The sequence below is a fragment of the Podarcis filfolensis genome (genome assembly GCF_964270895.1).
Source record: "Podarcis filfolensis genome assembly, chromosome: 1".
In the NCBI taxonomy this organism is placed as follows: Eukaryota; Metazoa; Chordata; class Lepidosauria; order Squamata; family Lacertidae; genus Podarcis; species Podarcis filfolensis.
The window spans coordinates 106,611,099-106,837,131 of NC_139604.1; the positions used below are offsets into that span (position 1 = coordinate 106,611,099).

Sequence of the window (226,033 nt, forward strand, 5' to 3'; positions counted from 1 at the left end):
TGAGAATTCAAACCACATCAAGCTCGTGGGCACGCAGAACCCTCAAGAACCTGGCCTGAAACCCAACGCTTCTGATAAGTGAAAGCTAATTTAAGATGTTTAAAAAGTGTCCAAGTGGATCTGGAGCAGGTGCCAAGAGCCTTGGAGATAAGGAACTCTGATATATAAGTCCCCCCCCCCCCCCACACACACACACTGGGCTGGCCCCTCCTGGTTTTCTTTTCTCTCATTCCTTCTCTGCACTAAGAAATAAATTGTCTGCATCTGTCAAGTCTGATCCTCTCAGCGTTTTAATAAGAGGCAGCAGAGGACCGAGACGGGGATTGAAATGGATCTCCGAGTCATGATGAGGCGCAGATATTCCTCACTGCACCCTGCCCAGGTTGCCCTGTCATAAATCATTGTTTGTCAAATCCAATAAATCTTTGAACACACACACATGTCCAAATGACACCGCCTCCTGGGATCTCCAAAGAGCTTTGGGCTTCCAAAGAGATGAAGGAGAGAGGAAGAAATGTTGTGCATGGCAAAACCAAGAAAAGGCTTTTCACTCATTTCCCCATCATTCCTACACCTTTCAAATCCACCACATGCTGAGGTGAGTGCCCTGAGGTTGTGGGTGGGGGCCCAGAATGGCGGTCTGCATGCGCTCATGTGAATGCAGGCAAAAGAGGGAGCAGAGTGTAGGGGGCAGAGATTTCACTGCCTGAAATCTCTTTAGATTTAAAGCACCCTTATGAGAGCGCCACCCCCAGTTAACCAAGGAATCTATGTGCAGGTGGAGTGCCTATAATTCATACAGGCCAATGCACTGTGGGGAAGGGAAGGCTGCTAGGTCAAAAACTCAAGACTACAGGATGGTGTGCCGCAAGACTCTGCAGAGTTTTCTACACAGCCTTGAAGCATCTTACATTCGGGGCAGTCTGTTAAAAATAAGAAAAGCAAAAACCCTTGCCATTTAGAACGCCACTGTCCTCCTTTATTTGCTCTGTATTTGAGAGCTAGCATGTGGGAAATGGCATTTTGTCAGCTTTCAAAATGGCCTTGTATATTTATCACCTCACTCATGGGTACTGAGGGAATACGGTTTTAAAGCCACTCAGATGAATGCAGTAACATCTTCACTTTAGACTCTCTCTCTCTCCCCCCCCCCACCCTCTGAAAAAGAGACGTGTGTAGATGCACATGCTGTGTTAGGGTGCATATTAAAAAATACATGTCTGTGGGATTATATCTGAGTGAAACTGAGTGCATAAATAGCTATATATGAGGAAAGGATTGTGAGTTTTCTGTTGATTTGTGTTGATGAAGTTTCATGCCTTTAAAAAAAAATGCTTTTATGAGCGTAGAATGTGTTATGGCATTATGAATGCCATTGTGAGAGGTTGTGTGTGTGTGTGTGCCTACGTCACTGACAGCCTTTATGTTCTCATAATATTCACAGTCACTTCACTGGTTAGAAGATGAAGCAATGCAGCCCCTTTATTTCTCCAGAGTGCTGGCGGGTTTTTTTCCTTGATGCAGTATTAATGAATACTGGTGAAGTAATTATCAGAACCCTCCAGGGGCCTGACTGTGAAAACAAAGTTTCGCATACCAGTTTTGGAAGGCTCCTGTGCTCTTTGCAGACTTTTCCAGGAAAGGAGCTGGTTACGACTGCAAAGAAAGCATTGGAAATGGCAGAGATGTCTGATTTTTCAGCCTGTGAAAACAGACACTCCAGGCTGCGGAAGGCACAAGGATAGGGAGAACACACCAGAGACCCAAATCCAGAATGTTAGCAGAAAGGGCCCTTTCTCCTCAAAGCTTTTTACTCCCTCAGCTGTCTTCGGGATGGCCTGTATCATAAGTTCCCAAACTATCACCTGGGGAGCACTGGTCATCCATTAGCTCCAAAGAGGGTAAGGATTTGCTGATTTGATTATTTAAATGGGAATACAAGAAGGGGAGGTGTGAGGAGGTCAAAGAAACAAGCAAATGAGTTTTAAGTTATGAAAAATGGAATTGTTTTTAATTTTTCTTATTTTTTCTGTGTGTTTATTTTTATATCTTTTTTTCTTTTATTATGTGTTTTTGTATATTTGTTTTTGTAAAACTTTAATAAATATTTCTCAAAAATAAAAAGGTCATCCATTAGCTCCATTCAGATGATTCACAGAAAAGTTCCAAAATAGTCCTAAACTTGATTCCCCCTCCCCACTCCACCCCATCCCAACAATGGAGATAGATGGCCATTTTTAATGTGGGCAGATTTATTGATCAGGCTAACATGCATGCGACACACAACACGCACATAACCTTATGCACGTGCAACACCCACCCCCAATCTTGAGCGCAATATGGTGCCTCTGAGCCCTTGTGTCTTTGTGTGGCCTTAGGATTCACCTTTGAAGGGGCACAATTAACTTCCAGGCTACTTCTGTTTTGGCTGCCAAGAGATTCACCTTGGATAGCTCCATTGGTTAGAGCGTGGTGCTGATAATGCCAAGGTTACAGGTTCAATCCCCGTATGAGACAGCTGCATATTCCTGCATTGCAGGGCATTGATGATCCTCAGAGTCCCTTCCAACTCTAAAACTCTATGAGTCTAACCCTTGAAATAGGAACGTGCTTGTTCTTGCAGCTAGGGACATTAATTCCTGAATTGCTGTTCCTGTCCAAATGTTGGGTCCCAGTTCCCATCAGCCCTAGGAAGCATCTCACTGGACAAGAGACAATGGAAGCCATTGCCCAATAACTTCCAGAGGTCCACGGGGTCCATTGCCCAACCTTTAAAAATTGTTTTCTCCATAAAGGCATATTTCTGGTCTGACTTGTCCACACATTCAGGCAGCAAAATGCCTTGGGTTAGCTTTGCACTTGGAGCAGGACTGTGGGGCACAATGAGTAGCAGAATGAGTGGGGGGGCTGTATTTTTAAGTGAAATGCACATTGCCATCTAAAAAGATGGGCCCTGTCAGATCATAAGAGTCTTGAATCTACAATTGCCTAAGTGCCCGATTGCTTGAACATCCCAAATATCAAGTCGCTGAAGATGTCCATTATGCTCACAGCAGCTGCGTCAGACTACAAAGAGCGGAAAGCAGGAGAAAGATCTAACCCCGAATCAATCACTGAGGAGCTGCTTCTTCATCTTGAAAGGATTCCATTGCCCAAAGCTCGGAGGCAATTTTACAGTACTGTACACTTTGGAAGGCTTGCCAGGCTTGCTGTCCTGTTTTGCCACCAGCTGTCCATTGGGTGGCGCTGTGGCTCCAACTGGGCAGCTCTACGAGTCGGCAGGCCAGTTTTAGTACCAGATGCAGGAAAATTTCCCTTGGTGCACAAAATAAAAATAAAAATAGTCAATCAGTAGTAGTAGCGGAAATGTAATAAATATATATTGAAGGGGAATTTTGAACCCTAATATTTCTGTACTTGGAAAGCATACAGTATTTATTCCATAATCAGTCCTGACTTTCAAATACTGGAACAATCGCCTGTGAAAACTAGTTATGCATCAGATATTGTAAGAGGACTTAGTGCTTGTGAGGTTTGCAATCCAGGTGAGCTCTGATTTGGGTGATGCTTTGGAGGGGTGACTCCAGTATTAAGCACTGTCACACTACAATAGCACCAAGAATAAGGTAACCAGATTTTTTTCAGTGAATCCGGGGACACTTTTCAACTTCAATGGATTTTGTATGGGGACTGATTTGTAAATCCGGGGACTGTCCCTGGGAAATGGGGACCTCTGGTGTGCTTGCTGCTCCTTCTTATCCTCAAGTAATGATGAATTTGTGATCAAAATGTGAATCTACATGAAAACATGTAAACAAAAATGACAAAGAAGATGGCTAGATTAGACTTTGGTTCCAACCTTTCAAACACGTTTGCCTTAATTTAAAGTCATGTGTGTACCGGAATGCATTTTTAAAAATACAACTCCCGTCATTCTTCCAGGACAGTTTACACACAGACCTCCAGCATATTTAGCCTTAGTATAGAACTTCCATGTCAATAAACATTTGCTGGAACTGGTTAAATGTCCCAAGACCTAAAAACAGGATGGAGCTTTGATGGAGACTACTGGTCCACATTTTATTAGATTACCCAATTTCTCAGCCAAATACAATTCTAAGTGGTGGTTTTAAACGCCATGCATAGCCAAGGACCTCAAGGTCTAAATGATTTCTGCTTCCCACATGCCCTGATAAGATCCTCAGAATAGGCTGTCCAGTTTCAAGGGTACAAAGGGTAGCGATGGGGAAGATGGCCTACGCTTGACTCCAGCTCCTGACAGGGGAATTGAACCTGGTTTCCCAGGTCCTAGTCCAACACTCTAACCACTGCACCAACTAGCTGTTATGGATCCTGGTAGGGTGCAGCATCAGGGCCTCCAACATCACACCTGCACCAGGGCCCATAAACCCTCTAGGTGGCCAGGCAAAGCTGACCACCAGGTGGGGAGGCACCAAAGTCACTTCTCACTAAGGGTGCTACTTCTCCTACAGCTGAGGTGAAATGGCTACAGTGTCTGTGCCCCTAGTTCTCCTACGGCTGAGGTGAAATGGCCACACTGTCTGTGCCCCTGGTTCTCCTACGGCTGAGGTGAAATGGCCACACTGTCTGTGCCCCTGGTTCTCCTACGGCTGAGGTGAAATGGCCACACTGTCTGTGCCCCTAGTTCTCCTACGGCTGAGGTGAAATGGCCACACTGTCTGTGCCCCTGGTTCTCCTACGGCTGAGGTGAAATGGCCACACTGTCTGTGCCCCTAGTTCTCCTACGGCTGAGGTGAAATGGCCACACTGTCTGTGCTCCACACAAGGCACCATTTTTGACTGATAAAACAAAGAAGTGCTACATCTGCATTAATCTAACTAAAATTAACTGGAATTTAATTTTAGCACACATTTTAATTACCATGAAATACTTATATTGAACAAACGCGGCATCATTTTTGTCATACATTTCCAGAAGGGAAAAAATGAGTTCAGAGTGGGATGACTTCTTGTGGTTTGACATGCAATGTTGATGTTTATAATGCTGATGTTTTTAAAGCCATCTTGCTTTTTTCTTTCTTCCAAGGAAGTCAGAGTGGAATTTTTAAAAGAAACAAAATCTGACAGCACTGCTGGGGGCTAATCTTGTGATCTGTTTGTGGGAAGGGGGGAGGCCGAATGGCTGGCCTGGAAAAACTCCTGTTCTTGCACATCTTCAGCAGTAACACACAAAGAAAGTCGAGCAGCTTTGTGGCAGAATCTGATAACGCGTTGCTCCTTTGTGGGGAATACTCATGCCAGAATATATGCACACTAAGTAGTAGTATGATATTACCTTGGAACGGAATATCAACATGCATTTTGTAGATGCAAGAGCGTGAGGGAGCAGGCAAGAATGTGGAGAGCTACTGCCAAAATCTAATATTTAGCATCCATTTGGAAGGTTGCATTCTGATACATGGACCATCACGTGGGTTTGTTTTTTTCCAGGTAGGGGCACTACTAACTAGGAATGAGGAATTTCAGCTCTCTGGGTTTCTCTTTTTTTCTATCTCAAATTCATTTCTCCACATTTGTGCAGCAATTTGCAATTTTAAAAAAATCCTCACGGAAATTCATCAAATTTTAATGTGCTTTTTTTCCCAATAAACACATTTTGGTGTTACATATACATTTTGCAAGCAATTTCCCCTAATATAAAGCATTTTAAAGTACATATATGATTTTTTCTATATACTGTTGGGGAACCTAAGTCGTAAAATTCAGAGAAGTACAGATTTTGAAAGAAGTTGTGTTTCATTGAAATTGGCGCATGGACACCATGAAACATGGTGCTTCCATGTTCACATTTAAGCTTTTGAGAGAAGAAATGTTCTGGCGAACTGCCAACCTTTCATGATAACTTGGCTCCTATTTCCCCACTTCTTGTGCTTCTTGTGCAGCAAAATCCAGTGTGACTCACCACCAGGGGTGTAGCATCGGGGGTGCCAGAGGGGCCATGACCCTGGGTACAGATTATTGAGGGGGCACGAAGCAGGCACCCCCATGCAGGCACCTCTGGCCTTCTACTCCTCTCCACAGGCATTGGTTCTGGACTGACCAGCCTCTTCCTGGCACTATGAAGTGTGGAGTCAGGCCAGCCATTTCCTTAACCAGCAATCTGTCTTCATTGGGGCCAGCCCAAGCACGAGGCAGACCGAGACAGCTGCCTCAGGTGGTGTAATACTCCACAGTATTCCGCCACGATACTCCACCACTGCCTCCACACAATCTTGTGGGTCTCTCATGGGATCTCACCAGAACCAGCTGCAGTCACTTCTTGCTTCTCCAGTGAAGACCCTCACTTAGGGGCTAGGGAAGGTCATGCGAGGCCTCTCATGAGGCTGTCATGAGATCTCGATGGAACTTGGAAGCCACAGCCACAAGGCTTCGGTGGAGGTGGCAAGGTGGAACATGCGCAAGGCAGCACCTTCCCATTTCACCTCGGGCAGCAAAATGGGATGAGCCATTCATGGTCCTGGTAGTGCAGACCTGGTTCCTGTTCCCTGACTTCCTGGTTTAAGCCTGCTGGTGTCTTCAAGTAGGTTGTTCAAAGCCACCCAGTGATTTCGTGGCTAAAGGAGGATTTGAACCCTTGCCATGCCAGTTCAAGTGTCTTTCCACTCCACAGCAGGCCGTATCCCATTTCTACAATGACTCGTTTAGATTTATTTACTTACCCGGCATATTTTTTTCAGAATAGAAGCCTTGTTTACAAAGCCACTGAAATCAGATTCTGCTTTGCATTCTTCCACTGGAAGAATACCACAAGTAATACAACTAGTATAAATTCTAAAAGCATTCTGTATCTTCACCAAGGGACCTGTGACTTGGAATTTTATGCACTCTACCTACAAATGGTTCTGATTACAAACCAGGATGCAACAGTCTGTGCCAAAAGAAAAAGAAAAAAAGAATGAGATGGTGTACAATTCACCTTAGTTATCCATAGCACTGTTGTTGTGTTAACCTAGGGATGGGGGGCTAGCTGCAGTCTGTGTCAGCAGATCTGGCCGCTGGAATTCTTGGGAGACAGAGCAGTTTTCCTTTGCAAAGGCAAAAGCAACATTGTCACTGACTTGTTTTGAAGGCAGTCGCTGTCATCAGTTGAACATGACCCCTCGTTGCTGTGCCATGAAAATATTTATGTGTTGCATGGCTAGCGGTGGTTGTGCACGCTCAACACATTAATAGGCACCCATGTTTGAAATTATTTTCCCAAGTTATTTGGTGCCACTGCTCTGTTTTCCCCCTCTCCGAAAAGCAAAGTCACTGTCTTTGGAGATCACTATCTGCCTTCGATGGCCTTCAGCACAGAACAAAAGCTTTGAGTGCCTCAGTGACTGTACTCAGGGCTTCTCTCCACTCCCTTTACCCCACCCTCACCCTGTCTCTAGGCAAGCCATCAAAACAGTCAAGGCCGTGGTTTGCTGATCTTTTGACACCTAGAAGTTGCAGCCAAACTCTTAAGGAATCAAGGAGAGAAACACAGAATTGGAAGCTGGAATTAGATATCGTTTTCTAAGTAAGACAAAGGCTTGCTAAGAGCTTAGAAGTCCTCAATTTTTATTTTTACAAAATAGTTTTGGCTTCTTAAAATTATTTCATGCATTGCATGCATTTGCATGTGATTGCAGTCCCTGACACAATGGAAATCAAGAGAGAACCTTTACTTAAAGAATTAAAATGTGAAACTGCTGATCTTCTAACAAACAAAAAAAGCCTGTAACTTGTACCAGAGGACCGGAAAGGGGTCAACACCAAATTTTTTAATGGGATCTAGGGAGAATCTGGGAATATACATGCTAGCTAGCTTTCCCTTTTGGGAAAACTGGTGGCAAGCATTGTTAAAGACGGAATTGCCAAATATATAGAAGAACAAGTCTTGCTGAAGCAGTACCCCCCTGGTTTCTGCTATGGTGAGTCCTGTCTCACTAACCTTAAGCTTTCCCTAGAGTGGCAACAAGTATTTTGATCGAGGTGATTCCAGTTGGCGCCGTGTGCTTTGGGTCCAACCAGTAAAGTTGCACGTTGGAAGATTCAGGACAGACAACAGGAAGGACTTCTTCACACAGCACAGAGTTAAACTATGGAGTTCACTTCCTCAAGATGTTGTGATGGCCACCAACTTGGATAGGTCTTTAAAAAAGGATGTGACTAATTCTTGGGTGATAAGGCTATCAATGACTACTAGCCAAGATGTTCTACCTCCACGGTTGGAGAAGTATGCCTCTGAAAACCAGTTGCTGGAGAGCACAGGGGGAGAGAGGGCTCTTGTGTTCAAGTCCTGTTTGTGGGCTTCCCATAGGCATCTGGTGTGAGAATGTGATGCTGGATTAGATGGGCCTTCAGTCTGATTCAGTCTGTTTCTTAATATGTCCTTAGAATACAGTAATAGAGGGTATCTGTCATGGCATCACACAAGTTTATCAGAATGAGATAAGTTTTTATGTTACACATTTGGGTGGAGAACACTCCCAAATAGAAAAGTGTTGTGCTGAAAGGTTGGGGAACAATGTCAGTATTTGAGATTCCATAAATGAAGGAGATGAACATATATCCCAATCACTAAGGTGTGTGGGGGGGAGAATGCTATCCCATGGGTTTTCTGTTGCCTCTTGCTATTTATTTGAGACAATGTACTGTTCATTATGGTCATTCCTTCAAAGAGTTCAAGAAGAAGAAATGTTTGTACTTCATCTAAAATCTAGAGGGGACACAGACTCCCTCAGTATTCCATCCTTAAATTGTTTTTGGTAGGTCCATCACATATATCCAGGATGTGGATAAACTGCTAAACTGAACTTAGGTTAGAAAAACATTATTCTGTAGTACTTGACTCCAAGCCCTTCGCAGCCCTGCAGGGAAATCAAAGACGACAAACAAAAAGATTAGGAGCAGGGGTGATTAATTTTATTATTAATTAGGCTGTTGGTTTATTTATGTACCAATTGGCGTGCATGATTTCATAAAAGGACGTAAGAAGAAAAGCCTTTTTGCCCTGAGGCATAAACAGATATGGAGAAGTCTAGATGTGCCCTGTGTGGCAGGGGAAGTATTTTCTGCCTCCCCAGATCCAGCAGAGGAATGGGGGAGGGGCAGTAGGGGTGAGGGTGTCACTTGGGGGACAAATGGGTAGGAGATTCGAATTGCTGGAATAGGCCAACAGCAGAGATGGGGCCAGATTACATGCTATGCAGGAGACTAGAGTAACTTCCAGATGACCTGAGCATTTGTCCAGATTTGTTTGTTTGTAGGTTCCACTGCCAAGAAGGCTTGTCTTCCATGCCCACCTGCCTATGTTTATTTGGAAGGGCAGCACCTACTGCTTGACATGGTCCTTTACGTATCCAAGCCCCAAATCATTTCATGTTTTAAAGGCAAACACCAGTACATTGAATTGAGCCCAAGAACAATTTGTACAGAACAACATTGCAGGCATGCATTCCATGCTGCAAGCTGCACTGAGGACTCGTTTTTTGCACCAACTGCAGTTCCTGAGCCATCTTCAAAGGTAGCCCCACGTAGAGTGTGAAACGTTTTTCTCATCTGTGAATCTCTCTGCTCCCTTATGATATCAAGAACAAAGAGACTGAATCTGTAGAGAGAATGAATAAGGTGCTTTATAGCATCCAGGGTCAGAAAGAAATGGAATGCTAAGTATTACACCATGTATAGCACACGAGTCAAAAGTATGCTACCATGCTCCTACATAAATTCCCAGTTATTTAAAATATAGAACCTTCATCAAAAGATATTATAGCACAGTAATTGCAAAGAAATTGATAGGTCAAGATGCATGCATGCTGCAGGCTCTCCGACAGGAGGGAAGGTAATTTCATAATATAAGCCCAGTTGACTTGAGCAAGACAAGGTAAGCTCCAGTCTACTGAGGAAAGCAAACTTATCAGAAGCTAACAAAAGCAAATAAAGCCAGCTAGCCTGGTCCAAGTTTCTCAGGCCAGATTTGGTTTGATTGGTGCATGTGAACAAAACTCACTACTTTTCTGAGGTAAATGGGTGTGTATTGGTTCAGCATCATTTCATTCTGCCCAATATTAACATTCCACTACCCTTCTGTGACCTCAGCCAGCAATTTCCTGAAGCATCAGATCAGCATATCCAGTTTCAAGCAGAGCACTGTCCAAATAACTGTTGGTATGACAAAAGGCATACCAAAAGAAAGCGAGGGAAAACTGAAGCTAAGTCCGTAAAAGAAACAAAGAGGCGATTGTTAAATGGCCACAGGAACACCTTTGCTAAAGGAGTCTGTGCGCTTTCCCATTACTTTTGCCTTTTAAAAAGCCAGGATTGAGCGATTTATCCTAATCACCCTATGGAATTGCTGCGAGTCAATTCAAGTGTGCTCTTCCTTCGTATGACTCAAGCCTTTTCTGAGCCTCTCACACCTCAGAATGTGGCAAGGATCACTTTGCCTGATCCAGCAAAGCATTTTTTCTTGCCCATCTCATATCCTTTCACTCATGACTTTTCACATCTTCAGGAAACTTAACTGCGTTCCATTACGCCCATGACTTGCCCAAGGCCACCCAACGAGTGGCCTTGGGAAAGTTATTATCCCTTAAATCCCATTACTGCAATGGAATTTGAACTCGGTCTCCCGAGTTCAAGGCTACCCTCCCATCTTTAGGCCCCATGTTTCAAACCAGCACTAGATTCAGTAGTCCCAGGATACCTGAGGGGGCGGGGGAAGAGCAGACAGAGATTGGCCAACCGTAGACAGCAAGCTGTTTCCTTGATGCAAGCCAAACCCAGCTGGTATTTTCTTACTCCTCTGACTTGCATGTGTGTTTTACATGACTATAGAAGGAGCAATCAGTCAGCTCCCAAGAATCTTAGCAACAGCAGCAGCAGGAGCAATGTCCCCTGGAAAGGCTTGCAGCAGCTGAAACAGTGATGACTCAGCAGCCTCTCCCTCTCTGGCCGCTTGTTGATCCCTGGCAAGAACTCCAGCCCAAGTCCTCCTGACTCCCTTGTTTGGGTCAGTGATTTCTTGCTGGCACCAGCAGATAAATTCCTGGATCCTGCTGCCCTTGGCACTAGAGAGTAGCCAAAAGGAACTGACAGCTGCAGCCAAACTGTGCACAGAGCGCGTGCTTTTCCATTCTTGTTTGCTTAAAAACAGAGCAAAAGAATTAAAAGCAAAACAAATCCAATGTGAAGTTAGTCAATGATTACAGAGCAATAACAGAGCTCAGCGTTAGCAGGTGCGGGGTGGAGATGGACTGTCTCTTCTGGCCTTTGGGAAGGAAAACAGCTCACTGGGTTTCAGGGTGGGCTGGGGACACGGAATTACATCACCAGAGGCTTTGTTTATTTGGCTTAAAATAAAGTCTGGAACTTCAGCCTTTGGATACGTGCATGAATCTTTCACCTGGTTTAAATTACAACTGGTGCAACAAGTTGAGCTGGTCTCGAGTCAGTGTCCCCCTTGAGCTTATTACTTTGACCACATTGCACCCACTAGTTCACTTGTCATTTTTGATGCGGTCCGGTGGAAATGGTGTATATATAGATATAATTTTACATGCAGTCACTTTCACAACTGTTACAGAGGTCTGAGATCTGCAGATGATTAAAAAATATTATAGGCCACAGACTTGTCAAAATGGCTTCCCTATGCATGATTCTATGATATATAAAATAAATATATCGAAGCATCAAATGCCACCAAAATTATCTAGAAAAGCCCTTCTTTAAAACAGCAGTATTTTACAATAAAAACAACAAAATAACAGCATAATATCTTTAAGAATAAACTACTTGGAATAAATGGAATTTTTAAAAATCTATTTAAAGGCTTGTATTGATGGAGCCATCTGCACTTCAGTTGAGAGGAAGTGCTGTAATCATGGAGCCACCACTAATGAGACCCTGTCTCTACTTTTGTATTTCATGACAAACTTATCCCACCCCTTCCAATTTATGAATAGAGTGTAACCAGCTGAAGATAACATTTCACATACCTTCCAATTCGCAAAAGGTCATGCCACAATGCATTTGTTAGTTTTTTCAGTGCTACAAGTTGCACTGGCCTTGCTAGTTGGCTCAATTGGTTAGAGCGTGGTGCTGACAACGCCCAGGTCGCAAGTTAGATCCCTGTATGGGTGCATATTCCTGTATTGCAGTGAGTTGAATGAGATAATCCATGGGGTCCCTTCCGACTCTATGATTCTATCCTTTGGAATGAATGAGATTCTATTGCAAGGATCATGTTCCTTCGGGGGTAGTACTCCAACAGGGGTAATCTGTTAAGGGTTGCATGCTGGCAGTGGGTAGTGTAGAAGCCAGATCAAAAGTGAGCATAACTACCGTATTTTTCCATGTATAAGTAGGGTTTTTCCTTAAAAAATAATGTCAAAAATTAGGGGGCATCTTATATTCTGGGCCACCTCCCCCTATTTTCTTAAATCTGAGTCCCCAAAAATAGGAGGCATCTTATACATGGGGGCATCTTATAGACAGAAAAATACGGTGTTCCCTTTCTCTCTTTTGCCACCTCTTTTCTGTCAGCAGGCAGGCAGGGACACAAACAGGCATGCTCGCACAAACACATCAAGTCAAACAGAAACACACATTCAGACAGCATTCTCATTCTTCTGTTCACCAACAGTGGAGCAGGGGAATCTCTGCCCTTCACTGTACAGTAATGGGAGGGGAGAGGGAACTAGGCAGGAAGTTCTCTTGTCGCCTTTAAACGGGATCTCTGCTCTCTCTGGGGTGCCACCATTGCAAGAAGGTCTTAGAAAACAGGAAGAATTCCTGTTTCCTGAGCTGTAAGACCTTCTTGCAATGGTGGCCACTGTCTGGGCTTTAATGAGATTTACTCCCAGGTAAGTGTGCTAAGAATCACAGCCTAAAGACATTTAGAACTGGAGCGTGCCTTATGCTGTTATGTTTCACTGCTGTTTCTTTGAAGAATTCGTCTGCAACAACGGTCGTTCCAATGGTGCTAGATGCTGTATGGTTTTTAAGTGTAAGTTTATTGCTTCTTTTATTTCTTATGTGTTGCATTTTATGGTATTCCAATTTGAATTCAAACTGTAATGCAATAAAATGCAATTTGTAACGCAAACAAAATGCAAACTTCAATTAAAAGTCAATCTGAATATTTAACGCGATGCGTGCGCTGTCTCCTGGCTTCCACCACAAATCCACAGACATGCCTGAATGGAGCTTATGGACCACTGGTGGTCCTCAGGCCACAGTTTGGGAACCTCTGGTCTAATATCTATACAGTTATGCTGCTGTCATTGAAAAGGGTCAATGTGGGGGACAGCTAGCATCTACTACACCTATTACTCCAAAGGAGGACTGCTGTCAAAACAGGAGGAATCCAAAAGGGGAAGAGAAGGGTTTTCTATGATTTCTATGCTTGTGGTTCAGCAGGAGAGGGGGAATCTGCTCATGGAGCTTTTTCGTGGCCTCCTTTCCTGCCCCTCCTAAAAGAAATCCCTCTGAAACAAAAACATGTATGTGCAGAATCTGCCTCCTCAGCCGCAATGGTGGCCGCACCTCAAAAGCTGGAGCCTCCTTCCTCTGAGCGGGAAATGACTGAAACATAAATAGCTTGGAAAGAGCCAGGAAGCGAAAGGCCTTTCTCCTTCACGCCCCCCCCCAGCCCCCGCTCCTTGGCAATAGCCGTGTATAGTTACAGTTTAATCTTGGAAATGTCAGACAGCTGTTCCCGGTTGCTAGGAGACCAGCGCACATTATGCAGATGTCGAGGACCTCAAATGTCTGCCGGAAATTGCAGCCTGCGCAGTGTGAGGAGAGATGCACATTTCCCTGTCTGGGGAGCCCAGCAGGAGTCTCTCCCCCCCCCCATACATGCACACACACACATGCAAATACCACCCCAACCTTGAAGAGTTTTGGAGGGTGGGGGCGGCTACCCAGACAGTCAACTCAATACATTCTGGAAAATAAAACTGCACACAAAGGAATCTGGAGTAAAAGGTGTATCTCAGCTTAGTGTAGCAAGACAAGCAAATTGGGCCGAGGGGGTGTTGTTGTTTTACAGCACAGCTCTGTAGTAGAGCCAGCTGCTAAAAAAAGGTTGGAGGCCATTTTTGCAAGTGAAGATTAAACAGGCTGCATTTCCCATATCTATGATATGAAAGGAGCTCGTAGGATCATTCAATTTAAGAACAGCTCGTTTCTACTTTCTATCTAGCATTATCAAACTTTGTTTTACTTAATGGGCCCAAGCAAGAGGACATTTAAAAAACGAATGAAGTGGCTGGGCCAATCCGAATCCTGGTGGAAAACCCAATTTCTGCCATGCATTAGCGGTACTGGCAAGTGGCAGTACTCAATGGCATTCTTGAAATGAAAAAAGCACACCCTGTAGGCTAGGTTTGAATGGGGCTTTGCTACCCAATAATATGCTATAGGCAGCATCCCCGCCGTGTTTGTAGCAGAGAGGCTTCCAAGTGCCTACTGCTGTATGTCTCTGAGAATGCATTACTTGTAAGGCTCTAAAAAAGTACCCTTTGAGGAAAGGGTTCAACAGAGACAAATAAAGAGCAAACAGAGGAATCCTATGCACTAGTTAGGCTGGTGGGTGAGGATAGAGGCTACATGTCATCTAGGCCTGCCCCTCTCCTCATCACAGGTCACAAAGTCCTGCAGGAATAGCAGAGCAGCTGGGGAAAGAGAGGGGGGCTGCCCAGCTGCTCCCCACTGACCAAATGAGCAGCACAGGGGAGGTGCTTAACCCTTCCCTCTCCACTGCAAACCTGATGACAATTGCCCACATGCTTCTACTAAGTTTTAGGAGGAAACAGTTAAATCTCTCTGCCCTGCCCCTCACAATCACCCTGCAGTCATAAGATAATTGGCAAGAAGAATCTAAGATATGTGGAAGTGGTGAGGTGGCTGCAGAGTCCCACTGCTCAGCTGAAGTGTGATTGTGTGTGAGAGAGAGAAGGCTGTCATCACTCACTTTTGGCTTTGTAAAATGGCACACACACACACACACACACACACACACACACACACACACACCATCATCCCTGGAAATGCCCACTTGTCAGGAAACATGCGAGTGATGATACCCACATGCCACCCACATACGGAAGAAGCCAATGTAGTCCTGACAGAAACACCCCCCTGCAGCACAATATGCAAAACCACAGCACAGCACCCCAATCCATCAGCCAGCACAGCCAGTCCCAAGGCACCTCTCCAGACTGGGGTTCAAATCCCCTTATGCTGCTCAGAAGCACTGCTTTGAAATACAACCTACATAGGGAAGGAAGAAGAGCCCACATAACACAGCACACACACACATATCTCTGAGCAGGAGGCCTGCAGAGAACACAGGCCTTGGTGGCGGGGAATGGATTCAAGACTCACCCAGGGAGGGAAGGACACTTTTGCCAACCAAGGACAGGCCAGGACATGTGACAAGGGCAGCCAGAGACTCGCACGGCAGCATCCGGTGGCTAACTGCATAGGACAGGGGTCAGCAAACTTTTCCAGCAGGGGGCCGGTCCACTGTCCCTCAGACCTTGTGGGGGGCTGGACTATATTTTTTTGGGGGGGAATGAATGAATTCCTATGCCCCACATATAATCCAAAGATGCATTTTAAATAAAAGCACACTTTCTACTCATGTAAAAACACCCGGCAGGCCCCACAAATAACCCAGAGATGCATCTTAAATAAAAGGACACATTCTACTCATGTAAAAACATGCTGATTCCCGGACCGTCTGCGGGCTGGATTTAGAAGGCGATTGGGCTGGATCCAGCCCCTGAGCCTTAGTTTGCCTGCCCATGGCATAGGACATGGGCCTGGGGAGCAGGAGATGGGAGTTTGAGTCCCACCAGGAGGGAAGGAAGGAAGGCAATTTCAGGGACAAAAGTGAGAGAGCTCCTGCCTCATTTCTTAACCACTCAGCCACAGATGTGCCATGATAAGGAATTTCTTTCTCCCTTGCTCCCCGAGAAACCAGTCACAGATGCCAGGAGCACAAAGGCTGCAGGGAGGGCCCCAGCGAGGTGGGTCAGCTCCCAGTTTACATGCTGCAAGTCCCAGATGAGAATCCATCGTGGGGGCCCACATACAGGCATGGATCTGTCTGGTAAGAGCAACACATAAAGTTTACCTAGCAGTCTTGGAGGCTCAGAAGATCACGATAGAGTACCGTGTGCTGTGATTCTAGTCTTATTCACACCCCAGTACCCAGGAAGCTTTGGGGCTAATTATAGGCTAATTAGGGAGGAGAGTTTTCTGGCCCATCCCTGTCTGGTGGGCATAGCCTAACAGGACCAAAACAAAACGATGACTAAAGCAGACACCAGGGCAGCAGTATGTGTTTATAGAGGAACAGGTATGCCTCATGTAATTGGTAGGATTTGTCATACATTGTTGCTATTTTTTCCAGTCCTGTTTCCACATTTTTAACGGAACTGGGGTTAGTTTTTGAAATATGGCAACCCTAAAAGAAATGCCTTGGACCCAAACTAAGGCCTTAATAACCGTCACTTTGAATCGTGCTGCAGAACGAACAGGGATCCAATGCAGATTGCATTACAATAAACTACATAATCTACACAGGAAGAGGTTTTACAGGGAGTTCTGGAAATGCAGGAGACTGAACCTCTGCATGCAAAGTAGAGGCTGTGCCATTGAACTATGGCTCTTCCCTCCAAATAGTAACATTCTGTCCCGGTGAGACACAGAAAGATTATATACAGACACTGCACCAATTTCACAGAGTCTTTTTTTAAAGACTGACTCTGCTGGCATGGGATCCCAAATCCAACCTCTTAGGATCCCAGACGCCACAGAATGAACAGCTAAAAACAACACACACGCCCCCCCCCGCCCCCCAATCTGCTGAGCACTTTGTCAATATCATGCCAGGTTAACAGTAACTGAAGGAGTGGAATAGAGGCTGCTGAGGAGAATAAATTGGGCCAGGTAAACAGCACTGCGGTAGCGGCGGGGGCAGCAGCAGCGAGGGGTTGCCATGGCGACGGAGCGAGTGAGCAGATTGATCGATATGCCTGCATCGCCTCATCTGGCTTCAAGCCACGTGCTGCTACGGAGGGAGCTGGAGGAGGGGGATTTATAGAGGGCGGAGGGGAGCCACAAGCAGCAGGGACGTGGCCTGAGATCCGATATGCCGCAGCGGCGGCAGCAGATCGATCGATACCGTGTTGGAGAGCAAGTAATTGCCTCCCCTCCCAACGTGCCCTGGCAAAGCTGAGAAAGAAACGTGTCCCTCACTCTCTGCCCAGAGATACCCTGCTCCAGTCTTATCAGCGAGGTTTGGTGTTCTGGTGGATTTGTTTACTTGAAAATCTCTCTCTCTTTTTCTGTTTCTCCCCCATCAGCCCCCAGCCCTTGGCAGACGCCGAGTGGCTACCCTTGACTTTCCTGGTATCACTGTTGCTATTGTTGCCAGGCTTCTCTTTATGCAGGGCTGTCACTGCTCAATACAGTGGTACCTCGGGTTACATATGCTTCAGGTTACATACGCTTCAGGTTACAGACTCTGCTAATGCAGAAATATTACCTCGGGTTAAGAACTTTGCTTCAGGATGAGAACAGAAATTGTGCTCCGGCGGCGCGGCAGCAGCAGGAGGCCCATTAGCTAAAGTGGTGCCTCAGGTTAAGAACAGTTTCGGGTTAAGTACGGACCTCTGGAACGAATTAAGTACTTAAACCGAGGTACCACTATACTGACAAAACATCCCCACCCCCCTGGGGAAGAAAAAACAAAGCAAGCTTACTTACAAGATGGGGGGAAAGCACTCTACCAGTTATGACCATCGCAAACAGCCCTTCAATAAATTTCACCCTGAGGTGCAGAGAGATGCCACCATGAAGCCAAAGCAGTGCAGAACACACATACACACACAATTTATTATTTTGTGTGTGTTTCATCATAAAGCATAGGGTGAATGGCTTCTGATGGATCGATGCTGAGGGTCTGATTTTGCCTTAACAGGCTCCTGCCAGGCCACCAGTGATGAGTGACTGGATGCTGAAATGAAAGAGAGAGGAGGGAGGGAGGGAGGAGAAGAGGAGCAGGTTGAGAGATTAGGTCACAAGCAGAGGAAGGCAAGGCGCTCCAGGGATGGAGCCAGGCACTGCAGGGGAGCATTTTGTAAATGGCAGCTGCCCGATATTGTTAAGGTTCTGCCTTCGTGCCAACAAGCTACTGCCTTTCCTCTCCTCCCTGATATATATCACAAACTGGGCTCATTTTGCATTTGAGCCAGCAGCTCAAATTCTAGCCGTATTGAAGCAAACAAGAACGTACAGTACATAGTAAATCGGGAAGGGAGGATTTTATGGAGTTTCCTTCGAGGCTGTGCCTAGTTACTGGTCGCTAAAATCAATGAGACTGGGAGGGAACTATGTTTAGGACAGATACATCTTTTCTCCCCTCTTCATTTCTGCACCTGTAGGGTGGTTGTAAAATCTGCACTAGCTATTAATGTCCATTCATTTGTAAAATGGTTCCCTCATCGCACTTCTGTGCAGCATTCGTACATGTACCGGCATGAGGCCAAGGGCTGATTGATGCACACAAGTCCGTCTTATCACTGGGTGACTGCAACATGCAGTTATTACTCGGGTGTGTGAATGAGCCAGATTTGGCACCGCAGATAGAAATTCTGTATCTTTTCAGGGGAGTAAGTTCCTTTTCTCACTGGCCAGTCATTGTATAGACGTGGAGAAAATTCAAGATGGGGCCGTGCATGTGTGAACCAGCTCCCCTGCTGTGATATGAATGAAAATGCCATCAGGCCTTCTAGGGTGAGAACCATCTCTCTCCACCCTCAAATGGCAGCGTCAACAGGAGCATGGTTCTGTGTTCCAGTTAGTGCTGAGTACGGGGCAGCCATCTGCAGAGATTGCAAGCACATTTTGAGACCAAAGTCACAATCACTGGGTCAGGAGGTGCTGAACCAGAAGTGTACGGCACAGCATTGCAATAGAATAAAATTCAAAAGAGGCATAATACAGTGGTACCTTGGGTTATGAACTTAATTCGTTCCGGAGGTCCGTTCTTAACCTAAAACTGTTCTTAACCTGAGATGCGCTTTTGTTAATGCAGCCTCCCGCTGCCGCCAGTGCGCGATTTCCGTTCTCATCCTGAGGCAAAGTTCTCAACCTGAGGTACTACTTCTGGGTTAGCGGAGTTTGTAACCCGAAGTGTTTGTAACGTGAAGCGTTTGTAATCCGAGGTACCACTGTACTGCACAAATGTTTGCAGGATGTTCCTCTATTTGGAGCACGCCATGCCTGTCCTATGAAATTTACGCTAGCAGGAAGCAGTACAGGGATGACAGGCGTCTGCGGGTTGTGCCTCTCAGGCTGCATAGACACTATACCTTTAAAGCACATTCAAAGCACATTTTAGCCTCAAAGAATTCTGGGTGTTGTAGTTTGTTAAAGGTTGCTGAGAGGTGTAACTCTGTATGGGGTTAACCACAGTGCCCAGAATTCTGTGTGTGTGTGTGCGCGCGCGTGTGTGCGTGTGCTTGGAATGTGCTTTAAAAATATAGTGTGTAAACAGATTTAGGTGTGCTGAGTTAGCATGTCTTAATACCGCAAACGGCTCTTGTCTGGAAGCAAAGCTTTCCTGGAGGAATAATTAGGTCACTCCCACAACCAGAGTGAAATTTGGAACTTGAAAACTGGCTTGAGAGCTATAAAACACGTAAAAGTTTATACTTTTAGTTAAACAATTTAAATTGGTTCAGTATAAGGCATCAGTTTATTTTGTACATCTGATTTGTCGTAGCCAATATCACAACATTGGAAGGTATGAGACAGAATCTCTGCTAAGTTAGGAACAGTGTGAGTAGTCATCTTTTTCCAACAAATAAATTTTCACTGTTTGTACAGTGTACATAGGATTTTGGGCAACCACTTGACCTAGGAGTGCCCTCATCCTGCAGGACAGTACCACAGCTGGAGGAGAATAATTTGAATTGTAGGCTGTGATGCAGCAAAGAGGCATTACTGTATGATTAATGGATGCTATTAATTCAGGAGAGACACAGTTTTTACTGAGCAGTAAAAACTCAGGACAAATATCAGACAGCAGTCACTGTCTAGTGAACAAGCGAACTTTGATACAGGTGAATTTTTATACTGTACTCAATTGACTTTCCCAGAATGAAGGAAGGTTACTTGGGACACAGCTGGACACTTCCAAAGTAAGCGAGCTAACAACTTTTACAGAATAAACGATAATAGCGCTTGCAGGCTGTTTGGCAATTAATAACACTCCAGCTTGCAAACCCATGCATTTAAAAGGAAGGAGCTGTCAGAGCAGTCACAAAGCAACATCAACCACCGTGTGCATGTGTAGAATTGGAGATCTCCAGGACTGGAATGGATCTGAATACATCTTGTCAAAGCCTGTGGACTGAGCCAGCATCCGTACCATAAGCACCGCTGCAGAGGGAGAGCAGAAACAGCAGGGAGTATTCTGGGCAATGTCTTTCCAAAGAACCCTTCAGGCATGTGGCTTTTCCTTTCCTATCTGAGCAGTTCATCAGGGGAGGGGAAAGGAGCACTGTGCATTGGGCAGCTGTTGTGCTATGGGACAGCTGCAGATTTCTATGCTCAGGTGAAGAATTCAAAGCAATAGGGGAAGATAGGAATACTGGATGACCAGCCCTGGATGTTAAAAAATGGTTTCCAAATGGGAACGTTGCAAAGAGGTTCCTGGCTGATAGATGCAGCTCCTTTGGATCTCTGGAGCAAGCAGAGATTTTTCTCCCTGCTCCTTCAGCCTAAAGGGCTATAAATAAACAGATACTACAAAACGCAATTTAAGTAGGGCTGCCATACATCCAGATTTTCCTGAACATTACTGGCCCTAAGGAAGTCAGACTATCCTCCACCAGGGCCAGGGCCTTTTCAGTGATGGCTCCGACCTGGTGGAATGCTCTGTCCCATGAGACTTGGGCCCTTCAGCATTTAACCTCCTTCCGCCAGGCCTGTAAGACAGAGCTATTCCTCCTGGCCTTTAATTTGAATTCAGCCTGATCTTTTATTTCCCTTCTCTTCCCTCCCCCTCCCCTTTTATGAAGATTACCCGCTCCGAGACCCCACAGCTAATTCTCCCTTGGCCTCCACACTGGCCCAAGTAGGACTAATTCAGCCAGCTAGCCCTGGTGACTATCTAATGTTTATTGGATGGGTTTCCCCCAAATTGATTTTTGAACTTTGAATTTTATTGTTATTCATGCTTTTATACTGTATTCTATGCTGCTTCTATGTTGTATTACAATTAAGTGTTTTAAATTTGTTGTTAGCCGCCCTGAGCCCGGTTTTTGGAACAGGGAAGGGCGGGGTATAAATAAAAATTTATTATTATTTATTATTACTGGGATTTCATAGGCAGAATTGATGCCCAGGGGGAATTTCCAAAAGGCGGCGCTGGATCTTAGGCAACTCAATTGAAAAATTGCATGGGGAGGCGGGCAGGTTGGCATTTTGTAAAAAATAGCTCAACAACTTTCGGGGTATCCTGGTTTTTACTTTAAGAAATATGGCAACCTTAATTTAAGCCTCCAATGCTCTCCCCTCCCCCTCAAAAATAAACCTCCCAAATATGGTGCCCTTCATACTGATAGAGACTGATGGGAGTTTTTGATGGGAAAAACAAGCCGTCTGAAGGCAATCCTGCATAGGGATTTTTTTTTTTTAAAAAAAGTTTACTGTTTTATTATGTTTTTATATATGTTGGAAGCCGCCCAGAGTGTCTGGGGCAATCCAGTAAGATGTGCGGGGTATAAATAGTAAATTATAAGTATGGTATGGGATGTTCCTATTTTCATCAGAGAACTGTTTGAGGGTATGCTTCATAAATCTAAAAGCACACTTAAAAAATCCTAGGCACGGTCGTTTGTTAAGGATGCTGGAAACTGTGGCTCTCTGAGGAGTGAACTACAGTTTCCAATATTTTGGGGCAGAGGTAACGTGCTGTAAATGTGCAGTGTGTATGCAGCCTGAGAGAGTGAAGCTGAAAGCACATCGGGGTTGGGAGAAGGTTTGTATAAAATGCTATATTGATTTCTGCCCCCCCTTAATAAAGCTTAATAAATAACAAAGCTTAATAAAGAGTGTTCAGAAAGGCCATCACTTTCTGATTCTGCCGTCCGTATAATTCACTCCATATTTATAAGGCAACAGGCACCGTGTGGTTGCTGCTCTGTTCCTTGCTCGATGTTTCTTTCAGCCATCTTGAAACATCTTTGCCTACTTACCACCAGCACAGAGCTGCAAACACCCTAAGCCTACTTCAAAAAGCAGCAAGGGACAGAAATCATCCAGGCTTAATGGTGCAGTGCCCCAACAAAAGGCCGTCCTTTGGGACAACAACAAGCACCTGGTATGCATCTTCTTCGCGACGCAGCAGAAGCAGCCTCAGGGGTGAAATAACCAGCTGCTGATGTCACTATTAGAAACACAGACAGCACTGATTTCAATACAACAGATGCACTCCCCACCTGGCACCTGGCTAGATATTATACAACCCACATCGCACTCACTTCTGCAGCCTCAGCTACTACAGTAACCTCCAAGAAACATTGTTTGTATCTTGAGAGGGAGGTTTGCATCCTTCTCTTATTACAGCGATATAAATTGGGGGTTCCCAAACTGGTTTGTGGACCACTGGTGGTCAGCAAGGTCCATTAAGGTAGCCAGTGGGCTGTCTGCAAAAATACAAAATCATACAACATCTGGCACAGCGCAGTGCAATTGCTACAAAGGCAGAGAATTCATTTAAGTGGCTGCTGAGACCCTTGCCAATTTTCAAGTGGTTTGTGGTGGGAGAGGGAGTTTGGGAGCCACTGATCTAAATTGTTCTGCCAATGGGGCTCTGCATCCCTTGATTGCCTTTTCTTAGAGCTCCCTACAAGAATGCAAGGGCAGCCCTGTTGAATCAAAGCAAAGGACAATCTAGATTGTAAGGCCCTTGGGAAACAGACTCCATTCTTTGTAAAGCCCAGTATATATGGGTGGAGGTATATAATGAATAGCAATGTTCTGTGGCTTGTTGTTTGTTCCGATTCAGCAGTGAACAGCGGGTTTTGTGGCGGGACAAAAAATCCAGCCTCTTGGACCCATGACATGTTGTCATGGGACAAACAAATGTGTAGATGAGGCCACAGTTGTACAGAGTTGATGAGGCTTCTTCCCCCCCTTGTGCTGCTAAGTGCTATGGAGAATATAGAGCTTTTTTCTGGCAGTTCAGCCACACATCTAGGCTTTCTGCAGCAATTGTGACTAGCTCCATAGGGAAATGTTCCGAGGGGACTGCACCATTTCCTGGGTCTCTGATTTCTTTTGGGCCTTATTTATGGATACAGCTGAAGAAAAGCTAAATAAATCAGAAAAGTAGCCACATAGCATTTACACATGGAGAGAATCACTATTGCTTGTAAATGTCTCTCCTTAGCAGTTAAGGGGCTTCCACTCAAATCCTTAGAAGGATTGCAGAGTCTGTGCTAAGGGCTGCATCTTGCAATGATTGATAAGCCAGCTCTCTTCTCTCCTGTGCAGGAAAACCTGTAGGCCCTGGATGCTTGTGAAGCTTTCGCATTTTCCCATGGGAGAGGCATAGAATCACAGAATTATAGAGTTGGAAGGGACCCTGGTGATCATCTAGCTGAACCCCCTGCAATTCAGGAATATGCAGCTGTCCCATGCGGGAATCGAACCGGCAACCTTGGCACCATCAGCACCACACTCTAAGCAACTGAGCTATCCATGCAAGTTCCCCTTTAACAAAAAAAGCAGTAGGGTAAGCATTCTTGCAACATTCATTCTTCACCATTTCTCCAAGCAAGTGAAACAATCAGAAAAAGGATTGCCAGGTTATTGACGGCTAGCCATGTTGACTATGCTGTGCTTCCATTGTCGGAGGCATGGATATTCAGAAGTGTCCATTGCTGGAAGCATCCTGGGGGAGAGTGCTCTTGTGCTTGTGTCCTGCTTGCCAGTTTCCCACAGGAATCTGTTTGGCTTCCGTGAGAACAGGATCCTGGAACAAATGGGCCATCGGGCTGATGCAGCAGGCTTGTCTCATGTTCTTACGGTCAATGATGGAGAAAGGAGTATTGACAGGGAAGTCAAGGAGCGCAAGGGCAGTGCCAGATAGAACCTTCCCCTCAGCTCCTACAGCACTAAGCAGAAAGTAGAACAGGGAAGGGACCTCTAGGAAAGACTACAAAAAGGTGTAGCACCACACTTGTTGATGTGGGCTGTGCCATCTTACCCAATTCTGCAACACTCTGTTTGAACTAACAGCAATTACCAAGGGGAATGGCACAGTCCTCCTGTGCTTTGCAGCTGTTAGGCTACCTCTTGTGTTTTTGTGATTTAATCTTTAATATAACCAAGCGCACGCCTTCAAACCTCGATGTGAAATGTCTCGACAGCCCCTGACTGCCTCTGCTTGGTCCCATGCTGTGCTTCTCAGATTGTTGATCCATAATGTTAAAAAATGTAGGTCTACAAGAACTGGGCCCTGTTCCCGCTTCGGACTTTAAGGATGGACAAACAGGGGATGAAGGTCTCTAGGAGAGAAGTAATCAATGAAAAAAAGAAAGCAGAGCACAGTTGCCAGGTTGAACTGGGGCCGGGAAAGGCAAGCAAGAGAAGGCCAGGATCAGTGCAGAAGAGTCACGTCTAATAACACTGCAGCATGGATGGGTTTAAAGCCGTTCTGCCGTTTCCATAGAAACAGCATGTGTAAGAGCTGACTTTGAGAGGCTTCAGAAGGTGAAAAGCAAGGAGAGGCATACTCGCCTCATGGGGGCTTTGAATTACAGATAACTATGCCGTCCCCAGTTTAGACATTATCCCTGAACTGAAGCCAAGAGAGACCCCTGCCAGGACATCCTACATTTCCCTCAACATGGAAGACGGTCCCAGGGAGAAATGGTTCTCCTCTTTCGCCTCACATTGCGTGTCTTGGGTTTCCCATCTCGTTAAATGGAGAAAGCACTGAAGAACACAGCCTTCTGTGGATGAGGGGAGGAAGCGGAGTCTGTTGAAAACCGCTTTCAGACTGTGACAGTAGAAAGCATTTCTCACCCTTTTACCTTTTTCCCTTGCCTTCAGTATTTGTGCTTTCCGTATCCCTTCTTCCCAGGCTCTGCCTCGTTTTGTTTTCCGGTAAATCATTTCCCCCACCTGCAGTCAGAAGTTCAATCAATCTTCTGCAGTACAATTTTATTATTTTGCAGACCTTGATGCTTGATCCAAAACCATGCTCCCTAATTGGAGAATGGCTGCATGCACACCACACATTTAAAGCGCATTGCTTCCTCCAAAGAATCGTGGGAGCTATCGTTTAGGCCTTAGAGAATAATAATTCCTAGCACCCTTAACTAATCACAGGGCCTAGGATTCTTCAGGATGCTCTAAATCAGGGGTCAGCAGCCTTTTTCAGCCATGGGCCAGTCCACCGTCCCTCAGACCATGTGGTGGACCAGACTATATTTTGGAGGAGAAGAAAAAAACCGAATTCCTATGCCCCACAAATAACCCAGAGATGCATTTTAAATAGAAGGACACATTCTACTCTTGTAAAAACCGGCTGATTCCTGGACCATCCATGGGCCGGATTGAGAAGGCGAATGGGCCACATCTGGCCCCCGGGCCTTAGGTTGCCTACCCCTGCTCTAAATGTACACAGCCTCAGCGTGGTGAAGCACTTAATGTGCCAGACAAGCCCTGGGGAGACCTCGGTTCAAATCTGCATTCAGTCATCAAGCTTACCAGCTGAACTTAGGCTTGTTGTGATCTCTCAGCCTCACCTCCCTCACATGGTTGCTGTAAAATGTGTTGCCTTGAACCCTAACAGAAGGAAAACAGGATGTAAATAAGTTATCTCAGGTGTAATAATAAATAATCTCAGGTGTCATGGACTCATTAGCAGGGCTTTATTTTTTCCCCAGCCAGAACTTGACGGAACGCAGATCCGGCAGCTCTTTTTATAGAAAAATAGCACTGCCTAGCTATGGTTTTTGAAGGTACTTCACGCATTTGGCAATGGTGAATCTAACCTTCATCTAGAGAGTATGCGCTCAGCTGAAATGGTGCCAGAGACACACAACCATTCATAGCTACTTCATGAGTGTACCTATACGGTTTCATATATTTGTTGCATTCACAGTTGCATGTTTCAGTGGACACCTGAACATCTAATATGTATATCTTATATACATATGATGTTTGAAGCAGCTCTCAGTGGTGAAGAAAGAGCACTCTGCCCATACTCAGAGGCAATTTTCTCCAGCCATGTCACAAATGCAGAGAAAGGATTTTAAAAAAGTTCAACATAATGCATGGAAGCAAAGGTTCAGCAGCCTAATAGCATCTTTTGAAACTGGTTCCTGAAGTGATGGTTTGTAATTTAGAGATATTCTCTTATCTGGAACACTGCTCAACCTTTTCTCAGAAATTAGTAATTCGTGAACATGCCCCAGGTCAGTGGGACTGTTGGAGCGGAGGTAGGACTGAGATTGCTGACTGATTCCGCAGATTAAAGTTGTGTTTTATGCCTGTCCTCAATCTGCGATTTATATTTACAGACCCAAATCATTCCAATCCCAGGGCCTCTGATGAGCCCTGGTTCAGATTAAGCAGTGAAGCATCTTCTTCTGTTTTCCTAACTATAAACAGGGCTTGATGGAAGATAAGCCATTTTCTCCTGGTGTGAGTATAAAAAGAAGTTTCGTAAAACTGAATTATCTGTGTAAAATGAGGCTAGGTCTTTCTGAAAAAGCTACTAGTGGAGGACTGAAATTTGCCTCTGTGGTCTCTTCCGGACACATCAAAAAAAGAAGATTGTTCTCAAATCAAACTCTTCCCCCAGCCTAAAAACCTCTCCTTTAGGCGTGTGCTGATACAACTTACAGCAATAGCCTCCTTGGAAGCAAAAATAAAAAGACCCATCCCTGTATTGTCCTGGATCTTTACCTTTTTAACTGAAGGGAAGAGGAGGTCAACTTTACTTTTGAAGGATTTAAGAAAAAAACATTAAAATAAAAGGGCTGGCCACGCAAGTATCTCTCTCTTGGTCTCTTGACTCCCTTACTTTTGGACTCTCCTGGCTCTTAGCCAGCATGTGGCTCAACCTTCACATAGGGTGGAGCCCACAAGCAGAGTCTGAGATGTAACTCAGACTTCTTTTCACTGTAGCTACAAGATAAAGCCTGCCTTCAGATTACTGCTGTGAACTGGGTGTGAGTAAAACTTAATTCTTACTTTTAAAGAAGACCATGTGGTGTTGTTATTATTTTAAGAGGGAAATAAAGGGGAAACTTACCAGGAACAATCCAGACTGGATTGCTTCATAAAAGGATTCTAGCGAATCATCGACTTGCTTCCAGTAAGTTGCAAAGGGAATGTGCTCTGCTGTTTACTCACTCGTGTGAGTGAGGAAGGATAATATCAAAACAATATATCCTCTCCTACCTTCCTTGACGTTCCCACATCAGCTGCCCCTAGCACTTACCACTTTCTTAGTCCACATTTATATTGCACCAAGAGACCTTTGGAATGGTACTTTTCCATTTGCATGAAAATACATGCACATTAAAGAGTAAGAAGGAATGTAAGAGAAAGCTTGAGAAGGAAACATACAAGCCATGCAATTTTTATCTTCAGGAACGTGGAAATGCATTAGACATCTGAGCTCAGCAAATCAAGGAAGCCCCATCCATATTTCATCTTTATATTCTGAACTGAAACTGCAGCAGACAAAAAAAAGAGAGAGTCTGGAAAGATCGACAGTTAATTGGAAATGTTACATCTGCTTATATGCAGAAGGCATAAATATTTATACCCTGAAGGCTGGTTTTGGGGTTTGCTCCTAAGTAGTAAAGAGAGAATTATATCTTGAAGAAAGAGTCCTCTTTCCTTTCCCCCTTTCTCTCCCCATCCCTTTAGTAAATGTGAGTAGTTTTTTTTATTCCCTTAAATGGGAGCACTCTGCTCTGTCTTTTCCTTTTATTTATTCATTCCCGCTGACTTCAGTACGGAATTGCATAGACGGTATAGGTACCACAAAGACCAAATGTGTTGGCTTCTCATTATGGAGTGAGAATGAGGGGAACAAGCCTGAAAGGAGCAAGTCTGCAAGGATTTGTGGGGTTGGGAACGGCTCAAAAATGCCTGCTGTTGTGCAAACTTTTTAAAAAGTCCATTTCCAGTCAGAATACAGGATGATCAGTGAAGATGTCAATGGACAATCTCAATGTTAAATGCAGCTTAGGGAAAACACTGGTAAACAAACAAGCAAAAATCCCCTGACATCTATGGCTGCTCCAAAAGGGCCTGTTTATTGAGCATTCATCCTGATTTGTTTGAAGAGAGATTAGACTATGGTGGCTACTTAATGTGCATTCATCCTGATTCGTTCGTGGAGAGATTTTCGACTACGATGCATCAAAGCAAGTGTCAGCCCACATTTTGCAGTGCATTTCCCCTTCACTTTCCATATGGAAAAAATAAATCTGATCTTATTGGGAAGAGGGGTTTGTTTCAAATCAGCTCTCCTTCTGCAACCTGAACTTGCTGGCTTGTAATTAAATTCCATCTTAAAAATAGGAACAATTGGTGGTGTTTGGCTTTGCAAAGATGCAAAGGAAATGAGTTCAGTTGGTTGGAGCATGATGCTGATAATGCCCAGGTTGCAGGTTCAGGGACAGCTTCATATTCCTCCATTGAAGGGGGTTGGACTTAAATGATCCTCAGAGTCCTTTCCAACTCTGATTCTATAGGAAATTTCTTCAACCTTTTGGGATATTTGATCACAGGTAGATATTTTTCAGAACATATTAATGTGTGGTGAAATAGGCGAGAGTGTTCTTGGGTGTATTCTGTCTAGTTGCTTGATGTGTGGAGACCACCCTGTCGGCTAGGATTTCCATATCTTCAAACAGCCAGGAGAGAAATGCATATCTTCTGGGAGAACTTCCCATAATCTATTAAAAACATACAGAGAAGAACAGCATGGCACCTGCCCCCTCATTAAAAACAGTCAGTTCCCCAAATCCTGTTGGAACAAGAAGGTGTTCCTTCACCTGCCGGCAGAAGGACAACAAGGAAGGAGTCACTCCAACTTCTCTAGGGATGGGGTTCCAAAGTCTGAGAGCAGCCCTCAAGAAGGCCTTCTCCTGCGTCCCCACCAATTTTGACAGATTGTGATTGCTGTTCTTCATGAAATGTTTTCTCTCTTTGCTAATGCCGTTGTTCTCTACCTTTGTACTTTTATACATCAAAGAATAATAAATATATAATTTAAGGAAGAAGAAGGAAAAAGGAGATGGGTTTCACTCCCTTTACCAGTATGTCCCTGTTTGTGGCTCCCACGGCCATGCGCTTTGTATGTGAACAGGGCAGGGACACCCTGCTTCATCTCGTTTGGCTCCTGGCCCACTGCAAAGCCAGTGACAGTATAAGCCCACAAGTGAGCAAGGGGGAGACTGACGGTCCCAGCAAAAGCCCTGCCAAGAGGCCCAGGTTGTGGCAGGTCCCCAGAGGCCACTGTGGACAGCTTGGCCACACACACACACACACACAAATCCCGATCTGGATCTGACTGACACACCTCTGAGGAGGTAGGATTGACTTTTCGGAGGGGTAAGCAGCGGGAAATTACTTTCCAAGCATTCATAGTAATTTATGAAGGAAATTTCATTATGCTGTATAAGCAGTGCTGTGTGTTGGCTCTTCCCCACCCCCTCCTTCTGTTTTCTCCCCCTTTTCCCAATGCCCCAGGAATTGTGAACAAGATTTTATTTTTATTTTTGTCATAACAGATTTTCCTATGGGATTATTTCTTTGGCTCTCACTTTTCTTTCCGTTTCCACAGCAACTGCAGCTGGCTCATATGTGTAGTTGCCATGGCAACTCTGTAGTGTTGGAGATTTAGGAGGGTATGGTGTGTGTGTGTGTGTGTGTGTGTGTGTGTGTGTGTGTGTGTTTTAAAGGATGCAATGAAGTAAAAATTAGATTAGTATTCCATATGCTTCATGTGGAGCAAAACCTGTCTTGACTGTTGAAAACAACCAGATCCTTTCCCCCATTTCTCTCCTGCTTTTATCTCCCCAGCTAAAACCAGACAATGGCTTCCTACAAAGAGATGAGCACAGGCAGAGGAACTGGATGTTGGCATTTTACCAAGCCTGCCAACTGTAAAGCACTTTTCAAAGCGCGTTGTGGGAAGGAGCCGACCTTTTTGAAATGACAGGCACATGTTAGTCTGCAAGGTACGGGCTTCCTTAAGTTCATGTCTCCCTCTCCAGTGAATAGGTAGAGGTGATTAAGCTCTTTGGATATTTTAATGACAGCTGAAGTGGAGCACAGTCTGCTTTCTGCACCCCTCACCCCTTCTTTGCAGTTTTCCTGTGGTGGACAGATCTCTATAGGTCCGGATATCTTATCTTAAGCACAAGAGCAAGTATTTCTTAGTACGTATGGATTTGTGCCATGTGTGCATTCAAGGTTGTGGACTCTCCTTCCTTGGAGGTTTTTAAGCAAGGTTGGATAGGCATCTGTCATGGATGCTTTAGCTGAGATTCCTGCATTGCAGGGGGCTGGACTAGACGACCGTTTGGGTCCCTTCCAACTCTACACTTCTATGATTCTAAGATCTTAGTACACGTACCTTCAAAAAGTGTTACCCAAAGAACTGCTCAAACATCACTTCCCAAGGGGAACTAGATGGCACAGCCAATGCAGCACCACTGAACTCACCTCCTAGCAGCTGATGGGTGGTGACCTCAGCCCTGCCTTCTGCAGGGATCAATTTAGCAATCACGTTCCCCATGGGACATTGGCTGTGCAGCCAATCCAGCGACATCTCTACCTGCACCACACCTGACATTACAAATGAGTATAGTTTTTGGGAGGAACTGCCACGCAGACCAAATAGGATCTGTGGTGACCCAGATTTGGCCCAGACTGGAGGTTTCCCACCCCTGATTTAAGGTAATGATTTGCCACTGGACTGGACTAGACACTCCCAGTCTGTGATGGGCTGAATCTGGTATATCTCCCCAGCCTCCACCACATATGACTACTGCCCCCCAGTGCCTGCAAATTCATCCACCAGTGGCTGCTTGGGGCGTGGCTCTTTATCCCCATCTCCTGCTCTTCATCCCACCTGTAACTGGGACAGGATTTGCCCATCGGAGAAGATGGGCAAAGCACTCCCTGCCCCCATGCCATGCTCCACTGCAAGGGCTTTATGTTGTGTCCTGTGAGTGCTTCACCTAGAATTATCATAGAGCTGCAGCATTGGAAGGGACCCTGAGGGTCATTCAAGTCCAACCCCCTGCAATGCAGCAATCTCAACATACGGTCTCCCATCCACTTTGAAACCATACCAGACCCTGCTTAGCTTTGCAAACGTGCTCACAGTTTTACTGCTACACCACCGGGGTGGCATCAAACAAAGTCACCCCAGATGGGATGCAAACCCACAATCCCTGGCTTAGGAGGCCGGTGCCTTATCCATTTTGTATAAATCTGGTGGGATAAGCAAATGGCGTTCAACTGGAAAGAGCAGTGCTGAGGACCAGCTGCCCATCTTATCTTATATGGGCCTCCTACTAGCCCATTCTGACAGAGACCTTCACTAGCAAAGGGGGGGGCTAAACTAAACCATGCCAAGAGGAGTATGTAAAGCATCTCTGTTGGCAGCAGCTGGCAGGGAAATGTGGGGCAACAGAGAAATCAAGTGATTGGCATAGAGAACCTACTAAACTCAGCTTATTTTGGATTGGCGTGGCTCTGAATGATCCCTTCCAGAGAAGGACCTGCATGGTGCACTGGGGGAAAGCTGCATGAAAAGCTTTCCTTCTTCCTCATCTACTTTGCAAACTCTTTGTGCATTAATTCCCAGGTAGCGCACATCGATTCGCTGTCTGCAGTGCGCCTCCATTCTCTCTTCCTTGCATGTCAGATGCCAGCAAATTATTACTTCCGTCAGTAATGTGCCTCTTAACTCAGGCGTCCTCCACTTCCCTGTATAGATTCCCATTGATCAATATCCTCTCATGAGCTCTCCTCCCAATTTTTCTCATAGCATTGGTTAGGGAACTTTTTTCAGGCCAAGGGCAGCTGTCTATTTAAATTGGATTTTTTATTGGATTTTGAAAATTTTAACAAATTAAACTTCAACACAAATTTCCCTTAACGTTTCGACTTCCCACCCTTACCTCCATGATGTTTCTAGTCCAGGCAGAGGCAAACTCGGCCCTCCAGCTGTTTTGGGACTACAACCCCCATCATCCCTGACCACTGGTCCTGTTAGCTAAGGATGAAGGGAGTTGTAGTCCCAAAACAACTGGAGGACTGAGTTTGCCTATGCCTGTTCTAGTCCCACCCTTTTTCTGCTGCATGATATGGCATATTTTTTATCTAATACATATTTCCTCTACTATCATCTCCCTTCCGCTTCCCATATTTCGAATTCTGACCATGACTTCACTTGACTATACCACTTTCTGAAGTAATCCATAAAGGGTCCCCACTCTTCAGGGCCGGCTCTCCAAGGGCATTTTCCACCAGTGGGCAGGGCTAGAGGCAAAGAGGGTGGAGCAACAAATGTAAATCCCTCTCTCCTCCATCCACATAGGGAAGAGGCATTATCAAGAGTTTGACACATTCCAGACAGTCAAAAACACCTGAGATAAGAAGCAGGGTAGTACAAGCTATGGCCTGGACAGCCACATTTGACCCTGCAAGCCCTGAGGTTACCCACCCCTGGGTTGCCAGCTTTCTACTGCTCTGGCTCCTGTGCTTTTAACAGTAACGAGACATCCAATAATTTAGCAGGCAAAGCTTTCCCTGTCGTGTTATCTCTCCACCAGAAAACGAATCCGCTTAATTTGCTTAAAGCAGAGAAACAGCACCAGCAAAGTGAAGTTGGCAGCCCCGACAATATGAATCCTCCGAAAGAAGCTTGCCTGCATGGTACTCATGCTCTCTCAGACATGGCCACTTTTGATCCCTGCTGAGTTTGAGTCTGTGAAGAGGAGACAACAAGCCTACAGGTCTACAGCCGCAAAGGTAGGCACCAAGGTAAGTGTGTTACGAAAAAGGAGCAATGCTGAGTGCTCCAGATGGCTGGAAAGCCAAACAGGATGTTGATGTTATGGGACTGTACCGTGGGAACAAGGGACAGTCTATTATGTGCACTGAGCACCGGATGTTAGCTCAGAGTGTCACATGACCCTGTACTGGAAGTACATGGGTGGGGTTATTCTCTCTCTGGCTGCTGATGTGAGAGGGTGCAGACACGTTTCTCTGCACTACTGGAATGACAGAAATAAAGGCATTTAAATACATTTCTGTCTGTCTCTCTCCCCTCCCTAGGGATGGGGGAGGAATGGTGTGTTCTTCTCACACTTGAGGAGGATCGCCGGGATCTCGCCTTGTCTTGCCGGGAGTCGCTGACGGGGGAGATCAACATGGAATCCAAGCCGGGCACCTGGAGAGTGGCCAATTCCTCTGACTAAGGCTTGATTCCGACAAAGTGGAGGACTGCAGCCATTTCAGGCATCCATCTTGCAGCGAGCAACACGGGCCTTATCCTGGTCGCGTCCTCCTGCTATGTGAGAGGGATGAACACTGTGGTTCTGGGCACCGCAATTAAAGAGATAACAGCTGTAGCACGTTGCCCAGGAAGGCAGTTTACCTGGAGTTTTATCCCACTGATCATCATTGCATCTGTAGTTCCCATTTTCACTGAATCTATAGCATCCAATTTATGTGGGGTTTTTTTTAATAATAATAAAAAATAGACTCGTAATGTTTTTAAAATCCCCATTTCTTTTCTCCATCCCTGTTTATGGATTGTGGAGGGCAAGAGCAAATGGAAAGGAACGAGACAGTTGTTTTCTGCCAGTGTTTGACACCTTTATTAGCTAGGTTATAGCATGCTTCTCATAGACAGAAGATTTACACGATGGAATGCAGCCATTGTGCCTTCCCCGTCCATGCAGCAACCGACAAGTATATTTCTGTCTCCGCCGCGTCTGCTGCAGTGTCACTGGCTCCCCCCTCTTCTTCTCCTATGAACTGCCTGTATTTAAAAGTGCATTTGTGCGATACATCTCTACAATAAACTGCACTTTTTACAGTCTGACCTTTCCTACCAGATTGGGCGCAATAGATGAACCAAATGGAGAGAATTATTTGGATGCAGGCAGGCTGGTTTATGGAGGGGTGGGTGGTGGGGGTTTCAGCAGTGAGCTCTGGTTTTTATAGGTTTGCTCCTAGACCCGATCACCATTTATTAAAGCAGAGAACTTGGAGAACTAGACAGAGTATTCTTTGGGGAGGGAAACCAACCACCAACAGCTGCTTTTCTTCTTCTCATACTTTATCCTCTTCAAAACTTTATATCCACTGTCAATCCACCTCTCTTTGGCCCATTTCCTGGTTTATTCCCGTTTCCTTCTTTGAAAATATTGTAAGGTTGCATACAAGCTAACCCGTATGTATGCGCAAAAGTATAGTTTTTCCTCAATCCAGAATCATTCATGTTTGTCTTCCACATGCTGCTTTCAATCTAGATTGATTCTAAATCCTGCCACCCACGAGAGTGGCTGTGGCTACTTGAAAATCCTCCTCTTGATTAGGATAGCTGCACCTTTTTCTCCCTGCACATGCCTTAGGTGAATAAAAAAGGAAGTGGCGATTGCGATCTTGGTATATGCCCAAGCATAACATCATTTGACAGGTGTGGAGTCAACTCCCCTTTCCAGGAACACCTATATCTGCTTTCATATGGATACACTGCTGGATAGTGTGGAATCAAACTGTAAGGACCTTTTAAGTTTGGAATGAAACTAGTTTCTCAATCAGAACTTTCCAAGGGCAGAAAATACGCCATAGATCTAGATTTTGTGTGTGGACCATGTTGGAAAAAACAAGTACTCTGTTTTCATTGATTCCAGAATAAAACGTTGCATGTCTGCAGCCTAAGCCAATGTTTGTTAAACAACCAGATGAGCTCTCCTCCTTCTGTCAAAAAATCCTTTATATCTTGACATCTATGCTGTTGGCTCAGTCAGCCCTATCATCTTATAAAGTGATGGATTATATCTCTCACTGTTCTAATATAGCAGTAAATGAGAGATTCACACTCACACACTCACACCATGCAACATCTCCTAATGTTCTCTGGGAAAATCTCATAGTTATGCCTGAACAGGAGTGCTTAAGTTCTATAGCTAGTAAACTACTGCTTTGGGGAAATCTGACAGACCCAATACCCATCAATGCTCCAAAGAATATGAGAAACAAGGATAAGTAAAAACAAGAGGAAGGTAGGCAGAAGCTACCCAAGAAAAAGCAATGGGAGCAATTCAGCTATTCAGTACACCAAGTGATCAAAATAAGGAAAGGAATAATAACCTTAAAAACTCAACAAAATAAGAATTATTTGAGCAGAGGATGCCAGGTACAATGAAGCTGCACTCTCTCGAGTCAGGAGGGGTCTCCATCCCTGATTTACTGCTTCATTTGCACCCACCCTGCTAGCTCAAAATATACTTCTTGAGAGGATATTCTTATGGCACAGAGACATCAGCAAAGCCAAGGTATAAGTGGTGCACATGGCAAAAGCCCTGTGTCACAAAACACTTCATCCTCACATCAGCTTTGTGAGATAAGCTGAGAAAGGATGAGTAGCTCAAAGTCATACAATGACCTTCATGGCTGAGCAGAAATTTGAAGTCAGGTCTGCTTGTTCCAAATCAAGCATTCTCTCCCCTAAGCCAGACTGGCTGATGGTGTGTGTGTGCATTTATTGTCTCTCCAAAATTGCTGTGTGCTCCATTAAGGAAAATACATGAGTATGCATACATCTTCCCCAATGAAACAGCTTTGGAGAGGTGTGATCTGTGCCAAAAGAGAACGGCATGGGGAAGAAAGCTAAAGCCCCCTGTCCTTCCAGCTGTGTGCTCCATATTCAAGTTTCCTCTACAACGGCTTTTTAAGTCATTTAAGCCTCAGGTTCTCCAGCTGTGGCCCATAGACCGTGTGTGGCCTGCAAGTTCCATTTAGGTGATCTGCAGAAAGGTTGAGGTTCAGTCATGTTTATCTGCACTCAGCCCTGCTAAGCCTAACAAAAAGGCAGGCATATCCGTTACACTAGAGAGGCAAGTCCATTGTTATTAAAATATGAGTTGGGGGTTGTTGTTTTTAAGTTTATTAAGTCATCCACCAAGACCGCCACCAATTTTCAAGTGATCTACAAAAAAGTTTGAGAAGCACTAAGAAACCAAAGACCCAATCAACGTTCCCCAGCATCTCTACTAGTTTGGCCCAATATGGTTTTTCTCTTTTGCAGTAAGCCATAAAGTGCTGTAGTGTGAACGGAGTACATTTGGGGACAATTGTCCTCATTCCCCTAACCTGTTTCAGTGGATGCGTCTGGGGTGGTTCACCTATGCACTTACATCACTTGATTTCTCACCACACATTTACACAACACGTGAGGACACACAGCTGAATGTGTGAATGGCCTCGAGTGAAATGGGTTCAAGGCAATATGTATGTGATGGTGCGTTCACATATGCAAACCAGCACTTGATGCTAACAGCCACCAAGCAATGAGCTTGATTGTGTGAACCAGTCATAACTCACGGCTCTGACACAAATTATTTCTCTGCCTCAGGACGAAACTAATGTTCTGTGCTATGGGCTGGATTGTTAATCAAGTCTCATCCTCCGAAGGTGACAGAACAGACTTCTTCACCCTCCTTCTGTCTCTCCTTGATTTCACATTGAGAAGCTGCAAGCGGAAGACGGGACAGTGTGACAATCTACTTGATCCAAATCCTGCTCTGCATTATTCATGCATTTCTTTCCCATTGCTCACATTTTTGTTAGCCTTCATTCAGCCAAAAGCATGTTGAATGTTTCCCTGTTTTAGATGTTCTAATCTCTTCTGGGTTCCCTCCCCCCCCCACTTGCAGAAATGAGGTATGTGCATTTGTGAAGGATCCTTCTATAACAGCTAATTCTCCCCTCCTTTACACCCCTTCCTAAACAATATATGTGCATAATCTCTTTACATAAGAAAGAATCAGAAAGGAAGAGCAATAAGGTAGGAGAGAGCCATGACTACTTTTGCTACCCTGCACAATTTAAGCCAAATCCCAAACAGACAGAGTCAGTACACCGTATAACATTTGTCCTTCATGGGACAGCTCTTGGAAGATGAATGCCCACAGATACACACACTAAAATATTTCACTGGCATGGATCCCCTTCAGTACTATTGCTCAGGCACATGGTTTAATTTTATTTATTTATTTTTTAAAAAATTAAACATTTTTTAAAAAAAAAAAAACCACATGATACTGTCTGCCAAGAGGGCTTTGCCTTCTTCGTTCCCTCCACAACCTACAACTGCCTGCCCCCACCCCCGGCCAAAAAAAGCAATGTATAGGTTCCCCCTTATTTTTTTGGTTTGCTTTGTAATCTCTACTCTTGGCAGTTATTTTGGAGGAATCAGAAAGCGTTGTCAGTCTGCATCTTCTTCCTCGCTCTTGCTCTTCCTTTCTCTTATTAAATTGTAAAGCCCCATGGGCACTCAGACGTGCTTGGCTTCTATCTTCATCACTCAAGCAGTGATACTGCACTGCAGGGATGGGGAGGCAGCGGCAAGAATCCCTGGAGGGACTCAACTGCTCATCAGAAGGACTGGTATCCAGGCAACCAGCCTCCCCTGCCTGAGACAAGCAGAAACAGCTGGGAGCTTTGAAAACTAGGAGAAGCTACTGTAAAATGAGCAAGAAGGGAGGAGGGTGGAGAGAGAGAGAGGTTGGCTGCCTTCTTGTAGGCATAACATTTGCCCAGCTACAGATGGCCGCCATGGCCAAACTTCAAACGGCCACTTTTTAGCTCTGAACTCAAGGCTGCTCCAATTAAATTGGTCTTGCCTATATACCCGGCAAGTGGTGGTGACTGGAGCTGATGGGACTTGTAGTCTAAAAACACCTGGAGGGCACCAGGTTGTGGAAGGCTGATTTCAATGTCAGGAAAGGGGTCTGGCCATGAACCAGGAATAACGCTCCCAAGCATAGGAGCAAAATTGATAGGCATTGCCATTCAAATGGTGTGCATCTTGTGATTCACTATGTGGGGCAGGGCTTACCTGCCCCCTTCCCCAATATTTTATTCAAGATGCCACCCTGCTTCCAAGTACACTTACCTGTAGGATAAATGCATGAGGTTTAAATTCCACATGTAAGAGAAATAATGAGCAACTCAAACATTCGTAGCTAGGGGAGAATGAACTCCTTTTCCTCTCGCTAGCAACCAGGAGTCCTCCTCAAATCATGTCAGAGAAGGGCAGTCCTGATCAGAGGTTGGTGTTTCCAGACAGACCTGAGTTTGCAGGCAACAGCAGAAGTGAATTTCTGTGAATGAATCCTTATTTGGAGCACACTTCTAATGGAAAGGCATTCATGCTGAGGCTTTCTGAGTAAAAAAAAAACCTTCTGCTTATCATAGGAAGTACATACTTGGATAGAAAAGATTCCTAGTCCCCAAAAGATTCCTAGACCCACTCCCCAAGAAGTTAATAATAGACAAAGAAGTGCGTAAGCACAAACAAGGACAAGAAAATGTGCAGAGGGGGCCAAGAAGAGACTTAAGGGCCTCGGATATAAGAACACCAGATTGATGGACTGGATGTAATGGACAGAAAGGACTGACATGACCGGAAACCAGGAAGAAGGGACGTTGGATAAAAATTAGAGACATCAAGGGAAATTCTTTTGTTAATTTTGGAATTAGTGCAACATTAATGAAATATCAGGGAACATGCTGGAAAGGAACCACATTGGCTTTAGCAGAAATGATTTAAGGAAATATGAATGAATATGATGTAAACTTTGAAATTTTAAGATTTTTAAGAAAAGATAAGGTTAAAAAGATTAAGGTAAATTGAATAACAGATTATATTAAAAGATGGTAAGGTTATGGTGAATTAATAGATAAGATAGATTGTGAAGATTAATCATTTAAACTAAAATTGAGAAACGGGAAGAATTTGCTGGAATATCGAATCAAACTAGAATACAAAAAGGGAGGTGTGAGGAGGTTCAGGAAATAAGCAAATGAAAAGTTGTAATTTGAGATTTGTATTTTTCTTTTTTTTCTTTTTTTGGTTTTTTTCTTTTTGTTTTATTTTTTGCTGTATTTTTTTGTTTTTCTTGTTTTTCCTTTTGTATTGATGAAATTTTGAATAAATATCATTTAAAAAAAAAAGAAAGAAAAGATTCCTAGTCCAGCTAACTCAAGTAGTTGGAGAAACAAAGGCAGCCATGCTTGCTGTTTTGTCCTCAGGAGAGAGATCGCGATCCCAGATGACCTCGCCTTGAGGTCTGAAGGGAGAAGTGGGAGTTGCAACCTCAGAATTCCATTCCACATCAAAGAAAAGAGGATCACCCAGTTCAAAAGGACAGTGACAGTTTAGAAAGCTGAAAGTCTCCTGCTTTGTCTGTTTTCACCCCATGCAAAGCCTCTTATCTCAGCAAGCTGAGTTGTACCCCACTTCCAACACTCCCAGCATCTGTTTATTTCTGTCTTTAAAAAATCAGTTCCTCCCCTTGGAGAGGAGGGAATCAAAACACACAATTCATTTGGCCATCAAAAATCACTCCCATGTATATAAACCATTAACTTCCTGGCCAAGCCAGGAAGCAAATTGTATGTACGACACACACATGTACCCATTGCATCTTCAGCGGCAGCTAAGCCACTTGTAAGAGTGATCTCATGTTGGGGGGGGGAGGGAGGGGAGAAGCAGGTTCTTGAATTGAGTTGTCTGTCATACGCCTCCCCATGTTGTGTTATCCCGCATGATCTTTGCCACAAACACACAAGCTGTAACACGATTCAATTATATTTTTTCCAATATTTCTTTACAAAGAACTGAAACCTAAACAAAAGAATAGCAAGTGTTTTCTATTACAGTTGATTTTAATTATAAGAGTTTTAGCAGATTAGTCTATGAACTGAATGTGCTTATGGGGGGAAGGGGACAATATTTCTGAAGCGAGATACTACCAAGGTATTTCCTTTTTCTTTTTGGATGATGCATATATGTGTTCCATAGCTGGCATAATCTTATAAGAGGCAGCCCTCCCCTGTGTGAGAGAGAAGGAAGAATGCCTCCTAGGAAGGTGCAGATTTTATGAGTGCTTGTATTAAACAAATAATAACCACAACATTTGAACTATTGCTATCAAGTGTTCTGAACACTCCCTGTGCATTATTAAGCAGTAACCCTCGTAAAAACCCTGCAACACGCATCAGTATTGTTATTTGCTTCTAGACAACCTGTTTATTGAACATTCATCCTGATTTGTTTGCACAAAGTTTCAGGGGACTTAGATGAAATCAGCTATTTACCAAGCATTCATCCTGTTTGCAGTTAATGGAGGGGCTGGGGAAACAACAGAGGAAGAATGAAATGTGGTTCTTGATGCACCTCCCCACACGACCATCAACTGTTTTGAAAACACCTGATGGAACTGCACTTAAGATTGCATCTCTATCTTTCACATAAGCACAGCAAGAGCGGGAGAGAGGATTTATTAAAATCTATATGCCGCCCATCTGACTGGGTTGCCCCAGCCACAGTAGGCAGTTCCCAACAAAAATAGTAAAAACACAATACAATAGGGTTGCCATACGCCTAGAATACTGCAGCCGCAGTAAAAATCTATTAGAACAAAAAAACCCATGGTGGTTCTCCCCGTTAGAAGCAATATTTTGAAAAAATGGAATATGAGGGCTAATTGGCCGACATACAGAGAGCTGATAACTGAAGGTAAAATTAAAAGACTTTGAGGAGATAAAAGAATTGGTAACAGATTGGTTACAGTATCATCAATTAAATGATATTTTTATGATAGATAAAAAGGAAGGTTTTAGTTATGAATCATCAAAATTTCAAAAAGATGTTTTAGAAAATTATTGTCGAAAATGTATAATTTGCTCATGGAGTGGCATACAAAAGATGAACAAGTTAAATCTGTAATGATACAATAGGCAAAAGACTTGGGACATAATATACAAATGGCAAAGTGGGAGAAGCTATGGAAAACAGAATTGAAATTCATGGCATGTTGTTCACTGAAATTACCGTATTTTTCGCCCTATAGGACGCACTTTTTCCCCTCCAAAAATGAAGGGGAAATCTGTGTGCGTCCTATGGGGCGAATACAGGCTTTCGCTGAAGCTTGGAGAGCGAGAGGGGTCGGTGCACACCGACCCCTCTCGCTCTCCAGGCTTCAGGAAGCTATCAGCAAGCCTGGGGAGCCCGCGGGAGTTCCCGCAGGGCTCCCTAGGCTGCTCATAGCAGCCTGCTGCCTGGGGCGTGCTGAAGCCACGGCTGCGGGGGGGGGGGGGAATAATTTTTTTTCTTTATTCCCCCCCCCAAAAAAAAAACTAGGTGCGTCCTATGGGCCGGTGCGTCCTATAGGGCGAAAAATACGGTATATGAAAATGATGTATAGGTGGTATTTGATACCCGTTAAGTTAGCAAAAATGTACAGAACAAGTTCAAATATTTGCTGGAAATGTAAAGAAAAAGAAGGTACCTTTTATCATATGCGGCGGACGTTTAAAGTAACTAAAGATTTCTGGGAGATGATATATAATGAAATGAAAAAAAGTTTAAAATAACTTTTGTTTAAAAACCAGAAGTTTTACTAGGAATTATAGGTACCGAGATACCAAATTGTTTATGTATGCGACAACAGCTGCATGGATGCTACTAGCCCAGAGATGGAAGGAAGAAACTATCTGACCAGAAAACAATGGCAAACCAAGTTGATAGACTATGCTGAAATGGCAAAATTAACTGGGAAGCTCAGAAATCAAGAAGACAAGAACTTTAATAAGGAATGGGAAAAGTTTACATTTTATTTACGAGACCACTGTAAACAGGTTAAAACATTAGCAGGATTTTACCCACGCTTGTAAAGTATGGATAATTTAGAAAGATTAAAAATTTGGATAAGTATTGGTATGCAGTTAGGAAAAAATACCATTAGGATCCATGGAAGGGATGGGGGGGAAGTCAGGAGATTCAGAGCAATCTTGACATGTGGAGTCAGAACTGCTTTTTGTTGTATGTATACCTTTAACCCTAACCCTAACCCTAACCTTTAAAAATCAAATAAAAAAATTGTGCAAAAAAATAATAATACTGCAGCCACAAGCAGTGTCCGCGCAGAAATCGGCTGTATGTCCAGGAAAATCCAGACGTATGGCAGCCTAGGTCAGCAATATCAATTTCCCTCAGAAATAGCTCAAAAATGTCCAATTTCTTTGCAATTTTGCAAAAAGAGCTCCAAAACTTTTCTGTTCGGGTTTTCGCTTTTTGAAATATGGCAACCCTACAACACAACACCACACACTAAAAACTTCCCTAAGCAGGGTGGCCTTCAGATGTCTTTCAAAAATCACATAGCAAACAAGCCTTACTTCCTCCCTCCCCAAAGGAGAGGAGGCACGACCTAGCCAAGCCTTCTCTAGCCATTTACCGCTCTGTAGTCCTTAAGCCCTTCATTTGCTAACTAGCATAGCTATGCATTGTGAAGTTTCACTGCAAAATCTCCCACCATTTTCAAGTGGGATTCACCAGCAACTGTGTTGGATTGAGAGGTCTTGTGCAACGAACCCACTTCCCCCACAAAGTCAGGCTTCTTGCTGTAAGGGAAAGTGACTAGCTGTAAGGGAAATGCATTAGAAAGCCAGAGGACAGCACTTGTTTTGACGCATATCATCTAACCTCCCCCATAAACAAATCAGAATGAATATTCATTAAACAGCCAACATTATCTAATCTCCCTGAAAACCTATCAAGATGAATGCTCAATGATCAGGTCACCTGGAAGCACCCGTAGCATCTAATAATAATAATAATAATAATAATAATAATAATAATTATTATTATTATTATTATTATTATTATTATTATTATTTATTTGTACCCCGCCCATCTGGCTGGGTTTCCCCAGCCACTCTGGATAGCTTCCAACAAAGATTAAAAATACATTAAAATGTCACACATTAAAAACTTCCCGGAACAGGGCTGCCTTCAGATGTCTTCTAAATGTCAGATAGTTGTTTATCTCTTTGATATCTGATGGGAGGGCGTTCTACAGGGCAGGCGCCACTACCGAGAAGGCCCTCTGCCTGGTTCCCTGTAACCTTACTTCTCACAGTGAGGGAACTGCCAGAAGGCCCTCGGCGCTGGACCTCAGTGTCCGGGCAGAACGATGGGGGTGGAGACGCTCCTTCAGGTATACTGGGCCAAGGCCGTTTAGGCCTTTAAAGGCCAACACCAACACTTTGAATTGTGCTCGGAAACGAGAAAAAGAGTGGCTCTAGCTTCCATCTCCTGCTTGCACTGACTCTGAATACTTCTCCCTCCAAAGGGCAGCCCCACATGGCTCTCCTGGTCTTTTCTGGTAGCCTTCTCCTGACAAGCTCACACAATGCCACTTGCCAGGAGACAAGAAATAGACCCAGAGGGCCTTGGCAGGAGCATTCCAAAGCTAAAAATAGCTATGGGTCAGCTGTGAAGGAGCCTGAGGCCCTTCACTGCCCCCTCCCTTTCTCCCTATACTTTACCTTCCCATGCACAGCTGGTGCTGCAGTCACCAAGAGGACAAACAGCCCCATGACAAATCCTGGGTCTGCCTCTTTCCATCAACAACTCCCCCCTCCTCTTCTCCTCCAGGCATCTCTGCTGCTAGAAGCTAGGTTGCTGCTAAATTATTACAGGGAGTAGGAAAGAAAGAAAGAAAGAAAGAAAGAAAGAAAGAAAGAAAGAAAGAACAACGCTGATCTGGAAGCAAGGATGGGGAAACCATCCATTTCCGTTTCTCGTTCTTAAGTTCAGTTCTCCCCATTTCTACCTCGGTTTGCACTTAAAAGGGGGCAATCCACCTGAAAATTCACCAGTAAATTGCCCCTAATATACAAATTTGTGTGCATTTTTGCCTAATGTAAACATTTTTGCAATCTTCCCTGATATAATGCATTTTATAACATTGCTTTTGCTAATACATTTGCATTCTTATGCACACCTCACACTAGTATAATTGTATTACAAAATTCAGAGAAGCATGCATTTTGAAAGATGGCTGTGCTCACCTTTCAACATGAACTGAATCAAATTTCTCCCCCCGTCCTTAGCTGGAAGCAACCCTTTCATTCAGTCAACACTGACAGAACACCTTGTGGGGATTTGGGATTATAGAGAAAAGATAGTTATTGACTCTTGTCCTGTTCTTATCAAATGCATTTCAATGAATCATTCCCTCTTAGGCCCCTTTAAATAATATTCCAGTATCTTTCCAGCAGCTGCATAATTTAACTTTGTCTGCTTTTCCTTTCAGTCAAGCTGCCGTTCAATTAGCATTTGCTATAGTTATTTTAACAAACATTACCAACTTAAGTCCCATTGATTTTAGAAAGGAACATTTACGTATACACTTTATTCTCCCACTGTAATCAGTGGTGATTAAGACTGCAGCCCTATTCAAAAACAACTACAAAAATGTTGTTTTAAGTAGATTGGACTCCGTAGCCTCTTTGGCTAATTCAGATAGATGCTGGTGATGTCATGTTGATACTGCTTCTTGGAGGCAGATAACGTGGGTGTGTCCTCTTTTAGGTCAGAAATTGTTCTTATTTTGCTTGGGGGGAAATCTTTGATATTTGTAGATGTTCATGACTTAAAATCCTATGATCTGAGGAGCAACAGATGGGTCCCTTGAGCCCTTATGGTTTCAAAAGGACTTATACTTCAAGGTTGGAAGGACATAAAAAATAATTTTATTTACAAGCACACACATTGTTGCAAACTGCCCTAATTTCTGAATAGTGTGAGATTCCAGGGGTCCCAGACGCTTACGCAAGGTTTGTGTTTACTTTTGGAAATGAGGCACAGTGGAGACTGTGGAATCTTTGGGATTTATGGTTTATTTACACACATACGCAGCTTGTTAAGGGTGCTTGTAGCCAAAGGAAGGCGCACGGCAGAGACTTCACTCTTTATGGTCAAAGATAATGCTTACAGTCACTTCTATAGCTCTGGATAGCTGCACACACCAATCTAGAGTCTTGGTAGCTACTCCCAGATGCGAGCTCCATGCAGCAGTTGCAGCAACTGGGCACCACTCCCCCTCCACCATTTTATGTACCTTCCCTTGACAGGCTGTGAACAGGTAGCTGGAGACTACGCCTGTGTGGAAACATCCTCTGGTCTTCCTGCTTCAGTTCTCTCCTAGTTCTGGGAGACAGTGGTACAGGCAAGGCGGGGAGAAGCACTTGGCCCTTCACTTGCCTGGCCGGCCTCTTCCTCCTCCCTTTCTGAGCCATCCTGTGCTCCACTCTCCAGCTTTGAAGCTTCCCCTTGCCTCCTGGCTGGTGCCCACAAAACCACTGCTCTCGTCTCCTGAAGACACCTTTGCCCAGTTCCTGACACAACCTGAACCTACTTTGGAGGAGTTCACAGCATTAACAGCCCAAAAGGATCTTGTTTCTCCCATAGCCACAGCCTTGGATTCAAACAGAAATCAAACAACATGCTCTGCCTCTCCAGCTTGCTGATTTTCTTCTAGATCACATTACTCCTAACTCCAACCTCTCTACTCTAAACTCTTGACTTTATCTGTTGAGGGAGGAAGCCCCCCCCCCCCGTTTGCTGCCTGGCACAGAGCCCTCTTTGATCCTTTGTTCACTCAATGGACCATCACTCAGGCAATCATTCAACACAGGAAGCCAGTCTGGTTTAATTAGCTGTTAACACTCGCTGGATCCAGTGATTAGAGAGGCCTGGCAACCAGTTTAACACCCCAAGCCTTGATTAAAGTCTAATACTTACTGGAGCCAGGAATCATAGGTCTCTGGCACCCACAAACTCCTAACACTATTATTCTCCAAGTTCAGTAAAACAGTCATGATGTATTTTGTACTTGTTTAATGGATGTAATTTTATCGTTGGTATTTTTCCTTAATGGTGGTGGTATGAATTTTTTTATAAACAAATACGGTATGTAAAAATAAATGTTATAAAAATCCTTTCACAAAAGGAAATTTAAAAATCTAGACTCCTGGCAAAGGAATCTTCCTACTCAAACCTTCTAAAGGAAGAAGTAACTGTTTTTATTTGTGTTTCTTCTACCTACCCACAGATTGGTGCTCCCAACAGGAATTCACAGTATGGGGGACACCTGATAGGGCTCTCCATGGTGCCACCCCCACTTTGCAGTGCCCTCCCCCTGGGAAACATTTGCCCTCTTCCATTTACAAATTTAGATGGCCACTGAAGACGTTTTCATTTGCTCAGTCTTTTGTAAACACAGGCTAGATTGTTAATACCTAACAGTTGCAGACTTTTTTGAGGGGCCGTTAATGGTTCTGGCCCCTTCATGGATCACTGCCTTGTCATGGCGAAGGGGATTCAATAAATACGAGAAGCTAGGTGCTTTATGCCAGGGGTCAGCAAACTTTTTCAGCAGGGGGCCGGTCCACTGTCCCTCAGACCTTGTGGGGGGCCAGACTATATTTTGGAGGGGGGAAAAAACAAATTCCTATGATCCACAAATAACCCAGAGATGCATTTTAAATAAAAGGACGCATTCTACTCATGTAAAAACACGCTGATTCCCGGACCGTCTGCAGGCTGGATTTAGAAGGTGATTGGGCCGAATCTGGCCCCCGGGCCTTTGTTTGCCTTGCCATGCAGGGCCACCCAAGATGGACAGGTCATAGCCGAGAGTTTAGAATAAATGTGATCCACTTGGAGAAGGAACTGGCAAACCACTCCAGTATTTTGCCAAGAAAACTCCATGGACATAAAAAAGGAGAAGCTTTAAGAAGAAAGTGAGAGTTTCCAAGGCCATGCTCTGGTTCATGGGGTCACGGAGAGTCGAACACGACTAAGACGACTAAAGAATAACAACGGTCCTGGGCCATTGTTATGTTTTTTTTCTTATTATATGTATTTTGTTTTTTGTATCTTATTGTAAATTATCTTGGGAAAGTGATCTAAAACTGTAACTAAGATGTAAATAAATTGGCTAATCTAGACAGAGCTTCTCTATCGCCGTCATTTTCCAAACCTTTGCACGCCACAAAAGCAAGAGGGGCCAAATAAGCTTCCTAGGGGGAAGCTTCTCTAACATTTAGGGAATAACCATGTGGTGCCTGTTTGTTCAACACACAATTGGTAACCATTTATGGAAAGGCTGTAATTTTCTGAAAAGTGGAATATTGCTACCTGGAATCCTCTTTGGGTCTGATGGCCCCACTGGATAGCTGGGGAAACACCTTTTGCCAGGGGAAATATTCGGGGTCTCCTTGGCAACAGCTTCCTGCTTTGCCGGCTTCAGGATTTGTGTTAGATCTGAAGTCCAAAAAGCGCTGTCTGCAAAAGAAGGGGGGGGTGGAAATAAAACAGGAAAAAGCAACGTGAGATTTTATGCCTCAGAATTCTGACTAAAGCAACATTTAGAAGCTCTCGTAAGCTTCCTACAGAAACCAATGTCAGTTCCCTTCAAGGCTTCTACTACAGGAAGCTCCTTTCCCTGTATCTCCCCCCAACAGCATTCATAACACGTTCCTATTAGCGGTATGAAGAGCTATGAATGGATTAAATGTGCTCGCTGTGCTGTGCCCACATTTGCACTCTCCATCTCTAGGCTACTCGCTTAAGCGAAGCACGATTCAAGTGCTTGCAAAGGAGATCCCTCAAGAACTCCTTGCTGCAGCCAAAAACAGCAATAGTGATGATTCCATAGCAGGAAAACTGGGGCACACCATGTCTTTGTGCTACCGGGGGCAAGAGAGTGCCCATCCAGGGAGGGGGGGGGTGCTGCAGCTGCAGTCGACTGGCAAAATTCCACACCTCGATGTTTTATTTATAAGTGACAAACCCAACATCGATGGAATAAAATGAAAAATCTCTCTCATCTTCAGGAAACTGAAAAATAAACTTTCATTATTTACCAAGCACCATCAGTATGCTTGGGCACACAGCACAGGCAGAGAGAGAGAGAAAAGAAACAAAGTCTGCAGCCTCAGCCACAGGAGGGCATCATTTCCTGACAGCATCTCCCAGCACCAAAGGTGGCGACAGTTTTACTATTTCCTCCAAGAATTATATAGGACACGTGAGATATGGAATGTCACGTATAGCACACCAGTTGAAACAGAAGGCATTTGGTGCACACAGAACTGGCAAATCCTCAGAATAGCTGCCAATCTGGGAGCAAATTCTGGCACAGCTTGAGACTAGAGATATCAGCAAAGCTCACCTGGTTCAGACCCAGAAACAAGATTTTGGGAGTGGGGAAATGTTCATCTCAAAGAGGCGAGCATTAGCAGCAGCTGAATTCTTCTCTAAAGGTAAAGGTAAAGGGAACCCTGACCATTAGGTCCAGTCGCGGACGACTCTGGGGTTGCAGCGCTCATCTCGCTTTACTGGCTGAGGGAGCCGGCGTACAGCTTCCGGGTCATGTGGCAAGGATGACTAAGCTGCTTCTGGCGAACCCGAGCAGTGCATGGAAACGCCGTTTACCTTCCCGCCGGAGCGGTACCTATTTATCTACTTGCACTTTGATGTGCTTTCGAACTGCTAGGTTGGCAGGAGCAGGGACCGAGCAACGGGAGCTCACCCCGTTGTGGGGATTCGAACCGCCAACCTTCTGATCAGCAAGTCCTAGGCTCTGTGGTTTAACCTACAGTGTCACCCATGTCCCCAATTCTTCTCTAGCTCAAGTTAAAATCCAAGCTGGGGAAGATTTCTTGGCTTACCCTCGCTTTGAAGAGTTAATCCTAGGAAAACTGGAACAGGGGTGCAAAAGCTCACCCCTTGCACTAGACCTTATGCCAAGGGTCAATCCTCCCCCCCCCCGCCCCGCCTGCATCTCCAGCTAGGAGCAAAGCCCTACCTGAAACCCTAGTTAGGGTTGTTTTGCTTTTTGACACTGGATGGCTCAGTGGGTTACAGCGTAGTGCTGATAATGCCATGGTTGCAGGTTTGATCCCCATATGGTACAGCTGCCTACTCCAGCATTGTAGGGGGTTTGACCAGCCGATCCTCAGGGTCCCTTTCAACTCTACAATTCTATGATTCTATGACATATATTACATAATTTCCTACTGTACTATGTCGGTGGTGGTGGAATCAGTCTTTTTCATGAGACGATGGAAGAGTGTGTGCCTTTGGGGGTGAAGTCAAACCGTTGGAGAGTTACAGTGGTTGATATGGAGACCAATATGGAAGAGAGATGTTTTGTTGCAGCTGGGGCAGATGAAGGCATCCAGTTATGCTGATACAGGTGTACCATGATGTTTCTTCTTTCTACATTCCTCCCAGCAGGCACTTCTCTTCTAGTCACTCCTGTATATAGCTTTATTATTTTTCTTGCTTTGTTTTAACTCGACTGCAAGCCATGTTTGGGTCACTCCTGACCAGTCGATGGGACAGTAAATTTATTTATCATTTCATTTACAAACTGTATACTATGAAGCATCTCAAAGTGATTTCATGATGCAATAAAAACATACACTAAAACATTAGGCTATTAATAATGATAATAATAGATATGACCCCTCTTATGCTCTTCAAGCAACATCTTCCTCAACAACTTTGCAGCTTTAGATGTTGGCATCCATGGTCTGAACAGACAAATTTAGGGCCAATTCTCATAAAGCAACAATTTGTGTGTGTATGCCTAAGCTGTTTTAAGAATACCCTTTAAAGTGCAATGCTTGAGCATGACGAACATTCATTTGCAAACACAATGTATCATGCAGTTCCTGTGCACTCATCAGAAAGTCAGAGTTCTTTCCATTGTTTGCAGAGAGATAGCCACATTACTCTGTGGCAGCAAGAACAACTAAGAGTCTTGTGGCACCTTAAATGTATTATGGCATAAGCTTTTGTAGACTAGAGTCCACTCTTTTAGATGCATCATGACTACAATTCCCTGTGCTGGATGCACTATTCATTGGCAAACCTGGATTTGGTGCTGTTATGTTATGCATGAATTAAACGTTTCCAGACAGCTTTGTTGGGGGAGTTTTCCAACCAAGAGCCCTTTCACACAACAGCCTATTGCCACCCATTTAAACTCCCTGTGCTCAAACCAAAGCGTTTCAGCTTTTGGCACTTGGAACAATTGAGGTTTGGCTTCAAGCACAAGTCTAAAATAGCAGGGACAAACCGCACGATCTGAAGTTAGCGAACATAAAGTTATGGAGAAGCTAAAGAAACAACTTCTCCTGCCCTTGACCTCTCTTGCTTCTGGGGCCTCTCATCCGCAGACCGCAGGCAATTTAGCATTCCACGCTGGGGAGAGAAATTCACACGACTCAAACAACAGCAGCAAAAGAATCAGAAGCTTCAAAGCCAACAGCCTCATTGTGCATCTCAGAGGTCATGATCTTAACAGAGCGCTTTGAGGAAATAACCTCAGAGCCCAACCAGAGACAAATCTCAGCTCGGAACATTTAACATCCTGTTCTGCAACTTTGCGGAGGCTTCGAATTGTGCACTTCCTGCATCCAGGCCTGTGTTTTACAAGGGCGCTTGTGTCTGCTTGAGCGGTAAGCTGCCTCTCCAGGCTGTTTTAACCCTTCACCATCCTCATCCCTTCCTGCCCTCATCCCACCTGGACCCTTAAGGATGCAGGCAGGGCTGGGAGCAAAGCCATGGGGCCGTGGCTGCCTGTCGTGGGATTGCAAATGTAAATTCCCAGCCTTTGCAAAGGAAGCATCAGCAGCCACTGCTCCATTTTTCTCTCCCCTCCGTTCTCCCCTCCTGGCGGCTCTCCTCCTGCCTGGGAAGCGAGCAGGCGCAGAAGCAAACATACACACAGAGCTTTGTCAACGTTAATTACCAGAAGCCGGGAGCCCAGCAGTCATCCTGTTGACTAATTTGTCAGATGCTGCTGACTCAGCATCAGGGAGGCCAGCTTGCAGGGAGGAGTGCAATCGGGGAGCGGACGCCTTTATTCTTCCGGCCTTCCCTTCATCCCAGAGCCTTGTGGGGTGGCTGTGGGTGACCACCTCCATTCAGAAGATCTGTGTCTAGGACAGCTTTTGATCCAAAGGCTCGCTAGCCAGGGATAGTTGAGGAAGGGAGCGGATTGGTTAGACTGAGCTTATGCTGGCTGTTGTTGTTTTCCTTCTTCAGCTAGGCTTCCTCTGCTGTCATTTGACGCAGCCCCTGCCCAGGTGAGAGTAGGACAAGAGATGGCTGGGAGACAAGCTTTGCTCCTGATCTGAAGGACAAAGTGCCTTCAGGTGGGCCCTCACCTAACAGTACTTTGTGCCCCAACACTAGCAGTGCTGTGTAGCTCCCATTTAAAAATTCTTGCAGTGCCCTGAAGCAATGCCACACCAGGAGCACTGTGGGAAATTAAAATGGCAGCAAGACTTTAAAAGGCGGCTAGGGCAGGGGTCAATAGTTGACCGTTAGCAGCTTGGGTGCTGATGCCAGCCCTGCTGAGGACAAACGCTGTGTAAACACTACTGATTTAAACCACACAGGTATTGTCAGGAGTTGTTTCATCTCAAAGTGCAGTTGTTCACTCACCTGTAGGCCATGTTTGGGTCTCCCTTGACCAAACGACAGGATAGCAAATTTATCCATTATTTCGTTTACAAATTGATTACTATGAAGCACCCCAAAGCGATTTCATGATGCACTAGAAACATAACACTAAAACATTAGGCTATTAATAGGTATCAAGCAATGTCTTCCTCAACAACTTTGCAGCTTTAGATGTTGGCATCCATGGTCTGAGCAGACAAATTTAGGGCCAATTCTCATAAAGCAGCAATTTGTGTGTGTACACCGAGGCTGTTTTAAGAGTACGCTTTAAAATGCGATGTGTGAACATGACAAGCGTTCATTTGACATGTCTTAGGGTAACATGCATGACTGCAAGCTGTAAACCAGTTTACTTAACAAAACAAAAAGGTGTATTAAAACCAAAGTGTAGAACTTCAAGTGTGAAGTTACTGGGCAGTTTGGCATACGTTGAGGGTGAGGGAGATAATTCTTTTTTAAGAAGTAGTGAATATTTAAAATTGGAGGCATAACCCAGATTGTCCCTGCCTGTGGAGAAAAGAGCCCGTATCTTTGTGGATCTGCAAACAAGAGAAAGGAAACAACCTGAGATTGGAAAGCAAATTTCCAGCACAGGCCACAGCGGGAGTGTTGTTGTACTCAGGTCCTGCTTGGCCACAGAGCAGGATGCTGGATGGGTCTGATCCACCAGGACTCGTCTAATGTTCCCACCTTCCTTCTAATGTTCTTACCTCCCAAAACTTCTCAGAAGACATCTTCCTGACAAAAGTTCTGACAAATGTTTGTTGCCTCCTAAAAAAAATGGCCACCTTGCAGAATACTCTCCAAATATATTCTCCACCATTTTTTTGTGGAAGCTGCAATTTCCACCCCACCCCAAAAGCCCTGGAATGATGTGAGGTCTGGAGCATTATAAAAGAGACAAGATGGCAGCCAACATTGCTGCTCTTGCTATTTGCAACAGCAGCAAAGAACAAAAACCAAACAATCCTTTGGAGAAGATAAAGCTGCTGAACTGCTGCCACTGTTGAATTGCAGGCCTCACCCCAAGAAATGGACACCATCTGTCCTGTGGGAAGGCAGAAGAGAGCAAAATGAGGCAGGCAAGCAGCCAAAGACAATATCAGCCTGCCCCCCACCAACATGGACAACTTTACATTTTATATAATGTATTTTAAAAAAATATTTTAAATTGATAAACTGCCTCGGGTGCCCTTGCCAGAAAGGAAGTATAGAAATGTAATAAATAAATGAGGAACTGTTGGGAGAATTTCTTATCAATGCAAGAGAAATCATCCTCCCAGTTTCTCTCTCCACAAATCGGGAGAATTTCAAGAGGTTCCTGCTTGCAATATTGCAGTGATCATGCTAACAAAAGCTCCCTCTGGGTTTGTGTGGCCAGGGAGAGGGTGGAACCAGGCCCATGCTTTTGTCCCGACGAACGTAGAGCCAAAGGTGACAAACTAATTTGCTGGATAATTCCCAATCTCAGGCTTGCCCTTGGTTTCAGCCATGAGTCAGCCGCTCTGCTTGTCAAGGCTGGTGGGTTCCTCATTAAATCCTAATGGAATCTGAACAAGTATCAAAGCAGGAAAAGGGCCATGAATGTGTGACCAGGACTTGGGAAACAGCTCGCTTGCATACAAGGCTAGCGGCAGCAACCGCAGCTGCGAAACTCGTGCCAAGCCTGAATTCCATGTGCAGGGGGAAATTGAGAGACATCACCAACAACTGGGCTCTGTCTGGAGAAAGCAAAGCCCAACACTTTCTTGAAACGTTCCGACCTTTTCCTCATTTAGGGTTGCCAAAGCTTTGCTACTACTTCAAACAAAAGTTTTGGGTCTCTTCTCTGGCCAGACAGTAGTCCGGCCAAGAAAAGCAACTTCAGAGATTGTGGAAAATATGCCTCCATCCAGATGAATATTATGCATGCAGCCTAAATATGTGAAACAGAGATGGTATGTGGTGAAGTGAACACCCATCTGGGAGACCTGGGTTTCAGTCCCTCAAGTAGGCAATTGTTTTTTGGAGGGTTTCCAGCAAGTTGTAGCCCTTCTCTCGCTTTCTATGCTTCAGTATATAGCCTGTAAAAATGTGCGTAGTAACCACCTAGGGAATCACACAGAACCTAAACCTATCCTTTAAATCAGTTCAGAAAGGGTTTTGTCTTTCAGTGAACCAGGACTGAGCCGAAACCTGAAACCTCTTGACTGCCTTACCCCTGAACTGGAATTGGAACCAAATTGGTGAGGGCTCCTCTCAGCTTCTTCAAGGCTTCTTCCAGCTCTGTGGGTCTGTTTTGAGTCTATTAAAAAGATACAATAGAATCAGAGAATTGTAGAGTTGGAAGGGAACTCCTGAATGTCATCTAGTCCAACCCCCTGCACTGCAGGTATCTCAACCAGATCATACATGACAGGTGGACATCCAACCTTTGCTTAAAAACCTCCAACGAAGTAGAGTCTGCCACTTCTCAGTGGAGTCTGTTCCAATGTTGAACCAGCTCTTATGGTCAGAAAGTTCTTCCTGATGTTTAGTCGTAATATCCTTTCGTGTAACTTGAGTCTGTTGGTTCGGATCTTAGCCTCCGGAGCGTACGTTTGCTCAAAAGTCTCTTTAAAAATAAAATTAAAATCAGGGGGTGGTGCATAGGTAAAAACCTCTTGATTTGTCACAGAAGACCTTCACATGAGGCTAAATAAAAAGCTCACTTCCGTGTCATTTTGCTGACTTTGAGCACTTTGTAAAGGAAGCTCTGGCTACTATTTTGCCTCAGCGGCTCCCAGAAGCAAAAGGCTTCCTCACCCCCACTTGACTGGTCAAGAGAACTATCCTGATTCCGCTTTGCAGCTGTGGTTGGACGACTGCCTATGTGTATGCAATAACTTGCTTGCAGAATTGCTGTTGCAGAGATGCTATTGAAGCCGGCTGAATAATTCATGTGTGAATAAATATTCTTTGTTGAGTTGTGTGGTTCTGCTGACTCAGTGTAAGTCAGCATTGCCAGAGTCTCATCCAATTTGCTCATTTAAAGAAACGTCCAGGCCTCCTTCTTCCTGTTTTCAGTTGGGACAGCTGATCCAGGGATTATCGGCATCCTCTGCCCTTGGTCAAACAGTGTGGCCGTGACGTATTGGCTGTGCTTACATGTACAGTTTACCAATGAATCTAGCACATAATAACTCGCTCATCTGAATAAAAATAAAAGCTGTTCTTGACAGAAGAGGCTTTGAATGGATTGTGGCTACTGTAAGAAATCAAGAACTAGCAACTCAGTCTGAAAGTAGGCCAACCCTGGGGTCGTGAATTCTCCTTACTTTCTCCCCCCTTCCTCTGTTTTCTGGTTTCGATCCAGAAGTCACGCTTTGGTTATGCTGGCCTTAAAATACGGCTTTTCACACTTCATTCAACACTTTGCTGCACAGTCGCTTAAAGGAAGCTGTCAGTAGCCATGTGAATGCAGCTCTTGGAAGGAATGCCATCTTTTCCCAAGCACAACACCTGAGAAAAGCAAAACTCAGCGAGTTCTGGCAAGCATGGCACCCTTCTGAGATGCCAAGTAATACTGATGTATGCCATCTTCTGTTGACTGAAAATGAAAAGTTTGGAATAATATATTTCAGCTGAAAGATCCTTGGGGGAAGGACCTTGTCTCTTTTTTTATGCTGCTCTGTAAAGCATAAATACTGCATCATCATCATTATTATTTATGAATAACAACAGCAACTTATCATATATCATTCTACACATGCGGATCCTGAGCCAAAATGGTAGTATCCACAGAGACGAGAAAGGTATTTGCAGGCTTGGAGGAATCCAAGGGGATTTGTGGGGTAGGGCATGTTAAGGTCTGAATCCCTGAAGAGAGCCCAGCAAAGACTGAGCATGCTGTGCAGCCACAAAATGCTGGATGAATGTTGGAACAGGTGAGGGGGGGACTAAAAAACCAGAGGGGATAGGGAACATAGTAGAATATCCTAGGAAAGAGCATGGGCGGTGGCTGGAACCTGAGCAGGGCTTTACTCTGCAAAATTTTGTTGCAGGTCCTACATGCTACTTCTAATGTTAGGGGCATAAAGGGGGCACTTCCCTTTGCTTGCTTTTCTCCACTCAAGGGTCCATACTTTATAAACCTTTTTTAAAAAAGATATAAATTAATTATAATAAATTTCCACTGTCACCAGCCCTGGATTGATTGATTGATTGATTGATTGATTGATTGGTTTTTAGTAGCCTTAACATAGCTTCTCCATACCTCACTAGAGAATAAGGCTGATGTACCAACCGGGGAGGGTGCCTCACCCCAGACCAGTGCCGGATTTACATATAAGCTAAACAAGCTATAGCTCCTATAGGGCCCGGTTCTTGAGGCCCCCCAAAAAATTAAAGAAAAAAAACCTGGATGTACATTTCCAAAATATAAGATAAAAAACAAATAAAATAAAACCTACATACAGCAACAGTTCTAGATTCAGGTAGGTAGCAGTGTTGGTCTGACATAGTTGAAATATATATATAAAAAAATAAATTGTCCAGTAGTACCTTATAGACCAACTAAACTTGTTCTTGGGATACGCTTTCATGTGTGTGTATCTGAAGAAGTGAGCATGCGCACGAAAGCTTATACCAAGAACAAACTTAGTTGGTCTCTAAGGTGCTACTGGACAATTTATTTATTTATTTTCTAATACAGCAACAGTGTTATGTGTTGTGTAGGCTCCTAAGATGTAAGTAATGGGCCCTGCCTGCTAGCCTGCTCCCTAAAATATCACCATATTCATATCACGTATCACATATATTCAACACAAAAATCAATGACAATTTGTTGTTGACAAAGGACAGCTGGACATATAAAGGGCCCCATTACCTTCAGTAGCTTAGGGCCTCATCAAACCTAAATATGGGCCTGCCCCAGACTGTCACCATATCGCAGGAGGGATTGAAGCAGAATTTTAGGTTTGCGAGGTTAAAGCAGATTAAAGGTCTCTGTTGCCCTAGTGCAACTGACATATCCCCTTTTTTAGCATCATTTCAGGGTGTTGAACTAGATGGTCCTCAGTCAGGGTGCCCTTCCAACTCTACAATTCTGTGATTCTGATAAGCACTTTTTTATTTTTTGCAAAGCGAGGGGGAAATGCATTGCGAACGAACGACTGGCAGGAAGATTGATAAAATAACACCCCACCCCACCTCCAAGCAAAGGGCGGCGAATGCAGCAAGCAGGCTCTTATGATGCATAACGGCCTTGCATAAAGAGACAAGAAATCCCAAGGAATGCTCAGCGAAGGCCGCCTATCATCTCCACGTCAGCTTTGGGCGAGCAGATCAGGATGGCTGCACCATCAAGAGACGCTTAAATGCATGTGTGCAGGAGGGACCTGAGGCAACCCGATATCCGGACTCTTTCTTTCTCACTCTTTGGCAGCCATCCGGGCTCCCCTCTGGCTTGGGAGAGTTTTGTGCCAGGGACTAATTTCCCATTTACTGCATTCCCCCCCACCCCCCACCGGATTCCCGCTTAATGCATGTGGGCAGGAGGGCGGATTTCTGCACGGCATCTCTCTTCCTCATCTGCCGCACTCGGCTGCCTATTTCATACGCCGGGAAAAAGGCGCGATGGCTGCTCCTCCTCCTCGCGCCCAGGTTTTCCTTGACAGGCGCTCTCGCCGCTACTCAAAGCCAGAATGGCGGCGGCTGCTTCTTTAGTCTGCTCAGCTGTTGTCCCATAATTCATTTCCCCCAAACACAATACGCTGCTTGTGAGCTACTTTTGTCTGAAAGATTTAATAAATACAGGTTGGGGGGGGGCGTTCCTTTGGGATTGCTTGTTTCAAGCACACACACAAAACACCGCCCCTTTAGGATGACTCGAGCCCCTGGAACTTGCCAAGTGGTTTCAGGCACCTCTAAATACCGTTTTCTCGCCACCCGAGTCAATCCATCTGCCTAGCAGCCGCGGCCTCTGCCTAGCACGGGAGCGCCCGCCCCGCCGCAGTTGCTCTTCTTTGGCCCGACACCTTTGTTTATTAGGGAGGAAACGTGGCTCTTGCCCAATTAATGCATCCTCAAGTCGCCCATAATATGCCTCCCCCCCCCCCCGATAACCGTGAGGGGATATTTGCATTTAAGAAGACGGCAACGAGAAAACCGAGGCTCGTTTCCTACACTTTCGATTCCAAATCAATTCTCGCCCAATCCTGGAGAATTAACATTCTGTTAATGTTGCAATGTTACAATCTCTCTCAGGATGTCACCTTCTTTCGCCTTGTAAAGGAAAGCTCACATTCTGGCCGCATTTTGGATGAAATTATCAAAACCGAGTTAGTTTTAATCCAGGATAATAATAATAATAATAATATCATCATCCAATGTGTTGTTTGGGGGTTGTATGACAGGAAAACAATGAGGGTTTATGTTCCCTTAATTATAGAAAATTCAGTGTGTTAGAAAGATGGGCATGACTTAATTTATTCCAGTCTGGGGAAATTTTCAGCTGTTAAAATGAGCAGCTTACACCCAAAATCAGTTTTCTGCAACAAAATATTCCAGTTGCTGGAACAAGAAGCAAAATTAAGGGATAGCAATGTGCACTCCTTTGATATATATATATTTGGGGGGCGGGGGTCCAAGCAGTGTGCAAACACAGAAAGGATGTGGTTAACGGAATACAGTATATGAATTCAGAACAAAGCTTTGTTATGTTATTGTTGTCTCAAGGCTACTTACAGTAAAATGGAAAAAAAACCTTTTTTCAAAAGCGCAGTAAACAACAAAGCACTAAAACGGGGTCATACACCACTTCTCAAGATAATAAGAAAATGCCTACCACCCTCTAACAATATCAGCATGATTGCCACTATAAGTTAACCAGCAGTAGTAACCTCCAAACAGCAGAGAAAATTAACAATCAAATGCCTGGGGGGAAAGGAAAGCCTTTGCCTGTCACTGTTATTGTAGATATCAGGTGACTCTGTTTTGGGAGAGCATTCCTTAAAGAGGGACCACCATCGGAAAAGGCTGTCTCTTAGGCCTTCAGCAGGATCTTCCTAAATGCCTGATAATGGTCCCCTGTGTTGAAGTGTGGGATTTAGCTGTACTTGGGGAAACTTACAGGAGGAATGTGGGTGAGACATGGGGAGCAAAGTATCCATTGTTGATTTTTTAAGAGACTGGAAATCCATCAGACATGCCGAAAGAACCAACAGTGATCATTAATCCTTTTATCGCAATAATATGTATAAATAGATGCTGGGTGACATACAGAGTGGTGTGTGTACACATATGTGTATGTATGCATTTGGAGTATTCTTTTAAACTCTATTTAAAACAGTAGAAAATAGCAACAGAAAGCTCCTAGGAAGCCATGTCAATTTATTAAAAGCACGGAGGCTGGATTTGTATATTGATTGGTTATTACTGTTGACTGCATTTTTCTCCTGCCCTTTTCTTCAAGCTGTTTCGGACCATTTACATGCCTCTCCGGGCCTTCTACCCTCCAAACCTTGTGCCACAGGAGGAGCTTCCTGACTTGTGGAAGATTTGAACCTGGCTCTTTCCAATCCTGCTCTTAACATTTTTAACCATTACACCACGCTGGGTCTTAATTAATGATTCATACAACAGATGGGATCTCAGGACCCTCAAATTCTATTTTTATTCTTCCTTATTATCAGAAACCAAGCACAGAAGTAGAGGCTGCTCTGCTGGCTCCCCAGACACAAAAATAGGGCTGTTGACAACAGTCTGCGTGGTGTTTAAATAGCCAATGAAGCGGTCCTGGATCACTTGCGTTGCTTTGAAACACCCAGGATTTTCTGCACGAAGGAGGAAACAAAGGGCATCCCCTTGGCAAGCATAAGGTAGCTAGATGGCACCGGATGGTACTTCCACTGCTGTGCTATGCCAGCTCAGGCCTTTCCTTGAGAGGCAGCAGCTGAAAAGCAGCATAGGATATAGTGCAGTCGTAAATCCGATTTAACATAGAATTACCTGCGACCAAGTGCCCACATTAAATCCACCGTAAAGAAAGCATGCATGCTCAGATCATTCTAGCGCCACACCAGTGCTCCAGTTACACTTACATTAATGGAGTAGTGGGGGAAACAAGTGCCCAACCCTTAACAGACTGAGAAATCAATATGGAAGATTGACTCTACATTGGTAAGTTGTAGTAATGGTGCTAGGCAGCTTAGAAGGGCTGGAGGGAGGGAGGGAGAGAATTCTGTTTCTAATACAAGCTCATCCTTCCTTAGTGCTATCTCTGCAGAGTCAAGGCAAGGTTAAAGCCTAACACTAAGAGATTTAAGGGGTTTGCATTTTTATCCTACATTAAACTTTTGGCCTCACTCCTCCCAGCACCCGATTAGAGTTTTACCTTCTAAACTTGTTCACATGGCCCCTTGTGTGCCTTGGGGTGGGCAGGAGGGAGACACAGCTGTTTTTACAGGAAGGTTATTTTTGTTCTGCCTGGCCTTCCCCCTCTCTGTTGCTTTCCAAGCTTTGAGATCTTTTGGTCAGGGGCCATATGAAGGGTAGACTGCTCAAGCCAGAGCTGCCCACAGGAATTCAGGAGATCAAAGCCTTCAACAACACAAGCTGAAAAGAGAAGGGGAGAGAGAGAAAGAAGAATGTATGAAGAGCACATTGTGGGGAAAAGCCCAACTGTATGGCCATAAGTCATATTTTGTTGTTATTTTTTTTAAGCATCTCCTATGGTAGCAGTGGTTTTCAAATTCCTACCTTCAAGGAAGCTTTAATCTGTTGACTTCCTGGCTGTACCTTCCTTCAGGTCAACTGTTAAAGGATTCTGGGACGTGATTCTAGGGCACAAAGAAACTGGCCAGACCTATTGGTCCTCACTGTTGGACAGTGAGCAGAAGGTAGTTCAGTATCTGTCAATAGATATTTGGATGATTTGAAATAGATTGGCAAGGGTCTGTGGCTCCTAATTGTCTAATATAAGCAACAACCAATAAGCTTTCCCCTCCTAAATTAGGTTGCTGAAAAAGGAATGCTTGGGGAGAAATCAGGGCAGGACTTTTGTGTGAAAGGACTTGTGAGCCTGGGCTGAGCCAAGAAACAGCCTGATCCTTCATGTTTAGCATATGTCAGTCTTGCTGAGCCACTGTTTTACACCTGGCCCTGGTTGGTATACCTCATGGTTCTTTGTGGGGGAAAATCCAAGTAGACCCCACAAATCTGAAGCCTATCCAGTCTGTTCTAGGGCCCAGAGGATGCTGCTCCTGCCTATTGGTCCTCACCTTTATGTCCCTGAGTGAGATGAGAGGACCACAACAAAAATTTCCCTGAACCTCACCCATCTGATACCTTCTCCCTGAAGAAACTCAACATCAACATTTCAGTCTACACCTTGAGGAGGCAATATGCAGAGATGGCCTATTTATAACATGTGTCATATCTGCGATTCAACAGCCCCAAACAACAGCTTGCCACCAGAATTATAAAGCCCAGGCTTTTGAAACAAACAAATGCTATCTAGGGCGCACTGATGGGTTCTGTCTGTTTCCTTCTCTTAATCTGAGGGTATAAGAATGGTGCAGACAAAGGTGCATATAGTAAAGCAAAAGTCTTTCCAGCAACAGTCGGTCAGAGCCTTATAAGCAGGGCATGATGGAGAGAGCTCTTCTCTGTTGTTTGTCGCGGAGAAGTGAATGTCAAAGGTTTACTGCCTGTGAATATAGTTATTCTATTTTTAGCCATCATGGCTTATAGTAGCTGATAGACCTATCCTCCTCGACTGTATCTAATCCTGGCTAAGAGATAGAGATGACAGTCATATAAAAAAATTACCTGGGGGTAAGCCCAAGAGATTTTTGTTTACTTTATTTTTATTAGTTTTCAAATTACTATAAAACCACAAAGGCAGGTGAACAGAAGAAAAATCATAATACATACCAGCTAAAGGCAGGGCATACTAAACTTGAACTTATTAAATAATAATATAAATACCCGAGTTTAAATCCTGTGCTGCAATGAACTTTCTTGGAAGATTTAAGCAAGTTGTTGTTGTTGTTTTGCACATTTCAGTCCACCCAACCTCAGTCTTTAATATGGGCGTAATAACATTCATTGTCTTTGTAGCCCTGGACTGAACTGCAAAGGACGACTCTCCCTTTGGGACCATGGTTTGAATTATCCGAGACTGTATACCCCTCATACCTTTGAAGGCATATTCAGAGCCTTCAATTTTCTCCCTCCAAAGAATTCTGGGCACTGTAGTTTGTGAAGGGTTGCTGGAAACTGTAACTTTGTGAGGGGCAAACGACAGTGTCCAGAATGCTCTGAGGGAAAGAATGTGCTTCAGATGTGCTTTGTGGTGTGTACACAGCCTGTTAGAGAGGGCTTCCAGTTCTTCCTTGACATTTAAATCCCCTGACATCATATGACATCGATTGATAGGTGGGTGCACAAACGGTTGGCCACCTCTGGATCCACTTTCCCACTCCTGTTTTAGTGAGGAAGTGAGCCAAATTTATAAGAGCAGCATTTACATAGATATATTCTTTTTAAAAACATTTAATTTAAATTACAGATAGGTAGCCGTGTTGGTCTGCCATAGTCAAAACAAAAAAATATTTTTTTCCTTCCAGTAGCACCTTAAAGACCAACTAAGTTAGTTCTTGGTATGAGCTTTCGTGTGCATGCACACTGTGTATCTGAAGAAGTGTGCATGCACACGAAAGCTCATACCAAGAACTAACTTAGTTGGTCTTTAAGGTGCTACTGGAAGGAAAAAAATATTTTTTTGATTTAATTTAAAGACATTACGAAGAACCAAAGAAGAGCCTGATCGATTGGGCCAATGGCCCATCTAGTCCAGCATCCTGTTCTCACACTGGCCAACCAAATACCTGCAGGAAACAGGCAAGCTGGATCTGAGCACAAGATGAGTCTTCCTTTCCTGAGGTTTCCATCAACTGGTACTCAGAAGCATTAACTGCCTTTCGCCAGGGAGGCCCAGCATAGCTATCGTGGTTTGTAGCCATTGATAGCTTTCTGTATGAACTTGCATAGCCCTCCTTACAGCCATCACTGTCTCCTGTGTGAGTGAGTCCCATAGCTGAACTAAAAGGTTACCTCTTTGAACAGATAGATAACATGCAATATCTCTAATAGGGGTGGTATTTACACCTCGCGCTTCCTCTATTATCTCTCCCTTCCCTTCGCTTTTCAGGCGGCTTTCAGGATCAGGAAAACGGGTGCCGTGCAATATGGCAGTTCTCCTACCGGCTGTGCATCCCGGGACTCCTGGGCTGCACATCCTGCGGCCATCTCCTCTCTCCCCTCACCCCACATGCTTCCCTCTGCTGATGAGCTTGGCACAGATAATGAGTGTTATGCAGCAACAGCTGCAGACAGTTTCCCATCCGTCTATTTCTGGTGCAACGTATTATGTGTGTTTGTGGTGCCGAGCAATATATATATCTCAAACTTCACATGCTTTAATCTAGAGGGGTCAGGAAATACGAGCAATGAAGGCTCTTATTGTGGAAGGCTGGAATGTGCTGGAATGTCGGCATTGTCAGGCAAGGGGCCCTAGGCAGTGGAAGGTAATGCTGACCTCACTGTCTCACACTTGGTTTTGCCTGCCTCCAGAGAATGCAGCAGAACAGCCTGTAACCCTTTTGTGCCCAAGCCCAGGCTGCTCAGGCTTCTCTTTCAGAATGTGTTCCCTCTCTCTCTCTCTCTCTCTCTCTCTCTCTCTCTCTCTCTCTCTCTCTCTCTCCATTTGTTCTAAGCGGGCACAGAATTTTCAAACCACCCCTTCCAGGTTATGAGGAATGACACTTTTGCCCATCATAGAGCCAGATGGTGTTCCACATAGGAAAATTCCCTGGCATGCTAACTTGCTAACCTATAAGAAATATTCCTCTCCTCCCCATCTCCCAATAAATACCTGTCTGTTTCCACTAGAGAGGGTAACAAACAAGGAAGAGAATTTGTCTTAATTTCACAGCAGCGTTAAGAATTGTATGGAGTGGGAGGCATTTATCATACACAACTGTGCCTGCCTGCAAACAGTGGATGTTTCATGTGCACTAAATAAAACATATCCCTGAGATTCTCCATGCAGGTTAACCTAAAGGAAAATTCGTTTTGAAAGGTCTTGTTTAATCAATAGTCTATGTTCTGCTGGTAGCAGAGAACGAGATGTAAAATAGGTTAAGATAAATCCTTCTGTTGCACCAATCTGTGGTTGCAGTAGAAATATACTAGCTTACACTGAACTCTTAATCAGCTTGATGAAGAGTTATGCAGAGCTTCAGCTACTGCATGCCCCTGTGTTGATAGAAGTTAGTTCAATAAATGAGATTACTTCGCCTATTTAAATGAGGGAATCTGTTCCATCTAACAAAAGAATTAAGAACAGGTCCATCCTGTTCCTACATTTTCTGACATACTGTTCTCCAAACAGTGCCAGCCCTACCATTAGGCAAAGTAAATCAGCCACCTCAGGTGGTAGATGCTGGAGGCACTGGTGACAGCCTCCGGCCTGTTCCTCCTAAGGGCCAGGGCATTCCCCTTTCCTTGAGAACAGAGCTGACCTGGACTCGCTAAACTAGCCTACTGCCTTCAGGGGTAGTGGAAGATGATGTTGTGAAGATTATTTGTAACCTGTCATTATTTATTTTTATTTTATATCCTGCCTTTCCTCCAAGGAGCTCAATGTAGAATACTTGGCTCTGTTCCTCACAACAATCCTGTGAGGGAGGTTGGGCTGTGACTGGCCCAAGGACACAACAATTTATTTATTTCTGAAGAGTTAACATCAATTTAAAACAAATACAATCAAGTTACTTTCTATCTCATCAACAGTGTTTAAGAAAGATTCGACTGGCAGCCCACTTGGCTTCTGTATGTGGACTATGGATGGGGTGCCATCTTGTCTGTAGTCACAGGGAGCAAAATATATTGGACTGGCCTTCCCTCTAAGGCCAGAGGCAGCATGCCAGTTCCTGAGGAAGGGCAGAAGAAGAGGGCTACTGCCTGTGTGGGCTTCTCACAGGTATCTGGTTAGCCACTGTGGAAAACAAGGTGCTGGACTAGTTAGGCCTTTGGTCTGATCCAGCAGGGATCTTATGCTCTTATCTTCACACACAAACAATTCCTACTGAGGGCTGAAATATTTCAAGTGTGTGTCCTAGGTAGGCATCGCATCCTTGTAAAGGTAAAGGACCCCTGACAGTTAAGTCCAGTCGCGAACAACTCTGGGATTGCAGTGCTCAGCTTGCTTTACTGGCCAAGGGAGCAGACGTTTGTCCGCAGACAGTTTTTCCAGATCATGTGGCCAGCATGACTAAGCCGCATCTGACAAAACCAGAGCAGCACATGGAAATGCCGTTTACCTTCCTGCCAGAGTGGCACCTATTTATCTACTTGCACTTTGACGTGCTTTCAAACTGCTAAGTTGGCAGGAGCTGGGACCAAGCAACGGGAGCTCACCCCGTCGCGGGGATTCGAACCGCCAACCTCCCAATTGGCAAGCTCTAGGCTCAGTGGTTTAGACCACAGCGCCACCCGCGCATCCTTAGAGGAGATCAGTTAAAGGGGCAGTTGTCTGCTCTTGGGGTAAGCACCCTAGTGAAGCTTAGGCATCTCCTGTTGCCTCTGGGATTCATGTAGTACTGAAGTCAGCTTCTCAGTTTCAGTTACTCATTTTTCTAATCCATAGTTCACATTTCCATATCGTTCTGATTTATTTATTTAAGTCTCATGAAAATCCATCAACATTTCAACTGAAGTTTCTGCCAATCTACACCTGCTTATGTGCAGGTCTTCCCAAAATGCACATTTTTGCAAAGCAACTGTGCATGGTGCAAGCTATTTTCAGTAATATATGCCTCTTTATGGACACTGCCACCCAGCATATGCATTTTTATACATGTTGCTTGACTGGAGAAACACACCACAACATTTGGCTAAGTGTGAACTTCAGAGAATGGTTGCGTTTTTGCGGTTCTCATGTTGATTCGGAAGGTGCAAATTAGGTAGGTTTGCCTTTAAATTTGAACTGAATCCCCTTTCTCCCCCATGCCTACCCTTTACCTCTTTAGCAGCATGGCAGGACAGCACAAAGGGAAGGAGAACAGATCACAATCTTTCAGCTCAAGGAATTATATTCATGCTTGGTGCTTAATTCCATGGCTGCCTTTTGGGTTCATTTCCTGGTCATCCAGAGCCTCACAGCACAATCCTGGCTTCCAGTCAGACTGGATTCCCCCCAACTGGTTTCTGGCTGGCCTGGCTGGATTTTGAATGCCCAGAACCTATTTATTGTTAAATTGTGCACCTTTGGGCCTTTTTTAAAAAAACAACAACAAAAAACCTCCAAGATGATAACCCTAGAACTCTTGCACAATTGAATGAATGAAGTAAACAATTTGGTTGGAAATCATTATATTTTCCTGTATTGCTGATATGTGTGTTATCAGTATGTACCCTCTAACATTGGATGAAGGAAAATTGGTGTACTTGTTATATACTGGTTGTGAAAGAAGTCAGTAAGCCCTCCAAGGAATATTAAAAATTAGAACGCTGCAGCATGATTCCTGACAGGAATGAGACCTTGTCATGACACCTGCGCTCAGAGATCTGAAATCTAGTTGCCGATCTGCTCCTGGGCCAGGTTCAAGATGTTGCTATTAGTTTAAAGGTAAAAGGACCCCTGACAGTTAAGTCCAGTCATGGACGACTCTGGGGTTGTGGCGCTCATCTCACTTTAATGGCCAAGGGAGCCGGCGTTTGTCCGCAGACAGCTTCCGGGTCATGTGGCCAGCAGGACTAAGCCGCTTCTGGCGAACCAGAGCAGTGCACGGAAACGCCGTTTACCTTGCCGCCGGAGCGGTACCTATTTATCTACTTGCACTTTGATGTGCTTTTGAACTGCTAGGTTGGCAGGAGCAAGGACCGAGCAACGGGAGCTCACCCCGTCGCGGGGATTCGAACTGCCAACCTTCTGATTGGCAAGTCCTAGGCTCTGTGGTTTAGAGCACAGCGCCACCTGCATCCCTTTGCCATTAGTATACAAAGCCCTTAATAACTTGGGACCAGTCTACCTACGAGATCACCTTACCTCATATGTGCCCATTCGACCCCTTTGATCAGTGGAATTGGCACTACTACAAGCGCCACATAATACTCATTCTGCATTGGTAAGAACTCAGTCATTTAGTGTGGCAGCATCTTTGGAACTCCCTGCCTATTGATATCGAGCAGATACCTTCCCTGTATTATTTTCAATGCCTTCTAAAAACATTCTTGTTTAGACAAGCCTCCCCTTAGGCTTAGAAATGCTCTGGATTTTAATCTGTTTTAGTACAGGCTTCCCCCCACTTATGCGCAATTGACTGGTATAGACAAAGCACTGGGAAATATATAAATAGATCCAAGCCAGGGTGGGTGAAATATGCACCTTTGCAGGGAGCATAACAGACTTAGGAAAAATTTGCATTCATATGAAGACAAGAATCTTGGGTTGCAGGTGTGGTTGGGGGGATGGGGAAGGTCAGAATGAAAGAAATGGGCCTCAGGCTAATGAATCACACCTGGCCAGGTGAGTCAGCAATAATTAAAGCTAAGCTCTTTGAAGGTTTCCAGCATCTGCAAGCAAAGTAAAGCGGCAAAAGACCCTGGGCTGGTAAACAGGGCAAAAATGCACCTCCTCATGTGCAGATGTTGGCTTTGAAAAATGTTTCTGGAAAAGTCTTCCCCTTCCAGAAGGAAGGTAATCATGACGATGCCAGCTGCCAAACTGCATGGCATTTTCTAGAAGTGAAAATAAATTTGGTGCCAAAAGTTTGGAGCTGAAAGTGAGACAGCCTGTACACTTTTGCAGAGGGTTGGACTAGTACACCCTGCTTATATGAGCATGTCAACACAGTCGCTAGTTAAAAATCACACCACTTCAAAAAGATGTTCAGTATTACTCAAGGTTTCTTTTTTATGAAAAAATAAAAATAAATTATATTTTCATTCTGTCCTTCCTTCAAGGAATCAGGGCAGCATAGATCAACAAGTATAGGATTTCTTCCACTGCCGCAATTTGTCCTCACAACAATCCTGTGAGGTAGGTCAGGTTAAGAGATAGTGGCTCTCCCAAGGTCACTCTGTGACCTTAATTATCGAGTGAAGAATATTATCATTTTTAAAATTTAGTCTCTTTGGTCCTAGCCTGATATTCTGACACCACATTGGCTGTCCTCAGTTAGCTTAAACTGATGGGCTGACTTGGCCGGTCCGGCCCTATAATTAGGCAGGGTGGGACAGCTTCCTTCTGGCAGCAGTTTTTGAGATACTGTACTGATAAAGGGCAGCAAACTGCCAAAAGAATTGGTTGATCATAATGCTGTTTAAAATGTTTTTAGCATCACAGATGGTTTGATTTGGATTTTCAACCACTGGCACCTGCATTTATTGGACCATCTCTGGAGTTTTCGGGTACTAGCACCTCTCTGTATCTGGCACTCCCAGTGCCAGTGGAAAAAAACCCCCAAACAACTCAGATCAATGTATTGGCCACACAGCCAAGAGCAAAAAGAAAGGAAAGGTAGCAAATTGGCAGGCAGTGTGGCTATAGATGGAGGATCAGGGCAGCAAGAGTCTATTTCTCCACCACATTCATTTTTATAACAGCATGTACAACAATGTAGAGTTGCCACTGTTTGACTCTGCCCTTACAGCTAACAATAGATTGATCTGCAACAATTAGTGATTGTATTTATCTCCATGCTGTGAGAGGGTCCACCTGCTCCTTTCTGCATAGCAAGGTAATGTAGAAGAACTCATGAGCCAGCTGGGCAGCTGTTTTGTGGTCAGTTGGCAACCCTACAGCAAAGATTTGTGGGAACATTCGGAGCAGTATGATGAAATGTACAGTAAGAGTAGGATGGCCATCTTTTGGTGGACAAAGCTCTTGAGCCTGCACAGCACACCAGAATTCAACAAAATTCTCCCAGGAATTCAAAAAGGAGGCACCTGGTTAAATCTCTGTCTGTCACCTAACTGGTAAAGGCACAGGAACTCCTGCCAGGCCAATAAAAGATGATGACTTTAAATGGTTTCTTTTGTTCCTGCTGAAACCACAGTGTGGTGTGTTTTTATTTTCTGCTAGGAAGGGGTTAACTGGAATGAATGTCCTTGTTGAGTTCCAAGTCTCCTTGCATTCCAGGGTAAATAGTGTTTTGCAGAGGCTGGTTACCTATGGCAACAGCTGAGGGGAATATTGCAGACGAATTTTCTGAATCACAGGCTTTCACAGCCCATACGTTTATTCCGCAGTGAAAACACTTCCAGCTCCCCACCTCTGATGTAAGAGGTATGTTTTTTTAAAAACACACACACACAACCATTTGTGTTGCAAGCAAGAGGGGGTTTTGGGGGGGCAGGAGGCTCAGGGAGAGAAACCGTTGCAGAATTGGATACCACTGCATCAGTTTATACAGCATCTTCATTCTGACATGGCATTAACATGAGATGCATGAATCTGTAAAAGGGGAGGTGGGGAAATAAGAATAGTGAGTTGTTCCGCAGATGAACAAGTCAGAAGTACAACCATTAGCTAGAAGAAGAGGCTGTTGGATCAGGACTGTGTTTCGCCGTTGAATCAGAGCAAACAGCAATCTGCAGGAAACCCGATTGCTGTTTGCTCCAATTCAGTGATAAAATGTAGGACGCAGAAAAAAAACCACTCAGGCACAGAGCTTTAAAGCATGGACCTGTGCCTAGAAACACAGCATAAAAGGAAGTCTGGATGAGCCCTAAGCAAACCAATTTCGTTTTGGCTTTGTACCAAAAAGATTACAATGTCGGCATCTGTGATGCTTGCGGAATACCCTCCCCATACAAATAGGGGCGGTTGACTGCCTGTGCTTGCTACTATGCTGTGTGTTTTTGTGTTTTTCTGTTGTAAACCGCCTTGTGATCCTCGGATGGGCGATATAGAAATTTAATTAACAATAATAAGGATGCCACCACAGAGCGGCTACCAGGTCCTCTGCCTGCCTATACAGTGTATATAGCCAGTGTGGTGTAGTGGTTAGAGTGTCGGTCTAGGACCTGAGAGACCCAGGTTCAAATCCCGCCCCCCACTCAGTCATGAAGCTCACTGGGTGACCTTGGGCCAATCACTCTATCTCAGTCTAACCTACCTCACAGGGTTGTTGAAGGGTTTAAATGAGGTGCAGAAGGAACCATGTACTTCCCCTTGAACTCCTTGGAGGCAAGGCGAGTTATAAATACAGTAAGCCTTGTAGGATTGTGAAATATACTCGGAGTCGAGAGTGGATTTCATGCTCTTTATTCAGCTCATAGTAGTGAGGAATGAAAGTTTCCCCAAAATATCTGCTTTATATACATTATTTACACAATGGGCCGCACATGATTGGCTAATTCTGGGATTCTCCTGTAGGCCAATCAGGTTGCGGATTCACTTCCACCTGGAGCTGGATTGGGTGGCTCCTGCGGACCAATCATACAGCTGCATTGTTCTAGGACCAATCAGACTGATGCATTCTGGACCCTATTGTTCTAGGACCAATCAGACTGCTGCATTCTGAATCCTATTGTTCTAGGACCAATCAGACTGCTGCCTTTTGGATCCTATTCAACTCAGTACATAACAGATTGTATAGTGATCGCCGTATGGGAGAGCTGTCCATTCCTGCATTGCAGAGGGTTGCACTAGATGATCTCAGGGTCCCTTTCCATCTCTACAGTTCTGTGATTCTTGGTCTCAGTCACATCCTCACATGCATTTAAAGCATTCTTATACTGCTTTAACCATCACGGAGAATCCTGAGAGCTGTAGCTTATATGACTGCTGGGAACTATAGCTCTGTGAGGTCAGCACCTTTCACAAACTGGAGTTCCCAGGATTCTTTGGGGGAAACCATGGCTATTAAAGCACTGGACTAGAGCTGCAAATGTGTGGTGTTGCTGCGACAACCGAATCTCTGAAATCCACACTGCATGAAATGATGCCAAGGGCTGCAAGCCCCCGCCCCCGCAGCAAATTTAAAGGCTATTGCTACCACTGTGATGAGCTGGCTTAATGCATCTCTCTCTCTCTCTCTCTCTGGAGGAGAGAAAATAATACTATAGTGATCAAGATAGTTATTTTGATACAGAATACGTTGTAAGAAGGTCAATTAATTCTCAACGTCAGCTCAAATTCCTGCAGAAAGCGAAACATAATTTATGGCTATCTCTAACAAACAGTAGCTGACCTTGTATTCTACATCTCTTTGCTGGGTGAGCTGTGCTCAGTGTTGTGCAATAACACGGCAAATTTCAAGGCTTGGGGAAAAGTGTTTTCTGAACAGCTAGAGAAGCAGGATATTATTAGAGGAATTTGCTACATTTATCCACCCGGGTCCACAATCCAGGTCATTAGAAAATTGTATTTGCTGTAACAGGAGGGATATCTTACCCACTAGTAAATATTTAACACTGGCTGCAAAGGACTGCTCCAAAAACGTCATTTTTGGAAGCTTTTTAAAAGATGCCATTGTTCATTGTTGCAGAAGGAACAATCTACACTTGCAGGGTGGGGAGGAGTAAAATGTAACACATTTGTTCTTCTCCTGGAGACACACACACACACACACACACACACACCCCAAAGACCTGGATTGTGGCTTTTTTTCTGTTAAACTTTCTTTAGCGAACAATGGATGTTATTTAAAAATTATGCACTTAATCTTTCTTTTTCTTTATTAGCTTCTTCCATCTCCGTATGAGAAAGAGATTGAATGTATTGATCAGAATGTGACACGTTTGTGATTTCCGCCTCCCCCCCTCCACCCTCTGGCAGCAAATGGAGGTTAATGGGTTAGAATATAGTTATACAAATTACCTAATGAAGCAGAGGGAAGCTGTGGAGGAAGAGCCTTGACATTAGATGAGAAGGGAACAGAAAAGAGAGATCCAAAGTTCAGAAGACAAAACTGGGGACATACTCCAGCTTTCTTAGGGCTGTCATCAGATTGGAGCACTCTTGACTGATTAAATCAGATGAATTTTTGGTCCATTGGTCCAATATGCATAAATCCACATGTCAGAAATAATAGCTTTCTAAAGAAAGGGGGGGGGGGGGACACACACTACTTTTGAGTCTCAGCAGACGCCATTTTAGAGGTGTTTCTTCTCTGTCACACATGAGGCAACGCCTCTTTTAAGTAGCGGTGTTTTCAGGGGAGGAATTTGGAGTCGATGCCTAGTGCCCTACTCAGCAGAATGAGCAGGTGGGTCCACAATGCAGCAGGCAGGGCTGAGTCTACCATTGGGGTGAGTAAGGCAATCACCTAGAGAATACCACCCGACATTTTGAGTACAAAAAAACCAGGATGCACATCTTCCTGCCGTGTGAGTCATGGAGCCCAAAAGATGCACTTTTTCAGGGTCATGCAAGATTGTGGCCCTGAAAAAAACACCTTTTGGGGAGGCAAGGTCAAAATCGTGCAAGATCACAGCACCCAAAATGTCCGCTGTGCTCTCACGCAAGAAAACAGGATGTCCCTTTTTCCCCCAGGGACACTTGTGAGATATGCTTGAGAGACAGACCCCTTCCCCTTCCTCCCATTTCTCCTGAGCCCTCCCAGCCATTCCTCTTTGTTGGAGATCAGAGCTATGCCTACCACAGACCTCTCGTATACACCTTAGGCTAGCCTGCTGCACCAGAGCACAGTGCCCCATTGCCAGCATTGAAGTCAGGTTCGACTGCCAGTTAGCTTCTGTAAATGGAACAGAGGGCGGCACCATCTTGTCCATTGCCTCAGGCAGCAAAATGGGTGGCCATATTTTAAAGTAAGCAAAGTGATCGAAAGAGGGAACCCGTTATATCTAGAGTCTGAAAATATTTAACGCCGCTACTACTTTTAAGCCTGTGGCCACATTCAGGCCATACATTTAAGGCACTATGGTAACAGTCATGGCTTTCCCCCTCTCACCCAAGGAATTCTGGGAGCTGCAGCTTGTTAAGGGTGCTGACAGTTGCTAGGAGACCCCTGTTCTCCTCCCAGAATTAGAATTCCCAGAGTTCCTTTGGATGATGGATTGATTGTTAAACAACTCTGGGCAGTCCTGGGATGGTGTTGCAACAATTGAAACATTGGCGGAATTGTTGCTGCCACATAATACCCATTCTCCCCATCCACTGTCACAGTGTCCTTTCTCTTGGCATATCAAGATGAACAGATGACAGCAAAGGCTGCAAGGTTTTTAAGGGGCAATCAGAATAAGAGCCACTATTTGACTATTGATTCAAAACCTTAAAATGTATTTTATATAATTGACTTTTTATTTCTATTCTTTGTGTATCGTATTGCTGTTTTTTTGCTATGGCCGATGGCTGACACAAATAAAAATTCATTCATACCCATTCTGCATTTGCAATAACTTGATCATTTAGGCAGCACCTGCACTTTGGAACTCCCTGCCAATTGAGATTAAGCAGACACTTTCACTGTACTCTTTTCAGCACCTGCTAAAAGCATTCTTGTTTAGGCAAGCCTACCCAGAAACTTAGAAAGCTGAGGTATGTTTTAGTAATTTAATTTTTGTATGTTTTAAAGAATGTGAACTTTTCTCGATTTTCTTGTTTTATCTTTTTGTAAACTGCTTTGGGGGTTGTTGTTGTTTTTACAATCAAGCGGTGTATCAATTTTTTGAAACAAACAAACAAACATTAATCTTAAAAGACAACACATTTAGTATCTATCCAGCCCATTTCTGTAGTATGTAAATGTCCCATTGTAAACACATTTGAGTAGATTTGTCTATACATGGCAATGCCTCTCACGAGTCCTGATATCATGTCATCATGACATCACTGAGGAATTGCAGAAACACTGGGCTGTGCGTTGCAAAAACCATTCATTTTTAGCATGTGCCACTCCTCTTCAGTTAGGCCACTGCTTAGTTTGCCCCAGTCTTTCCTTAGGCGAGATTTTAAAGGCACCAGAAGCAGAATGAACAAGAAGATAAGACTCCATTACAGATTTCCTGGTTGGAGCCTTAGAAAAGAAGAGGGAAGAAGGAGGCATTTTTTTTGTTCGGCTGCGTGCATTAGGTTCTTATTTCCCACCAGTTCCTGAAAACAAGTCTTGCTTTGGGAGGGAGGGAGAGAAAAATCACACACAGACACATAACATTTTTCCATTAGCAGAGCAAGCCGGGAGAAGTAATGGGCTGGGGGAGGGGGGCAGTAATCAGAGAAAGGAAAACGCCTGGGCCCCTGCTCTGCCATAAATTGCATCTGGTGGTCGGGTTATTAAAGTGACTGCATTAAAGTCATAATTCAGCAGGTCAGCAGTGAGCAGACTCTGCAATCTCTCCTCCATCATCCCTCCCAAACGCATTTTCTGAGAGGACTAAACCCCAGTGGCCTGAATCAGCTTTTACTGTAGTGCTTAATGACTTTTCTCCCTCCCCCACCTTAAAGGACTTGGGAAGGGAGGGGAGACAGAAGGAGGAAGCCAGGCTACCGATGACATCATTGGCGCTCACAAAAGGATGCTGCTGCCCAGCCCAGCTGAGAGGAGAAAAAAGGAATCCCCACTTTCCATTTTCCCTTGCAAGGCAAGAACAAGCTCCAATCCACTCAAAGCCTTCTGCTTCATAAGATGCTTAATTGACTTGGATAAAGATGAAAAGGAAGGGCGAGATATATTGTTGAGAGTCTGGTGCACATGTAAAGAAGACATCTTTTGTATTATTTTGATCCAGTTAAGCCAGGGATTCTCAAACCCTTTATGTTTCCCCTTCAGAAATTGCTGTGTTTTCCTGATGTGTAATGTTTCCATGCCCGCCCCATGCGGAAATCCACTGAAAAAGCTGCCAGTTGATCCAGACAGGATCTATTCAGTTTCAACCCTACTGCCTGCTTTTGCTCCACAGCACAGTTCCTGAAGTGTGTTACTTTGTGTTAAAATGAGGGACAGAAATCTGGAGTCACTTCCAGAGCAGACTGGGAATTTTCCAGATGCAGATGTCAAGTAAGGGGACCCAACCACTACATATGAAGTTGCCTTTGCACCGAATCATGTTATTGGCTCCATCTGGCTCAGAATTGTTTACTGACTGATAGTGGCTCTCCAGAGCTTCAGGCAGAACCCTTTCCCAGCCATACCTGGAGTACAGGACACTGAACCTGGGACCTTCTGCCTGCAGTGCAAGTGCTCTATCCTCCCTCTTATGTGTTGATCTCACATTGCAGCCTTCCTATATTGCATATAAAAGGTAAAGGGACCCCTGACCACTAGGTCCAGTCGTGGCCGACTCTGGGGTTGCAGCGCTCATCTCGCTTTATTGGCCGAGGGAGCCAGCGTACAGCTTCCGGGTCATGTGGCCAGCAGGACTAAGCCGCTTCTTGCGAACCAGAGCAGCGCACAGAAACGCCGTTTACCTTCCCTCCGGAGTGGTACCTATTTATCTACTTGCACTTTGACGTGCTTTCGAACTTCTAGGTTGGCAGGAGCAGGGACCGAGCAACGGGAGCTCACCCCGTCGCGGGGATTCGAACCGCCGACCTTCTGATCAGCAAGTCCTAGGCTCTGTGGTTTAACCCACAGCGCCACCCACGTTCATATAGCATGTAGCATATACAGTACTGTACTGGAGGCTTGCGGCATTGTATATAGCAAGGGAAGCACAGGTGGCATAGCCCAAACAAATGGCTATCGTACATGCAAAACAGCCTGTGATGTTGCACCTTTTTCCCCCAGGTACAGCTTTCTGCATTCCTAATTTGCTTCCCACATTCCTGGTTTGTTTCCAGTGGTGTCTCACCTAATTGCACAACCAGCACTGTGGGAACCTGCTGGCTGCAAGCAGCCTGAATTACAACATCATCAGAATGGATCCTGAAACCAATACCGAGGGCTAGAAGCGGTTTAAGTGTTAGTGCCTTGAGATAGGAGTTTACTGTGGAATCGGAAGTACTCATGTATGCAAGGTTTTTTGGTTTTTGCAGTATTGGCATTTCAGCATTGTCATCGAACAGCAGCCCATACTTTTTACATTTAATCCACATTTTCTCTTACAGCAGAAAAGCTGCTGAGTGAAATTAACTTGTTATATATGTGCAGTCATTGCTAATATGGAAACTGGCTGATGCTGTTTTGCAGGGGACAGTTTTTCAAGTCTGTAGTGGCATTCAGAATGTGGTTTCTAGTAGTGGTAGCTATAGGAGTAATAATAATAATTTATAATTTAGATGTCCCCCATCTGACTGAGTGACCCCAGCCACTCTGGGCGGCTGAGTAGCACACTGACACCCCTACTTCCCTTTGCTCCTCAGCTGAGAACAACTTGCCCATTTTGTTTCCATTGATCCCCAGTACCAAAGTGAGGGTCATCTATTTGTCAATTCATGGTGTTAGTTTTGATATCGATAGCCCTAAATGTCCTGGGACCCATTACCTGAAAGAGCTTGTGTTCTTTGCTATCTGCTGTGGAGGCACCTCTGGTCATTCCATCAACACAGGAGGTCAGAGGATCTATGACTTGTCAGAGGGCCTTCCTAATAACGTCACCCTGGTTGTGGAGCACTACCCCACCAATGTTTGTCTGGTGCTGCTGTTGCCCATCTTTCAGCACCAGCTGAAGGCCTTTCTTTTCTGCCAGGCTTTCAGAACAGATATGAGTATGACCTGAACCAGGAGACATTTATTAGTGTTTTGCTCTGTGCTTCCACAGTATTGCAATTTATTGTTTTTACTCTTGTAACCATAGCTCCTATTTTATTGTACTGCAGTCTGTATTGTTAACCCATCCTAACATCATATGCAATGAAGGATGAGATATACATGTCAATCAATCAATATTTCCAGTAACTGCTGCGTGCTAAAGGCATGACCAGATTGGAAGAGGTATTCACTCAAGATCTCTGCACAGTAAATGTGAAACATTACCTGGGAGACGGTAAATGCAGTACAGTATATACAGTGGCCTTAAAAAAATTAAAATGATGATGATGATAAAGGTCTTTAGCACTCTTGTGAGCCTTGCAAAGAAGACCTCAGCAGTAAAAAGCAAAAGCAAAAATAAAGGGACATGAATATCCTCATCCAACCCCAAAAGCTTCCACTTTGCTCATTGTGAAACATGATACAGTCCCTGGCTGGAGAAAGCTGCTAATGTTTGCTCTTTCACACCTCCTGAGGATTTTCCCCCCTAAAGATGTGCAAGCACAGGTACAGAAATACCTCCATGCATGTCCAGAACAGAAAAACAAATGGAGGCTGGGGGGAGGCATGATTGAAAGGAGAAATGAAAAAGCAAAAAATAACCCTGATACATTTCCTCCACTGTTGCTGGATGACAAGCAGGAGAATACCAATGAAGATTACCACTGGGGGAAAATAGAAACGTATAAAATCTAACTTGCTCAAAAAACACATAGGAAAATCAAGTAATAATAATAATAATAATAATAATAATAATAATAATAATAATAATAATGTAACACCCCCATCTGGAAGCACCATCTGACTAGCTGCAGCAAACATAGGTCATAAACTAATGTGGGGATTTTGGTATTTTTTGCATTTCATTTTATTTATAGAACCAAAAATGTGCCAGGTTTCTTTTTACAAAAAGGGAAAAGAAACTGCTTCCTGCCTAGGCAATTTATAATCCAAACAGACAAGAAAAACCGAGGAGGAGAAAGAAAAGAAAGAAAGGGGAAGGGAATAAGGTTTCATACGCAACTCTGTATGTTCACTTGCAATACTGTAGCTACCTGCACAATCCTACTCAAAAGTAAGTTCTGTGGAATGCAAAAGATGTGCCTGACTACTTTATCAAAATAAAATCAAAGAACAAAATCTTTGGAGGGGGAGAGATTTTCAAAGTAGATGCATATATAAAATGAATGTTTTGTGTTTGGTGCCCAGTGCATTGTATCAATGACACTGACTAAATATGAGTAGGGGGAGCTGCAAATATAGGGGGGGGATAATCAGGAGAGATTTTAATAAAATTTTACCACAAAGTCAGTTTCTTCATTGTGCAAGCATAATGCCTGTCTTCATAGCTAGCTTGCCATCCCTCCATTTTCTTTTGTTTTCTACTGGCAAACGAGAGTGTGCTTTGTCTCAGAGATTGTGCTGTGATATGAAGATTCTGTTTACCAGGTCTTGCAAGATTCCTAAAGATTGCCACACATTTCCCTTGCTGTGTGACAACTACTTTCTCTCATGCACTTTGAAGGCAAGCAGAATGTCTCATGGCCTATTGCCTGCTGGGGTTTATTTCTCTCCTGAGAACGGAATGTAGCTTTGACGTCCCAGGAGAATGAAATCCACTGTGACTGAAATCTTCTGAAGAAATAATATCCAAGCAAATTTCCTATATCACTGCTTCCTGCCACTGTGACTCAGCCCTTGTGTGGATAGGCTAATCTAAGGGACAAGCAGGTGTGCAATAGACATGATCCATTCAGTAACTGTCCTTTCCACACACCAGGCGTAATCTGAACTCCAGCCTGTTATGGTTTTAGACAGAATGCAAATGGATTTATTTATTTTTAAATAGGAGATATACTATACTTCTTTTCTGCAGTCCTATGAACGTTTGTAAATTATACTTTCGACAGATAGCAAAAAACAAAACCTGATGGCTACATATCCAGTTCCAGAAATGTGCAGAAAATGTGAAACAAGTAAGAGATGGCCCTATAAGGAAGATATGTCGCATTCCATGTGATGCTCTTGCGGAAACAGGCAAATATTCATTGCTGGGTTAGGACTTGCACATGCTTCTGTGTAGGCATCACAGATCTCATGCAGACCCCATTGAAAGTGCTGGCTGAGACCGTGGAGGTGGGCAGGGGTGTGTGTCCCCCATTTGTGGACCCAAGTCATGTGCCACACTTCGTTGCATGCCACGAGACCTAAATCAAAGCCATCATCTTTTATTTTTTGATAACTTGTGTTCTATGGGACTAGACAAGACAACAGTAAATAGTTTCACATAAATACTTTCACTAAAACCTCTAAAAAACAACTTGAGGGAACAGACTTTCAGGCAGTCTCATTCATTGAGCCCAGTACTGACACCTCGAGTGGGCAGTGACTTTCCAAGATCTCGAGCAGAGAGAGAGAGAGGCCTTTCTCATCACCTGCTACCAGGTAGTAGCTGCCTGATCCATTAACTGGAGAGGCCAGGAACTGAACCTGGGACCTTCTGCATGGAAACGAGGTGCTCTACAACTGAGAGGTGATCCCTGATATTCCCCATGCATGCACCTAACATGTGCACCTAAACATGCAGAGTGTTAGCCCATGTTTGCAAACACGTTTTAAACAGCCTGCCGCAACACAAAGTGCTGTCATAGTTCGGGTTGAATATGCTTCATGTTGAGCGCGTTTGAGTTGCGCTCCGTGGCAATCTGGAAGTAATGGAGTGCGTTACTTCCGGGTTTCGCTGCTCACGCATGCGCAGACGCTCAAAATGACGTCACACGCATGCGCAGAAGCGGCGAAAAGTGACGCGTGCGCAGAAGTGCTGTAGCTAGTTACGTTTGCTTCTGGATGTGAATGGGGCTCCGGAACAGATCCCGTTTGCATCCCGAGGTACCACTGTATTTTATAAATAAAATAGGTGATCAGAGCGCAAGAGCACTCTCTCCTCCTGTAGCTTCAAGCAACTGATATTCAGACGTATTGCTGCCTCCAAAAGTATCCTTTATGCCAGTGGTTTTCAATCAGTGTGCTGTGGCACCCTGGGGTGCCTTGAATGATGGTCAGGAGTGCCGTGGGCAACACTGGTCTCTGTTCCTATTTCCTTCCTTCCCTTCTCTGATGTCCTCTTGTGTCTCTGCCTCCCAAAGGCTTGCACAGCTGTTTGCTGCAGCAGCTCTAGCTACAAGCTCCCCAGATGAATGGTGCCTCTGGAGCTGGCCAGGAGGTGCTTCCCAGGCCCCTGTGGGGCAGTGTGAGAAGGCATCTCTCTTTGGGGCAGGGGGGCAGCTCAGAGACCAGGGGTGGCAGGTGCAGCTGCCCAGAAGACTCCCAGGGAGAGAAGAGAAGAAAGGAGGCTGAAGGAACACTCCACAAGGGAGGGTGTTCAAAAAGGGGTGAGGGGCTGCCAGCTCTGCAGGCAAAGGGTGACATAACTGGGTTCCTGAACCGCACAGGGGTGCTGCAGAAAGAATGTAGTTGGTCAAGGGACCCCTGGACCCCAAAAGGTTGAAAACCTCTGTTTTGCGCAATTTGTCTGGCCTGTGGATAGTAAAGGTAAAAAAGGTAAAGGACCCCTGACAGTTAAGTCCAGTCACGAACGACTCTGGGGTTGCAGACAGTTTTTCATGTGGCCAGTATGACTAAGCCACTTCTGGCAAAACCAGAGCAGCGCACGGAAATGCCGTTTACCTTCCCGCTGGAGTGGTACCTATTTATCTACTTGCACTTTGATGTGCTTTCGAAATGCTAGGTGGGCAGGAGCTAGGACCGAGCAACAGGAGCTCACTCCGTCGTGCAAGCCCTAGGCTCAGTGGTTTAGACCACAGCGCCACCCGCGTATCATTATGTAATTAAGTCACTAGGTGGCACTTAACTTGGTTGTATCTGGGTGTTGTTGCTCTGTTCTTGTTTAAAGGAGAAAATAAAGTTCTTTTCTAGCTTCCTGATTTTTTCCTCTGAACCCTCCATGACACCTGGAAATCATCTCCACTGAATATGTGTTGGGGGGAGAATCCCCTCTGAGTAAATATGCTTAGCTGTGTAATAAATGCATGGAGTTAATTGTAAATTGTGAAGAAGCCCTTTAAGATAATAGCATCCTTTGTTCAGGGACCTTGCATTACTTCATTTTATTTTGCAGCAAAGAACATTGAATCATGCGCCACAAAAACGATTAGAAAATGTATTGATTGCATAATTTAAAAAACTCACTTCGTCTTTCTAGACAGACCAAGCACAGCCAGCTTGAGATTAAGGTGTGGTTCAGAAGGACTGCTCCTGCAGAACCATATTTCTCAGTGAGTCACAGCTTTTGCCGCTCTGCCTCCCGCAGGAACTGCACAGGGAGGACTATTTTCCCCTCACCTTCCTCAACGGTGGATGTGGGCGATCAGCACCACAAATGCTAAATCAAGCCCTGGTTCTGCTGCATAGGCTGTTTTTCAGGCAGCCTGATATTCTAGGCATATCCCCGTGGCAATAAAATGAGCATCACATCCCAGCCGTGACAGCAGAGGGAATCTAGAGCAGCTAAAAATACATCACTGGCTGCCTCTGAAGCTTCGCACGCAGAAGCCTTTTTCTTGTGACCTCTGCTCCCTCCCCCCGCCCCCCTTGCTCAGTTCAGGCACTGGAGGCGGATTGTGAACAGCTTCATCTTGGAGACACAAGTATGTGAAGGCGCAGGATGAATTCCCATGACATAGAGCAAACCAGGCTAGCATGCATTGTGTGTGTGTGTGTGTGTGTGTGTGTGTGTGTTAGCTGTGGAGTACAAACATGCTTGCTCCCAAAAATTCTCTTCGAAATCCTCCTGTGCAAATGCTGATGTAGAATACTCTTCAGCTTGTCTGAGTGCTCACATACCCAACACTTACTGAATATCTGTATGGGTGTCTGTGATTATCGATGTTTGATACCTGATCATTGGTCCCCTGCAAGTATTTGGAAGGGGACATGCAGTTATTATCGGCTCTCGATCCATTCCAGTCCGGCTTCCGCGCTGGTCATGGGACCGAGACGGCTCTGGTCGCCCTAACAGATGATCTCCGCAGGCAGCTGGATCGAGGCGGGTCGGGGCTGCTGATTCTTCTAGACCTGACAGCAGCCTTCGACATGGTCGATCACGAACTCCTAGACCACCGCCTTGCCGTCGTGGGGATCCAGGGCACAGTCCTCCAATGGCTGCGCTCGTTTCTCTCTGGTCGGGGACAGAGGGTGGCGCTTGGGGGGGAATTGTCATCGCGCCACTCCTTGGTGTGTGGAGTGCCTCAGGGTGCAATTCTCTCCCCGATGCTTTTTAACATCTTTATGCGCCCCCTCGCCCAGCTTGTCCGGAGTTTTGGGCTGGGTTGCCATCAGTATGCCGATGACACCCAACTCTATCTGTTGATGGATGGCCATCCTGACTCGGCCCCAGACACACTGACCAGATGTCTGGAAGCTGTGGCTGGATGGTTACGTGGGAGCCGGTTGAAGTTAAATCCTTTGAAGACAGAGGTCCTCTGGCTGGGACAGGGCGATATGGGATTGAGGGGGCAACTCCCATCTCTTGCGGGGGTGCAATTAGTGCCAGCATCGTCCGTTAAGAGTTTGGGTGTAATCTTCGATACCTCCCTCTCTATGGAGGCGCAGATTACAGCTATAACAAAGGCGGCATTTTTTCATCTCCGCCAAGCTAAGCAGTTGGCTCCTTATCTCTCTCGCCCTGACCTAGCCACTGTGATCCACGAGACGGTCACCTCCAGACTGGATTATTGTAACTCGCTCTACGTGGGGCTGCCCTTGAGACTGACCCAGAAACTCCAGCGGGTGCAGAATGCCGCGGCGAGACTCCTTATGGGGTCTTCGCTGCGAGATCATATTCATCCGGTTCTATACCAGCTGCACTGGCTCCCGGTGGAGTACAGGATCAGGTTTAAGGTGCTGGTTTTAACCTTTAAAGCCCTATACGGCCTAGGACCCTCGTACCTACGGGACCGCCTCTCCTGGTATGTCCCACAGAGAAACTTACGGTCTGCAAATAAAAACATCCTGAAGATCCCAGGCCACAGAGAGGTTAGGCTGGCCTCAACTAGAGCCAGGGCTTTCTCGGCCGCGGCTCCAATCTGGTGGAACGCTCTGTCACAAGAGACTAGGGCCCTGCAGGACCTGACATCTTTCTGCAGGGCCTGCAAGACAGAGCTGTTCCACCAGGCCTTTGGTCAGGGCGCAACCTGACCCCCTCCTCTGGCAATCTGCACAGAATTTTGCTTAATGGTTGCCACCAATTTGATTTTAATTTGATTTTAATTAATTTTATAATGAATGTTTTTAGAATGTTGGATTATTTTGATTGTTGTTAGCCGCCCTGAGCCCAGCTTCGGCTGGGGAGGGTGGGATATAAATAAAATTTATTATTATTATTATTATTATTAATGGCACACAGTACCTGACATGCAATGGTATGAATATCACAGCGATTCCCCACCACCATTCGACATGCACAGTTCAGTGGCAGACTTTGGGTTCTCAAATTTCAGTGAGCCTTATGTGATGCTAAAATTTGGCACGCACCCCTGCCTCTCACGCTGCATTCTACACAATTGTTGTGGTGCCGGCACCCAGTATGACTGAACTGGTAATGCTACCCTAAAATGACCTCTGCACACTTTTTACTTTCAGTAGGGCCAGGCCCAAATGAGAGTCCACTAGCTCCTGAGGGAGTCCATTCCACAGTCAAACAGCTCTTACATGTCCCTCCTCTTTCAGTGGGCCCTGCAAGGCTTACTTGACTGCAGTGGCATTGCTCCAAGAAGTGCTGGATTGGGACCTGCCGCCCTTTCTGATTGTCCTCAATGTCCCCTACGGATGCCAGCACACAGGGGCAATGTAAGGAATTAAAAGCATGACCCGAGAGCTGATAGGAGTGTTAGGTCGGGGGGGGGGGAGAGAGAACTAAGAAGGCCCTGGCAGCTGCCCAAGGATGCCAATGCTGACGCCAGCGCTGACCTTCAGGGAAGACTCCCCACATTGCCAAGAAACTTCTGCATCCCACTCGCATTGCAGAGGATTCCTGGGCATGTGCCCACTGAGTTCACATGGAGCAGTGTCGGGCATCGCCAGAGCCCGCTGTGAATTGAGAGTGTGCCTTAGAAACAGCCAGCGTTCCCCAGTCACTGGCTCAGGGTGGAAAGAAATCAGTCACATAACCAGTGACCAAGCTGCCTCTTAGCTGTGCTTCACACAGAGGAAGCCTAAGGCGGATCAAATTGCACTTTTAACTGTGTCTTCAAATTCCATGCTTGGGATTCCTTATATGTTACTTTAAAAAAGAGAGGGAGAGAAAAAGCAGCCTGGGGCACACCAGGAACCACAATGGGGAGGTTTAACCCTTTATTCCCCACACTGAAAACCCCCCAGTCTAAAGCTATTGGGTGCCATATGCAGCTTCAGGGGAATGGTGCAAGGGGAAAGGATTACACCCACTTCCCACTCATGCACCCCACAGTCCGGATATGGATGGGACGACGACGACACTGCAGCTACTTTTAATTATTAATAATAATGAAAGTAAAGTAATAACGGCATTCAGACACATGTAAAGCAACACAACTGGAACCTGCAACACAATGCTGCAGTCTGGAGTGCTTCTGTTCACAGTTCCAGGTATTCTGCACTCTGTCATGTCCTTCTCCACCATACTTTCTGGTCCAGTGTTCTGGTTTATTTGCCCCTTCCCATCAGCAGTTGGGCATTCATGCCTACTGAATATGTTCAGCTATAATTAGACTGTTTTTCTGCCCTCCCCTTAGAGTTTTTTTCTAAAAGCTTTTCTCTCTCTTTTTGTACTGCAAAGCTTGGAGTTTCACCACACCTGCTGTTATATCCCTCAGCTGATATCTCCTATTATGGATACATAAGGACCCATACTTTCCTATTCGTATGTAGGATGGGGCAATCTGACCCTAAAGAAACCAGGATTCCCCAGGAAAATATTTTTCAAACCAGTGGTGTATCTAAATTTATTTTATTTTATACTTGCCATGCAATAGCATTTTTAATCATAGCGTTTGCAAGTTATGCAGTGATATTTACAGCATGTGATAAATAAAGAAGAAGAGTAATTAGTATTTGCTATTGGCATCTGATAGTATATGAGATTTCATATCTGAAGGCTAACAAAATTATAACAATATAAAATCCTGCAATCCTAAATGAATTATGCTAAATGGCTCTTAAAGGATAAGGACTTTTATTATAGCATCACTCTGTGTGTGTTTGTGTGTGAGAGAGAGACACACACACAGAGAGAGAGAGATTAAGGTGCTACCAGACTTCTCATTTTTTATACCACAGACTCCCTCTGGATATTGCAACAAATTTATATATTTCATATTCTGAATTTTCAGTTCAAACATTTCACATTCAAAACAGCAAAATTCAATTTTTCCTTCAAACCTTCTCATTTTAAAAAAATTAAATGATGACATTGGAAAATGCAGCAGTTTATAGATTTCTGTTCCTGTTCTGTTCCTATTGCCCTCACACTCCAGCCTGGTAAATCAAGAAAGTCAGGTGGTCTCTGCTGCTGTTTGGCGGCCATCATTTCTCATTTGGTTTTACTGCACACAGTGAAACACCCCAAATATCTCTGGTATTAACATGCACTCTAGGATGCTGCAGCTGTGATTGGATCTATTTATAACTCTCCTCTTACATTACCATCTCGAAAACATCACATAAAAGAGGAAGGTAATGAAATCTCCCCTTCTCCAGCCATCTCTCTCTAATCTGAAATGGCATTTCCAGGAGCTATTTTCAGTGAACCAAGGAGTCTAGAAACAAAGGCATTTCTTTCTCTCCCACTCAGACAGCATTCAGGCTCATACAGAGCCACAAAGCGATCTCCTCAGTACCACTCACATACATATTTCTTCCACATGGTCCTATATTATCCATGTCATCTTATTCACACAAATTTATCCTTTCTTGCCAAGACTTTATACACAAGTCCAAATCCTCTGACCTAAAATTTCCTTTCAGCTACACAAATATAAATCTTAAAATACTTCCATTTACAGTCCTTGATACAGTATAATCCTCCAGAGGCAAACATTAACTGTCTCATCCACATCTATGTCTCCGCAGAGTTCTTTTAAGGCTGTTTCCTTTCTCTGTTCCTTTGTTAATCACCCAAGACTTAAATTATCCACCCGCCTATGTCCCTCGCTCTTTCTTTTTTTCTTTTTCTTCATCAATGAAAATTGTTCCACATTAATGATCAAATTCATTTCCTACTGAGATTTTCTTGGCTTCTTTTAATCAGTGGGTGTGTTTATAGTCATCTTACCCTGTCTTCGAAAATATCCTCCGCTGTCTAGATTACTGAACACATGTTATGTGCCTCTGAGTAAAGAAAGACTTGATGAATGGGTGTGTATGAAATTGCAAATGTGAAACCTTGTGAATGCTACAGGAGATGAGATTGTCACTGTTCATATCTGGTGAGTCTATTAATGTTTGTACACATGAAGCTCTGATGTCTAGAAAATATTCAATAATATTTATATTATAGTTTTTCGTTTTTTAAAATCCTGCTTTTTTTTGAAGGAGCTCAGAGCGGTGTACATAACTCAGACTCTTTCAATGTACACCATTTGAGCCTCACAACAACTTTGCAAGGTAGGTCAAGTTGAGAGATAGTGTACACACACACACCTATGCATACATATACTCATTCATCAAGTACTTAGGGCTGTGAGGAGTGAAGGCCGCTCCCTGCAAGGCCCTTTCCACCTGGCCTAGGGGGCAGGGCCCACACTCACCAGCCCCACTGAAGAAGCTCCTCATGGGGCTGGGGGAACATCGCCCGGCTATTGTTTTATTGTTTTATTGATTTAATATGCTGTACACCGCTTTGAGGTTTTTATTAAAAATATAAAGCAGTATAGAAATTGAATAAATAAGTAAATAAATAAATAAAATACATATAAAGGTAAAGGGACCCCTGACCATTAGGTCCAGTCGGACTCTGGGGTTGCGGCACTCATCTCGCTTTATTGGCCGAGGGAGCCGGCGTACAGCTTCCGGGTCATGTGGCCAGCATGACTAAGCCCCTTCTGGCGAACCAGAGCAGCGCACGGAAAAACCGTTTACCTTCCCGCCGAAGCGGTACCTATTTATCTACTTGCACTTTGATGTGCTTTTGAACTGCTAGGTTGGCAGGAGCAAGGACTGAACAACGGGAGCTCACCCCGTCGTGGGGATTCGAACCGCCGACCTTCTGATCAGCAAGTCCTAGCCTCTGTGGTTTAACCCACAGCGCCACCCGCGTCCTTTAAAATACATATACCCATTATTAATTTACACAGCGACACTTAATGTGTTTGTGAATCTAGACAGCAGGGGATATTTTTGAAGGCATGGTAAGGTCAACCAGTGAGCACCATGGCTGAGTGGCAATTTGAACCTGGGTCTCCCAAGTCCTAGACCAGCACTATGACCACTGCACCAAACTGGCTGTCACTCCCTCACTACAGAATGCTGGCTAGTGTTAATACACCTGTGCTCTCCTAAGACTGAAACATTCTATGCATTCCAGTCTCAGGGATGCTGTGTGTTCTCTTAAAGGGGCAGGAATCTACAGAAACGTTCTTTATATGCTCACAGGAAACAACAGCATTGATCAAGACTGTATGCGAAAGAAGACGGTTGTTACATCATTCTTTACCACTATTTCCAATGTGGAAGGTGCAGTCTAAGCTTTCCAGTATGAGCCTGCTTCCTTTCTCATCAAAAGTCAGGCAGCCGTGGCCACGATGCAGGAACATGTACAACCTTACTGGGGAACACTCAGTCTTTCACCATCTCCAGTTGCTTTCCCATTCATTCTCTGCAGCCCTGTTCTTAACATAAGTCAGGGGTCAGCAAACTTTTTCAGCCGGGGGCCAGTCCACTGTCCCTCAGACCTTGTGGGGTGCTGGACTATATTTTGGGGGGGAAATGAACGAATTTCTATGCCCCACAAATAACCCAGAGATGTATTTTAAATAAAAGCACACATTATACTCATTTAAAAACACCAGGCACGCCCCACAAATAACCCAGAGATGCATTTTAAATAAAAGGACACATTCTACTCATGTAAAAACACGCTGATTCCCGGACCATCTGCGGGCCGGATTTAGAAAGCAATTGAGCTGGATCTGGCCCCCAGGCGTTAGTTTGCCTACCCATGACATAAGTCAACAAGCTTAACATGAGTCAACAGTGTGATGCAGCAGCAAAAAAAAGCTAACACTATTCTAGGCTGCATCAACAGACGTATAGTGTCCAGATGAAGGGAAGTAATAGTACCATTCTATATTCTGCCTTAGTAAGACCACACTTGGAATACCGTGTCCAATTTAAGAAGGATGTTGACAAGCTGGAACGTGTGCAGAGGAGGGAAACCAAGATGATCAAGGGTCTGGAAACTAAGCCTTATGAGGAGTGCTTGAAGGAGCTGGGTATGTTTAGCCTGGAAAAGAGGAGACTGGGAGAAGATATGATAGCCATCTTCAAATACCTTAAGGCTGTCTCTTGGAGGAGGGAGCGTGCTTGTTTTCTCCTGCTCTGGAGGGTAGGATTTGAACCAATGGCTTCAAGTTGCAAGAAAGGAGATTCTCACTAAACATTTGGAAAAACCTTCTGACAGTAAGAGCTGTTCAGCAGTGGAACAGACTCCCACAAGAGGTGATGGACTCTCCTTCCTTGGAGATTTTTAAACAGAGGTTGGATGGTCACCTGTCATGGATCCTCTAGCTGAGATTCCTTGATTGCCCGGGGTTGGACTAGATGACCCTTAGGGTCCCTTCCAACTCTAAGATTCTATGATTCTATTGTATCCTGTCATACAGAACAGGTAGCATTGAAGTGTAAATAAGTGCATAAGCATTCTTCGTTCTTTCTTTCTTTCTCCCCCATTCTGTCTCTCTCACACACACATGGGGGGGGGAGGTTTGGAGTGGAGGAGCATAAAACAAATAACTTTTCAAAAGGCAGTAGAATAATATCACCAAAATGGCAGGATACTCCAACAGTTATAAAGATAGCATAGCACTTGCCTCTAGTCTAAACAGTCATATGAATTTTCCCCGCCCAGCTATTACAGGTGGAGAACAGGCAGCTGCTAAATACCTTTCTAAAAGTTAAAAACGAAAATCACAAAATGGTGTGAACACAGGAAAGGCAATTTACGCTAATCCCCAGCAAAAGAATGGGTACCATTTAAAGGTGCTTTCAACACTTATGGAAACCCATTCCAAACATGTTCCATTAGTACAATGGAAATATTAGTTGTGTGTACGGGGGGGGGTGTATTTTTTTCAGAGAGATACACAATTGAGTGATATTCCTGCATCAAATATGCTTCCTCATGAGAAATCACAATGACATTTGTACCAACTGTCAGGGCCAGCCCAATACATTTTGTTTCCTGAGTTAGAGCAGAACCCAAGGGCAGTCAAGTTATTTTGGCACTAGAGGCAGAAAATCCTGAAAGCACCTTTTCCACTCCCTGGCGGTAAAAATATAATAATTAATTATAATTGCAAGCAATTAAACATCTATCAATTTGCTGCCTGTTCATGACACCCAAAAATCTGCTGCCTGAGGCAGCTGCCTCCCTCTGCTTAATGGTAGGGTCAGTGCTGCCAACTGTGAATTCATCATGCCCCTCGTAGTAACCTGGCAGGCTTTTAAATATGTCCACTCCAGCACGCTTTTGTGTGATCTGCCACTGAAAATAGTTCAATGAGTTAGTCAGACTTCACCTCATTTCATGGTTTGTTACCAGTTAGGATTCCGCTTCCTGTTTCACACACTTTTGCAGCTCATGAAAGGTGTTTGGGTCTCATTAAATAGTTGCAAATCTTCCAATTATTAGTCTGGACGAATATTTTTCATCTTTCATTGTCGCAGACCACCTTTTCATTACAAAGACCTTCTTTTTAAAAATAAAAATAAATAAAGTACATTTTGCAGAAGAACACCCACTGAATCAGTTCACTAATCCTGTAACATTATCCCTCTTTGATGCTTTCCAATATTCGTATACAATTCCACTGTAATAAGGGTCCAAATGTTACACATGAGCGATCGTTGTGCCATCACAAATCTCAGTAACAATAAAAACACGAAGCAAATGGAGGCTGTATTTTATAGTGGAAAACTTTCACTGAATGGATTCCACACACACACATACAAAATGACAGAAAATCAATGCCTGTGTATGGAAGAGGTAAACTCATTAACCAAATATCCATTATGTTCACTTTTGCACATACTGCTTCAACTGTAAACATTTTAGCCAATTATTTTGAAGCTGGAATAAAGCGTTCCACGTTTTAAATGCTTCCCCCCCCCCCCCGTTCCTTCATTATGGCAGAAAAACTGCATTCTGTATTCAATTCAGTGGGAATGGAGGCAATCAAGAAATAATTATTTCCTTGACAACCGGCTCGGTTATCATTGGTACAGAAATAGTGTGGGCCTTGCAGTTGTCAATCATGGATGAGACAGGAGGCACTCTGGGGAAAGCCTTCATGGAGGGGGGGAGCTGGGGGGAGGGAGGGATGCATTGCTAAATAACGTCCTATATCTGAGTCAGGGAACTGGAGTGAATGAAAACACTAAGTCAATAGTGAATTGGCACAAGGCTTGAAATGTTTCCCCTTCTGTTTGACATGTGTTCTCATTAGCATGTTTCCAGTATGGTATATGGGCGGCTAGAAGGGCATCCCTCTGAACAAAGCCTCCTTTATCCTGAATAAAATCGCTTGAAGGGGAGGAGGGTTTCACTCTCAGTACTATCCCGCCTGCATGGAACAAAATGTGTTATTATCAGATGACTTTTTCATCAGCAAATCCTCCTGCAGTGTCAGAGTGATGTGGCGCTTTGCGATGTCGCAAGAGTTGCCACTTCCTCTTCGAAAAACACTTAACATGCATCCACTGTGAGTCATAGGACTGCGCTGTCAACATGCCTTTTATTTCTTAGAGAGCATCTTAGGCTACATTATGAATTCAGGCAGAAAACATCAGTGCAAAATGGGGTCTGTGGGGTAAATGGACAGTTTCCCTTTTAAAATAAACTAGGAAATGAATGAACTAATGTAAGGATTGAACACACACACACCAGTTCCAAAAAAATTCCATGTATTTTAAAGGGGAAAATAATTGTTGTATGTATGTACGTTGATATTTTGCATGTAGATTTCTGCATTCAGAGAGAAAATGTAACATGAGAGGCACTACAGTTTAGACACTTCTGCTGCAAATATTCCCTCAGAAAGTGAGACAAACCCTTGATTTTTAAAAGCTGTTTGTGATTCTAGGGTGTTCCGTTTCTTTAGTTATTAAAAAAGCTATACAAGAGTGGCTTGATTGGCTTGTAACTGACATGGTGGTTTGTCTTTTTCTTCTTTTGAGTGTGGAAGCAGGCTATGAAAAAAAGGCCTTAAAAAAGCCAACACCTTTACCAATCTGTCAGTGAGTAAAAGCCAGCTAAGTCATACTCAGAGTAGACTCATTGAAATAAATGGACATAAATACTTAAGATTTCATTGACTTAAGTATTACTTAGTGGGATATCTCTTATATGGAACATCAAATTGGAATGTAATAATATAAATAAAAGAAATTCTAGCATTTATCTAGAAACTGAAACTCAAGCAAGTTCCCACAGTAAATCACAACAATTCATTTTTGTTTCCTTCATACCACCAAAGAATATTTATCATGACTAGTTTGTAAATGTCCAAAATAGCAGCTTTGCAATAACAAACATTTCTGACATTTACCATAACATATAGGCTAAAAATGGGTTGTTGTCAGTCTGTAATCTTCCTGTCTTCAGACCAAGGACACATGAACTCATAGGCCTCCCTGATACTGAGCAGACTGGTTCATCTTGCCCAGTCTACTCTCACTGGCATGGCCCTTCTAGGTCTAAAAGAAACCTTTCCCCAAAACTTTTGCTTAAGAACATTTGAACGGGAGATACGAAGCACTGAGATGGTGCTGTAATTCAAATAGCAAAGCAATGAGCTATGGCTCATCCCTAACTGCGGCTGAAGGGGAAATGGTACACTGCTGAAAAATGGACAAGAAACAGTGTCTTTAGGAGGTTGGGTGGGCTTTTAAAGCTATGGAGAATGGACTACAGGTCTTTAATAATATGTACTCCAAAATATGACACATAGCTTTAGGACAGAAGTGCAACCCTCTATAACACTTCTTTTCAGATGTTCCACCCAGCCACCTTCATCCAAGAGAGAATCCACTGCCCCCGCCACATCGGAGGACTTGGGCAATTAGCAATAGAAAAGGTTTGAGCAACCTGAAACATGAAATCTGCTGCCCAACTTGTATGGCATGGACAAAACAGCTGGAAGGATCAATGTCATGAAGATCAATGTCATGAGCTAAGACCCAGGAGCTACTTTATGAGCTAACACCTGATTTCACAAATAAACATTGCAGGGAAGGCGGCTTAATCCGTTTCACAATTAGTTCACCATCCCAACTCAAATGACAAATATATATACCAACACTGCTGGTTGTTGTTGGGAGAGAAAGCACTATAGATCCGAAGCAAATCTCCCTCCCCGCGTGGCTGCTAATAATTAGGGGGTTGCTTTTTGTTTTTGCTTTGTTTAAAGCAGCATATCCTGTTCACAAACTTCCTGCATCATGTCTAGTTTGTCTTTCAGAGGAGGAGAAGGGGGCCTGGTACAGCAGCCGGCAGTAGGACAGAGTGGCTCTGTTCTCTGATTAATCAGCAGTTCTCAGGAAACTGCTGTGCTACTGTGTGGAATCATGGGAAATGGATGACTTCAGATTGAGAGTGGGATATCTGAGCACAAGCAACCGCCATGTTAAAACCTCACTGTATTTGTCAATATGGTGTCAAACCCAAACGTGGCTTGCCTTGCAAAAGCAGCTCTGAACAATTCTGGCTTGCCCTGTCTACGCCATCCATTATTTAGTCACACTTCAGCAAGGTGCCATTTATATAACTGATTCATTCATACCTCTAAACTTTCATTTAATAATAGGCTTATTACCGAGGACCATGGAGTCTTAAAGTCTGCATTGCTATGATTTCACCAAACAGGGCAGACACTACCTAGTTCAGAATCTGGGGCATATACAGGATTGCCATCCGGCCAGAAAAAGGGAATGAAAACCCTGCCTGGTCTGCTCCTCTGCTTTTAACTGATTTGAGACACACAGCAACCCTTGGCTATCTTGCATGTTTAAGGTAAGGGGCAGTCTCATCCTGTTTCACCCCACAGGGTGGGTGCCTTGTGGAACCCCAGACCTGCACCTATTCATCTGGCCCTAGTGGTATCACTGCACCTACCGATAGCCAGCTGCTCTGAAAACTCTTCGTTCTTTTTTGTGGACTTAAACTAGTGACAATAATTTGGAGCCACTGAAATTTTTGCCTCTTATTGAAATAAATTACTTCCCTCCTCACTCAGTCTCCACTCTCTGACACAGCCTAATGTCACTCTGAAATCTTTTCAAAAATAGGTCAGGTTTCTCCAACTGACAAGTACAGACAGGAACATCAACTACAGGAGCAGCAGTTTCGGGATGATTTACATTTTCAACATTAAACACCATGACCTTTCACAAAGGGAAGGAGGGCTTGCCTTTGCTGATATGAAGGCGCTGGGCTGACACTCTCAAACTGAGCCCTCTGTGCTCAAAATCACTGGGAGTTAGACCCATTGCCTTTTGTCACAGTACATTTAGGTATTGTTTTTAGGAGGCTGGAAGCGGGTGGTGATTCTGCTAAATTTGGAGTTGGGCTTGTTGGTTTCAGTGAAGACCTCCCTAATTTTCTCCTCAGAATTCAATTACTGCTGACTATAACAGATAAAAAGTGTGCATTAACAATTTGCGTTTCTGCTATACTGTTTGGAAAAATGAGTGCTGATGCAGGGACTGGGCCCAGAGATCTAGAGGGAGGAGGGATCAACTGAGCAAATCTGTCAATTTTGATTGCTTTCAGTTTCTCATTTTTCCATTCTTCAGTTCTCCGCATTTTCCACATCAGTTTGTAAATTTTTTTTTTTACGTCCTCAAGCATTGTGCATGCATCAAATGTCCACAACTTGATAGTTGCCTGTATTTATATGCAGACTTTTACCCAGTATATGCATTTTTGTACCGAATATTTGCCTAGAGAACTGGGATTTAAACTTCAGAGAAATGCTAATTTAGAAGGATGTCTGTGTTTCAGTTCACATATTGTTCTGGGAAGTGTGAATTCGGTTAACTGAAACAAATTTCTTCCCTATTCTTACTAAGGGCATCTTGCCTAAGACACACACGCATATACACACACACACTGGAACTTTCCATCCAGGCTCTTAGTATTGCTCCTTATAAATGGGCTTTTAAAACTAATTTTAATGTATTTCCATTCATTTGCTATTCTTTGCCATAGGGCTTTATGCATAGGCTTTGGGAACACAGTATCTAAAAAGATAACAAAAATAGTAAAGAATAACCTTGCCAGAAATCAAAATAAATAACCCCTAGCTTCTCCTGAGGCACAGAACACCTACATCACCACTTGAAAATACTCAGTATTGCCCATATGATCCCACAGGAGAAGGGGGCCTGCAAAGGAGCAGCCAAGTTTGCATAAAAGCTAAAGCCCAGTCCAGAAAATGGAATGCAATAAAAGTTCAGCTTTGGCAATCCATGTCCCTGTGGAAAACTCAGAGCCAGCAAAAACAAAAACAAAACTACATTTTGCAAGACTATGAATGGCCCACACAAATAGAATCTCCATAGATGATTCTCATGATGAGTGGTACTTCTCTTTCAGCGCCTTCTGGGAAAGTTCACATCATTACCATGGCTAGATTTGAAAATAAGGTCCATATTTGAAGCACTGTTAAAAGAGTCACTGTTATTTAGAGGGGTAGGGAACTGCATTCCTTAAACAGGTGATTTACTATTGTCAGAAATGACCGTCCCAATATGATCAGTGGAAAGGACCTTTTCAATAGTGGGCTCCTTCAGGCAGAAGGACTGGAATGAATGAATGAATGAATGAATGAATGAATGAATGAATGAATGAAGTATATATTCAACTAAAGTCAGCACTGAGTGCAAATTTCAAGCTGTGTGTGTGTGAAAGAGAAAGTAGTAATGTCAGAAAACCCCCACATTTGACATTTGTTTCTGATTTCTCTGAGACTACAGCTTCCATCCACATGGATTTTCAGGAAACTCTGTGCCCCCACATATGCTTACTAGAGACTAAAACACTTTTTTTTACATTCCTTAGCCAGTAATGAAAGAGTTAATCAAGAGACTCTCGTTTTACTGAGGTTCCTTTCCTCTCTTTCTATTCATTTCAGCCTCTAATCCACCCATTGAATATGTAAACAAATCAGAAATTACAAGGCCATTGACCCAGGTTAACTGATCATGTTAATAAACCTTGGGAAGATTAGCAGCTTTATGGTCATGTTCCTATCACATAAACCAGCAGGTGCCCCTCTCAGTACAAAAATGGAGGCTGCCAAGGCTTTCTTTAGGTTGTTCTGTCCAAAGAGAACTGCTGATTCTTTCAGCCTAGGAAGTTGCACACACCCTATAAAGACACCCATTACTGCGTGGAAGGTTAACTCCTGAGAGGATTCGCCCACCTAAGCTAAAGAAGTTAACCATAATTGGTGTGAGGTAAAAAAATAAAAAATAAAAAAGGGCTTTGCTCCATACCAAAAATATATTGCTTTCAATTTTGGCAACAGCATTAAAAACAGCCTTCAATGACTCAACGAATTTCATAGAGATATAATTAAGCTTCCCAATCCTGTGGTGAAATCAGAGATATCCACATTTCACAACTGAAGAAAATTGAAGGAGAAAGCTTTAGCAAGTTGGCCAAAGAGAAAGCCAGCATTAAAAAGAACACTGAAAAGTAGGGAATCCATTTACAGCGGGCACTACCCTTGCCCTGGATTGTCTGAACATGACAAAAATCTGGGTCAGTAGAATATTTTGTACTTCTGTAGGATTCTGTTTGCTTAATGAATGGAATGCAGAAATAAATCCTCCACTGCAAGGAGCACATGAAGCACATTGGTGTATAGCACCACACTGCTACACTTCTTTAACTGGCCCCCTACACATGTCTAGACTTAACAGTGAATTGTGCATCATCACACAAAAGATGAAGGACACAGAAGATGGAGTCTTTCAAAATGACAGAGCCTTCTTCAATAAAGGGGTTTCAAGTACTAACCTGTAAAACATGTGCAATTTGCTTTTTTATGCAGCCATAAAAACTGGGAAAGAATTGAAAAACCTTGAGTATTGTTCTTTTAAGGTCTATGGATGAAAGAAGGAAATGAAAATAAGGGCATGGGAAGTGACATCCAGTTCCAGCTCTTATCTGGTATCTCAGGAAAGGCTTTCTGATACCTCAGTGCAACAGAGGTGAAGTTCTGGGTGGTTTGTGTCAATGTAACAGCAGCAGCATTCTACTGATCTCACTAAATTGCCTGTCAGCTGGAACCCCATTATAAAATGTTCCTGCCAAATATTAGGAGTGTCAGGTTGTGCCAACATCACTTGCTCCAGGGTAGCCAGAGTGAGTCACTGAACTCTTGAGATTCACACTGCAAGTTCTTCAAAGAAGCAGCTGCGGTTTTTGTATGCACAGCAGACAGCGCCTTATCAGTACTGAATAAATCATGAAAATATTGAAAACAAATGTTTTGACTTATTCCTGGCTAGAAGGTGTTAAGGGATGTCTGTTTATTTTCATACATATTCAATACTTTGACCTCTTCCCTGTGTCTTTGTGACATATTTACCTAGGGGTCTAGGCATATTAAAAACAAATGGAAATGAAAAGGAAGAGCTGCCTGGTCCTGCAGAGTTCTGGAGTGAACAGGAGAATGTTAAAGACCACCAACCAATGACTAAAAATTAGATTGAAACTAGCAGTTTATATTCAGTTTTTCTCCCCCAAATAACAGCCCAACTCTATATGCATTGAATTCTAAAGCTGTATGTTGTTTCTGTTTTACAAACTCATAGAAAATGTACCCTTTTGTGTAGGAAATAACATGCAACCTACTACACATGTAATTGTGCATACATGTAAACATTTTGTAACATATTACATGAAGCCTAAACTCCATCTCAGCAGTGGTTAGTAACTTGGGCCGCAATCCAAAGTGCACTTACTTAAAACTGGGTTCCATTGAGTTCCTTGAGGCGTATATCTTCAAACTTGCAGAGCTTTATTCCAGGGTTCATCATTTGAAACATATCCCTTCTTCCCAATTCCTGGGGATCCTAACAAATGTGGCACAATACAGAATTGACAACTAGCTGTGGGAAGAATGTACGGCACAAGGAACAGCTCTGGTACTGCAAAGGATGCTCTCAGATGATAGTTCTGTATTTGAACAAGTACTACATTCAAGATAACTCATTCAACCCTGGACCAGCTGAATAAAGCTTTGTGCCAAATAACATTGGGGGGGGTACACACTTTCATTTCATACATTATCATTATCATCATCATCACATGACCTGTTCTACCTTACCTTCCCCTACTTCCATGCACACAGCTGCAGAGGCAGTCATTTCTCTGTTCTGTTAATTCAACAATGATGTACCAGTCCACACATGATCATTCTTCTTTTCGTGCTATGCAGACTACTACGCTATTTTCAAGCTGCTCCCCTTTCACTTGATAAAAAACCATCTGCTACAGTGGAGTTAAGAGAGCATGGGATCAACTCTCAGCCTTCACTCAGAAGTGTTAGATCATTGTTACTACAGGCAGCAGAATTGGGATAGGATTCTTTTCTATATCATGCACAACTAGATGGGTAAACTACAACTAGATGAGAGGATTAAATGCCTCAATGCCCACCTCCCACCTAATGTTACTGTTTAAGGCTCTTGATTGTGCATAGACAGCCATAGCCCTACTAGTTCCGTACCTGATGTCAGATGTGGGGCAGGGAGGCATGTTTTGGGGAAACAGCCTCTGGGCCAAACTGTAACCTGTGCCAGGCTAACTTAGGACCACAGTTTCCCCTTCCCTGATCTAAGCTTTGGAACTACGTATTTAATATTTCTGACAGTTAAGAACTAAAAAGGTGCTTCTAAATGTTTTGAGCACAGGGGTAAATTACTGAGGCTGCAATTCTAAGCACGTATTTCTGGGAGTAAACTCCATTGAATATAGTGGGATTTACTTTTGAGAAAACATGCACAGGGCTGCACTTCTTATCAGAAAATTGTTCTCTGCATATTGGTAGTGACAGGGGCTTCGCCTACAACAATTTAGCAGGGAGATGACTTCACTGGTGCTTGTCCCTCAGGTATTATGAAGCCGTCTCATGAGGATGGTTTCACTAACCTTACTTGACAGCAAATAATGCACAGCCTGCATGTATCCACAGCAGGGGCTCGTGGCAAATTCTAGCCCCTTGGTGCTTTGCGCACCCAAATCACGCACAGCTTGAAAAACAAGGGCTTCTCTCCTGGAGGTTTTTTTTGTTTTGTTTTTTGTTTTGGTCTGTAGCCGGGTCAACCCCACCACTGAGTATTCAGGCAACTGATTTGGGATTATCATGAAATGACAGCGAATTGTTAGCTCTTGTTCCTTATTATTATTATTGAGGGAGAGCCGATTACAGCATTTTCTACCTCAGGCGGCACAATAGATTTAAACCTTCCCGAATTTTGGGGTGTGGAATTGCTGTTCCTCCTCAGGCAGCAGAATGCCTTCGGACAACCGTGTGCCTAGCCTTTTCTAAAGCCCTGCAGACTCTGCCTTCATTATGTATATTTTGAAATATTGTGCATTTAATTGTTTTTATTTTACATCTCTGCAGTTTAAGACACTGCGGTTTTAGACTGTTGTAAGCCACGCAGAGAAGCGGGTGGGGGGGGGGAGGGAATGGAAGAGATGCCTCGACGTGGAACAAAGCTAAGCTCTGGCAAAGCGGGCAACTTGGGTCCAGCCACCCCACACACCCGAGAGGAGAGAAAACCCTCCCAGGGTACACCGCGGCGACGGCGGCTCCTTCTCCCGCCCCTTCCCGCTTTGCCTACCCTGAGTCATTCCATCGGAACTAGCGTAGTTGTAGTAACGGGGCGGGGCGGAAGGGAGCGGAGCGCTGCGCGGGTGGGAGGTTACGAGTTGAAGCCGAGGTGAAGCGCTGGCCCTGCCTCTGAGCTCGCCGCCGCTTCCTCCCCCCTCTCCCTTGCAAGGGCACGCGGCTTCTTTTGGAGCTTTTCTTTCCCGCACTTTCCAAGGCGCGCTGGATAAACCAGGAGATGGCAGCCCCTTGGCTAGGGGATGGGAGCAGAGCCCAGGAGTCCGGGGGAGGCCCTCGGCCAGACCCTTCTCGAGGAGGACACCCATGGGGACACCGAGAGCCTGCAGTGCAAGGTTCAAGTCTCCCGTCCCCTCCTCTCCGACGGCCTGTCAGCCCGCCAGTGACGAGGACGGCTTGCAGCGCGAGATCGAAGAGCTGAAACGCAAAGACCTCGCCCTGGATCAGGAAATAGCGCAGCTGACAGCTGAAGGATACAGCCCGGAGGAATTAGAAACCCACATTTCTCTGCTCCATGAATACAATGAGATAAAAGACGCCGGGCAGATGCTGTTGGGCAGGCTGGCGGTGATCCGAGGGGTGACCACCAAGGAGTTGTACCCTGAATTTGAACTGGACGTGAACGACTAAGTGCGACACTTCAGACCTCTAGACTGTCAACGTTCAGGTCCCATGTGGTGAAAACACAAGTCTTGCAAGTGCAGGTTTTCCTGGAAGCACTTGATGCAGCCAAAGCTGGACTATAATGATGCAGTTGCACCAGGGCCTATGTCTGCAAGAAGCCCTCTTGCTGTCTGCCAGCTCACTGCTTTGCGGTATACTCGTACAATAAATGAATAAACTTTAATTCGATATGAGTTTTCTGTTTCATGCATTCCTTTCGTTGGAGTTTGTGGGAAAGGGTAACCTTTTTTGGGGGGGACAGGGCAAGGCCCCCAACCATCTTTATCCAGCCTTGGATGAACTAACAGTTTTTTTCCAGTTTAACACTTTTTCCAAGGTAATGGATGGAGAAGCTGCTGAGCCTATTTTCTCTGCTGACAACTGACGCAGAAAGGCTTTTCCTGGCACCTCTGCCCTGGCTTTTGACACCTGAGACGCGCGTTGTCAGGAGCCACGCTAGTTAGGGTTTTTTGTGTGTGAGTCCATTGTAGCTTTATAAAACTATTTGTAACCTTAGGGTGAAGGGGGCGAGTAATAATAATGGTTCAGGCAGGGATCGAGCTCCTCCTCCCCACCGCCCCACATGGAAGAGCCTTTCAGACCCGAGATTAATAATCCTGATGTGTTTGTTCAGCCTCGGTTAACAAATCCTGTCACGACAACGCCACGCCCCCTCATATCACTGGAACAATGGCGGGACTGTATCATCGCTGCAGCCTGGCTGGCGGGGCCGGAGCAGGGAGAGAAAAGGATGACAGCGGGGAATTCTGCCCGGGCTCCTCGAAGCCGCGCAGGCGCGTTGCGTGTCCCCATTCGGAGCCCTTCTCAATGTTGGGGGGAGGGAGTGTGGGGGGAGAGAGAGAGACACGTGACTGTCTAGTCCGAGGCCCAGTCAAGTGGAGTTAATTCCCTTCTGTGTTCGCAGGCCGCGGCATTCCAGGGCTGATTCTCCCAGGGTTTGGTTCTGCAGAGCAGCCAAAGGCGGAGCTCCCTGCGAAAGCTGCAACCCGAGCGGTGTTTCCAGCCGGAGCTCGCCCTCTCTCCCTCCCTCCCTCCCTCCCACGCCACAGTTAAAGCTGCTTTTCTTTTTTTAGCCTGAAAACAAACCAGCCTCAGCAGCTCTAGGCATGGGGCAGGCAGGCAGGCGGAGGACGAGGAGGGGGAAATGTTGAACAGCTGGGCAGAGTCATCATCGCTCTGGGAAGGAAGGGCGGGAAGAGAGAGCGAAGGGAGAATCTGCAGTTAGAGAAAAGCCATCCAGAGATCACCCAGGAATGTGTTTTGTGTTTCGTTTTGCAGCCCACTTTCTCTCCCAAAATGGAGGACAGCAGCTGGGGGTGAACAGCAGACGTCCACGCCGGGGGGGGGGTGAGGGGCAAAGGGGTTGCTCGGGGTTTCAGAGGCAAAGTTTCCTCCGTAAAGGGTCGCAGACCTCAGCAAGGATGCCGCCTTGCCCACTTGGAGCCAGCTAAATCGGGGGACATGCGCGCTTCGCCTTGGCTTTTCAGACGACCACCAAAAGCTGGAAAGAGCCGAGTTGTGCCAGTGTGTAACCACACAAACATACACAGAACGGGAAACAGGCCGTCCTGGCTGATAATATGGCCCCAGAGAGCCTAGCCAGGGGCTGTTTTTGATTCCCTGCCCCCCGCCCCCAATCCGCATTTTTGTTTATACTCCTCCCCTTGGTTGAAGCATCCGGCTAAAACACCGAGGGGCTTCTGAAAAAAATCGTGGATGTCTCACCTAAAAGCGAAGGAGCAGAGAAAGGGGCTTGGAGGACTAAAGCGAGTTTAACAGGCATTCTAACATTCACCCCCCCACACACACACACACGTGTAGAGGCGAGGAGGGCAATCCATCCCATACTATTCGCCTCGAACCAAGCCACCTTGCTACAAGCACGCACCATCTTTTTGCCTTTAAAAAAAATGCACACCAGGGATATGCTCTTGCCTGGAACTGTTTTCATATTTGACTACAAACAGATGCGCTTCTCCCCATGTGCTCTTAAAGGACTTCCAATCTAGCAGGAGAATTAATGTTTCACTGTAGGATGTCTCGCCTCCCTCCAAAAAGAAAAATGCCACCATCGCCATCCATCCTAGGCTACAATCCTATTTCCACCCAACCGTTAATCCAGAGGTAGTTTTCTTTAAGAGACATGCAAAGAGTAATCACTGGCCTTCGGCTCTTGTAACTGATATGAGGAGATATGTGGCTTTGATAGAAGTTACACGCTGTAAATGGAGAATAATGGCTCGACGCCAAGGGGGAAGCTGCGCTGCTTTCAAGACTAACTTTTGTAAGAGTCAGCATAACAGTGACACTCCAGTCCTCTAATGCAAATCAACAGGATGTGTCACTTTGGCACGGACAGGCCTGCCGGCACACAATACAAGCAACCCTGTTATGAATGGGGAGGTTTTTTTTGGGGGGGGGGGGAGAAAGAGAAACACATCAGCAGGAAGAAAATGGCCAGAAGCAGGAGAGAAGACTTGCTAACCCCCTAGCACACTGCTGCTCTCAGGAAACAACATGCCTCCCTTTAAAAACAAAGAACAGGCTAATTGGAGAAGAAAGCTCAAGGAGACCGACACCGTTGCAGATTGGCTCTCACTGCAAAGAGCATGAAATCCAGAAACCTGAAGCACAAGGACTGGGCTTTATAGGATCTGAGTGACACTTGAGCCACATTTCTATGCAGGGCACTGCTTTGCTGTTTCCGTTTGTTGTAGCCAGAATAACTAGGGCCACACCTCCTGATTCAGCACCACCACCTCAAAATTAGCCCATCCCTCTTTACTGCAGATATCTGGTGTGTTTTCCATGGCTTCTCAGCTAAGGAATTTCTGAACATTTAAAAAAATGTCTCCCCTGATATGCATGTTCTGCCTTGTTCCCGAAAATCCCCCAGCTGCTTTAGGACGTAGCAAGGAATAAGCTACTCTTGGAAAGCTGTATTTTCAAAATGTTTAGTTACCACCCCCAAGCAAAGAAACCCTTAGCATTGCAGAGGAAATGAAGGAATTCCAGTAAGTGACACACGCACACCCTTCTCCACCAAAAAGAAAAGATTATGGCTTGTCAGCTCTAGATGACTTTTGAAAAGCCTCTGCAGTGAGGATCAAAGAAAGCTGGCTCATATGCCCAGACTAGCTGCTTAATGGGTCAGAGTAAAATGAAAGGTCACATGGCTGCAGAAGACCTCCATACAACAAATGCCCTCCAGCTATGGTTAACTTTAATTAACTACAGTATTACAATTCACAGCAAGCTTGTTTTTCACACATGCCCACTGTCTCTTGACAGTCTCCTTGTCAACAGAAATAGGAGGGGGGGGGAGGGGGAAGGAGTCAGACTACCTTGAAAAATATGAATAAAAGGGGAGAAACCCTGCAAATTAAAAAGAAGTCTCTGGGGAATATTTGGGTACAATAAATCCACTATAGGAAGGGGAGGAACTTGCTATATTTCTGAAGACATATTGTTGACTGATGCTATTATTTCTATTATTTAAAATTCTAGGATTAGGATAAACATACAGCACAATCCTATTCCTATTTACTCAGAAATACGAAGCATGTATTCAGTGAAGCTTACTTCCTAATAAATACCTGTATTTATGTTTGCAGCCTTACATATATATTGCTCATTGGTCACTTAAATAATTTCAATCCATATATATTCCCGTATGCTAATCACACATTTTAAAAAACTTTTTATTTTTTAACAGAACAAAATTTAGGATTATTTTGTACATGTTTATTCCAATCTAAAAAGACTTCAGTAGGTTATGAGATTCATAGCATTAATATAATCCTTTGCAGAAAAAGTAAAAAGAAAGTTAATCTTTTTAAAAAAATAATAACAACATAGTAGTATCCAGAGGTGAATCCCAAACAGGCAAAGAAAAACACTACAAAGAGGCTCAGCTCTGGTAATCTAGGTACACAGTAAAGTCCTGAACCTTAGAGCTTCATTTATCACTACTGACAGGAACAGAAACCAAAACTGTAGTACTAGCAGTAACCAAATACAAACTCAAAGGCCAAGAGGGCTGTTTTAAAACGTCTTTTCACATCTGTTTTTCAGTCCACCAAAAGTGCAAATGCTACTGGCTGCTGGCAACCTATGGCACTATGGACTGGGGCCCCCAAAACATTGTTGATGTTTCGGTGTGAGGATTGTTATGTACCTTTTCTCTAGTTTGCTTCACTGAAAATACCTTTTCTCTAGTTTGCTTCACTGAAAAAAAGGCAAAGTTCAGGCGAGGTTTGTTTGCATTTTCCAGCCAGTCAGAGGGGCCTGTGTGTGTTTACTCTGCCTGTTGATCTGGTCACCCAATAGGCATTCTACCAATCCAGATCTCCTGAAAATGCAAATGTTACTTTCACAAACTTAGCAAGAATGAATGCATTTGTCCATTGCCAGGAGGAATGCAGTTTCATTTACTTAAGTCAATAAAAGCTCTCCAATGGGGTGGAGGAAGAGGAAGCAACTTACATCCCCTATTGCTTACCAAACACAGATAAGGATTTATTTGATTAAGAACTATTTTCAAGCTGACAAGTTACATACAACTAAAATACATGCTACATAAATCTGGCATATCACCAATCCTCCATGTAATTAGGTTGGTGTGTATCATCAATGCCAAAATTTAGTGGAGACCTTTCCTGACCCCTCCTCTGCACTACCTAATTAGCTCGTGCCTAAAGGCTTTGTGATTTTTTATGAAGTATGATATATACATGAAAATAATAACATCCACGATCACCACTGCCATCACCCTATGTATGTTTACTCAGCAATAGTTGACTAAATTCACTGAGACTTACTCTTAGATACTGTGCATAGGACTACCATTTTAGTACTGTAATGTTATTAGATACTGTTGTGTTATTCTTTTTAATGAAAAAGGCTTGAAACCAATTCATGCTATAATCCTACACACACTTATCAGGAAGTAAGCCGCACTGCACTCAGTGGGACTAACCTCTGAGTAAACATGCATGAAAATGTAGTATTAGTATTTAATTCCATTGCATTCCTCACACAAAAGATGTCTCTTGTGGAACAGAAAATCCTTGCAGCTGGGAAGGGAAAATGAAAGGCAAGAACGGTGAATAGGAAATGCTTAGTCAGCAACTGTTCTGTCAATATTAAAAGGTGAAATGTAAGCAGGCACAGTGCCAATGGCTAGATATGGTTAGATAGCCTCATTAGGTAAATCTCTAGTTGTGTATGTACAAATGACCCAGAATAAAACGCAGGTTTGAAGCAGAATAGTGAGGCAATCAAAAGGGGCAACATATTTTGGCCTCCCTATTGTCCAACTAGTGGGAAAAGAAAAACTTACTCAGAAACTATTAATATCAATTGAATTTATTACAATTTACTAAGCTCCAAGGCACATTACAGTGTTCTGTTAACTACAGAAATGTATAAAGGACAAACAGAGCAAGTTTTCCATGTACAGCAATTTTGCTCTAGTGTTCAAAAGCTTTCGTGCATCAATAAAGCAAAAACAAAAACAACATGAAGATCGAAAATGTTCAGGTCAATAGAAACAAACTGAAACATTTTTTTTCTTTACAAAGTTGCAAAAAAAATCCCACCCCTATACCACTCCCACCATTTTGCAAACGAACAAAAAGAAATTAAAAAACAAACAATAAAAGATGGAAAGTAAAAGTAAAAGACTAACACTGGGCTTTTAAAACATAAGCTGTCACCATTTTTGTAGCATTTTTTTAGGCATCAACACTGGCCTTGGCAAAAAGAAAAGGTTTTTTTTTTCAATTTTCTTATTTTAGAGAAGTGCATACATTTACAAAAATACACACCAGCAGCAGGTAATCGCTAAGGGCTATTTAACTGTGTACCTAGCCAACACACTGCCAAAGAAATGAGAAACAGGTATTATGTGGTAACCAAACAATATTATATTCTGTTTTAACAAAAACAAAACGAAAAAAGAACAGCTCTATCCTTCAAATGAAGAAGGGTACATACCTTTGTTTCAAAATATAGAAACATACGACGAAAATAAGGTCTATACATAAGACTAAACTTTTTGCAGTATTGTCCCGCGGGTTGTTTCTCAATATTCACAATTCTCCATCTTCAGGCGTCTGAAGGGAGTCGCCTTGGCTGTTGGGATTGTTTTGTTTTTTAAGGGTCTCTCTCCTTTTTCACTTTCACGTCCCCCGCTAAAATGGTCGCGATCTCGCCCTGCATAAATGCCCAAGGCACGTTGGAACCGACTAAGGGGCATTTCTCGCCGCTGGGGCAATAGACTTCGCCCGTGGCCCCCTGCGCCTTGATGCTCTCCCGGGAACACGGGAAGCAGAACTTGTGGCTGGGCACCGAGGGGCACTGCACGAAGTGCGTGTCCTCCAAGCGTTCGTGGCAGATGGTGCAGCACAGGGGTCCGCTGTTGGCCATGGGCGAGTCGGGAATGTTTTGCGGGTGCACTTGGTCCATGCCCGGGTGGGCGCTGGGCGGCGGGGGAGCCACCTGCAGGTTCATGTCCCCGTTGCGCGACGCCAGGCTGCGGCGCTGGCCGGGCACCGAGGCGGGCGACACGGGGCTGCTGCTGTTCCTCCGCGTCGACGTGGTCGAGTGCACCGAGCTGCCGTCTTTGGGCGAGTGCGCGTTGCCCAACGTGTCGGCCACCGACATGAGCGCCGCCATGGGCGACTGGCCGTTCTGCGGGGCCGACTCGGGCGGGGTGGTCCGGTTGGAGTGAGGCCCCAGCGGCGGAGGGGGCGGCGGAGGAGGCACCCCGCCGAAGCCCCCCGCCGACATGGTGAGCTTGAGCGCCTCGCTCTGGCTGGCCATCCACTGCTGCCGCTGCTGCTCCTCGCTCAGCTTCAGGCCGCCTTCCGAAGCCGAGTCCGAAGGCTCCGGAGAGGCCTTCCTCTTGCGCAGGCCGCCGCCGCCTCCGCCTCCCGCTCCGGGCCCGCGGCTGGAGGCCGGCCCGCCCGCCCCGCCGCCGCCGCCGCCGGAGGAAGAAGAGGAGGAGGAGGTGGGGGTCCTGGGCAGGCTGACGAGGGCGGTGGGCAGGATGGGGCAGGAGGCGTCGAGGTAGGGCTGCGGCAACATGTCGGCGCCCACCATCTCCTTGAAGAAGCGCACGGACTCGGGCAGCAGGTCGCCCAGCAGGCGCCAATCTCCGGAGCCGTGCTTCTTCTCGTACTCGAGGTACTTGAAGCCCGACGACAGGCCGCGGCCGAAGTCCTTCATGCAGTCCTGGTACATCTGCTTGGCCACGCCCGAGGCGGAGGAGAAGACGGTGCCCGAGCCGCTGGGGTACTCGATGAAGAGCTTCAGCTCGTAGTCCAGGCCGGGCTTGGAGACGGCGTCGAAGGCGAAGACGCGGCCCAGCAGCGCGTGGTCCTTCTTGAAGCGCACCTCGTAGGGCGTGCAGCCGGCCAGCGTCAGCAGCGTGTCGCGCACCAGCTTGGGCTTGCTGGCCCACTCCTCGGCGCGGTTGCGGAGGCTCTCGCTCAGCTCGGCCAGCGCCTCGGCGTTGCGCTGCTTCTCCTTCAGCTCCCGCTCCTGGTCGCCGCTGCTCGACACCGAGCCGGGGCGCTTCCCGCACGGGTCGCCCGAGGAGGACGTCGAGGACGACGACGAAGAAGACGACGACGAGGACGACGAAGAAGAAGCCGGAGGGCCCCGCGGAGGAGGCAGCGCCACCCCGGACGAGGCCGGCCCGTTGAGCAGCGTCTGCGGCAGCAGGTTGGGCGGCACGTTGAGCTGGGCGCCGCCGCCGCCGCCTCCTGGAGGGAGGCCGCTCACCAAGCCGCCGTGCGCCGCTCGCCGCGACGACGAGGAAGACGACGACGAGGAGTTGGGGCTCTGGCGGTTCAGCTCGGGCGGCCCGTCGTCTGGCGCTTTGGGGAAGCCGTTGGGGCCGCCCAGGCCGTTGGGCATGCGGCCTCCGTGGCTGCCCGGCGGCGGCGGGTACTCGAAGCGGCTGCGCGGCTCGCTCAGTCCGTAGCGCTCCAGGCCCGACGGCGCTTTCGAGGAAGCAGCGTCCACATGGTTCAGCTGCTGCTGCTGCACGGCAGCCGCGGCTGCTGCAGCTGCCGCTGCTGCCGCCGCCGCTTCCTTAGCCGACAGCGCCACGGCTTTGACGCCTACGGGCGGCGGCGGCCCCGGCGATCGCCCGTCCTGGAAACAACCGTGCGCCCGCTTGAGCTGCCGCGCGGTCTCGATGACGAACTCAATGCGGTCGGCGCCCTCGTAGTTGACGCAGCCCCGGCACACGGGCTCGCTGAAGTCCCAGATCATGGCCCACGGCATGCGCGGCAGATCGCACAGGTAGCACGACTGCCGCCGGGACGACGACACCTGCGCTGCCGACATGGCTGCTGGGGGACGAGGAGGACGGCTTCGGGCTCTGTCCGGTGCGCGGGCGCTGCTGCCTCAGCCGCTAACCTGCTCCGGCCACCCTGCGCTGGGGGTGGGACCGGCTCCCGGTTTCCCGCTCTTTGGAGGGGGCGGGGGGCAGCGGGCGAGTGAGAGGCGGGGGGGGACCTTCCCTGCTTCTCCGTTCCTTCCTTCTCGCCTTCCTTTTACCTGGCCTGGCGGGAAGCGCTTCCGAGTCTCCTCGAGCGAGGGGCGTGAGGCGCGGGGAGGGGTTGGCTCCCCTCCCTCCCTCGCTCGCTCCCTCCCGCCTTCCTTCCTCCCTCCAGCAGCTGCTTCTGCCGCTTCTTCGGTGTCTCTAAGCGGCTCCTGCTGCTGCTGCTGCTGCTCCTCCTCTTCTTCTTTCGCGCTGTTGGCGGCGTGGAGGAAAGGGGTGGGCGAGAAGAGACGTCGCCGAGGAGGGAAGCTGAGCGCGGGGCGGGGGCACGGGACCAGCGGAGCTCCGCTACCTGCTGCTGCTGACCCGAGCGCGGCAAGGTGGGTGGAGGAGGGTTTTGGGGAGGGAAGGACGGGTGGACAGAGCGGGGTAGGGACCAAGGGCGCCCCCGGAGCGAGCTCCTTGGCGGTGGCGGGGTGCTGTTTTGGCAGGCGGGCGGGTGCGCGCGCCTCAGGTTGGCGGCGGCGGCGGCATCCTCGCGAGTAGCAGCAGCGGCGGCGCCGCCAGCTCCTCCACTCACATCCTCGAGCGCCGCTCGGAATTCGAATCGAGGGGGAAGCCGGAGTGTCACTCTGGGCTGCCGCCGCCGCCGCCGCGCGTTCCGAGTGCGGCTCTGCCCCTCCTCCTGGCGCGGCGCTCCATTGGCCTCTCGCTCGCTCCGCTTCCGCGCTCCCCCCAGCTCGGATGCCACCTGGGTGGGGCGTTCACGTCACCGCCGCGCGCTCGCCCCCCCCCCCCCAGCCTTTGCAGTTCCCCTTTCGTAGCACTCGCTGGCTGGCTGGCTGGGCAGCTCCCTCCCGCGTCTTCTCCTCTCCCCTCCCGCCCCGCGCTTCCTCTGTGTCTACGGACAGGGAGCCCACTTGTTGCGTGGAAATTGCGCATGCTCGGCACCCTGCCCATTTCCTCCCTCCTCCCCTTGTGTGTGTACAACCGCTGAAGCGAGGCGAGCTGCCCCTTGGAAACCAAGGAAACTCTCTCACACACACGCACACCGAAGGCTATGTTTGGAAAATTAAACACTGGCTCTTCCCCCTCCTCCGCCCCTCTCTTCTTCCCCTCTCCTTCAAGGCAGCTTCCCCCAAAGGGGGAAAGCACATGGAGGAGAATACTATTGCGCCTTCCTGGCTGAGTTTTCCTGCCTGCACGAACGTGTCGGGTTGTGGGTTGTTGTGGGGGTTTTTTGGTGAGGTGTTTTTGCCCTGTTTTGTTTTCCTTCCAGCTCTGGGCGGCGCTAAGTGCTCCTTCTAGGCTCTGGCAACGGCACAATTCGCTGCTGTCAAAATGGAAGGCGAATATGTAGGAGGATTTGGAGACATTTCCTTTGGTACCCTGAGGCTCGTCTGCCTTGTTTATAACTTACATGAGGAGTGAGCTTGCCCGCTCGCTTACTAGGAACAGTGCATCATTTTCAAAAAGTATCAATTTGGAATGTTTCTCCCTCTTTGGATCTTCTTGTAATGACACACACACACATAAATATTTTTGTCAATGCTGCAGCCCCCTGCTATTAAGCCTGGGCTCTCTAATGCAGCTCAGTTTCAAAGAGAGACTTTCTTGAGTGAAGAACTTCCGTGAGATCTATCTGTAAAATCAGGGAGGCAGGGAGCATTGTGTGCCCATTTTCCTGCCTTCCACAGTCTGGGATTGCAAGGAACTGGAAGGCTCTCCACTGGGCCAAAGCAGGTGAGCGTCTCTCTGATGCTGCTTCTCCCTGCCCGCCCGCCCCCCCACCGCAAAGACCTAAGATACTGGGCCGCCCTTTTGCTTTGAAGTTACCGCCCTTGCTGGTTCTGCATGCCCAAGCCCCTTTCCCTCAGCCAAGGCAAAGGGGTGGCTGTGAGCTCGGCTTCCTCTCCCCGCAGCTCGCCGCTTTCCGTGCCTGCAGAGCCTGGAGCTGCTCTCCCCACGCCCCAAAGAACAATCCTCGTAAACTTTCCCTGCCGGGACTCGGGTTGCGAAGAGGCTTGCCTGCCAGGCGTCCCTGGGCAGGCTGCGATCCGCGTTGCGTCACCCACTCGCACTCCTGCCCTTGCAGAGTAATGAGCTGCCCGGGGGTGAGTCAACATTCCTCGGGGAGAAGAAAGGGTGCTATCCGCGGAGAAACCGTAGGATATTATGAGCTGGGTTGGGATGGCTAACCCTTGCCTTGGAATAATATTTACTTAGCTCTTTGCTGAGGAGGGAAGAGAGGTGGGGGAAGAAACACTGAAAGAGCCTTTGTTTTTATTCAGAGTGCTTATGCATGCATAGGGCCACGCCCTTCTGCTTCATCTCAATCCAGAATCATTAGGGCAACCTGCTTCTGGGTTTACAAGTGTCACCAAGGAGGACCAGAACACACATTCATTCCCCAGTTTGCATAGAGCTTTCAGTCACCAACCCCTGTGTGTGTGTGTGTCAAGGATTCACCAATCCTTGTTTGGAATCTTGAGGAAATAGCTTTCTTCTGCTAAAATTAGCACCACTGTCTTTCAAGTATTATATGCTTGCAGTCAAGATTTAAGCTGCAGTCCTATATAAGTCCCTGGGAGAAAGTCCCATTGAACTTAATGGGCATTGCTTCCAAGGTGATGTATAAAGGGGCTGCTTTGTTACAGCACAATTCTTTTCACATTTATTCCTGAATAAACCCCACTGTGTTTAAAGGGACTTACTTACCAATAGTACCAGTAAGTCCCATGGGACTGCAGGGGACTCGCTTCTGAATAAGAGATGCATAGGATCGCACAGTCATCTCAAGTTTCAACCCTCCAATGTTGTTTCTGCTAACTCAAAGGTAGCCCCATTTAACATGGGTGAGTGTCCAGTAATGGAAGCTGTGGGAAAGACACTAGGCACCAGCACTTCTCCATCCAGTTGCCTTCCAAAGTAAAGGCTTTCTTTTGGGAACATCACTGCAGTAGCCCATTTCATTCCCTTCTGGGTACCACCGCCTTCTCGATAAGTTGCATGGCCTTTAATACTGCAGTATGGGAAAGGCAAAAAGTAGGCCCAGCCATGGAAACGTCTGCTAGAGGGGGAAGCAGGCAACAGGAAGACAGGATGAAATTGGCTGGAATAGAAATTGGGTCATTGTAACATGTCACTGACATGGTCATCAAGGCAAAACGCTCGCAGAGGTCTCTCCCAAGAGCCTTTTCTAGCTTTTTACAAGGCTGGAATCTCCTTTGGGCTCTGTATTTAAGGGTCTGGTTTCTAACGCACATCTCAGAATTCTGTCAAATGCAGTGGGAATCCCTTGACACAAGGTCAGAATCCGTGTGTTCTAAAGAAAGTGGATGAAAGCATTGTTTTGGACCACCGACAAAGTGTTTCCAAGGCTGCCTTTTCGCCACCACTGCAGTGGAGTGATATCTTCTGGACTGGAGGAATTCCGCCTGGATTCTCCAAGCGTGACCTTGGACAAGAGTCCAGGGAGCTTCTGGCCGCCTTTCACTGGATGTTCCCTGGATTGTCCAAGAAGAGCTTAACATCCCGGATGCCAGCCAGCCAGCCTCTTGGCCCAGCTGGATGGAAGCAAAACTGGACCTGCGCCAGCTGAGTCCTGTTCTCAAGTCAGATGAAATTGGTTTCTGCCTGAAGGACTTTGGTGTGGCTGCAGGTTTCCTGCTGTGCTTTCCCTTTCCTTTGACCTGTGGGCTCTCTGTCCATTGAGATTTCTGTGAAGAGGCTGAATGGGACCATGAGGGAAAGATGCCTGACTGTGGTTCTGGCCTGAGACTTTCTCTTTCTGCTTGGCAGTTCTTGGAAGGGCCCACTCTTCTGCAGCAGCACTCTCTTGCTTGCCTTTCCGATTTCCATTGCCGGACACCTTCATGGTGAGGCACCCTCCGGATTAAAAGCACTCCGACCCCTCACTTGCCAAATAGAGCCCCTGGGGGAGGGGGTAACCCTCACCTCCCTGGTGGTATCGGCAGGTTCCTTGGCTCCCCAGTGCAGCATGAGCAAAACCCAAGTCGAAATCCAGCATGCCTTTATGAGGCCAACCAAAAAGGCCACAAAACAGCAAGCAAGCTTTCCATTTCTCCACAACTCTTCAACAGGCCAAGCAAAGTGTGAAGCAGAAGGGAGAAAAAGTTGGATTGGTTTTGAAGCCATAAAGTCTGCGTTCATATCAGTTAAGATAGGAGTGGCGGAAGAATATCAGAATATTTTCAGATAAGCACTTTCAAATGGGTGACTTAGAGAGTGGGGCTGTATTTCAGTGACAGGGCACAATTGCCTTCCCATGTACCTGAAGGTTCCTATTTGTTTTTACTCAATGACTCATCAACCTTGATTTCCAACTTTGGGAACATGCTGCTGGCACCTACACTGGAGACCCTCCATCTTCCTTGGAAATACCCCCTCCCTATTTTTTGGGGGGGCGGGAGGGAGTGCTTTGGAAATAATGGTGATGATTGAATGAGAATGCCCTTGAACATGTACAAAGCGCCTGTTCACCCAAGCACTGAATAGTGCAGCGTCATACCCATCATTAATACATATTTGGGTTAAGGGGGGGATGCTTCCAGGTCACAGGCAGTGCGTCTTGTTGGAGGGTTTAAGTCTCTTCACCTCGCTGCTTTAAAACATCATGCCCCTACACCAGGCAGAGCAAACCTTCTGAAGGGCGAGGAGCTGGCACAAAGCAAGCACAGTTGGTGCAACAGGCAAAAAGGAAACCAACACAAAAAGCGAGGACACACCTCTCCAAGCCACCTTTACCGGAGGAGGGTTGTGGAAGCAGGGAGGGGTTCTCGGTTTATCAGCAGCTACCGAAGATAAAAGAGGAGAAAGGAAGGAGCTGGGGTCACGTTGCTCCTGATGAGTCTGCGTTCTGCTGGCTCTGTAGCTGTGTCCGGCCTCTGAGATGTGCACGTTTTAAATGGAAAAAGGAAAGCCCTCCGGTCCCCGGTCCTTATCATGGGCGAAGGCGGGAGGGGCAGCTTTCCCTCTCCCCCCAAAAAATCAAGTAAAAAAATACTTAACAAACTGACCAATTGCGTCGCAGATAACTCGGTTCTGCCGCCCCCGCCCGCCCGCCAACGTAAAGCCTCTCCTGCTTATAACATAAATCATGGCTACGCTCATGTTGCTTATTTAGCACTTGTGTAATCTGGGGATTTAAATAAATGAAATTAATAGTTATTAACAATGGGGCCATGCATCTGCCTGAATAGGTTTATAACACACAAAGAAAATCGAGGTGTGGGGGTGGAATAAAAGGAGAATAGAGTGGGGGGTAGAGGATGAACAGGGGGAGAGAGGAGCGAACGAGCTAAGGCAGCAGGAGCAGTGGACCCACATAGCGGTTCAGTCCTTTGAGTCTCGGGTTTAGGGCTCCGGCTCGCCCGCAGACCCCACGTCGCTTGGCCGGAGAAGATCCAGCTTTGTAGGAATCAGTCATCGCTAGAAAGCAAACTGCCCCCGCCAGTTCCTTCCCCGCGGTGGAGCAAGGGGGACTCCTTACGAGCCTCTCCAAAGCTCCCGTTCATTCCCGCGTTGGTTAGCAGCAACTAACGGGAATATGACGATCACGGATGAAATATGGATCGGGGAGGGGATGGAAGAGTGCGCGGGCGGCGGCGGGAGGTGGTTGTTGTTGTTTTGGCGAGGTTGAGTTGTCTGCTTCAACCCAAACCAGCTGCCACCTTTCCAAAGCAATTAGTGGCTCGAGGAAGTAGAAAGCACAATGCTCCATTAAGGAGTCATAAAACAAATGCACGACAGTATTAAATGCGTCTTAAGGAAAATATTTAATAAAAAAAAGAGGATGGGGGAAACAGGACGGCTGTCTTTGCTCGGTATATTGGCTCCAGATTTTCCGCATCGTCGTAAATTTCGGAGCGAAAAGATGCTCTCCAGCCTGTTGTTCCTTATGACACACACACACTCGTTTCACATCTCTGCCTGGGTGCAGAGATCATTACGCCGTAGAGCAGAGGCTCTCTGTTGGCTGCCTCCAAAAAAGGTGTCTTTCCATCTAATGGGGTCTTTCAAAACAAATCTCCCCCAGCCAACCCCACCCCGCTCTCGAAATCTATAGCCAAGCCAGGTGAGTGTATGCATCTGACAACTGAGGTTAGAAGTTAGAATGAAGGAAATCTAGTCCACAAAAGGCCGCGCCATCATCGGGGTGTTAGTCTTGATGCTACCATCCTGCCGTGTTTTGAAACTGCAACAGACAGACACCTCTCCCTCTCTGGAAACTAATGATAATAATAAACCCACACCAGTAAGGGGCGCCTGATCCTGTGGTCCTAGGAGAGCGGGGCGGACAGCCCTTTCTATAGAGACAAATAGGTAGAGGGCAATTTCCGTGCAAGCCTATGGCTGTAAATAGAGACCCTCTGCCAAAGCAGCTGGTTTTGTTTTTCAAGCTCGGCGCGGGGAGGGTGGAGAGAAGAGTATGTGGTGGAGGGCCAGGGAAATGTGTTCCTGAATTCCACAAATGCTTCGGAGTAGGAACCAGTTCCAGACTGGTGTCAGATGAAAAGTTCTCCCCTCCGCTGCCAGGAGGTGTCTGTCAAAACACCCGAGTTATCCGCATAACAATTATGACGCCATTCTGTGTTTTTAAAATTTCGTTTCATCAGAGGTGTTCCCTTGTAAACTGCACAGACGGTGTTTTGCATCGCTTAAAAAAAAAAAAAGATAAGATAACCGCTCAAGTATTGGGCCCCTTTCAGATTTTAAACTTCTCTTTAAAAAAAGGTCTTCATGTTCTCTTTTCTGTTTTAAGTGGCTCCGATGCTTTCCTCCCTTTGTTCCCTTCGCTCAGGTGACATTTTCTTTCCCTTCACAAGTTTTTTTTTTAAAGTTTAAAAAAACCCCACACAAAACCAAGACTTATTTATTCCCTCCCCCTACACCCACCTCTCCCCTTGAAACCTTATGCATTATTGCCGCTTTAAAAAAAAAAAAAAGACAAGAAAAGCCTCAGCAGTTGCTTTCGTTTTCGACACGTCGTACCAGCTGATGCCGGATACTGACTGCCACTCATTTAATAGCGCCAAAGAAATGACACAAATGATGAACAGATTAGGATTCTCCCTCAACACACACATCCCCCATTGTGAGCTCTGTGCCGCAGGACCCCTTAGGACAGCCTTCGCTAACCTGGTGCCCCCAGGGGATTATAGGAGATGTAGCCCAACAATCTGAAGGGCGCCACGTTGGCGAACGCTGCCTTAAAACACCATGAGCTTCTGCAACAGCTACCAGGGAGGATCCTATTTTTTAAAAAACCCATTTCCCATCGCCACGGTTACTGCTACTCTCATTATTAGGATTTCAAACGTGACATTCAACTTCACGACAACTCTGTGGGGCGGAGCCGATCACTCACTGCCCAGTGTCACCGAGCGGGTTAAAAATACTAATAGGCAGCGTGGATTTGTCTCAGATGTTAGATTTCGGAACGAGGCATAACGATCTTTTGGGCGTTCTCCTCCTAATATACAGTATTTCCTTTGAAGCCGGTCCTAGTGGGCTGCTTTGCTTTTTAAAAAACATGCAATCACCTGTCAAGCAGCAAGCAGGCTTAAGATGGCAGGCTCATTTTCCATTTCTGGCTTGCGATCCAGCTGTCTACTTGCATGTGCAAAGGGCTCCTGCTGCGGGCGCTGAGCTCTTGGCTCCGTTCATGCACCCCTCGCCCATAAAAGAGGGCTCCAGGAAAATATAATGAGAATGATGTACAGATGGTATTTGCAGTGGCGTAGCGTGGGGGGTGCAGGGGGGGCCGGCCGCAACGGGCGCAACATCTGGGGGCGCGCGCTCGCACTGGCAGCTCTCTGTCCCTACTAAAATCCACGGGTTAGGGGGCACAAATTACTTGCCTTGCCCCGGGTGCTGACAACCCACGCTACGCCACTGGGTATTTGACTCCTGTAAAATTAGCAAAGATATATCATAACTGGGACAATCTATGCTGGAAATGTAAAGAAAAGGAAGGAACCTTTTTTCATATGTGGTGGACCTGTCCCAAGGTGAAAGACTTCTGGGAAAAGATTTATAATGAATTGAAAAAAAAAATGTTGAAATATACATTGATAAAGAAACCAGAGGCCTTTCTTCTTGGAATAACAGGTTTGGAATTGCCCAAGAAAGATGTTAAAAAATACATAATTTTCATTATAGTTTCCTTTAACACAGTACATGCGGTGAACTTGACCCCATAAAAGAGGGCTCGAGTGTGTGGCCCTTCTGCTTCACGGCTTCCGCAGGTTGCACAGAGCCATTATCCTGCTGAGTACTTCGGAGAGAGAGAGAGAGATCGCGGCCTGCTCTTCCCTACCTTCCTTCCTTGGCCTCCCCTCCCCAGCTGCTGCTCCTGCTCCTGCCCGCCCGCCCCGCTTTCACAGACTGCTTTCAGCTCTCCTCCTGGGAGCATAAACAATCAACACGACTAAATCAACACAATCGGTAATTTTTCTTCCCCAAGGCTATTCCCGCCGAGGGACCCTCGCTAGCAACTCTCGTGATGGTGCAAAATTCGCCGCACGTTATTAGCTTTGCGTTGCAAGCTCAGCCAGCAAGATGGGCGATCAGAACGAGACGCTGAGCGAAATAGGGGCAGCAGCTTCGCTTTGGCCTACACCCACGGCGAAGAAAAAACTGGGATGGAGAAAAAGGCTTTCCTCGTCGGTTTTTGTTTTTTAAGTGGGAATGAAACGGGTCATTTTGGGCGGAGGGGGATGATTTCTAAGAGAAAGTCAAGGTGCAAAAGGGAAAAGGAGGATCGGATGTGTCCAGCGAACTTGACCCAAAATAGAGTTATATTCATTACCTCCAACAACCTAAAGTAATAGATTTGCTGATACGCACACACCCGTCGTATGATTAAGTGGTTTATTCCTCATTATGAACGCTCGCTTGCATTAGGAGGAAGAGCTGACGTAAGGATGGTGTGGTTACCTAGGATGAGCGGGGCGAATTCAGAATCAAGATATTTCTCTGTTCGCAAGATATTGGGGAAATTGATCAGGATAAGGGAAGTGCACCCCTTTCTATTCCGGGGCCTTGCAACCAAACCGAACTGCTTGGGTTTAATTCACTTGCATTAAGGGAGACTTAGTTGTCAGCAAATTGCGTCAGGTTTCCTTGAAATCTAAGGATTCAGGCATAACCCCCTGCTGTAGATTATTAGGCCTTGTTCAGTAACGATTGCAGACGCGATTGAGTCGCCCTTCATAGCACGTTTGGAGACTGCGTCCTAAGACGCTTCCTCGTAATTCTTACCGGTGTACATCTCGCGGCCGACTCGGACTCTGCTTCTGTTGGCGTTACTGGGAGAGAGATAAGCCTTATCTCGCCTGTTCTTCCGGGCACCTCACTGAGTGCCCTCAGCCTGACCTTTCAAGGTTGTTGTGATAATAACATGGGATTGCTCCATAGCTGCTCCCCTGACCACTTTGGAAGGCGTAGATCTCTCAGGTGGGAGGATTGAAGAAAGGGTTGGGAAACTTGTGTTCCTCCAGACCTTGTCAGACTGCAGTCTCAATCTTCCCATTTACCATTGGTCATGACTCATGAGACTGATGAGCGTTGGGTTAGGTGTGTGGAGACACATGATCAAATCCCCACTCCGCCGTGAAGCTCACTGGGTGATCTTGCACCAGCCAGCTCAGCCCAACCTACCTCACAGGGTTGTTATGGGACTAAAATAGGGGTAAAGAACACTAAGCTCCTTGGAGAAAGATGGGAAATTAATGTAATGAATGAATGAGTCTAAGATGCCAATCCAGGAGTGCTGAGTGATTCTCACCTCCAGGAAAACAAGTAAATCTGCTTCTGATATAGTTTCCCAATGTTTCTTCATGGAGGACTCAAGACATGGAAGCTTTGGCCATACAGTGGTACCTCAGGTTAAGTACTTAATTCGTTCCAGAGGTCCGTTCTTAACCTGAAACTGTTTTTAACCTGAAGCACCGCTTTAGCTAATGGGGCCTCCTGCTGCTGCCGCGCCGCCGGAGCACGATTTCTGTTCTCATCCTGAAGCAAAGTTCTTAACCCGAGGTACTATTTCTGGGTTAGTGGAGTCTGTAACCTTAAGCATATGTAACCTGAAGCGTATGTAACCCAAGGTACCACTGTAATCTGTTTAGTCTTGAAGGTGCCACAACACTCTCTGTTGCTTGTGGGTCAGGCTTTGATATAGTTTGATATAAAACACCTCCTTTTACCCAGTAGCAAAATGCCCATGAAAGAGATGAAATGGGCTTTTGCATTGAGCCTGCCAATTAACGGAAATTTTAGGAAACTTTCTGGGTGGAGTTTGTTGGGGTTTTTTTAAAAAAAGTATTGGCCCTGTAAACAACTGCCTTGATGGTCCATCTGGTCTGACACTGTCTCCAGATATGGGCACCCGGTGCCAGTGCAAAAATCACTGTATCACAACTATGACAGTAGTGCTGATGCTGGGTCATCCATTTTGCTTATCCACACTATCTGATACTCCAATATATACTGCCTCTAAACTTGGAGGTTTTATTAAACCAGCCTCCCCCTGAAGGAATGGGTTTCCCAATAAGGCTACACCCCAACTTGACACCCTCCAGCGTTTCTGATCTACAGCTTCCATACTAATGGGAGTTGTAGTCCAAAACTTCTGGAAGACACTGGCCTGGGGGAGGCTGCATTTGTTACCCTATCATGGCTAATGGCTAGCAGTGGAATATCTTCATCAATTTGGGTCATCCTTTTTTTGTTTGTTTGTTTCTTTAAACCATATCAGCTTCTTCATCAATGGGCTGGTCCAATGCTATTATTTAATTTCCAACCCCCTTCTCTGTCGCTTGCTGTTTTGACTCCAAACATTCCGAAATATATGATTTATTCCTGGAGTTGTTTCTGTATTTGATTTCCGGATCAGTGTTGTTTTAAGAAAGGGAACTGAGGAATGTAAACGTGGGCTGACATCCTAAAAAGAGGATGTCCCCAAGAAACATCCATAGGATTGAGCTGCCAGGAAATGAAAAAAATAATCTTAAAATATTAGCATTACAGCTACAAGTTTATCTTTAACTAATTCCTCTGTGTGTTTGTGCACTGTACATAGATAGGTGATAGATTTAGAGCAAGAAGAATATTTGGACATGGATGTGTATGAATGATTTTATGCTTGGGAATACATTCTTTAGTAAAGAGTAGTGAAAACAGCTCTTGAACGGTGGGCTGAAGAGAAATGAAAACAGTCCGCTGACATTAATGGGGCTGGGACTGAACCAAACCTCCACTTTGGAATGAATGCCAGACGTTGCTTTCCTGAACTCCTTCCAAGCGCCTGAGCGTCGATTTTCATTCTGTTTGTGCTAAATGCTTATGACTAGCACTGGAAAATGGAGTTCCTCCCTTGATCATAGAGATTTAAAAAAGAAAAAGAAAGAAAGAGGCGGGGGGAGCCGGAGAATTGTGCCAATTTGTTTCCATTGCCAGGAGAAGCCCTTGTGCTTTGAGTAATGCAAAACAATGTAAAGTTCCCATGAAAGCTGTTCATTGAGAACTTAAGAAATCCACTCAAGAGCCTTTTCCCCCCACTGCGGCATTCATCACCAGCATGTTCCAGAGATTCTCACAATGTCAGCAAAACGCAGAACGAGGTCAGGGGGAGAAAATCCAGTTATATCAGGCACACTGCCGTACCACGACCCTGTTAATCCGCTGGCGATTCCTGGTCGTTTGTTTAGAATAGGTGACCCGGTTTACTTTTCTGATCTCCCTTGTCCTGCGTGACAAACTGATGTTTGGCAGTGTGTGTTGTCACAGGAGGGTCATATTTTTCACAGGTGAGAGCTACATTTCAGACTCACAGGTAGCTGGAACATTTGATTTTGTGCCGTATTACCGGCTCCTCTTACGCTGCCATCCAAACCCGGACACCGCACGCATATATTCATACATGACTTTGCCTGATTCAAATCCAGGAAATATCAGGTTTCACTTTTAAAGGGAAAGTTTCTAGTTCTCATGGGCAGAGATTCATTAATCCTTTTGATGCAGCCTTCCACAACCTGGTGCCCTCCAGATGTTTTCGACCAAAACACCCATTACCCCAACCATTAACTATGCTGGCTGGGGGCTGATGGGAAGTTGATGGTGGGGGAGACTGATTTAATGCATGTAATGGATTTCCATTTAGAGACATGTTCCACCATGCAAGCGCAGTTGAGTTTTGGACATGAATAATGCTAAGCATTTATTAAGCGCGTAAACCGTGTCCAAAACTGTTATGCATTCTCTTGAAGGAGTATTCCCGTTTGCTGGCAGTCATTGTTTGAGTCCCTGTTCTAGATGCCCCTGACATGAGAAGTCAGATGAGCAGCTGCTGCAGGGTATCTCCTATTGTGGCACCTCAGTGGTAGAATATGCTTGCCAGAGACATCCACACTCTTTACAGCCCAATCCTAGGCTTACTCAGAACATAGATGCACTCTGTTCAAAAGGACTTACTGCCAAGTAGACATATATAGGATTACTGCCTAAGGATTGCACCTTTGATGGGAATTTGGATCTTCAGGTTGCTGTCGATTCTGCTATTGTTGAGCTTTATTCTTCTGGCTGCAGAGTAATCGAATTATGGAACTGTTTTAACTGCGATGTAAGGCACATTGAAGATTTGAGAGTGGAAAGGTAGGCTATAAATATTTGAAGCACACAAACTACCTTCCACATGGGCTTACCTAGGAGAAACACCAATTGAACTCAATGGGATTTGTTTCTTAGGAGCTGCATTCAGGATTGTGCTGTAACTTGAATTCTTACAACGATCTCGTCCAACCACCAGTGCTGTCATCTTCACCTTGCAGAAGCGGGCAGCGCTGGGGCTGCAAGAATAGCGGCCTATCTCAGGCAATCTAGCAAGATTGTGAAATGCGAGGTGAAATTTTAGACGGGCTTTCTCCTTCCCCGGCTAATTTGCAGTCACACCACCAGGCCATATGTATAACAACACCCCCTTGAGAAAACAGAGAACATCATTCCCCTCTCCTTCCAAGCTTCCAGTCCTGGTGAAGCACACTGGAGCTGGTTCTATCGAATGCCTAGCTTCAGGGCTCGTGAGTGTGTTGGCGATGAACTTCCACAACCACCCGTCCCCCCAATTACAGGGCCTGCCTTCCAGACATGCTTAGCATTCACCATGCAGATTCTCTACGTGACAACTGGCCCACCCATGAGGCCAGGTGAGGCAACTGCCTCAGGCAGCAGGATCCACGGGGGCAGCATATCCCCATGTAAATCTTTATTCCTTGCTTGTTACTGATGTCGATCTTCACTCACCCCTTCTGTGGGGTGGGCACTATTTGGTGGTTTGACTTAGGTGCCAAAATGTCTTGGGCAGGACCTGCTGTACACACACACACACACACACACACACACACACACACACACACCCCAAGCCACACTGTGCAGGCAGCTACTAAGAGGTCACTTGCGAGTGTGTATCCCCAGCAGCAGTGAGGGAAAGAAGGAAGGTGGTGGCGTTTCTGGCTTCCATTGTGCAGGCTGCCTTTGTGGCATGGCACATGTGGGAAATTTCTGAGCACCCTTCCGCAGTGAATGGGCCTGGCTGCGCCCTGGCTGCTCTCCCCGCTCGCTTCCGCTAAGGGCTTGGCAGGCTGCCCGCCGCAGCCCTGAAGGATTCTGGGAAGATGAGAGGCTCCCCAGTTCAACGCGCCGGCATTAAGCAGGCCTGACAGCCCCGCTCCTTCCCCACTTGGCAGCGGTTCAAAGTGCTCTTTCATTTGAAAGGCTGGAAGGCTGCCATGTGCAATGCAGATTTGCTGTGCCTGCTCTCATAAGGAACTGATAAATGCCGTTGCCGTTGCCATGGCAACGGGAGGCTATCAGAATGGCCCTGTGATCTGCAGCCTCTCGGCTCTGCAGGGTTTTTCTCTCTTCCCTTCACCAGTCCTCCCCCACCCCTCTCTCTCGCTCTTCTCCTTCCTCCTTTTCCTCCTTCCTGAGATGGTAAAATGAAAAATGCTCTTTTCGAAAAGATTAACCCATGAATTGCAGGAAGGAAGTGTACTTGGAAGGGGCTTGAGGCGCCACTCCAGCAAAATTAACTCGACATGCAAGCTTGCCTCTTTGGGCTTGGCTTTCTGTGAGGGTGTGCAGAAGGAAACGGGGCGTTTCTTGAGCAATGCCTTTTAATTGCCAGCTGTACGAGGTTTAAATCTCAGCACTTGAGTCGCTTCCATACGACATGCTTATTCAGTGTTCATCCTGATTTGCTTGTGCAAAGTGTGCCTGGAGGTTTTGTGGCACCCACTGAGGATTCACTCCGATTTGCTGGCAGGGAGGTTGTGCAAAAACACATCAAGCATTTGTTGCTCCGTACTTTCCAGTGCATTTCCCTTGCCACTTTTCTTACTGCAAAAAAATCCATTTTTATTTTTTGAAAGCAGTTATGTTGTGCAGAAGCCCCAATTCAACTTTGTGTAACCGGAATTGACCGGCATGAGATTGAATTCCACCTGCAATATAGCAAACATTTTGGAGGCGGTCTTGGACCCCCTTTATATAGCAATGTTGGCCATCACCGCTTTTGCTGCCTCTGTCTCTAAACAGAGACAGGCTACTGATAGGATTTCAACAAGAGTATAACGGTACTGGTATGCTGAATCAGCCATTTGTAAATATCAGTTTTCTACCTGCCCTGAATCCTCCAAAATTCATCTTAATAGATGTCCATGAGTTCTAGAAAATGGCACCACACAATCCTTTTAACATTTCAGGGGCTGTACAGGGGAAACAAAGACTGTCCCCTTTGGGCAGTTCAAATGAAAAGATAGTTTAAATTCAAATATACGGTACTTAAAAATCTCGTATCAGTAGAGAGTGTTCATCTGAGTTTACAATGTTGGATTCCTAGCTCAAGTGAGCAAATTGCAAATAATAAGGGGATGAGTCCACACTAGGCCTTCACTAATCAAGACCAGGCTTTTAGTGGTACTATCTAAAATATATATAGCTATATTTTAAAAAAAATCTGTCTGTGCCATGATGAACACACATAAAGAAGTAATTTTGGTATCTGTTTTGCCAGACGTCTTTCAAACCTTGAAACTGAGGACTGTTCCATATACAGTACATTACATTTGAGATTTGGGGAACTGATCCTGAGAACAAAATAAAGATGAACAGAGCATTTCTGACTAGTGTGCTTCTGTGTAAAGGAGAGCTTTTGCCTGTAAAATACATGCAAGCTATGAGCATCCAGTAACCACTCTATGCCCAAGCTACTGCAGCTTTTACCTCAATTTATTAGGTATGTGTTTATACGACTGCCAAGTTCCTTCTCAATTGCTTTTTAACAAGTCCCTTAAAATTTCTTATTTTCAGTGTAAAAGTACTGCTGGAAAATAAAGTTTGGTGATAAATCAGAAAGGAGAATGGAAAATTGAAATGCAATAGCTTCAAATAACTGAAACTGCAATGGACATACACATGGGGAGAGAAACTTCATAAATGTGCAGGTTATACTGTGTATTACTTGAAATCGGTTTTAAGGAGCAATTGTATGCACAGGAAGCTTGTGTAAATCAAATTGGTGTAAATAAATTAATCCAGTATAGAGTTACACCAGATCCAAACCCCATTCAGCAGTGGGGCTACTGCTCTGCCTAAACCCGGCAGAGGGAAAATAAGCCTTTAAAATGGTGTTCTTTTCTAGGTTGCCAGTGGTGCGGCGGGGGGGGGGGGGGAGACATAGAAAGGAGACCACAAACTTACAAACCCATCAAAGGCCAGGTTCATGTGCTTTTCCATACATCAGCCAGGAAAATTGCACAGGCAGTAAAACCTAGCTTAGTTACAAAGTGGCAAAATTTTCTATATTATTGGTATAGGAATTCAAGACACTGGTTGAGCCAGGAATCTGTAGGATGAGCCAGAGATCCATTGCATCCTAAACTACTCATTCTGGTGGATCTTGCCATAGGATTGCCCCTTTAGTTAAGTTCAAAATAATAATGTTGAAGGGTATGAAACAGCTGCATTTTTTTTTACTGGAGACTCCTATTTGATATATGAAGATTAACTGCAATAATTTAGAAATCTACAGTATCTCTATACCACAAACGGAAGCATCACTGTCAAAGTGTCCTCTTCATGCCACTATACTGAGTCGAAGGAGATATTTCTTCACAACTGCAAAGGTTAAAAAAAAAAATAATCAGCCAGATTTTGTGAAGCTGCTTGTAGTCAACTGTAATTTTGTTACCTGACTCTCTGGGCTCTTGCTTACGGTTGCCATGGTAATCCTGGCCTGCTCTATACAATCTGTCTCACTGGAATTTCCTGATTATTCAAAAACTATTCCAAAAAACCAGGGCAGGGGACTCTCGTTTTATTATATATTTTTTCTATTCTTTTAAGAGTTTGGCGACAATTTTGAATAAAAATCAGCTAAGGGGAACTTGTTTTGCTCCACTCACCTGGAAAGGAGATAGTGAGATAAACACGGACTTTGAAATGTTCCCATAAATATTCTCTCGTTGCAGCTCAGGAGAGAACAAAAGGAGAAGGAAAAAGATAGGCTAAAAAGGCAATGGCATGTCGACAATTACAGTGTGTTGTTCACAGTGACTGAAACCTTTCCCAGGTGGTCTCTGGCTTGCTATTCTAGCTGTTTTTGTGAGCAGGGAAAAGTATTGCTTTAAAACTATTTTCTGTCTTCCCATGCGCTCTATATACATGTAAGTGAGAGAGCTAGAATATGTTTTGTCCAACATGCAGAAAAGCAGAATTAAAGGACGTTACAGCACCATTTCACTTTTGTGCAGCTCTCTCTTACATTTGTATATGAGCTTTGTGTGATAAAAGGGAACCTTCATAACCCACCACAAAGAAAGTGGGTTCATCACAAGAAACAGAAACACTAACATAGTGTTCTTGTGCAGCAAATCCACTTCGCAAAAAATCCAAAGACTTCGGCAGTAAGAAAAGTGACAAAACGTTGGAAGTAGTACAGCAGGGATCATTTAGTCAGTAACCTTTGGGTTAATTCTACTGACAGTTAATCAGCCAACCATGTGTGTCTGTCTCTCTGTGTGTAGGTGTTGCCTAGGAACTAGTCAGTGGCATGATGCTTGCTGAGAACTTGAGCTCTGATTGGCTGTGTTATTCAGAAGGTGCCTTTCCTCTGTATCTGTATCTCTGTGTCTCCCTGATCTCTGTACTAGACATGCTATAAAATACAAGACCTCTCTGTTTCTTTCTCCTCAAAGTATACTCTGTTTTGTTAAAATTCTCTCATCAAGGTATTAGCTGTTTCTTTTCTCTCTGGACTCCATCTGCATTAATTAGAACAACTCTTTTAATACAAAAAACTCCGCAGGACGATAACAAGCACTTGATGGCGGCATTGCATAACCTCTGTGCAACATCTGTGAAAACAAATCAGTGTGATTGCTCAAAAGTCCACAATTGTGTCACAGATTCCTAGTAAGGTTTTTAAGTTAAGGAAACAATGATTGAGATGCATCCTTCACCCATTATTGTAGCAAATTGCTTACAGCGTGAAGGCAGGAATACTCCTTTATCATGTGCGAACCGCTGGCTGAAAACAAAACAAGGATTCTGGTAATTGCTATGCATTTTGCAAAAATAAGTTCTTATTCCATGTATGGAATCAACTTGCTGGAATTGTTCCATTCTCCTTTGTATCTGAATTTATGAAGATTTCCAAATATTATGAAAATGATGTATAGATGGTACTTAACCCCTGTAAAATTAGCAAAGATTTATCACAAGAGTGATAATCTATGTTGGAAGTGTAATAATAATAATAATTTATTATTTATACCCCGCCCATCTGGCTGGGCCTCCCCAGCCACTCTGGGCGGCTTCCATAGAAACCAAAAATACAGTAAAATATCACACATTAAAAACTTCCCTGAACAGGGAAAGAAAGAAAAAGAAGGTACCTTTTATCATATGTGGTGGACTTGCCCCAAGGTGAAAGACTTCTGGGAGAAGGTTTTAATGAATTGAAAAAAATGTTGAAATATACATTTATTAAGAAACCAGAGGCCTTTCTTCTTGGAATAATAGGTTTGGAATTGCCCAAGAAAGATGTTAGACTGTTTTTGTATGCCACAATTGCTGCTAGGATTTTGCTGGCTAAAAATTGGAAAACACTAGAAGTGCCAACAGTGGAGGAATGGCAGATGAAGCTGATGGACTTTTGGGAGCTAGCCGACCTGACAGGAAGAGTCCATGACCAGAAGGAGGAGGAGTACCAGGAGGAATGGAAGAAATTTAAAGATTATTTAGCTAAATATGTTAAGATAATTTAACTAGAAATACTTGCAAGTACCAGATTGGCCTAGGATTTAAATATGTGATGTCATAGAACAACATGTTTAAAGTTAAAATGAAAAGAAAGAAATATGTTAATTGACTAAGTAAATTTTATGTGAAAATAGTTTTGGAAAACCGTTACAATGATATACATAGAAATTCAGCCAGGGGGATTGGAGGAAGTCACCCAACAATGTTAACAAAAATGGAACTATTACAGTTAGGATCTATGTTTGTTTGTTTGTTTGTTTTCTTTTTTGATGTTTGTTATAAATTTGGAAAATCAATAAAAAAAATTGGGGGGTGGGAGAATTTATGAAGATTTCCTGGATACATCTGGATCTTACAAGTTCCTTTGTTTCTTCTGATTTTGCTCCCTTCCCCTACCCACTCCCTCCTGTGTTTGTTGACTGGCTGATCTGTTTTTAACTGTTTTGTACTGTTTTTAACATTTGATTGGGAGCCGCCCAGAGTGGCTGGGGAAACTCAGCCAGATGGGCGGGGTATAAATAAATTATTATTATTATTATTATTATTATTATTATTATTATTATTATTATTATTATTATCTGAGGCACTTCAACTCTTACAAGGCCATTTTGGTTCAGTGCCACAGAGTAGGAAACTGTTTAAGCATTATTGGAGCAATACAGCTTTGACATGCATTTGATGGGACAGTCCCTGGCATCACCTTGTAAACAGCATACCCCCACCCCCAAATGGGCTGCTTCCCAGGCATGAGAACGAAGTGTTTCACAGTTTTTGTTTTTAACTCCTAAACATTTTTCTTCAAAGAATGTGTGATGCTGCCGGAGCTGACTAGAAAATGCTGACATAATACTGATAAAGTAATTTCTCAGGGTGAACACAGGTTGTTACAAGGTCTCTGATGCAGGTGCATCACATTCATTTACTCATTCAGTTAAAATGCATCATTTTAAAGGGAAAGGTAGGCAAGCTATCCCCATGCCCACTAACCCTGCTGGCCTGTCACCCACAATTCCAACACGCAGCACAAAACCTCCAGATAAAAATCTGGCAAGCCAAAGGTTTACATTGTCTAAAAGACTTCTACAAAACCAACAAACCCATACCAACAGAAGAAATGCAAGACAAACTAGGGGACACCCAAATACCTTGGGTTAACACATCATCAGTTACATGCCTTCTTAAACAATCCAGCAGTAAAATCAACAGCCACTAGGCCTTTGACCACCTTCGCCAAGGAATTTTTGTGTGCCTCTCCAAGCTCAATCTCTCCTGAACTTTCTGGTGTGACTTTTCTTGAGGGTAGCCTGTGCATTCAAGACTGGAGGGATAACCAGTTCATAGCTGCTTGTAGGGAAAGCAGGGAAGTGTCTGTCTTGGAATTATCAGCCTGGAGGCAAAGATCCTGCACATCTGGCAGTGCAGTGGAAGCAGCCTAGTTGTGGAGGGAACAGCACTGCTCCCCACTCTACGAGTCGGCTCCATGCACTACTCTTGAGTGTGCCAGCTTTGTACACCTGCACACTGCACCTAGAGGCAGCTCTAGAAATGCTTTCTGCTGCTGGTGGTGTTTGGAGGATCACGTACATATTACAGAGCCAACCAGGCAAGCCAGATAAAAATTACCAAATGTCTCATGCTAGACATGTCTTTTCATGCATATTTCCTGCACTTCTGAAAATACAACAGAATATTGAGGAGGGGTTTGTCCAGTATTTCCCTTATTTTTTCATTCTGAACCATATTCTGTGAACCATCTCAGATCGTACAATATATTATTGTTCTTCTCCCTTTTCTTTGCCTTGATTTTGGAGCTGCTTGCCTTTCAAGTGTCCAGTTAGGCTGCAAGAATGGCGAGGGAGAATCAAAAGTGTGAGCTATTTTAGCAGTCAAAGGCACTGTATGTGCAAGGTGCAATGTAAGAGACTGCTTCTGATTTCAGTTCTGTGGTTACTATGACGATGCAATATTAAGTATGGAAGCACTCCTGTATCCCTGTATCACAGGCAGAAAGAGAGCGGGGAGTAGGAGAAGCTGAGAACAGCTGTTTTACTGTAAACAGTAACAAGATTTGGTTGGGCTGGCAAACATTCAGAATTTGGGGCTAACCTTCCCTACCCCCCCCCCCCATACTGCAGGAAATAGCGCTAGAGGCTTGCAGTAAAAAATAAAGTGAAAAAATAAACTGGACATGGTAATATCCTTTCCAAATGCAATCAGCGTTTTGGCACAGCGAGGTAATGCAGCAATGGAGGAAATTCATGCCATCCAAGAGGATATTAGGGTATATATAAGCCTGCAGGCTTTCCTCCTAGCAGTCTCTGCTAAAAGGAGCTGAAATATTTATCTCCCTGAGGATCCCAACATGTGGAACTTTTTTAAAAATAGCAGTCTGTCATCCCTCTCTGTAGAAAACCTCCTGTGCATTGGCAATGCATTTGTGATGCAGTTACCCAGCAACTTGATAAAATGGAGGCACAGATGACTAGAGATGTTTGTGGCGGGGAGAGAGCAAAAGGCATAGGAAGGCTTCTTAGGGCAGGACACAGCTTCCTGGTCTGCCCACGGAGAGCAGAATCTGATGATAAATACAAACAAAGGCCCTTCAGAGGTTTTCTATTGCTTTGCCTTCTGCAACCTGTACAGTGGTACCTCGGGTTAAGTACTTAATTCGTTCCGGAGGTCTGTTCTTAACCTGAAACTGTTCTTAACCTGAAGCACCACTTTAGCTAATAGGGCCTCCTGCTGCTGCTGCGCTGCCGGAACAAGAGTTCTGTTCTTATCCTGAAGCAAAGTTCTTAACCTGAAGCACTATTTCTGAGTTAGCGGAGTCTGTAACCTGAAGCGTATGTAACCTGAAGCGTATGTAACCCGAGGTACCACTGTATTCTGCTCCTGCCTGGAGGCTCTTTTTAGCTTTTCAGCAGTGACCATAGCTGCTCTGTGTCTGTACTGAACACACGGTTGAGCATGGGTCTGATTTTGCACAAGGGGGAAGAAGAGTCTCTGGTGCACTGGTTTAGGTGCATCTAATCAAGTCATTCCCAAACTGTGCACTGTGATAGGTAAATTCATTCAATATGAGCCCAGAAGGATGTCTGCTGTGTCTCTCTGAGATGCGATGGTCTGGCCTTGCATCCTAATCAGCGTCAGCCTCTGTGGGGTAACTGCATCAGCTGTGAACAGATCTGTTCATAACTCTCAATGTAGAGTTGCAGTACTATTACATGTCCTCAGAGGAGAGCGCCCATCATATCTCTGCATGAGCTATTTCTCTGGGCTTGTCTCCTTCATTTCAATGAGCATCTTCATAACAGCAGTACAGAGACATGGAGTGGGCTTCTTTGAGGTTTGGCAGTCAGTTAGCTCAGAAGATGCCAGCTGACCTGGGGAAGAAGAAGAGGAGTTTGGATTTGATATCCCGCTTTATCACCACCCAAAGGAGTCTCAAAGCGGCTAACATTCTCCTTTCCCTTCCTCCCCCACAACAAACACTCTGTGAGGTAAGTGGGGCTGAGAGACTTCAGAGAAGTGTGACTAGCCCAAGGTCACCCAGCAGCTGCATGTGGAGGAGCGGTGACGCAAACCTGGTTCACCAGATTACGAGTCTTCTGCTCTTAACCACTACACCACACTGGGGAGCCAATAAGAACCTCCCTAGCCATTTATATAAGAACTCTCCAAAGTTTGCTTCCTCTGTTTGAGCGCGAAGGTGCTAAATATTAGCAAGGGTGTAGCCAGGATTTTTGTTAGGGGGAAGCAGGCCTTTTGTTAGGGAGCCAGAACCTTAGATAGCTATGTATTTTTATTTATTTTTATTGGGGGGGAACTGCCCCTCCCTTGGCCTACACCCATGCTAAATAGACTTCTCTTATCCTGCCTGGCTCCTGCTCGTCTTATTCCAGACCTCTTGATCATCTCCTGCCTGCTTCAGGGCTGAACTACAGTCTGTTTGGACCATGCCATAGACTCTGACTTTAATGGGCCCCGAAAGTGAACTATTCTTATGCATTTCATAAGTAAACCAATTTTTGTGTAAGAGTGACAGGATGCCTCTTATTTTAACTCAGGGGTGTGTACTCAGACATTTAGAGAACACTTATCTAATCCTAGCAGGGCCCATCACACATGCCAGCCTTTGCAGGTTGTATCGTCTATACAAGAGATTGGCACACAAGACTCACTGAACGTGGCACCTTCTTAAGCCTGGCATTACCACAAAGCAGCCCTGGCAGCAGGTTTCATAGGGAAGGCATTATCTAGACTCTATTCTCCATTACTGTATGTCATTTTTTTAAAAAATCTGAGCTTTCTAGGTCAAGAACAGGTGGTAATGGTCCATTTTTATTTTTCATTGCAGTCACAAGAATGGCTTAAGAGCAGCACGAATTCTGTGGGGCTTTTCGATACAGTATGTGATTTGATGATGTTGGGAAGGATTGAGAGCACAAGGAGAAGGGGACGACAGAGGACGAGATGGTTGGACAGTGTTCTCGAAGCTACTAACGTGAGTTTGACCAAACTGCGGGAGGCAGTGGAAGACAGGAGTGCCTGGCGTGCTCTGGTCCATGGGGTCACGAAGAGTTGGACACGACTAAACGACTAAACAACAACAACAAGGTAGTGGTTACTCTGAATGCTAAAAAAATGTATTGGCAGAGCCTCAGATAAAAAGAGTCTGCAGGGCCAGCCAAGCCAACACAGAATGACCCCCATACAAATGTTATATTTTAATAAGTTTGTGTTTTTTCATGAGCTGCTTTGGGCACAGTTTTTACTGAGAAAAAGCAGAGAGTGAATGGTTGGTTTGGTTGCCACCTGTCTGTCTTGGGAGACAATGCAGGAGTGTGCTTTTGAAAGTGACGTCAAACTGTCGGAAGGTTGCAGCGCCTGCTGTGGCTGGAGAGACCAATATGGGAGAGACATGTTTTGTTGCAGGTGGGGCAGAGGAAGGCGTCCAGTTGTGCTGCTGTAGATGCACCGTGGCGCTTCTTCTCTCTGTGCTCCTCCCAGCAGTCATTCCTCCTCTGGGCTCTGCTGTGGATGCACAACCTGACTATCTGCCTCCAGGCACTGCAGGAATTCACACATGACGGGGTTGATGTTGCTAGCTTTCATGAGTGAATGACCAAATAAATAAAATAAACAGCTCCCATCTTTCCCCCGCCTCCTCCCCACTCACCTTCCAGGACCTCAACTGAACTCCTAGGGAATCCACCTTGTCCTTGCTGCCTCAAGCCCTTAAGTACTGCCTCTCATCCAAACCAAATTCCTGCTTCCTTCCTAGACAACACCTGCCTCCCATTTCTTCCCCAATTCCCTTGTAATCAGAAACATGACTGTTGCCTGGCAACGAATATGGTGTTTTCCACCAGCTTCAGTCTAGGGGCTTCCCTGGCAGAGGACACAGTGTTTGACATCTGAATTTGTATATTCCCCATCGCATGTTATTCTGCCTACCACCACCCCTTTCCCTTGTCTTTTTTAGATCTCCTATGCCCCATTGCACAGAAAGTCCTCGATGCTCTTTAGTTTGGATCAGTTCCTTAAAAAAACAGTGCCAATAATATTATAGGAAGTCACTTATTTGGTCTCCAAAGATTAGGACTTTTGATGCTTTTTGAACTTCTGAAGCCACCTCTGTGTTTTGCTTATTGGGAAGGTGTGAGTCTGCTTCGCTCCTTTGAGACTGGACACCAGGTCTGGCTCTTATCATTGCTTTGAGATCAGGTTGACACGAACTAGTTATACCCGAGGCTGAATTACCCTTCCTGCATTGAAGCAGGTTTTTAAGGACACTGTGAACGCACTGATATTGAACAATTTGGCAGGCAGTCTCAAGCAAATTGTTCCCTCTGGTCACCTGACCTAAAATGCCCAGGAAGGAAAGAGAGAGAGAGAGAGAGAAGAGAGAGAGAGAGAAACGTAACTGAGTGCAATGCTATGCACTCAGTGAAGTTACAGCATTGTAACATCTGTATCTCAGAAAATAAAACCATTCAAGTCCTATTCTTGGGGTCTTTCTGTGCAATCAGACAAAATGGCCCCCGCTGGAACACTTTCAAACCTCAATCCAGTCAAGCAATATTAGTGCAATGTCTCAGCTACATTGAAAAGATTCAGAGACCGGATGGAACAGAGGGAAATCCTCACATTAGTAGTAGTAGAAGTAGTTGTTTAGTATATAGACCATTAAATGCCCAAATAGACTTCTAAGCAGTTTACAAAATATAACAACCAATTACACAACATTATTTAAATACATCATAATTAAAAATACACAATAAAATAACCAACTTGAAACATTAAAACATAAATGTCCATAGTTAAAATATGCAGTAAAACAATCCCATTAAAACACAGTGATTAAAACAGGTCAAGGGATCAAGGGAATTATTGTTGCTGTTAAATTTATATACCGTCAAATGCCAAAATAGGCTTCTAAGTTGTTTATGAAATATAAAAGCCAATTACACAACATTATTAAAATACACAATAATTAAACACGCACACACCCATTTCTTTAAAACATAGCTTCATATGTGCTCTAGCAAAAGAAACAAAGAGTGCATGGCCTCCAAGAATTTCTTTATTTGCTGCTTCAGTGGTTATGGAAGAAAATTACAATTAAACTAAAAACAGAGGGACTAGCCAGTCAGCACCCACGGCATTCCTACAACCCCATTTCACACAGCAGGTCCAATATGTATGTAAGGAAGAGGTTACATTTTCCTCAGCACAAACCATTTAGCTTTTGGGAAATGTTATCTCCACCCAAGAGAAGCGCAACCTGTGGACTGTGTTGAACGAATGAGTAATAACAAATGCACACTTATTGCAAAAACAACAACAACACAAAACCCTGGATTTAATAATGGGGGAGAAATTGCCCTGTGGCAATTCAGTCGTAAGAATGGCCTTAGAGAACAGCCACATGGCTCTAATGTAGGAAATATGATGGGCTGTTTCAGAGTATCTAGTTCCAGAGTGCAGAGAGGCAGTGGCGGAGCTTCATGCTCCGGCACTGGGGGGGGGGGGGGGGGGAGGGGGCGGAGAGCAGGCGGGGGGCGGAGCTGGTGCGTGTCCCGGGGTTGGGCACACCACCCACAGAGGCTTGGTGCTTGTCCTGGGGGTGGGACACACCGCCTGCAGGGGTGTGGCACCCAGCGCGGGTGGGGGGGCAGCTGTGATGGCACCCTACCGGGATAGCGCTCCCGGGGGCTGTGCGCTCCCCCCGCTCTCCTCTTCCTCCACCAGCGCAGAGAGGCTGGGCTGGAGTGTATACAACAAAAACTACTACTACTACTATTACTACTACTACTACAGTGGTACCTCGGGTTAAGAACTTAATTCGTTCTGGAGGCCCGTTCTTAACCTGAAACTGTTCTTAACCTGAAGGACCACTTTAGCTAATGGGGCCTCCCTGCTGCCGCCCTGCTGCCGGAGCCTGATTTCTGTTCTCATCCTGAAGCAAAGTTCTTAACCCGAGGTACTATTTCTGGGTTAGCGGAGTCTGTAACCTGAAGCGTCTGTAACCTGAGGTATCACTGTACTTACTTGTACCCTGCCCATCTGACTGGGTTGCCCCAGCCACTTTGGACAGTTTCCAAGAGAATATAAAAGAACACAACAAAACATCAGACATTAAAAGCTTCCCAATACAGTGGTACCTCAGGTTAAGTACTTAATTCGTTCCGGAGGTCCGTACTTAATCTGAAACTGTTGTTAACCTGAAGCACTACTTTAGCTAATGGGGCCTCCTGCTGCTGCCGCGCCACCGGAGCATGATTTCTGTTCTCATCCTGAAGCAAAGTTCTTAACCCGAGGTAATATTTCTGGGTTAGCGGAGTCTGTAACCTGAAGCCTATGTAACCTGAAGCGTATGTAACCCGAGGTACCACTGTACAGGGCTGTCTTCAGATGTCTACAGAACATACAAGCCTATACAGTCATACCTTGGGTTAAATATGCTTCGAGTTGAGCGTGTTTGAGTTGCGCTCCTTGGCAACCCGGAAGTAATGGAGCGCGTTACTTCCGGGTTTCGCCGCTTGCGCATGCGCAGATGCTCAAAATGATGTCACGCGCATACGCAGAAGCAGTGAAAAGCGACACGCGCGTGCACAGACGCGCCATCGCTAGTTACGTTTACCTCTATATGCGAACGGATCCCGTTCGTATCTAGAGGTACCACTGTATTGCTTCTTGCCAGTTCACATAGTTAACAAAGATCATTATGTGATCAGCTTTGCCTGTACACGTTTGGCTTTCTACTTTGAGTGAAGGGGCATAAAGCATGGAAAGGAAGCTGCTTTTTCCATGCATCCAGCCATCAGAGGCAGTTTTAGGGTAGCATGACTGGTTCGGCTACATAGGGTGATGGCACCACAGGGGACACAACAACAATTATGTAAACGGAGTTGCACCTTTTTAGCCTCATGTTCGCATGTCATTGCAGCAGCTTTTGGGATAGGGGAAAGAATGCATCTAATGGGTGCAGCTAATGGGTATGGGGGTGCTAGGGGGTACCCCTAAGAGTTTTTTTTATATTGCCACTCTCCTCCCAGTCCCACCCACATAAAATTAAAAAGTGTGTCTACATAGCTCAATGTCCCTTTTGTGCAAAACCCCAATATTAAAAAAAAAATGAAAACATATCTTGCTCCCACCCACCCCAAGCACAAACCCCCATTTATTTATTTATTTGCATGTTGTGAAATGTAATACCTAAGTACTGGTAATGGTTGGTTCTGCCTTATTGTGTATTTCTGGTGCATGCGTGTGTTTTTGAAAATGCGCAAGCATGTTTTAAATACTTGCATGTATGCCCAGAATGGTAAAAAGGTAGTGGAGGGCGGGGGGTGGGGGCGGTGATGAAGGGGAGGAACAAAATAAAACACAGCCTGGGTCATTCAAGCTGCGCCCGCTGATGATGAGCAGCAAATGGCGAAATGACAACATCCCGGACTGATAAAACAGAATGGCTGTTTGTGATATAAAACCCCCATCTCGAAGCATATTTTCAGGTGGGGTGTCCATATCACAAAAGCTCAGATTTGGAATATTTTAATAGGTGGGCTCTTGGATCTCTCCACAATTACCATGTCAGAGGAGGAAGCAAATGGTGTGCATTTGAGGAGCCTGCCATATGACACACAATTCATTTATATGCATTGTTTGCTCTCTTTTCTCTCCTCCCCTCCCTTAAAAAAAAATTATGCACATGTGCTCCTATGTATATGTAAATGGAGAGTGGGAAGAGGGGAGGGAAACAGGCAGGATGGGGAGGAGCGACAAGGGATAGTCGGTGCATTGATAAAACAAAGAAACCTTTCAATAACGTGCTAATAGTGGCTCCATGGAATCCGCATGGCATCCATGTGGCTGTGGTGTCCCGACCAACCGGCAAGCGAGGGGTTTCTGCCTCAGAGAAGAATGCTGTGGTAAGAGGCCCTCTCCTATGCAACACCATTATTATTTCCACAAGACATGAATTCTTTCTCTCAGTTGCTGCTATGGTGAAGCACCACAGCTACAGAAAGAAGGGCAACCAAGCCCCACATAAAAATACAGTTCCTTTTCCAGAGCTGAGCTTGTGTGCCTTTTGCTTATGTTTTATTTGAAACATATTTCTAGGCTTACACAGAGATAATGCTGGGGAAACACAGCAAGGGGGTGAGTCACAGGCTGGTCCACTTAAAAACACTGGGTGGGAGAAATGTATAAGGGGAGAAGGGAAGAAAAATCGCTACCTGGCTAATGAAAATGGATAAAATTAGGAGTGTAACAAATTCTATTTCCTGATCTCTGTTAGAAGCATAAAACCATTAAACAGCTGACAGTTTCTCTCTACTAAATGAGCATGTTAACATGTCACGGCAGCCTTCCTTTGATTAGTTCTGACCTGTTTGGAAGCAATTTATTATTTGGGTCAAGGCAAATGTAGTTGAGCAGCTGAAGTGCACAAACCTTCGTTCCCTACCTATCTGGCAAATGCCTCTTTTTAACAATGCGGTGAAAGCAGAGAGGGTTGCCAAGCCATGGAAGATGGCTGGGCTTCGTGCCAACATATCCTTGAATAAGACCCTGCAGATAACCTCGTCTAGTTCATTTTGCTGTCTGTTCTTCTAAAATTCCAGGCCAAAAGAAGCAAAACAATAACAAAAAAAAAACCATTGGAAGATCGGCAAAGAAACAAGCGAGAGGAAACTTCTTCAATAATGTAATAACAACAGTGGCAACAACAATTATTATTATCTTTATGATAATAATAATTTGTTAATCACTTGATATTTAAGGAATCTAAGTGACTTGTAAACCTTAAAAACATAACACATAACATAAAACAATAAATGCCAAAGAAATTAACAACTATCTGACTTTTAGAAGACATCTGAAGGCAGCCTGTTTAGGGAAGCTTTTAATATTTGATTAATTATTGTATTTTAATATTTTGTTGGAAGCCACCCAGAGTGGCTGGGGAAACCCAGCCAGATGGGTGGGGTATCAATAAATTATTATTATTATTATTACACTATAATGTTACAAAAGTTGGGTGCCACCTCACTATCTGCCGAGCAATAGCAAATCCCAGAGGCTTCCAGTCACTCACCCAAGGTCTATGTTCCTTTGGAGAACTGAGACATGGTGGAGACTACCATAGCTTTAAGAAATATGGTTTATTCACCTATTTACACCTTCAGTCTGCATGGAGGGCGTCCAGATCTTACAGCATGGCTTGTCCCCCACAGCAGTGCACCCCTGCAGTCCAAGGCATCTCTCCCAGCCAGCCTTCAGCCAGCCTGCCCAAGATGGATCCCAGTCTTTATTCTTCCTCCTTCTTCCCAAAACACCCTGCTAAAAACTCTGTTTCCCTGAGCCTTACACCCAACCTTCCAACCTCACAGTCTTTGTTCAAACCTCTAGGTGAGGGGGAAGGACAGTTCTCATGCATTGGCAATGGCTCTCAATGGCCCTGTATTTTTTCTTAATGGCCCTAGCTTGGTCAGGTTGTTTTGCATAGGCGAGCTCAGGAATTCCTCTGCAGCTTGTATTTCTCCCTTCACATTCCAAATCATCAACATCCTACCATTTATTAATTTCTACGGCTTGGGGGAGGGGTCTCCCCAAATCTATAACAATAATAAATATGTGCAAAAATCTATAGAACAGACTCTGTAAAATGGCAGCCAAAAAAGGCTTCAGCAGTGAAATATGTCATCCAGCAAAATCACCATCATGACCAACTAAAAAGAGAAGTCCCCCCCTCACCTCGAGCTCCACGCATGTTTTTAAAAGGAACATGGTACTGCAACTAGAGATGGACCTGTAGGGCAATGACCAGGGCCCTACAGCCCCTCACCCACCCTATGATCACCCAGAGAGCAACAGGTGACGGACTACAGTGTCAAACAGGCATTCCAGGTTTTTTACTGGGATGCTACAACATGCTTTCTTTCCTCTTCTTATTTTTAAAGACATGTTATATAGCAGGGGGCAGCTGTCCACACATGCACTTGGTTAAAGATGCTCATTTTTTAATTATTTTCACTCTAAGGATAGAGATATTCCTTTTCTACAACCAAGCAGTGCTTATTCCCACGTAAATGTGTTGATTATCAGGGCAGCAGACGTAAACGCCATCTTATCCTTGCAGTCCCAGTGGTGCTATGATTGAAGTGAGTTTAACATGCAAAACTGCACATGCTCATTCCGTTTATCGAAATCAAGGCTGGCAAACTGCTTGTTGTTTGTTTGTTTGTTTGTTTGTTGCTCTAACGTATCAAGAATACAGAAGCAGTAGTATAAAGCATGGGAGGTGGGGAAGAGATATATTTTGTACGCTTTGCAAATGAAATAATACACATGGCTGCCTACAGCATTCCCCTCCCCTCCCCCATAAGACCCTTAAATCCAGGGTCTAAAATTACCTAGCTATGCTACTGAATTGATGTATTTTGCATGTTAAAGTCTCTGACCCCGATCCAGCCCTAGTCACATGCAATTAGTCTCATGAAGCAAACAGTAGCCCTGGATTCTGATGCTTATTTTCACTGGCATCTGAAGATGCATTGTCTGGCTGATTCAGTTGCATATCTGCATCATCTGTGCATGTACAAGCTTCCTTCTACATATGGATCCTCCTTCCTGGATTTGCAGTAGAGGTGCATTCCCCCCCCCCCCCCCCGCCTATGTGTGATTGACTTGTGCAAGACTGTGTATACTTGCAGCACCAGAAAATAAATAGAATCATACCGTGGTACCTCGGTTTACATACGCTTCAGGTTACATACGCTTCAGGTTACATACACTTCAGGTTACAGACTCCGCTAACCCAGAAATAGTGCTTCAGGTTAAGAACTTTGCTTCAGGATGAGAACAGAAATCGTGCTCTGGTGGAGCAGCAGCAGCGGGAGGCCCCATTAGCTAAAGTGGTGCTTCAGGTTAACAACAGTTTCAGGTTAAGAACGGACCTCCGGAATGAATTAAGTACTTAACCTGAGGTACCACTGTACTAGGAAATGGAGAGACAGAGCTGGAGAGTCCTTGTGGCTCATGAGGAGACCCTCCCCAGAGCATGAAGAGGATGTTAGTATGGGCAGAGGAAGCCCCAAAGAGCTTGGAAGCGTAGCAGGGCTTTGTTTAGGCTTCTCAGCCTCCATCCCTAACAGCTGGTGTGCAGGGTAATGGTGTTTAGAGGCTTTTTAGATGGTGCTCCCCACTTTATATGTTGGGGGGCGTCGGAATGTAACCCCTGCATAAATGGGGGAGAGACACCTGTATTTGAGTTGTGACCATTCTTTATCCCTTACCCTCCCAGAGAAGTAAAGCCAAAGTCCCCAAATGTAGTCATTTATTTACTATATCAGTAGATCAGCTCTCCCTCCATCAGGATCACAGGATGATTTGCCATATTCATATTGAAACAATAATACGATAATAAATAAAATGATTGATGCGACCTATCAGCTAAAACAAGGATGACAACAATTATGCAGCAAGCACACTTTCCCACAATGCTGCTGATGTGGTATCCCTCCAAGGCAGCAGTTCTCAACCTGTGGGTCTCCAGATGTTGTTGGACTACAACTCCCATCATCCCTGAGCTCTGGCCTTGCTAGCTAGGGGTGGTGGGAGTTGTAGTTCAACAAAATCTGGGGACTCACAGGTTGAGAAAGGCTGCTCCAAGGTATTGGGGCATACAGAGCTGCAACACAAAATTTAAGAGGGTTGGTCACCCTTTGCCCACCCCAATTAAATCAAGTCCTATTGCTCATTCTGTCCTGCCTTATTCCTGAGTTGTTGTAGTAGCAAAAATAACCCTGGTGCGGGAGGCAAAGGAATGACACATGTGTCGTGTGTGCGTGGAGAAAAGAGTGAGAAACTTAGCAGACAAAGCAGATGTGAGAAGAAAAGCTGCTGCAGGGAGGGGGGGGGTGAAATCCCTGATGTCTTTGATTTGTTGGGAGTAGGAAGAACCTTTGTGCTTAATGTCAGGGGAGGTGTCAGCCGTTCCAGAATAATGAGTGCGCTTCATATCCTTTTATGGCTTACAGATGAAAAGAGCGGGTGATCCAGTTTTGTGAGCCTCGGTCAATGCAGATAGAAAACTCACCTTCCTGCAACATCAACTAGTTTGCTCACAGGAAACAAAGGGCCAGCTTTGTGGTAAAGGTAAAGGGAGGTAAAGGACCCCTGGACCGTTAAGTCCAGTCAAAGGCAACTATGGGGTGCGGCGCTCATTTCACTTTTCAGGCTGAGGGAGCTGGCGTTTGTCCACAGACAGCTTTCTGAGTCATGTGGCCAGCATGACTAAACTGCTTTGGGCACAACAGAACCTTGTGATGAAAGCCAGAGCTCACAGAAATGCTGTTTACCTTCCCGCCGCAGCGGTACCTATGTATTTATCTAATTGCACAAATAGGCTTTCAAACTGTTAGGTTGGCAGAAGCTGGGCAGAGCAATGGGAGCTCACCCCATCATGTGGATTTGAACCGCCAACCTTCCAATTGGCAAGCCCAAGAGGCTCAGTGGTTTAGACCACAGCGCCACCTGCTCCCAGTGGCCAACGCTGTAGCTCTGCAGGGACCAGAAGATTTCAGTGTATGGGAGACTCTCCGGAGCAGATTTTGTGGAGCATGCAAGAAGGGGAGGGCACCGTCTTGTCCTTTGCTTTGGGGCAGCCCTCGGTTTGGTTTCCTTAATCTGGGGCTGGCCAACAGCTGCATTGTTAGAGATCCGTCTCGTTGCAAATTGGTAACAATCTGTTCTTTCATTCCCACCTCAAAAGAGATGACCAAAAAATGTTATGCAATTCAGTTTCAGTGGCAATAGATTTATAAGAGCTCGCCATGAATCACTTTGTAGTCGGATGTGGTTATACAAATTCTTAAATATTACTTTTGATCTTTTATCAGAAGATTGCAGAAATAAAGACAGCCAGGAATCCAATTTGGATACATCATCAGATGACAGTCACCAGACAAAACCGGTGTTTAGAGCTGTTTCACTGAACAGGACATCTGCGGCCTAAGTTAAATGAAAAATGACAATGCCTCTTCAAGCCTGTTATGAAAGAAGTATTTCATGTTCATATTGTGTGCAGCTGTATCTGCCTCATTCTTTCAGCATTACAGTGTTAAGTGCATAATGTTGACAGCATTCAATCATAATCACAACTGTCAGCGACATTCAGAACGGAGGGCAGCTTCTCAGTTGCTACCATCAGATATGTAAGCAGCCAAAGATCCACTCTGGTGGGGGGCCAAGGAAGCACCAGTGGGCGCTGGCCACTGCCCAAATATACTGAATACTGATGCCTGCTATGATTAAAGGTAGAGCATCTGGTCACCCCAGAAGGAAAATGATGGGTTAAGTTGATGCCCATGTTGGTGGCAGGCTGAAGACTATGGGTGTGTAAGAGACTAATGTTTGCAATACTGTATAGTGAGACTAGAGAACAATAGCAAGCAGTCAACAGTGGACTTTTGGAGATCAGAACCTTGCTAGATCAGGCCAAAGTACTATCTAGAAAGCATCCTATTTTCCACAATGGCCAACCAAGTGTGTATAAGATGCCCACAAGCAGGACACATGGGCCCTCTCCCGCTTACTGTGTTCCCCAGTAACTGGTGTTCAAAGGTGTGCTATCTCTTGATCCTGGTAGCGGTACAGAGCCATCGCAACTAGTAGCTATTGACAGCTTTATCCTCCATGAATTTCTGTAAAGCCATCTAAGTTGGTGGCTTTCACTCCTCCATCACCACGTCTTGTAGCAACTAATTCCATAGTTTAACTATATGGACAAGAAAACATCAAAGGGGGCATGACGGAAGCAAGCATCATGATTCCTTGGAGCAAAATTCACACAGCCCAGCATGTAAAACTACAACCGGTGAGATTTTGCACTAACCTTGAACTACTAACCTAAGGGGTTCCAAAAGCCAAGGTTTCTACAGCAGAAGTGCCACTGTCCTTTTTCCTATCTGTGCCCCAATAGCATTTTAATAACAGCAGGAACTATGGCTGCCTAAATGATACACTATTCTCATAAACCTTACCTATGGGTTCAGGACCTTACTTAATGGCTCAGGATCGCAAAAGCTCAAGGACCGCCTCTTTCCATATGAACCTACCTGGACCCTGAGATCATCTTCTGAGGCCCTCCTTCGTGTGCCTCCTCCTCGAGAGGTCCGGAGGGTAGCAACACAATAATGGGCCATCTCTGCAGTGGTTCCCCATCTGTGGAATTCTCTCCCCAGGGAAGTTCACTTGGCACCTTCATTATACACCTTTAGGCACCAGGCAAAACTGTTCCTTTTTGACCAGGCCTTTGGTGGACCTGATCGACATCCTATACCCTTTTAAAATGTGGCTCTTTTCAAGGGTGGGTGTGTTATTGGGTTCTTGTTTTTATTTTTATTTTATATATTGTGATCTTTTCTTTGAACCGCTCCGAGACCTCCGAGTATAGGGCGGTATATAAATTCAGTAAATAAAACAAATAAAATAATATTGCTACACAAATTATTGCATTATTTCTCCACCTTGCCAATAAATTAATAAATAAATGGGCAAGGAGGGCCAATCCCAGTTCAGCGTAACCACAGGTCCTTGTCGATCCATTCACACAGAGTAGAACTGGCACAAAATTATACCAGCCAAGAGGTAGAAATTTTTATAGAGGCTGACAAGCAGCACATTGGACTGATCAGTCCCCATCCTTCTCGCTAGTACCTTGTATGAACAAAGGCACCCTTTGCTGTCCATGCTTGTCAAATGTAAGGCACAGATGCTCCATCTCTTGTCAGCTTCTGTCTTGTTGTGGAGCAATGACTGGCCTGCCTGGAGGAGAAACCTCCTCCCCTGGGACTCAGCCCAGGCCAGTGTTTGCAACAGCAGTCACTCAAAGAGAGCTCCTCTGATCTCACATATCCCTAGTTTCTGACTATGCTGTCCTCAGACTTGGGAAATGAGAGAGCATTATATGCACCAGTGTTTTAAGTTGCCCAGATGGTAGCAGCTCCTTGTCATCTTCCATAGCCCAATATACCCCAATCCTTCTTCAGTTCCCTTCCTGGATTGCCAAATTATGGTACCTCTTGCTTTCTATATACAGTAGCATCTTATGGCATTTTTATTTTTTTTTTAATTATGGGAGGGTGGAATAGCTGGCTGATATCACGGATTAATAACCTTGTATACTGCAGTTGAGATTAAGTCAGCTGCTTCAACATTTTGTAACTCTTAACTCTTAAATTTCCCTCAACCGTGAAAACCTCTGTAGTATATTTTTGACATGGCCGTTTGATCAGCTCTTCTTCATATACCGGTAATCAGAAAATATGGACTTATTTCAGCCCCACTCAATTTGCACTGACCATTATACAGCAACTCATCAGGATATAAAATTGACACACCTACATAATCTCAGTTGTTGTTAGCGAATTAGAGAATGAACTTAATAGTAATCAAAACTATCATGTTATTATCTTCTTTATGAAGCACCACAAATCAATTTCGCAATACAATATGATTCACATACATTATATGTGTATATTTTTTAAAAAAACTGAAAGTAGTGGCAAGACATTTCTCCATTTGTAGTACATTTCTCCCTTTTTATTTGACAATGGGAATAGTATTGACAAAGCTAATATTTAGGGGGGAAAGACAGAAAATACAAAATCTGTTTTATAACTAGCCAATAGCTTAATCCCAACAAATCTCAGCTCTGATTTCTCAGTCTCCATATATATGGTGGTTTATAGTGTCACCAGAATCCCTTGATAGAATTACTGCTTTACATTACATGGGTCATTATCAGCTGCCTGTATATAAGAGACTTTGCAAATAATTAAGGATTGTAATTCTGGATTATCATTGATTAATGGACAAGGAAACCTGGTACCTCCTGCGTCTTGGAAGGCTGATCTGCTCTTTTGTCACATCTGATCTTTGATTGGCCCATTTGATGATGACCTCTTCATCCTTAGCTCAGGAATGCTTTCACATAGCTGTTTATAAATTAAATACAGCTGTTAAATGTTTTCCCCTTTCTTTGTGGACTGAAAGTGGGGAAAGAATACTGGGTGCAAAACTAGCTTGACAATTTATAACATAAAATATATAGCTATTGAAATCTCCTGGTTCCAAAAGTATTTGAACTCACTGCTACCTGTTATGATCAAATATTCTAAATCCAATTCTGTATTTGACATTTATTTTAAAATTCCTAGTGACACAAAGGAGAAGCCTGTCCCAGAGTATGTGAATGACCCCCCTGTGCTGTTTCATATTTTAAGAGGAGCCGTGTGTGTCTCGACAGCCTAGCTAAACCCAGTCCTACTGTTCATACCCTTATGTTTCACTGGGCAGTTTTAAAATTATCTCCTTGCTCTTGTTCTAAACTACAATGCAGAGTTGTGGAGCACTGGGCACATCAATCCTATGCTCATATCATGCCAGGACCGGAGGAAATATGCTGCCTCTACATCAGCAGAATGGCCACAGTATCCGATGTGTGCATAGCCTAGTAAATACACACTTGGAAAATACAAAAATGGGAGGAACAGAGCCAACATGCCCCAGCATTCTGGGAAACCCAGGGGCTGTACTAGCGATAGTATCTCTGTCCACACAAAGAGGAAACCAATGAATTCGCCATGATGAGGATTTGTCCCAGCACGCACACATCCCTACATCACCACACATGTACAAGATGATGCCACAGCAGTGCCCATGCTCCATCAGCCCCCGTGGCACAGTGACCCACGGCACCGCAGGCATCCACCTAGGCAGAGATTCAAACCCACAGTCCATCTTTCAGAGCACAGCACATACAAAGGGGAAGCAGGGGAAGACGCACAATATTATAGCACCCACATAGCTTACTGGGGAGGATGCCCACAAAACAGCCCACACATCCCTCCTGGGACAAGGGCTTAAGGTTTCTCCTGGGCAGACCAAAGCAGTCAGAAGACGGGGCCATGACATGCAACATGGACAGCTATTGATGCACCCCAGAGATGTGCTCTGACCCTAGCAGATCTCCAGTGGCTCACTGAATAGGGGCAGGGGGTTGGAAGCAGAAGGTGGGAGTTTGAGCCTCATTAAGAGGAAAGAAGGGATGCGGGTGGCACTGTGGGTTAAACCACAGAGCCTAGGACTTGCCGGTCAGAAGGTCAGCGGTTCGAATCCCCGTGACGGGGTGAGCTCCCATTGCTCGGTCCCAGCTCCTGCCAACCTAGCAGTTCGAAAGCATGTCAAAGTGCAAGTAGATAAATAGGTACTGCTCCGGCGGGAAGGTAAACGGCGTTTCTGTGCGCTGCTCTGGTTCTCCAGAAGCGGCTTAGTCATGCTGGCCACATGACCTGGAAGCTGTACGCCGGCTCCCTCCACCAATAAAGTGAGATGAGCGCCACAACCCCAGAGTCGGTCACGACTGGACCTAATGGCCAGGGGTCCCCTTTACCTTACCTAAGATGAAAGAGGCAATATGCTGGATGTTGGAAGATTTGGAAAATATAAAAGGAAGTGCTTCTTCATGCAACGCATAGTTAAACTATGGAACAGCAGGAGGCAGCAAGGACCACCAACTTGGAAGGCTTTAAAATAGGATTAGACATTTTCCATGATGGCTGAGCTCTGCCTCCACAATCAGGAGCAGCATCCTTCTGAATGCCAGTTATGGGAAATTGCAGGTGGGCAGCGTGCTGTTCATGCCCTGCATCTGGTTGGCCACTGTGGGACCAGGATGCTGGACTTGATGGGTCGTTGGATTGATCTAGCAGGCTGTTATTCTGTTCGTTTTTGTGTGCCTGGGGGAAAAAATCCACACTGGGGCAAAAGAGAGGGAGTGCCCCAAACTGCAACTGAGCCTGTGAGCCCAACGGAGCGGTCCTCCAACCACATAGCTCACATTCACAGCATAAATTTAAAGCGCAATTGAATAAGGTCCCCCATGGAATTCTGGGTACTCTGGTTGGCCAAACGTGCTGGGAATTATAGTTCTGTGGTTGGGTCTCCGAACAACCCACAGCACCCTTAACAAACTATTGTTCCCATGATTCTTTGGGGGGAACCATGGCTGTTAAATCAGTATGAGGGTGCTTTAAATGTACTGTGTGGATGTGACTGCATCCACAGACAGCAATCGGACGCACAAAGGACATTTTGGCTTCCCAGCCCTCAGCAGGAGCAAGTATAGTATTGTGCCCTTAAACTGTGGCTATATTTCCTACCTCAAGGGATCCTATTTCAAAGGTGAATCAAAACCCACTTTGTAAGAAAAAATGGTTTGGTTTTTATTTTTTAGGATGATAGACACAAACACCCACGACCCTATATTTTTGGTGTCCTTCAAGATAAAGGGCTATTGCAATATGCCATATAGGTTGTTGGTTTCTCTGCAAGATCAAGAGAAACAATGGCTTGTATTTTCCCCTTCTCCCCCTAAAGGAGGACACACAATACCTTTAGACTTCTCTGACCTTGCCAAGAAGCCTTTTGCTCAAAGACAAAAGCAAGAGAACAATGGAAGGTTGTTCTTTGATGCTGGGCTTTGCCAAAATCTTTTCAGATAAAGGTCAGAAGCTGGCTGTTGTTGTTGGTACTATTATTATTGGTGTGTGCGCTATGTTTTATTGGAAATAATAAATTCGTCCGGTAATTAGTGCCTTGCATTTTATTTTTCTTTGCTGACCCTTTTGCTTTTTGAAAAATGCCCCTTAAAGAGATTCTGACTGCAGCGAATGGTAATGTAAATCTCAACATTAGATCTTGGATAATATTTCCAGAACTGCTGAACATTAAAAAAAAAAAATGCAAAGGAATCTTTTGAATTTCTCATCCTTCCCTGAGCCATATTAATCAGAGAAGTAGATCGAGAGCTGTTGCATGGAGACAGCGTCCCCGCCGTACCTGTGCTGCATACTAATGGGATGCTCCCACCCTGCAGATGGAGACGTGGAAAGCCTTTTTAATGTCAGCTCAAAGCTGAGAAGTTAAAGCAACAAATCTCACTCAGCAGAACAGGAGAGCATCAATGTGGCTGAGAAACAGCATTGCCATCAACCTCAAATTATTTCGTTTTGTGGGGGAGGGAGGAAGGGAGGCCAAACAGATTGAGACTCATTCTTTAGGGCAGGGTGAGGCCGGACCTATTGCCCTCCGGATGTTGCTGAACTCCAACTCCCATAATCCTCTGACCGTCGGCCCATGCTGGCAGGGGCTGATGGGAGTTGGAGCACTAGCCTGCCCATCCCGGAGGTGTTAGAGATAAATGCATCTTCTCAAGCCTTGTTGTGTTGAAGCCTGAGAGAAGCCAGCTTCCATGAAACCAGATATAGCCTCTTAGTCCAGGCACAGCTCCAGCGAGGGAGTAATGCTCCAATATGCGTTGAGAGGGGAAGGGAAGCAACCTGCTATCGAGCCAGAAAGGCGTGAAAAGATTCAGCACAGCCCCACATATTAAAACTGCTGTGACAAAGCCCGCGTCAGAATTTCCTACAGTGGATAGCAACACCGGGCAGGTCAGCACCATACATTTAAAGCACATCCAACACACATTTAAATCACGTGACTTTCCCCTAGAGAGTCCTGGGGATTGTAGTTGGTTAAGGATGCTGGGAAACAGTAATTCTGTGAGGGGGGAAACTACAGTTCCCAGGATTCTTTGGGGAAAGTCATGTGCTTCAAATGGGTGTTCGCTATGCTTTAATCAGGGGTCAGCAAACTTTTTCAGCAGGGGGCCGGTCCACTGTCCCTCAGACCTTGTGGTGGGCCGGACTATATTTTGAAAGAAAAAAATGAACGAATTCCTATGCCCCACAAATAATCCAGAGATGCATTTTCAATAAAAGCACACATTCTACTCATGTAAAAACACGCTGATTCCCAGACCATCCGCAGGCTGGATTTAGAAGGCGATTGGGCCGGATCCAGCCCCTGGGCCTTAGTTTGCCTACCCATGCTTTAAATGTACACTGTAGCTCTGCCCATTGGAACATGGGAAGCTGCCTTATACTGAATCAAACCATTGGTTCATCCAGACTCTGGAGTTTTCAGACAGGAAGTTTCCTCCTGTATGCTGTACAGATGCTCTGTCACTGAGCTACAGATATCACTCATGGGCATCACCTTCAACGAAGTGGGTATCCTGAGCCAAAATTTCTCAGAAATTTTCTGATAATTTAAAATATACTTTTGTCCCTTCTCCTAAAAAGAATTCTTGGAATATTCTATGCCTCCTCCCCGCCCCCCACTCTTTTGTTTGTTTGTTACCATTTCCCCACTCACAAAGTCCTGGAACAATGGCAGGTCTCAGGCATTGGGAGGAACACAAAACGTTGCCAAGTCTGCCAACTGAGTTGCTGCAGCATAAAAATACATGGTTCTAGGTGGGTGGCAGGGATAAGCTGTGCTGCTGCTACAGCAGATGGGCAGCCTATCAACTACGGGGGAATTTCTCCTCCTTCTATATTCAGCAAAATGGTTCCCCCTGTTTTGCTGCCTGCAGACAGAGTGGAGAATTTTGGATGGCCGTTTTTGATCGGCTCTTTATGTGCTTGCTGCAGGGTACACACCAGGGTAACATTCAGTGCAGCGATCATAATGTGTGGAGCAAAAGCCACGAAGAGAGCCATCTGGAAGAAATGACAGAGATGAGGTTAAAATATGCCAGGCCTGTTAATGAGGTGTGCATAAAAAGGAATCATTTGTGTCAATATCATTTGGTGCTTCTATGCATTGATTTTTTTTCCTTGTAATTATCTTGTGATTAAGGAATATGTATGCTGGAACAGGTTATCCACATAATATTTTCCAGGACAAATCTCATGAGTCACATTAGATTCACCCCACTGAAATTATGGACAGCCATTTCAAGTATAACTTTTAAAATATTTTTTTTAGAATGCTTTGTTCAGTTCTGGTCTCTGCGCTTCAGGAAAAAAAATATATACTGTTGTTCCAAAAAAATAAAAATCAGAAAATGATTAAGGGAGCTGGTGAAACTCCCCCATGAAGAAAGTTTACAGCATTTGAGGCTTTTAATGTACATATACTGTGGAAGGAGGAGAAAATTATAGAGGTGTATAAAATGTGCACAGTGTGGAGAAAGTAGAGAGAATCCACCTTTCATAATACGAGATTCAGGGTCATCCAGTGAAGCAGAAGACAGGGAGATTCAGGAGAGACAAAATACAATGGGTGGGATTTTGTGCCACAGGATATAGTGACGGCCATCAAATAGGACAGCTTTAAAATGAGCTTTGACTAATTAATGGAGGATAAAGCTATGGCTCTCAGTGGTGACCAGCCATGTTGGTGATGCTCTTCTTCCACTGTCAGAAACAGTGGGCCTGAATTCCAGTTGCTGGGAAATGGAACCCAAAGTGGGCAGAGTGCTATTGCACTTTTGGGCAACTGTGAAATTAGGATGCTGAGCTAGACATGCCTTTGGTCCTGTCTGGCTGCTCTTATGATCTCATGTTCTTATGTGCCTCCACAGGATGCTTCCAGGTCGCCCTGAGCTGGAAGCTGGGAGGGAAACCTCAGAAAGGAGGTTTGCATTTAGCATCTAACTTGAATTTATGAAAACCACAAAACGGGAACAGCGTCCCACATACGGCCTTTTCCAATTCATATTGTGTGTCTCCCATTGTGACATCAGTGCTATGTTATTAACCGCAGCAAACCAGTATTTTGTCCCCCAGCCGCATTGTGCCAGCAGTGTTACATAGGAACACAGGAAGCTGCCTTATACTGAGTCAGACCAGAGGTCCATCTAGCTCAGTACTGTCTACACCGACTGGCAGCAGCTCTGCAGGGTTCAGACAGGGAGCCTTTGCAGCTCTAGGACTATGGAGTGGCCTTCCTCCAAAACCTTCATTGGTTGTCTTTGTGAACTTGCATGAGTGCGCAAGAGCAACACTTTGCCCTTGGAATCAGCACTGAGAATGCCCCTTGCCTCATAGTACTTTGGCATTAGCCATTTACATAGCTCTGAATGATCCAGCAGTAGATCTGAACCCTCAAGGGAAACCAATGTTCCAACAATTAATAGCTCCAGGATTTAGAATATGCCTTGAATGCAGACGGTCTCAGGTTCAGTCCCTGGTGTCTCTGGTTAATGCAACCAGGTGATGGGAAGGAACTGGGAGAGCCACTGTCAGAGCAGACAGACTGACAGTCTGCCTTGGTATAAGCTAAAGCAGCTTCCTGTGATCCTCAGGAACAGAAAGCAGAACTTTGTCCTCTCCTCATGGAGAGTGGGGCAGTGGCAGAGAAGCATCAGAAGGGGTGGGGCCTGGCAGCACCATTGTTATAGCATTAGAAACAGACCTGGATAGAGCTAGTCAGTGTCTCAGTACGTAATACACAATGCTGTAATGTATTTCCATCAAAACCTCCTTGGGAATCAATCCCAATTGCATTACAATAGATGAGCACCAATTGAAAAACAAATGCAACACGCCTGGTTTTTATTAGCATGAATAGACAACGGTTAGACAACAGCCCTTATATACAAATAAAAGAGTGTTATGTGTGTTACCTGAGCAGCACTCTGTATAAACAGAAATGAGAAATGAGACAGCTCTGATCCTGGGTGTTCCATATTTTGAAGATGAGACGTCCGTTCCTTTTCTTTAATCTACCACCCACGAGACTAATACTTGCAGGAGGACTTTTCAAGTTCTGCAAGGAGCCTTTCGTCTTTGTTTAGATGTTGCGTTCTTTCCCTATGTAGTTTAGGTGGCGTTCTGAAGTCTAAGCCGACTGAACCCAAAATATTCTCTCATCTCAACGTTAAATCATATTTTCATAATGTGAAAAAGTTTTATTTTGCCTGCTTTTCTTCTTCATTTTTGAAGGACACTTTCTGGAACCTGGGGCAACATTTTTGTGGTTTTTTTGTAGAAACGTAACAGTCCATAAAAGCCATATTTCCACAGGCACTCTGTGTAGGATGTACTTACAAATTCCTCCCTATATATTCAACCCTGTGTTCATATAAGTTCCATGACACTTGCCTTCTGGGACAGGGATAGCAAATGTGGTGCCCGCCAGATGTTGCAGACTACAACTCCCATCATTCCTGGACATTGGCCATAACAGCTGGGGCTGTTGCCACTGCAGCTCACAGCATGTGCAGGGCCCTGTGTCTGCTACCCCTTGCTTTAGGAGGCATCCATAACATGTTGGCCTTACAATTTGTTAGATGGGTTGGCATCCATCTGTCTCGAGAAACAAAGGAGTGCGCCTTCAGGGGTGAAGTCAAACTGTTGCGTTAGCAGCACCGAATTGACCTCCCTGAGGAGCAAGCCTGCGCAGTGTGCATGGAGGACTTAGGCTGCCCAGACAATACCCTGCTCTCAGCCTCACTAATGTGGTCCAAAGAAAAGAAAAGCAATATGTTTTGGCACCAGCTTGGCTGCAGAACCCATTGGAGCCACAGGTGAGAGCTGAGTGGTGGTGAGGACTAAAGGTGGAAAAACTATCCCAGAAGGAGCACAACGCGTCCCACACCAGGGCTACCACCCTTTCCTATACAGTGGTACCTCTGGTTACGTACTTAATTCGTTCCGGAGGTCCGTTCTTAACCTAAAATGGCCATCCTGACTCGGCCCAGACACACTGACCAGATGTCTGGAAGCTGTGGCTGGATGGTTACGTGGGAGCCGGTTGAAGTTAAATCCTTTGAAGACAGAGGTCCTCTGGCTGGGACGGGGCGATATGGGATTGAGGGGGCAACTCCCATCTCTTGCGGGGGTGCAATTAGTGCCAGCACCGTCCGTTAAGAGTTTAGGTGTAATCTTCGATACCTCCCTCTCTATGGAGGCACAGATTACAGCTATAACATAGGCGGCATTTTTTCATCTCCGCCAAGCTAAGCAGTTGGCTCCTTATCTCTCTCGCCCTGACCTAGCCACTGTGATCCAAGCGACGGTCACCTCCAGACTGGATTATTGTAACTCGCTCTACGTGGGGCTGCCCTTGAGACTGACCCAGAAACTCCAGCAGGTGCAGAATGCCGCGGCGAGACTCCTTATGGGGTCTTCGCTGCGAGATCATATTCATCCGGTACTATACCAGCTGCACTGGCTCCCGGTGGAGTACAGGATCAGGTTTAAGGTGCTGGTTTTAACCTTTAAAGCCCTATATGGCCTAGGACCCTCGTACCTACGGGACCGCCTCTCCTGGTATGTCCCACAGAGAAATTTACGGTCTGCAAATAAAAACATCCTGAAGATCCCAGGCCACAGAGTTTAGGCTGGCCTCAACTAGAGCCAGGGCTTTCTCGGCCGCGGCTCCAATCTGGTGGAACGCTCTGTCACAAGAGACTAGGGCCCTGCGGGACCTGACATCTTTCCGCAGGGCTTGCAAGACAGAGCTGTTCCACCAGGCCTTTGGTCGGGGCGCAGCCTGACCCCCTCCTCTGGCAATCTGCACAGAATCTTGCTTAATGGTTGCCATCAATTTGATTTTAATTAATTTTATAATGAATGTTTTTAGACTGTTGGATTATTTTGATTGTTGTTAGCCGCCCTGAGCCCAGCTTCGGCTGGGGAGGGCGGGATATAAATAATTATTATTATTATTATTATTATTATTATTATTATTATTATTAAAACTGTTCTTAACCTGAAGCACCACTTTAGCTAATGGGGCCTCCCGCTGCCGCTGCGCCACTGGAACACGATTTCTGTTCTTATCCTGAAGCAAAGCTTTTAACCCGAGTTACTATTTCTGGGTTAGCAGAGTCTGTAACCTGAAGCATATGTAATCCAAGGTACCACTGTACACCCCTTGTTAGATTATAACTGAACAAAAACCACAGCAGTCAATCAATCTGCGCCTTTTACGGCATTTCTAATTTGTAACCCGCTCTGAAATGCCTTGCGCTGAAGAGCAGGATAAAAATGTTTTAAATTAACAAGTAAATAAATAAGTGCCTGATCCTATGCATGCTTACAGTGAACTCAGAACTTGCATGCCCCCAAAAGGCATTTGCTTGCTTCCCCATCTTTTATAGGAACGTGGGAAGCTGCCTTACATTTTATAGGAACGTAGCAAGTTCTCAGGCCATTGGTCCATCTAGCTCACTACTGTCAACATTTCATCAAAATGTAGTACCAATGTATTCAAAAGGACTTACTCCCAGGTAAGCGTGATAGGGCTTCAATCCTTACATATCCTTATTTAAACACAGTAGGACCAACTTCTGTGTAAGCATGCATAGGACTGCACTATTAATCTGATGGGTTTTCCTCTGTTCTTTCTTTTTAATACACAATAAACACCCAGAAAGTAAACGCAATTTAAATTATTTCTATATTTGATTTATTTGCTCATTTGTCTTAACACAACATAGCGGTTTCAGTAATAAATTAAGACTGCAGTCCTAAACCCACATACTTAGGAATATACCTCATTTATATGTCTACTTTTATATCATCCCAATATAAGTGATTTTCCTTCATTCCTATGAAAGACGACAATTGTGCCATAGTTGCAAGGTTGAAGGTTTTTACTATTGATTCTTTTAAACCTGGGCTTTCAGATGAATTCCCAGTGTTTCGTGTATACTACTCTAGCATCTATCATGCAGCTAATCAATTTACTATGTTGTTGTTTTTTACATTTAAGATCTCTTGGTACCCTAGATGAAGCCTGAAAAATATAGAATAAAGTGGAACTGTGACTTCTTGCAACTTGAAAAATCTGTTCTCTTAATGTGTGTATTAAAATTGCATTAGCTATTTTTTAAGCCACGTCCTACTGCTGACATACTGGTTCAGACTGAGATTGACTACAACCCCAAAGTGAATTTCACATGTACTGCTTGCAAGCCAGGTATTTCCCATCCTATACCTACACATTTGCTTCTTGTTTTTGCTTAATTATTTTCCTTTACCTCTTTTTCTGTGACTGCAAAGGATTATCTGGTGAAAGTGGGTGGTGTCTGGTGAAACATTCTGCTTAAACTCTACCCATGTAGTATGACATGAATGCACAATGTAACATTGCGGGGGGGATGCTATGCAACCCCCCACTCTCAGCCTGACACTATATTTATTTGATTGATTTTAACTCTTCTTTTCTGTCCAAAGGTCCAATTTATATAAGCATGACCAAATGCAGTGTAAAATCTACATCAGGGGTCAGCAAACTTTTTCAGCAGAGTGCCGGTCCACTGTCCCTCAGACCTTGTGGTGGGCCGGACTATATTTTGAAAGAAAAAAAAGAACGAATTCCTATGCCCCACAAATAACCTAGAGATGCATTTTAAATAAAAGGACACATTCTACTCATGTAAAAACGCACTGATTCCCGGACCGTCCGTGGGCCGAATTTAGAAGGCGATTGGACCGGATTCGGGCCCTGGGTCTTAGTTTGCCTACCCATGATCTACATAATTAATTTGGGATCTCTCAATCTCTCTTTTGCAAGAGATCTCACTTCAAAACCCAAGGCAGTTATGTAGGGAGCAGCCACCTTAAATGCTGTGCTGCAGACTTTTACTATGGAAAGCTTGTGGTGGTAGAACAAAATATAGGAAAAATTAGAGGAAGTCAAGATTGGGATTTGTAGATGTTATGAAGCACCTCCTCTACCTCCCCATCTTTCATCCTACATAGGAACAGAGGCTGCTGCCTTTTACAGAATCAGTGCATTGGTCCATGCAGCTACACTAACTGGGCAGTGGCTCTCCGGGATTCCCAGACATGGTCTCTCCTAGTGGGACCTTCTACACTGAAGCATGTGTTCTACCACTGAGCTATGGCCCTTCTCCCCACCACACAACCAGCCCATTAGCTCCTTGAACGATACTGAACTTATATGCAAATACTATCATTTAGCTGTAACAGTTTTACACCTACATTGCAAAGGTGAGAATCATTACCCAAGGTGCAAAACAATGACAGCGTGAACCTTTCTATTTCCAGTGAGGGAGCAGGACAGGAATGCCAGTTGTTATGGTTGCCTGTGTTATCCTGGTAATCCCCTTGTGCCGAAGAGAATTCTTCAGGATAAATTGGGAATGGAATGGAATTGCCCCAAGTAGCAAGGGGGTGGGAGAGAGAGAACCCAAGCATTTCTCTTCACCCCAGTCCCCTTCCCCTCCACACAGATGGCGGATCCAGGTTGCAGAAAACAAAGGAGGAATGTTTCCCTCTCCTCTTGCCCAGAGCCCTCAGACAGGTTCAGCGTGTGCAAGAGGAAGCCCAGCCGAACAATACAAGAAGCAAGACACGTTTTAATTTTAGATGCACAGCTGCCTCCGAGTTCTTTAAATATGCTCCTCTTTAAATGCTTTCATGTGCAAGGCTATCTGAAGTGCTGCAGGCAGACTCAAGTCCCTTTCCAAAACTAATCTCTCTTTGGCCTTGTCAAAGAAACTAAACGGGATGGGTCAGATGCCTTAGCAGGGGCAAACCGATTCCCCTGGCAGACGCCTCCAGCCAGACTGGTTTCAAGTGATAAGTCAGTATGCCTTCCTTACTGGCCAGTGCATCCCAGCCTCTCACATCTATACATTCCCACATCTATACATCTATACATTCCCACACAAAACACAGGAAATCACTGCTGCTTCTTGCAGTAGTGCCAATGGGCACCATTATGTTTTTGTATAAGTGTGCAGCTGAATGGAGTGATCAGTACTTTAGCCTGTAGTGGCCTGCGTGTTTTTGGCTGCCTGGAATGCAAGCTACAGACTCTGAGATTTACTGGGAGAAACCTGAGAAATCCAGATCTTCAGACAGAAACACTTGAGTGTGTGATCATCCTGGATTGTTTTTCCTCTTTCGGCTTCTTCCTTTTTTTTTAGGAAGGTAATTTCTGGTCTTCCAAGGATTTTTGCTGCCATCGTGTGGGAAAGGTCCACAATGCAAATTTTCTTGGGGTAAATTTCCCCATCTCTTCCACACAGAATCTATGTCATAGATGCATTCATGCATTATGTATGTTTGTATGTCTTATATGGGATTCCCTTCCCTCAAGACAAATAAAGTACCCCCTCACATCAACCAAAGCCATTCACATGGCAACTACTTCATTAAATTATTTTACTTGCAGTTGCCACAGGGCTTCATGAAAGGAATTCTAGATTTCCTGGAAGAGCGCAGCTGGGAAAATGTTTGGCAAACTGGATGCATTTACAAATAGGGACAGGGAAGAAATTTGAAGGTGAACCTACATAATCTGCCATTTCCAAAAGATACCTGAACCAAAACACAGCCATCCTAAATTCACACTGTTCCAGTTTTGCAATGTAATTCTCTAGACGTGTGCAAAATTGCATATACCAGCGCAAAATGTGCATAATCCCAATCCTTGATCATAGAATTATAGAGTTGGAAGGGACCATGGGGGTCATCTAGTCCAACCCGCTGCAATGCAGGACTCTTTTGCCCAATATGGGGCTCAAACCCATGACCCTGTGATTAAGTGACTCCCTGTAGTTACTCAGAGCTTAGGAAAAGCTTATAAGGGCATTTGATGCCTCATGGATCAGACCAAATACCCAACTAATCAAGCACCCTATTTCCCACAGATGTAAAGCATGAAAGCCACAACCCTTTCCCACGCTTGTTCCCTAACAAGTAATATCAGATTCAGGTAGGTAGCCGTGTTGGTCTGACGCAGTCGAAATAAATAAAAAAATTGAAAATAAAAATTGAAAAATTAAAAATTGTCCAGTAGCACCTTAGAGACCAACTAATTTTGTTCTGGGTATAAGTTTTCGTGTGCATGCACACTGTGTATCTGAAGAAGTATGCATGCACATGAAAGCTTATACCCAGAACAAACTTACCGTAGTTGGTCTCTAAGGTGCTACTGGACAATTTTTCAATTTTTAAAAGTCCTATCAGGCATATTTCCTCTGAACATGGCGGTTTGGCATGGCGAGTAGCCGTTGACAAACCTATTTCCATGAATTTGACTAAACCCTGTTTAAAGCCAAGTAAATAAGAAGCCATCACCACATACCATGGCATCAAATTCTGCATATAAATTACACATTGCGGGAAGAAGTACTTTTTTGTCTGGTGTGGATACAAACTGGGTTTAATTTGTAGCAGGGCACCCTAAGGCCCAGATGATGATGGGGAACAGAAGAAACCAATGTAGTGAGTTTCACAGTCACCAGCATCTCTTTTTTTGGAAATTCCCAGCTATCTTCCGATTTCGAATGAAACTCAGCAGACATCCTATTAAGCCAGCAGCATAATGTAAATGGATCTGCAATTACAGTATAGATGACACCTAGTGGTCATTTAAACACAAGGATTCCAAATAAAATAAGTCACCTGTGGGTCACTCAAAGTCACTGTCAAAGCAATAGATTCCTAAGAATTTAGTAACACAGAAAGCTGTCTTTCTCTGAGTCAGATCACAGGTCTAGTTAGCATAGTACTGTCTACACGGTCTGGAAGTGGCTCTCCAGGATTTTGGACAGGGAGTCCCTCCCAGCCTGACCTGGAGATGCCAGAGACTGAACCAGAAACCTTCTACATGCAAGACAGATGCTCTATACTTATGGAGCTTCAGTTCATCGGACCAAAAGTTAATACTATCTAGCATTTTGATCAAACCTATCCATTCTTATGGAAATCAGCCCTGAGTGCTCACTGGAAGGACAGACCATGAAGCTAAGGCTCCAATACTTTGGCCATCTCATGAGAAGATAAGACTACCTGGAAACGACCCTGATGTTGGGAAAGATGGAGGGCACAAGGAGAAGGGGACGACAGAGGACGAGATGGTTGGATAGTGTTCTCGAAGCTACCAGCATGAGTTTGACCAAACTGCAGGAGGCAGTGAAAGACAGGAGTGCCTGGCATGCTCTGGTCCATGGGGTCACGAAGAGTCGGACACGACTAAACAACAACAACAAAGTGTTTTGATTCCCAGAGTGATTTGTAATATGCTTCAAGCACCCTTACAATCATGGGTATCTGCAGAAATATTTCCAGGCGAGACTGAAGTAAATACAGTGGTACCTCAGGTTAAGAACCTAATTCGTTCTGGAGGTCCATTCTTAACCTGAAACTGTTCTTAACCTGAGGTACCACTTTAGCTAATGGGGCCTTCCGCTGCTGGCGCGTCACTGCTGTGCGATTTCTGTTCTCATCCTGAAGCAAAGTTCTTAACCCAAGGTACTATTTCTGGGTTAGCGGAGTCTGTAACCTGAAGCGTCTGTAACCTGAGGTACCACTGTACACCATACAAACATGACTAGCGTGAGAGAATTGGTCTATCATTTCTGGTACATGTGATGACTACTGGCCAGGCCTGGGTAGGCATGGCCTTTAAAAAGCTAGATTTCTAGGTCTACCCTTTCCCAATGGGTAGATCAGCTGTTTATCCACAGATAAACCTAGCAATCAGACAACATCCTTCCACTCAAGAGCTCAAACCATCAGTTCTTCCCCTGGCTTCTTCCAATCCTTAATTAACTGCACGGTTGCTACAATCACACACACACACAGTTACACACACCCTGTATTAACCTTGGAGGGGGCAAACACCAGGAAATTACCCTGGCATATACTATTTTATCTCCCCACTCCAACAAAATGGATATAGGAACACTTGGTTACTTTTCAGGGCTGGTATAGCTTATGCAACGTCAGCCGCAGCCCTCAATTCCTGCAGTACAATTAGTTATAAAAGCACATTTAAAACTCTTTCTATACTTTGGTTTTGTACTGAGTTCGATAATTGATAAAATTCATGTTGTAGTGAGCCATTGGACTGGGTGAGTTTCTGATTTTGATGTAAGAGGCAAGAATCCAAATCACTGCTGGGCTCTGTACACCGAACCTGTGACCATGGGACCACTCTGCGTACCATCCTTTGAAAGAGAAGCAATTTAGTGTCCAGTTGATTTTAACCTGAAAGGGTCGCAGCGCCGGTGATTTCACAACCAAGAATCCCAAGGCACCTTAAAGAATAACAAATGCATTGGGCTTTAAATTTCCCTGAAGCAGAGCCCGCTTCGCCTGAGGCATCAAGCGTTACCATCAGCTGGCAAACAACACTTCCGGTTGTCTACTGAACGCGAGGGATGTGACAGGGCGCCGCAGAGAGGCAGGGCTAAAGCGGCTTTGCCTCCTGCCCCGCAAATGGTGACATTCAGATAGAAACCCGGAAGTGGTGTGTAATTATTACCCCTACTTTCCTCTATGGTGGGATTCAGCCGGAGAAAGAAGGAGAAACGCGAGGCTTGTAGTTCCTGTTGCCGAAATGGCTTTTTAAGGTGGCTCAGCGGTTTCTACTCCATGATGAGGGGAAAGTGCTGGCTGAGAATCGCGGGGCGAAGTGACCAAACAGCACGTCCAGCTCACAGAGAGAGACTGGCGTGGCGGGTCAGTGAGGTGGGAAGTGATGGGAGCAGGCATTTGGGTAAATAAGTCTGGGATGGCTGTAGAAACAGTGGTCCTGGGTAGCAAGCCCGAGTTTGGACGGGGAGAAGCAAGTCTCATAGGGGTTCCTGTTCCCTCTCATAACGCTAGAACTTACGGACATCCAATGCAACCTTCAGGATTCAGGACGAAGAAAGTACTTCTATGGACATCCCTAGGCGGCAGTCCCGCCACGTCTTGTTAGTACTTTGGGACAGGCCGGTTCTCCAAGCTTGCATTCATTTATTTATGGTATTTTAATACTGCCTATCAGTGAAGTCATCTGATCAGCTGCAAGTTCCCACCTAAGATTAGTTACTCACAGGAATCAAAATTCATGGCTGTAACTCAGAACCCCAATGCAAGTTTATTATTTGGAAGTTCAGACCGTGGAATCTTAGGTGCCATAACAAATTTCAGATTTGCTACAGTCGGAATGAATTCAGGAAATCTAATATAAAGCAATCGCTCCAAACATCAACTCATTTGGTGCTAAAATCATGTTGGCAGTCCATTTTATTATTTCCTTTTGCATTTGGCAGCTCCCCCACCCTATTAAATCTTACTTTTTCCCATTGTCCCTATTAAAAACAACGAAAAGCTGTCAAACTTCTTTTTTGAAAGCTTATCTGCTAAGCCGTACTGATATCTCTGTTTCTTTCCCTAGCTATTCTTCTCAGAGAAGAGAAATGGAACAAAGCAGAAATGAGCAATCTCTATCTCATCAAGACATACCGCAGAGTTTGGGGGAGGATAACCAAAAAAGATGGGGAAATGGTAACATATCTCATGCAACAAAAGAACATAGTATTAACAACAAATGTAGAAAGATCAACAAGTACAAGAGGTAATCCCCCCCCACACAGAAAAAACCACCATCCCAGTTCAATGCCAAGTAGGCACTGACTGACAGTGGGAGGAATGGAATTGAGATGCCAGATCAAGAAACAAACACTCCACGCTGCCAAACATATATGATCGAATTGCTAACCAACTTTAGTACTAAGTAATTTTTCCAGGATCTCAGGTTTTCTATATTCCATGCAGGGAAATTGTTACAGGTTTACCCAGAAGGGATGAGCACTGGGTCGTTTATTTATTTCACAAATGTAATGCCCTTTTATTTCAGTTACTGACACCCTCATCTAAAAGCCTATTGGAAGAAGTGCATCTTTGCCCGTGCTCTTCTGGATAGGCTCTCTGTGCTGGGAATAGTAGCATAGTGATATGGCTACTCCACACCTATCTGGACATCTAATTCCAGAAAGTAGATGTGGGGGACTTCTGCTTGGCCCCATGGCATTTATGCAGTGGGGTCCTGTAGGGTGTTGTTGCTTTTTTCTTAACCCCCGTGATTTTTAACATTTACATGAAACACCAGTGGTATCAAATCGTATGGGAAATAGCCTTATTAGAAAAACTAACCAATAAACTGAAACTGACACGGAGACAAATAGAAGTAGACACCTTCGCCTTTATCACATACACAGCCCAACAGACAACAACAAGAGCCTGCCAACAGCATATGAATCAATCTGGCTAACCTGATTCAAAAATACACACCCACAACCCTGCTCACACACAAAAACAATTCTCACTACAGCCAACCAAAAACCAACCACACCCTAAGCCACCCCAAACCTCTTTCACCACCAAGGAAATACAACAAGTGAATAGCAAGACAACCCATACAAGTAACGCTGACACAACACCCCCCCACACACGCTTAGAATAATAGAAACACAACTCACCTCACCTCACTCACCATTCTCCACTTCCCCTCTTTCCCCCCTTTTCTTTATTTTTCTTCTTCTTCTTCCTAATTGTTTAAACAAATTCATGAACCAATAACTTATACATTGATCACTAATAATGAAACGTAGATATTTTTCCACATTTATTATGGTAATTTGTGCTATACTTTGGAGACATCATTTGATGATTTGTAGCAAGGTGCCGTCAGTATGTTCACAACACCCAGCTGTGTGTGTGTCTCTGTTGGATTCAGCTGAGGCAGTGGAAGTCCTGCGCTGGTGCTCAGAATCAGTTATAGGCTAGATGAGGGTGAATAAACTGAAAATCCTGACAGCGTGGAGGATCTATGGGTAGGTGGCTCACCTGTTGAGAAAGTTCAGTCTCTTCTGGGTGGAACTGCGTTCCCCAAAGGAATAATTTCATACCCTGGGGACGCTCCTGGATCCGGTTCTGCCAAGTGGAGGGCCAGGTAAGCTTGTATGGTAAGGGGGGTTTCTCATCAGTTTATGCCACAGAGGACACAGCAGCGTTTATCTTGAACAGAGATAGTTTGGCCACAATTATCCATGCTCTGATAACATCTGGGATTGACTACTACAGTGCAATGCACTGTAATATTTTTAAAAATGTTTTTATGTTGCTGTATACCACCCTGACGTTTTGTGAAAGGGCAGTATGTAAACAAATAACATATTTATCAAATCACCTGCATGCAATCTGGATCTCTTATAGTGTGTTCACGTTGGACCTTTTGGAGGTAAGCAATGATTTGATAGTGTGAGAAAGGTTATTTGAACATCATTCCTTTTTAGCTTTTTAGTTTTTAGGACTTTGTTCACAGCTGGAGAGGAATGGCTCTAGCCATTCAGATGAGCTTTTTGGAAATTGATAACAAAACAAAAGAGTATGATGTGTTACTGATCTGAAATAAGTGGTCTCTATGTGAATCACAAGCTTGTTAGACCAGTGGAAATGAAGGTTGCACGCTAAAAATGTTGCATTGCTGCATTTAAGCACTGGGTGTGCTTTTTTGAACCAAAATAATGTTTCTTGCTAGAATTGGCATTATTATATTTATTGTATTATATTTCCACACACACCCTTGAATCTAGGAATTGGATGAACTGTCAAAGAGTCTCCAGCAAACCTTTATATCCCTTAAGCAAGTATGTTTGTGTTAACTACACCCTATGTTAATTCTAAAAAGTGAAAGTCTTCGTCGGGTTTGGTTTGTGTTTCTTTGGTACCTGAGGAAAAGGTTATCATTTTTTTAAAAAAAGTAAAAATAAGAGACTGTGTAAATATTGTATAGCATTAAGCATGCGCCTTATAATCCAGACACAACTGAGACAGAGAACCAGCCACTTTGTAAGGTTGAGACAGTTTTCTGGCCAGGGTATGACGTTGGTATGCTACCTTCAGAGAGTGTTGGGATCTGTAGAACACACTGTGTTCTTGTCTATTCAGTAAAAGAGAACTGTGGGGAAGCATATGCTTTCTGAACAGAGACTGCTGGCTTGGTAAATCCCTTTTTGTAGATGTGGCCTAACCTTAAAATGCCTAGCCGCACTACCTCCCTCTGCCACTGCTGCCCACTTGAGTTTTGTGCACACTGAAGAAGAGGACAGGGCCTTGATTCTGAAAAGGTACAGCAGTCCTTTCTGTTTGATGGAGGAGATGCTATCTTTGACTTCGCCAGTTCTTCACTTTTCATGTTGACCCCTCTCTCCCTTGAGCTTAGCTGCAGCCTGTAGGAGAGAAAATGAAATGGCACAAAGAAAACAAGCCGTTCTGGGTTTGCTATGGCAAATAGCTGGTCAGTATTTGGGAAGAAGCTTTGTAGGACAGCTCTTTGAGCAAAACTGAGCAGTGCTGAATTCGACGTATCTCAATTTCAAAACAGTAGGAATGTTTCCTAGTCAGAAATGCAAAGTGATTTTTTAAAATTGCTTTAAATATAGGATGCTCACTATATTCCAGTGTTAACAGCCCAAGTAATTTAAACTTCGACAGAACCTCTGCTAAGGCCCTGCATCTATTGTCTTCTGATCTGCAATGCCTTGGGGTTTGGGTAAGAAAACCTGTGTGTTTTGTTAGCTGCGTGTTATTATTTTGCACCAAGAACAAGGTTTTAAATATACTTGAATATACTTTAATTCATAGTGCTGCTGCTGCAGAAAATCTGTCTTGGGGCTTATGTTCTGGGGCGCCATGCGCATGAGTACCTTGGGTTACAGACGCTTCAGGTTACATATGCTTCAGGTTACAGACTCCGCTAACACAGAAATAGTACCTCAGGTTAAGAACTTTGCTTCAGAATGAGAACAGAAATCGCACAGTGGCGGCGGGAGGCCCCATTAGCTAAAGTGGTACCTCAGGTTAAGAACAGTTTCAGGTTAAGAACGGACCTCCAGAATGAATTAAGTTCTTAACCCGAGGTACCACTGTATTCAGCTTTGTTGTTAGAGACTCTTGGTTGCTTAGCACAGAGTGCTCACTCTACCGCTGTTTAAGAGCTGGAATATGAGAGCACAACACTGCTTTGTTTGTTTTTTAAAAAATAGTTATATCCAATAGTTTATATCCATCATTAAGTCATCTCAGAGCAGACCCATTGAAATCAATAGAAAATTAGTATCCAAAAGATAAAACCCATTAAGTTAACATTGTGGAATATAATGTACCCAAACAGTGTTCATGTTATACTATGTTTTTGGAGTGCAATACCAATAAAAATCTAATTCTATCTTTACTTCCAGCCAGGAAGTTAAAGGGGTCTGTTGGAATCCAATAGATTCCTGGTGTCGAAGAAGATCGTGTAACAGGTTTAAAAATACTATCTGATGTAAGGTGGTTCTTGGAGTGCTGCTGATAAGCGGTTAGCCCAAAACATACTAGCAGCAATCAGTACAAGGTCTTGCAGGTATTCAGCATGCTTCTACACACAGCAGCATTCCAATTCCTGAAGAATGAGAACATCTGGAAAAGCTTTTCAGAGTTGGGACAGAGCATTTAATTTCAAAAAATTGCAGCAGTGGAACACCTGTAGCTTAGCTAAGAATTCCATTGAAATTTCCATTTCCTCAATGCTTTTTTTAAAAAAAGTTTGCCCCTCACTGTTCCTCAAGGGAATGTGATTGCAATGCACCCAAAGGCTTGTGAATTTTGCAGAATTATTGGCCTGCCTTGATGGGCGGGGTTCCTTTGGACTGGCAAACCTCTTGAGCTATCGTCCTCAGGACCAAATTAAATGTATAACGTGTCGTTGCATGTCTGTGGGAGAGATTGGTCTTGGGACTGCAGAGCATGGAGGGTAAACCTCCTTCTTCCATGCTGCATTCCCAACAAAAACTGACACCACCACCCCAAGCCTCCAAAGCTAGCAGTGTGGGGAGCGTACCTGTATATAGCTCTCCAATTTTGCTCTGTTTAATTGCTCAACATGAGCCAAAGGAAGAGCAAGCAAAACACAAGCATTATTATGGTGCCCCACTTAATGATGTTTTTTAAAAAGACCAATGTACCAGCAGCTTTGTGGGGGCAGCTATTTTTCCTCAGGCTCACAGCACAGAGGGGGAAAGGTTAATCCCTGTCTCCTGATCTTCCCACCACCATCACAGCAGCTGCTACTTTAAAAGGGGAAAGCAGACGTAAAAGAGCCCAGCCGGATCAGATCAAAGGCCTGTCTATTCCTGCATTCTGTTCCTGCAGTAGGCAACCAGATTCCTCTAGCAAACCCACAAACACCACATGAATGCAATAGCTACCTTCCACCATTCTCAGTGACCGGCATTTCAAGCCATATTTGCCTCTGATCTTGGAGGTTCTATATGGCCATCATTTGATGGACAAATTCATGGAGGAGAAGGCTCATCTCCTTTTGAAGCTGTGCAAGTTGGGGCCATCATTACATCTTGTGGTAGGAGATTGTATGTGTGGTCTGAAGAAGTACTTTCTTTTGTCTATCCTCACTCTTCAATCATGGTTTATATTAGATTATTCAATTTCTGTACCACTTAATATATTAAAAATAGCTCTGAACGGTGTACTAAAAACTGAAGCAACAACATTGGATGACCTTGAGTTTGAGTATTATGAGAGAGGGAGGAATCCAGTTTCTCCAAACCATGCATCTTTTCAAACAAAGACAGACATAGACAAATGAAGAATCTAATAAAATGTGCAGCTTGGCCCTGAGTCTATTAATATTGGAGCAAATAGATAATGTAATCTTTGTGGGTGGAATTCAACACCACACTTTCCCAATCGTTCTGTCTGTGCAAAACATTTCAGCTTGCCAGATGGCATGTCCCCCCACCTTCTCCCCCTGTGTCCTGTTCTGAGGGTCCTATCGACTCCCCAGAGTCAATTGTGGGGGGTGCACAGGGGCAGGAGTGGGGAAAGCCCCATTGCACAAGCAGAAGTCCTTGTGCATGGGGCTGGTTAGGTGAGTATCACGCAATGTATTTGAATGGGTCACTTTTTAGAATTGCTTCTCTTTTACTTGCTGATTTCCTTCCCCTCCTTCTCCTGAGCATCCATAAGCAACAGCTTTAAAGGTGTCTTGGTCTCTGGTAGAGGATGAGCAGTTATTTTTTAAAAAGTAATTTGCACTGATTTCCATAAATGTGTAGCAAAACACAGAGCTGGTAAGCATTTATGCTCTTACAGATGGGACGTGGGTGGTTCTGTGGTCTAAACCACTGAGCCTCTTGGGCTTGCCGATCAGAAGGTTGGCGGTTCGAATCTGCACAGCGGAGTGAGTTCCCATTGTTCTGTTGCAGCTCCTGCCAACCTAGCAGTTGGAAAGCACACCAGTGCAAGTAGACAAATAGGTCCATTGCAGCGGGAAGGTAAACGGTGTCTCCATGCACTCTGGCTTCCATCATGGTGTTCCATTGTACCAGAAGCAGTTTAATCCTGCTGGTTACATGACCCGGAAAGCTGTCTGCAGACAAAAGCCGGCTCCCTCAGCCTGAAGCAAGATGAGTGTCGCACCCCATAGTCGCCTTTGACTGGACTTAACCATCCAAGGGTCCTTTACCTTTACCTTTTTACCATATGTTCTGACTTAGTGTTGGTTCTCTTTATTCTTTTCCCTCCACAGGGTCCTCTCTTGGTGTTTTGTCAGCAGCCTGAGCAAATTTTGAGTGTGCGTATGCATGTTTCATTTAATTAATATATAACATGGCAGCTTAGAGAGATACATATACATATACATATACATATACATATACATATACATATACATATACATATACATATACAGTGGTAGCTCTGGTTGCGAACGGGATCTGTTCCGGAGGCCCATTCACAACATGAAAAGAGCGCAACCCACAGTGGCACGTCTGTGCACGCACGGGTTGCGATTCACCACTTCTGTGCATGTGCGTGATATCTTTTTGCGTGTCTGCGCATGCGCGAGCGGCAAAACCTGAAAGTAACCCTTTCCGGTACTTCCGGGTCGCCAAGGGACGCAACCAGAAAGAACGTAACATGAAGCGGATGTAACATGAGGTATGACTGTACATATACATATACATATATGAGAGAGATATTCAAAAAAGTTGAAGCTGGCAGATTGAATGGTCTTGCCTTTCTGCTCCTCCCAGCTTCGAGGGCTCTTCATCAGTGGCTTAGCATCCTCTGCGCTGTGTACTGGAGTGATTGCCAGCCTTCCTGTGCTAACAGCTGGATGGCTGGTGCAGCATCAAAGTGAGCACCCAGAAGCTCTGCAAGGATTCGGCATTGTTTGTCTTTTTTGTAAAAAAATAATAATCAGCTACTGCAGGGAGCTGACGTCAATATCAAGGCAAGCAAAAAGGCCCTTTGTTCTCCAAAATGCTTCAGCTTGGGAGAGTTTAAATATAAATTATTGCCACAGTTTGAGTGGTGTGATAACTGTTGTTGGACTAATTACTTTTCTGAATATGGACTGCTGCAAATCATTGAGGGCGGGTTTTCTCTTTGTGAAAAAAGAACATTGTCTAAAGGGCAGCCCCTCTGGAAATTTGCACAGCTCTGCTGCTATTGAAATCAGCTACAGATTCCACAAGCTGTTTGCTCACCTCAGGTGATCCCCTGGTACCTAAGTCAAAACTGGGGCGATGGGTAATACTGCAAATAGTGTGCAGTTAAGAGAGGAATGGCCGGATCTATTCTTTTTTAAAAAATGTTTTTATTAAAGATTTCTTAGTTTACAAAAGTATGTGCGATGTCTCTTTTTTCAAGCTGCATATCCTGCAGATCAGTTTCATGCCAGATCTATTCTTTGAAAGGTGGGTAGCAATTGAAACATGTAACGTGCACTTAAAATCCATCTTGATTTGAACAACTGGAAAACAGAAAATAATTGTTGCAAATGTTGCTTTAAAAATAAAATAAAATGTAGTTGTGAAATAACTCAATAGTTTCTCCCAGGATACAGAGTCCTCCTTCAGTTTCCTTCTTTTAAAAAATTCAGTCTCTTTAGCTGCTTCTCTTGAAGATGTTTTTTCCTTGTGGCTTTTCAGAATGTGAGATGCAGGTTCAGATGCAGAACATAAGAAGAGCCCAGCTACCGTATTTTTCGCCCTATAGGACGCACTTTTTCCCCTCCAAAAATGAAGGGGAAATGTGTGTGTGTCCTATGGGGCGAATGCAGGCTTTCGCTGAAGCCTGCGCGCGCTGAGCTCAGCGCTCCAGGCTTCGCGGACCTCTCCGCAAGCAGCGGGAGCGCTCCCACTGCTTGCGGAGAGTTGTCTGCATGCCGAAGCCTGCGCGCGCTGAGATCAGCGCGTCCAGGCTTCGCGGAGCTCTCCGCAAGCAGCGGGAGCGCTCCCGCTGCTTGCGGAGAGTTGTCTGCATGCCGAAGCCTGCGCGCGCTGAGATCAGCGCATCCAGGCTTCGCGGACCTCTCCACAAGCAGCGGGAGTGCTCCCGCTGCTTGCGGAGAGTTGCCTGCATGCTGAAAGCTGCCCTCGCTGACCTCAGCGATTCCAGGCTTCACAGACCTCTCAGCAAGCAGCGGGAGCCAGTGCTGGGCTCCCACGGCTTGCAGAGAGCTGCCTGTTTGGTGGCTGGGGTCGGGGGAAGCTCGGGCCTCCCCCGCCCCAGCCCCGCGCCTGGGGGGGAAAATAAATTTTCCCCCTTTATTTCCCCCCCAAAAAACTAGGTGCGCCTTATGGGGCGGTGCATCCTATAGGGCGAAAAATACGGTAGTTTAGGCCAGTGGCCTATCTGGTCCAACGTCCTGTCCTCACTGTGATCCACCAGGTACCTATGGGAAGCTTGCAAGCAAAATCTGAGCACAAGAGCACTTTCTTGCACATGTCCACATCTCAAAATAACTGCAGCCAAAATCATCACAAATCTGAAACGCTACAGTTCCATCTTTGATAGCCGAGGCCTCTGCACTTGAAGAAATTGTGCACTGCATTTGCACTTTGTATTTCTTTTGAAATTCAGAATTACCGTTGGTCATCTAGTTTCAGGGAGTTTCTAGGGCAAATTTGGCTGAGAATGGGTGATCCTCCCAACCCATGGAAAACCACTCTTCAGTGCTCAGTTGGAGCCAACAGCAATTCAGGTTTTCTCTGGATTGATGCTTGCTCAAATTTAGCTTTAAAAAGCAGGTTTTCTCTGGGAAAGGAGTAGGGGCAGGGGGAAGCTGCTTGGACGTGTGTCTAGAAATTGTGGGTCAAGTTGAAAACCACTTCCACATGTGCTTTCTAGGCACAGAGCAAGCAGAAGTGCCGGCAAGCCCTAAGTGACTATTTTATATCCAGTTCAGGTCAGGCTCGTCCTCCCTTTCTGGTGTTTTTGCCTGAATAGCAGCCGGTGGCTCTTTATTGTTTGACTGGTGAAAGAGGCCACTGTCTTCTTTTTCCTTTGCATCTATAGTCTCAGGACAACAGTCAGAGCATGAGCTACTTCTTTCTGGTAGGAAGAGGAGAGACGCAAGCTCCCTTCAGATGACCTTTCTCTGATCAATACAGCTGTACCTTGGTTCTCGAACAGAATGCATTCCAGGAGTCCATTTGACTCCTGAAATCATTCAAAAACCAGGGCACGGCTTCCGAATGGCTGCAGGAGCGTCCTGCAGCCATTCGGGAACCGCATCAGACGTTCAGCTTCTAAAAATTGTTCAAAAACTGGCTCACTTCCGGGTTTCGATCGACCGGGAGCCAATTTGTTCGGGAGCCAAGGCTTTTGAGATCCAAGGTATGACTGTACTGGGACTACCGGTAGGTTGGTCTCTCCATTGCTATACAGTCATACTTCAGGTTGAATGTGCTTCGGGTTGAGCGCGTTCGAGTTGCACTCCGCAGCAACCCGGAAGTAATGGAGCGCATTACTTCCGGGTTTCACTGCTTGCGCAGACGCTCAAAATGACGTCACGCGCATGCGCGGAAGCAGCAAAACGCAACCCGCACACGCACAGATGTGCCATCGTATCTTACATTGTGATCAGGATGCGAATGGGGCTCCAGAATCTATCCCGTTCGCATCCCAAGGTACCACTGTAATGTTCTTCCTAGGAGGCAGCAGGAAAAGCACCCATTGACCTTTGGCTAATGGCAGAGACCAGTATCTTTTCCCTCTTGCTTCTGCAGTCTCAGGGGACTTGAATCTTGCTTTAAGTTATCTCTTTCAGCATCCTAATATTTACCATATACTGTCTCTGTGTGAGGGCCATAATTTCTTTATTATTTTTCAGTTTATTTTCTGAAATGTGAACTTCTTGCCCTCCTTTTCTGTCTATGGCCTGGATCTGCGGCTCTTATCATGCAGCAAGCATCCTTGTAATCTCATTTCCACCTTTTCTTTCTCATGAACATCTTATCCTTGTGGTAAATAACATTATCTTCCTTCCCCCCCCCCGCCACTGCCAGCTTCTGCCTCCCCCACTACGTTGTTTTCAGTGTACCGGTAATTTTCCATCTTTCCACCGTCTTCTAAAGAATTGCATCAAGTGAGAAATGAGAGCATTTTGGGGTAGGAGAACCCGGTAGCCACATGGCTCGTGTTTAAAATCTCAGCAATTTGAGAAGATGGAAGTGAGAGGGGAAATCAAGCAAAAAACACCATGAAGTTAATATTGTGAGTGGGTGGCAGCTGTTGGTAAATGGAGAGAAGAAATAAACAGAGGTAGGAGCTGAATAGAAATAGGAGCCAAGGACCTAGTGGGGTCAGAGTCTTCCTCACCTGGGAGGGTTGCTAAGAAGCAAGTAACTCTTTGATGATGCTTTTTTTTACTTAAAAAAAAGATAATTTACTCCTATTAAGGAAGCAAACAGTTCCTCAAAACGGTATAGTGCACAGTGGATGCTGTATTCTGCTCCTTTTTCCAAAGGGAAGGATAGTGAGGAACAGAGGAATTATCTCTTCTAAGAGAACTTGTGAACATGAAATGTCTTTGGTATCATCTTTCTGCATTGCAGATCATCCAGAACTGATTTGTCTGTCAATTAAGGCATAAGCTTTCATCAGATGCGTGAAGTGTTGCACTGAGTGTGTGCAATATATGAGTGTATTATAAGTGTGAGGGAGTATCTCGCATGCACACAATGTTGGGGAAGGGGAATTACAAACACTGAGGTCAGAAGAAAATGAAACAGAGAAAATAAAGACTGGGATACCATATTTTTTGCTCTATAAGACGCACCAGACCACAAGACGCACCTAATTTTTGGAGGAGGAAAACAAGAAAAAAAATATTCTGAATCTCAGAAGCCAGAACAGCAAGAGGGATCACTGTGCAGTGAAAGGAGCAATCCCTCTTGCTCTTCTGGCTTCTGGGATAGCTGCGCAGCCTGCATTCGCTCCATAAGACACACACACATTTCCCCTTACTTTTTAGGAGGGAAAAAGTGAGTCTTATAGAGCAAAAAATACAGTAATTAGGTTATTAACAGTGTTTCTGTATGTATACATGCACAAGCATACACACTCCAAGTACTCAGGGTAGCAATTCATGTAATGATGAAATGGACCATCATACATAAAAGCTGTTTTTCTATCTGCTTTAGAGGGGAAGGGGCTAGTTCAGATGTTTCATTGTTAATGCCTGGTGTGTGTGGCAGTCTCTTACATTTCTGAATCTGCCTCCAGGCCCCAAAGGGATTCTTGGCTTGAGGTGGTACAATACCTTGTTGTTTTGCTGCAACAGGCTAATATGTCTGCCTCGCTGGAAATCAACTGTTTAATAGACTCTTGCTGTTGCACATGAATTGCTGATATGGAAAAGGGCTGCAAGATGTGTCGAAACTTTTCCTGTTTTTACCAGATCTCTTCCCCTTTATTTGCCTGCTAGTCACCTCCCCTGTAAGTTGGTGGAGCAACTTGCTCAATGGGTGGAATTGTGAGTATCATTGACTTTGTCTTTCTGCATTCGGGGCATTACATTTTGCAGGGAAGGCTGAGTTTATATTTTCGGTTTTCATGAGGAAGTGTATCTGGAAGGATCATTTCCTTGTCATCAGAGTCTTCCATAAATGTGCCTTGATGTGACGAAATTGAGATCTGCCTCTCTGAAATGCTGTGCTTCAAAACTAATGTTGCCTATAATGTGAATGAATCTTGGTTTCACCACATGGGGGTGCATTTGTAACATGCTGGCACATTGATTGTGAAATGGAAGCAGAGGCTGGCTTCTTGGTGGAAAACCTGACTTTAAGGGTGGAAAAACATCCAGTACTATAGCTGTGCCCACACCACACAATGCACCCTCACTGGTGAGCATGGACCTGCTTGTAATGCAATAATCTGCCCTATCAATGGTTGCAATATTGCAGGAGCCCAGGGAAGGGGCACACGGAAATACTTTGGACAATCCCTTCCCAAGCAAATCTGTGAGAGCAACAGCCTTGCTTCTAATCCTAAATTCTTCTGTGAGATGTTGTCTGTCTCACAGAAGTCCACTTGGGGAAGGGGGAGAGAGAGGGGGGAGAAAGATGTTGACCAAAAGGCAGAGGAAGGAATAGTGGCCCATTTTGCCTTAAGTCCCACCCACCACATGGCCATACAGCTCCCAACATCTCTGCCCCACTTCCCAAGGGAATGTGGTCCTTGGCTGGAAAAGGTTCCCCCATCATTTGCAAAACTTTGGGGAAGTTTGCTTTTTCTTCCTAATGGAAAACGCAATAACAGAGAGAGAGTGTGGGTAGACACACACACACACACACACACACACACACACACATTGCTGGCTATACTGAGATACTGAGTGTCATTGGCCTCCATTTGAACTGAAAATTACATACATGAACCACAGACCTCTGTCTTTCCCAGCTGTAAAGCCACTCTCGTCCTGCAACTAAATAAAATGCTTAAGAGATCTAAAGGATGTGCATACAGATGGTTTACATATATTGCATTTCAGATTTAGTTCTATGTTGTGCAGATGAAATGGTACATAACAACAGTCTAAACTGGGGGAGGCATAATTCTGGCCTCCATGACCTCCTCTGACCCCAACATTCTCTGATAGGGGACAGCCGTGCCTTGACTTCCCTTTTCTAAGCCTTTAGCTCCTTAGCTTTCAGTGTTTTCCCCTCTAGTCTTCCTTCCATTCACTTGTGCACCCTTTGGCATACACAATGACTGCATCTCCCCAAGTCTTTCCCCCTTTCAGATTACAGAATGAGCTCCCTTTGTCTTTTCTCGTAAGTCTTCCCTGAGCCTTGCAGAATTGTTGTTTCTTGTCAGATTTCCTTGTTGCTCTGTTTTCTTCCATCTGTGTTTTCCCCAAAGCCTGGAGACTAGCACGGCAAACAGCACCCAAAGGCCCAATTCAAAAAATCAGATGGAACCCTGTGGTTTTGAGAGAGATCTCTTTTTATGCTGTGCAGCAAACATAACCCTAGCTTGTCTCCTCATACTATGTAAAAAAAAGGACTGTGCCTGCTCTAAACAGTGTAATAGTGGTAGCACTATGGTGGTAGAATGCCCTGCATATGGAGAAATATATACTTCCTTGAGCTAAGCAAATGCACTTTTCCTATGCAGTTTTGCACTGTGTGGAGCAGAGCAGAAAGCAGACAGTGTGTAGGATATGTGAAGACTTCAAGAGATTGTCTCTTAAGGATGCCAAATCATGTGAGAGTGACGGGCAAATATAACATTGCTGCTGGGGGGGACCTACAGGAATGCTTCCCCTCACAACTAAATTGCTAGTAGAGCTCTCTAGGGAGGGGATTCCACAGCATGGGTGCCACCATTGAAAAGACCCTGTTTCTTTTATGTAAGTTTTTGACGGTAAGGGTATTTGGAGCTTCGTAGCCTCTTCATTTAAAGACATACATTTCCTGTGCTTCTCCATGACCCCGGAGCAGAACAGTTTAATTGAGAGAAAGTTGTGTCTTGAGTTAATAGATAGTGACTTTTCTTCATCTCAGGAATTTCTGTGAATAGACCCCAAGATGCACACACCCACACCCTGCAGTTCTTGTCATAGCTGAGAGCTTGATGAAACTAGGGAGTTTGAGTAAATGAGGCATTCTGACAGCTACGGCTCCTGTGGCGTCTACAACTCTGAGGCCTTGGATGTTATTCTCTGGAGAGCTGGCAAAGCAACAGAGAAATAAACTAGCCTGAACATTACAAAGATTTCACGCTGAATCATAGAGTTGGAACATGCCTCAAAGGTCATATAGTCCAATTCTTGGTCAATGCTGAACACCCACTGTTACAGCACCCCTTATTCAGCCTCAGATAAAGAACTTCTAATGATGGACTGTCAAGCAGCTGATACTATTGGGAGGTTGTTCCTAATTTTTAACTGATGCCTTGTAATATGAATCTGTTAGTTCAGATAATACGCTCTGGGCAAGAGAAGACAAATTTGCTCCGTCATCTATGTGACAGTCCTTCAGATATTTGATGATGGGTGGATATTGCCTATTAATTGTTTTTTCTCCAGGCTGAACATGTCTGTACAGAGAAGCTATATTGGGTGGCTCCCGCCAGTCAAGAGAATACCTAGCTAGAGAACAATGATCTGTCACTGTGTGGCTTCGTATGCATGTCAGAAAGGATCTCAAATGCAAAACTTCTCAAAAGGAAATCTATATTGACTGACCTTGAGGCAGTCACACAGCAACATAGCTGTGATTTATCTTTCAATGTGGTGCTTTTCATTTGCCAAGTGCTTCATAGTCTGCTTCACTGCAGTATCACAAAACAGTGAGGTCAGGGGGTTAATATTTGCAATATGTGCACCCCCCTCCCCCACACACTGTCCCACCAAAATATGGAGCTGCTCTGACTTCCATTGTTGGCATATGATGGCATAAGAATTCCACAAATGACAATTGGCAGCCTGCAAAATATCCTTGCCTGCAACTACTGGTTCAATCAATATGAAGGGCAAAGGGCAAGAATCTCGTAGCTTAATAAGTTGTGTTGTTACAAGAAAGCTACTGGCAAGGTATCTGGGAGCCTGTCCCTTTTAAAAATCAACAAGAAAACAAAAAAGGCAGCAGTGATACAAAACAGAGCATTTGGACCATATCCAAGGACAGGTACATTGAGGGGGAAGCTTATTCACTCTTCCACAAGGGTAGAACAACAATCTCAAGCTCTGGGTTTCTGAATATAAAAGGAGACAATGTCATGGCAAACTATCCCAGAAGCGGCATTGCATTCCACTAGGATGATTAGATGTGAAACATAATCACATTATCATCTCCTCCAGCAAGATTTCCATGAGAATATGAGAACTCACTGAAGACAAAGCTTAGGGAAGTCTTTGCTGGGGTGGGTGGGGTTGGTTAAAAGAAGGTATTTGCCAGGACATTAACAATGAGTTTTTGGGTAAGGGTAGCAAGGCAATGGTATTTAATTCCTCCTCCCCCCCCCCCTTGCAGATATATGTGAGTTGTTGTTGGCATCTGTCTGCCTCGAAACAATGGAAGAGTGTACCTTTAGGGGTGAAGTCAAACTCTTGGAAGGTTACAGCACTTGCTGTGGCTGTACAGACCAATACAGGAGAGACATGCCTTCTTGTAACTGGGACAGATTAAGGTGCCTGGTTGTGTTGCTGCAGATGCACCATGGTGTTTCATCTCTCTGCTTCTCCAGCAGTCATTCCTCCTCTGGTCACTGCTGCAAGACCTGGCTGTCTGTCAGGGAGCTGACTGTGATTATTTGGTGGTGAGGGAAATAAGCACTTATTTAAGCAACAGCACCCAAGATGGCTTAAAAGATCAAATTGTAAAAAACACATCAAACACACACACACACACACACACACCCCTTTGGTGATCACTCATAGCCGAGTAAGATTATCTTTCATGAACACGGTCTTAAGAGTGAGTCCGTAAATGACTGTGGAGGCCAATTCTGGATCCGCTTTTCCTTCCACAGTGGGAACATAGGTTTCTGGGCTGCAGTTGATCACGGTGAGGGTTTGCCAAGCGTTCCTCTTAGCACATTTCTCCCTTTTGTCCTGAGTTCAAGCGTCATCAAAGCCCATGACACCTTTGGTAAAGGCTGTTCTCCAATTGGAGCACTCGCAGGCCAGTGTTTCCCAATTGTTGGTATTTATAGTACATTTTTTTAGATTTGCCTTGAGAGGAGTCTTTAAACCTCTTTTGTTGACCACCAGCATTACATTTCCATTTTTAAGTTCAAAATAGACTAGTTGCTTTGGAAGACGATCATCAGGCATCCGCACAACATGACCAGTCCAAGGAAGTTGATGTTGAAGAATCATTGCTTTGACACTGGTGATCTTTGCTTCTTCCAGTACACTGGCATTAGTTTGCCTGTCTTCCCAAGTGAGGTATAAAAATTTTTGGAGACACCATTGATGGAATCTTTCAAGGAGCTGGCAATGGCATTTATAAGTCATTGTTTCACAAGCATACAGTAAGGTTGGTAGTGCAATAGCTTTGTAAACAAGCATTCACACACAGACACCCCCAAATAAACAATACAAAAAGAGACTGGGATAGCACACAAAACTCTGTAAAGAAAAATTCTTAAAAGAGAACATAAAAATAATCATGTGGCAGGCCAAAAGCCTGGTAAAATAAAACGGTCATCACAAGGTGACAGAAGACCATCAGGGAGTAAGCAAAGGTCTCCCTTAAGCGGGAGCTCTATAGTCTGCATATGGTCATGGGGACAGTCCTTTCCTGTTACCCAGCCTAACTCAATTCACATGCTGATGGGAGAAATTCTGGAGGAGAGCCTCTCCAGAGGATCTTTGTGAGCAAGCAGGGGTGGAGGAACTGGTGTGCTTCAGATGCTATTGGACTCTAGTTTTCATCATTCCTGACCATTGGCCAACATGACAGAAGCTGATGGGGTTGCAATCCAAAAACACCTGGGGAGCCTAAGGTTCCTCAACTTTCCACGACTGAACTCTCTGATGTTGAAAACGTAGCATGCAGTAGTTCATGAATCTTTGTTTCTTATATAAGAGATTTAGCATTAAAGATTTAAGGAGTCCAAAATGAAAAGCCAAGAGTAGTTACACAAGAGACACACATTGTAGAACCAGAGAGAAAGAGAAAATCAATAAGCTACATCATTTTACGATTTTATGGTTTAAAATTTTATGATGCTGGCATGACCCTTTTTGGCCTTATTTTTACACTGACCTGATATCTAATTGCTAGGCTAACTTGAAATATTTTATGTAATAATAAAATGAATTCTTTTGTTTATGCTATTTAAGAGTCTAGCAGGCTCATCCTTCCTCTCCATTTCCCAAAAGAGAAGTTAAAGATCACAGCACAGAAGAGACAAACTATTTTTTATTTTAAAAAAAATCAATACATTTTATTGTTAAGTGTGAAAATGCAGCAGAGGAGATAGCTAGGTAAATAAAGGCATTTTCATGCAAGCACATGTCTTATTTAGTAAGCCACTTCTCTATGTGTGCTACCATCTATCTAACCTGTTAGCAATTTCTTCTTTTGAGATGTTCTCAAGGTCAAAACACCTCTTCAGAATATGCTTATTTAATATGTTTCTTTTGTGTGCATATTGGCACTACAAAGCTATGTGACAAGGACATGGACAAAGCTTATTGTCAATGGATATGTGAGAAATATGACTTGTACAGTTCCTTGGACCACATCTCTCCACCAAATGTGAACCAACCATGTTGTGAAAGGAAAAGATCCAGCACCAATTGCTAACTGTGATCCTTCCAGCCAACTCAAGAGCAGCATTAAGGTTTCCTTATGTTACTAATACAAATATGACACTAACTTGAATGTTGAGGAAATGTTGACTCTTCCGGGTGCCTCTGTCCTCTGAGGTGAGCTGGATGATGACTGGGGAGAAAGCCTTCTCAATGGTGATGCCCTCTTTGTTGAACACTCTTCCCAGGCAAACTTTCCTGGTACTCCTCTTTGTGTTGTTTTGGCACCAGCTGAATCTCTCTCCCCCCCCCCCACCTAGCCCTTATAAATAGTCTGTGCTAATTTTAACTTCGGAGCTCCTGCTAGGTTTTAAATGCTGCTCATTTATTTTCTGTGTTTATTCTGCTTTAATTGTTTCAGTTGTTGATTTTATCGTTTTAAAGCACAGGTACCAAAAGGGCGGGGTCAAGTTGTAGAAAATAAATAGGTAATTTGCATATGGAAAAAGGTAAAATGTGTTTTGTTCGTGGGGTTCTTCTGTGGGCAGATTTCAGCATTAGCACATGTGCTTAGATTTCCATTTTCAGGATGTAAGTTCCTAATTAAAAAATAAGTGAAACACAAATATCTATTTCTGAATTGTGAAAAAGAGATGGATTTTCAATGTCTGCAAAATCCAATATGGGCACCAGCATAAAATGTGCTTAGCTGAAAGAGGCTGACAGATTTTGTTACCTTTTTTAAAAAAAATAAGGCACCATCCACTATAGGGTTCTGGTACATGGACAATGGGTGTATGTCCAAGTTGTATATCAGCTTCTCCACTGATCTGATTAATCCCTGCAGTTTAGACTAAACTAAGTTAATTGCCCCCATGGAGTTGAATGAAGATGTTGCTAGAAGCATCATTAAGAAGAAGAAGAAGAGTTTGGATTTGATATCCCGCCTTTCACTCCCCTTCAGGAGTCTCAAAGCGGCTAACATTCTCCTTTCCCTTCCTCCCCCACAACAAACACTCTGTGAGGTGAGTGGGGCTGAGAGACTTCAAAGAAGTGTGACTGGCCCAAGGTCACCCAGCAGCTGCATGTGGAGGAGCGGAGACGCGAACCCAGTTCCCCAGATCACGAGACTACCGCTCTTAACCACTACACCACACTGGCTCTAAGACATCCTTCCCCAACTTGGTGCCCTCCAGATGTTTTGGACTATGTGGCTGGCTGTGTCTGATGGGAGTTGTAGCCCAAAACATTATGGGTGCCAGATTGGGGGAGGCTGTTTTAAGACAGAACAGGTTGGTGTGGCCCAAGAGGCAGTCATGATTAGAATAACAATATGGAACAGAGCTTGGCTGCGGAAGGATGATAAAAATAGAAATAAAAAAATGAGATTGAATGGTTTTCTTCCTTGAAATGTCTCTTATCGTCCATGTATGGTATGAACTCTTCACCCTATTAATCATGAAAGAATTGTTTATTACAAAGTGCTAATTTGAGGGCCTGCCTTCAAGGGCTGCTGCTTAGAGTCTTCCCTTCAATAATTCAGTTCACTATCTCACTTGCTCCCTGACACATGCAAAATTACATCTCATGCCCTCTTAAGTTGGAGACTGATGGGAGTTTTGAAGAAAGCTGAAAGTGGTGCAAGACGGGCATTGTTGCCCTGGGTGTACATATACATTTCATTGATCATAGTGAATTTTTTGTTTTTGTTTTTTTTGCAACACCACTAAAAAGCTGCAAAATGGGTTTACCAAAGGTGAAAAAGGAAGAGTACTGCTATAGCTACTAGCCAACCATTCCTGCTCTTCCTTTTGTCAGGCAGATTGCACATTAGTCAGCCAGAATGGGTAGCAGATATTTCCTTATGGAAGCAACTTATTGAAAGAGCCAGCCCTGCCGTTAGACAGAGCTAGGAAGTTGCCCCAGGCAGCCGGTGCTGTGTGTCCTCAGGGTTAGCTTACTGGCCCATGGTGCAGTTGGTGACTCTGTTCCATCACCAGTGTTGAATAGGGAACTGTCAGTTTTGGCTCTCTTCGTTTCTCATTTTACCCATCTTAAACTGACTTCTCCACATTTGGAAGCAATTTGCAAAATCATCAGCATTTTAGTGCAAACTCTCTTAACACGCTTTTATAAGCAACTTTGATTAATGTACACATTTGGACAATCACTTTGCCCCAACATAATGCATTTGTGCACATTATTTTTGCCAATATCTTCATTTTTATGCATGTGTCTCCTAAAATATGCATTTTTGTAAACATTGGTTGAAGAACCAAAATTCAGATAAGTGCAAATTTCAAAGGATAGCTTTGTGTTTCAGTTCACATATTGTTTTGGAAAGTGTGGATTTGAGAGATCCAGTTTTAAATGCATACTGAATCAACTTTCTCCTCCATTCCTAATGTTGAAGTAAGATTCCATTGCCATTTTAGTTGGCTTTTGTACATGGAATGGGGGAGGGCTGGCTACAGATAGAAGTACATAGACTATGTGTCAGGGAATCAGGAGCAGGAGCACTGGGGAGAGAGAATTGGGAGAGCGAAGGGGAAGAATCCGAGGGCAGCGTAGGGGAGTATGACAGTGGCCCGAGAGATTCCATGAGCTTCTCCAGTGAATCAGAAGATTCCCAGAAGGGGGCGCCGATGGTCAGGGCAAGGGGGGTCCCAGGGGGGACGCACCAGAAACAAGGAGCCAGAGGGGAACCCCAAAGCAGCAGTGGAGGATCGGGACCAGTTTCCCCACCAGAGCGTAGTGGGGGGGAGGAGTCACATGTGTCAGGGGCAGTGTCTCCTCCAGAGAGGGAGTCAGGGCTGACCACGCCTCCAACGGAGGGGAGGTCAGTTGCAGCTAGCCCCCCCGATGGGGGAAGCAGTGACAGCAGCAGTGGAACGGTCAGGAGGAAAGCTGCTGGCTGCGCGCGCGCGCCAAGTTCAAATGTGCAGGCGCGCGGAACAGCAGGAGACCCGGATGGGGAACCAGCTCCTAAAGCCCGCCGGAGGGAGGGAGAAGGCTCAGGGGAATCAGCGGGAGAAGAGGCTAGAAAGGGCGGAACCCCGGCGGGCAGGCGGACCCAGAGGAGGAAGGAGCAGCGGAGAAGGTGGAGCAAGGCTAGAATCTTAAATTGGTGTCAAGGGGGAGGAGACTCAGACGGAGCATCAGTGGTCTGACACTTTAGACGTGGGGCTGCGCGCTGCGGCTCTGGAAGTGAAACTGAACTTCAATAAAGACTTTTATACTTAACAACGAAGCAGCGTTGGTCCTTTGTGAGCTGGGACCTAGGGTAGCTCTGACCTAGGGTAGACTATGCTTCCTTCATTCCAACATAAGCATGATGGAAAAGAAACCCCTGTTAATTCTCAGACACAACTCACTTTTCAAATAAGTCCCTTCACCTACACCACCCCATTCTTCTCCAGCCTCTGCTCATTCACTCCCCTCTCTCACATACGCAACAATGCAGTCTTAGGGTACTCCTCCATGTGAGAGGTCCCTTGAGAAGGCAGGAGCCCATAGCCCAGTGACAAAGCACGCAACTTTGGTGCTGAAGGTCCTAGGTTCAGCCCCTGCCATCTCCAATTAAATGGGTGGGTAAACTTTGGGGCGGGGGTGTCAAAGGCTGCGTTCCATCAGAAGAAAGTGACAGGGACACTTACTGGTGGTGAGAGGTTGGGCCAAAGCAAAAGGGGGGGGCATCACTACTTTCTCCCTTTCACCCATCCCTCCATTTGCACTCACACATCTGTCCATCATCCAGTAACACTCATCCCCTCATCTTCTGAGCATGTACACAACTTACATGATCATGTACACAATGGGGTCATTTCCACCTGCTGCATTTTCAAGCCACATGTTTACATCGCCTTACACACCATTTCCAGGCTTGTTTTCCCACACCTGCAAACCTTCCGAACTCCTATTCAAGGAAGCCAAGCTCTGCGCATGTGCTGTCCTCTGCGCATGTGCAACGGATGGCTGAAGTGCAACGCATCTCTGCTTAACTGCGACTTACCTTTTCAAATTGGAAGGAAGCTGGTCTGAGGGGAAAGGCATTAAACGGCAGAAACTACAGGATGCATATGGACTGTGGCTAATGGTGGTGTGCACTCAGCTTCGAACACCAGCAGTGAGAGTGCACAGGAGCCACAGTAATGTGCACACAACTTCCCTCTCATCATCTTTTCCTCTTAAAGAGGAGGTGGAGGGCCATTTGTTGGCACCAAGCTGTGGGTTGCCAACTTGTGAGTTAACGGATTGAGCTTAGAAAATACTTCTTCTTACAATCATGTAGAGCAGGGGTCAACAACCTTTTTCAGCCGTGGGTCGGTCCACCGTCCCTCAGACCATGTGGTGGGCTGGACTATATATTTTTTTGGGGGGGGGTGAACGAATTCCTATGCCCCACAAATAACCCAGAGATGCATTTTAAATAAAAGGACACATTCTACTCATGTAAAAACACGCTGATTCCCAGACCGTCTGTGGGCCGGATTGAGAAGGCAATTGGGCAGCATCCAGCCCATGGGCCTGAGATTGCCTACTCCTGATGTAGAGCCGCTGTAAGTCAGACAATCGTGGGCTCAGTGGACCAGTGCTCTGCCTCAGTATAAGACAGTCCAGAACTTTAATGTCTTCATACATTCAGTCGTTCCATTCACATACGCTTGCCTGCTGTCCCTGTTGCCATCATTGCGCACAACCCTAATAAGCTTGTTTCCTCACCTTATTGGCAAGATGGGCTTTGAACAGCTCTATGTGTCAGGGATCAGGGCAAGTGGGTTGAAAAGGAACCTCATTCTCTAAAAAATAGAAAAATAAAAATCAGCCACCCTGGGCAGGCCACATGCTCAGGCTGTTAACCATCGTTCCTGGATGTTGGAGTGGGGGGGGGGAGCAACTAGGAAGTGGGCAGGGAAATGCTTGTCATCTCTGAAGTGTGCAGGCATATACCATCTGCCTCCCCAGCAGTTGTCATTCCTTGCACCTTAAAGTGCTTCACCAACCACACTCTGCTGCTCTTGTGAAACCGGCTCCTTGCTATATTGGGGTCAGTTGAAAAACTGCAAAAAGAAGAAGAAGCAGCTTTCAAGTAACAGATTGGGCAAATCCCACAGGAGTCTCTGCTGTGCTTACAGCCTACTCAGAGCAACGCAGACTACCTTGAGATGGTGGGGGGTGTTGTTGTTGCTACTCCTACGGCAAGTCAAGCATGAAAGGCAAGGTGGGAAGGGAGAAGATTGTGAGAAGGGGCACAGTGAGAAAATGATTCAGAGTCCCAAGGGTGGGTCTGATGAACGCTTTTAGCAACCCAGAGATTACTGCTGTAGCTTCACATATAACACGGGCCACAATTTCCCCTTCTAAAATACAGAATCAGCCCAGCTAGCTTGATAGTTGCCTCCCTTCCTGTAGGTGGCAAGGCTGAGAAGTGGGGGGAGAGAAGTGCCTCAAAGTGCTGCAACTCCATTATGGCCCACGCATGTGCATGTACGTGTGCGCATGCGCACCTGTGTGCCGGGCGGCGTCACTGCTCCTTCTGCCTGTGATAGTCGCTTCCTACGTTGAGCACAGGGATGAGTAGTCCGAGCAGCCACCTCTTCCCAAAGACCTCTTCCAGGTTCTTCTTCCAAGGACGGGCTCGGGCCGCCACCCCCTTCCGCACCTGGTACCGCGTTTGCCCTCGCAAGATCAGCAGCATTTGGTGGCAGCAGAAGCCGGCGCAGGCGAGTCCGATCCCCAGCCAGAGGTATAGCATGAGGATGACAAACATCTCCAAGCTTAGCAGAGCTCCTGCAGTGCCAAAGGGGAAGGGAAGAGAAAATGTTGGGAGATTTGGGACAGATAAAAGAAAGTACATCTTCACATGGTGCATCGTTTAGCTATGGAACTCACTGCCATGGGAGGAGACAGGGATGGCCACCATCTTGGATGGCTTTGAAATGGGATAGAATAAATTCCTTGAGGGTATCAAGGGCTACTAGCCATGATGACTATGCTCCAGCTGTATGGTCAGAGGCAGTGATGTTTCTGAATACCAACTGCAAGAAACTACAGGGAGGTAGATTGGTTCTGAACTCGGGTTCTGCTCGTGGGGTTTACCAGTTGGCCACTGTGAGAACAGCATGCTGGACCACATGGGCCATTGGCCTGATCCAGCAGGCTTTCCTTATTTTCTAACATGGACATTCACTCATAGTGTGATGATATCTGTCCATCCTGGAACAGAGAAAATGGTTTGTATCATAGGGTGGTATATAAATTCAATAAGTAATATTATTATTAATAATAATACTTCTATACTGGAGGCAGTTGGCACAGTGCCCAAAAGGAAGTTTGCTGTGAAAGTTTGTTGTGAGATGTGCCAGGGCCTAGACCCTAGCAGAGAATTTATGGCTGCACCCCAAAGCTGCCCCTGCTTCTGTACCCCTTTCCCCCTTCCATCACTCTTGCTAACTGCTCTCTCCAAGCCTGCAAGCAGTGCCAACAGCAAGGAGATGGAACTGCAATCTGCACTGGCTTCACTCTGTCCATGGGGCCCAGAAGACGTGATGACAGTGACAAGGAGCAGGGTGTCCCTGGGGGGCATCTTGCCAGAGCTCCCTACCCCCTCCAAAACCTGAAGCCAAGATGGCTTGTTTGCAGTTAGTGGCTTAATCTGTAGCTAGTGCTTAGAAGCAGATTTTCAGCTGCCAAGAGCCAGAAGAAGCTCAATAGCATTTGCAGGTCCCAGGTAGAATCCTCAGCATCTCCTGGGATACTGGTCTGGGAATGTCCCTGGTCTGGACCTCTGAAGGGCTACTGCCAGTCAGTGTTGACAGAACTGAGCCAGGTAGGCCATTGGTTTCCCTCAGTATGAGGTAGGTTCTTCTGATTTCAGTTCTTCCGCAGTACAGCAAGCAAAGGTGAAATGTGGCAAATGTAGAAGGTTACAGTTAAACAGAATCAAGGGGAGGAAGATGCAGGACTAAGGCTAGAACCATACTTTCTCGGGAGTAAGCCTCACTGAACAAAGCAGGACCAACTTCCAAGTAGATTGGCATACATAAGATTGCACGGTTAAATAAATATTTCAGTTGTCTTTTTTCAGCAGCTCCCTAATTGCAGTATCGGGGGGAAGTGGAGTTAAAATCCAACATTTCTTTAGAGTAGTTTACATTGTGGCTAATTCTTAGTGACAGGGTCAAAATGGAAAATTCTGCAGAATATAAACAACATCCCAGTCATTAGTCTAAATGTCAGGAGATAAGATAAAACAATGCACCAAAATGAGCCTTCTAGGAAGAATTCGAATAGGAAATGTGTTGTCATATGACTTGGAGAGCAGGAGCTTCATCCCATATGAAGCTGTAAGAAAGCAGGAGGCTTTCAATGTTATTGTGCTTAATTCCTCTCTTTGGGAATCAACCATGTTGTCAGATGTGCCAAACATTGACAGTTTGAGGTTTATATATTAATCCTACCCCTCCTATGTATGTAGGCTAGACCAGAGGCTTCTGCCAGGATTGGATCTAGAGACATTTGGCACATGTAATATTGGACCATTGGGACGTTAGCCAAAAGAAATAGACCTTTGTTGCCTGCTCTGGCTCTAGAAGTCAGCAGTTAACTGATCTTTCCCATCTGCTTATATTCTCTGCATTCCTAACCAGTCTCACCAGAACAGCTTCATTATAAACCTAACACTTTGCACTGAACCCAGGCAACCTTATTCCTGACCTTTGTTTATTGCCTACACAGGCTTCCTTCTCACTTAATAATGCAACTCTTCTTTCAGTTCTCCAGGGGCACTCTGCTGCTGTCCTGTAAGCTGTGGTTCTCCTACTAGGGGATTTCAAGGAGAGGCTCCTGTTCAGAAATACTGAATTGGAACTTACTGAGAATTTTGATTCTGTCTGGGAATACCTGAATAGGGGTGAAAGTGGTGCAGCAATAAATCGGCTAGCACATTTGCAAAGCTAAGCAGGATCCAGTAAGGTTTCAAATTGGATGGGAGACCACGTGTTGAGAACCCTACATTGCAGAGGGTTGGACTAGGTGACTCCCAGGGTCCCTTCCAGCTCTATGGTTTTTTGTCTTGTTGTCGATCAGAGGTTTTCAACCTTTTTGAGTCTGCAGCTCCCTTAACCAACTACTTTCTTACTGTGGCACCCCTGTGGGACTCAGGAGCCCAGTTATGTAACCCCTTGCCTCACCCTTTTTTGAACACCCTTCCTTGTGGAGTGTTCCCTCCGGGCAGCTGCTTCTGCCATCCCTGGTCTCTGAGCTGCCCCCCACCCCAAAGAGAGGTGCCTTCCAGAGGCGCCATTCACCTTCAGAGCTTATATCCAAGGCTGCTGCAATAAACAGTAGTGCAAGCCTTTGGGAGGCAGAGACAAGAGGGCACATCAGAGGAGGGAGGGAAAGAAAGAGAGACAAAGGCCAATGTTGCCTGCAGCACCCCTGACCATCATTCAAAGCACCCCAGGGTGCCACGGCACACAAGCTGAAAACCACTGCTGGAGATGTTTATTGACTTAGCAATTCTAGGTTGATTATGTTGTCAACAATTACTGTGGCTATGAATAGTCACTGTGTTTATTCTGCATGCATCTAAGCTTTAACTCAGACTGTACTTTTTACCTGTCACAATCATTTGAATTCACAGTTTACGTACAATTCCCCCCTTCCCTGTACCTAATACCTTATATCTTATAAGGATGAAATGGGCTGGCTCCACAAACATTTATGCCACAAGAAATCTGTTAGTCTTTTAAGGTGCCATGAGCTTTTATTATGTTCTCTTTTTGAGCTACAAACTAACACAGATACCTCGCTGGAATAGATAGAATCAGGACAGTGCCAATTTGTGTCACTCTCTTCCCCCCCGCCCCAAACCCTTGAATATATTTACTTTGATCAAGAAATATATTCACCTTCCTCAAAAGAAAAGCTGGTTTAATCTTTTCATTTGTCATTTATCATGTGAATTCACTCAGAAGCCCCAGAAAGCTAGTCACATCTCAATCCTGTTGAACTTAATGGGCTAAATTAGGGTGCTGACACACATTGCTCAAATTGACCACAGCCACAGGAAACCAGAAGTACGACGACAGGAAGCCTCTTGGTGCAAGACGAGAAGCCTTCGCTCATTGTACCCTCAAGGGCATTGGCCCCTTGTCATAATTCCAGATCCTAGTTCTTATCTTTAAAGCAGGACTGAGGAACTTCTGGCTCTGGCTATAGTTGAACTGCAACTTCCATCAACCCCAATCATTGGCCATGCTGGTTGGGGTTGCTAAGAATTGAACAACATATGGAAGGCCACAAGTTCTCCATGCCTGCTTTAAAATGGCTTAGGACTACAAACCTAAAAACAACAACCCACCCCTGCAATAAATCTGCCTGCTCTAAGAGATCCACTAATGAGGCCCTCTAATATATCTCCTTATCTTCCAAGGTTTGCACGGTGAGGATCAGAGAACATTGTAACATTGCGACAGAACTGAACTTTAAGAAAAGATCTTTAGCCAGCTGAAACACCAGACTTGGCGTTTAACTACAATGTTCTATGTTCAAGTTATTTGAACATTTATGTTCAATATTTTGTTTTCCTTGCTGCTTTAAAAGTGTGTTTTATTTGACCTTTGTCTGTAATGTTTTGATGCTTTAAGTTAAATTGTAAGGTGTTTAAAATATATTTAAACGATTTCAATGAAATAAACAATCTTGTAAAGAAGGGCCAGTGGAGCAGCTTAAATGTATGTAACAAAGCAGGGTGATAACACAGACATCCTGGCATTGAATGCCTGTAATAGGATAAAAACCCATTCTTTTGATTTACGCCATGGATGATCATTATTAAATTATTGATAGTTAATGAGTTTCATATTGTGTGTTACCAATAATGGTGCTACCGCTAGGTATTCCCCCTTACTTTAATGGTATGAAAATTGGAGGAAAATAATGGTTTGTTTTAAAATATTATATAATGTCTATGGAGAAGAAAATTGGACCCAGACTATTAGCTAGTTTTAATAGCTTCAGTGACTCATAGAACTATGTAACAACCTCATTTCTCCAAATAGCCTAAGAAGCATCCCAAACAGCTGGATAATTAGGCAGTGGGTTAAACAGGAATGCATTTACCTGTACTTAAATTGCTTCAGGGATACTCAGAAAACATGTACAAAACTCAAATATATCAGGAGAATTGAATAAAATGGACGGACATGACCAAGGGTTCTACTATGCAATCCTTGATGCTGTTTAAAGAGTTTTCTATAACATTTATCAAGGTATTTATATAATGATCAAACCTCAGCAAGTAATTCCTTCAGGGTTCTGTTAAAGACATTTGTAATGTTACTGTCTCAGCTTGAAGGAGATATTGTCAAGAGGTCAGTAGGAAAGATCAGAATTATTCTCATCCAAGCAACAGGGAGAACCATACTAAGCAAAGCATAGTCAAGTCACAATTCTTCTGATCTCATTAGGAAAGCTACAGGTAATTTCCTGGTGAGACCAGAAGGGTTATGGCTTGGTTGTTCTAGTGTTCTAGGTACAGTGGTACCTCAGTTTAAGAACAGTCCTGTTTATGAACGATTCAATTTATGAACTCCACAAAACCAGAAGTAGTGTTCTGGTTTGCGAACTTTACCTCGGTCTACAAACAGAAACCAAACAGTGGAAGGGCACCGGCGGCGGGAGGCCTCATTAGGGAAAGCGTGCCTCAGTTTAAGAACGGATTCGGTTTAAGAACGGACTTCCAGAACGGATTATGGTCATAAACCGAGGTACCACTGTATAAGATACTCAGTGGGTCCTCCAGTTCCCATTGGCTTGTTATCAAAGCAATGGACATAGCAGTTCTTTCAAAATAACCCCCAGATTCTTATGAGTTCCTAGATGGGTCAAATGGAACATTAGCTTGACATAAGAAATAATAATAATAATAATAATAATAATAATAATAATAATAATAATTCCCACCTTTTCTCCACCTTTAGTGCTTTGTTGGCTCAGACTATTATTATTATTATTATTATTATTATTATTATTATTATTATTATTATTTTATTAAAATTTGTATACCACCCTTCATCTGTAGATCTCAGAACACAAAACACAAAAACACAAAATGCATAATAAAAATAAGAGCAAAAACAAGCCAATAATCTCCCACCAATCATTATTAAAGTTCAGTAAAATGCAGAGTGGGGGGAGAGAAATTCAAGCAGGAAGGGACAAACGACAGGCTAGGTAGCGCAGCCAGGAATTTAAGCTGTGTTTAACTTAAGCATGTGGCTGGCTGTGCCGGGGCTCAGAGAAACCCTAGAGAAGCAAATTGCATCCCACACCCTCATTCTTCTTCTTTCTCCTCCACCTCACCAGAAAGAGGCAACATCTAATCCATCAGCCTATTTCCAGCAGGAGCCAGCTCAACGTGAACAATGGGAACCCTGCAATCAGAGTGTGATGGCAGTAGCTCTCCACTGCTCATTCTCTTCTACATTCAGAAGCTATATTGCTTCTGAACATGACCCCTATTCAGAAGTTCTTAAACTGGATCCATGGACAGGCAGTGGCTCCATGCTCATGGGGAGGACTGTAAGAGTGGAATCCAATTAACCTTTACTCAGAACAGGCCATTTAAATTAATGGACCTAACCTAACCTTGTTCATTAATTTCAGTGGGTCTACTCTAAGTGCTCTATGGGGAGTCGGCTTCAGGCACCAGGCCCATTGGCAGACCAGTGCTGCAAACAGTGACAGGAAGGCTGGCAACAACCAGCCTTGCCATGTGGAAATCCCTTGCAGACAACCGCAGTGCCTGGAGACAGACAGTCAGGTCATGTATCTATAGCAGTGACTGGAGGAGAAATGGCTTGCTAGGAGGAGTGCAGAGAGAAGAAGCATCTGCAGCAGCACAACCGGACACCTTCATCTGCCCCACCTGCAGCAAAACATGTCTCTCCAGTATCAGTCTCTACAGCCACAGCAGGCTCTGCAACCTTCCAGCAGCTTGACCACCCCCAAAGACACACTCCTGCATTGTCTCCCAAGGCAGAGGGATGTCAACAACTCTGAATAAGTTAGTTGCACACCATCCTAAGTGTGTTCAGCCAAACACATTTGCAATCAGCATTTAGACCTCCTGTTGGGGTTATCACATGACTCTCACTGCCCATTCACAAATGCATGATGAGTAGCCATTGATAGACTTATTCTCCATGGTGACAAGGGTGGGGAAACTACAGTCCTCCAGATGTTGTTGAACTCCAACTCCCATCAGCCCAGCCACCATGACCAATGGTCAAGGATGATGGGAGTTGTAGCCCAGCAACAGGTTCCTCACCCCTGCTTTTAGGAAACGGTCTAATCTTTACTTTAAAAGCCACTTAAGCTAATGGCCACCATCACTTTCTTTTATCTGCCCTGAGTTTGCTGCTCATCCATTTCATCAGTTAACTCTCCAATATGGCGGCGAGGGAGAAAGAGAGAGATTCTCTGCCACCACATTGTAGTGAATCCCCATGACAGCTTGTTACAGTATAAGGAGACGGTGGCAGCTGGTTATTCCAAGAGTCTTCTGTAAACTTGAAAGAGACGTTAAGGGGATCTGTTCAACATTGCTTTCTAAATGCAGTGTCATCCTTCCATCCTTGTCAGGTCCCATTAGTTGCAGGAAGGCATCATGAACACTAAATAGTGAAAAAGAGACCAGGCTCCTTTGGAAAGCAAAAAAAAACCCCAAACAACAGACATATGTAATTTCTCTACTGTGAGATGGATTTCAAACCGTGGGAAGGGGGTCTGGAGGCAGACATTAATTGAACGCCTGTGCTATCTCCTTTCAATGCTCAGGCTGTAGCAGGAGATGTGCTGAGACATTTTCTCCCAGAAAAGGCTTCAAGCTTCATTTTAGGGGTCGGGTTTCTAACATTTGCAGAGGGAAAATTGTCAATTTCTTTGTTCCCGCTTCTAATTGAAATTCTCCCGGAAGCCACTTGCTTAAAAACACATATGGTTTCTTAATCTCCTTCTTGAAGCAAGCAACTACAGTAAAACAGCTGAAGTTGTTGTTTTGATTATTCATTCTGAGCAAAGTTTGCAAAAGCTTTGAAGCAGGCAGGCTAACTCAGCTCCCCCACATTTCACCACCTGAATGTATTTTCTTCCAGATGGACATGAGGTGATATGCTGACAACACTATTGCTGTAACCTAATCATGTCAGAAATAGAATTTAAATTCAGTTGTGGGTTTTAGAGCATTGAAATCTAGGAACCAAATGTTTTCCCTTTGCTGGCTTTTTAGGCTGGTGTTTATAATGATTCTGTGCTGCTCCATTTCTATGCTATCTTGAATCTGTTTTATGTTGGGTTCTGAGTTTTTATGTCATTTGTATTGAGATTGTTTTATTGATTGCATTGCATTTGTGTATTCTACTGATTTTTGTAAACTGCCCGGAGGACAGTTGAATGGGAGGTCTAGAAATGGGAAGGCTGCCTGAATGAATTAAGGAATGCTGAAGCACGATGATGATTTTGCATACCAATCCAATTTTGAAATCCATTCCAGGCCACATGAGGTGTAACACCTCTGGCTGTAGTTGCTCATTTCAGGAAGGTTATTTTGTGATGGAAGCACCTATATAGCATGAAACGATTCCATCTTTTCCCACTTCAGGCTGTTTCCTATCTGAAGACGGGGCAACCCATTCAGATGGGTGGGGTAAAAAGATTATTATTATTATTATTATTATTATTATTATTATTATAATAATATTTATTTGGGGCACAGCGCCACAGGGGAAAGGGAAGATGGTAGCCCATGGCAGAATTTTTCTCTCTTCATTCACCCTTCATGTTATTAAGCCCTTGGTGGTGATACATCAATGCCTTAAAATAAAACAACCCCATAAATCATGCAAGTAGGTTGTTCAGATTGAGAATGCATGGCGGGGCTTCCTGTAACAGGACTATCGTGGGGCAGCACTTCTACAACAACGAGATCTACTCTTTATCACCATTTAGTTTTATTTTATTTGTTACATATATATTCCCACCTTTCTTCCATTTTGCAGCTCACATTGGAACTCATGCCTTAGCTCACGGGAGGACTGCTAGGGAATAGGCGATGGAATCAAGGAATCGCAACAAAGCACCTGACTGCAGTGGCCCTTCCTCTTCCTCTCCCTTTCCAGTTTATAAAAGCTGGGCAGAGTCCAAACATCAGAATGAACTTGGCAAGCTGTCAGCTTAAGAAATTGATCCAACATTATTTAAAAACAAACAAACAACCCCACTCTTCTCAGACACCACCTTAAAATAATATTGCAATGAAGGTCTACCTTCACACTACCATCTGTAGTAAACTGGCGTTTGTGTGCTTATCAGCCATACAAATTTATCCTTTTATCTAAGGAACAAACTGGGTTCATTTAGCCTCAGTCATTATAAACAATAAAGAACAGACTAGAGTCAACAAGCCCGTGGATTATCTCAAAGCCAATATATGTACCCCTGACCTTTTCCCAATCCTTCCCTGGTTGTACAATGTTAGCAGCAGGAAGGGATATTAACGCTTCCTTGTAAGTTGTTCAGTCTATAAACTCTGGAAACACAATCCACTCAGACAGCAAGCCTGTTGGGTGGGAAAAATCACTTTCTGAACTGACTCCATCTGTGTGTGTGTGTGCCCATGACCCCAACCCTACCATTAGGCAAAGTGAGGCAGCTACCTCAGGCAGCAGATCTTGGGTGTCAAAAAAGGGCAGCAACTTGTTATTTAAAGTGTATTTTTTTTACCAGGATAGAGAAAAGTTACTTGTGAGATTTTCTGCTTCAGGGATCAGCATAACTTGACTGGCCTTGGGTACTGTTCATCTTAACTTGAGAGGTGGCATTTACTATTATGCCTCAGGCAGCAAAATGTATTGGGCTGGCTTTAGTGTGTGTGCTTCTCATTTTAATGATCTTTTGTATGGTTCTTGAATTTCAGAAGCGAGAGCAGTAGGGGTGGAAATTGACAAATACGAGGAGGGAAAACCAGAAACTGGGCACAAACGGAGGTGTGGAGAAAAAGAAAAACAGCATGATGATGAAGCCTGTTTGATCTTGGCCAGAAAGGTCAGAATCTGAATCACATTTCAAATTCAGTCAGCAGAGCACTTGCAAGTGGGATGTAGCAGGGTGCCTCACATCAGTTCTGCTTTTTGTCTCCCTCCACTAGGAGACAATGACAGTGCAATCCTATGCATGCTTATTCAGCAATGGGACTTACACCTAGCAAGTGTGTTTAGAGTAGCAGCTTAGCAGTGCAATCCTATGCATGTTAATAAGGGCAGATCCACACCACACATTTAAAGCACATCCAATGCCCATTTAAAGCACAGGACTTCCCACAGAGAATCATAAGAACTGTGGTTTACTGCTAACAGAGCTACAGTTCTTAATACCCTTCACCGAGTACAGTTCTTAGGGTGTTTTGGGGGAAAGTCATTTGCTTTCAATGCAAGCTGGACATGTTTTTAATGTGTGATGTTGATCTGAAGGTTCAATAGGACTGGCTTAATTAGGGCTGCTGCCTAAATGAAATATTAAATTATTAACTGTATTAATTTTCTCCATAATGAGTTCCTGTCCTTTTCACAGGAATGGACATGATGTTCAGATCAGGAGGAACCAAAGTCCAGGTGTTAACCAATGAGTTTCTGAGAAAATAGGACTCTGGAAAAGGAACCTTTCTTGCCAGCCTCTACACTAACTTCCCTCGGTCACATAATACAAGAATGAAATGCTCCTTCCACCGTCTTCCAACATGTACAAAACCTTTCAGACAATGGCCTTGGGCTGGTCCACACTGAGTCACCCATAGGACATTGCAGGGTGCTTTTCTTGGAATCAATTCAATTATACATAGACAGCATTGGACGGTAGCCTGGAGCAGGCCCCAACCTTTGTGTGTCAAGGTGGCCTTTGCACAGCACCCTGGCTTTTTTATTTGCTGGCTATTCCAATAAGCAGCCCTGGCAATTAAAGCAAAAGATGGGTGAAGAAACATAGGAAACCCACATAGGCACATACACCCCCTCCCCCGGGCTCCTGGCAATGCTGGAGGGACAGCTGTTGTGGGAAAGGAAGTCTTGTAAAGAAGGGTTGGCAGGGAGAGGGGGAGAGGGAAGGAAGCCACAGATCACCCCTTCTGCTAGAGGAGAAGACACTGACCTGAGAAGAACTGGCTGATGGACTGAGGCAGGAGAGTGAGGAATGCCAGTGGGTTGGCAAAGGAGGTGGAGAGCACAGTGGAAATGTAAGCCAGCCCTGCCACCAAGGAATCCAGGCAAGCCAAAGCAGTATACAGGCAGAACATGACGAAGTTCCTCATGTTCCTGCTCCCAATGCAGTTCCCTGTGAAGAAACAGTGGTGGTCATGCCTTTGGGTGACCCGGGCACACAGTCTACAGAAGTGAGTGTTGGGTAAGGCCGAGCCAGGGGGGCAGCTCCCATCGGGCCAGTCGGGGGCCACCCCATCGGCTCCTCCAACCCAGTTCAGGCCCTTGCTCAGGTCCTCGGGGGTGTTCTGGATCACCAGGATGTAGTTGCCCAGCGCGTTGGCCGAGAGGAAGAGGAAGAGGGCGCCGTGCAGCAAAGCAGAGGAGCAGAAGAGCGGGGTGGCGGAAGGGTCTTTGAACATGCTGGGGATGAAGAGGAAGAGCTGGAGGACGAAGGTCACACAGGAGATGCACAGGAAGTAGGCAGGAGCGACCACATTGAGGAACCTGAGGACTAGCATTGTGGATTACATTCCTGCAACGGGGAGCAAGAGGAGAGAGCAAGTGGTCACCAGCCTAGCCTGTGGACTTGCACTTTCCCAGGCACACAAAGATTCCCCATTCGCCCCTCTCCCCCCCCCCCCGGCTGCTGGAGAAAAAGAAGCACCTCGTCACAGGTCTCCTTGGCTCTTTGTCCCTCCCAACCTGCTCCCTTCCCCAGTGGAATCTCTCACAAACACACCGCACACATTCCGCCTCCTAGCTCTGCTCAGCGGTGCACAGGAGGACAAACTCCAAGGTTCGCTCTCCGTCGCTGAGCCTCAGGTCTGGCTCCAGGGCCCTGGCGGGCAGCATTGCCACTGAGATGCCAGGGGCCGCAGTCCCTGGAGTGTCTCTCTCAGGTTGCCTGCCTCTTGCCTGCCTGCCTGCCTGCCTGCCTATCTGCCTGTCTGCCGGTTGCACCGCCACCCAGCTCTCTCTGCTCCTCGTGGCCCCCTGTTCTGGAAGGCTGCAAGACACCCTCGCCGGGGAGCGAGTCCCCTTCAACTCCGAGGAGGATTTGCGTGTGTGCTGAGCAGACCTGCCGAGGCTCGCCCTACAATTCAGGAGTTCCTCTTCTTCCATGCAGGGCGCCGTTATTATTTTATTATGCGCTATTAATTAGATAGCGGGGAGGCGAGGATCCGGGTGGCGGTCCTAATCCGCTGCAATACGGATCAAAAACGATGCTCTAATTTCGCCTGGAAAGCCACAAATCCGCAGATTACCGCGGCGGCTGTTGCCCTGACATGGGCATCATCAGGAAATGCTCCAAACAGCTGCTTAAGTGCTGCCGGGCACCAGCCGCCAGCGGTGCGCCAGCAAGGAACTCTGTCTGTGGCTTTCAGCCTGTCTGGCATCGCTGCTCCGTCAAGGCGCATCGCGGAACGAAGCAAGCCGACACCCACTCCCCACGCAGCCACCCACCTTAAGGAACGCGGGGGCTCCGACACCCAAACAGGGAGGTGTTGCTACAAGTCTACCTCCCCCTCGCCACACACACATACACACACACCCCTTCACTTTCCCTCTCCACCCCGCCTTCCTCACCCAGCTCTCCACGCTTGGCTTTCTCTTCCAAAACAAATCCATGTACGACACACGTACTTCAAATGTGGGAGAACATTGCTAACAAGGCGCCCCGGCGCCCCAGCCTGTTCTCGAGGGGCCGCCCCTTGCCTCTGTCCATGGTGAAGGCGAACTTAGGCGCTGCCTTCGTTGCGGAGAGGCGAGGAACTCTGTCCGCTCCCCGGATCTGATGGTCGCCGCTGGGAACTTTTCTGTGCTCCAGCCCTGCGGGCGGGTGACTTGGCGAGGGACCTGCCAGGAGTCTCCACTTCCCCAGTCAGCTCCGTCTGGCTATCTGTCTGGCAAGGAGCGTGGAATTCACCTTGAAGTCCCCTTGCTCGCTGCCTGGATAGGTCCTCCCCGCCGTCCCCATATTTACCTGGAAGCCTGGAGCGGAGCGGAAGCTGCTGTTCCTTCAGCACCAGCCAGCCCTGTGCGCCGCGAAGCCCCCGGGCCAGCTGCTGCTCCCCCCCTCCCCGCCTGATCTCCCTCTCTCCACCCCCTCCAGCCGCCGCGGTGTGAACAGCAAAGACGCTCGGAGAGTCCCCGTTAGCAGCACAGCCGCTACTACCGGCAGCCCACCCTCCCGCCCGGGCTCCGTGGGGAGCCCTCCTTTCCCCGGCTTTCCTAATGGAGCTGTCCGCCCCTTCCGCAACCCTGTCGGGGAAGCGCTTCGGGAGCTCGGCGGGGAGCTGTCCCTTCAGCACCACCAGCCAAGCAAGCCGCCTATGGAGCGGCGGGGGCGGGAAGAGAACTCTCAGGAAATCCGAAAGAGGTGCGCTCCCACCTGGAGTCCCTCCGGAGAGTGTCTCCTGCAGATGACCCGCTTCTCTGATCCTGAAAACTAAAGAAGGTAAGGAAGGAGAAGGAAGTTGTGCTCACTGCTCCCTCCTGGCGTGCCTTAAGAAGAGGAGCCCTGCTGGGTCAGACCAAAGGTCCCGCTAGTTCAGAGCTTCCCACAGTGTCGAACCAGAAGCCTGTGGGATGCTTAAGAGCAAGGCATAAGGGCAACAGTTGCCCACAGCATGTGGTATCCAGGGGCTTATTGCCCCTGAATCAGGAGCTTTCAGTTGGCTATTCTGGCTAAAGGCTGTGTTTCCCTGCAGGTGTGAGATGCGGAAATACCTTCCCAGTGCTGCCTCTCTTTAGCAACCCAAGGGATAAGTAACCTCTGCTGGTGCAAAAGAAATACGAGAAAGTTTGAGATGGCATTATCATATAATTTAGGGTAAAAGCCAGCACCTCCCAAGAGCAGGTGTTTGGTGTGCATTGGACACAGGCTTCTGGAAACAAAACATAGGTGGAAGGCTCCTTCATCCAGAATGTCTCATAGTGATCTTCAGTATCAATTGAGAGTCTTTCACTGGAGCAATCAACTCTTGTGTTACTCCCAGGCAATGGTGGCATATAAAAAGGCCCAGTTGGTGACTTCACAGCTGTGTGACAATTCCCCCCTGCCATGGAGATCCACCAGAGCCAAGCATAAACATATTTCAGAAATTTTATAGAACCTTCCTGTTTGCCTTACTTTAGGGGTCACATACACCTTCAACCAAAGGTGAATAGATGACCTGTGAAGGTGGGAAGTGTCATGTTGGAAATGGAGCCACCGAATAAAAAAGCTCTGTGGTGTTTGGTGATTTCCAACGTGCAAATTATCTGGGCTTGTAGGGAGCTGTGGAGCCAGGAGCCTGCCACAGTGGAGACTACTGTTGTCCAGGCAAAGCCCTAGTCTGATATGACTAGTATTTGCATTCATACAACATGTAGTTTGGCTCCACACTTAGAAGCATAGATCCTTCTGGACCTAGACCTCTGCAGTTTCTGATAAACACCTCTGGTTTATATGCACCTGGGAACTCTCCCAGATTGACTTGAAATGACCTAGGGATTATGAATATATGAAGCTACCTAATACGGATCAGAAAATTGTTCCATCTAGCCCAGCTTTTACTCTGATTGTCAGTAGCTCTCCAGGGTCTCACGAAGAGGTCTTCCCCTTCACATGCCATATGATCCTTTTAGCAGAAGACGCCAGGGACTGAACCTAGGACCATCTGCATGCAAAGCAGCTGAACTGTTGCAACCTCTACTACAGAACCCTTAGGACCTCATCAACTGGGCTGATGTTTGCAAGATTTGTTATTGTTGTGAACTGACTGTTTAGTTTTGTGTATTGTATGTATGGGGGGGGTTGCACATCTTCTCAGTTTAGTTTGTTGACATCTGTGCTGAGCCCTAAGGAATTTTTAAAATCTAGATCAATAAATTAAAAGTATTAAAGAATTAAACCAGTTTATAATTACCTGTACAGTATTTTTACAGCAAAATCCAGACAAGGCTGTTGAGGACTGACCAGGGTCAAATGTGGCCTACCTGTTTTGCAATTTACTGATCACCAAATCATAAAAATATATTATTTTTCTGCATTGTGAGAGTATTTTATTTCACATGCATCGTCTTCCCCTGAGCAACTTTCTTCACAGACTCCTATGCAAAAGACTTACAGTTGTCTTGCTTCCCAAATCTAAAGGGCACTATACTTTTATACACGTATACATACATTTTAACTGTGAACACTGTGAAAGACACAAATACAGTGGACGCTCGGGTTGCGAACGTGATTCATGCAGGATGCACGTTCGCAACCCACAGCGTTCACAACCCGCTGTGGTGCATGCGCAAAGTGCAATTTAGTCCTTCTGCACATGCGTGACCACCAAAACCCGGAAGTAACCTGTTCTGGTACTTCTGGGTTTTGGTGGGTCCGTAACCCAAAAAAATGCAACCTGAAGCATCTGTAACCCGAGGTCTGACTGTACACAATTTTTGCAATAGCTATAAATACAGTTTCTCACAGTGATTGTATGCATACATACACATAAGGCTTCACATAGAGACACCCCAACTGGATACACCTCTAGAGCTTAAACCCTGCAGTAAATCTCCTTCTTAATAGTCTCAACATTCTAAATTACTCTTCATCTAAAAGTTATGAATCCTAAACCACAAGATGGAAGAAGCAGATAATCTAACACCATTCCTCCTTCATCTTTTTCAAAAGCATCCCTAATTGTTGCCTGCCCTTTTTTTTCTTCCTGGAAATGCTTCAAGGGGAGACGTTCTATGGTCTCCCATGGCATCTTGCTCTAGTGCTGAACTACTTTTATAGTAGTTATAAAGTCTTCATTTCTGCTTAACTTACATCTGCCTTCTTTCAAATGAGCCTCCGGTCCTCACTGAGCAGAACACATTTCTCCATTTGGTCTCTTTCATAGCCACTTAACAATACAAAAATTGCTTTTCACCCACACAGCGTGAGCCTATGCATATTTAGCAAGATTTTTATTGATGTTTTTAATTATGTTTTATAGCTATCTACAGACTAGTTTTATTGTATTTTATATGTTGCAAGCCACCTTGTTATATTTTATGAAAGAGCAGATTACAAATTTTCAAACAAATGAAGAAGCCGCATTGAGTTCCATGCAATTTGCTCCCAAATAAAGACCACACAATTCTTTTTTGTTCAAACTTGCCTTTAAGACCCTTTTTATCCTCAGCTATACATTCTGATCTTGCCAATGCCTTTCTATAACGGTGATTTCTCTAAGGCTGGCTTTATAGTGCAGTATACAATTCACTAAGAGATGCAAGACACCTGGGCCTTCCAATGCACCAACATTTCCTCTTGAAATCAATGGAAGCTGTACAAGTCCAGGGTACAATGGTGGCTGGTGGGGTGAAGGGCAGGGAGACCAACAGTGGGGGGGGGGGCAGAGCCAATGGCAGGCAAGATGAATCCCTGAGTAGGGGCAGATCCACACCATGCATTAGAAAGGCCCGTCCGATGCACATTTAAAGCACATGGCTTTCCCCAAAGAATATTGGGAACTGTAGTTTGATAAGGGTATGGAAAATTTGTGAGTGGGAAACTACAGTTCCCACAATTCTTTGGCCAAAGCCATGTGCTTTAAATGTGTGTTGAATGCACTTTAAATGTATGATGTGAATCTGCCCTGGTTGTAAGACAGAAGGCAGGCAGGCAGGGGCTAGCTGAGCGCAGATTAAATTTGGTGAGCTAGTGCCCCATTTAGCCTACGTTACCCTGGTAGCCAATAGAACTTGCACAAAAAAACATCAAGGTAGATTGTGCCGGTAGACTCTTTTTCATGACTATAGCATGCAGGCAGGGTGAGGCTCTCTTAATATGTTGATTCAACATAGTGTAAGCCTTCAATAGAAGGGATGCAGGAGCGTACTAGCCTGGGAACTATTTTTAACGAAACAGTGCTTTCTCCATATTTTAACAGCTTTCATCTTTGGGGGAGAGGATGCATATAAGGCTTTTCATGTAATGACAGGTTTGCAGACGAAAGGGAATGACTAACATGAAAGGCATTAATCCTCCCCATATCAGCCGACCACAAGTTATAGTTTATTAATGAAATGTATAACAGAAATTGAACAGCTTTCCCCAAAGGAGTCATTACAGAGGCAAAGTAATTTGAGCTCGGCTCTCTCATTAAAATGGTCCTCTCTGTTTCGATGTCCATAGCTCAACTGCATGCCAGAGTGTCATAGTTTAGAGGCAGGATGCGAACAAGGAGAATGTGCAAAAAAATTAAAAAATGTCGCTGTGCAGAGCTCTCCCATCTCATTCCCCTCACATCCGTTTTTGCATCTGTGTCCCCTTCCCAACAGTCAGACATCATTGGGTGGCTACTGAATACACTCAACTCTCACTGGACTGTTTTGGGGATGTTCCCCCCACGCACAGCCCAGGGTGGCCAATCCCATTTTGCCGCCTGAAGACTGGTGCTCAGAAAACTGAGACTGCAACTGGTATATATGATTAGGGCTTGTTTTCAGTCAAAACTCGCCGGAACTCAGTCCTGTCACCTCTCAGATGGGCGCCATTGCCATTCTAAGAGCATGAGGGAGGTGTTCAGGGTGAGCTCCAGCACCTCTTTTTCTAAAAAACCCAAAAAAACAGCACTGTATATGATCATATCCCTTCCTTTCATCTGTGAGAGGCTATGTAGCCTAGCATTCTGTTTCCAACAGCAGTCAGTCAGGTTGCTTCTAAGCATACATTCTCATTCTGTTGCTTATCCCCAACATCTGGAATTCAATGGCATAATGTACATGAAAATTCAATTTCCCTGTCAAGGCTAATATCCATAGAAAGCTCTACCTCTGGTGATTTTATCTAATTCTTTTTTCTAAAAAAAAATCCAAAATAGCTGGCCTCCACCTCATCTACTGTTACTCAGTTCCATTAGTTAATTATATGATGCGTTCAGGTCATCAGCTGTATCATGTAGCCTTTAACCAATTACAAATGTGTGAAAATCATAAAGTGTTGGGTGTTTGACAATGGCATTTTAAAGATGGACAAATGTACTGTTGCTGAGCATTCATGGGTTACAGCCCTTTTTGTCTGATGCTTATGTGTGCTTTGCTTCTGCTGTTGCTGCTATCTGCTGCGAGCCATCTTTGGGGGCTGAGGCCATGGATTTGGAGGTATCTGAGTGGGGGGAGAGAATTGCCCTCAGAAGCAGCCCCAGACATCAGTTTTAGCTGCCCCAGTTAAAACTGCCCCAGAAGCAGTTTTAGCAGCAGGTTTCCAGCCTGAAAAGGTTGTGTGGCCAGCCCATCCCAGAAGCCCCAGTAGAACTGCAGACTCTACCAAGCTACTGGAGTCAATGGCCGTTGAAGCAAGCAGCGCCCTTTTAACTGAGGAAGTGTCTCACGCTAGAAGCGTAGCTGGCCACACAGATGGAGCTGTCACTCTATTTAAGGCTTGGCCTGGGGTTGCTCCATCGAAGCCTTGCTCCTACGAATCTCCAAGCTGAGCTCTCTCTGCAGTTGTTCAGGGCACGGCTATCTATCTGCACCCTGAACTCTTACTTTGTCTTGCTGCTATGTTTCTGGCATGACTCAAGGTTCTGGGTTATGATCATTTATATCCAAAATAGCTCGAGACCAGAATAACCTGAGGGCTGCTTTCCTCTGTACAAACTGGCCAGGAGTTTAAAACATTTTTATATTGCCCTTCATCAGTAAACTGTCATTGTAAGCCATCTGGCAAAGGGACGTGTTGCTTTTATGTGCCGCTGGGTTCTGTCCTGGACCCATTGTTGCTCAACATCCTTATAAATGACTTGGATGAAGGAATTGAGGGGATGCTCATCAAATTTGCAGATGACACCAAACTGGGAGCGGTAGCTAATGCCGCAGAAGACAGAATCAGAATTCAAAATGGCCTTAACAGATCGGAGAACTGGGCACAAGCTAACAAAATGAATTTCAATAGGGACAAATGCAAGGTTTTGCACTTAGGCAGGAAGAACCAGATGCACAAATATAGGATGGGGGACACCTGGCTTACTAGCAGTACATGTGTAAAGGATGTAGGGGTCTTGGTGGACCACAAGCTTAACATGAGTCAAAAGTGTGATGCAGCAGCAAAAAAAAGTTAATGCTATTCTAGTACCACTCTATTCTGTCTTAGTCAGACCGCACTTGGAATACTGTGTCCAGTTATGGGCACCATAATTTAAAGAGCTGGGGATGTTTAGCCTGGAAAAGAGGAGACTGAGAGAAGATTTGGTTTTGGGGGTGGGGAATTATACTTTTCAGACACATACATTTAACTGCTTTTACAATCATTTTAACATTTTAAAATTTGACTTCCTTCCCCCTCTTTCTGTGGTTCCTTAAATTTATTTTTAATATCTTCTGCATATCCAAATTAACTTAACTTACTCATTTATTTATCTTATTTAAATATATACTCTTATGTAGCTGCAGGCTATTACAATAATCCTGCCAGTGTTTGTGTCTGTTTACAATTTATCAGTAAATATTCAATAAATAATGTCCATTCTTTTATAAAAAGTTTGTTATCTTTATTTCTTATATTCTTCTGGTAAGTTTCACCATTTCTGCATATTCCATAAGTTTTTGTATCCATTCTTCCTTTGCTGGGACTTCTACTTCTTTCCATTTTTGGGCAAGTAACATTCTTGCCACTGTAGTCGCATACATGAATAAAATTCTATACAATTTGGGTAGTTCTAGCCCTATAATTCCCATGAGAAAGGCTTCTGGGAGTGTGTGTTTTTGCAAACGTTATTTTAAACATCCTTTAAATTTCATTGTATATCATTTCCCAGACTGAGAGAAGATATGATAGCCATCTTCAAATATCTTAAGGCTGTCACATGGAGGGGGGAGCATGCTTGTTTTCTCCTGCTCTGGAGGGCAGGATTCAAACCAATGGCTTCAAGTTGCAAGAAAGGAGATTCTGACTAAACATTTGGAAAAACTTTCTGACAGTAAGAGCTGTTCGGCAGTAGAACAGACTCCCACGAGAAGTGGTGGGCTCTCCTTCCTTGGAGGTTTTTAAACAGAGGTTGGATGGTCATCTGTCATGGATCCTCTAGCTGAGATTCCTTTATTGCAGGGGGTTGGTCTAGATGACCCTTGGGTTCCTCCCAACGCTAAGATTCTATGTTTCTATGATAGCTTGGTTTACTCAGGGAGTTTATCAAAAGCTTTTTGTAAGTTCAAATACATAAAGCATACCAGATCACCCATATCTATATGTTGGTTGACAGTGACACTATGAAATAATTCTAAAAATCTGGTGATGCAGGACTTCCAGTCATAGACACCATGCTGAGTTTTCCTCAAGAGGACTCATTACTCCACATGCTTAATAATTCTAGATGTACAAAGCAATCCTAAGTAGAGGAAGCAGGCGTAAATCACCCCTATACCAAGCTCTGTCCAGGAGCGGGATTACTGCTGGCTGAGCCAGTCTAATGGAGCACTCCAACCCCAAGATCTACCAGGATGAGGAATTTAGGATCCAGTGGGTCTCCAGCTCAGGCCACCGATCCCTGGTACAGTTGGGCTATGCCAACATAAGCTCCACATCTCAGCTCAGCTAGAGAAACAGCAGCATAACTCTCTCATCCCAGATCACATGAGTTCCTCTCAGCTTGCAGCGGCCCTGCTCCTGATCAGAGTTTGGAATAGGGATAATTTACACCAGTGTCACTTAAACCAGTGTAAATTCCACCAGCTTCCAACCAACTGTGCCTGAGATCTGCTGGATCCTAACTTGCTCATCCCAGTGAATCTTGCCTTTGGAATGCTTCCTTAATCTTGCTTTTCACTAACTTACCTTGGATAGAAGTTATTTCCTGTATTCTCGACTGCATCCCTTTGAAAAACATTGAGTACACTGAGTACCTTTCAACTGCCCAGTAACAAGGCTGATTTTGATAAGCTGCATATATTGTTAAAGATAGTTAATTTCAGGATGGCATTTACCCGAGAGTCCTTAAAGAATTCTATGAGTTCTACACAGACTCTTGGATAAATGCCACCCAGAATATAGTGTTTGTTAATTTTTAACTTACCAATTAGCCTCAGAGTTTTATATGTTGTAATCCTGATAGACTTAGTCCATCAGAAGCTCTCACCAAAAACAGTGTTTCAGGCAGGCCATGAATATTTCTCCAAATCTTACACATGGCTTTATCCACAACCTGCCTATCCTCCTCCAGCAATCTTTCCATCATTCAATGGTCCCACTGGTGGGGGAACATTTTACTTCTGCTGCCTTCGAAAGGGTGTGTATTGTGTGCTTCAATGTCTTTAGCAATAGGTTTCCTAAGCTTCAAGGTTTTTGCTTGCTTTGCTATCAACTTAGCGTTCTGCCAGAGTTCATACTCCTTTTTATTTTGCTCCTTTGGGCAAGAAAATTCTACTTTTTAAAAGGAAGCCATTTTGGCACCTTGGCTCTATTTGTTAATGACACGCAAGCTCTGAAGTTGTCACTATGGATGGCTCTGTGCCCATGTTACAAATGTGTTCCCAAGGACAGGCAAGGGGTACATCATAGGCAGCATTTCTGCAATATGTGATCTGCTCCCTTTGTTATTGCTGCATCTTTGTGACATTGATGAATGATGTCGACACTTATGACAAAGGGGAAGGAGGGAGAGCACTCCTTGGCTCTGATAGGCTCATCAAGGGTACCACCTGCCTGTGTCATCTAAGGAGGAGGCAGGAAGGCAGAAGTAGAGCAGGCTGACTGGATGGCTGGATGGGAGTGAGCAGAAGGTGGAGGTCACAAAGGGAAGAGGCTGGTTGGGGGAATTTGTGGGGTGTGTGTGGAAAGAATGTGGGATGGATAAATAAGGAGGGGAGGGAAACAAAATGGATATCCTTGCCCACTGGTTGTATGTGGCCCCTAACCACTTCCCCCTGAGAGAATGTGGCCCTTGACACCAACTAAGTTGCACCCTCATCCTAGGGTCTCATAAGTTGATATATATTTTTGTAACGCCTTTTCAGTCTCAGAGTCAGTGAGTCCTGTTCACCAGCTACACCCTTGCATCTCTCCTCAATACTAAAATGTATGTTGAAATCTGTCACATTAATGCAGGACTTTCTTTCCTTCATGGGCCAAGCTTAGGTCTGACGTGTGTGTTTGTTGCCTGCTTGCAAACCTCCTGTTTTCCTGAGTTTGCAGCTCAACTCCGGAAATCTGCTGTGGGCAAAAATATGTCATCCAAAGCAGCTATCTTGGAACACATTATGTTCTACATGTTGCCACACACTGAAAATCAGTCAGGAGAGTTTTAAGGGACTCAAGTGAAAAGTTTGCTTCTTTCCGACAGGCTGTTGCCATGGTGTAGCCCAGGTAGCCGTGTTTTAGAAATAAGCTATCACTCTGACAGCATCACTTGCCATATGTGAGACATCAGCTTGGACAGGAAAAGGGGGGAAAGAAATGCAAAAGGAAGAACTATCCAGAGGAACAAAATGCACAGATGTTTGTATAATAATGCTAGAAACCTCAAAGTAAAAATGCTGGTGGCGCCCAGAATCCAGTTAGAGATGCAATTGTTGATAACAGCCTGGGATCAAGCACTCTTGAATTGAAATTATGTAAGTGGGAAATTGCCAAGAAAGTCCAACACGGTCAATTTTAATTTTAGAAGATAATTAAAAATAATATCTCTCTATATAACATATTTCCTAGTCTGTCATCACACTGTGATGGCAATCTGAACCTGTTAGGGGGCACAAGAGGCACACAGACTGAACCAAAACTTGCAGGAATCCACCTTGGACCCAAAATGGATCACTTAGGGAAGGGGAGGAAGAGGCACCACCATAACCTGACGTGGGGAGTTCTCCTCCCTCAGAGAGAGGATGGTTTTGGGGGAAGAGATAATTTGACACGTGTGGGTTTGGAATGTGAGGAAGAAGGAACTGGGGCATGGAGAGGGGAGATGTGGTAATGAGAACTCTGGGGAGAGAGACTGAGGCAAGGAGAAGGGCGTTGGCAAAATGAAACAGCAGGAGGGCACCCCCTAGTTAGTTAAAAGAATGTTATAGAGGCATGACAGGAATGTCAAATTTTACCAGGAAGCTTGGAGGTGAACACCATTATACAGTGGTACCTCAGGTTAAGAACTTAATTCGTTCCGGAGGTCCGTTCTTAACCTGAAACTGTTCTTAACCTGAAGCACCGCTTTAGCTAATGGGGCCTCCTGCTGCCGCCACACAATTTCTGTTCTCATTCTGAAGCAAAGTTCTTAACCTGAGATACTATTTCTGGGTTAGCGGAGTCTGTAACCTGAAGCGTCTGTAACCCGAGGTACCACTGTACTAGGAGCTCAGATAAAATGTATATCACAGATCAGAAAGGATGAACAAGTTCAAGAGAATGCAAGCATGGTTAACTAGCATCAACAGAGTACTGTAATATAAGGTAAGAATTTCTGCAAGTGTTGTTTAAAAAGTGTCCAGCGCGCACGCACGCACACACACACACACACCAAGGCAAAACAAATGTAAGTTTATGATGAGGCAAACAAATAAAGAATGTAAGGACTGAGTTGCTAAAAACAACCAACATGTATTTATTTATTTGCATTCATTAGGCGCAGGAAACTAGTCAAGGAGGGAATAGGGGGACCTTTAAATGACAAGGATGTGAGAGGAATGCTGAAGAGATTGCAGAGAGGCTAGCCCATGAATTATTTGCTTTGGCATTTGCTGTAGATGTTAGAAAGACACCTGAACCATTGTTTCCCAAAAGGGTATCTCAGAGGTTAGGACAGTCAAAGCGAGGTGACAGCGAATGAAAGCTTACAGCTAATTGACAAGTTACAAATTCACTAGCCGCCAGATGGCACCCACCTGAGAATCCTTTAACAAATCTCAAATGAGAAATTGCTAATCTTTTCACAGGCATGCTTCTTTTATTATTAAAGCCATCCTCCTTATGAAAGAATTTTGAATGCCACAAATTTTAAAGAGGGGAAGGAATCCAGGAAATTATAGACTTGCCACTGTGCTCGGTATATGGGCAGAAAACATTATTAAAACTAGAAACATTAAACATCTATAAGCAGTGCTATTTTTCTAGAAAAAGAGGGGTCAGAATTCACCATACACATCTCCCTTGTTCTATTATAATGGCAGGGACGGGGGTGGCGCTGTGGTCTAAACAACCGAGCCTCTTGGGCTTGCTGATTGGAAGGTCGGTGGTTCGAATCCCCGCAATGGAGTGCGCTCCACATGCTCTGTCCCAGCTCCTGCCAACCTAGCAATTCAAAAACATGACAGTGAAAGTAGATAAATAGGTATCACTTTGGCGGGAAGGTAAACGGTGTTTCCATGTGCTCTGGTTTTCGCCACGGTGTTCTGTTGTGCCAGAAGCAGCTTATTCATGCTGGCCACATGACCCGGAAAGCTGTCTGCAGGGAAAATGCCGGCTCCCTTGGCCTGAAAGTGAGATGAGCACTGCAACCCCATATAGTTGCCTTTGACTAGACTTAACCGTCCTGGGGTCATTTACCTTTACCTATTGTAATGGCAAATGGCTCCCACCTGAGAGGTGCTGGAACTGGGTTCCAGTAAGTTCCAGGTGGGGGGGGAAGTCCTGTCTAGAAGGATAAACCTTACGAAGCATGGCTTCTGAAATTCTCCTTGCCAATCTTTCTGAATTCTTTAAGCTTTAACAAGCATACATTATGCTCTTGGGACTTCCAAAATACTTTGTCCAAGTCCCTCATCAAAGGCTCCTGAATAAATTTAGCAATCATGGGATATGAAGCTCCTCATAAACTGGGCAAGATGTATTCTCAGTCTGATCCAGCACAGCTTTTTAAAATGTTGCTTTTAAATTGAAAATAAATATTCTTCCTCACCTGCTCCAGCTAATGTCCAGCAAAGCTATCCTGAAGAACTTAAGGTTTGGATTTAAAATACTCTTATGCAATGATTTAAGGTACTCAGAAAGAAGTCCCACTGTGGATAATGGGACTTAATACATTGAAAATATGTCATTATGTACTCTTTCTGATCCAGCTTGCATGTTCAAGTCACATATCAGTCATACATTGTGTCCTCAAACTGATCATGGAGACAGACACTAGACTCTTTTAGGGAGATTGTGATATCACATTACATCACTGCTAAGTAAACAGATTTCTCTAACAATATTGTCTCAGTTTTCCCTAGCTGGCTGGCAGGCATGCTGCATTTTGTCAACTGGGATGCAAAGATGAAGGTTTGCTCTTTATGAATTGACTAGGTAACTTTATGGATGTTGTAACTTTAATAATAATAATAATAATAATAATAATAATATATAATTATTATTATTATTATTTATACCCCACCCATCTGGCTGGGTTTCCCCAGCCACTCTGGTCGGCTTCCAACAAAATATTAAAATACAATAGTCTGTTAAACATTAAAAGCTTCCCTAAACAGGGCTGCCTTCAGATGTCTTCTAAAAGTCTGGTAGTTATTTTTCTCTTTGACATCTGGTGGGAGGGCGTTCCACAGGTCAGGTGCCACTACCGAGAAGGCCCTCTGCCTGGTTCCCTGTAACTTGGCTTCTCGCAGTGAGGGAACCACCAGAAGGCCCTTGGTGCTGGACCTCAATGTCCGGGCAGAACAATGAGGGTGAAGATGCTCCTTCAGGTATACTGGACCACGGCCATTTAGGGCTTTAAAGGTCAGCATTTATCTTGCTCTATAGCATCTTAAACCAGAGCAGAGTCTTTGTATTAGAACGATATTTTATGGCTTTTTATATACAGTGGTACCTCAGGATGCAAACGGGATCCGTTCCGGAGCCCTGTTCGCATCCCGAACGGAATGCAAGACGTGACGGCGCGTCTGCGCATATGTGGGTCACGTTTCACCACTTCCGTGCATGTGTGTGATGTCATTTTGAGCGTCTGTTCATGCACAAGCGGCGAAACCCGGAAGTAACACGGAGTGGAACTCGAACGCGCTCAACCTGAAGCACATTCAACTCGAGGTATGTCTGTACTTGAATTTTATTTACAAAAAATGTAACACAGGGCATTATTCTGCTAAGTAACTGAGGTAGCAGAACAACTTCTGCTTGCACAATGGGCTTTCTCTCTTCTCCATGTCACCTCCGCTGTCCCCAGATTTTCTCCAGGGGGTTGGGGAACCCCTAGAACAGATTATGAGGGTGCAGGAGGAAGGAGAGGAGAAGAATGTTTCCTTGCGCTGATGAAGTATTTGCCATTCCACCAATGAACCCAAGCATATAAAAAGGCATAAAATTCTTTTATTGGAGAATGCTTTATCACAAATCAGGGTACAGGCAGTGAAGCAGTGTGTGTCATTTCCGTGAAAATCGAGCCCATGCAGAAGATGTTTTAACCAGTAATTGTAGGAAGCAGTGTCTGGCAAGGTATGCAAGTCCTTTCTGGGGAAGGGAAGTGGCAGGCAAGGTCCAATTAGTGAATATTGAGAAAGGGAGATCAGGGCAGAGCCGGTCTTGTCTTGCATGGGGCCAGTACAATTATTATTCAGCCATTCTTTTACTTGTCCCTGGACTATTCAAGCTGCTGTCACCCAGAAGCCTTATAATTGTTCAGCACACACAGTGCCCAGATCCCAAAGAGAAATGTTTGCACTCTGTTCTGCATTGGTCAGGCTGCCTCTGAAGTACAGTACTGTGTGTCCAGTTTAGGGCACCACATTTGAAGAATTACACTGATAAACTGGAGTGCGTCCGGAGGGTGGGGGACAGGATGATGAGGGGTGTGGAGACCAAGTCCTTTGGGGGAAAGTCAATAGAGCTGGACACGCTTTGCATTGAAAAGGAAAGATCAAGCTGAGAGACCATCAGGGTCTGCAACTATCTGCAGGGCTGTTGTGCACAAGATAAAGCAGACTTCCTTTTCTCTTGCTCCAATGGGTGGAACAAATAGACCCAACAGGTAGGAATTGCAAGGAGGCAGGGAAAGCTCCCTGACAGTCAGAACTGACCATCAGTAGAACAATCTGCCTCAGGAGGCAATGGGCTCTCTTCCACTGGTAGTATTTAAACAGAGTATAAAGAGCAGCCTACACCATCTTTTAGAACAACGGTCGGTAAATCATAGCCTCCCCCACAAAAAAACCCAAACTGTCATTTAAAATAGATTTCTTAATTGTGTCCCCCACCCCTAATGTCATGAGGTCTGAAGGTTTGTGGGGCTCCCATCCCCCCACACGATTAATTTATTCTTTTTCTTTTGCTGAGCACTCCTTTAGATCCACCAATTATGGGAGAGTTAGATTATCATTAATGATTAATAATATTTATCTGCCACTTAATATGCAAAATGCCTCAGCAGTTGACATAAAACACAGTAAGATCATTTGTCAGGGGCTTGGGAGCAGGGGCACAGGGGAGAGAGGAAATGGAGAGCGAAGGGGAAGAATCCGAGGGCAGCGTAGGGGAGTATGACAGTGACCCGAGAGATTCCATGAGCTTCTCCAGCGAATCAGAAGATTCCCAGAAGGGGGCGTCGATGGTCAGGGCAAGGGGGGTCCCAGGGGGGACGCACCAGAAACAAGGAGCCAGCGGGGAACCCCAAAGCAGCAGCGGGGGATCAGGACCAGTTTCCCCACCAGAGCGTAGTGGGGGGGAAGAGTCACAGGTGTCAGGACCAGCGTCTCCTCCAGCAGGGAGAGAAGATGAGTCAGGGCTGACCACGCCTCCATCGGAGAGTGGGGGAACGGAGGGGAGGTCCGTTGCAGCTAGCCTCCCCGAAGGGGGAAGCAGTGACAGCAGCAGTGAAACGGTCAGGAGGAAAGTTGCTGGCTGGGCGCACGTGCCAAGTTCAAATGTACAGGCGCGGGGGACAGCAGGAGACCCGGATTGGGAACCAGCTCCTAAAGCCCGCCGGAGGGAGGGGGAAGGCTCAGGGGATTCAGCGTCAGAAGAGTCCAGAAAGGGCGAGACCCCGACGGACAGGCGGAACCAGAGGCGGAAAGAACAGAGGAAGAGGTGGAGCAAGGCTAGAGTCTTAAACTAGTGTCTGGGGGGAGGAGATTCAGACGGAGCATCAGCGGTCTAGAGTTTGAGACGTAGAGCTGCACGCTGCGGCTCTGGAAGTGAAACTGAACTTCAATAAAGACTTTCGTACTTAACAACGAAGCGGCGTTGGTCCTTTGTGAGCTGGGACCTCGGGCAGCTCTGACATCATTAAAAAGGAAAGGGGGTGTGGAATGTATACGCAACACTTAAAACTGAACGTACATAGAAATACATCAGCAAAAACAGAGAAGCCATCAATAAAAGATGCAGTTAAATATCAATAAATAATAAAGCAGAATAATGTGGAGAAAGTTACGAGCCGGGGAATGCCTGCTTAAGCAAATGGATGGGCCTTCGAAGCTTGCCATTGAGCCTAGGGCTTGCCAATCGGAAGGTCGGCGGTTCGAATCCCCGCGACGGGGTGAGCTCCCATTGCTCTGTCCCAGCTCCTGCCAACCTAGCAGTTCAAAAGCACATCAAAGTGCAAGTACATAAATAGGTACCGCTCCGGCGGGAAGGTAAACGGCGTTTCCATGTGCTGCTCTGATTCGCCAGAAGTGGCTTAGTCATCCTGGCCACATAACCGGAAGCTGTACGCCGGCTCCCTTGGCCTGTAAAATGAGATGAACACCGCATACCCAGAATCGTCCACGACTGGACCTAACGGTCAGGGGTCCCTTTACCTTTACCTAACAGCAAGTGGAAGGGTGTCCCAGAGAGTGGTGGGATTCTGACCATTGGCCAATGTTACAGAACTTGGGGGGGGGTTCCCCCCAAATACTAAAATTTATAAATGCTAGGATTTGGGGTTATTTGTGATATGAAGGGAGAATATAAGCTGCAAAGGGGTTCCTGGGTAGCCTGGCCAAACTAGGGCTGTTAAGAGAGCCATTGTGGGTCATTAACAAGACAATGGAACTTCTTGCCCAGGTGTGACCAGAGATTGGAGATTTGGAAGGTTGCCAGGGTAACTGTTGTGGGAGAGGACAAGGAGCTTCTGGGAAGAAGAAAGGGTGAGATCCATCTTGGTGAGGGAGAAGGGAGAACTGCCTGCAATGCTTTGGACCATGCTGTAAGATCTGAACCCCCTTCATGCAGACTGAAGGTGAAAATATAAAACCATATATCTTGAAGCACGGCTGTTTCCGCTTTGTCTTCCATTCTCCAAAGGGACATGACCCTGTGTGTGTGCCTGTGGCCCCACACACTCCTGCCACTGTTTGACAGAGAGGGGGAGTGTTATTGTCCTGTTTGTGAGCCCCCCCCCCCACAGTACCTGTGAGAAACAAGATGCTTTGGTCTAATCTACCTGGGCTCTTGGTGCCTTACTGTCTTCATTATTTCCCCCTGGCTCTTTCAGGGTAACAACCACCGTCCTCCCAGATTAATTCATCAAAATGTGTCTTAACCTGGCTTCACTGTCTCAGTGAAAAATGAGAGAGAGAAAGAGAGCAGGAGAATGTAACCTTTTAGTTGTGATTAGGAAAGGCTGGAGAAAATGAGAGAAGGTTGAAATTAGAGGCAAATGTACCAAGCAGCAACTGGCTGCGCATCCTGATGTGTTAGGAAAGCTGTTGCTGAAATTAACATTTGAATCATTTGCTGCCGCCTTTCAAAGTCAAATTCCTTTCTGCATGCCAGGAAATATCACATAGGCAGGGAACAAATATTTGGAGGAGACTTCCACAGCTATAAAGATGGGAGAGGAGCTCTAAATGAAAAGAAAGATACCCGTCTTGTGCCTGCTCTGTAAGGAAGATGTATTACTTGGAATAATTGAGCATGAAGAGCTGTGTGGTGAAGGAGGGGAGCAAACGGATGATTCAGAGGCAGAAAGCAAATAGCACAGGGGGGTATTTAGTTTATCCTAAACAGCTAGAGGAAGACATGGAATTTCCTAATAATGGCTGTTGGTGAGCATTCAGGCAAGGGTGACCAGGACATTGAACAATGATTGTGCAAAACAGCAGGATCCTCATTAGCAGTCACAGGGAGCCACAACAACAACAACAACAACAACAACAACAACAACACTTGTTAGTCTCTGAAGGTCTCCAAGCATCTTACAACCCATTTGTACAGCCCCTCTCCACAGCATGACTAAAAATTCATAAAACACCTTTTTTTACCTCAAGTGATGTTGGCTTACAAGTGATGTTTGCCAGTGTCATTTTCCTGATGTTACAGATGGGTGGCTGAGGTTAAGAGAAAGGTGTCTTGCATAAACAATGCTGTCAGGACAGAAATTCTGAGCTCCATCCAGCAGGAGGGTCCTCAAATGCAGCAAGGTTGGTGAACCACATTTGAAGTGTGGTAATATACAGTACCATCTAAAGGAGTCCCCACGTGAAACCATTAAGTTCAGGGTAAAAAAATTACTTTGCTACACCACTGCCTTGCATAAAAAGCTGCCCTTTGCGCTTCATGTTCCTGCCACTACCATTTCTCCACATCTAAGTACCAGGCCGAAGGCTGTCATTAGTTAAAGTGGATGTCTTGTATGCAGGAGCAGGAGGAAAAGACTTTCCTGGGGCAGGCTACAGTATGAGACCCTTCCTTGGAACCAGTGGGTATTCTAGGAAAGAAAATCCATTCCTAGTGTCAGGACAGGGATCCATATGTATGTATCCGTAACAGTAATTATAAAAACACACAGAGAAAGCAAAGGCTACAATGGCCTTGCTACCTATCACAGCATATTTCTGCTAGTAAAGTGTTGTGCATGACTATGAAGCTCTATAAATAATAACACATCCTTATATTCATACATAACCCAGTTGCTGATTGTGTGTTGAATATTCAGCACCCAACAGACGGTCCTTCGTTTCCTCTCTTCAGAATGGAAATGACCAGTTACTAAAGATAAAATATTCATTCCCCTTTCATTCTCTTTTCCCAAGGCTCTCCTTACAAAATGTGCTTCTGAGAAAAATCCACAATACAATTTGAAAGAACTGCCCTTGCATCAGATGAAACCACATCTTACAAACCAATCTGTTCAACAAAATTCCACTACGCAGCTGGGGAGGGGTAATTTACAGAGAGATGGCAATAGGGGGAGAGTGCTTAACCCCTCTTCCATCTACCTCTTCCCCCTTCCACACAACTGTCACTCAAACCTCCCTCTTCCCAGTGACATTCCAGATGTGTTTGTGAGAGAATCCTGCTCTGTATGTGCATGTTGTGTTATGACACTGCAAATGTTCCTGGGGTATTGCTCCTAGATCACTCATAGCATTCAGTGGGAGAGGGGGAGCCAGGTGAATAGGCCTTGCCTTGGTGAAGAGGTAGGACATTTTCACACATTACCTTTCAGCTACCTTTGAGTCTTTAATGTGACTCCTGCCAACCTAGCAGTTCGAAAGCACAGCAGTGCAAGTAGATAAATAGGTACCACTGCGGCAGGAAGATAAACGGCATTCCCATGCACTCTGGTTTTTGTCACAGTGTTCCGTTGCGTCAGTAGTGGTCTAGTCATGCTGGCCACACGATCCAGAAAGCTGTCTGTGGACAAATGCCGGCTCTCTCGGCCTGAAAGCAAGTTGAACGCCGCAACCCCATAGTCGCCTTTGACTTGATTTAACTGTCCAGTGGTCCATTACCTTTTTTACCTATAGATAGGTAACAGCACGTAAAGAATCAGCTAACTGGTTACTCTTTGTTTGCTTTCTTCATTGCATAAAAATTCCTAATAAGCAACCATGCAGATTTAGCAGCAGTCTCAAAACAAAGGAATATAAGCATACAATGTATTGTTCTGTAATTTGTTTCTAATATGTATGGCTGAACATTTTCTTGTGTCTGATCTTATCGCGCCAATATATAAAATACAGTAGTACCTCGGGTTAAGTACTTAATTCGTTCTGGAGGTCTGTTCTTAACCTGAAACTGTTCTTAACCTGAAGCACCACTTTAGCTAATGGGGCCTCCTGCTGCCGCCGCGCCGCCGGACCATGATTTCTGTTCTCATCCTGAAGCAAAGTTCTTAACCTGAAGCACTATTTCTGGGTTAGGGGAGGCTGTAACCTGAAGTGTATGTAACCTGAGGTACCACTGTATACTAAATTTTTCAATGACAAAATTATCAAGTTGTCGGCATTCCTTCCCTTTTACAATATCAGTTAATTTGACCATATAAGCCAATTCCTATACAGTGGTACCTCGGGTTAAGTACTTAATTCGTTCGGGAGGTCCGTTCTTAACCTGAAACTGTTCTTAACCTGAAGCACCACTTTAGCTAATGGGGCCTCCTGCTGCTGCCGCGCCGCTGGAGCACAATTTCAGTTCTTAACATCATCCTGAAGCAAAGTTCTTAACCCGAGGTAATATTTCTGGGTTAGCGGAGTCTGTAACCTGAAGCGTATGTAACCTGAAGCATATGTAACCCGACGTACCACTGTACTAGGAACAGAGAATAGAGCTATAACCTAGCAGCAACAAAAACTGAAGGGGAATCAAGAGAATTATATAATTGCTGTGATGTTATGAAGCATTTCACAGGGGGAAGGCATTAGTAACAAATCCCCAATTAAGCAGCAATCCAGCAAACAAGACATCCTTAAGGAGTGTGAAGGTCTCAGGCAAGACATAATTCTGAAAGGCAGGACAGGTGAAGGACATCAAAAGCTTGGAGGAGACACAGAGAAAGTCGCTATTCTCTCTCATCCAATGCATGTTGCTAAGCATCTGCCTTTATGTGTCTCCTGCTCCTCTTGGCGTTATAAAACGTATCTGAAAAAAAATCATTCTCCGCATTCCCGAAGTGCAGTCACCTCTGGAGGAAGAACCAGGTATTTTAACTCAGCACAAAGTGAAAAGAGAAGATTTCTCCACACAGCCTAGACATCCAGATGAATTTGGAAAAGAAGGAAGCACAATTCAATAAGCTACCAATAACGACTAAGGCTGAACTCCTGGACAGCCTTCATCACAAGTAAATTCTCACTATACTTACTTCTAAGTAAGCATGCATGGGATCATTTGAGAGAACATTTTTAACAAAAGTCATATTTACTCTGGGGAGACTGCCAGTGCATGACCTTTGAAATCACAGAGTCATCAGCATCATACACTGCGGTGCCCAAATTAGCTCTGGGGCCCTCCAGACTCCTGCTTTTTGTGGGTGTGTTCTGATCCTAAACCTCTGCTGTCTTGTGGCTCTACTCATTTGTGAGAAAGGCTTCGGGAATAAACCCCAAGGAGAAATCCATACCCCGCTGACTTGTGGGACCTCTTCGGGAAAAGAAAAGGCTAAGAAGTAAATCCTGCACAAATCCAGAGTGGAGTCCTTAAGACTGAATCTGTATCATGTGTTCGGCAGCAACTCTCCAGGGAATCAGGGAAAAACATCTGCAGCCTTGCTGAGTTGTTTTTTGTTATGGAACATCCAGTGGTCCATAATGTTGTTTTTTTTAATGGACCAACTTTTACCAGGACTTTGATAATCTTTGGTAACATGGCATCTTGAGCAAGGCCAAAAATTGGCCCTCCAAAAGATGGTTGTACCCAAGGGGGAAAGCTGTCATCCCAAATCAAGTAAATAAATAAAAATACTTAACTCCATCCCCATCATCCAGCCCGGACACTGAGATCCAGCGCCGAGGGCCTTCTGGCAGTTCCCTCGCTGCGAGAAGTGAGGATACAGGGAACCAGGCAGAGGACCTTCTCGGTAGTGGCACCTGCCCTGTGGAACGCCCTCCCAGCAGATGTCAAGGCAATAAACAACTACTTTACTTTTAAAAGACAACTGAAGGTGGCCCTGTTTAGGGAAGTTTTTAATGCTGTTTTGTTTTTAATATTCAGTTGGAAGCCGCCCAGAGTGGCTGAGGAAACCCAGCCAGATGGGCGGGGTATAAATAAATTATTATTATTATTATTATTATTATTATTATTATTATTATTACTGACCAACCACATCACAGATAGCTCGGTTCTGCCCCCTAACATAAATCCTGCCCCCTAAGGTTGCCAGACCCTGAGCTCAAGCCTGAACCTGGGTCATCTGTGCACACAGTTTTTTTAACTCCCCCTCCAAAAAACCCCAAAACCCCGAATATTTGCTTACAATTGTAAAAAAATGTCCCCAGTTGGGCATGTAATCCCCTCCAAACAGGACATGTCTGGGATTTCCCACACATATGGCAACCATATGCCCCCTCCCAACATAAATCCTGGCTATGCTCATGCCCCCAAATGGATCTTCTCAATTTTGTGCCCACTTAGCTCAGCGCCCTGTGTGAGGGAAACACCCTAAATCCAGTTCTGCTTTGACCTTCTGCATGTATAGCTTATGTTCTACTACAACCCCTCACACGAGGGACTGAATAGGAATAGCACCTAAACGTCTTAACTGGAGCCCTGAAGATGAAAACTGTCAAAAACCCAATGTAAGATGGAGACCCAGGTTGGACCATCTTCTGAAAGAAGATGAAACAAGACTCGGCCTTTCAGGGACTAGAAATTGATGGCTGACAATATCCAGGAAATCCAGTAGATGGCAGTGCTGAATTAGCAAAAAAAAAATCCACTCCCCCCCCCCCAACCAGGAGGCAACTTTCTGAGTTACATATGTAGATGCTGAATGTATTATGGACTGCTTCAGTCATAAAATGTCTCCTACACATGAGCGTAGGGAAGCTGTGTACAGTTCTGGACACAATCATGTGTGAATAGTTCACAGGGGTAAACCTTATCATCCCCGCGTGGATAATCTCTTTTCTTCCCATGTTATGAAACAGACAGGTACCTTTCAGTCCACTCACATTCACATGTTATGAACTTCAAAATGTATACAGTCTTGGGCATCTTTGTCTCTTTTCATTGGTGACACCTCGTATTTATGGAATGCCCTCCCTCAGGAAGTACATACAGTTATTTGTAAAAGTTTGCTATAAGCATTGTTATATTTATTTGAAATGTAGGGTTTTTTTGTATGTTGTTACATTTGCTTTTGTTTTGTTGCGTCGTTATGAAATTGTTTTTGTAGTGTTTGAAATGCCTTCCTCTTTTATTCTTTGTAAGGCGCTTTGAGCAGTTCTTGGAAACATCAGCAGGAACTCAACTGAGGATTTAAAGAGAACATTGTTAGGCATCAGGACAAGTCAACTGGTTAAAATAAGCAACTTAGCAGCAGGCAGTATATTCACTTCCCACAATTGCTCAACGCCTGTTACTGTGAAACTACCTTCCTCGGTGGAAGAAGCAATTACTGTAACTACCTGACAAAAGCTGAGAGGGATCTTATTTTCTCGAACAATTGCTTCTTTTTCCAACTAGAGGAAAATCAGATGCATATGCTGATGGAGACTGTAAATATGGATAGAAGTGGTGTATTCAGTGTTTAAAATGTGCAGTTTGCTCAGCCCAATAATATGTCATAAGTCCATTACTGGCCATTCCGGTTTTTAAAAATTTCCATTTGAATTGTCAACCTTACATACTTCTACAGTACAGTGGTACCTCGAGTTAAGTACTTAATTCGTTCCGGAGGTCCGTACTTAACCTGAAACTGTTCTTAACCTGAAGCACCACTTCAGCTAATGGGGCCTCCCGCCGCTGCCGCGCCGTTCTCATCCTGAAGCAAAGTTCTTAACTCGAGGTACTATATCTGGGTTAGCAGAGTCTGTAACCTGAAGTGTATGTAACCCAAGGTACCATTGTACACACCTAGGCAGTTTGCAAATTTGTAGGAACCACAGTCAGTTCAGTATCATTACTACTCTGCCTCCCCGCACTCCTCCCAGCCCAGCACTTCCTCATGCAAGGTTTGAATATCCCAAAGCTCTTTCTGAGAGAGGTGTCCTTCATTGTTTAGAAATGTATTATCTTGGAAGGCTACAAGGTTAACATGTTTTTGCACATTTGTAGCATCTCTTCTCCAAATTCTAGTCTCCTTGGAAATGCTTTTAGATTGAATTATCTTGACTTTCCAGATGTTCCTTATTTCCAAGGCTAGGTTTCGGCTTTTGTGATATTGGCAATGCTGGGTTCTTTTAGTAGCCTTGCTGTTGTTGCCACTGTTCATCAGAATTATGCCTGACCTGTTCTTAGAGTGGGGTTTTTTCCCAATAGCAAGGTGCAACCATTGTTTTCAAGAGCTGGTTGAGGATAATATTTGTAGTAAGGCAGATCTGAAATGATTAGTTGGTACAGCATAGTAATTGATGGCTTTTGCAACCTGATTATGTTCAGCAAGTTATTCTGTACTGGATAGGACAAGGCAGAGAGCTATTACATGTTCCATTTCTGATTAATCTTTGCATTTTCTATGAGAGTCTGTATCTTTGGTCTTTGTAATATACTTTTTGATAATTGGTAGCAATTATACAGGCTTGAATAGCAGTGAAAAGCTGACCTGCTTTTCGCTCCATACTGATAAGGCGTCATTCACATTTCCTCGCTCTTAAAGCTTTCTGGGCTTTGGGTATCCTTGTTTCAGTTATTGATTGATACTGAGTCTGACTTAAATGATTCAGAATCTTGGGGGGGGGGGCACTTTCAGTTTCATGACGGAAGAAAGACCAGTATAAATACAATGCATGTATCATTATATGTATACATGCATACATACACCCACCCATCCATAAATGACCTTAGAGTAGTAGCCCATCCTGGAGCAAAGGATCTTCAGAGAGAATCTGCAGCATGAATCCACTGCATTAAAGCATACCAAGAGTTTCAGTGCTATCACTTGAGGACTAAACTGAGAAAAAAATATTTTTAGTGCACTGTATGTGTTAATTGGCTAAGCAATGTGAGGATGTCTGTGTCATTAGCGACACTTTTGTGACTGACCGCTGTAAAGGATGTAATTATCACTGTCTGTACTTTTCTGCATTTTATTTCCTTGTCACCTCATTTTTCTACAACCCCCACTGCAACTCAGGATGAAATCATGCAGTTGGTGAAGTAGATTGCAAAAGGATGCTCTTGGGAAGAGAGGAGCTGGCAAGAGTGGGGGGCGGGGGGGCCTAATCACAGTGGTTCTGGGCACGTCTGAGTTGGGGGTTGGTGACCCTGCTTTGCAGTGGTTCTGGTCATATTTGGACAGCCATTTCCAGATGGTGATACTTGGGGAGTGTTCTTTAGCCCCATGAAGCCTTCAATGTGCACTTCCTCAGGGTTCAGTTTTATCCTCTATGCTATATAAAGGTAAAGGTAAAGGGGTCCCTGACCCTTAGGTGCAGTCATGACCAACTCTGGGGTTGTGGCGCTCATCTCGCTTTATTGGCCAAGGGAGCCGGCGTACAGCTTCCAGGTCATGTGGCCAGCATGATCCTTTGTTCAGGTGGCCTTGGTGGCGCAGAGTGCCTTCCATCATGGTACATGACCCCAGTCAAGCTTGCTAAAATTTATCACCTGCCTGACAATAAATGTTGGAAATGTAAAGAAGCTGAGGGAACATTCTTTCACCTCTGGTGGACTTGCCCAAGAGTTAAGGCTTACTGGGAAATGATATATAATGAACTTAAGAAAGTACTTAAAAGTACTTTCCCCAAGAAACCAGAGGCCTTTCTCTTGGGCATAGTTGGCCAATGGGTGCCAAAGAAAGATAGAACATTCTTTATGTATGCAACAACAGTAGCAAGAATACTTTTAGCTAAATATTGGAAGACACAGGATCTACCCACCGTGGAGGAATGGCAGACGCAAGTGATAGACTACATGGAGATGGCTGAAATGACTGGCAGAATCCGTGACCAGGGAGAAGAATCGATGGAACAGGACTGGAAAAAGTTTAAGGACTATCTACAAAAATACTGTAAAATTTTTGAGTGTCAATAGGATGTGGGAAGTAAAAGTAACAGGGTTTGTGTGACTTTGGCCAAAGGTGTGTGAAAAGAAGAATCTAAAGAAAAAAAGGATAAGGGGTTATGAACAGAACAATATTATGTCATATTTTATAAGATGAGGTACGGATTAAAATAATGGAAAATGGGGACATAATAATTAGAATATAACATTAAGTATGGTTGAAACAAGGTTTTGAATTTGCTGAATCTGATTGGAGTAAAGTGGAACACAAAAAAGGGGGATGTGAGGAGGTCAAGACAGAGGGGCATGGAACTTTATAAATTTAAGAAAGAGTGTTTTTCTTTTTTTTCTGTTTTTCTATTTTTCTTCTTTCATTTTTTTCTTTTTTCTGTCATATATTGTTGTTTCCCTTGAGCTTTATGTATGGAAATGATACATTTTGAAATGATGAATTCTTTGTTTTGTAAAACTTTAATAAATATGTATTTAAAAAAAAAACAGAGTGCCTTCCATCAGCTTCAGCTGGTGGCCCTATCTCTATCTGCACAGATGTAGTCTAACTTCTGTAGTCTTTGCTCTGGAGAGAGGTTGGGCATGGTTGTCTTTAGTTGACTGCAGCAAGATTTGTTGGCGTGTGTTGTGTGTGTCTCCTTGTGTTCATTATGTCTTGTGTTCAATATGTCTCCTTGTGTTCATTGTGGTCCAGGTGCCCCAATATGCTGTACTATTAAGAATTTGTGCTGGAGACTCAAATTTCAAGTGATGTTGATAACTTAGTTTGCCTGTAATTCACACAAATGAATGCCCTTCAAATATTACCAAAAAAGAGAGACACTGTACCCCTGGATGGAAATATAGAATGCTCACATTTCCTGTAGCGCAAGAAGTATCACAGAACTCCTGAGAGAAAGATGTAGAAATAGATTCCAAGGGATGTATAAACCGGTTAAAATCACTGACTGTAAAATGGAGATTCTGTTTCACCAGTCAGTTATGTACTTTGCGCTCTCTCTCTCTGAAATCACTGGGCTTAACTTTCCTGGATGTGTTGTGCTGGAACAGATTCCTTTATGATTTAAAAGCCAAGGAAGACCCCACCTCATGAGGCAATTGCACTGACATGAAGAAAGGTCACTATTTTGATTAAGGGGGTTAGAGCTAGAATCAAAGGCAGACACCAAACATGGAACCCAAGGGTGCCATTCTTACACAGCTACTCTTCCCAGCCAGGCTGTTCTTTAACGATTGATTTGCATTTATGAATATTTTATATAGGAGGCTGGGGCGCAGATGTGGAGCCTAAGTGGTATGCAATATTTTATTATTGTTGATTCTTTTTTAAACTGATGCAGTTTGGGGAATTAGTGATGTGTTATCCTTACAGTAACAGGCAAAAGCGATCAATAAATGTGATTTGGCAATATAGGATTCTGTATCTGAAACGAACAGGGAGTTCGAGGCTACATAACAGACTAAGCAGGCAAAAAAAAAGCCACAAATACAGCATCTGTGAATCTTCTTCTTAGTAACATCCCAATCCTATCCCAACTAGGGGCCTTCCAGACTGCAACTCTGATCAGTCCCTGCTGTGCTTATATAGAGTTGAAATAAATGGATCTAGCAGTGCCTGATCTGGCCTGGGACCAGGATGTTTTGATCTTGTTCAGGTGGTTTTGTTTACTCAAGACAGCTAAGGAGGAGGGATGCACTTAGGAATGAGGACAAAGGAAGCACAAGCTGAGTCATGCTATGACTCATCAGATTTAAAGACTTGATTCTCTTCTATAACTCTTCTTACGATTCAGCTGAGCCACTAGTTTTACCATTTAGTAGGATAAACTGGTACCAGCAGTTTCCAGGCAGATGATGGACTTCAAGTCATTCATTCTGTGCGCCAGATAGATTAGGCACTGGATTCCTCCTTTAGAACAAAATACCTTGACAGATCATTGCCTCCTAACTCACCTGATGCTGAACAACAGCTGTGAGGAACCAACAGGTCTAATTGGGCCTGCCAGTCTTCTCCATTTGGTCCATGGTGGCAAACAATGCCCACCTGCCATTTACCTGCTGTCATATGACATCAGGTGTGGGACAGTTAAAGGATTATCTAAGCAACCCGGTGCTAATTGGAGATAAGTTCTCCTCCTGCTCTTTATGCTTTGAACTGGCCTGGGATCTACAGGTGAGAGGTGGTATATAAACTGAATAAATAATAGCAACGATGATAATGGCAGCCTTCCTCCCCACGCTAGTACTTGGATTGGTAGCAGTAGAAATACTGCCTTTTACTCTTAAAGAGTAGGCCAAAGGATCTCTGATCTGAGTACTAAGCTCTATCATTGGAGATAACCCCTCTGCCTGCTCGCAGAGGGGTTATCTCCAGTTTTAGTGCTGTAGTGCTTACTGTCAAGATGGGAAGATAAAACCCCTATCTAAAGAACATGCAGAGGGATCTTTCCCTGCCACCGCCACCAGAAATGGAGGGGTGGTTTTGCATGTGTGCTTGTGTGCCTGCATCATATCTGGTGTGCAAGAGTTTATATGACTCTCTGCATGTGTGTGTGTGTGTGTGTGTGTGTAAAGGAGAGTGCTGTGTGCCCTGTGCTTGTGTATTCCTGACAATGGGGGGAAATCAAGGTGCATCCATTTGCGGGGTGGTGGTGGTGTTGCTTTGTGGTCTTTGCCCCCACCTACATTTGTCATATCCACCAAAGCAATGTGGCCTTCTGTAAGGTTGGGTAAATTCCAATTCATCGCTCATGCTGAAATCGATTTCACACCCCTGCTGTACAGTTTCTTCATTCAGCCAGCACCTGTACACAGAAACTCTAGATGTATTCAAATCATTTAATTGCAATTACTTCACAAGTTACATAACTCCTAAAACAGTGTGCTGAAGGATGAACTGCCTGATAAAGATGGTATCTGCAGGAGGCCCTCCTTAAAAATCATAGAATTGTAGCGTTAGAAAGGATCCCGAGGATCATCTAGTCCAACCCTTTACAATGCAGGAATCTTAACTATTATTAAGTAGCTTATTAACTAAATAATTCTCTGTAAATAACTCTGCAGAGAGCCGCGGCTAGTCAGAGTAAACAGTACTGGACTACACTCTGACAAATAGCCTGACTCATAGGAGCCAACTCCTAGGGGCTGGGGTTCCTTCGTCCCCCCCCCTCCTCACTGCCAAGAAAATATCAACCTCCCCAAAGTTAAGGGGCATTGCCATTCAAACGGGGGGTGTGCACTGCTTCTTGTGATAAATTATGTGGGGTGCAGCTTACCTGCCCCCTGCCATTTTATTCTAGCTGGTACCCCTAGTCTAACTCCCTTCTCTTGGGGGGGGCCCAATTAGTGCCAGTGCCTTCTGTTAAGAGTTTGGGTGTAATCCTTGACGCCCCCCCTTTCCATGAAGGCGCAGGTTACAGCAACAGCTAAGGCAATATTTTTCCATCTTTGCCGCATTAAGCAGCTGGTCTCTTACCTTTCCCGCCCCGATCTGGCCTCAGTGATCCATACGATGGTCACCTCCAGGCCTGACTACTATAATTCGCTCTATGTGGGGCTGCCCTTGAAACTGTCCCAGAAACTCCAGCGGGTGCAGAATGCTGCAGCGAGGCTCCTCACGGGGTCCCTGCCATGGGAGCATATTCACCCAGTGCTTTACCAGTTGCACTGGCTCCCGGTGGAGTATAGGGTCAGGTTCAAGGTGCTGGTTTTGCCCTTTAAAGCCCTTTGTGGCTTAGGGCCCTCGTATTTATGGGACCGCCTCTCTTGGTATGCCCCACAGAGGACCTTAAGGTCCATGAAAAACCATAGTTTAGAGGTCCCAGGCCCTAAGGAAGTCAGACTATTCTCCACCAGTGATGGCTCCAACCTGGTGGAATGCTCTGTCCCATTGAGACTAGGACCCTACAGGATTTAACCTCCTTTCACAGGGCCTGTAAGACAGAGCTATTCCGCCTGGCCTTTAATTTGAATTCAGCCTGATCTTTTATTTCCCTTCTCTTCCCTCCCCCTCCCCTTTTATGAAGATTACCCGCTCTGAGACCCCACAGCTAATTCTCCCCTGGCCTCCTCGCTGGCCCAAGTACGACTAATTCAGCCAGCCTTGGTGACTATCAAATTGATTTTTGAACTTTGAATTTTATTGTCATTCATGCTTTTATACTGTATTTTATGCTGCTTCTATGTTGTATTAAAATTAAGTGTTTTAAATTTGTTGTTAGCCGCCCTGAGCCTGGAAGGGCGGGGTATAAATATATTTTATTTATTATTATTATTATTATTATTAACTTGCTTTAACTACGTAAGAAATTCAGCTGATGATGCTCCCCCAACCGCTGCACTTCCGGGAAAGAGAAAGGTGCACCTGTTGGGCTACAGCCTGCAACGCGAAAACCCCAGAGCAGGATCGCTGATAGGTTGCGAGCTACCCTCGCGGAGGGAACGAGCCCTTGCCGCCGGCTCATGGGCATCTTTCGCGTTTTCGACGTGCTTCGGCTTTGCTCGGCAACTTGCAGAGAGTCCCTTCCCCGGGCATGCAACTCGGGAGCAAAGCGAGGGCCGAGGCGCGCATTCGCCGCCGCCGCGTTGCAGGAGGGCAGGGCGGAGGCGGAACGGGAAGATCCCTCGCTGCCCGCTGCTCTTGCCTTCTCCCTCGAGGGAAGCCCGTCCTCTTCCTTCGTGCGGAGACCCCCGCTCGGGGAGAGGGGAGGCCGGGCTGGCGCGCCACCGCGGCCACGCCAGGATGCAGCTGCGCGGTCACGGCGCGCCGAGCGAACCCGGGAGGGGATGTGGGTGGGGCAGAGACCGGGTTTCTCTGCTCCAATTCCTGAACGGCGCGAGTAGCCCTTTGCACTGATTCGGGAATTTAGCGACGGCCCCTTGCCTGGCGAAAAGTGGGTTTGTTATGGTCTGTCGCTGGGCGCCTGGAACAGCCTGACGCTGCAAACCGGAGCAGGTCTCCCCGAGCAAGTGTGCCGTTGATCTGGAGAGGGGAGACGCCGGGAAAAGCTGGCCCCAAAAAGTGCCTCCGGCGGCCGTCCTTCGGGAAAGCGTCCTTCGATTTCACGCCGGTGCAGGCGGGAGGGGCAAGCAAGATATCGGCTACCTTTTTTCTTCCAGGTAGGGGAGCAATTCTTTTTCAGCCTGGTCCTTTCTAATTTTTTTGCACGACTTCTGTGACCGGGGGTCTGCAGCGTCTCGTGAAGATGCGCGCAGAGCAGCCCGCCTCGGGTGGTGGTGGTCCCAGAGGGGTTGGAGGAAGAAGGGAAGGGTTGTGTGCGCATATATTTCCAAATCACGAGGCAGGAATGGCTTGGGAGGCCGTCAGGAAACCACCACCACCGACCTAAGCTAGCCATAGGGATGTGTGTTCTCCTTAGGGTCCGCATTGCTGTGGCGAGAGATCCCATGGGAAAGGAGAGGAGGGGCTTTGCACTAGGGGCGGGGGTGGTTTGTCTGCCTGCAATGATCAGAGGAGCAGACATGGGGAATCTCCTCTGCTCGCGGACCCTGCTTAGGCTGGCAAGCAGCGGCGAACATGGGGTTGTAGTTGTAGGGCTGGAAGCATGAAGAAAACCCCAGCCAAAGAGTAGGGCCTTTGGGCCTTGTTTTTTGGTCTGGTGGCGACATCTGTACAGCCACAATCTGAAACAGGATGGGCACCACAGAAAGGGCATGGAAATAAAAGTAGCTTCAGAAAGGAAAGAGATGCACATGTGTATGGTTTTAAAATAAAATAAAATGTGAGTGGGCCTAGTTGCTCCTTTATTGGAACTGGTGCTGACTATTGATGAAAGAATGAAAACCTTGCCGCTTGCATAAGTTTGGCAGAGTGATCTTAAACTACAATTTCTAAATGGTAATAGATTCTGTGCCAGCTGTCTACGTATTTATGAGGCACCTGTGCTGACATTTGAGGCTTAAAGCTGCAGTCCCACTTACCTGGGAGAACGTCCAATTTAACTCAGTGGGACATACTTCTGAATAAATGGCTTGCACCCAAATATCTGAAAGAATGCCGCTTCTGTAAGTGTCAAGATCAGCAGTAAGGGCAGGTTGGGGGCACTGTCCTCAGGAGTTTGGGGTGTCGGCCCAGGAGAGCATTCTTTGTGGCAACCCCTAAATTATGGAATTTCCTCCCCACATTGGTGCGACCAGTGCCTTCATTATGTAGGTTGCATGAAGATGCACCTCTTACCCT

The 226,033-nt window shown here is 45.0% G+C and overlaps 4 protein-coding genes and 4 long non-coding RNA genes across 22 annotated transcripts in view; 3 read left to right on the top strand and 5 right to left on the bottom strand.

The window, feature by feature from the left end:
- Positions 1–7,805: 7,805 nt before the first annotated feature.
- On the bottom strand, positions 7,806–97,795 carry LOC310766567. Of its 3 annotated transcripts, none has more exons than XR_014550258.1 (7): positions 97,413–97,795; positions 96,646–96,756; positions 60,437–60,555; positions 60,072–60,292; positions 51,003–51,331; positions 47,378–47,524; positions 7,806–9,619 (listed from the first exon to the last, which is right to left on the bottom strand). It is a non-coding gene; the product is annotated as an uncharacterized lncRNA (long non-coding RNA). The 3 variants fall into 3 exon arrangements; XR_014550260.1 differs by lacking the exon at positions 7,806–9,619 and adding an exon at positions 17,833–18,043; XR_014550259.1 differs by lacking the exons at positions 7,806–9,619; positions 51,003–51,331 and adding an exon at positions 17,833–18,043.
- On the bottom strand, positions 36,235–44,329 carry LOC310766935. The gene is made up of 3 exons (XR_014550538.1): positions 44,245–44,329; positions 38,279–38,454; positions 36,235–36,853 (listed from the first exon to the last, which is right to left on the bottom strand). It is a non-coding gene; the product is annotated as an uncharacterized lncRNA (long non-coding RNA).
- Positions 69,998–72,955, bottom strand: LOC310751386. Its single transcript, XR_014542462.1, has 2 exons — positions 72,579–72,955; positions 69,998–72,018 (listed from the first exon to the last, which is right to left on the bottom strand). It is a non-coding gene; the product is annotated as an uncharacterized lncRNA (long non-coding RNA).
- Positions 97,796–98,544: 749 nt separating the features above from the next.
- Positions 98,545–99,389, top strand: SWI5 (SWI5 homologous recombination repair protein). Its single transcript, XM_083621935.1, has one exon. The coding sequence runs from the start codon at positions 98,844–98,846 to the stop codon at positions 99,165–99,167; it is 324 nt and encodes a 107-aa protein (XP_083478061.1). The 5' UTR covers positions 98,545–98,843; the 3' UTR covers positions 99,168–99,389.
- A 5,183-nt stretch (positions 99,390–104,572) lies between these two features.
- Positions 104,573–114,603, bottom strand: IRF2BPL (interferon regulatory factor 2 binding protein like). The gene has a single exon (XM_083613819.1). The coding sequence runs from the start codon at positions 107,577–107,579 to the stop codon at positions 105,378–105,380; it is 2,202 nt and encodes a 733-aa protein (XP_083469945.1). The 5' UTR covers positions 107,580–114,603; the 3' UTR covers positions 104,573–105,377.
- Positions 114,604–181,830: 67,227 nt separating this feature from the next.
- On the bottom strand, positions 181,831–195,510 carry ZDHHC22 (zDHHC palmitoyltransferase 22). 8 transcript variants are annotated; one of them, XM_083619954.1, is made up of 4 exons: positions 194,661–195,458; positions 193,024–193,605; positions 182,325–182,607; positions 181,831–181,877 (listed from the first exon to the last, which is right to left on the bottom strand). In XM_083619954.1, the coding sequence occupies exons 2-3, from the start codon at positions 193,589–193,591 to the stop codon at positions 182,342–182,344; spliced, it is 834 nt and encodes a 277-aa protein (XP_083476080.1). In that variant the 5' UTR covers positions 193,592–193,605; positions 194,661–195,458; the 3' UTR covers positions 181,831–181,877; positions 182,325–182,341. The 8 variants fall into 8 exon arrangements, with proteins under 8 accessions (XP_083476080.1, XP_083476085.1, XP_083476081.1 ...); XM_083619959.1 differs by lacking the exon at positions 194,661–195,458 and adding an exon at positions 195,466–195,510 and having other exon boundaries at positions 181,831–182,607; XM_083619955.1 differs by having other exon boundaries at positions 181,831–182,607; positions 195,058–195,458.
- Positions 195,511–207,219: 11,709 nt separating this feature from the next.
- Positions 207,220–211,204, top strand: LOC310766602. Its single transcript, XR_014550277.1, has 2 exons — positions 207,220–207,285; positions 211,000–211,204. It is a non-coding gene; the product is annotated as an uncharacterized lncRNA (long non-coding RNA).
- Positions 211,205–224,138: 12,934 nt separating this feature from the next.
- TMEM63C (transmembrane protein 63C) overlaps positions 224,139–226,033 on the top strand; it is a 66,081-nt gene continuing 64,186 nt past the window's right edge. For 3 of the 6 annotated variants that reach the window (XM_083612533.1, XM_083612537.1, XM_083612539.1), the window contains exon 1: positions 224,139–224,952. The gene's annotated coding sequence lies outside the window, so the exon portion shown is untranslated. The remainder of the gene's footprint in view (positions 224,953–226,033) is intronic. The other 3 variants (XM_083612542.1, XM_083612541.1, XM_083612534.1) reach the window with 1 other exon arrangement.

Bases quoted from the DNA above. Each gene is read 5' to 3' on its own strand.
- SWI5 (XM_083621935.1), top strand. From the start codon at position 98,844: ATGGGGACACCGAGAGCCTGCAGTGCAAGGTTCAAGTCTCCCGTCCCC.
- IRF2BPL (XM_083613819.1), bottom strand. From the start codon at position 107,579: ATGTCGGCAGCGCAGGTGTCGTCGTCCCGGCGGCAGTCGTGCTACCTG.
- ZDHHC22 (XM_083619959.1), bottom strand. From the start codon at position 193,591: ATGCTAGTCCTCAGGTTCCTCAATGTGGTCGCTCCTGCCTACTTCCTG. The intron at 182,608-193,023 runs GTCAGTGTCTTC...TTGGCACTGCAG, and splicing joins CATCAGCCAGTTCTTCTCAG to GAGCTCTGCTAAGCTTGGAG.